The sequence below is a fragment of the Nesoenas mayeri genome (genome assembly GCF_963082525.1).
Source record: "Nesoenas mayeri genome assembly, chromosome: 18".
Classification (NCBI taxonomy): domain Eukaryota; kingdom Metazoa; phylum Chordata; class Aves; order Columbiformes; family Columbidae; genus Nesoenas; species Nesoenas mayeri.
In genome coordinates, this window is record NC_137566.1 from 3051285 (window position 1) to 3339642 (window position 288358).

The 288358-nt window shown below is 48.0% G+C and overlaps 1 protein-coding gene across 1 annotated transcript; it reads right to left on the minus strand.

Moving 5' to 3' along the window:
* Positions 1 to 7469: 7469 nt before the first annotated feature.
* ZNF618 (zinc finger protein 618) lies at positions 7470 to 166456 on the minus strand (the record flags this gene model as incomplete). Its single annotated transcript, XM_080355995.1, has 17 exons — positions 7470 to 8983; positions 10073 to 10174; positions 15793 to 15870; positions 28857 to 28913; positions 30023 to 30106; positions 33960 to 34148; positions 41320 to 41409; positions 42412 to 42489; positions 43226 to 43261; positions 44623 to 44712; positions 51188 to 51271; positions 63788 to 63826; positions 71151 to 71228; positions 74096 to 74191; positions 76470 to 76726; positions 94651 to 94694; positions 166397 to 166456. The coding sequence occupies 17 exons, from the start codon at positions 166454 to 166456 to the stop codon at positions 7470 to 7472; spliced, it is 2976 nt and encodes a 991-aa protein (XP_080212121.1).
* Between the last annotated feature and the right edge of the window lie 121902 nt (positions 166457 to 288358).

A 288358-nucleotide genomic window follows, 5' to 3' on the forward strand; every position in this document is an offset into this window, starting at 1 on the left:
CAAGCAACGGATGCTCTCTTACAGTTACAGTTTGTCTTCTGCCTTGGCATCAACTCTGAAAAGAATGTTGCAGAAACATGTCTCTAAGTTATCTCCAAATAACTGAGCCCGGAGCGCTCAGCTCGTTTGGAAACTAAGTGGAACTATTCCTCCTCTCTTGTGGAATATTTCCATTCAGACAGCAACAGACTTGTAAAAACAGCAACATTTAAACACCTTGATTTATTTTTTCTTTAATAATCCTTTTCATTTGACGTCAGTCTAAGTTTCAAACAGCACTGAATTCATTTCGCTGTAAAAAAAAAAACCGAAACAAAACAAAATCCTAAAAAGAAAACCAGAAGAACTTGAGTTGGCCTCAAGCGTTCATATATCACAATGAAAATCAGCAACTCAACCCCGTGCAATATTGCTCTCTATTGAGTCATTCGATCCACACCAACAATACATGAGACTTCAAACAGGTTTTGTTTTGTTTATTAACACAGCAAGTGTGACATTAGATAACCTTTTAAATACAGTACATGGTTCAGCGCGGGGCCAGCTGCCCGCACTTTTCCCCGTTATGAAGACAAAGCCAGCGGTGGCGGTTTATAAAAATATTGTGTTGCTACAAAAGTATAAATTAATGCTACCGGTATTAAGAAATATTAAACACATAAAACTTATAAGGATTAAGAAAAATATTCATTAATACCTGTAGAAAACTCTGGCCTAAAAAAGATATTTTTTGTATATTTTTTGTATATTTTTTTTTTTGTATTTTTTAAGATGACATGAGATTCTTGCACTCGCAGGTAGAGACACACGCAGGTGCATCTGTGGTATTGCCTAGAACATCTGCATCTACAGAAAGGAAGGAAACGCACACGAGTCACCGAGGGGAGGGCTGGGGGGAGGGAGAGGAGAACGTTAATCGTTTGCTTGATGAAACAACAAGAATTCAGCTCCCAACGGGAGGTTTGGAAAAACGAGCACAGGAACGAGGAACAGCTTCTCTTTTCGGACTGGCTGCAAACAAGGATCTCTGACGGTTCGGTTTGTCGGCACCACACGCTGTGGCTACGGCGCGGACCAGAGTCCTGCCGTCTGGACGCTGTGTGTTCCTCCTGCACCGACAGCCTTGGCTAGTCACCTGTCACCAATGCTTCAGTTCATTCGGTATCAGTTTTCCTTTTAAATAATTATAAAACCAACAAAATTAAAGCCCCAATGAGTTCAAAGGGACTGTGCAAAACAGCTTCTAAGGCTGTTGCACCTTCCAGAATACACAGCCATTGCAGAGACCGCCACAAGAACCCCCCGAAGACTGAAAACAAGCGCTGATGAGGCTGGGAGTGTCTTTTTAAGGAACTTTGGTTGTAAAAAGCAAGGGTTTGACATGCCTGTTCTCACCAACTCACTGCCGGATACTCGTCCCGTTAAGGCTGCGCCGCTCCCCCGGTACCGGACACGCTGACCCCAGCCAGGGCCGCGCCAGCGATGGCGACGGAGAGAATCCTTCAGTGGTCGCTGTTGTGCATCCATGAGCCATTTCTGTGACCCATTTCAGGAGCTATTCTAAAAAATTCAAACTCAGCTGCCTACAGGTCATTAACCCTAAAGGGTCTACACTGTTGTCTAATGTGAGCAAAACTCTTCCGTCAAGTTATAAAACAAAGGAGTAGTAAAAAACCCAACTAACCAGCCAAACAGAAACCAAAATTAAACAGAAATCCCTCAAACATTCAATATATAAAATTAAATTTCAGGGCAATACACTCTCATTGGTTCACCATTTCTGGCCTAGCATAAGCACACTATCCCACAGGACTAACGAGGCATTCGACTCGGAGCTGTGCTTGGCTTTACCTCTCCGGATCTTCATTACTGCTCGTTTTGCTCAGTAATGTTTCCAGAGGCCCCCGGGAGGTGACAGCCCGTGGCGTGGGGACAGCCCGTGGCGTGAGGACAAGCCCCATGCTGGGAAAAGGGAGCTCTTATTGCTACGGGGCGACATCGTCAAAGTACCTGACACAGGACCTGGAGTCTCAGCCAGTGTTTCGGGGTATTCCCAACTGATCCAAGATCACGGTGTAGCGCAGAAAATGCACAGCAGAAGCAGCAAAACATTGAATACTCTCCCCCACCCCGATTCGTCCACCTTGGCAGTGTAAGGGCTGACAAGACGTTTGCTCCTCAACTGGTGTTTGCTCCTCTGCCCCTTCTGCCCGTCAGCCACCTCCCTCCTTTCTGAAACCTGGTTGATGAACATACTGGAGTGCAGGGAGGGGTTTGGCGCCAGTGGCGAGGAGGATGCAGAGGAAGACGCTCTGTGAACCCTCCTGGACCCATGGGGCAGGACGGCACTCGACACGGAATCATTGCTCAGCCGCGTTTCTCTCGGCAAGGCCCGAAGCAGCCTGTGCCCTAAGGAGTGTGCTCCGTGCAGCTGTGCGGCCTGGGCTCAAAAAACGCTCCCGTAACAGACTCCTCCCAGATGGACGGATTTCTCCTCGCTGTAAAGGTTTTCCAGAACCTGCCTTTAGTGTCTTTTTGTTCATTTTCATCCCATTACTTCTAATTATTCCATAGGCAACAACTCGTCCCCTCCTGCGTGTGCTCCCTCTGAACGCCCACAGGAGCCCCTCTCCTCCTTCAGCCACAGATGCAATTAGAGATCAGCCCTTCCCAGCACAACGCAGCGCTCCCAGCCTTTGAATAACTTTTTGGCTGCCTTTTTATTGTCTTTTGATTTACCATAACTTGGTGCTGCCTGGAAATGCACACGGCGTTCTCCAAGCGGCACCGAGTCTCAGTCGCCCTGCTCCTGTGCAACACGACGCCGGCTACCGCGGGATCCGAAAGGTGGAAAAGGTCCCTCAGAGCAGGCGAGGTGGAGGGGACTCACCCACCAAGGTGAACATACGTAATTTCTTCTCACGCTAAACCTTCCATGTTATTGCGAGCAGTCGGTGAAAACCCAACCAGCCAACCTGAGACATCTCAATGGTGTATTAACTCAGATACCGCAATTTAGAGCTTAAGCAACTTCCAGAAGTGTCTCCCCTCTACTTTCAGTGATTCCCGAGCTTTGAGAGTATCTGCCACAACTTCATTTGCAAAATCCACGGAAGGGTCACAACTCCCTGAGCTGCTTGGGGACGTTCTCTGATCAGTGGGAGAACACCCAGCAAGCGCAGTTACACCAGTGCAGGTGGTTCATGCTTAAACCGATCTAAGTTAAACTGGTTTAACCAGCAATTAACAGACAAATTAGACAAAACCTGAGCCCATGGTTGGCTTTAACAGAAAGTTCTCCAGATTGCACTAGTTCAAACACAACCAAATCAGTTTTCTTAGAACGGACACAGAGCTTTAACAAGTTTACTTCCATCTGAAACCAACCCAGGTGCAAGATACCGAGCCCCTCTTGCAAGCCAGAGCACAACTGTTATCAACTGCTAGAGACACGGCCAGAAGAGACAGACAGGGGACAAATCTGGGCCCCGTGTTCCCCACTGACCCTCTGGCTGCCATACTCACTCAGAAACAACCTTCTGCTTCAAAGAGCTCTGCCTTTGTATCCCACTTTCTTGGTTTTCTAGTAACAAGGATCTTCAGACAGGACTGGAAGACAGTTTGTCTTCTGTTGGTGCTTGCTCCCCACCTGAAGATCACAACCCCCTAAAGCAAACTGTGAAGTCAGCAAGAGAAGTCTGCAAGGTCGGCAGATACAAAAGGAATGCCTGGTGGACACACGCATCAGTTTTTATCCCAAGACATTTCTCCAGCGCAAGTAAAGGCAACAAGCAGAAGGCAAATTCCCAACGTGACCTACCAGAGGATGATCCCAGCTCTGAGGAGCTCTCCTCCCAGCTCAAGTGGAGCAGGACCTCATGGCAGCTCTGGGCAAGCTAGCAGACCCTCTTCCCCTCTGGTTGTCCACCACCAGTGCTGCTCCACACCACCAAGGCAATCACAGAGCACAATCACAGAAGAGCTTGGGTTGGACTAACCTGGCAAATTAAAAGCTTCCAAAATTCAGACCTTGGTAAAGTATCCATGATCCCTAGAATGCAAATCCAAGTCCTGAAGAGGGAAGGAGAAACAGGAGCAAAAGCATTTAGGGTAAATACATGTGCTCCAGACGTGCTTCTCTCCTTTTAAAGCAGCATTAAGTTAATCACACAGAAGTCGGGCAGTGAGCAGATACAGCAGGAACAGCTCTGAGCAGAAACCCTGTGACCACGTCTAAGACCCGGGAAGAGCTGCGGCTCCTTCCACAGACTTGCAAAGGGGGCTGGCCAACCAGCTCCTCTTCTCACCGACTTTCCAGATCGTGCCATTTTAGGGCTTGGGGATTCACTTTGCTTTTTCAGCTGCTAAGCTGAGTTTTTAAGTCTTTGGGAGAATCGCATCTACCATAAAACGCTGCATGTTTGCTTAACATCCATCACTAGTGCAACTATAACCACAGTTGCGGTGCAGGGGCAGGTACTCGGATGGGAAACAGGACCAGTCAGTCTATTTGGCTGTCCCAGCAAGAAAACCACAACAAAAACCACACTGCAGACAGGGTTAGGGGAGACAGGCTGGGATTTGGGGTGGCTGTGTCCTCCCCATTCGCACAACCTGGCTGTGTAACCAGGTCCAGCTCACCGCTGTGCACAGCCTGGCATCAAACGGCTGCACAAATGACCGCAATTCTACCTCATTCTCAATTCCAGGGCTTTAAACCTCCGCTAACTCTGCTTTGTCCCACCCTTAGTGCCTTGCAGAGAGACAACACAACAAGCCCGAGTTAGCAAATCCCACAGAAGTTACCAGCCTGTCCCTTAGCAAAGGAGCGTTAGGGTTTGGAGCTTTCTTTTCAAAGGAGTGCGAGGGTTCCACACGTCTGCCTGAGCATCAGGGAACCCGTCAGTGTCTCCCGAGGTCTCAGGTAAACCAAGCAAAAAGGGGTAATGTGCCATCAGGAGAAAAAACTGCAAACCCTGTCCCCGTCCTGCCCATCAGCTGAACCGCACGGTGCACGCTCTGCAGCCTCAGAAGTTAATCTTGCTTTGGATTCACGGATGCCAACTTTTCTCTCCGCAGGATACATTGTGCTTTTCAGTGGGAACAGCAGCACAGCACAAACGCTCTGTTACCGGCACACATCTCACTCGGGTTTTTTGTTTGTAGTTGGAGACTTAGTTATTGGTTGTTACTGGTTTCTACTGCACTAGAAGTGCAAATAGATGGGCCCAACTAGTAGCCGGGCAAGCAGGGTTTGTATGGGAGAAAATAAAACCAGAAAGAAGAGAAGCTGGCCCTACAACCAACACCTCCAGTTGCCAAAGCCACTGCCAGAGAAATCAGATGCCCAAGTGCCTCTGCCCTGGCTCCTCAAATTCCAGTGCCCCTGCAGCTCCCCGTGGGCTTGCAGACCGTGTCTACATGCAAAACTGATGTTTAGGAGACAACTGGTTTTGCCCTGATGTCAGTAACAGTGCCGAGAGGTCAACACAAGTGCTAGACCAAAGCTAGTAGGTCATCTCCAGGCTGAAAAGGGTGCAAAGAGCCACCCTCAGTAACCTTGACCTAGAGAAGGTTTCCAGCACACAAACTGTGCCCCTGGCTGAGCCCATGGCAGTGAAGCTGTCAGGTAGAGCCTGTCAGGTTCAAGGCATCTGAACACAAAGCCTGAGAGATTAGATTTGCCATTTCTCATGTCTTGGGACCTGCAACTTTCACTACAACCAGAGATGAGCAGGTGGGATCTTGGTTTAACACCTGTTTAAGAGCAGCACTTATAAGAGAGTCCCGGTCTCACCACCGCATCATCAGCAACCAGCAACACCCAGCGCTGCCGAAGGGCTCCAGCCTGCTCGGAGCCCAGCGAGTCCGTCCCCCCGAAGCCCCGACGCTGCTGCGGGCCCTGGGACGGCAGCTCTGGAGCACACGACTGCAAGCAGGAGAGACTACTGCAAAAATAAGAATTTGTTTCAATTTGCCTCCAGTGATGAAAAATTATTTGGCACCAGCAGTTGGGAACTGTCCGAACCTGCCAGCCTGCAGATCCCGTCCGGCAGCCCCTGAGCTGTGCTGATGGGCACCGGACACAGCGGAGCCCTGGCCGGGGGGACAGCAGAGTGACTGAGGTGTTTCTGGGTTACGATGATCTCTAATTGCATTTGGGGTGAGCCAGTTAGTGTGAACGCTCAAGGGCCCGTGGCCTTCCTAGCCAGAACGACTCGGCAACGTAACAAGTAGTGTAATGCACTGTAGGTATTAAAAAGACATTCGTGCTACTAGAGGAACCATTCGAAATAAAACGGGAAGATATTCTTTGCACTCAATCAGGAGCACTTACATTCAGAAGGATTTTTGAGCCCATGCACTTCTTTAAGCTTCCTTCAAACCCCAGTTTGACAAAACTGATCTTTGTTCCCCTGAAAAATCATACACCTTGGTTTGGCCTTGGCCTTGGGAGGGTTGTTCTGAGTGCGTGCACTGAGAAACCTTTTTGCAGCAGGTTTAGGTACGAGGGTTCTCAATGGCAGCTGGCAGAGCCTGGCGAGCTTGCTGGCGGCCTAGAGGCACCTGTGCTGTCACCACTCGCTTCATTTGCCTGGTTTTTAGCTTTTCCATAAAAGCAACTGCTGTGGTTCCCATAAGGATATTATTAAATTGTAAATGGGCTACTCCAGAACAAGTTTGAGAAGCCCCGACGGGCAAAATTCACAGAGAAGCTGATCAACACTGGGAATTGAGAAAAGTTATGCTGGAAAAAATAAATCCAAGAAACGTAACAGACGTTTTCTGCCACGAACCGTTTCTCTTAGTTTTAAATAAAACTTTACATCACTAGTTACCATGATGAACTCAGAACTGGGAGTGGAGACAGCAGTGTAACTTTTGGAAAAAAATGTATAAGAAAAAGTTACAAACAAAATTAAAAAACCCCTTTAAAGTCTCCCTTCCTGATTTGTAAAGAGAACGGTGTGTTCATGAAACACAGCTGCCCTGATAACATGCAGACAAACGCCCTCAAGGTGTACAGCTCTTCAGAGGAGCAAAGGCCAGTGCAGAACTGGTCTGTTCACTGTAGTCTGATTATCCATGGGAAGATGGCCCAGGGGACGGGAGGAAAGGTGGGGTGGAGGAGGAACAAAAGAAACTTCAAGTCACTTTAGATCTCAGCTGCCTGAAGACTTTAGAACATCAGCCTCCCATTGGTCTGCCCACTTGAAAACATTAGAAAGTCTGTCAAGTCCACACACTATCTATGGAAAGGAGCACGTTCTGGCAGAGGGCCGCGTCTCTCACGTGCTCAGCTTTCCTTTCAAACTTAATTTTATATATATTTATATTTTTATATATATATAAAAAAGCACTTGGTTTCCAGGGGCATTCATAATGAGGTCCACAGTGTTTAGAACTTAAAATTCATTTTCTTTGTTTGGAACAGTGTTTTAAAGTTTTGTTTTAATTAAAAGACAGTCTTAAAGCATGTTGGACTTCAAAAACATGAGTTTGTTCATGTCTTCTGGACTGAGTAGTCGTCTCCTTTTGATTAAGAGAGCCTGCTCACACATATTTACACATTCGCTTCTGGCACCAACAGCAGGCACTGCTAAGAGCCAAAAGGCTAGCTTGGCTAGTTTTGTATGCTTTTGGGTAACACACGACCAGTACTGAAACAGGTCAGGGGTGGCCTGGAAGAGAGGTTCTTGCAAATAATCATAGACTTCATTTTTCCCGAACCAATCTTCTTCCTGAGCTGCTGTGGCTTCCCCTGCTGCCCGAGGCTTCTTGGTTGAAGGTTCAAATTCTGTTTCTTCTGCCCAGGACTCTTTCACCTCGTTGATCAGCTCACAGACCTTGCCGATGATCTCTTCGTGCTGGTACGGTGGGACGGGCCGCAGCTTCTGCTGAGGGTCTAAGATCATGGCTACCTTGTGTGCCGAATGAACTTTGAAGTTCTCCTTCAGCGCCTCCAAGAAGAGGTGGCAGAGTTTGCTGACCACGCCAGCATCGTTAGCTTTGGAAGTGAACAGCTTCTCCAGTTTGACGTAGGTGGGCAAGACCAGCTGCAAGGTGGGCCGGCTCTCGTTGCTCAACTCGATCACCGCCTGCTTGACCGGTGCCAAGATGGCCACCAGGTTGCTGAGCAGGTGCTTGTTCAGGTTTTGGATGAGGTTCATCTTCTTGGCCCTGCTGTAGAACTCGCAGATCTGCTCGTAGCGCTCGTGGACGAGCAGGAGGGAGTCGGTGACCGAGTTCCAGCAGGGCGGAGGAGAGGTCTCTTCCAGGGAGCCAAAGGTCTCCTTCGAGAGGCCCGTGGATCCCGCCAGATCTTCACAGACATTCAGGAGCTCGATCACTTCGTGCATGTTGCGAGCTTGTAGTGTTCGCTTGTTCAGCACACTCTGCACTACCGAGTTCAAGGCACAGGCCGAACAACGCAAGCACATGCCTGCCTTGGAGAACGCAGAGGAGTTGACTTTGCAGTCTGTCACGTACACCGTCCTGATCTCTGACATCACAAACTCCGACAGCACGTTCTGTACCCAGTGGTGGATAAAATCACCATTATCGCGAATGTCTACGCCCTTAATTCCCAGGACGTAACTCTTGATGTGGTTACCTTCCACCTGGTAAGCTGTCAAGATGTAGCAAGAATCGGGGCCGATGCTCTGCGAGTGGCAAGTGACACCGATGCCAAGGCAAGCGTTGCTGCCCAGGGCGCAGGTGACTTTCACCTTCACTTGGTTGTACATCCGAGGCAAATGCTTCAGAGCCAGCGTGTTGAAATTGCCAAGGATTTCGGTGACAGAGAAGGCACCATAGCGAGCTCCGCTATCGACCAGGGTCTGCGCTAGCTTGATGAATTCCTTCCCGCTCACCACGCTCAGAGCCCCGAGGTCAGTGCACATCACCCTCAGGAGCCTCTCGGCAATGTTCTGCCGCTCCTTCTCCGGGATCGCGCTGTTCCCTACCGAACCGCTCGTGGATGCTGCAGTGAAATACAAGGAGGGAGAGAAAGCACCATGTGAGCATCGCTCCGCTGCGACAGGAGAGAGGAGTAAGTCACAAAACAGTTCCCAGAGAGACCCAAAGAGGTGGAACAGGCCCAGATGATGGAAGAGACATCTCCAACCCTGGGTTTCTTCTCCCAGGGGTTTCTGGACAAAGGAACCTCTGGGAACAGGCCTTGCTCTTGCTTAGAGCAGCAAGGAGTTTATCTGCACGCCGTCTCTGGTGTGGGGACTGAGACCGAGCACACACTGGCTATTCTCAATCTGGTGCCTTAACCGATGGCACCTGTGTGGTGTTCACTGTCCAGACAAGTTATAACCACGAGTGTTGTTGGCTATCCATGTCGACAGGCTGGTGGTCACAGCTTAGCCCAGCTGGAAAGCTGGACTTCTGTTTTTGTGATCTGAGCCTTTTCTTTGGGAGAGTTATTTTGAGAGGAGTTACTTCCTCCACCATCTCAAATAATGCTGAAGCTCAAGTTTCCATTTCTTCCCCAAACTCCACCATTTGTACTTCTTGTGGCTGACTTTGGGCAGGGTGAATGTCATTTCTGGTGATACCAGAATGCAACAGCACCACATTTTTGTATCACCTTTCTCCCAAGGCTGCTCAGCTCACATGTTCTGCAACTGGTTTCCCACCAGGCTGTATTTTACCTTTTCCCCTGGTGAATTACAAGCCCGCAGGACGAGCTGGGGCTGAAGCCAGCACAGCGAGCGACAGGCTGCGCCTGCCTCACAGCACCACGACTGGATTAATGTTTTGACCCCAGGCCAGGAGCTCTGACCCTGGATCAGAAGTTGACTTTCCCCAGGAGCTCCCAAATGCATCTTCCTTACAAACCTTTCCTCCCCGCTCCCCAGGGCTCCCAGTACTTCTTGCCTATGAGCACTCCTGTAATTGGAATGTGTGCTCTGCTCTGCAGGATGGTACATGAATTACAGATGAAATCAGGTGCAGTGGGGCAAGGACCATGTCCCTGTGCGAAGCTCAGCACCGCTGTGACAGTCACTTGTTCAAAGTGGGGAGGTAAGCCCGGGACGGAAGAGCAAACACCGCTACGTACTGTTGTTGGCGTTATTCCTGTGGAACTGTGGTTTCCACTTTTCTTCAACGACGGCTAGAGGTGATCGGGGCTGGCTGGAGGCAATGCTGTTCTCGTTGTCAGCTGTGGGGCAAGAGACAGGCAGGTGTTAGAAGCACAAGATAATAATGCTTAAAGCACAAAGAGGGGGAAATAGCACCCACCATTTCCTTAGGGTTCCCTTAAATAAGGTGACACCAACCTGCTTCACTCTCTGTGGCTTTTAAGCAGTTTTCAGTGAGAAGTGAGATGGCACAGTACTGCCAGAAACCTGCAAAACTGTGTGTGGCCTTGCAGCCTATCACCTCCCCAAATAGGGCTGAAATGACAGTGGCTTTTTCTGTGCTTCGGTGACACTGATGCCATTAACACACCTTGAGAAGTGTCTCCCAGTGCACTGAAGCTGCACACCCAGGGGAACAGATGTTCCTTGTGCAGCCCGACTTGTGCGATTTGCTTCTTTTCAAAATGGAAGCAGGTGTAACAAGCGTTGATCCTTCTTTTGCCTCACTGCCTCTTTCTGCACCACACGTGGCTTCCCTTTGCTTTACTGCTAAGTACTTTGTTTTTCAAGCTATGTTCAACTCCTCTGTATTTGAGGACTTTATTACAATCTTCACATGGTTTCCTCCCACTGTAGAAATTGCCAATGTCCTCTCGGGCTGCTCACTGCTGCCTCGTATTGGAAACAAAATGGAAATAAACCAAGTTTCTGGAATGTGATCAAAGATTGTTCCTCCCTACGGCTGCAAAGATACCAACTGCTCTGCAGGTCTGTGTTCATGCTCCCATTTCTGTATATGGAACTGAACTAAACACTTTGGCTGCCAATTGGATGGGGCCTTTCACGGAAATGTAATAAAGATTGGGAAATTCTGTATTGTATCCACGTTCTTTCCCCTCCTGTGCCCCAAGAACTTCCCCCCAACCTCTAGAGGAAATTTTCTAGTTCTTAGTATGCTTCACAATGAAACTGTGCTCTGCAACAGGCTGTGAAGCAACAGTAAAGTGCACAATGCAGAGAGCTGGAAGAGAAAGATGGAGAGACAGATGACCAAGCTGAACAGAAGGATGGAATTAAGATCAAAGAAGACAAAACAAGTCCTTTACTCATCACAGCTGGACTCATCTCGCCTAACTTTGGATACCCCCATTAGACATGCCTCTCCTCAAAGTGGCCCCGTGGGGCTCCTCTTACAGTGGTGCAAAACGGGCTCAAGTGTGCGATTCCTTCACCCAGGCAGAACTAAATGCCTCTTGCAGTGTAAGATCCATCATGCTCTGAACTCACCTGGAGTTCACTCACTGGGTGAACCCACCACACCTGGGAATGTCACCCACTGACATTCAATACGGGGACTTCTTCCCCACTGATTCTAAAGGGATTCCAAGCTGACCAGCTCAGGTGGCATTATCTACACCAGCATGCAGTGAAAGGAATGCTGCCCCAGTGCTCCAGAGAGTGAGCACGAAGTAGAGAAATGTCTTATTACAGCACACACAGGTTGATGTGGTGCTGGGCAGAACAAACAGAAGGTAAAGCGGCTCTTCTCTGTGTGCAGCAATGACCAGGGAGAGAAGGGAGACCCCCAAGGATCTAGAGACAAACAATGATGTGATCAAATTTCAGTGCCCTCTTGCACATGAGCAAGTCCCCTCAAATCTAAGCAGCTCAACTGCTGGAGCATTCACAAACCTGGCCGATGATGCACAGATCGTACAGTTATTATTAGGTCAGGGTACTGCACAGGCTGGATCAACACCTGAGAGCAATTCGGGCTATGACAGAACTAGGGCAGATGCTGGGAGCATCTCAAGGATGTAGGTTGGGGAATGAGCTGTTGGAGAGCAGTGTAGGGGAAAGGGACCTGGGGGTCCTGGGGACAGCAGGGTGACCATGAGCCAGCACTGGGCCCTTGTGGCCAGGAAGCCAATGGGACCTGGGGTGGGTTAGAAGGGGGTGGTCAGTAGGTCAGAGAGGTTCTCCTGCCCCTCTGCTCTGCCCTGGGGAGACCACATCTGGAATCTTGTGTCCAGTTGTGGCCCCTCAGTTCCAGCAGGACAGGGAACTGCTGGAGAGAGTCCAGCGCAGCCACCAAGATGCTGCAGGGAGTGGAGCATCTCCCGTGTGAGGAAAGGCTGAGGGAGCTGGGGCTCTGGAGCTGGACAAGAGGACACTGAGGGGGGACTCATTCCTGGGGATCAATATGGAAAGGGGCAGTGTCAGGAGGATGGAGCCAGGCTCTTCTGGTGACAACCAGTGACAGGACAAGGGGCAATGGGTACAAACTGGAACGCAAGAGGTTTCGCTTAAATATGAGAAGAAACTTGTTTAGGGTGAGGGTGGCAGAGCCTGGCCCAGGCTGCCCAGGGGGTTGTGGAGTCTCCTTCTGTGCAGACATTCCAACCCGCCTGGACACCTTCCTGTGTAACCTCATCTGGGTGTTCCTGCTCCATGGGGGGATTGCACTGGATGAGCTTTCCAGGGCCCTTCAACCCCTGACATTCTGGGATTCTGTATGTGCTCAGAGAGTTGAGTCCCTGCTTCTGGCTGGTACCCGGGCACCGCAGCCACAGGTCGGTGTGTGCAGGTGTGGAAGAGCCGTGAGGAGCAGGGGGTGCTCCAGTGGATGCCAGTGATCGGATACAACAGATCACTTTTCCCCCAGCGTTTGGTTAGACCAATTGTTCCTGAGCCAATATCATCGTCCTCAACTCCAAATGTCTGTGGGTAGGCAAAGGAAAATGATCAACGTTGCTTACTAACTCTGTTCATGGTTCAGGCCTTCCCTGTTTTGGCAAGGGGCAGGTGAGGGAAGAAACCCTATATATTTCATCAACCCAACTCTTTTATCTAGTTCACAGTAACAGGGGATTTATAATGTACAAATACCCACTGACATTCAATATGGCATTAACGAGATTTGTGCGTTTCAGCCTCATCTTACTTATCGAGCAGTCTGTGAACTACACAGATCACGGTTCTTTAATTTCTCTTCATGCCTCCAATCCTTTAATCCAGGTTCAGCCTCGTTGTCCTTTTATTTTTTAGCTCTAGATTGTAGGAAGGGCATTCTATGGTAGCACTCGACCTGAACAAAGTACTCTAAAGGGAGTCAGAGCTGTATATTGTACACTGTAATTACAGAACAAATTCCTTTGCCTGGTGTTCTGCTGTTCTATTTCTGCCTTTCAGCCTCCAATTTACATTCTAATTGCTTCTTCTCATTGTGTAGCTGCTTTATGGAGCTATAATCTCTCCTTGTTACCTTCTAGCCTCCAGGCTCAGCCCTCTGCATGACTTAAGAGCCAGTATGTCCCCACTTTTGTTCCTGCTTTTGCTCCTCCAGGCCAGCAGCAGTTCCCTGCATTCAGTCACCACCAAAGGAGCCCGGTGGATATGTCACATTTAGTTGGAAGAGACCAGACCTTTGCGTCAGACACGATAAGCCAAACTGGACTCCTGAACACATTAACTGAGGGAATATTTGACCCATCTGGCTTCTTGTATCTCTGCATCCCCACAGTGAGACATTCCTTGAGTCAGGCATACGGACCGGTCTAAATGGCTCCTATACCAGTGCCCCCAGTATGTGGATTCTCTGCTGTCTCCGCACCCCCAGACCTCAGAGATGTTGGGCCCATCTTGGATATGGAAATCCCCACGCTCTGACAGGCTAAAAGGCAACAAACTGCGACCAGAGTCACTGCAAATCCTGTGTAAGCTCTGCTGGTGCTCTGCTTAAGCCCCATATCCAGAACTGGACACCCCCCAAAGCCACCTGCAGCTCTCACACCTCTTCATGTTGTTCTGCCCTCAGCCCACAGCATAAACACGGTGCTGCCTGCCCCCAGCAGCATCCATCTGGAGGACAGGCTGCTGTTCCCTCCCGAGGAACAGGCAGGAGCACAGGGCTGGCAAAGGCACCAGGCAGAGATGGCACAGCAGGGGATGGCTGCTTTCCCAGGGCAGCCTCGCTGACACCACTTCACGTAGACATGGACAAGCTTGCTGCCACTGGACCAGTGGGGGAAGCAGCCAAGCAAAGACGGTGACTTACAAACGGGCAGAGATGAGAAAATCCGGAGTTTAACAGGGATAATCCTGAGTTGGATGCCGACATTCCACGAGTTGGATCACCAACACCTGCTCCCTCCAGCCATCTCTGTGTCCAGAGTAACCCAGGTGATCGAGCCCAGAGCCCATGGGTCATTTGTGGAGAACACAGAAGGAAGAAGCTGCAGACAGTACTAGCTTAACATTTCCAACAGCTCACACCTTGCCAGTGAATTGCTGATCTTCCCTTTGACACCTTGGCCTTGGTCCCTCCTCCACAGTCCCTCTACTCAGTGTCACCAGGAGCTGTAACTCAAAATGCCGTTTTTCAGTACCAGAGACCAGAAGAAGGAAGAGGATGGTCAGGACGCAGCGTGGAAACGAGCAGAAATCGCCACCAACAGACACAGGAACCACCGCAGAGCGACGGCGGCCGCCGTCCCGAGCAGAGTCACGCCGAGCCACAGCACCGCACAGCAACCAGCTTATGCTCTAACAGAACGTAACATCCACAAACCTCACACCACGGGATAACAAACCACCCGAAGTGTCTATTCATAACGTTACAAAGATGATAAATAAAGCAGCTGCTGAACACCACACCAAGCCTGCGCTACGATTCACCAGTGGGAACTCAGCTGGGATCTGGGCACCGCGCGGGTGAGGAACTCAAGGGACGCTCATTAAAATTAGCGCTAAAACTAACGCACAGAAGAAGGTAAGAGCTTTGATTAGAGCTACTGCTGCAGAATGGACAATGTGCTTTTCCTCAAGCCTCTTGCCTTTCAGGCCTCGCCTGTAAATTGAGGGCAAATGCAAGCACCGAACATAAACCTCAACAGAGCAGAGAACACAGGTCTGTCAAACGTGAATTAATCTGTATACCTGCGTTAATTCACTTGAATTTACATTCAAGAGGAAAAAAAAAAAAGAAAAAAAATCGGCCAAAATTAAAAAAAAAATCCTATTTCTACATTTTTGAATATGTCTTTGAACCAGCCTTGGCTTTGAAACTTTAAAATCATCTCATGTATTGAAATAAAAACCAAAAATGTGGCTTAGAAACAAAGTGGTGCAACCGCTCCTCAGAATTTTCTTTTGTAGATTGCTGGGAAAGAAATGAACGCAACTGATGAAACGGCAAATTCTCCTCCTGAGAACACATTTCGGTCCTTTGCAGAACTCCGGGAGACACAAGCACGGAACAGGACTCGTGCGGGCAACGGCTCTGCTGCCCCGCGAGCGTTTTTGCTCTGTTTGCTGCCATGAGAACCACCCTTTGTGCAGGAGGAGGGATTACATCTGCTGTAGGAGTCACCCATTAATGCTTACACAACGAGCATTCCCTTGGAATCGCTCCCATTTGGACTGAGGGAATGAGCAGTTTGCTGTGCTGTGTGCTAGCACGGCACCTTTCCTCTCTTCCTATGGAAAGGAGTAATAGATCTGATACACCGTGAGCCTTGCGTTGGTGCAGCCACTATGTGCTCCAGCCTCTGAGTATCTTTTTTTTCAGCAGGTAAAATTACTGGGGCTTTGGAAACCGTGAGCAAAGCAAGCTCCATTGACACACAACGGGGTCAAGATCAGGTATCAGCGTAGAATTTAATTCTCCGCTTTAAGCGAGTCAAAGTGCCCAGCTTACCTGCGTGGGACTGCATGTGCTCCAGGAGATTGTTATAAAACTGGAACTGGATTCCACAAGCTCCACAGGTGTAAGGCTCTGTTTGGGAGAAATCAGTTCAGAAGAATTACACAGGGTATGGAGGGAAGCAGCACACGTGCAGTTTGTACAGTAGCGGGGCAGCGCCTCTGAGCCTGGTCCTTGTCACCTCGGCCCCCGTGTGCACGTCACAGCGGCTCTGGAGAAGCTCGGGCTGTGAACTGGGAGGTGCGGGCTGGGCTGGGGTGCACGTGCTTTGCTTTGCTGCCACCAGAAGGCCGGGAGGGCAGAGGGACAGCTCGAGGCACCTGCCGGTGCGTTTTGGGGGGAACTCAGTGAAGCTGCACAAAGATCTGAGCTACACACTGACTGCGGTTTCCCAGCTCGTGCCTGCCGCAGGCTGCTTTACGCACACCCTTCTCGTCAAGCCTGAAAGCAAAGCATAGCGAACTAATCTGACTGTCAAATTGCAGTCTCTGCTGCCTTTCCTGAGGAAGACAAGGAGCATCGGGTTGTGAAAAATCTTGTTGCTCCGAAGTTGAATTGCCAGGAGCGAACTCAGCTCGGTTTTTGTGCAGCGAGAGCAGGGAATGCTGATGGCACCGGGCTGGGCGGCCGCAGGTCGCCGGGATAAGCAGAGGTGGGGAAGGAGCAGGGGGCTGTGCCGGGGCCGAGAGCGGAGCCGTGGGGCCAGAGCCGTGTGGAGGAGCTGGAGCCAGGACAGAGCTGGGAGCAGAGCTCCTTCGGGAGCCAAAAGCAGCCATTAGTTCTGTTCTAACAAGTGTGTTCAAAGTGTGTGTTTTTCCACCAAACTAACCTAACAGCAAATGTTTGCACCTGCCCATCTAAACCGCATTAGTTGACAGTTGTAACGTCAAACTACAGTGGCTGAAATACGTTAAGATCGCAGTTTGCCTCTGTGCCTCCAGATACACCAGCACCCTGCCGCCGTTTATTCTGTGGCGTTTTGTTCCGTAACAGCAGAATGCACAACGCAGGCATTTGGTATACAAACGACTTTGCATATAAATGCCTGGCACACACACAGAAAAAGGTCCATTGCTACAACATACCAGAAATCTGTATCTGTATTTAAAGGAAAAAAAATATCCTGCATCAATGAAACTTAAGAAACCTATTGCACATATGCAAAAGCACCAGCATCCAGGATGGAAGAACCAAAATACAGGAAGGCACAAGCCTGACTTGGGTATCATCTGTAAGATGTTTATGTCAGGTAGCAAGACTCAGAATTCATCAGATGGCTACAGGAAGCTGGGAGGAAAAACATAAAAGATTCATATAAGATTCATAACATAAAATGATTCATATAAGCTATATGTATATGCTGTAAGGTTAAAGACCCTGCTGTGCCTTTCCCTCAGCACCTACAGCCTCTGACACGATGGAGCCAGCTCAGTGCATTACTTAAATTGCTGTGTTTTCTGGTGATGCTGCTCCTGTTTTGCTGTAGTGAGGAAGTTTGGAAATACCGCACTTAAGTAACTGTGCTTGTGACGAAAAGGGAAGACTTTGGTAGCTGAGTGGCACACTCAGGAATTTTGAGACTGGGGGAATGAACATAAACTGGCTGGTTGTGTTGAAACCATCAGTAGCGAAATAGCTGGCTGTGGTAAAATGCCACAAAAGGCACAAAGTTGTTTACACTCCTTTTGTAATTATCAGTGAGAAGACAAGCCCATGTGAGTGCAAACCATCACTCTTAGATACATATTTCAACGTCAGATGACTTGTGTTACAGATGCACCTATTTGCCTCTGCTGCTTAGGCAACCTGGACAGTAGGCTGACCCCCTCTTCAAGCATCAAAATTAGCATTTGCTTAACCTAATGCAAGAAGTCACCCTTCAAAGAGCCTGCTGAACATTGCCAACAGGTTCCTGGCGGAGGCAGGGAGCTCTGGTGCTGCAGCTCACAAAGCCGCCAGCCCTGCTCTTCATCCCCTTGCTTTGCTGGAGCCCCTTCCCCTACCATGAGTTGGGAGAACAGAACATGCTGCACATCTCAAGGGTTTCAGAGTCTGACATTTAGAGGTGTCACACCGCAGCTCCCCACGACACTTTCAGGTCTCCATGTGCCATTTAAACATAAGCAGGCACACGCATTCCCCTCTGCCATCTCTGCCTGTAGTGCCCTTGGCCAAAGCAGTGGTGGAGCAACCCATCCTTCACTGTGCAGCCCAGGGACCCCCCTCTGCTGCCAGACAAGCACACAAACTCCACAATTAACCCCAGAAGCAGGTTTCCAAGCAGCCGCCGGAACAAGTCCCGCTGAGCTCAGTTACAGGCTCCTCGCTGGGAAGCGAATCCTCACGTACATCCAGCAGTCCCCACGCAGCACGTCGCTCATTCGTGTTTCTCTTGTGTTTCACCACATCCTCACGTTTCCTTCTCAGCTTATTTTGTTTCAATGAGCTGCTTTACCTTCCTCCTATTATATTCTCAGCATAAAGCCGTGATGTCTTTTTTTCTGGTTATCCCCTTCGCTCCCAACTAGTCCCTTCTGGGTCCTCCCCACCTCCATCCATCACGTAGAGACCATCAAGGTCTCCATGGTTCTTCAGCTCGAGCTCCTCTCTTTGCCACCACAACGTGCTGTGCACTCTGACTCTGAAACGTCTCTCATTTGTGACACTTCTCAGAAAAATCATGTTGATTTTCATCCCATTTCCAAAAGCCTCCCACCCTGTTCTGCTACAGAAACGTCCACTTCTGGAAACAAATCCACTGTCTAGTTTCAAAGCTTATTTCACATTCTGAAAATACTAACACATTTTCTAAATACTTTTGAGACAGTCATAGAAATCTACAGTTTGCCACCAAAAAAAAAGACAATTAAAACTAGGGATAAAATTTAATTTCAGCCAACAATTCACAAGTGTTTCCCGGGGAGGAGGGAAGGGATGCCTGGGAGGATGTGCAGAATCCCTGTGGGATTGAATGAACGTGCTTTCCTTCCCAGGGCTTTCTCAACCCTCATACGTCTGACATTTCAGCTTCTAAGCCGCCTATAATCCACAGCGTAAGAGACTCAGGCCGGCTGGAAGGAGGGTGGGCGACCCACGCTAGGAGAGGGATCTGGAAGGTGGAGAGAAGAGAGAGGGGAAAAGAAAGCCACTGCTGGAAAACAATTGTTCATCTGGGCTGGTACACACAGCGAGTAAATCCCGCTCCCTTTGACTTCTGCTTGCAACTTAAAGGACAAAGTTGTCAAAACTGCTCTGGATACCCCCGTGAGCCACCACTTGTGGGGATGGGAAGAGAGGGCGTGAAAACTGCCCAAAATTCACCATACACCGTCAGGGAAGGTGGAATGAGACGGGCCGGGAGCTCACCAGGGCTGGCCCCAGAGCGCTCCCCCTGCACAGGCTGAAATCCCAAGTTCTGGTTGCTCTGGCTTTGCTGGCCAGGCTGTGCCCCAGGCACAAGGTCCTGCAGTTTGCATATAGGAGTGTGTGGCTTCGCTACTGCTGACTGTCCCCAATGCATCCTACCAAAATGTCATGTTAGCAAATAACCCATCAAAATCCTGCACTGGTCAACTCTATAAACTTGTAGTACAGTATTCTCACGCATCACTAAATAACTCAGAAGACGAAATGCCAGACCATTACTTCTCTACCCAACTAGATTCATAGAATCATTGATTGGAAGAGACCCTCAGGATCCTTGAGTCCAACCATAACCCAACTCTAGCACTAAACCATGTCCCTAAGAGCCTCATCTAAACACCTTTTAAACCCCTCTGGGGCTGGTGACTCCAGCACTGCCCTGGGCAGCCTGTTCCAATGCCCCACAGCCCTTTGGGGAAGAAATTGTTCCCAGATCCAACCTCAACCTCCCCTGGCGCAACTTGAGGCCATTTCCTCTGGTCCTATCACTTAGTACTTGGGAGAAGAGACCAACCCCCTCCATGCTCCAGCCTCCTTCCTGGAAAGCACGATCTTCACACAGGCGAGACCAGAGCTGTGAAGCTGGGGCAGCAGTCAGAGTCTTGGGATACAGCTTGAGCTCTCCCATGGGCTCACGTTCAGCCACGGTTACAATGCACAGAAGCTGGAGAGCCAGTGCAGCAGCAGGGAAACGGTTCTGCCCAACCCTGACACCTGCTGCTGGGCCAGGAGCCTTGCAGAGGAAGGCTCTGGGCACCTCCTGCCCTCCATGTCCTGCCTCTTCTCACACACGGCTGACCTGCATACATAAGGCTTTGCTGCAGAAGAGCTGGAAACAGGCTCTGAGACTTCACAAAAGAGTAAGAAAAGATCAACTGGACCCCCAGTGGGTTCCGGCTGCCATGTGAGCCCCACTGTCTCTTCGGGCCTGTGTTGTTGCTGCACGTTCAGAAGGCTTCTGCATGCTTGCAGCCTAAATTTGCCAGCGGAAAGTCTGTGCATGAACTGGCAAATGTTGCCTGGGCCAGACTTGTCCACACAGCACTGGGGAAGGAGAGAGGGTACGACACCGAGTACACGACTCGCTGTGCAGCACCTGCGCTGCTCCCCCACCATCTGTCCACCCACCGTCTCCTCCGTCTCCTGCGGTCCCTCCTCCTCCTCCCTGCCCCTTCCACTCAGCGCTCACGGCACAGACCCGGCAGGTTTTTCTCCCTGTCGCTCCTGCCACCAGCGGCCATGCAGAGCAGCACAGCACGGTGTCTGGAGACCCCACTGTGCTGAGCCAGGATCCTGACTCTGCACGGCTCTTCTGAGGCAAAATATTTGAAAATCTGGAAGGAGAAAGTCACTCTGAACATGTTGTGTCTGCGGCAGAAAAGGGCCGCTCTACAGCGGCTGAGCCCACTGGAGTCCGGCTCTTGCTCTCATGTTTTCCCACAACGTGGAAGGGTTTCGTAGTGGAAAGCACAATGAACCTGTGACAGGCGAGCAGCAAACACCCACCCAGGGCGCTTCAGCAGCCTCCGGTGAGCTGTCTGAGTCAGGCGTTGCAGCATCCCCAAGCAATGGCATTTCATTCTCCCATCAGACACCAAAGAGCTTTTCTCCCCAACAAGAAGAGACATTTGTGGTGCGCTGGGTGTTGGCTGCTGAGCACAAAGCACTCCTTTTCCCCAGAAAAACCCACCTCTTTGTGAGACAGGTCTGTCTCTGCTCTGAACACAATGTGTCACCCCTACTGGTTGCCCAGGGACTCTCTGAAAACACCTTTACAGAAACCTAAAGCACCAGCAGCCGCTGAAGCCTCTTCAGTCTCTTGACCCGCACAGAACTAACGCTCACAGTTGGCTGCACAATTTAAGACATCTTTCCCCAGGGCTATTATTAGACACTTTTATTAGTGCTTTATATATACGCAGTGAACAAGGCTCCAGAGTAAGGCTGTATAAGCCAAGAAAGAGAAAAACCAGCATTTGTGCTTAGGTTAAATAAATCACTCTAATTCCCATGTTAACTCTCATTGCCACATCTAAGCCAGAGAAAATAGCAGAGCCTGGTTTGAGGCCAGGAGTGAACACGAGTTGAGAGCTTTTAACAGGCAGTTTGAACAGAAAATGCCCTGGGCTGCCTGTGCACGAGCGAAAGCCATCAGGCAGCCAGGAACGGGCAGCCCCAGGCAGCTCTCGCCTCACCAGAACAGACCCACATTTCAACACCCCTCTCCGCATTTTGATGAAAAACAAACGCAGAAGAACTGCAAGGGAAACTTGTCAGTGTTTTCACCCGCTGTTTCCATTGGCTTTAGTTTTAATAAGAGCGTGACTGCATCTTCCCATTCCTTCGACAGAAACCGATGAAACAATACATGTGGCTCAGCAGCAGCCTCCTAGAAAAACACCATCATGCATCAAATAAGTGGAAGATTCATGAAAACCATCCTCTGTCGCTGCGGCCACCAAGGGACAGCAGCCTTGGGGTAGGAGGCCGGTGCAGAAATGATCACCCCTAAAATGCAAACGCAACCCAAGCATTAAGAGGGTAGAGAAGCTCCACAGGGCAGAACCTCGAGCGGAGGCCACGTGCGTCTGCCCATCCCAAACCTGTCACCCTGCCCTGGGCTCCTATTTCTCACCTGTCTCTGCAAAGGGGTTTAGTGAGCTGAGCTGTGAAGACGAATCTTCCCGTGCACAAACGTAACTTCAGCATACATTCATTTGCAGTCTCTCGGAACACATATTATTGGCATATTTCACAAAACTTAACTCTCCAAAGGCTGAGATTGAGTCAGAATGGTCTAGCTGCCACGAACTGCACCAAAACAACCTAAAGTATTTCTGATGCTTTTAAATCTAAAACCAGAGCCACAAAACCAAGGTATTTTGGTCTTTGACACATGGGCTAATAATAAAACCCCATTTATTCATGAAAAACGCTATGCGGGCAGGCCAGCACGGCTGCAGGGTGCAAGTCCCCTCCTTCGCGCACCACAGACACCCATCGCACTTGCGTTGTAAAAGTGGGAAAGGATTTGAAATCAGGGGACTTGTGGTTTCTGCAACAAAGAAAGAGATTTAAATGCTGAGATTGGCAGAGACATCGCTGCCCGCGACACAGCTCTGCCGCCCACTCACCGTCCTCATCCTCGCTCTGCCCTTCCACACTGAACTGCGGCAGGACTGGGGCTCCATTTACCGCAAATTCTGACGTGTCCAGCTGTGGATTTTCTCCCCGTGCCTTGTCAAGTTTCTCATGGCTGGGAATCTGCATCTTCCCTTTCCATTTGGAAATGTCCAGAGATTTTAACGTACACTCTATGCTACAGTTATGGACACAGGCAGGTGGTGAGGGCCAGCAGAAGAAACGCTATTGGGGTAAGAAACCTTTTACAAATGCCTTTTTGGGGAGCCCAGATGCACATTTCCAGATTCACCGTGAAGCTTCTTCAAACTGAAGCTGGGGAGGAAGACAGGGTGCTTTATCCTCACTGGATGATACGCCAAAGAGAGAGTTCCTGAGCAGCACATGTCACGTCAGGCTGAGAATGCACATTTTCTGTGGAGCACGGCTTGCGGATTGTGTCTCTTTAACGTGTGACTGAAAGGAATGGAAACACTGGATGCTCCACAAGCCCTTGGTCAACCAGGGGCCCTCTGCACCCCCTGCGGTGCCCGGGAGCAGCAGCAGCGACTCTCAGCACCTCACACCTTGTGCAGTTTCTTACCGTTTCCAGGTGAGCCCTGGAGTGACAAACCCCTGCGGAGGGGAAGAAACCATCAGTGTGAAATATTCAGCCATCAGTTCAGTGAGTTCATGGAATGGCTCCAAGTCCAAAGTTCTGAATTGACGCATCGGTGACTGAGGCTCTCGGGGCTGATGGACTTGGACTGGTTTGCTTGGAAGGAAAACTTCATTAACCTCCTAAGTGAATGAAGCACAGCGAGGCTTCATGATAAATATTTCAACACGATGAGGACTCGTGCTCTTGAAGACGCATTCAGCTGGCAGGGCCAGCACGCAAGCAATGAGGATGAAGGCACGGGTGCTGCTTGGCAAAGGCACGAGCAGACAGCGCCGTGGTGAGGGTCCGGCCGGAGGCGCCGGCTGCAAACAGAGCCCTGCTGACCACTGCACACACCTCTGTGACCCGGCGTTGCGCTGAGAGTGCTGTTTGCAGCTCATGAGGTCTGCATCTGGAGGAAGATCTTCACTGAAACAGGTTCCTCACGTGGTCCTAGCGAGCAGCTGAACAGGGCAGGCTCCTCCAGGTCCCATTCTGCGTGCTCACTGCCTCTGCTTTGGGAAGCTGTGTACGGATTCAGTGAACGCAAGGATGCTCACCAGACCATCCCATGGCTGCAGGCTCTAAAGGGCTCTTCCAGCACCCCAGAGGCAATAAGCTTGTGAGGGCCAAAACCTGGCATTTTACCGTCCCCCTAGAAGTCACCTTGACCTGGAAGAGGCAGAGGCAGACACCCCATAACGCACCGTGATGGATTCTCAACATACTCTGTGCTGCTTTCCAGCCAGCAGTGCTAAAGCAGTCTCTTCCTTACACCTGACTTCTATACGCATGAAAACCATTGTCAGTTTGCAACTGGAGTCCAGGCCACTTGCTAAACGCTGCTACTACAGTATTTTAAACAAAGAAAGACTGTTGGGATTTTTCTGGTCTTATTATTATTGGTCATTTTGTTATCCATGCACTGTAATGTCCCCGTCTCAGCATAGCCAGCTCCACTAAAGCAAACTCCTCAGAGAACAGTCATGAAGTGTCACACTTTGAATGATCAACAATAAGTTGGCTCGCTTTAGGGATTTGCTGATCAGGCAAAACTGAAGAAGGAGTTCAACTTTTTCTGCCCATATTGTGGTCTATCTGTGATCCTTTTTGCCATGTCCTGTCCTGCTCCAGCCCAGCACAGCAGCTGTGTTTGAAGACTCCGACCCACAGCTCGTATCACTGGCTGCTTGTTCCCAAGTTTGCTGACTGCTCATACTCCTGCCACAATCAACCTCGATTCCAAGCAAATGCCCAGTGGACACAGCAACTCTTATGTATGCAATGGAGCAAAATGACACTTTCTTAACTGAAGAATCGTATTTTGTGCTTTGGTCCAGTTGACATAACCCGTGAGCTGGCTGGGTGTGTCACAGAAGGCACGGCGTAGGGGCTGGCTGTGCTAACATCACACTGCAACCAACAATCAAGAATTAACATGCCTCAAGCGTTAAAGCTGTATTTACCACCGAAAATACTAGCCTAAAAGTCATGGCTTCCCAGAAGAAATCCTGCCAGGTTTGGATGTGCTATATCATCACTGGATGAGGATGATGGCAGGGGAGGATGTACGGCGAACAAGAGAGAAGAAGGAAGATGCCAGTGTTTCTAACACACCTGGCTGACTCCTCCCGTACACGCACCACGACCTGCATTTCCAGTGCAAAACAGCTTTTATGGACTAGCTGGCAGTTCGAGGATCTGAACATACTCACTCTATAGCGAGATCATCCATGTAAAGGGTGAGTGTCAGGAGGATGGAGCCAGGCTCTTCTGGTGACAACCAGTGATAGGACAAGGGGCAATGGGTGCAAACTGGAACACAGGAGGTTCCATTTAAATATGAGAAGCAACTTGTTGGGGGTGAGGGTGTCAGAGCCTGGCCCAGGCTGCCCAGGGGGTTGTGGAGTCTCCTTCTGTGCAGACATTCCAACCCGCCTGGACACCTTCCTGTGTAACCTCATCTGGGTGTTCCTGCTCCATGGGGGGATTGCACTGGATGAGCTTTCCAGGGCCCTTCAACCCCTGACATTCTGGGATTCTGTCATCAACACAAGCCTCATGAACACACCGTGATGCTGACGAAGGTCTCACCGCAACAATGCAATTTGCTTCACAGTAGAAGTTTGGGAGGAGCGGCGGGTGGGTGTCCCGGTGTGGGCTCCATCGGGGAGCACACGGGACCCGTCGCTGGAGGGACAAGAGGAGGGACTGAACCGTTCTGTGACAGAAGGTGCGCGGGGGACCCAGCAGACATCACGTCTGCTCCCATCAGACCCACACAAAGCTTGAGAAGAGATTTACATCGTCAGTTTAGCGCTGATCTGCACTCTGTCTTTTTGCTGCTTTCCACAAAGCTAAAGGTTAGCTCTGTGCAGCTGCTAAGCGAAAAAGACATAGAACCTATTTCTGTTTGAGAGACAACCCTGTTTAACACACGCTAAAAATACTGGGTTTACGTGGCAAGAGGCGAATGAGACATTTCTAATTATCCTTCTGCTTGAAACAGTTCCATGCTACAACTGGATGGGAATTAGGACCCACAATATATTGCAGGATGCTGCTTATGTACGTTTTCATCTTGCCCCTCTACCCACTCGGAAAAGCTTCCCCATGGAAATAGGAATGAAAAGCACTGACATTTTCAAAACTGCAAACACTATTTGTTCCAGTAGAACTTATGCCAGTAAGAGTTACCTAATGCAGCAGATGAAATTGAGACATATTTATACAGCTTAAATTAACCTTGAACGTTAAAAATATTTCCCAGTTCCCTACGTAGTTTTAAATGTTGTCTCTTTCACGTTCAGAACATTTAGCAAGTTTAGACATCAAGAAATACCGCCCATTCCAACCACTTTTTTCTTTTGATGGCTGTATTTTAAGATATTAAACTAAAGACCGTTTTAATTGCCTTTTTGCTTTGATTTTTTTTTCCGTAAGGTCTCACAATTTCCTGCACCCCCTTGGCCTACAGGTGGTGTAACGGCAGATGTGTCATTTTACTGAATTCATCCAGAGCATCCAAACCAAGAGATGGAGGCTGGTTCAGGCTGGAAACACTCACTTAGAGATGGCTGTTGCTCCTTTCTGGGACTGTTTCCTTCCCATTCTCAGGCTGACAATCTCCAGCTTTTGCAAGGAGAATATTTCACAAGTCGGCCTTCAAATAGTTTGTTGGAATTTACTACAAAAAAACCCTGCACATGTCAAAACTCAGAAAAACGATGCCCACCAAGGAGTGTTTTCTTGAAAGCGGCTTTACAGAACTGCAGGTGATCAGCAGCTCATGCATCGCAACCAGTCAGTTCCATCTTTTGGCATCAAGTCATGTTAATTGTTCTCCGGACCCTGCTTAGCTCAGCACTGAATGATCCCCAGCCTGGTGAGAGCTGGGAGCTCTGCGGCCGCTGCCCGCGCTCCAGAAGCGGCACCAAGAAGCAACGTGCACATTTTAGCAGATACTATTTTTAAAGCACTGAGAAATTCCCAGATTTCATGAAAAAAAAACAAATGTAAGCGGCTGTGGAGACTTTTTCCTATTAACACAGAGGACTCCCTCCCAATCATGAAGCTAAACCGTCCTTCTCCATCCACTCTGTGGCTCCACCGTGCCCCGCTGGGAAAAGGAGCTTCTGCTGTTATAGTAGATGGACTCAAATGCAGCCACAGAGAACAGTTTTGTGGGCACTAAGACACCACGTTACTCAGATAAAGATACCAGGTACCTGCATTCACAAGAGTTTGGGCTGGATGCAGGGAAGAGACATCACAAATCCAACATTTTCCCTTCTAGTTGTCTCATTCCCACTCAGGACTCCTCACAGAGTCGCATTCAAGTCTATTTTAGGTGGCTTTCCTTGCTGACATTGCCACTCTGCTCGTCCTCCCCGTCACTCCGGTCACGAAGTGGGTTGTGCCACTGTGACACAGGGAAAGAGCAGAATGTACCCGGCCATGTGGCCTTCAAAAAATACCACTGCTCTGTTTGTTATCACTATAAATGAGCGTGTGACACAAAACCCACAACCACAAAGAGCAAGTGGTGCACGGACTCAAGCATTTAACACGGGCAGGTCGCACAGCTCTGAGGCTGCTCAACTGGGACATGAATTTACCTCCCAAACCTGGGGACTGTTCTTTACAGCAGCAGGAGTTTGGCGATAAGCAGCAGATGGGAGCGGGGAGGATGTAAGTGTCCGTCCTTCTGTCATTCCCAACCACATAATCTCCATCTGCTTCCCTGCCTGTGTGAGATCTGCTGGCTGGAGCACAAGAGAGGACAAGCCAGCAATGCCAGAACTACTCCCCAGAGTTCACACCACACATGTGAATACTGAGCCACGCAGAGTTTGTCCCACCTGCTGAAACACGGTCACGGCGAGAAGGAAAACGGGGAGGTAAGGACATGTCAGCTCTTCAAAAAGGGAGTTACTGAGAGCTCTGCTTGGACTCCCAAGCACGCAGATGCCTGCAGAGCTTGCCATGGCCTCTAATCACCAGCGCCATCCACACTGTGACACGGTGACGCTCACTGCAGTTCCTACCAATGAGAACATTTAGAGCGACTCCTGAGGACCCGAAGAAATAAAAGAGAAGAAACGGCTTGGTGCAAGAGCTGGAAAAGAGCACTGAATGGGACACGGAGGAAGCAGCACAAAGATGGAGTCAAGGCGGGGGAAACGGGCTGGGGAAGAAAAGAAAGTGCAGGATGGATAAGGGAAGGGGGAAAAGGGAAGTTTATACATCCCCATGCACCGGTCCGGCTTTGAGGAGTGTGTCAGCTGCCTAATGCACAACAGAACTGCTCCAGCCGGAGCCCAGCTCCCCTCCAACCAGCCCCGAGCCCCTCCACCTCCTCAGGTTTCCTGGCGCACACAGAAGTAGAGGGGAGCACACTGCAGCCCCCCAGGTCCTGAGCCACTAAGATCAACTGCCCATACATGTGGTGCAGACAGAAGCACTTCTCACAATAAAATAAGACCAGCAAATAATACAAAAATCACTAGTAATTTTCTAAGAATTTCTGGCTTTGTTTTGATTTTTACTTTGAGCTTTTACTCACATGCTTTTAAATGTTGTAGTTCAGCTAGAAACAGATTGAGGAGGATGAGTGTGATGTGAGCTGGTAGGAGATGGCAGGGAGATCTGTGAGATGTGTCACAGCAGTAATGGGTATTCAGCAGCAGTTCAGGCAGAACTGAAGTCTCGGACTGTTCAGTACAGCCACTCTGTGTGTGTGTGTGTGTGACTCTCGTCAGTGGTTCCCACCCCACAGCCCACGATACAGGTTCATTTCCCCTCTTGCAAAACTTAACAAGAGGAATTTTGCAGCCAGAAGGTTTTATAATGCAGATTTCTTGGGTTTAGGGATGAACTGTTTGATGTGAAGGGAGATAATTCTGTCATTCCTGTGTAGGCTATAAAGAGTTTGACAGGAATAAAAAAGGAACAATCTACAGTTGCTGCTTTCAAAGGTCCCCAGAGCAGTCAGGAACCCAAACGGTATATTGGCATTTAAAGACGTGCACTGAAAGGCTTTGAAGTTCTCTGGACAAACCACTCCTACTGCCCACAGAAGCCAAGACACGAGGAGCAGAGCGGCCGAGAGCCGAGTGGCCACTTTCAGCGCAGCAAATCGGGTCAGTAACACTCAGCAGGTAATTTGTTTTGGCGTCATGTCGACATGACTACATACACAGACACTGTCACGTCTACGTGACACTCCTACACCATTCAGTGTCATGTCGAACAGGCTGGGCGGGCTGACAGAAGGTGGCCTTGGGCACCCGCTGCCACCCAAGAGGAACAGGACTAAAGAGCACAAGGGCCTGAAACACAGAGACGAGCTCACCTGATGGATTCTGCTTACATCGCTTTTCTTTAGGTTTTTCTGTCCCCGAATGAACAGCTGTAATTGTGGTGAATGCTTGGATTAGTACAAGATTGTTCCCCAAAACATAATATGCAGTATTTTAGTAACAACTTTTTTCCCATTCGCTATCACCCGCTTTGCTACTGCACATGGGTTTTCCAACACCATTCCTTTCCAACATGGTTCTAGAAAGCCTCATATTTGCTTCAGAACAGACACAACCCCCCACAACAGACACTGTGGAACCTGCTCCAGGGAGAAATCTCTTCCCTTACCTGTCCATTCCAGCTACCGGCGCTGCGAACACCACGTGTTTTGGGACTCTTGCATGGGGAATGGAGGGAGGCCAGCCTTTTCCGCTGGCATGTTATTTATCTCTGCATTAGGATGCCAAAACTACATTTAATCTGGTCTGCCTTTTATGCTCCAATTAGCGAGCAAAACAGAATGGCACTGTCCCACGTGAAGGCAGCAGGATACATAGGCAGGATAAGAATATTGTGAAGAAAACTGTATAAATGGTGTAACTAACCAAAATTTTCTAGGCCAGTGGTTACGTTTAGTTACCACCACTTGGACTTAAAACTCAAAGCAAACTCCAGAAGTGGGGTAAATTTGAATTCCTTCTAGCACATGCATTCGGGCCCCCATCTCCACATCTGGTGTGCTGTGACCTCCATATAGCAAAGTCACAAGCAGCTGGACTCTGGGTACAGTGACATGTCAATGCCACATTTACCACTGCTGTAATATCCAAACTGCTGTTCTACTCATAGTGCTCAAACTTCTCTTGCTTGTTACAAATGGCTTCACTTCCCAAGGACTTCACTGATGCACAAAGAACGAGTACTGCTTTATCTCCACCCATATTCCCCTTTCTCTACACCTTTGCTCCTCATTGAAAAATCTGTGTTAAAGTACATGGATCTGGGGAGCAGGATCCTCATATCACTATATTCTATGGGCTCTGGAGATCCAGGAACCTGGGGAGCAATGAGAAGAAGGTGCTACCTCAGGAAGGCTACCTGTCCGCAAGCCTAAAGCAGATACCCCAAATACACCTACAATCACCAATCACAGCAGAATCTTGTGCTGGAGGGGGATGTACGTGCTAAGCAACAGCAGGAGGGGGTGAACACACTTACCACTGGAGTTCTGGGAGTTGCTGTTTGTTTCTTCGAAGTTGTTCTGCGCTTTGCCTTCCACTCTCCTGCTGAAAGCACTTTCTGCTGGGTGGAGAACAAAGCAGAGATGGTGACTGGTCAAGAGTGGACGTGGAAACACACAGACAGCAGGCAAGACAACATGCTCCTGCGCCACAAACCCTGAATAAAGCAGAAAGGTCAAATACCTCATTTTCGAGGCAAATGGGCCAGATTCATTGGAGGGATAACAGGTAGATATTTTTCTTGAATGCCTTCTGGCTGAGGTGGCCTGGATTGGCTCTTAGGGAGCCCATGAACACCAGTCCTGACTGAACCAGAAGGGTCATGGCTTCCTTCCCTGCAAAAAAACCCAACCCTTATCTTCCTCTTTTTTAAGGCAAAGAGCAGCCATTAAAGCCTCTGGCACAGGTGAGCAGGTCTGCAGATTGAATTCGGGGCCTCGCAACATGTAGAGCGTCACCTACAGAACCCTGTGCCCGCTCCCCCTGTGCCTTCAGGTCCAGGTGAAGGACTCATGACCTCAGCACTGCCCACAACGTCTGGAGAAGCTACAGCAGATCCCCGACCCTCTGTGCTTCCCAACGGCGGCCTCGCTGCCTCAGCCCCCCGGCCCAGCTCCTGCTCCTGTGCTCGCGCTGCCGGCCGCTGCCCTCGGCGGATCTCCCGCTCCGCACGCCGCAGCGACAGCGCAGGGCGATGTATCCCCCAGTAACTGGACTGGGAGGAGTCCTCCAGCATGCAGAGGTGGTTCCTGACCTGGCAGTAGCTGCAGTGTCCTGAAATGTCACTGTACAGCACAGCTGAGGTGCCTCCCACCCTTCTCGAGCTGGTGACCCTTAGCACAGGTTCAACAGCACAAACAGAATCATTTTGGTTGGAAGTGACCCTTAAGATCATTGAGTCCACCCCTGGCACTGCCCCATGTCCTGAGACCCTCATGTCCGTCTGTCCAGCCCTTCAGGGATGGTGACTCCAGCACTGCCCTGGGCAGCCTGTTCCAATGCCCCACAGCCCTTTGGGGAAGAAATTGTTCCCACATCCAACCTCAACCTCCCCTGGCGCAACTTGAGGCCGTTTCCTCTGCTCCTGGCACTTGTTCCTGGGGAGCAGAGCCCGACCCCCCTGGCTCCAAGCTCCTTTCAGGCAGTTCAGAGATCAGAAGGTCTCCCCTCAGCTCCTGTTCTCCAGCTGAACCCCCCAGGTCCCTCAGCCGCTCCATCACACTTGTGCTCCAGCCCCTCACCAGCTCTGTTCCCTTCTCTCAACCTGCTCCAGCACCTCAAGGGCTTTCTTGGCGTGAGGGGCCCAAAACTGCCCCCAAGATTCGAGGTTTGGTCTCCCCAGTGCCCAGTACAGTGGGATGATCGCTGCCCTGGGCCTGCTGGCCACGCTATGTGAGGTCTGACCTCACTTCAACTAGGTTTGCAATATCTAGGCAAATATATTTACTGCAGCAACTCAAAAGGAAACAAAACAAATGAAAGGTGAACTGGCCAAACTAACGTGTATGGTCTGTGCTGCACAGACTCATTCATGGAGTCCACTGGCACCCAGCGGCTTCATAACGCGGCTTAGCAAAACTCTGCTGGGCTCAGCAAACTGTACACAGAGAGAGAGGGGACAAAGGAGCCTCTCGTTCAGGAGGGACAGGGGCTGTTGCAAATTGGTATCAGATCATTATTTCCTTAGGTAGTTCCGCAGACCAGCGGAGCGGTCAGAACTGCTGCCACGACTTCCAAAGCGGCCCCAGGTCCCGCAGCCTCCCGGCCTCTCTGTGCTCATGTCTGATGTCCCTGGAAAAGACCATGAAGGTCCCAGCCCATTAATTTTGGTCCAGCCAATCCTCAGGGGATCCTTCCAACTCTTGAGCGGGCTTCTCAAATTCTCTACCTACTACATTCCTGACTCATTCTAAAATGGAGAACAGGAAAACCTGGTAATCAATTCAGTTAAAACAGAACAACACAGAACAGACTTGAAAAGGAACCGGAGACGTTGTCTAGTCCACCCCCCCAACAGATAAATAATAGGAATGAGAGAACTTAAGTAACTAGAACATCAGAGAACACAGTGGGAAAAAGAGACCCAGGTTCAAATCCTGGTGTATGTCACAACTGAGATGGAGGTCTCCAAAAACATTGGATAAAATCTGCAGTAGTTTTGTCCTCATCCCCTATATTATTTTTTCTTTGTATTTTTCCAAGTCTGGCATTAAAAATAAAACCTGGTTTAATGCAGCTCCTTGGACTTACTGTGTCCTCTTTCTTTTTCTTTCTTCCTTTCTTTGTCTCTCTCTCTCTTTCCCTTTCTCTCCTCATACCTGAACCTTTTGCAAAGCAAAATTATCTGTATAGAGAATGTAGTGCCATGCTACTGAGTGTCTGTGCAAAGCCTGTGAGCGGAGCGGAACCGCGTCGTCTGCGGGATCATTCAGGCCCACGCAAAACACCTCTAAGTGCAACACTGGGACGGCATCCACGGCATCCATCCCTTCTGGAGACTGTCTTCCTGATGGGTGGCACTGTCAATGCTTTTGTATCAGAAATTCAAGCAGCCGCTCAGATTTCTTTTGTACGGGACAGCATGGAAATGACGCCACCACACAGACAGGGTAGGACCACCAGACTAATATCAGTTTCTTGAAGATCAATCTACCAGGCTCAAGCATCATGCGATTCCTTCCTCCGTACAGGAAGAGAACAGCTCAATGTACTGATGTATTTTTGATTAGAGAAGTGCGGGGGAAAAAAGTGCCTTGGCAAAAACCATCTCCCAGTTACTGCTCAGATGAATCCGGCCTCTGACCCAGGAAGGCTCCCAGTTTCTCCACCTTTGTAGGAGATATGAAACTGCAAGAAGTTGTTGCAAGCTTAAGTAACTAACGAAAAAGGTTTCTCAGCTTTAACTCCTAACTTGGTTGGACTGGATGGTCCTCAAACTAGTAATAAAATCATATAAATGCTTAAGAGGTGCAATAACAATATGGAATGTCAGGACTCACATGTCCTGTAAGAAGACAGGTCACTCATGGAAACATCTGGTAGCTGTGGATGTGTGTCATTAACAAAAAGCATCCTTGCTCAGCATCCCATGGCCTGGAGAGCCCCACAGCCACCTCTGCCCATGCCCAACATTTCAGGGGCGTTTAAACACCAGCTGATTAACCAGCCCTTCTTCTGCACTGAGATGGAACATGCTCCTAGCAAGCCCATAGATTTCAGGGACTGCTTCCTTGCTGCCTGGACATGTAACATTATGTCTCACATCCTATTTATTAATAGTTATTTTTCAGTGCTCTTTGTCTTCTTTTTTTTAAAAATTTTTATATATATATATATATTTAAGGTTTTACATTGTTTGGAAGGAGGAAATAGGTGCTACGGGAGCTTCAGCCTTAACCTGAGTCTTCTAACACCTCTGTAATGGTTCTGAACCATTAATTTTGCTGCTGGAGCCCAGCTTAGCTCTCGGTGGTTCCGGTAAGGAGGGGAGCACTGTGAAAACACCCGTACTCCATTTCACTTCCTCAGGCACAGGAAAATATCACCTTGAGGGGAACAAACACTAAATGCCAAACAAAGCTGAAAATTAAGCAATCCTCCATACCTGAAAAGCCGCTATGCCAATCCTTGGAAAGAAGCTCTTCTCAGTTGTGACACCAGGATGTGAAACAGGGTCTTTTGTACCTCGCGGTTAGCACGATGCTTAAAAAACCACAACTTATCACTGGGAAGAAGTTATAAAGACCTACTGCTTATCTAAATAGTTATTTATAAAGTGCCAAAGGATCTAGCCCTCAACTGCTTCCGGGAGTAGCTTTTCTGGGAGTCATGGATGGAGCAGGCTGAGTCCAAGGAGCCTCAAAAGCCAACCCAGGGCAGGTTCAGAAAGTTGACGGTAGAAAGGCAATTGGTACCTGTAATAGCCTTGCTTCCTGGGGATCCGGAATTTGGAGCGCGGAACATCTGGGACTGGGACGCGGGTGGGACACCGGAGGGGGTGCGGTGCAGGAGGGTGGAACATCGGTTTATTGAAGCCGGCGATTTTTTGCTGGACTGGCTCGCCTGTGTCTTCACTGCCACGAAGAGTGGAGATCGAGAGAACTCTGGATATGAACACTCAGAACTAGTGCCTGGACAGTCAGTCAGCTCCCAGACCGTGTGCCTTCTGGGAGGGTTGCTGTCTAACAGCCACGCTCACCAATCCCTGGCGTAGGGACCTGCAGCAGCTGTGGATCCACCGATCCCATGTAACAACATCGTTTTCCCCATTCACTCAAAGGGACAGATTCTCGAAGCTGGTTAGCTCCTTCCACACCTTTAACCAACCCATTCCTCCTCCAGCAGGAATCACCCCATCCATCCATCCATCCACCCATCCATCCATCCATCCATCATCCATCTATCTTTGGTTGCCCCTGCATCTCTGTCCTCCATTTCTATGTATCTAAGAGTTTGGATTTTGAAAGCAGGTTTCTAATGTGATACTCAGAGCTCTGAACAGGGAGAAGTTTACATCTTTGTTACTTGAGTCTTGCATAAACCCTGGAGATCTCCAGCTATCCTAGTCTCATTAACCAAATAAAAAAGGTGCTATTGGTAATGGAAGGGAATTAGGAGGCAGAGTTCTCATCCCGCAAGTCAGGAAAGGTCTTTTGGCCACCATCTCCTACTGATGACACGTGGAGAAATTCTGAGTACTACTGGGACACGCTCTTGGAATGTATCTACATTTTGGTCTCTGCAATGCACAGGGAGGTTCACCAGGAATTTTCAATGCCAAAAGTCATATGAAAAACCTTTGGGAGGACAGCCCTCTGTCTAGGCCACATGGATTAAAAAACCATTACAGAAGTGGAGAAACAACCTAACAACCCCCTTCATTCCTCAGTGGCTTCTTTCACGGAAATTTGGATATGACTCCTGAAGCCCAAGTCCTGCCCCAACCATTTGCCATGAAGAATTGGTAAGAAATAAGGTTCATATAAATCACAGCCCAAGCTCACTGACAGTAATTTCCACAGGGTGATACATTAGTGTGCTGGATGCTGGATGGTACCACCAGCACCTGTTCATCCTACCCAGCGTAACTCAGGAATCCTCACTCCACTGAGCAGCTCTCCATCACGGGCACCACAACCTGACTCTGAAACAGGCAAGGAGAAATGTCACCCAAAGCTGAGACCAGACGCTCATTTCCAAAATTCCACAGGACACGATACACCTCGAATCTTTCCCCGTCAGCAGCATTGGAGAGTGAGGACGTGTGCATTCCAAACGGCCAGAACTCAAAGGAAACATGTTTTTTGCTTCTTTTGATCTGTGACACAGATCCAAGATGATGTTTCCTGCAAATATTACTGTATTTCTGCAGGAGACTCTGCACTAGGTTTTCTCACAGTTTAGGTCAAGATACTTTTCCTCTGCTTGGTCTCTGGCCAGCTGAATAGGCAGGAGCCGTGCTTTTGCTCCCTGTGCTTCCCTTCAGTGCCCATGGATCATCCTCCTCCAGTCGCTGCCAAACTGCCAGCAAAAATGTAGTCAGATAGGACAATTCTCCGCTTATGTCTTACACAGTTTCCCACAAGGCCCATTCCCACCAGTTGCTGCTTTATTCCCCATCTACACCAAGAGAAGCAGCAACCAGCCAACTATTCAGTGTCAGAAACTATGATGCAACTATCATCATCACAAATCCTCTGCAGTCCAGATACTGCTCTCTGTCAAGAAAAAAGTCTCAATGCTATGAAGACCTCCAAAATTGCTTCTTTTCTCCCGCAACTTAAACAAATCCTAAGTCTCCAAATTCAGGTGCAGAGAGAAGGTTGCTCCATCTGAGTTTAGGCAGAGACTTTGAGCCAGTGAGACAAGACTGACATTAGTTCTGGCAGTCTGGAGGATGCTAATAATTCATTGTAAAAAAGGTTTTAGTCTTTAGTTCACCAGATGACAAAGTCTCCCTGAAGACATGTGAAACAGGCAGAGAGGATCACGTAGCTCCTCTGTTCTGCTCCTGAAGAGTCACCTTCACCATGGAACTCACTGCCTCAGGCTGAGGAAAAGGCCAAGTTCAAGATATTTCAAGATGAAAATACCGAGTTGCTGAGCAGTTACAAAAACCTCCTGCCGCAAAATCTGCAGCTGAACAGCAAGCCTGGAGACAGCACTGCGGATGGATGATTTATAGCTGCTGCTATGAAGTTTCTAAAAGTTTCTCGGAAAGCATCTGAGATACACCCCAGTTGAGGCTGACGTACCGGAGAAGGCAGGAGAGGAGTAATGTGGAGGGTAAGTCCCACTGAACGATCTCCAGTCACCTGGTGAACTGAGCACAGCGTGATACGCTGAGCATGGATGATACAGGTGATACTTAACACATGGGGGACTCCAAGAGCTTGTTCCTGGCCGTGCTCACTCACGATGGCTGTACAGGAGCTCCAGGGGCAATGATGGAGTTAAAATGATTGGAGGTGCTGTGTGGTTTGCAATCAGGGCACCCCTAAAGGGGACTGGGAGGACAATGTTAACTCGAAGTTCCTTCACTGGACCCAGTGCTGGTGTGTGCCCTTCACAAAGGCTGTTAGCAGACTTGAGAATCTTCAGATGAGAAGGCAAAAGGATAAATGAAGAGCAGCAAACCTTGCAACAGAAACGTCAAGTCACTCCTTCGGATTAACTAGGAGGTTGGTCACTAGGAAGTGACTCGACAGTAGACTAGAGAAAGGTCTAGCAAGGACAGAAATTTGTTAACTTAGTCCTCCTTCATCTTGCAGGCAAAGTTATAAATAGGATCCACTGTCTCAAAGCTACAGCTAGATATTGTTAGTCTTAACTTAGTAAGGGTAATAATTCATCAAAATAATTACCTTAAGAGGCTGATGTATTTTATATCACTCTTAACAGCAAGATTAGATGTCTCTCTACAACACGTACATGAGTATTTAATCAAGGCAATGTTACAGCATGCATTACTCCGGTCAGTCCAGAGGTCACCGTGGTCCCTCCTGGTGTTCCTGCCTCTGGTAAGACCTGCACGCTCCATCAATGGCAAGACAGCGGAGGAGAAAATCTGGCAGAGGTTTCAACGTGACTCCTCAAAAGCTACAGAAATCCACACAGCACCGTGATGCAGCACCAGCACAGAGATCGCATTGTCAGTAACTTCACTTTTTCCAAGTAAAAATTCTGGCTAATAATTTGTGTATCACATTTCTTTCAGGAGGATCTTGTCAGGATGGGTAAGGAACATTGGGATGGTTCAGATGGAACTGTATCATCACCACTGGAGAAAAACCTATTTTTAATGAATATGATAAGAGTGATTCCTTAACAATGGCCTGAAATTCAATATGCTGAGAGGAAACCTCTGCTATTGGACACAGGTCTCTCCACGGGAAAAACTCTGTGCTCAGATCTATCAAATTCTCAATGTGCTTCTTTATACACATAATTATTGCCAGAGGAGCCTGTTGCTAATGCACTATGGGACTGGAGAGCGGGAGAAAGATCTGAACTCACAGATGTCACTTGCTGAGATGGAGGAAGCAAAGACGTGCCATCTGACTGGAATCTGGGTCTGCTTTTTCCTCAGGTAGGCAGGACCTGTGTGGAAACCAGACGAGGATCCCTTTCCCTAAGAGAAAAAGCCACGATGGCATCTGCCTTTAAGAAACACTGCATCTAACCACTTTAGAGAAACAAATTGTACCCAGTGTCCTTCATGATTAGGAAGCAGAGGGGCTTGATGAACCTCCTTGAGCACCTCGGCTGTCAGGGTGGATGTAGGTCTGTCTGTCCTGCCAAACAGGATGATGGGGCTGGCAGGGCAGGGCCCATCCCGCAGCCCCCGAGAGAGCTGAGCAAGGCAGGACCAGAGATCACAGCCAGGTTCAGCCTAGAGTCCAGATCAGCAGGAAGTTCATGGCGATGAGAAGTCCATGGTCAAGTTAGAGAGTCAATCCAGAGCGCAGCGACAGGATCAGGTCTGGTGAGGATAACCAGGGTCAGACACAAACCAGCAACTCTCAGGGAGGTCCAGAGTGATGAGACAGGGTCGACAGCAAGCTGGGAAGTCAGGCTGTGTGTTGGGTACAGACCAGTGGGATCCACGGCCAGGCATGGGCATGTCTACAAGTGACCAACATCCTGCAGTGTAGCTCAGGTCGGGACTGAAGATCCAGAGCTGAGCTGAAACAGGGAGCTGGAAGGTGCGTGTAGGCTGCACGTGAGGTTGGTCAGGGCCATTAGGACCTATAAGTGCACTCAGGGCCCTGACACCACTTTAGATTTTCATCTCGGAAGCAATGGACATGGATAGCTGTGCAGACTTTAGTGCTCTCACCACCTCCTTCCATGACCAGGGACTCTGTGGCCTCGTGCAGTTGCAGAAGGGGATGCAGTGAGTGCACACTCTGGAGCTGGGACCTACCCAGCTAGAACCCACTCTCGGTGGCTTTATGAGCCAGCCCACATTCCAAACTCACCAGGTCTTCTCTGCACTGTAAACACATCACCTAAGAGCAATCACAACAGCCCAGTCACCTGCAAATGGGTTAAATCAGTTCCACCTTACAGAGCAGACCAAGGAAGACAGAAAGAAACCTCGGAGCCCTTCCCGTCTCCACCTCCATTCAGAGATGTTTCTAAAACTGGGACAATGAATGTGCCTACAAGCCACTTTTTTTGGAAACAGCCTCTGACACCCTTCTTAGAAAGAGTGAATAGGCCGACAGGAGCAGCATAAGAATATGTATTTTAAAAGAGTAATGGCCCAATTCTAAGCATATTAAAAAGTTCCTACTCCTCACTAAAGAAAGGAACTTTCGAAGGAGACATTTGGCATTAACAGTTCCAGGGAACCCCGCAGCAGAGCTCTTTTCCACACAGCAGCTACCCAGCAGCACTGACCACAAATTATCCTGCAAGGTCCTATTGTCCCTGCAGGATAACAAGTCCTTGTTTTAGCCCATTTTCAATCATTTTTTATCCATTACCACCGAAAACCAGAAAGACAGGCTCCAGAAGGGAAGCTTGCGCTCAAACAGAGAGACCCAGAAAGCTGAATGGAAATGTTCAAGTGTTTTCCTTACCCACCGCCTCAATGGCTAATTTTTCAGCATTTGCCTTATAACCACAAGAACAAGAGCAGCAGAAAAACACAGTCAGGGCTTTACTTGACTGTTAGGGCTGAGAAAAGCCAGTTGTGCTTTTCCAAAGTCATGTGTGTACAGCTGCCTCACAGGACCTTGGTTTGTAGGAAGAGTTAGAGCTGTGGAAAGCTGGGAGGATGTATTGGCCAGGCTGTCCTGGGAGCTCATCATGCCCTCTCCTGTATGTTCATCAGGTTTAGTGGTTTGTCACTCTAAATCATAAATCTTATTGATTGTTGGAGCTAGGGGAGGGAAAAAAAAAGGTTAAATAAATAAAAGGAAAAATAAAAGTTTGTGGGGAGAGGGTTAAACCTTATGGAAATATTATCCTGACCTGAAGTGTCCGCATAGCTAAAGATATTTGCTGAAATGACTGTATCTGCACATTGCAGTGACTGCTGGTCTAGTCCGCAGCAGGGGCAGCTGCTTCTGCTTTCACAAAGGTTACTGCAGAAACCATGGCACAAGAATGGCTTCGAGCCCAGGGTTCAAAGGAGTGCGTTTCCTCCTCCAAAACTGGCTTCTAGTAGGCAAAATGGGGCATCAGGAGCCGCAGCTGCCCCCTGCACGGGGAGAAGGGCAGCACCTGCGTGGACCTTCCGTACCTGCAGCCAGACCTGCAGGACCCACTGCAGGCAACACCTCTCAGGCAAGAACAGTCGTCGTTTGCTTTTATGCTGGAGAGTCTGGGCTGGAACCAGCAGCTGCAGCTGGTTGGGAGGATGGGGAGATATCACAGTGATACAGCCCCTTGGGATGGGATGTCCTGGAGATTCGACGTGCAGTGTTTATAGCATGCTGCTCCTCCGCTGTCCATACAGGGATGGAGCAGACACCAAAGCCTTGGTGTCTGCGGCCCCATCTGTTATTATTAATCTATCATGTATTAGGAGATTGACCTACCGCTGATCACCACCAACACCTGAATTAAGAGGTTTGGGGGTGCAGGGGTGTTTAGGAATAACTGTTATATGTGCGATCATAAGCACTGGGTTATTCCCCTTGGGCAGGTGGGAGGTAAGACTAACTTTGTGGTGATGGTGGTAGATGTATTTTATGCCTTACACCATGATCCTGGTCCATCCCACGCTTCAGAGAACCTGCATGGGAGCTGTCAAGAGCCACCAAGCCTTCACCCACCTTAAAAGTGATAGTCTGGTGGACTATGTTTCCAGTTTATTTCTATACATGCCTGAAATCAAAGCTGCTTTATGATAGTAACTTAAAAACCTAAGTGCAGCTGAACCTGGTGCGGAAGGAGCATTCGCTCCCTCTGCTGGCTGCGGATGAGCTGATAAACAAACCCACTAAGCTAATGATAACGAGCTCAGCTGGTCCATCCTCATCAGCCAAAACGCTGGAGCCGGACAGACATGGGCAAAGAGCAGCCATGCTGGCGCACAGCACTGAAACTGCAATAAAGCACAGGGCAATGCTGCAAAAGAAGCATTAAGTTCAGGTGTAAGGAACTTTTCTGCATACTTTTAAAGCATTCAAAACCAGCATGTAGTAAGAATTTCTCTGAATTAAGATTTTGCACTGAATTACATTTAATTGCTCATTAAAACCTGCCCTTTGTCTGGGGAGTGCAGATCGTAGTGTCCCTCCAGAGTGTGGATCCTAGTGTCACGTAGTATGCTCAGAACTGCCTTTTCCCAAGCTCCCTGCAATAGTTTATTGCCTGTGATTTAGTAGCAAGCTGCCACGGTAATTTACATGATTTTGAAAAGTAGTTTTAACTCACTGTCTTGAATAATACCTCAGAAGCTCCTAAGAAAGATGCTTCTTCCCTAGCATGGATGTTCCCTTCTTATTTAGGGGAGTCCAAACATTTTGTGCATCACTTCAGTTAAACAACAAAAAAAAGTATCAAACCCCAAAGGGAAATATGTAGAATTTTGTGGACCTTGGTAAAAGTTGAGTGGCATTATAGACCTGACAATAAGTGTCCCTCAGAGAGGAGATCCCAGCTCGGCTTTGCAGTGCTCAGCACAAGATCTACGTCCTGCCAGCTGCCGTCCCACAGGTCCTGTGGAAGGATCCACAAGGACGATTCTCCCGTGACCCTCATGTTTAACCAGCGTAAATCACAGTCTGCAAGGGACCGGATCTCCAGCAGGATACTCACTGATGGGTGCGTGCAGCGCCACGTGTTCTTGGTAGGGAGTGTAGTACTTGTACTGCTTGCCGCAGAATTCACAGGTGTAATTGCCAGTTTCTGTGAAGATGAAACAAAGGCAAAGATGAGAAGGGAGCAGCACCCTCACACCATCACTGGCTTCCTGACTTTTTACACAGAAACTGGCCAGGTGACAGAAACTAGAGCCTGTTCCTCATGCACTTGAACTTCCCTGCACTGTAATTCACACACCCTTTTTCCCAACAGATCAAACAGTATCCAGAGGGACAGACCACCCATAAAAAGTCCAGTAGAACTGAACAAGCTACAGGAGATGATCCCAAGACTACAACACTTAAGCGTACAAAACAAAGGACAGAATCCATTTCTCAAGTCTATGTGACAGATGACACAGTTTTCTCTGCCGATTACAGACAGTCTGTGATGTTGTGGACAACAGGAAACAAGCTGTCAAGTTAAAGTCTTAATTACAGAACTTTCATATTGGGATTGTAGATTTCTCTTGCAGGAGGAGGGACTTTTCTGCAACAACTGTGGTAATTCCTGCTTTGGGGGTACCTGAAATAATGAAGTAGTGTAACCACATACAGACACCTCCTATTCCTGCCAGTGCTGGGAAGTACAGAACCGACAGCAAGGTGCAAGCCAAAGGAAAATCCAGGGTTAATCAATTGTTTCCAAAATGCAGAATTCAGAGAAACGTTTTGGCAAAGTCTGGTCTTTGTTTCACTGTTTGATGAACCCACCACAGAGGCAGTGTGAATGCAACCGCCTGCCATCTGTCAATACACCTGAAGACCCTCCCTAATCGCTACCAACTTGCTTTTCTCCTGACCATCCTTCCCCATTTCTTTGCGGAGCTCCTGAGCAGAAATCACCACAAAGCTGCATGTCTTCTGGCCAGGGCTGTTGGTGTTTGGTGTTCAATGGAACCTACAGACATCTTCCAGCACCCATAAGGTCCCAACACCTCTGTGCAACACAGTCCTTTCTGGTTTTCCTAGAGGTACCCTAGCTAATGCCAGATTTTACACCCTCATGCTTTCTCTGTCACATTTTAAGCTGTATAATGTCTCATACTTGGACCAATCTTCTGGAAGGGTTCCGGCTCCTCCTCCTTCACTTCATCTGCTGCTATGACAGCCTGGTCATAGGGGTCTGCAAGAGAACAGAACCAGCAAGAGGGATGACAACAGCCTCAGGTTTTCCTTCTACAGCTGCACGGGCACTGAATGCTCCTGCATCTGTAATGACATTTCCATCTGTAACAAGATTTCAAGACAGGAATTACAAACCGAATCACCCCTCTGTCTGACTTGTCCCTCCTCTTCCCCAGCTGCCCCAGGATCACCCCCACTTCCAGCCCAGTAACATGCCTCGTAGGTATATAATGGTTAAAAAAATACAGAGGAAGACTGAACAAACACATTGCGAAGCCTGATTATTTTCCAGTGCATCTCCTGTCTAATGATGTCACGCTGTCTGAAAGCGGGCACGGTAACGCAGTCTGCAAGCAAGTCAGCTCACAAACACAGAGCAGTGACCTTCTCCCATCTAAGAGCACAGCTAGCAACAAATCAGAACCCAACCCTTTTGAGAAAATCATTTAATTGATGCCTTGAGCAATTCACTACATCACCAAGGACATGAAACACCTGCTTCTTTGATTTTCAGAAGCCTGATCAATTGTGTGGACAACAAAAGCCTGGTATCTACTAGGGCTGGGCATCAATCTACTTGCTGTAGACACTGAGGGAGGGAGGATGCTCCCTGTCCCGCTGCCATCAGGGACAAAACGTGACTCTTACAAGGGCAGAATCGGACCTGCTGTGTCTGAACTACTGAACGCTTGAAAAGATTGGTGAAATAAAGCACACGAAGGATCTCGGCTTACCTGCCCGGTTTTCTGGGGCCCCTTCCACACTAAAAACTAACACAGAATAGAAGAAGGAGGGGAAGAAACAAAACAGAAATTAAATCCTCTTCAACGGCCTTGTTTTCCTCCTGCATTTCACACACGGCTTCAGCTTATTTCAGCCCCACAGAACAGACCAGGCTTTGTGCCCCAGTCCCTCCTCTTCCCAGCAGCATCCACACACAACTACTCCAGCGTGCCCAGCCCTAATGTACGCAGATTCCCAAGGCCTTTGTTCTGACACTGACACAGCCCCAGGTGAAGCTCAGACACAGCTGCCTTACATCTGTTCCTGCTAAAACTTGACCAGCCTCTCAGAGGAACAGAGACTGAGTGTTCGTGCGAGACCCAAGTGGCAGCCATTTCCAAAGCCCTCTCGTAACCCTAGACAGAGCTCCCTGCACCACGGCTATGGGGACACCTTTCTGACAGAAGCAGACAGGTCCATCTCACGGCGACTTTCAGCCCCCGTAATTGAATTCTGGCTCCCACGGGACTTGCCGCGCTGCTCTGCAGGAGCCGTTCTTAGAGCACGTTCAGATGTCCACACGTTTCAGTTGAAACCAGCAATTTTTCTAGACACCACAGATTGTGAAAAACCACTTGCTATTTTGAGACAGTTCAGCTATTCAAAACCTTCTGCTTTCCAAGCAGCCTCTTTGTAAAACTCTGCCAGGGCTCCGTCCTTGGCCAAGCGAGGAGCAGTCCCAGCAGATTTGGAGCACACAGAGTGAGGGCATGGAGTATCTGGGAGGATTAGATGTATCTGTGAGCTCTAGATGCCCAGTAAGCAAGGGGCAAGCCAAAGACAGTAGCTTGTTGCTTCTATCTCCCCCAGTATAGAATAAAGAAGGAGGTGTCTGCTTCTGCCCGAGTGTCACCAGCCTCGGCCACATCTACATTCACAGAGGAACAATTGGCCTGTGAGGTCCACTGACAACCGCATCGGTTCACTACCACAGTGATTAACAAGAACAAAACATCTCTCAACTCTGAAATGTGGTTTCTCACCAAGGAGCACGTTGGGAACAAACCTGTAAAGTCGGGAACCAAAAGGCAAACAACTCTCACTCAGTGAGCAGCCAGACTGACAATTTACCTTCAGACGCTCGGTTCTAGCACATCCATCCTAACCATGAACCTTAATACAGAAGGAGTGCAAGGACCACAGGTCCCTGCAGACGGTGTTATTTTGATGCACACACCGACAATCAAGCGCAGCGAATCTCTTCCTGCAGAGCCTGTGGGCCGTGGCTCCGCTGCCGGAGCCCAGCGAGCCGTGCTGTGCCATGTCTTGGCTGCAAGAACCACAGTTTGCCTTCCCAAACAACTTCTCATTCTAGGTTGGGTGTCTGAGTGTCAAAAACAGTACTCACCATCCACGGCATGTAGGTCTCTGTGTTCTTGGAAGCAGCTATAATATTTATATTTTTTCCCACAAATGTCACACGTGTACCTAAAATTGTCTGTAGGAAGAAGAAAACAGGCCACTTTAGAAACTTGGAGGTAAACGGCAAGCACTGCAGACAACACTGCTCCACCAGACACCCCACGCGCTTACACCCACCCCACGTGCTCTGTCAGATCTCTGCGGCATGCAGACAAATCTCTACGGCACAGCCCCCACAGACCCCACAGCAATGAAGACACAGAGCAGCAGGCCCTGCTGAAATCTCCTTTGGAAGTACTGGGTGGGATGGGACAAACCAGTAGAACCAACCCCAGAGTCAAGGATGAGCTGTTAGAACTTAACACGCTGACTACAGCCTGGGCTGGATGTGCCTACACGCGGATACACACCCGGTTCTTCCTGCGGCTGCTCAGTGATCGCCAACCGCACCCCAGATCTCATATGGGCATGTTCTAACAAAACCAAAGAGAATCAGCAATCCAAAGCACACAGGACAGTAAGGTGGGCAGTGAACGGAGCACTGATGGGGCCTGGTTTCATACAGAATCATAGAGTCATCTCAGTTGGAAGAGACCCCCAGGATCATCGAGTCCAACCATAACCCAACTCCAGCACTACCCCATGTCCCTAAACTTCATCTAAACACCTTTTAAACCCCTCCAGGGCTGGTGACTCCAGCACTGCCCTGGGCAGCCTGTTCCAGTGCCCCACAGCCCTTTGGGGAAGAAATTGTTCCCAGATCCAACCTCAACCTCCCCTGGCGCAACTTGAGGCCGTTTCCTCTGCTCCTGGCGCTTGTTCCTGGGGAGCAGAGCCCGACCCCCCTGGCTCCAAGCTCCTTTCAGGCAGTTCAGAGATCAGAAGGTCTCCCCTCAGCTCCTGTTCTCCAGCTGAACCCCCAGGTCCCTCAGCCGCTCCCATCACCCTTGTGCTCCAGCCCCTCACCAGCTCCGTTCCCTTCTCTGCACTCGCTCCAGCACCTCAAGGGCTTTCTTGATGTGAGGGGCTCAAAACCGACCCCAGGATTCAGTTTGGCCTCCCCAGCGCCCAGCACACGGGAAAAATCGCTTCCCTAGTCCTGCTGGCCACACTATTCCTGATACAAGCCAGGACGCGTTGGCCTTTTTGGCCACCTGGGCACACACTGGATCATGTTCAGCCACTGCCAATCAACACCCCCAGATCCCTTTCTGCCAGGCAGCTTTCCAGTTGTTCTTCCCTGAGCCTGTGGAGCTGCCTGGGGCTGTTGTGACCCAGGTGCAGGACCCGGCACTTGGCCTTGTTGACCCTCAGACAATTGGCCTCTGCCCAGCGATCCAGCCGGTCCAGACCCCTCTGTATGGCCTTCCCACCCTCCAGCACATCAACACGCCCACCCAACTTGTGTCATCTGCAAACTTACTGAGGGTGCACTCGATCCCCTCATCCAGACCACTAATAAAGAGATTAAACAGAAGTGGCCCCAATACTGAGCCCTGGGGACACCACTCATGACTGGCCACCAACTGGATTTGGCTCCGATCACCACAACTCTGGGCCCGGCCCTCCAGCCAGTTCTTTATCCATTGTAGATACACCATCCAGGCCATGAGCTGCAGCTTCCCTGGGAGATGCTGTGGGATATGGTGTCAAAGGCCTTACTGTAGTCTAAGTACAAAATATCCATATGGTTGTACCCTCAACCCCCTCTCTTCATCCCAGCACCAGCTGACCCCATCACCACAGCTGCATGGGGAAGACAGAAGCAACAAAGCTCAAGATGCTTATGAATTCATTTTGGTCTGACCAGGGACAGTGAATATCTGTGGTTCAGCTGTCACATCAGGGTAGGAGGAAAATTTCACTTGTCAACATGGTGGGGTCTTTCCAGCCTCTGATGTCTGCCGTCCACCTCGGGGTGCAGACCGACACCAGAAGCAGTCACCCCGCTGCAACCCACAGCGTTGTACTTGTCAGCCGAGCACACAGAATCACAGAATGTCCTGAGCTGGAAGGACCCACAATGATCATCGAGTCCAACCCCTGTCCCTGCACAGGACACCCCACAGCTCACACCATGTCGCTGATGGGTTGTGTGCTACCAGCCCACTGCAAAGTGAAACACATCAGTTTGTGTAGCCACAAAGGATCTAGAAACTGATGTGTTTTACCCACCACAGGAGCACACAGCGTACGCAGCAGCTATCGTGGCTCCACGGCCAGACAGCTGCTCAGAACCTCACCGGGGGTAGCTCAGTGTTTGTATTCATGTATCCATTTGATTAGTAAACTTAAAGCCTTATTTATATGTAAAGATCTACATATTTATATATAAATATATACATATATCTTTAATAGATATATTTCTATATAAAGACTTTCTCGCTCTCTACAACTACCTGAAAGGAGGTTGGAGCATGGAGGGTGTTGGTCTCTTCTGAGTAACAAGTGACAGGAGCAGAGGAAACGGCCTCAAGTTGCGCCAGGGGAGGTTGAGGTTGGATCTGGGAACAATTTCTTCCCCAAAGGGCTGTGGGGCATTGGAATAGGCTGCCCAGGGCAGTGCTGGAGTCACCAGTCCTGGAGGGTTGCACAGACGGACATGAGGTTCTCAGGACATGGGTTAATGCCAGGGGTGGGTTATGGTTGGACTCGATGATCCTGAGGGTCTCTTGCAACCAAAACGATTCTACAATTCTATGTTTTTTACTTCTTTCACACCATGTTCAAACACACCAGAGTATGCACATTAAGTAAGCTTTTACTCCTCAACTATTTTGTTTTTAAAATAAATAAACCTTTTAAGCTAGTATACATTGGTACAACCTAATTCCTCACTTGGGCTCGCTGCTGCTGCGGTCCACCAGCACGTGGGGTTTCAACACTAAATGAAGAATCACTTTCCGGCCTTTATTCTGAATGAAAGTAGAAGCTACGCTGATCCAGAAGAGAAATATGCCAAATATCAAAGGTGTTAAATTGCTGGGCGCTGGAACTTGACCCCTGCTACCAAAATATATTTGTATCTTAATCAGAGCCCAGCAATGCTAAGCTAGAGCTAAAGGATTTTAGAAAGTCTAGGCTGAACAAGCAAGACAGACCCATGGCATCTATACTGAGATAAAAAGGGTTGGCTGCTTCAGACTGCTTAAGGGAGAGCAGGAGGAGAAGGAAAACACGTCTGTGAGAAAATTCAAGTGCTAAAAGCACTGGTGGGTCACATTTAACTACATCCATTATATAATGTTTAGAAGTCTCCTTCTGCAGTCGTACAACAGCGCTGAGGGTCTCAATCTGCCCTGGACCTTTCGTGACAACAAAGACAATGTAATGATGGTCAGGGAATACTTGTATGTTTCTTGCAAGTAAAATCCAGTCAGTTATTAGCAGAGAAAATTCATAAGGTGTCATCAGTTATCAGTCCCACATTGCTGGGCCTACAAGACAAGAAGCCAACCTCCTTTTTGAAGTGTAATGAGCCATGTGGTAGATGAACCAAAGACTAATTCTTCAAAGGAATACCAAGCACTTTCAAGACCTCCATTTGGAGGAAGAAAACTATTATGGCCTTAGTTTGGAAGAAAAGTGTTCAAGAAATAAAGTTGTTAAAGCAGAATAAAACTAAATGCTAGAGGCAGATGATTGCACAGACTCAAACACGGCTCTTCGTCTGTAACTTAGGAAAGATTGGGGGGATTTTGCTGTCACCAGCAGAGACTTGAGTAGCACATGTTGGGTACGGCCACTGCCTTCCCCAGGCGGCGTGGGGAATGAAAACACGATAAAAAGTGTAACAGCACACCCCGAGAGAAGAGGGGTTTGCTTGTTTTGTTAGGGGATTGCTTTCCTTAAGGAAGAATGACCTCTGCAGATGATAGCGAAACAAGTTGTTATGAGAAGCAAGAATGTGTAGAATGTGTCCCAGCTGGTGTTGGCGTTAATCTCTTCCTCGACTCTTTAAAGGAGATAACGCCCAGCAAACGGTGCCAGGCCTGAGACGAGGCGCTTTACAGCCAATTCAGAAAGTATCAGGAGGTTGCCGATGCGTAGCGAAGCTTTGCCCTTTCCGAACAACCGCCGCTCTTCCAGGGCTGTACCCAAGTGCCAGACGTCTTCCTTCTCACCCTTTAAAGCTTCGTTGCCGACAGCCGCCCAATATTTCCAGTGCTGTTCCCAGCAGGCACAGCTTTCTTAGCAAGAACCCTGCTCTCCAGCTGGGGCACTATACCCAGTGTATGTAATAACAACACAGCTTTCATCGGGAAGGGCTACCAGGACCTCCCAGTGCCCAGGGGTACCCGGCACCCCCTGCTCCCCATCCCCAAACCTCTGCAGAGATGGTACCAGACGCAGCCAAACTAGTGCTGCTTCAGCAAACCTGCTCTCTCCATCAGCAGGCTGGCATTAGTGCAGCGCAGCTCCACAAACAGCATAAATACACCAACGCTGCACTATTAGGACTTCAGGAAAAACACAGGGAAAGATGCTAATTAGCCCACTAACTAGCACAGGGGTTCAGTGCTGTCTCTTACCAGTATTTAGGCAATGGTCCTGCAACACATCCTTGCTGCGAGCTGAGCAATCGCCATGACACACTGCTGTGAATTCAGAGTTTCAAAATGCTTAAGAGACAGCTGGTTCAAACCCAAACTCCAGCAAATAGCGTTTTATCTTCATGCTCATGAGTCTTTCCAAGGGGAGCTGAGACTCCAGCAAGAGGTCTAAGGAGCCTTACAGTCAGCCCACGTTTCATCTTGTGAATCAAGATACAGCATCACATTTTACTATAAAAAAAAGGCAAGAACAGCCTGGACACAAGGCAGTTCCTCAGATAGAAAGGATGGACATACCTAGGTGGCAAACAGGCAGGTTTTTCAAGCACCCCAAGAAATAACTCCATGGGACCCGAAAGCATTTTTGACCACTCTGCTTGCAAGTGCACATCCAGTGACCGATGGGGAATGAGTCCGGGGCTGCTGCAGCTCCTGTCCTGCGGTCCCTGCTCAGCTGCTGGAACACCCTGCCCGAGGGATGACCAGCCAGCACACCTTCCTGCCCAGAAATTCAATATTTCCATCTTTTTGTTGTTGTTTTGCTTCAAATATTCAGCAGAGAAGAGAGCACATATTTCATTTTAGCAGGAAAGAGGGAGGGCAGAGAACACGTGCCCAACAGCAGCAGGCAGAAGCAGCAGCTTCTTTCCTCAGGGCACTTGTTCCAGTTCCTCAGTGGATTTTGCTTTAGAAACTCAGGAAGGGAACTATAGCAGCTGAAAATGTGTTGAAATGTCAGGATTTCTGTATCACAAGCTAAAAATACAGATCACTTAAGCCACCCTTGGAAGTGCAGGAATTCGAGACCACAAAAACTACGTACAAACCAGTTCCCACCGGGCTCAAAGAGCTCTGCGCAGCATCACAGAAACCCAAACCGGCAACGGTTACGTCCATCATCCAGATGACGTCCCTGCAATGCTGACAGAAGGGTACAAAGTGATGGGGTCTCTACACCGTGGGCTGTGGGAGCTCCTTAAGGACCTCTGCAAGGTGAAGAACACTCTTCCCCCGACCCAGAACTCATACTGACCTTTCAAATGGAAGAAGCCACAAAAGCCGCTTGATAAAGGAGCTTTCGCAGCAACTTGGCACTTTGCACATACTCTTGAATACTAAGTGATCCTATTCTTAGAGAGCACGGCAGAAATAGCTGTCCAGTAGGGACAGCCTCCAAATGCGGAAGGGCAAAACTGCTCAATGTACATAGATTCCAACAGCCTGATGAATTATTCCTGAAATCCAGCAGCGTTCCAGCAAAATTAGAAAGATAAGAGGGCAGTCTGCACAGCACTACTGGTCCTGCTCCATGGTCAGCGTGGCACCTTTATACCAGAAGGTTTGAGAATGGTAAAGGAAGAACCAAACTCCAGGAATTCCGCATTCCTGGCTCACCCTGGGAAACATCACTTCCCCAATCAGTTCATAAAGCCCAGCAGCATCTCTGAAAGCAGAAGACAGCTGGATTTCTTAAAGGTAAGTCTGCTGCAATACATTTATCTGTCATCTATTTCAGGCTGTGATGTTTCTCCCCCCAACCAGGCTTTCAGAGTGAGGCTTATGTGACAATGAGGTATCAGCATCGTCCCTCCAGCCATGGCCAGTGGATCGCAGGACAGTCCATGAGATGCTCTGATGCTTTCACATTCCTTAACTGTTTCCTGGAAATCTGCTGGGGGATGCTGGAGTTCTTCCCAGTCCTGCTGGTGATAGACGCAGCACGCTGGGGCTGGTGAATGGCACCACCTTCCCTGGGATGTCGGCCTCGCTGAGAGAACCATGAGCAACACCAACACCCCAGGAAAAGCCAAAGCCAACACGACTAAACCACCCGATACAAACAAAGAGGAAAGGCCGGCATGTTCTGAGATATGTGTCCCTGGGAAACACCCTCCTGAGCCGTATTCAGTGCACAGAGCAGCCTCCCCAGGAAAAGCAAAGTGCAGCTCTTGCTTCCTTACAACAGAACAGAGAAAAAACAAAACCTGGGACCCTCACTTGCTTCTGTGGCTTCCACCCGGGGCAGCACAAAGACAGCTCTGGAGAGAGGCTTCTTCTCCCTTTCAGCAGCCAGAGGGGCACCTGGAGGGAAAGGAACACATGGATGGTTTCCTAAGCTAGCGGGATATTCCCCACGCAGGTTCACGGACAATTCCTTTGCCCTGACCCTTTGGCATCTTTAGGGGTTTCCTTCTCCCTGCTGGGCTGGCAGAGGTAGGATGGAGTTTGCAGACAGAGTTCACTGCCTGTACAACTCCAGCCCCTCCGCCTTCAAACTGTGTTCTCGCAGAAGTTACGAGCTTTACAACCACGTTTTACAGCCAAGTAGAGAGTTGCCAGTAAAATCAGTTTCAATCTACATCAGGTGTCTAATGGCAAAATTCCTTGAAAAGGGAGCAGGACTGAGCCCAAAGTCAGCAGCAACTCCTTAAGAGGATTAAAGTATCCAGAGTTACATTAGTAAGGATTAAATAATAATAAAATCCAGAAATTTGGAAAGGACAGAAACCCTCACACACAAAGGCACAAGCCAGCTCCTAAGCAGGGGTTAGGAAGAAACTGTCCCTGTGGGCAAAACTATTCCAGGATCATTCATTTCACCATCATTTGCTTCCTTCCCACAAACCTTTGGCCTTTATCAGGAACACAGGAGACATTTAGGCACACGCTGGCTTCACCTAGGACAGTGCTTCCCGTGCGGGGCAACGGAGGCTCCGAGCCAAGAAAAGGCAATCCCAAAGCCTCACACAGAGGGGCCAAATCCCTTGAAATGACCAAAAAGTAGTGCAAGACCTTAGTTCACCTTCAAGCCGGTAAGATGCTAAATGACAAGTGAGAAGCCTGGAGCCACAGGCTTGTGTCCTGTCACCCCCTGAAGCATCTCAGAGCTCAGCCCCAGCTCCTAAGAAGAGCTGGATGCATCCAGTTACCACAGCCCTGACTCCTTACTGTATTTTTTTAAGCTGTATTCAAGCAGGCAACCAGTGAATTCTAGGAATTCTGTGACACTTGATCCAAACCACGTCTCAGCTGAACGGATCAGCACGATGGGCATGTTTAGGGCAAGTGTACAGTCCTGCATATGGGCAGGAACAACCCCAGGTTCCAGTCTAAGCTGGGGAATGACCTGTTAGAGAGCAGCGTAGGGGAAAGGGACCTGGGGGTCCTGGGGACAGCAGGGTGACCATGAGCCAGCACTGGGCCCTTGTGGCCAGGAAGCCAATGGGACCTGGGGTGGGTTAGAAGGGGGTGGTCAGTAGGTCAGAGAGGTTCTCCTGCCCCTCTGCTCTGCCCTGGGGAGACCACACCTGGAATCTTGTGTCCAGTTGTGGCCCCTCAGTTCCAGCAGGACAGGGAACTGCTGGAGAGAGTCCAGCGCAGCCACCAAGATGCTGCAGGGAGTGGAGCATCTCCCGTGTGAGGAAAGGCTGAGGGAGCTGGGGCTCTGGAGCTGGACAAGAGGACACTGAGGGGGGACTCATTCCTGGGGATCAATATGGAAAGGGGCAGTGTCAGGAGGATGGAGCCAGGCTCTTCTGGTGACAACCAGTGACAGGACAAGGGGCAATGGGTGCAAACTGGAACACAAGAGGTTCCACTTAAATTTGAGAAGAAACTTGCTCCCGATGAGGGTGTCAGAGCCTGGCCCAGGCTGCCCAGGGGGTTGTGGAGTCTCCTTCTGTGCAGACATTCCAACCCGCCTGGACACCTTCCTGTGTAACCTCATCTGGGTGTTCCTGCTCCATGGGGGGATTGCACTGGATGAGCTTTCCAGGGCCCTTCAACCCCTGACATTCTGGGATCCTGTGATGGAGACTGAAGCACAGACCATCCAGGGTTGGACGGAATCCCTGCAGGTCTGGAAACTTGAAGCCAGATTGGCAGGAACTTCCATACCAGGGGAATATCCTTAATTCATTTCTGAAGACAGCTCGCTGCTTCCTAATACTCTGATGGTCACATACTGAAATTTTTTTAAAAACGTTTTGGGGGAAAGGTGTTTTGGGTACCACTCACTAGATGCTGGCACAGAAAATACTTCCCAGGTGTTCTCAGAATGTTATAAATCCATTAATTTCCTTCTCCCATAGTTAAAACTATGCTAAAGCTAAATCCAAGCAGACAGCAAATATCAGCAATTCAAAGTGAAAATTTTTTGGTGTTTTACAAGAATCCCAAAAATCAGCATAATGAAGCAGGACATTCACACTCCGTGACAAAATCAGACAGATCAGGCAAAATAATTAAAGCCAGCAGGTCTAGTTTCCTATTTCTTCATTCTGGTGTCATCTCAAGTGTTGGATTCTTTTTTTTTCACATTGTAACCAAGTGTAAGATAAAAAAAGGTGAAAAGAGTGGGTTAAGGTGTTGCTACCAGCAATTTGACAACAAAAATCCTCAACCTTGCATAATTTAAAGAAAAATGGTATATACTTCACTTGTTGATGCAGGAGATGCATGTTTTATATCAATAAGGATGCTGAATCTCCGTCATGAGTAAAAAACTCATGTGGAGTCACACTCAACACACAATTAAGGTTATTTCATTTTAACTTCCTTTTGGAATGAAAATGGTTTGGCTGGGAATACACACAACTTAAGACAACCGTTCAGATTAAATGATGTAGCGCTGAGAGTTTCATAAAGGAAAAGCAAATCTCACCTTGACTTTTTTCCTATTCATTTGTCCCTGACTAGAAATTCTGTCCCATTTCCAAATGGGAATTCACAGGACTATCACTCCCAAAATGGAAATAAAAGAGCGATAGCTACACGACTGAGTGGCACTGAAGAAGAGATCCCAGAGCCATAAACCTTCGTCAAGAACAAACTAAACTTAAAATAAATGAGGAAGGATGCAGAATCTTCCCCTCTACAATCAGCCAAGACAATCAAGACCTCTAACCCTTTTGCTTCAGTTGGAAGGAAGAAATCTTACGAAGGAAACCCCTGTATTGCTCTGCCTTTCCTGGTTATAAAGATCCTTAGAAGTGAAAAAGCCAAGAAGAGCGGTGAGGCCAGCTGGATTATTCAATGGACGCATCTTTTTGATCGTTTTCTTGGGTTACAAATGATTGGAATATAGTTTTCAATGGTTTTTTGTGTGCTATTCAGGCTTATTGGTGAAATGCCACCACACAGCTTGGCAGACAGAAGTGCAGGTTGGAAGAGGAATTCTTCCAAATTAATGCAGTCTGAACACCTTTTCTCTTGCTAAATTCCAACCATGCTGGAAGACGGAAAGTGCATCACATCCCGATGAACAGCGGAGGGATGTACTTCTATCTTAAATAAAGCTCTCCTGGTATCTTCAGGACAAACTGATGGATGATTGGAACAATTTGGGATTACTACAATTCTTACCCTTTTTTAATTAGAGTAAATGTATTTCTCCATCACTTTGGCTGTCTTGGAACTCTGCAAGAGATCTCTTGCAAAGTATTAACATCCAGCTTTTTATGAACACGGTTTACCTGGTCAGTGTCTGGGAAAGGGGCAGAAATTTAACTTTTATGGGTATACTAGAAATTTTCCATATAAGACCATAGAATCATGGAATGGTTGTGGCCTTGAACCCTTCCAGGGATGAGGCATCCACAACTTCTGTGGGCAACCTGTCCCAGTGTCTCATCACCCCCAGGGGCAACAATTTCTTCCCTATATCTAATCTAAATCCCCTCTCTTCCAGTTTAAACCATCACCCCTTGTCCTATCACAACAGGCCCTGCTCAAACGTCTGTCCCCATCTTTATTCTCGGCCCCTTTGAAGTCCAGAAAGGCCGCACTAAGGTCTCCCTGGAGCTTCTCCTCTCCAGCTGAACCCCCCAGCTCTCTCAGCCCGTCCCCCAGCAGAGCTGTTCCAGCCTCGGGTCATTCCTGTGGCTCCTCCGGCCCCTCTCCAGCAGGTCCATGTGTGTCCTGTGCTGAGCACCCAGAGCTGGACCAGCACTGCAGGGGGGTCTCACAGAGCGGGGCAGAGGGGACAGTCCCCTCCAAACCTGCTGCCCATGGGGCTGGTGACACAGCCAGGACATGGGTGGTCTCTGGGCTGCAGGCGCACATTACTGGCTCATGTTGAACTTCTCAGCAACCAACACCCTCAAGCCCTTCTCAGGGCTGCCCTCAATCCACTCTCTGCCCAGCCTGTATTTGCGCCTGGGTTTGCCCCTATCCATGTGCAGGACCTCACACTTGGCCTCGTTGAACTCCATGGAGTTCGCACGGGCCCACACCTCAACCCTGTCATGGTCCCTCTGGATGGATCCCTTCCCTCCAGCGTGTCGACTGCAGCACACGCCTTGGTGACAACGCAAACTTGCTACGGGTGCATTCAGTTCCGCTGTACACGTTGCCAACAAAGATGTTAAACAGCACTGGTCCCAATCCCAACCCCTGAGGATCGCCACTCATCACTGGTCTCCACTTGGACATCAAGACATCGACCGCAACTCTCTGAGTGCGACCATCCAGCCAATTCCTCATCCATCTGTCCAACCTGTGTCTCTCCAATTTAGAGACACCGTGAAGATCACAGATTTCTAGAAAGATTCCTTTTCTAAAACCTTACATTAAAACTGCAGACCCAGCCACCTCTCCAGAGCTGTGGGACCGCAGGACTTGCACGAACGTCAAATCCTCCAGCGTGAGGGCCCGTGCGCCATGGGCTGAGCACACCCTGTGCCGTCACAGGGCAGGACACCCAACAGGACACCTGAACTCAGAACAGCCCAAAAGAACCCTCAGTGCAACCAGTATGTCAGAAGAGCAACTTCAAATTTACTCTGTTAAAACCAGGTCCGGGAATGGTTACCTGTTTCACCCAGCCTCCAGAAAGACATTGGTGCTGTGATGTGAAGGCGCTGGGTCAAAACTGGAACAAAGGATAAAAGAAAGGTAAAGGGAAATGGATCTCCTGTGTTACAGAAAACCTGAGGAATTGCAGTGAGGAACCGTCTCCCGTCCCAGTCTTGCACTGTGCTCAGAGAAGGAGAATGTACGAGCAAGACGGGAGTAACCTGTGTTACCTGTGCCAAAAACGTCTTGTTCCAGGGGAGAACAAATAACCCTGGCCCAGAGCTGCACAGAAATACATTTTGTGAAAGGCAACAACTAAAGCACTGAAGGAAAACATCTCAGGCCTTAAGGTCAACATTTTGTAGCTCCCAGAACTAAGTTCCATATTATTTTCTTCATGTCCTCCTCCTGCACCGAAATTCATCATTCTTGGTCTCAGCCCAGCGGTCATTTAAATTTGAAGATGAACATACTCATCTACTCGTTAGGCAAATGGGAATCTAAAGGGATTTTACCTGCTTAAAACGCAAATACATTAGAAAAATAAAATCCCTTTTTAGAGCTCTCCCCAAGAAGTGGGAGAATTATTAACCAAGAACATTGCAGAAATTAATCACAGAGTTGTAAATGACTAACTGTTCATTCGGCGTGTGTACGTGGGTGTGTACACACACACATCGCTTGCGTTACACTTTTAATTGGGCAAGACCAAGCACAACAGTAGAACTCCCCATTTTTTGCTCTGTTACTCTCCCCAAAATGAAAGGAAATCAAAAGCTAAAATTGACTTTAAGGAAACATAAGGTTGCAAATTCAAATATTGAAAATTAATCAAGAAATGGAGACACTAAAGGTTCTTCCTTAACCTTAAATTAACACCAGCAAAGCAACTCACATCTCTTTCCATTAGAACACTAAAATCACCACAGAATTTGGAATATATTCATTTCATGGGTTCAATTCACAGCATTCCAGCGCACAGCCTCGCTTCTAACCTTGCAAAGCTTTTTCAGCTAAACTCCCTCTTAGGCTGAGCTTTCTCATGCTTAGTCAGAACCCAAAGGGAAATACATTTTTAAGATTTGAAGCCAATCATTTTTTTAATGTACGGAGTTGTGAAATATTTACTGTGTATTCCATTTGGAAAAAAAGCCGCAATTTTCCTTTTTTAATCCTTGTAACTAAATGGTGTCCCGCAGCGGGGACACGCACTCCTCGTGGATGCCGTCCTGTGCACTGGTGCTGGGTTTGAATGCTTTTGGCCAAGAAACTGCAAAGAAAAACATTCAGTTTACAGCCTACAACATCCTCAGGCCCAGATGACAGTCAGTGTGCGTCCCCGCACCGGGCAGCGTATCTTAGTTCAGCATCCAGGCACAAACTAGCACGTGATGAGATACGACTGTGAATGGGGAAGGAGGAAATACAGCTCACAGATGACAGCACAGTCAATATTTTATTTTCAAAGATGGGACCCATCATGAATCTGGTAAGAATTCCAGCTAGCTATGAGGAGCTGGGATAAGATCAGAATTCAAACAGGTCTTGCGTTGAGGCATAAACACTTCACTACATTGAGGTACTTGATATGAGAGACTGAAGATCTGGCAAAGAGAAATGACCCTCAGGATCATCGAGTCCAACCATAACCCAACTCCAGCACTGACCCATGTCCCTGAGAACCTCATCTAAACACCTTCTAAACCACTCCAGGGATGGAGACTCCAGCACTGCCCTGGGCAGCCTGTTCCAGTGCCTGCTATGGCAAAGCCCAAGCTTGGAGTCAGGCTTTGAGCCAGGGATGGCGATGGCATTGAGCCCATCACACAAAAACTGAGAGATACGGGGTTGTCCCGCTGGTTTCATCACGTACAGAGCTGGGACTGAAGCTTCTCTGAGGGTCATGTCAGTACTACTTTTATCATAAGGATGGGATGCTAACAATCTAACAGAGCAACCTTCACACTCATGGGCACTACCTGCTCTTAAACTACAACTTGCTTGTCACGATCCTCAAAAAAGTTGTAACAAGGGCAAAAAAAAAGAGCAAACCACACTGTCAGCAGCTCACCTGAACTCAGCCAACCTGGCTGACACACTATATATTATTTAAAGATTCCAGGAATGGTAAGACTCTTCCCCACAATACTAATCAGCACCGTTCGTCAGGCTCAGGACTTCTCCCGAGGAGCTCACCAGACATACATGAAGTTAATACACCAGCTATACTTTAAGAAACCTTCAGCTTTCAGTAACTCTTCCCCCCCATTTCTCTGCACCTTTGCTGTTGTGCTTTCTCTCCCAGGGCACAGAGATGCAAGCGAGCAGCAGGAGGCCGTGCCCGGCGCACACGGACTGGGCTGCAGGCCCAGCAACTCGTGTCCCTTCCATCGCCGCTCGCCCGCTGGTGGCCACTGCCAAGTGACCTTCTCTCCATCCTGCAGAACAGCAAACTCCTCGGTAAAGTCACCCGAGGGCCAGCCAGGAAAAGGTTCAGAAGTACTAGGGACTGGGAGCGCGATTTGGTGTATTTGCTAACATCTGGTATTTCAAAAACAGGTATTAGAAGACCACTGGGAAGTCGTAATTAGGCTCGTGCCACACTGAGAGTTGCCAGAGCAACGTTAATTCTGTCCTAGGCTGGTTCAAAAACATAGAGAACACAATCAGAAAAAGCAACAGTGACATGCGAGTGCTTATGCACGCCCAGATGAATTAAAGCTTCATGGGCTACCATAAAACTCACAGTGTAACCCTGAGCTCTGCAAGCCATTACGGTTATTTTGGAGATGTTCTTATACACAAGTTCCTTTTTCCTACAGAAAATAATAATACCAAAATCCAACAGCCTGAATATTACAATCCATAACCTGTAGCAGAGAGACAGATCTGGAACCAGCAGAAGCGGCCACGCTCTGGAGCCCACGGCTGTGCTGGTGGCACGTCATCCTCCCCCTCCACCTCCTGGGGACGAGCCCAGAAACAACCTGTCAGCCGCGAGACCACCCGGGGACTCCTTCCTAACCCAAGGGCAGCTCCCAGGTCCAGGCACCACCATGGGCAGGTGCTGACCCAGTGCTGGTGCCAGCCGAGCTCTGAAAACTATTGTCCCCAAACTGTGACATGTGCACTGAACCCAACCTGCATCATGAGGCTGGAGCATGGAGGGGCTTGGTCTCTTCTCCCAAGTAGCAAGTGATAGGACAAGAGGAAACGGCCTCAAGTTGCGCCAGGGGAGGCTGAGGTTGGATCTGGGGAACAATTTCTTCCCAAAGGGCTGTGGGGCATTGGAACAGGCTGCCCAGGGCAGTGCTGGAGTCACCATCCCTGGAGGGCTGGACAGACGGACATGAGGTTCTCAGGACATGGGGCAGTGCCAGGGGTGGGTTATGGTTGGACTCGATGATCTTGAGGGGCTCTTCCAACCAAAATGATCCTGTGATTCTATGACCCAGCAGAGTGCAGAGATCTGTTCAGATGTGAGGTGATGCTTCCCAAAGCCGTGTCCCTGGCACGCTGTCCCCGCCAGGCCTGGCGCTGTGGACCCCTGCTTGCCCGTGGTTGTATTTCGCTGTCAGGTTGCCAAGAATTTCCTATGGTATGCGAGCCGCAGGAGGGAGATTGTTTTTACAAAGGTTGTAACTCTCCTAAACATGACTGGAATTTCCATGGAGAATGACAGCCCAGATCTAGCCCAAACACTTTCTTCCCGAGGACTTCCAGAAGTCTGGAGCAAAGCACAGAGGTGTACGAGCATCTCAGAAAAGCCTGACAGACTCAGCGACCCACGTGTCGAACTGGCCACCCTGGCCTAGGAAAAAATATCAAATAGAAAGTTTCTTTCAAATGTCTCTCCTCCCTTTCTCCTCCCTGCCAGGCAAAGCTGGGAGCAGTTAGACAAGTCTCTTTATTAACACATTAGCACTGTGGGTTCCATTGTTTTCTTCTCTCTACATGTGGGAATTCTGGTCTTGGACCCTAAGCCAAGGCTAGAAAAGTAACTCCCAGAGCCATGCAAATATGTCCCCATGAGCACATCCTCTGCTCAATACCACACATCTGTGTCCCTTCAAGAATGGGTCCAAATAAAAGGCAGTCCCAAAGACACGATCTATAGACCAAAAACCCCAAAGGATGGAAATAACCAACAAAGTGCAACAGTTTTTCCTCAAGGGAGTCTTCAAAGTGCCTTCCCAGCTGGAAAGTCTAAACACCACTGTCTCCTCTTTAAAGCAAGCAGCAAACAAACCACTGGGCTCAGCTGCGTCCCAGTTTGCCCCATGGCTCCATTCTTCCCAGGAAAAAAGGCCGGGCCAGCCCTTCCTGCAGTCGACCCTTTGGACCTGAAGGCAACGCAGCTTCACCCACCACGTCAGCAACTCACCCTCCCGACAGGCCCAGCACAACTCGCTCTCAGCCTCAGAATGGTGAGATGAAAACTTTGCCTCCCAGGAACAAGCACGACTCGTGTCTCTCAGGATCAGTCTCAGAGCACAACCCAGGTAACTGTCACCAACACCCCATTACTTCTGCGACCAAGCCAAGGAGCCCTTGCTGTGTTCTGCAGAGCTGGCACCCGAGATGTCTCCCCGCTTGACACACAGCGTTGCCTTTACCAAAACTCTGCTGGTGCCCACTGTGTCTGCAAGCTACACATACCCCTTAAAATTCACCATGGAGAAACCTGAACAGCTCCTAAAAACCTGCAGTTCTAGTTATGTGAACTAATGCCAAAGACCCGCAGATGGTCAAGGGAGCTCCTCATCCACTCCAGTTTGGGATGGACACAACCTGTGCCCTAGAGAGAGGCACATGAGGGAAAACAAGGTCCTGCTGTATCCCTTAAATACTGAAAAATTTTAGAAGGCAGCAAACCATGCCTGCAGAGCCCGTGAATCTAGAGGTTCCCAATGAGACCAAAATAGCAGAGGAAGATTTGAACAATACAGACATCTGTAATAGAAAGGGTGTAAACAGCCAAATCGGGTCACAGAGGAATAGCAGCGGAGCAGCAGGCAAAACAAAAATAGCAGGAAAGGAAAGATAAATAAAAAATTCCTAAAATATATGAGGAACAAACAGACTGACAAGGAAACAAGAGAGCCATTGAGTGGAAAAAGGAGAAGAGTACTGCAGAGGCAACCAGGGTAGGCCAGGGATTCCATCCAGCCCCAGAGGGGAAGGCACGGGGAGGAAAGACGACAGCTGAACTATCTTACTGCAGCGGCACAGAGGGGAAGAGGAAGGTGATTTTGTCAGGAAATTACAACCATCTGCACTTAGGAACAGCAGCACCGTCTGCACAGCTCCACGGTGGCTCTGTGGGACAGGCGACAGGCACAGCCTGTTGTTCCATCGGTGCAGGTGGCTGCGGATCTGCATCCCCATCCCCAGCCCATCACTGTTTCCCTTCTCTGGTGCTGTGGTCTTGCCTCCAGCTCTTTCAGGTAGATGAGACTATATCGGGATAGCAATGAGTGTGGCAGGTAAAAAGGGGGTTCAGCAATTCCTGCTCTGGGGAGGGGGCCAGACTCATACAGCCCTGCGTGAAGATGCCCCAGCCCCTCTCACTGCTGTTGGCTCCATCTCCACCGCGGCAGCTCCTCTGAGCCCCGTGCATGGAGCAGCTGCTTGTCACCGTCCTCTCCCAGCGTCATCTTCTGCCTGTGACCTTCCATTCTCCCCTCTCCAAGATCCAGCCACCACAGAAGTGCCACTTACACTGACAGAAATCCTCCTATGGCTTGAACAACACAGGGTTTGCCCACGCGGCTGAGGCATGAACCCTCATGGGCTTTTCCCTTCTTACTCTCTATACCTCACTCTGCTCTGTCTTTCTCAGCCAGAAAAATTCCAATGACAGGTAAGAAGAGGAAAAGCTGACTTACAGAAAAACTTATCTCTTTGCACAAGGTGGTTCCCAAGCTCTGGCAAAAAGGATACTATGTCAAATACCATATAATGAGTGCAGGATGCACAGAGCATAGCCCAGAATATAGAAGGGCCCAGGGCTATAATTCAGAGCAAGGAGACCAGGAGATGAGCCTGGAAAGATTCAGGATGAGTAAAACACCGAAGAGCAGCAGAGCACCTACTGAAAATGAGACACCAAAGGAGGTGACAGGAGCCTGGAAAATAGTCTCCCTGCCAGAGCTGGACACCACATGTCACTGGGTCAATGGAGAGAGGAAGGGCCAGGCTGCAGAGCCCGTCTTCCCTCCACTGAGCACCAGGAGTGCGTATAGAGCGAGTGATGGCTGGTTGCTACCGAGATGTTTTGGATCAGGATTTTCATTCCCCACCTGCAGCAAAGTCAGTTCTGCTTCCCTCTGCAGACAGAATGCCCAGACTCCCCTATGCTGACCCCAACTCTCCACCTGTCACAGTGTGGGCTGCAAAAAACAGCAGTTCAAAAAAGGTGGCATGATTGCACTTTATAATTATTATTTTTCTTTTATCTAACATTTTTATATCCACCCAGGGTAAGTTTGGTGATCCTGCCTTCTGTAACCACCAAGGCTGGTAACTTACCTTTGCAAGGGAACCTTTGGCTCTCACCTAATATGATCACAGGAAAGTCTGGATTTGCAGAGACCTCAGGAGGTCTCTGGTCCAACCTCCTGCCCAAAGCAGGGTCTGCTCTGAGCTCAGACTCGGGTACCTGAAACTTTACCCAGGCTGGTCTTGTAAAACCTCCCAGGAAAGGCTGAGGGAGCTGGGGCTCTTTAGCCTGGAGGAGACTGAGAGGCGACCTCATTAATGTTTACAAATATATAAAGGGGGAGTGTCAGGAGGATGGAGCCAGGCTCTGCTGGTGACAACCAGTGACAGGACAAGGGGCAATGGGTGCAAACTGGAACACAGGAGGTTCCATTTAAATATGAGAAGAAACTTGTTTGGGGTGAGGGTGTCAGAGCCTGGCCCAGGCTGCCCAGGGGGTTGTGGAGTCTCCTTCTGTGCAGACATTCCAACCCCCTGGACACCTTCCTGTGTAACCTCATCTGGGTGTTCCTGCTCCATGGGGGGATTGCACTGGATGAGCTTTCCAGGGCCCTTCAACCCCTCACATTCTGGGACTCTGTGATGCAGAAGACACAACCTCTCTGGCCACCCTGCACCACAGCACGGGGAAAAGCTCTTCCTTCAACAACCTCTCTTCTTTTCACTTCTTGCTCATGATCTCTCATTCTCTCTCCACTCCGAACCTCCTGCCTCCATGTCCCCCATCCCGCCCTCACAGGGGCCAACAGGTTCCCCCTGATGCCAGCACCCCGGCGCACAGACCCACTGCCCCAGCCCCTCCACACCTGGGCTCCGTTTTATCAACATCCTTCCTTGGCACAGGGAAACACCCCCACACCCCACACCCCCAATTTCAGGTGTCAAGTTCAAAAATCCTACAAGACTTGATGACCGCAGCACCCAGCGCCCCTGCCCGGGCTGCGGCAGCGGATCGCCAGCTCTGCCCGCGGCCGCCGCCCCCTCACGCCGCCCAGCTGCCCCACAGCACAGCCGAGCCCCGCGCTGCCCCGCTCCCCGCGGTTCCCCCGGCCCCGCCGCAGCTCCGCGGCCGGGCCGCCCTCTGCCGGCCGCACCCCGCGCCGCAGCCCGGCCCCTCGGCCTCTGTCCCCGCCCGCCACCCCCGCTCCCCGCCCGCGGCGCTACGGCCGCAGCAGCGCAGGGGGCGCCGCGGGCAGCAGGTCCGGCCGTGACCGCGGGGAGCGGGCCCTGCGCACCGCGCCACCCGCAGCGCTCACGCACGCCGAGCCGCGGTCCCCCCTGCGCACCCACAGGAGTACTTACTGCCTTGAGAGGCTCCTTCACCTGAGGCAGCTTCAGTGTCTGCAAAGAGAAAGAGCTGCACTTAGATCTGACGGCCGACTCTGCGCCCCGGCCGCCCCGGCTCACTCTGCTCCGGCCGAGCTCTTCGGCGCAGCACCCGCCACCGCGGGCTGCGATGCCCGGACGAGAGCAGCTCCAGGAGCAGCTGCCTCGGCAAACACACGGGCTCTCCGGCTGCCGATGGGGCGGGCTGTGGAAGGCCAGCAGCCCCGTGGGCTGTGGGGCTAAGCCAGGCCGCCCCCAGTCCTTTGGAAGAGGTAAAACATGAGGGTAAAAAAATAGGAGGGTAAAAAATGGGGTGGGTGAGAGCCTGGCCCAGGTTGGCCAGAGAGGTGGTGGATGAACCATCCCTGGAGACATCCCAGGCCAGGCTGGACGGGGCTCTGAGCACCCTGAGCTGGTGCAGATGTCCCTGCTCATGGCAGGGGGGGCACTGGGGAGCTGGGAAGGTCCCTCCAACACAAACTATTCTATGATTCTGTGGTAAGAGCCTCCAAACCTGGGGCTCTTGTTGCCCACACTGTCACAGAGGCCTGGGTTTGAAATGGGACGGCTAGAAGGGACCCATACCCCAGCCCAGCACACAGGGAGCCGGCTCTGAGTTGCTTCACGGAGCCCCAGGAAGGTTTTGGAGCCACCATCCCTGGTACCACCTCCTCTTATTACCTTGGGACCAGACTGACACATCTCAACAGTCCCACTGTCATCCATGGAGCTCGTGACAATGAGTTTCGTCACTTCTACTGAAGGTTTGTTGAAATCGCCCATGTGCTTAATCCCTGCGCAAGTGCTGTCAACCCAGGAAAGCGAACAGTGCACGGTGCACCCAGCTCAGCCCCTGTGGGAGACGGCACAGCCGGGCACCCCTCATGGACAGCGACGGCAACGCCGCGAGACGGGCACAAGAATCCCCAGGGCTGCTCCGCCCTCCTCTTACTGAAGGCACGTCTGAAAAGATGGAGAGAAAGCTCTCTCCGCTGTACCACGCAAGAAGCACCCAGCAAATCTCACATTCGAGCCCTAAATGAACGCAGCGGGCAAAGCTACGAGCTGGAAAACCCAACGTTACAAGTCAAGGATCATAAACAAATAGGATTTCCAAGCCAGTTTGAAGCGTTTAATATTCATCTAAATTGCATATACTCGGTGTCACATTATCTAATAACATAGCTACGTTTCAAAATATTCCGTATGTCTCTTGGACTCGTGCTCGCGTTGCTCCGAAAGCCACAGCTGCAGAACGTCACGGCGTTTCTGAATTTAAAATTTGCAACCTCGAGTAATGAGCAGTGTTTGCATTTCATTTCCTTATTTCTTAAAAACAATAAAACCAAAAGATTGTGGGTTTGTGAATCTGTATATTTCTCCTTGCTTAACCTGCCTGATTCAAACACTTTTTTTTTCCAGGCGATGATATTAATTTGGCACAACTTCACAAACCGAGGGGCCAGAGCAGAAACCCTCAGTGCCATACGCAAAACCTCGCCAGTCAAACCCTGCATTTTCCACAGCTGCTATTTGTTTGAATTACCACCTATCACTCAAGGAAAAAGCAAGCTGTGGCACAATGGAGCGCTGCAAAATGCTGGCCTGGCGTTCCCAGCCAACAGCATAAATAAACCATAAAAGATATGTACTGTGCATGCACCAGGCCATTCCTGTCATTTAAAGAGCTTTAAGAAGTACTTTAGTCAAATTTAACGATTACCGAGCAACACACAAAGGTTTAAGGAGTAGCCATTTCTGAACTGGCTTAAGAAATGTTACTCTTAGTCATAAGACAGACTGAAGTCTTCATGAATTAAAACAAAACCCAACTAAAAATCCCCTAACAGCCCACTCTAAATCACATTTGGGCTGAGACCAAGTAATTACAGCCTTAAAACAAAAGACCAATTTCTGAGAAAGTTGCAAAAGTAAGTCAGGGTAGGGAGGTTGGCAGGAAGGCTGGAGAACAAGCAAGTTAACTCCTGTGTCTCAAGTCATTTGCTGCATCTGTAAAAGTCTGCGGACTGAGAAATGTACCCAGTAAAAGATGGATGCTTGGGATGCAGCACAGAGGGCAAAGGACCCCCCCAAATCCTATGGATTTTCAGTAGCAGATAATCTACAAATGAAACCCAACCATCTTCAGCTCGGAAACACCATCTCTGCTCAGCAATGTTTTTTTCGCTATTAATATTCAACTTCTCACCTCCCAATCATTTCAGTGACAGAACTGCTCCAACTCAGCCTCAAAAAATGTGCACTTTGGAAAAGCGCCATTTTCCAGTTCCAACGAGTCATCTTCCTTTTTGTATTTGCGGAATCCAGCAAAACTCATTCTTGGAAAAGATCAACTCGAAACTTCAAAAGCCTTGAGAAGTTTTTGAACAATTGGTTAAAGCAGAAACTTTGTGTGAATAAACAATCCTATTCCAGCTCGTTCAGCACCTGTGGTGGCAGACGAGCCCCCGGCTGCACGGCCCAGCGGGACGGTAACCAGAGCTCATCGCTCTGCAGCACCTCGATACTCTAAATAAATAATAACGCAAAACAACTCCAGCAAAATCATCATTCAGCCCTGAAAAGCTTATCTGGAAACAGAGAACTTCCACCAATTATGAGAACAGAGGCGATATATCCTGCGAGGGTTAAACTGCAGCTTTACTTTCTTTCATTTGCTTTCGGAAGAATTCTCCTTTGGGGAAAAATCTCCCTAAGCCCAAAGGTTTTTAAATTCATTTTTTAAAAGTGTAATAAAGTGATTCCAACCATTTTTTTTCTTTGAGTTGCCTAAAAGTGAAACAATTTTACAGCCTTTTTTTGAGTTATCTAAAAGCAAAATAATTTTCCCCACTCCAAACATGCAGATGTTTTGCTCCTTTTGTTGCTTAAATACAACCCAACAGTACAAAACAAAACTTTGGAGCTGACGAACTCCTGAAGGGAATCCAAACCTTTTAACGACTTGAAAAACCTCACACAGCTCGACAAAAAGCGCTGTAAGCAACACAATTTCCAGGCCTGGGTCGCACGTAGGCGAAGCGGGAAGGTTTGTCAGCGCCGCGGCCGGGACGGAGCCTCCCATCGCCAGCAGCTCCGCGGGAGGACGGAGCCGCGATCCCGCGGGGCCGCACAACAGCTCACAAAGGAGCCTTTCAGCTCCACAATTCCACAATTCCTCAGCTACGTTTGTGTTCCTCTGCAGAAGGTTTCACGTGGGGTTTTCTGTGCCCGCATCTCAGCTTTCCCCGCCTTTTCTCTCATCCCGACCCAGAGCTGCCCCAACACTTTGCGCTCCTGAATCGCCAGAGCAGTCGCTCCCTCAAAGTCTCCAGCCAACACTGAGCACCACGGGGAGGACTCAAGGAACTAAGAAAATGCCCCGTTTTCCAATAAGAAACCACCCATTCCTGAAGGCAGACGAGAAGAAAAATCAGCCTAAAGAACACAGGTCACGTCCGACACGGCTTCTTTACCATGGAGATCTAGAGAAGAGGCACGTGCGGTTATAAAAGACCCCAAACATGTAGGAAATTTCTCCCCAAAATGATCATTACAAAGAAAACCGTGGTGGCACCAGGTGAGAGTCTTAACATGGAACTGAACAACTCAAAGGATGAGAATGTACCAGACAGAACTGACAAGTAAGGACCGAGTGCAAGAGCTGCGAGGGCAGCAGAGCTCCCAGCTCCACGCTGCACAGCGACATGTACAGAACCCAGCTTAGAAACAACCCCAAGCAGGGAAAATGTGGGACCTCCAAACATCCCGTCCTGGGGACAGAAGTTGTGTCCCTGAATGATGACAGCGGGCTGGCCACACAGATGGTTGTTTCAGTCGTTCTGCTCCAAAGGTCTAAACCAAACGAACATGGTTACTATCTGCTCTCCCATGGGCTGAATGTTTTGCATCTCCAACTCTGTCCATCTTCAGGACCAACCTGCAGTGTGGCCAAGGACCATGAGTGACCCAGGAGCCAACAAGAAAGCAAAAAGCAGAGGGCTGCTCAAGTAGAAGGGCTGCGTCCTTCAGCAAAGCACAGAAAGCAGATATTCCTGCTTGAATACCCAAAAAGCCCTGGAAGAAAACACCTAAAGAGAAGAAAAAAGGGCCTGAGTTTGCTTAAGCTACTGTGATGCTGAGTTTACCCAGGATCAGTCAAACCTGCAGGGTAAGGCAGACGTTACGTGACTGATGGGTGGCCCAGAGCTCAGGGAACCACGGCTGATGCTTGGAAAATGCAGCAGGCAAAGAGGGAATGCCAGGTCCTGCCACCGCGCTCCGGCTCCCGCCTCGGCCAGTCCCAGAGAAGTGACCACAGCATTCAGGATCGGAGTTTCGGGCAGCTGGTAACTGCACCTAATCGGCCAAGGGAGCTCCATTTCCAGCGCTCCGAGGAGGAGCAGCCCAAGGGGAGCTGGGTTGGCCGCAACGTCCGGATTTATCCAAGACACGGACTGAAGATACACAGGGTGAACATGCCAAGTGCAGGATCACATCCCCGGCGTGCGCGTCTCCACTGAGTTCTCTCACGTTTGGTATGATGCTGCAATACCAGCCACTTCTTTACACGAAACCTTACGCGTGCCAATAAAAGCATCTTCCACATTTCTTCCAGTCTTGCACTCTCCTGCTGTTTCCAGCAGTGATATTGGTACAGTTCTGTGCACCACTCTCACTGCACAGTATCACATGGGCCTCTCCTCCAAATAATCCTTGTTTTTCCTAACCATACATGACATGCACGTCCAAAGGCAGACAGGTATCCTTCCCGACTGCTTCAACTGCCAGCTCCGGTTCTGTTTCTGGGAGAATCACATTTACAGACTTGCACTGAGCTTCAGTTTGATTTCTTGCTGAGGAGTGTACATGAATAAATATCTCATTTTGATTCTTATTGTCTTAAGGCAATTCCAATGCTCTTTAAACGTTACTACTACACGCATCACTTTACAGCAATATAAACCAACATTTTCTAAGTTTCACATAAATTGTGCTTCTCTATCACTGATATGAAAGTTACTAACAATAGCTACACACTAGAAAGGCTTTGGAAGCAAAAGGTAAAGTCATGTTTCCCCTGAGTTTATGACAAAACTATGGATTATTGATCGTAGGCGTGTGTGTCGATGCATCCAGACCTTTTAATATATAGCAGAGCATGATTTCATGATCAAAATATAAATAAATATATAAATACAAATCAACTGTATCACATGGGCGTGACCTTACACTAATACAGCTCTAAAACTCCACCTGAATTAAGGATCCTACAGTGCTTGCGGTACAGAAGTAAAAGAAAAGCAATCCTTGTCCCAAATCTATATACTGCAATTATTATTCCGAAATTATTGCAATGCTGTGATGCAACAGCAAAGCATTCCGCATGTCAGCAATTCACTGCTGCTCACTATTGCAGGGATATTTTTCTTAAACAGCAGAGTGAAGCTACTTTGTAGTTACATTAAAAGGACTTTTAAGAATTGTGTTGGTATTTAGAAGGAACACCAGCCTTGACAAACAATTCTGCAGGTATCTAAGGGTACAGAGGCGGCTCTGTGATGTTAAGCAGCACATGACAAATATGCAGCCGTGCAATTAAAGATTGTGGAAAACTCCGGGAAGTTATGGATGCACGTTCACTTTTCGGCTGTGCACTGAGAGTTCACACATTTAAAAGTTTATATTGGATTAGTCTCCATTATTCCCGGATTTCCAAACTTTTCACGAGGAGTTTTCTTTATGCTCCTCCAGCCATCCCAGTCCAGCGTTTCATTGACGACCACAAGCGCTGATGCCGCTGGTTACACCTGAGGAGCTAAAGCTCCTGTAAATCTGACACACGGACTCCAGCGCTCAGCTGGGGTGAAATAAAGCCACTGAGAGGCTCGCGAGCTTGTTTCACGTCCCCGTTGTTATTTCAGATACGCATCTCCGAACTAGACAAGCTACACTAATTACACAAAACACCAAGGAAAACTTTCCAATTTCTGCAATTAAGCGACATCAAATTGGCCAGACTTGCAGAAAATTCAAATAAAAGCTGCTCCTGACTAAGTGCGGAATACGCCGGACAAACGGGACATTTGGAAAGCGACCCCAGCTGACGGCAGGAACACGGGGTAAGTGTCCTGGTTTTGTTACAAACAAGACCGGTTCTCTTTCAGTGATGTTTCTCCCAGCTCACTTCTTTAGGTGGCTGCACTTTCCTGAGTTTTAGCTGTATATTTTTCCTCAGATGCTGCACGCGGTGCTGATAGAGACCAACGGGATGCTGAAGAAGCTCGTGTTTAGATCTATTACTACGGTAGCCAAGAAAGACTGATGAGTTTTCCCCGTTCCGTTGTGAGGGGGCGTGTTTGAGGAGGGGTGGATGGAACAGGTGACTAGAACTGACCAACTAAGTATTCCATCCCATAATCGTCATACCCCTATATAAGAGGGTGATCACAGGGTCACTCTCTCTTCGCCCATGGCCGGCATCCAGAGAGGCCCCTGTCTGTCTGTCTGTCTGTCTGTCACCCACAGCCGCCAGGCCCTGCATCCTGCACCAGGTTCCATTTGCTGTGCAGTCCCGCCCGTGACTCCCGGGGCCGGAGCTGCAGCCGCTGGAGCCGCCAGCCCCGCAGCCCCAGCTCTGCTGCGGAGTGACGCAGCGCCACAGCCAGCGCTTGGATCGGGTTTGTGCATTTTGTATGTGTTCTCTATTTATTAGTAGCATTAGTAAAGCCCTTAAAACTCTTCAACTTGAAGTCTAAGTCTCTCTTCCTTTCCTCTTATCTTTCCAGTCATCTTTCCGATCTAAAGGAGGGGTGGTGGGAAGCGAGGGGATAACAGGGAGCGTCTGCCACGGTTTATTGTTGCCTTGCCTTAAACCTTGACAGTGAGTTTGAGCATCATTTTGATTTTAACATAAAAACTCAGCGGTGTAGCGATGCCGATATCTGACCTGACATCCTCCTGTCCCCACCTACCGGGCATGGACGAGGAGACCCAGCGGACACCTCGGGACGTGCCCGGCCCTGCGCTGGGGCACCTGCCAGGAGAAACTTGTGGGTTTGCAGCTCTCCCAATGTACAGTGACGCCCCCAGAGAGCCCAGGCAGTCAATACTGCACCCAACACAACAACGGCTGCTCCCGACCGCAGAAAATACCACTGGAGTAGAGAACCACCAAACCGCATCAGCCCCAAAGTCTGTCCTGCGAATGGGCCACCCGAAAAAACAATGAGTGACCAACAGAGAAGCAGCAGAGCAACCATCAAGGTCTTCCCGAAAACACCCCCTGAGCCTGAATGTTACCCCAGGGTCCCCAAAGATTGGAGGAGGAGTGAAATACCTCGATGCGCTCGCACGTGGGTCTGGAAACAGTTGTAATACTTGTATTTCTTCCCACATATTCCGCACTCGTAAGACCCTGGAAAACAAGACAGAGAAGCATACATCACCGTGTTAAATCGGGAAAAACAACCTCACCGCATACTTATCCATAAACTGGGAACAGAAGAATGCAGTTTGCAGCAAAGTAATATTTGGAAGGTTCATGGAGATAAATGCAGGAAATCACTATCCCAGACTCAATTCTTTTTTCAGCCTTATTTAAGATTCCTTGGCGTATTACCCTGAACTTTCATTTTCGGTACATCTTTCTAACTTTGCTGACATGAAGGGCCACTCTCAAAATAACCCGACTTATAATTTTATAATCATGACTAATATTTCCTATGGACAGAAATAACCTTGAATTACTTTTCAGTAAGTTCCTCGTATATGGGAAAAAAAGCTTTTCAAGTGCAAAAAGCAGGCAGCATGTTCTGTGAGGCAAGGAGTCCTCCACATTTCTCAAGAAATGTACAAATTCCTCAAGAGATTTGGTAAATATCCACCCAGAGGAAACCAAATAGATACAAGTAGAACTTCTGACCTTTTTAAGGAAAAGCACATGACCACAGTTGTCTCCCTTCTCAATTTGCGTCTCTAATTCCAGAAAACACACATCTCCAAACAGTCATTTGCAATGAAACCAGAGAAACAGAGCTGGGAGAATCATTTGTAATGATGAAATTATGCAATGAATTTTGCCTCTTCTGTTTATCGGACAGGCAGACAGAAATTTCCTTTGAATTGTTATTTGATTCGACCTTTCTTTGCCTCACTCCCTCGTGGTGAACAGGCTATAAATTCACCTTCCAAGCTCCCACTTGCAATATGTGCTGCATTTCTTAGCTGTCCGTCAGCAGGTAAGTAACTGCGATCCCGTGTGCTCCTCATGGGGATGTGAGCAGCACTCACTGAAAGAGGAGGCGGAAGAAAGGCTGAATATTTTGCATGAACACAGCATTTCATTTCCAGGGACGCTTCCTCATGCAACCTTGAAACAATCTCCTCCCGACCGCGCAAACCAGGAAAACTCCGGGACAAGCCACAAACGAGAATAAAACATTCACACACACGTCCAAATGAATATTCCCAAATGCTGTTTTATGGCAATACTTACCCAGCGCTACTCAAGAATAAAACCGATTGTGTATCTGAATACGTGATACCCATGTTCTTTTTTTCCCTTCCCGTTCCCTATTGCTTACAAAACAACCCTTCTTCCAACCCCAACAGCACTGAATTCCCCGTCCATCGCTGTTCCCGTCACTTGGGACGGGCTTTTGAGCTGGGGAGGCTGCTTGGCCATTGACGCTGAAAGAAGCAATTCGCTACAGTCTGATACACTAGAATACGCACCTGAAAAAATACTCTAGAATAATGATATATTCACTTGACTATGTCTCATCTGCTCCATAGCCTTTAAAGTATCGTAGCTAGTTGTATTTTATACACAGATACGCATATATGGGATAGTCATCACCCATGGTCACTCCACACAGGCTTTTTTAAGTGAAACCCTGGATACCTGCAGGTTGGCAGCGTCATTTTCTGTGCCTGAGGACTGATTATATCCACCACCAACCTCCAAAACCCCGTCCTGAAAACTATTCGAGCTGGAGCCCCCAGGCAGCAGCACCAACAGACGAGTGCACTGACCATCCCGGGGTCCCACAACCACCGACCCCCTGCGACTGCCCAGGTTGGGCTGTACCAACAGCAAACCGCCCCTGACACCCACCCGCACCCCGAACCAGCGCTGCGCCCACACGGGGCACTGGGAGAACTGGTAAAGACCCCCCTGCAGTGCTGGCCCAGCTCTGGGTGCTCAGTACAGGACACACATGGACCTGCTGGAGAGGGGCCAGAGGAGCCACAGGAATGACCCGAGGCTGGAACAGCTCTGCTGGGGACAGGCTGAGAGAGCTGGGGTGTTCAGCTGGAGAAGAGAAGCTCCAGAGAGACCTTAGTGCGGCCTTTCCAGACTTAAAAGGGGCCGAGAAGAAAGAGATGGGGACAGACTTTTGAGCAGGGCCTGTTGTGATAGGACAAGGGGTGATGGTTTAAACTAAAGGAGGAAGATTCAGGCTGGACATGAGGAAGAAATTGTTGTCCCTGAGGGTGGTGAGAGCCTGGCCCAGGTTGGCCAGAGATGTGGTGGATGAACCATCCCTGGAGACATCCCAGGCCAGGCTGGACGGGGCTCTGAGCACCCTGAGCTGGTGAAGATGTCCCTGCTCATGGCAGGGGGGCACTGGGGAGCTGGGAAGGTTCCAACGCAAACTGCTGATTCTATGAAAAGCTGGAGTCATCTTTTTCAAGAGGGGAACCTCTGTCCCCACCCTGCACACCCAGCAGGTCACTGCACACCCAGCAGGTCACTGCACACCCAGCAGGTCACTGCTCCGGGCGGGCAGCGCGTTTGCGGGGCTGAGTTACTGATGTACAGCCCTGCAGGCAGTGAGACAACTCAACAGCCACCACTCTGTACCCAGCACACCAAGATCTGTGGGGCAGAGGCACAGATCCTCATATTAGAGAAGGGAGGGATGACTTGTCACAATAAACGTGTTATTAGAGAGAAGGAAAGATGAAGTGGGGAAAAAAAAAAGACATCACTCACTATGTGTTAAGGCCTTACAAAGGACATGCCCGTGTTGCCTCGGACAATGCCACTGTGGTCATGGTTTATCTTGGACTTCGTCCACATCAGGATGTATCATGCAGGTTAAAGCTCTTTGTAGTGGGAGAGGAGATGGGGAAGATTTTTGGTTAGTCGGTGCATTCGGCTTTGCCAGGCGTTTCCTAAGCCTCCCGGTTGGAATTTGGGCAACACACGTGTCGCATCCAGAGCTTTCCCTTGCTCCCTGATCCCTGGTTAGACTTTCACACCCTTCCATCACATACCGGACGTGTATCTCAATGCATGGTCAAAAATCCAGGTCCCTGAATATCGATTTCGCGTGTATCCAACGGGAGAGCCACGTTCCAATGCTTTTCCATCTAAATCGTGCAAAAAAAAGATTAGAACAGAGCCCTTGAGGTGGATACATTTCCAGAGAATAATGACGGCTGAAGCCTATAAAAATTTCCAAGACTCGTCCCTCCCTGTGTTTTGGCAACAAGATGTCAGAGGTCACACTGAGTTTCTTAAGACTTCTGCAGCACTATTTTATTTGGTGTAACTAGGGAGAACCCAAAGTTCTCATGAATTACGTGCGGAGCAGCTGAGACATCAGCATCACAACACCGATCAAATGTGCGCGTAAGACTGAGAGGCTCAAAACAGAAGGATTCACACTTCACTTTGTCTAGAAACATCTCTGACTTAATGCATTACTTCAAAAATCCTCTCCAGAATGTTTCTCGTAAAGCACAGCCCAGATCGAGAGCTTCAATAGTGTTGTATAGAACTTCTCCTGATCAACTCACAGGTACCTCAGTCCTCCAAAACATAAATACGGACCTAATGCTATTCCTACCATCAGAAAATTATCCACATCAGCCAAAGAGTCTCTGCCCCCTTCTCTTTGATTTACAACACAAGTGCTGTTTGCTTTTCCTGTTTTTAGGCAGTTTCATGGTGAATTTCTCTGCCTTTTTCCCTGACACCACTGCCCTGAGGAATGTTAATGCGTTGGACCTCTCCAAATGACCCTGGCCCAAGGCCAGCACACCAAGCTAGCAAGAAAAAGAGAAGAAGAGGAAATACTGCGGTGCAGGGCGAGCAGTGCAGCACCTCGGTGGGTGGGGATGGAGCAGCAGCACCAGTTGGCTGCTGACGGGACCCAGAGCCAACCGCTCCGCTGCCTTTTTACACTCGAGATGCCCAAAGGGGAACCCCACGGGGCTTGCAAGACTTCTGTGGAAATGCAAATGAAAGGAAAACGGTCCAAAAGGACAAACAGCTGTTGGGCTGGGGCCTGCAGGCACTGCCAGCGCCCGTCCCACTGCACTGTACGTGCTGTCACCCATCGCGGGGTCCGGGCTGCTCTGAACGGATGGGAACAGAGTCGGGGAGAAACATGTGGCTGAGCGGGACGCAGCACACACAGGCCGAATTGGATGAAAACGCTACAAGCGAACAGCAGCAGCTGAGCTGGGAATCCCTGTTATAAACCGCTCCAAGTAACAGCTACACATATAAATACAGCAAACTCCTGCAGGAGACGTGACTCAGAAACAAAACATAAATCCTGCAACGCGTGGTTCAGCCAAGCCCCGAGGCTGAGCGCCGCAGGATCGCTGTCACTTGGAGCCGCGTGTGCCCCGAAGCCACCACCTCTGTGTCCCCTTTAACCAACCGTCCCCAGCGCACCATGAACCGAGACAGCCCGCGGGTCGGCATTTCCACGTGAAGGAGAGGGATTCATTTACCCCTGATTCACCACTTCATCCCGCGCCATGAATCACTATAAAAAACAACCACTTTCGACACCTCCAATCTCAGTTTTTCTGATGAAGGCAAATAACACCCTACCAAAGCCCGGCCTTTCTGCACGGCTGAAGTGATTTAGATCTGGGCTACCAGATCACATCACGAGAAAGGCTTCGGGGGGAAAAAGGGAGGAAAACTCCTGGCAGCAGCAGTAGCGAGCACAAAGCCTTTGCACCTTCAGCTCTTCACACTCTTGTGCTGTTCCAGAGCTGCTGCTGAAGTCGCCAGCGAAGCTACAGGCATGGGATGTTTCTTGTGTCTGCGGCGACAGCAACAGAACCCATCGGTAGTTTCTGGGGGGGATGGAGGGGACCAGAAGAATTGACTGAGAGCCGGTTCAAGAAACCACAAGGAACTGATATCTGGGCACCACGGCTGGTCCACACAGAGCACAGTATTTGGTGGGCAAACAGAAAAGTTATTCAGAGCCACCTCCCCAACAAGCAGGAGTTTTGTGGATGGTGGGATGAATGGGAGCACTTACAGGCACCTCTTCACAAAGGCATTGGCCGCCAGCTGCCCATCGCCAAGTTGCCTTTAAAGAAACCCAGCACGAGGCTATAAAATAACAAATATGATGCACATTTCATTTGAAAAGGCGCTCCCAGATACTTCTCCAGCTTACTTTCTATGGCTTTCAACCACCACTTGTTAACTCGTAAACAACTCGCTGTCCCTCTCCCAGTGGTGCCTATATGTTGAACCATGTCCCCCACAGCCCAGCCTGTCCCCAGCGCTCTCCATAGGTACAACACATTGCTGTACACCCAAGCCAGCCAACAGCAACAGCCCGCTGCCCTCTCCCCACTCTCACCCACCCATGGTGCGTCACTCTCAGCTTACCGAGCGTCTGCTGGTTGCGGACCCCACCTATGACCACACAGATCTCCGCGGGAACATCTCCTGGCCCGTCTTTTATGTTCTTCTTGGAATCTTTGGTGTCATCTTGCCAGATCACCTCTTCGATGTAGTCATCTGGTACCTCTGTTTTCACCTTCACCTCAGTCATCATTCCAGCCTCGTCACTGGGTGAGGACTGAGATGTCGCCGAATCGGAGCCCTCTGCTTTCGGGCTCCGTGGGCTCCTCTTCAAACACTCCCTGGATGGGGGGAAAAGAGGAGAAAACATGAATTCTCATTGCCAAGTGTTTTTTCATCACTAGGACATCATTAAAGGTACTATGGTTTAATGCAGTTTATTTAAAACAAGTATGGGTAGGTATGTGTGTCTGTCATATATGGTAATTAAATTTTAACCAGAAAAAAAGTAATAAAACCATTTGCTGGTAATGAAAATATCCTTAATCACCACAAACAATAGCAGCAATCATAAACAGAGCGAACCCCCCAGTAACAGCACGGAATTTCACCACAACTCCAGCAGTCCTGACATCAAATATTAAGCCAAGCCTAGTCCATACATGCAGAGGAAACACCGTATGCTCCTGACATTTCAAATTTAGAGCTATCTCCACCCCTGTGCGCTTCTCCATGTGTTCATCTCCCATCACAGCCTCTCGTTTAACCCTTCGAACAACTGAACTCTCATCCTATGGTATTTGTGTGGCCTTATTTAATAATATGGTGATGGCCAGAGGGGATCATATGTAGTATATCAATCATATGTAGTATAATGATATGTAGGGTGACTATTATGTTAGGGACAGATACAATTATCACAGACAACAGAGAAAACATGACGATGAGGAAAGGCAGAGAGAAGAAAGGAGGGGTCCAGCGTATTTAGAAACAGATCAAGGAAACAGTATCTGTTTTCATCTTGGAAAGAGAAAGCTAGAAATTCATGGGAGAAAAGAATAATAAATCAATATTCAAAACCCCTTAAGAAAAGGAAGGAAACGGGACACCCCAAAGCTGCAAAACAGTGTCAACAAGTGCGATAGTGGCACAAGGATGACGGATTTTGGGCACGACAGATAAGGACCAGGCAATAAGTCCAAACGCACCATCCCACCGACTCACTGTGGGCTCCCTGTTTTTAAGACTGTTGTTAATAAATTCCAACATGCAATGCAGAGATAAAATAATCGCTCGTTCAGTCTGTGCAGAAATCAGAACTAAATATATAACAATAGCTTAGACTACCTAGAAACAGAGACTTTAAAGACTGTGACATATTTAGAGACGTGCAAACACTGCGAACAGCCAAAGGTGCTTGAAAACGCTTTAAGCAGAAGTAACAGACAAAACTAATTGCAAAAAGGGCTGAACCCACAGATGAGAGTTATTAGACCATGCAATAGCAAAAGAGAACGAAATCTCATTGGTTGGAACATCATAGAAAGAACAAATATGAGTTAAATGTTAGAAAACTAACACTTGCAATGGTTCCTGACACTGGTTACGGAGCCGATAGACACATCAAAACGCAGATCCCGGGTGATGGAGACAAGAGAAGCAGATGAACGAGGGGAACAATCTTCTGCAACAACTTCTGCACAACATCCTCCTCAGACACGGCGTTGCTGCTTCAAAACGGGTCAATCACACCACACCGTCAGGTATTTAATATTCATCCCTTTATTCTCATTATGGAATGAAATGTATAATTAACAGCGCCCAAAAAGAGAGAATTTGCCTTGACCTGTCTCATTCCCATCCTCCTCACATGTACTCCCCATGTGCTCCCAAAGTCATACGGGGCTTTTAAAAGTGAGGAAGATGAATTAAGGCAGAGAAAAATGTGGTTGAAAGCTGGGCGGTCTGTATGGTAATATTATTGGATGGCCAAAAGTCCATCAATCTCAAGGAAGCAGCCAGGAGCCCCAGCACAAAACACTCAGCAATCAGAAACGGGCGGGATTAAGCGCAAATCAATCAAAGTGAGAAGGTGTGAAGTGCAAAACACGGAGAAAAGCAGCAAAAGCCACGGGGTGGAGGGAAAACCATCCCCCCTTCGGCAAGGACGGTGGAGGAAGATCAACGTCAATGCGGCGTGATTCCCATCGGTGGGCAGCAAGGTGGAAGCAGCCACGGAAAGTCAGCGTCGCACCTCGAATGAAGGCAAAATGCCTCAGCTACAGACACTACAGCAACCTGTACTTGCCAATCCTGGACAAAACAACAGGAAAATCAACGCAGGAGCCAAGTGATATGGAATTAAAAGCTAATACTACTAGTGCTGAGGCTAAGGATACAGCTTTCTGAGGAGATTATAAATCGGGTAAGAATACAAGAGACCTTCTGGTGGCACCTGAGTTTACATCATGTCACATTCGGGTGTTAAACAAATCAGCAGTTCATGGCATGAAGTGAGCAATGGGCCATGTGCTGCAAGACAAAACGCTGTCCTCAATGGGCACCGCTCCGAGCACAGGCAAGAGGCCAATGGTCCCTGGGATGCATCAGGTAGAGTGTGACCAGCAGATCAAGAGAGATTTATCCTCCCCCTCTGCTCTGCCCTGGTGAGGCCCCATCTGCAGTTCTGTGTCCAGCTCTGGGCTCCCCAGTTGAAGAAGGACAAGGAATCACTGGAGAGAGTCCATTGGAGGGACACAAAGATGCTGAGGGGTCTGGAGCATCTTCCTGATGAGGAGACACTGAGACAGCTGGGGCTGTTCAGCTGGAGAAGCTGAGAGGGATCTCATCAATGAGATGAATATCTCAGGGTGGGTGTCAGAGGATGGACCAGACCCTGCTCAGTGGTGCCCAGCGCCAGGGTGAGGGGCAACGGGCACAGACTGAAACACAGGAGGCTCCATGTGAACATGAGCAGAAACTTGTTTGCTGGGAGGTGCCAGAGCCTGGCCCAGGCTGCCCAGAGCGGGTGTGGAGTCTCCTGCTCTGAGACATTCAAACCCCCTGGACCCACCTGTGTGATCTGCTCTGTGACCCTGCGTGAGCAGGGCTGGGCTGGGGATCTACAGAGGTCCCAGCCAGGCTGGGATTCTGTGATTTCCACAGGGCTCCTGAAATGGTTGATGTGGGACAGAATTTTTTAATGCTCTGGAATTAAATTTAACATCAGTGTTGCTAAAATTTCCAGGTAACTCACAGAGGGCTGGAGAGCAATGGCCTTTGAAAGAGCCACGAGCATCAGTGGATCCATCACAGCACGAGCCACCTGTGCCCGAGCAGAGCAGCTGCAGCCAAGTCAGACGTCCAGAAACATGGGTGCACCCCCAAACAGCACCCTGACACCCACTCCCTGCCCTCAAGGACTTACACAATCTTCAGATACATGCGCCTGAGAAACAAGCAGGTAATTTCCTGCCCATACAAAGCCGCAGTGAAGCCAGTCTCGGCGTGCTGCACACACATCGAGCGCCCTCGTTTTTAAAAGGTGATGAGAAAAGCCAGAGAAGGTTCAAAAAAGAGGCACTGAAATAGTTCGAGACTGGAAAAAGAGACTTTATGACTTTACAAGACCAAATAACTTCAATCTGTTTCTCATGCCAAAAGGAAGACTGAGAGATGATTTGATTGCAGCATATTATCATCTTCATGGGGAGGAAATACTGTCTGGCCTTAATTTGGCAGAGAGGAGTAGAGTACGAGCTCATTGCTGGGAGCTGGAACCAGCTGAAATGAGGCAGAAAATGCGAGCACGGATGGTGGTCCAATGGAGCAGCCACCTCCAAAGGACACGTTCAGGGACAACAGACCTCTCCAACTCTCCAGAGCCAGAGCATCCGCGTCTGGCTGGCCCTGGGTTCCTGGGCTCGGCGCACATGTGAACGGGCCAGACTTGCTGTCCTGAAGCTGCAGGAATACATAAATTACTATAATAGACCAGACCAATGGACTCTGAAAACCTTTGCTCTTCACGCACTCTGACTTTCTGGACCCAGCTCTGCCAAGAAAGTAACTTCCCGGCTGGGCTGTCTGCTCTTAGGTTGGACCTAAACCTGCAATTATTAACTGAAAGTAATACTATTCTTTTGATATTGCCCCATATGTTCTAAGCCTGAGTAGATACTCAGTGCACAGAAGCCCTGAAAGGAGCCTGCCGATCATCTCAAAGACAAAATACGCAAAACCATAAAAACCATAGCACTGCTGGATTTTTACAACAATTTTCCTACAACTTTACAACAGAGACCTTCTCTGTCTTCAGATGCTTTCTAAGAGAGATGAAGGCAGCAGGCAGATGTTCCCAGGTTCCAGAATGGATACAGATGTGTGTGTGTTGGGTGGTGGGCCCACAGCATCCCCGTCCAGCACCGGCACAGAGCCCTGTGCAGACCCATGTACCACACAGACCCCAGGGAACGGAGCTCAGCGTGGGGAAAAGGCAATCAATTATAAGCATTAAGTTATTTTTCAGATCATATGTATTTATAAGAATACCTATATATGTACATGTGTGTGTTTGTATATGCACACACATACTCGTGCATGTATACAAACAAGAAGGGCTGATGCATCTCGGCAGCATCCCCTTGTCGCACCCCGCTCCGACCCCCTTCTGCCACCGCAGCCCCAGGACACATTCTCTGCTGACACCCTGAGGTGTCGGCGTTTTATTGCACAAGCTAGATCCCATTTCACAGCACCAGGGGCCCCAGTGTCAGGATTGCATGAGCCAAAATGCGGGAAGCACCACCCCTGAACGCAGGCTTTGCTGCTGACCTGCAGCGGCCTGAAACTGGTCCCACAGCACCTGAGAGCGGTTTTAGTGACCTTCACAGCTTAGTCTTAGCCACCTTCTTCTGTTTCACTTAAGAAGGAAAAGCTGTGTTTCTCATGTCACTCTTATTATTTCATATCTTGCAGATGTCAAGTTCAGCCCAATTTCAACTACTGATTCTCTCCAGCTCTGTGTCCAGAAGAACATTATGGCTTTGCAAAATACCTTAAAATAAGTGGAATCAAACAGCAATGCAGCCCCAGCCCTGCTTTCCTCATCTCGGATGTGCTGCACAGGGGACAGAGGAGCCAGGATTACTGCATATGATGCATGAGAGGAGCATCCCCAGCTGCTGAAAACAGCAGGAGAAGGTGATGGACCCCTCCTACCTTCTGTGCATCTGGCGAGTATCTTCTGTGTGCATCTTTACAGCCTCCAAAGGACTGATGGACAGACTGCACAGGAGAAGGTGTCTGAAGACCACACAACAAGATCCTGGCAGGTGATGGGACTGAATCTTAACCATCCTCTGGCCAGCAGTGACAGAGAAAATGGTCCCCAGTGGCACAGTGTAGCAGTGACACTGCCCAGTGACAGCTCCTGGAAAATGCACCTGGTGCCTTCACTGAAGGTTACACAGCTTTGGAGAGAGAAGGAGGCAGCGGTGTGGGGAGAGACAGCCCTCCTGGCCAGAGCATCATCCACGGAGACACTTCCTTCAGGAAACCCAGTTAGTGCTCCTGTGACTAGAGCAAAAGCAGGATCAGCCCAGGCTTCTTGTGTCTGAAGCTCATTTACCCAATTTGCTGAGGTGACGCTGTGCCCACCTGGGTATCCTTGTTCCCAGGGTGCAGGAGGGAGCTGGGCTGAAGGAACAAACCTCATGGGACAGCAGAGTTTGAAGCCTCCTGGTTTGACTGGGGGAACAGGACCAACATCACAATGCAAATCCCAACCCTGGCAAACTTCAGGTGGGACGCAGAGGGGTACATGCACCGCTGCGGCACAACCGGGTTTCACTCAGGAGACACCATGCACCAGAGACTCCAGCAAGCCGGGAGGGAACACACGTGTGACCCAAAAGATCTGACCCAACGAAGCATCATTTCTTTACCACCCCTCTGGTCCTCAGATGCTGCATCGCTTGCAAGCCCAGAACACCACACTTGCTTGGTGCCATGCTGGATTTTGCCTTCCCAGCTTCTGAGCAGTACAAAGAGCTTCCAATTAGAGATGAGAGTAAAGCAGTAGCAGATCCAGAACATATTTGTCCAGAAAATCTCCTTCACAGCCACAGTGGCAGAGAACACACTGCCTGGTGCAGGGAAGAAATTTGGCCCCGTGTCCAGACCTGGTTCTGCTGTTTCTCCCCTGCTTGAAGCACTGCTGGAAAGGGTCAAAACCAGGATGAGTAAACAGAGTCTTACATCTGGGGGTCCTGGGGACAGCAGGGTGACCATGAGCCACCACTGGGCCCTTGTGGCCAGGAAGCCAATGGGACCTGGGGTGGGTTAGAAGGGGGTGGTCAGTAGGTCAGAGAGGTTCTCCTGCCCCTCTGCTCTGCCCTGGGGAGACCACACCTGGAATCTTGTGTCCAGTTGTGGCCCCTCAGTTCCAGCAGGACAGGGAACTGCTGCAGAGAGTCCAGCGCAGCCACCGAGATGCTGCAGGGAGTGGAGCATCTCCCGTGTGAGGAAAGGCTGAGGGAGCTGGGGCTCTGGAGCTGGACAAGAGGACACTGAGGGGGGACTCATTCCTGGGGATCAATATGGAAAGGGGCAGTGTCAGGAGGATGGAGCCAGGCTCTGCTGGTGACAACCAGTGACAGGACAAGGGGCAATGGGTGCAAACTGGAACACAGGAGGTTCCACTGAAATATGAGAAGCAACTTCTTCCCGGTGAGGGTGGCAGAGCCTGGCCCAGGCTGCCCAGGGGGTTGTGGAGTCTCCTTCTGTGCAGACATTCCAACCCGCCTGGACACCTTCCTGTGTAACCTCATCTGGGTGTTCCTGCTCCATGGGGGGATTGCACTGGATGAGCTTTCCAGGGCCCTTCAACCCCTGACATTCCATGATTCTGTGAGTAAGAACAGGAGTGAATCTTCAGTTCTGCAGATTCCAAGGCTGTAAGCAAGTCTTACTGGTTTTGGGTGGGAACGCGCAGAGAGAAGAGGATTAAGCAGCTTTTGGGTCATCAGCTAAGTCAAATCTTGGTACTTGGCCCTGGAAGCAGAATCACTCCCCAGCACAAACCATGAGGTGAGCACAAGGCACAGAGCTCCCACTGCGCCAACACACAGACCAGCCCCGTCCTGACTCCTGTGGGGCACGCTGGGTGACACACGGGTACCAGTGACATGGGCAGAGCCTCTGCGGGGTGGAGGCAGCAGCGCACAAGGGAGAACCGACCACGGGTCAGACCCCACCCCTGGGCACCTGCAGCCACCCCTGTCACGGTGGCTCTGGACACACGGCCCAGCCTCACGTGAAAAAATGCAATTTTATGGTGTTCAAGTGTGGCCTTCCAGGGATAGCTGCAGTTCCCTCTGCAGGTCCAACCTGCATTTAACATCCACGACATGACACCTCCTGGGAAGAAGACATTCTTCAAACAAAGCACTGTTTGCATAGGACAAAAGCTTCTCAGAGAAATCTGACCAGAGATTAGGAGAGTGCACAGGTACAACTGGCTTGAACCTGACCTCCTTCCCAGGGTGCATCGAACTCCTCCGGGTCTTTGAGCTTTCCTGGGGAATATCAACCTCCTGCATTGTTTAATGTCTTGTTTTCACTGAGTTGTGGATTCCTTGCTGAGGAGACAGAAGCCTTGGGATCACACACGGCTCACACCACCGCTCAGTGGCATCTGCGGTTGCTCCTACAGGTGAGGTTCTGTTTCACTTTCCAGAACAGACTGGAACAGAACATTAAAGAGGCAAACAAACATCGCACTTGCATGTATCACTCCTGTGACTAAGTAGGCCACGTAGCCAATTACTGTATTACCAGCTCTGCCATCTCACAATGCTCATTTCAACGTTGCCGCCGGCTTTGATCATCAGACTTTCATCTTCCGATGATGTTACGGCCACTTTCATGTCAAATACAAGCATGTGAAGGCAGAAGAGATTTAAGGAGGCCTTGATGAAGACTCTTTGTGAGGAACTGGAACGGTAGTGGTAAAAATGGGTTCCTGGACCCATTTAGATACAGCTTTCCTTGGTCCTACAGCCAGGACAGCTCAGGACAGTACAGGGAAGACATGGACCTGCTGGAGAGCGGCCAGAGGAGCCACAGGAATGACCCGAGGCTGGAACAGCTCTGCTGGGGACAGGCTGAGAGAGCTGGGGTGTTCAGCTGGAGAAGAGAAGCTCCGGGGAGACCTTAGTGTGGCCTTTCCGGACTTAAAAGGGGCCAATAAGAAAGATGGGGACAGACTTTTGAGCAGGGCCTGTTGTGACAGGACAAGGGGTGATGGTTTTAAACTAAAGGAGGGAGATTCAGGCTGGACATGAGGAAGGAATTGTTGCCCTGAGGGTGGTGAGAGCCTGGCCCAGGTTGGCCAGAGAGGTGGTGGATGAACCATCCCTGGAGACATCCCAGGCCAGGCTGGACGGGGCTCTGAGCACCCTGAGCTGGTGAAGATGTTCCTGTCATGGCAGGGGGGGCACTGGGGAGCTGGGAACGTCCTTTCAACACAAACCATGTGTGATTCTATGACTCCATGAAGGCTCAAGGCTTTAGCACGGACAGATGATGAGGCACAATATGGACAAATGACTATACTAGAAGTACAATTTTGGCTTTAAAGCTCAATAGACTGATGACACCTCACCAGCACCAATGCGAGGAGCAACGCAAGAGCAATGCAAGGAGCTCCTCCAGATGGAAGGACAGAAAGGAGACAACTGACTGTTCACACCAGTCCCTGCACGGCAACACTTGACCCACGGAGCTCACGGCTCCCCCTTCCCACCGCCTGCTGTGGAAGAAGGAAAGGAGGGGATGGCGGTGCGAACCAAAGAGCTGCAATCTGGTGCTGTTTTCATCTTTGGCGAGAGTTTCTCTCTGGCTGTGATCAGCGGAACCGGCAATGACTGAAAGCAAACGGGGCCCGTCAGCTGCTGCAGCCAGAAGAAACTCGCGTTTGCAGTTTGCTTTTTCTGATCTGGAGTAGCATTCTCATAAATAATGAAAGTGACTAAAAGCTACTTAAAAAACACACACTCCTCCCTTATGAAAGAATGAGAAAAAAACCCAATTATAAAAGGACATTTCTTCCAGCTAGGAATAATTTGTCATGTAATTCTCTGAAGACAGCAACAGAAACATGCGTGCTCTGTGCTCCCTTTTGAGTGATCTGTGATTGCATGTGTACTCAGATGGCTTCTAATGAGGCTATTTTTATAGCACACATCCTGCTGAGCTTCTGGGGAGGGGCGAAGTGAGATCAGTGGAGAATCAGTCTTCAACGTCAGCTCCTGTGGATTTTCTCCTCACAAGGAGAGGAAAAGGAAGCAAATGTGGTGGAGGACACATCGCTCTGAACCAACACCCACAAACAAAGCTCTTCTACCCCACCAGCGAACGCGAAGCATCTTCAGATGTTTCCTGGACACCACTCAGGCTGGAGGAACCAGCGACACATCACCAATGCCTCGATGGTATCAGTGATGGTGATACCCAAATCCACATGCTAGGTGCCCATTTACACTCCTGAAACACACTCCTGTACAGCCCCTGGGGCGCTCTTCTGGTCTGCGAGGTTCAGAAGAGCACAGTGATGAGGGCACCTGGTGGAACACGCTTTGCAGAGCCCACCGGGACATCATCATCAGTACGATGTTACAACTCATCTTCTTGAAACCCACGTGCAGTTGGCGCCCTCCATGCCAAAGCAAAAGGCAGCGGTTGTCAGGAAGAAAAGGAAACAAATGATTGAGGAGGCTGAAACTGGGCTCAATTGACAGATGTCTGCCAGGGTTTCAAAAGAACCAGAAGGTTCGTGCCATGACGGGAGCCAGGGGAAGCAGGATGCGCAGAACAGACGTAAATGAACTCGTGTTTTACATGGAGATGATGCAAGTGAAAAAAAAAAAAGATGTAAATTTAAAATCTGCTTGTCCAATAAATGATTTGTGGTGGCCTTCCTCTCCCTTCCCCAGAGGAGCAGGTCAGGAAGCAGAGGACCAGCTTGGTGTCCTGCATCAGAGACGTCTCCTTTGCAGACCTTACCCAGCCAAAAGATTTTGAAGTTCAGGGCTAGAAGACAGAAAAGTCGGGAGCTGTTATTTCCAGTGTAACAGCTGAGTGCTCCGAGTCTCCATTCCTCCTGCTTCAGCCTTCAGATTAAAGCCAAAGAGACCAACCAGCTCATCCACCCCAACCTCCAGGTCCCAGCGCAGAGCTGTTCCTTCTCAAAACCACACCTGCAGCTTCGGCCAGTGCCTCTTTTGGAGAGCCTGTCTTGATTTTGATGTGTGAAGAGCTGGAGTAATTATCACAATTCAAGGTTTCTCCTTTAAATAATTGTTTTCCCGAAGAGGTGCCACACTTGCTGCGTGGATCCCTGCCCCCAGCCACTCAGCCACAACCACAATCACAGAGTGACAGGGGTTGAAGGGCCCTGGGAAGCTCATCCAGTGCAATCCCCCCATGGAGCAGGAACACCCAGATGAGGTTACACAGGAAGGTGTCCAGGCGGGTTGGAATGTCTGCACAGAAGGAGACTCCACAACCCCCTGGGCAGCCTGGGCCAGGCTCTGCCACCCTCACCAGGAACAAGTTGCTTCTCAAATTTCTGGGGAAAACAAACAATGCAGCATAATTTTTCCAATTATCTTGGTCTACTAAAGTCCACAACCTTTCCTGACACCAAACAGTGCTTCGGTACGTGTAAGAGGAACTTAATCGTTCGTGCGTTCCTCAAGGGATGCTCGGCAGCTCCAAATCCCTCAAAAAAGGTGAACTACAGGACCAAATCAGGCTGCCTCTCTTCTAGAAATTAAACATTAAAATACAAACCAGAACAATAGTCAAGAGCCGCAAAGAATTCCTAAGGTATTAGCAAAACAAATTCCCTTCGGTCCTTATTAGGAATATGTTGAGGATGGTTTGAAGAGGAAAGTCTAACCAAATATATAAAAAAAATTGGCTTATCCAACAAAAAAAAAAATGTGCGCTGTTTGCCAAAAGCAAAAGAATTCAGCCAGATAAAAAACGCGACATATAAGTGATGCAGGTTAAAAACGAAATTTAAGATGATAATAGAATAGCTGCCAGCGTCTTTAAATTTTCAAGCGTGGAAATGTCAACAAAGAAATTCAGCGAAAACCAAAGAGAATAGATTAAGGGTTTATTTATATTGGTGAAAGAAGCCTATGCTGCTTGATTAAGAAGTGACTGAGGGGGTGACAACTGTCTGCAAAAGTCCACAGGTCCCCCAAGACGGTCACTGACCCGCCAGCAGAACCACGGCCCGGCACGAGATGAAGGGGATCAAACGAGCAATGGGAAAAGATGGATGGAGAAGGAGACGGGACCTCAGGACTGGGAAACATCCCCAGATGAGGGGGAGCAATGCAAACGAGGTGGACAACGTCCTGCTGCTGGAGATACACGTGCGTTTGATGGACACACACTACAGGGCTCTGCAGCGTCACCAGAACAACCCCAAGCCGGCCAGGAGAGGACCTGACCCAAGGAAAATGATATCCTGGTTACTCAGTTTTGCTGAAGACATTACAGCTACTGCATCTTGGTACTTTACGGCTCCAGAAAGGGATGTTTCTCCACATCGCACCATCAAAGATCTCCAAGGCTTTGGCGTTTGGCAAATTTGCGTGGATTACATGGAAAACACACCGGTCCCATGGGAGCCGGGATGTATCTGGGCGCTGTCATCTCTTCATCCGTGTACATTCGACCTTTTTTTGGGTTTCAAGGAAACCTGCTTGGGTTTCCCATGTCTTCTGTGCTGGTTGCAGTACAGAACTGAACCATCCGCTTTGTTAAATTGGCCAGTGGGGACTTTTTGTGGGGGTTTTGGTTGGTTGGTTGGTTTTTGAAGATGGCTGGTGAGAGTCCTTCCGAGAGCATTAAATACCTCGCCTCGTTATTAATAGTTTTCTCTGCTTCTGACGCAGGATGAGTCCAAAGCTCTTCAAGCTCCGGGAACGAAATTCCCACAGGTGGCCCTTTAAAGAAGGGGGAAACAATTTAAATGGTTTTGCTTCTGAGAAACGCTGAGCGCTTGGTGTGTCGCTCCATGGGGTGTGGAGCCCCCTCCTAAGGTTAGGAGGACCACAATGTCCAGCTTGGGCATGCACAGATGTTGTCCTCCCCAAATGCTGGGGAGCTGGTGAGGACTGGTCAGCTGGGAGACGAGTTGACAGAAGAACTGGGGCCATCCCAGGGCAGAGCTGCTTGGGAGGACATATCCACAACGCACAGAGCAAGAACCGTGCGGAGGAAAGGGAAAGATGCCACCAGTGAGGCTGGAGAAGGGTGAACTGAGAAGGAGGTAAGTGCAACCACTTCTTCGTACCTTCTCCTTGTGGGGGACTATGGTGGGTCTGTGGATTCCCTGACGGAGGGCATGGGAACAAATTAGCCTTGAAGATATGACGGCCTACCTGTGAGAAAGATGGGAGTAAAGGAGTATCCAGAGATGTTAAGGATGTACCTGTGAGAGAGAAGGGAGTAGAAGAGTAACACTGATGATAGGAAAAATAGCCAATGAGATGTTACTGGTGTAACTTGTAACCAATAGTGAAGAGACACATGAATTGGTAAAATTGTATAAAAATGCACTTGTGGCAATAAATGGCATCTACTACTTTCATCCTGGAAGAACTTGGTCTATGTCGTTTGTCCGTCTCAACCACGACATCTCCTCCAGCTGGATAATCTCACCTTTGAAGCTAGAGATTGAAATGATCAGATTACCTAAGCACCACGGCTTGGTCTGGCATGTTGACACCTCCATGTCCCAGCCTGAAGGGACAGCTGTGCAGGGCTGTGCCTCCATACAGGCCAGCACCGCAGAGCCCTCAGACAAGAGAGACACAAGAAGAAAGGCCTTGAGGTGCTGGAGTGAGTGGAGAGAAGAGAACAGAGCTGGTGAGGGGCTGGAGCACAAGTGTGATGGAGCGGCTGAGGGACCTGGGGGTTCAGCTGGAGAACAGGAGCTGAGGGGAGACCTTCTGATCTCTGAACTGCCTGAAAGGAGCTTGGAGCCAGGGGGGTCGGGCTCTGCTCCCCAGGAACAAGCGCCAGGAGCAGAGGAAATGGCCTCAAGTTGCACCAGGGGAGGTTGAGGTTGGATGTGGGAAACAATTTCTTCCCCAAAGGGCTGTGGGGCATTGGAACAGGCTGCCCAGGGCAGTGCTGGAGTCACCAGCCCTGGAGGGTTGGACAGACAGACATGAGGTTCTCAGGACATGGGGCAGTGCCAGATTTAGGTTATGGCTGGACTCGATGATGTTGAGGGTCTCTTCCAGTCAAAATGATTCTGTGATTCTACTCTGCTGGACCTTCACCTCCAGAGACCTCCCACCCCTTCCACGACCTCTACCGCAGTGCTCTTAACACTGCAATAAAGTCGCGACCCATCCGTGTCCTCAGAGCCAGCTCACAAATACCCAAAGTCTGGGATTTTCCCTCCGTTTCGGGAGCAGAACACACTTTTCTGCTCAGCTACATCTGTGCTGCGAGCGGGTTCCCGGCTGGTGACAGCCCGGCTGCAGACGGGGCCTGAGCTTCCAGCTGGCGCCGTTCCCTCCGCAAACAGATGCAGCTCCTATAGCAGGGTCTGATTTATTCAGCAGGAGTCTCGCACATTAAGCGCAGTTAAGTCTGAAAACAAATCTAATGACTTTAAAATAAATAGCCAACGGAGGACTTGAAGCTAAAATTCTTCCTTCCTCTGACACCCACCGTATAAACAATAATAATTATATAAAGCCGTGTCTAACACATGACTACACAAGGCTCTGGTGACCAAGAAAAGCACACGCTGCTTGTCAGACATAATTGCACATTTGGTTTTTCAATTATTTCTCGTCAAGTTCCAGAGCTCACCATCTGAATGCTGACATTAATTACTGGTAAGTAGTTAGTTTTACAACAGCGTTACGGAGACTCCCAACGATCACCCCGGGGTCTGCAGCTGCCAGCGCTGTCCCCGTGTCCCCCACGTCCCTCCCGGACTGTCACACAGACTCACAGCAGCGCCTGACATGGGATCTGCTCCACCTCGTGCACAAGGGGCTCCAGAAGAAGCTTCGAGAAGCTTCCCAGCAGACGGCAGCAGCGTGAGGGAACGTCCCTCATCCACCAGTGCCCGCGTCACCTCCCGATGTCACCTTCCAGTTGCATCCCCTCCGAGCCGCCTCCAGCGCCCGACTCGGGGCGATGCGCTAACAGCCGAGTGCCCATGGCGCAGAACGCCCTGCCTTTTATCGGCTTTTAATTCGCTGCCTTTTAATTTTCTCGACTGTCTCTTTTTGTCTCGCGGAAGGAAGAGAGAAGCCTCTGATCTCCCTTTTCTGGAGCGTTCAAAAACACGCGCAGCTTTGTCACGTCGTCTCTTAGTTGTCACCTTCTCCAAGGCAAACAGCCATCCCTCTTCCAGCTTCCTTAAAGGGGGTTTTTCTATGCTCCTAATAATTGTCTTCACTTTTAAAATTTCCCATTAATAAGCATACAGTGAGGTCCAGGAACCACATAGGCGTTAACAAGGTAGGAGAAGCGAGCGCGTTGTGCCACCGCTCATTCTGAGCCGCAAACAGCTGAGCCGTGTTATTTCAAAGGCAGCAGCCAGGCCCCATCAGAGCCGTGCGGTGAGAAGATCATAAAGAACTTGTGCCTGCAGAGCTCTAAACATTTACTTGAAACAGAATAAAATCAATTCAATACAATAAATAAATAAAAATAGGATCGACCCGATACTACCGTCACCACATCAAGATCAAGCACGCTACAGTAAGGAAAAAAACAGTTGTGGAAAGGTAAAGTTGTCCTGGCAACCTGATTTCGCTTGTATTTTTGACTGATATAAATTAATCGTTAAAAGCTTCCTTGATAGTTTGTAATTACTGAGAGTTTCAAGCAGCAACAACTTTGAAAAACATCTACCTTGTATCTCCAGCCATTAATGGTCTCCCAGATTTCATCAAAGCCAGTTTTCAACCTTCATCACTAACAGAGCTTTCCTCAAATATTACATTTTTTATTGCATTTTATTTTTTTGTAAACAGACTTGGTCATTTTCCTTTTTCTCGCCGTCTTTTGTTCCATCAGGTCGATGCTGAAGTGGATTTTGTTTCCACTCTTCCACAAGAAAAACTGATGGCCAGGCTCACACTTCTCTATGTATATGCAAAATAACAGTGATAATGGAAGTTCTGTCACCCCAACGGGTGCTCGAGTGTCCACCCTGGGGACACCATCGCTCAGGCCCAGGTGACACTCATGCGCTGGGCCCAACGGCACCTCAGGAGGCCCAGAGGGGACACACCGAGGGTCACCCCACATGGAGAACACACTCATCCACCTCCTCTGCAAAACGCTCTGTTGAGAGCTACAAAATCGAATTAAAAGCCAGAATAAAGAGTTTGGGAAAAGAAATTATGCCCGGCTCCCTTCCCCTCGCTCCTCGGCCTGCGCCCTTTCAAGGTTTCATCCAGGCCAGCTCCCAGTGTCCCAGAACAAGCGCTGCTTGACCACGCTCATGAGCCATCCCAAAAATGAGAAAAGATCAATTTTACTCTGTGTAAGACACAAAACGCTGGTGCTGCTGCCAACTGACAAAATCTGCCCACCCACCCCTGCTGAGTCCAACCCAGCGGGCGCCCCAGAAGCGTTCGGTGCCAGGCAGCACCGCTGTACCGAAAAGCTGCTGGTAACGAGGGTAACAACCAGTGGTAGGACAAGGGGTAATGGGTGCAAACTGGAACACGGGAGGTTCCATTTAAATAAGAGAAGAAACTTGTTCCTGGTGAGGGTGTCAGAGCCTGGCCCAGGCTGCCCAGGGGGTTGTGGAGTCTCCTTCTCTGCAGACATTCCAACCCGCCTGGACACCTTCCTGTGTAACCTCATCTGGGTGTTCCTGCTCCATGGGGGGATTGCACTGGATGAGCTTCCCAGGTCCCTTCAACCCCTGACACTCTGGGATCTGTGTGATCCGTGATCCGTGAGCGGTGCAGCCGGGGCGCCGGGCAGGGTCCCGGGCTGTTGCGGGGGGAGCACTCTGTGCACGTTCAGCAGCAGGAGCCGGGGGAGGACCCCGCAGTGCAGCAGTGTGGAGATCAGAAAGGAGCAGAGCTTTAACATGGAAGGATGCACTTCAACCGACAGATAAAACTTCGGCAGCGCCTTCAGGTCTCCAGTGGGAACAGGCACATGGAGAGCAGAGAGACGGTATTGCTGGCGAAGGGGAGGATGTGAAGTGCTGCTGGAGCTGTGAAGGAGGCAGCGCAGGATGGGAGCACTGGGGATCGCTGCTTCGCTGCAAGGGCGGTGGGTGCCTGGAGAAAAGCCTCGTGTCTCACCAGGGTCTGCTCCACACAGTGCTGGTGGCCCTGTGGCTTCTCCCCCACCATCACAGCTTCACCACCTGTGCCACTGTGGCATTTGCGGGCTGTGCCCCCTCACTGAGGGAGATGACGGAGATGATGCCAGGACAGGGTGCAGCCCCCCATACCACGCTGGCTTTTTTCCTCAGCTCCCAACTGCTGTCTGTCATCCCCTGTCCATGCTGATGCAACCCACAAACATGCCTTGGGTGCTCCAGTGGTCCCCTCAGTGAGCTATGCATCACTCCACCACATGAAAGTACCTCCATGACTTTCTCACCATCTTCTCCAGCTCTCGTGGATGTTTCCATGCTCTGCTGCACCCACTCCCTGTCCTGAGCCACAAGGTCCCCTCCATGGTGCATCTGACCCCCACTGCCAGCCCACTATCTCTCATCTCCTACATCTCCACCTATTTTTACCGCAAAACCTTTTTACACCTGGGAGATGAGCTTTTCACTTTGCTCAGGGATGGCTGGGAACCAGGAACCAGCTTTGAGCACACATGGGACCAGGTAAATCCAGGTGTCACCAAAGCCACGCTTTGCTCCTGGATCCCAAGGAACAAGTGGCAGGATGAGAGGAGATAGCCTCAAGTTGTGCCAGAGAAAGCTCATATTGGGTATTGGGAAAAACTTCATAGCAGAAGGGGTCGTCAGGCATCGGAACAGGCTGCCCAGGGCAGTGCTGGAGTCACCATCCCTGGAGGGGTTTAAAAGGTGTTTAGATGAGGCTCTTAGGGACATGGGGTAGTGCTGGAGCTGCGCTGTGGTTGGACTCAATGATCTTGAGGGTCTTTTCCAAGCAAAGCGATTCTACGATTGTACGAGCAGAGAAAGCCCAGCTAAAAGGAATTTGTGCCTGGCCAAGGAAAGAAAGCTGCCCCTTCTTCCACACTTTCCCAGCTCACTGACTTCACTGACTTCACATCACTGACAGTGGATGCCGCAGGATACTTTTCAGCAGGTGCCCATGATCACTGGAGGCACCCATGTGAGTATCACCCACCTGCCACAGACACGCAGCCACCCTGGGCAGGGGGGAGGCCACCACACACCCAATGCTTTTGGGTTTTCAGAGCTGCGTTGGTAACCCCAGCACTGGTGCAGCTCAACCACAGCAATGCCAGGGCTGGGCACCCCCATCGCCCACTCGGGCCAGGCTGCTGGCTGCTCCTTCGGGCACGGACAGTGACCAAGAAGCAGCATTTTTAGATCTTCCAGCACATCCAGCAAGGGAAGATGCCCCACAGCATCAGCAGGAGATGAGAGGCCACAGGGCCTGCAGACCAAGCCCACCACCTCTGCTTTGTGACAGGCGTTCCTATCGCTGCTCGTGCCCAGGCTGTGTCCCTCCCACCAGGACACACCGGCCAGGGGCTGCCACTCGCCCCGGGCACCGTGCCCACCACCACACACATGGGGGTGGCAGTGGCCTTGACACCACCTGGAGCAGAGTCCCCTGGGTGGGACCTGGGACATCCCACACCCCATGGGAGCTGCAGAGACACCCCTTAGCAAGACCAGAGAGCGCTGGGGTGGTGGGACACCCCCTCGCACCCAACCATGGCCCAAGGTCTCATCCAAGAACCTCATCCCGTGATGGGTCTTCCCACCACAGTGCGGGCCCAGGCTGGGGGGACTCAGCCGTACCACCCCGCACAGCATCCAGACCAAAGCCCAAAATAATCCTTCTTGCCTCCATTTTCCTAGCAAAATCCAAACATGGGTGTCTAGATGCTGCACCCAACAGCTTCCAACCCATCCCTCTTCACCACCCATCTCCAAGATGAAGAGCACCCAAGCGGAGCCACATCTGCCCCCCGCATCCCACCCCAGCAGAGAAAACCATCCACCTACCTGCTGGACGAGCTCCTCTGCCCACTGCTGTTGCTCTCGTCAGCCTATGGGGGCAAAAGACACCAAAAAAAGGGCGGTTTAGGTTAAGAAAGGCAAGTCTGCCGAACAAGCTCTTCCTGAACCCCAAAACCGTGGTTTGCCACTCTGAGTTCCACACGTGCCCCGCGCTCAGTGCCGGTGGGACACGTTGTGCACCCAACGCCAAGCAGAGGTTTGCGGGACACGGCCCCATGGCAGAGGTGACTTTATGAGCCAATTCCCTCCGGTTGCTCCCGCGCCATTTATTTTATTTACCAAATTTTAAAGTGACGATCCCCCCTCGGTGCAAAAATAGGCAATTTTGCAGGAGGGAAATAAGGCAGAAATAGGCAAATTCAACACTGCGCCCAAGGTGAGATGGATTGGAGGGGTGGGTCCATCGCACCTCCCTTCGTTAGCGATGAATTGCCTAACTGAGCCCCTCCAGGCCGGTAGAAGGGGCTGAGCAGAGAGTAACCAGCATGTGGTCCTTTCCGCCTCCCTCCCCCGGCTCTCTGCTCAGACGCTTCCTTGGAAAGCCAATATTATTCCAAACTCCGAAATTTTATTTCTGAATTTGTACAAATACAAGTGCAAAGCCATTAGCCGCATTTCCCATTTTGCGCAAACGGCAGAAACAGGCGCTTCGTGTGCAGCGGGATGGGGGCTGGCCAATGATTTCGAGAAAATAAACCCTTTTTTAATTTAAATGCTAATGCACTGAATTAAAATTTAATAACTGAGGAAATTGAAAAGCCGAGCAGGAATATTGGAAATAAATCCAAGCAGAAACAGCTGAAATTAAAAATTCTAGAGAGTGGGAGGATAGCAGCTAAGCTGTCTGATATGATTGCATTTTATTTTTCAGAACGAAGGGGGGAAGGAAAGGAAAACTCCTCTCTTTGGCTGGCTGGAGGGCAGTAAATGGAGAGCGCTGTGATTTATTGCTCAATTTTCCTGAGGGAAAAAGGCTTGCTTTCATGCTGAAATATTTCATAAATTTCAAGCCGGCATAAATTCTTAATTTAAAAGTTATGGAGGTCACGTTTAGTGCAATTCGGAAATCTTAAAGGAATAGCAACCAAAAATTGCAATTTGAGGTTGGTTTGTTTTAATTCTCGCTGTAAAATTTCGTTGGAAGGGATCGGGCAGGTTCCGCGCGGCAGAAACGCGGCCTGGCCTGTGACGGTTGGAGAAATCCACTGGAAATGAAGAGATCGAAATCTAATTTGGTTACAAAAAGGTGGTTTTTAGTTATTATTGTTATTATCGTTGGCCACTTGAGGAATTTCTGTTCAAAAATGTCCTCCCTCCACTGCCCGGGAAGAGCCAGGAGGGAGGAGCTGACGATGTAATTGCTGCTGTTAGATCTCCGATCTTTTGTGAGCACTGATATGTTCATTTGTTATACAGCTGTTGGGTGCAGAAAGGATGGCGGAGCACCCGTAATTCAAACAATCAATCAAACATTAATGATTTGTCATGCTTGCACAATGGGGAAAAAAAAAAAAAGGGCGAGCTGTATGGGTTCCTGCAATGGGTAGAAACTGGTAGATGGTTCAAAGCTTCGGGGCATTTTCTAGAGGATCAGAGATGTGTGCAGGGAAAAGGAGAAAAGAGAAAAAAGGGAAGAAAAAAGAAATTTAAAAAATTTTAAAAAAAAGGGAAGGGAAGGGAAGGGAAGGGAGGGAAGGGGAAGGGAAGGGAAGGGAAGGGAAGGGAAGTGAAGGGAAGGGAAGGGAAGGGAAGGGAGGGGAAGGGAAGGGAAGGGAAGGGAAGGGAAGGGAAGGGAAGGGAAGGGAAGGGAAGGGAAGGGAAGGGAAGGGAAGGGAAGGGAAGGGGAAGGGAAGGAAGGGAGGGAAGGGAAGGGAAGGGAAGGGAAGGGAAGGGAAGGGAAGGGAAGGGAAGGGAAGGGAAGGGAAGGGAAGGAGGGAAGGGAAGGGAAGGGAAGGGAAGGGAAGGGAAGGGAAGGGGAGGGGAGGGGAGGGGAGGGGAGGGGAGGGGAGGGGAGGGAAGGGAAGGGAAGGAAGGGAAGGGAAGGAAGGGAAGGGAAGGGAAGGAAGGGAAGGGAAGGGAAGGGAAGGGAAGGAAGGGAAGGGAAGGAAGGGAAGGGAAGGGAAGGGAAGGGAAGGGAAGGGAAGGGAAGGGAAGGGAAGGGAAGGGAAGGGAAGGGAAGGGAAGGAAGGGAAGGGAAGGGAAGGGAAGGGAAGGGAAGGGAGGAAGGGAAGGGAAGGGAAGGGAAGGGAAGGAAAGGAAGTAGGCTACTCAAAGACCTTTCTGCACAACCCAACCTCTCAGGTCCCCCTGTGAGCCACATTCCCAACCGCAGGGACATCACCCGGGCTCCTGAAATCGTAATTCCACATGAAAAACACCCACTGAAGAGAAAAGAACAGGTCACCTGGACAAGTGCTCATGAAAGCCGCAAAACAGAGAAGCCAGAATTAAAGCACAACCTTTGTACCATCTGCGGACCCACTCCAGCCACAGCACAAAGTTCTACCTAAATATTACCAAAAATTAAAATATTTCCATTTGGGAAGCACATAGCCAATCTCAACTCTGGAAAACTGTCTGAGATTGCAGAGTTATTCATCATCCAAGAATTTATTTAGATAAAAGAAGCAAGAATTTCTTTAGGTGTAACTTCATTTGGGGAACACATCGTGCAGGAATCGTGACGTCGTGTGTTATTCCTGGTAACGCACGGGCGTTAGCTGGAGCCTCCGCTGTGATTTACCACGGGGCTGAGGCAGCTATTCCTCTGCGGAGGATCATGCATGTCAATCATTTTATGTTCCTTTTCGCATTTGTATTTGGAGTTGAGCGGATGAATTGCTGGCAATAAATGACATGGTGAGACCACACCTGGAATATTGTGTCCAGTTGTGGCCCCTCAGTTCCAGCAGGACAGGGAACTGCTGCAGAGAATCCAGCGCAGCCACCAAGATGCTGCAGGGAGTGGAGCATCTCCCGTGTGAGGAAAGGCTGAGGGAGCTGGGGCTCTGGAGCTGGACAAGAGGACACTGAGGGGGGACTCATTGCTGGGGATCAATATGGAAAGGGGCAGTGTCAGGAGGATGGAGCCAGGCTCTGCTGGTGACAACCAGGGACAGGACAAGGGGCAATGGGTGCAAACTGGAACACAGGAGGTTCCACTTGAATTTGAAAAGAAACTGGGCAGAGCTGGTCCAGTTGGTTTTGGTTGATCCAAGCCAATGGCTGACTTCTTTGTTTGGATCCATAGGCCTAAACATCAAGCCAAGTCTAAATAAACTCAGATCGAGCTGTCTTAAAGGTTCCTGGCTGCTTCAACAAGCCCATCCGCACCAAACTGCCACCGGTAGACACCTTCAGACACCTTCACACATGCTCCGCTTCCAAAACACACAATGAAACGGCCAATTTTCTGTGCCAGCAATTTGTCAGAGTTGCAAACTCTCTAGGAAGAGCTCAGCTCAGCAATTCTGCAGCACCAAGCACAGCAAATCCCAGCCCATCCTAAGATGGCAAGATGGTTTAATCATAAATCACCACCACTTGCACTACTTTGGACCACGGAGTGTCCAGCCGAGAAGTGGGAAGATCATTTCCTCTGATGATACGTGGGAAGTGAAGGTGAAAAAGTGTAATAAAGAAGCACTGTGGTGTTCTCCTCAAACTTTGCAAAATAAACACAACTACATACTTAAAAAAACCCCAAATTATTGCAGGAAAGCGTGTATAAGTTGACCGATGTCACAGAATCACAGAATCCCAGAATGTCAGGGGTTGAAGGGCCCTGAAAAGCTCATCCAGTGCAATCCCCCCATGGAGCAGGAACACCCAGATGAGGTTACACAGGAAGGTGTCCAGGCGGGTTGGAATGTCTGCACAGAAGGAGACTCCACAACCCCCTGGGCAGCCTGGGCCAGGCTCTGCCACCCTCACCCCAAACAAGTTTCTTCTCAAATTCAAGTGGAACCTCCTGTGTTCCAGTTTGCACCCATTGCCCCTTGTCCTGTCACTGGTTGTCACCAGCAGAGCCTGGCTCCATCCTCCTGACACTCCCCCTTTCCATATTGATCCCCAGGAATGAGTCCCCCCTCAGTGTCCTCTTGTCCAGCTCCAGAGCCCCAGCTCCCTCAGCCTTTCCTCACATGGGAGATGCTCCACTCCCTTTAGCATCTTCGTTGCCCTGTGCTGGACTCTCAGCGATGTGAGCTGTTTGATGTTCCTCAGCTCTCCAGGTCCACCATGGCGTGACGTTCAGAGCCTCGTTAGGTGGTTCTGACCCTCAGTAATTGTAAAGCAAATCTCAAAATAACCTCAACACCAAAGACCCGCGGACTCAAATGGATGGATGTGCATATGGTGTCCACCAGCCCCCCCAACCCAAAGGTGACCTCCTCTCTCCTCCTCCTCCTCCCCACCTTCAGCACAAGGAAAACCAGGAGACGCATGCACATAATTTCTAAAAATCTGGCTGAAAGCAGCTTCTTCTCCTTTTATTTTGCAGTAAGCCCATTTGGAACCAAACGTGAAGGGATGATGCCTTTTGCAGACCATGCTATTAATCCATTTAAAATAAAACATTGCTTTTGAATCCTAAAAAGTGGTATTTAAAGCCTACAAATACCCTAAGGAAGCCCAAGTGGTGAATCCTGGAAATAACCATTTAACCACCAGCAACCAGAATGTGCCAAAAATGGGTCAGAGCAGCTTTTGACAAAGTAGCATCTTTGGGAAGGGCAGAGAAACCTCCTGCACACCAGTTTACCCAGGTAATTTAATTCAGCGACTTAATTGATAATTGAGAAAGCAGAGGAGCAGAGTTTGTGTCCTCCCACCAGTCAGCGACCAGGGCCCCAAAACACGGGCATGATAATTACTCACACAATCTCTCACGTAAAACTATTTACAATTCAAAATATGATTCCCTAGAGCTGCTTTTGTACGTATCAAGTATGTTTAAAGTACTTTTGTTTAACTAGAGCTAATAAATATCTATTAAATTAAAATGCACTAAAGCAGAATGTGGTTTCTGGCCATATGCTCAAGTTGTAAGTGAAAAGTAAATCATGTGGTAAATAAGAAATGTATCAGTCAACATCTTCTAACAGGATAAAGTGTCAAAAATTAGGAGTCCAAGCAGATGTATAACTGACCCCAGAAACGCATGTTTATAGAAAGGGCTACACCATATTAGGAGAAAACCCGCAATATTTTAACAGTTACTGCAAAACAACAAAATAACTCAAACTCATGAAAATGTTAAATGAGATTTTGAAGGATTTAAGCACGGGCTTTCCGCCTGATCACTTAAACGGTGATTAAAATCCATCATTTAAATCACTCGGATTTGCATCCGCGTAGGCAGCGCTCAGACCCACTGGCACAGGCGGGACACCCAGCGTGGGACGGGGGGCCAGGACCCCCCATCTGCCCCGCCAAATCCCTCCCCGAGGGGAAAACGCCTTTAAATCCATGTATTTATTTGTAGACAACCATGATTTCCCTCCGAACGTCACCCTGGCTCTGCCGAGGGGAGCTGCCCCTAAACCTGCCCGGGGTTCGCAGGGGGAGCAGCAGCCGCTCACTCCAGCTCCTCTCCCAGAGCAGGGAAAGTCACATTTAACTCTCCAGATGCTTTGTAAAGGGTTAAATTACTTCTTTTACCTGAGAAAAACAAACCCCAAAGCCCCACAACCTACTTTTCCCAAAGACAGCTGAATAATTGTGGGCGAAACACAAAAACACACATGTGGTTTAGAAAGGAGCCACGGGCACCCAGCGCGGAAAATTTCACCCCAAATGATTAATATTTGGCAATGGGAGAAGCAACTGAAAACAGGTCTCACAAAGGAATGCGCCGTAAAAATAACTGCAGGCCTGCCTACCTGCGCTGTCTGTTATTATTCACTTCAGAGCAAGAGAAAACGCAGGAAGTGCCTTTTTTTTCCTCTCCTTTTTTTTTTAAACAAAGGCCAAGACATTGGCCGTTTCCTATTTAATCTTCATTAAATAGGAAAAAAAACAATCCCACATCGCACCAAAACATCTGCAGAGCAACAGGACCCATAAATACACCCGTGTCGCTTCTTCTTCTGGATCTTTGTTTCCTCCTGCCCACACAGCAGTGCCGAGGAACCCAAACTCCCGACTTGTGCAGCACCGCGGTCCCTTGTATCACCCGCCATTGTCCTTCTGAGCCCCCAAAGCTCAGCGATGTCCCCCAAAGTTTATAAAGAGCCAAAGGGTGAACTGATCAGGACGCGTGTTGGGCGCATCCTGGAATCTGGGCATCCCCTGCACGAAGGCAAATGATCCTTGGTGCGCCGGGCTGGGCCCATCCTCACCCTTTGCACATCCCTCCAAAAGGGATGAATTTTCCACCAGGGAACAAGTTCATTCCTTGGGCCGGAGGAATGCGCTGCCTATTTCCTCAGCTGCAGCTTCCCCTCAAGAAACAACCAAAATAAGAATAATAAAAGAGAAATCTGCAGGGAGGAAATGTGAGCTCTACCCAAGGAGTCTTCTGCGGTCCCAGGGCAGAGCTGAGCCCCGGGAGTGAGGGTCCTTCACCCATCTATGTCTGTAAAACCCCCCGTCCCGAGGGGCAACATGGCCAAGACGCACGTTGGAGATGCTGGTAGCAACTGGAAAAAATAGTAGTGTCAAAATTATTTGTGAGCATCCAGGGGAATATCACCCTTCTGCTCAGCCATGGGGAAAAGACAGCACGCAGATGGGCTGAGGTCCATGCTTCTTCAGGAAAACCCAATATTAGAAACTAAACCACTGAGATTTTGAACCCTTTGAGATGAGAACAGCGGGAGCGTTTTCTACTTGAGGTCATCAGAATAAAAAGGCAGTGACTCCAACCCCGGCCGCAGACACTCAGCTCCTGCCATGCCAAGGATGAGCTTTCCAGCAGCGAGAAGGATGATGGATGCGCTGATGATGGGAATAAACCAAACCTGCCGGGGACGCACACAGGTGATGCCCAACACTTCCAGTGCTGGAGCGCGGGGACATCGGAGACACAGTGGTACCAAAAACCCATGGACCACCCATTGGTGTGAGGAGCAATGATCTCGTTTGGGTTCTAACACCACATACAGGAAAGTGTCCAGTGTAAGAGGAAGGTGCTCATTGCTCTCAGGCATATGTATTATTTAAACTCAGCTTTAGAAAGACTTGTTTTAATGTTGAGATTCTCCAGGTTCACTCATGGGAAGGTGCCAAGGTGACTGTGACCAACAGGGACGTGGCCCGAGCTGCACAGACGGAGCATCCCGATGCTCAGCACCTGGGGACACAGGGAGCCCGTCACCCCCAGGGCGGCTCTAAATCCTGAGTTTGGAGCATGCTTGAGCAGACCCAAATTCACGAGGTTCACTGAGCAGCCACCTCACCCACCACATTTCCTCATGCAAATAAACGCCTGTTGGAGACAGCTGCCCAGCATGAAAAGAAATCAGAGTGGTTTGGGAATACAGCACCGTCTAAGCTTGGCCAGGCCCCTGGCCACGTCCCCATCTTGCTGGTGGCCAAGGAGCACACACATCAAGGAAGACCTTAAGCCAGCAAAAACCACCATTGAGGGCAATGGTACTGCAGGATGGCCACGCTCAGCAAGGACACCCATGGCAGCAGCAGAACAGATGCTCTCGCCCCCCGTCCAGCCGTCCCCATTGCAGCGGGGTCTCCTCTGGTCCCACCACTGAAGTGTGTGCTGACCCACCCCTCCCGGTGTCTGTCCCACGGTACCGGGGATAACTAATGACTGACAAGATTTCTCACTGCTCATCTTCCTGCAGCTTCCCAGTCGCCTCGAAGCCGCTAAGTGCCTCCCAAATACTAATTAGTAACAAACACTAATGACGAGACCAGCCTGGAGGTCAATCAGCCCAATGCAAAGGTTGGGGCTGTGCTGCAAAAGCCGAGATGGGAGGGATCCTCTCCGCTCCCGGAGTTTCACTTCACCCAGGGGCCCTCTCCACACTGATCTCAATTCTCTGTGTATTGGCAGGAGAATTATTTTTCTTTTAATTTCTTTCTTTTATTTTTTTCTCCCATCTTTTTTTCCACCCCATTGTTTCATCTTGCAAATGGCTGCACTGGGTTTGCTCAAATTCCTCCCCAAATCCTCATCTTGGGCAGAGAAAGTTGCAGCACAGAGGTGAACATTGTAAGTAGGCAAATAATAATAATGATAAGAAAAAATCACAATTAAAATCTAGAAGTTTTTCTCATTCAGTTCCATTGTATTTAGTTCTTGCCTATTGTTTATTATCTTCCCATTTTATAATCTTAGTTTAATAACCTGGGTGTGTTGCATGCATCTGCCCAATTTTCGAGCTGGCTCAGTAACTCACAAATACAAGTTCTTCTACAAAGTTTGAAACTAAAAAGGTCGAATCCATGCTGGAAAAAGCATCTGTGGGGTTTTGCTAAGAGGTGCAAACACCACACGTGGTGAGGTAGTGAAAAATCCCAGCACAAAAGCAGCCTCGGCCTGGCCGGGTGCTGCACGTTTTGAAATGGGAAAGATCTACATGTCAAGGACCCAAGGTTCCCGTGTCACCAACCTCCCACCGCAGCTCCCGATGCTTCAGAAAGTCGCAGACGTGTTTAAGGTGACAACCAGTGACAGGACAAGGGGAAATGGGTGCAAATTAGAGCACAGGAGGTTCCACTTCAATATGAGAAGCAACTTGTTGGGGGTGAGGGTGGCAGAGCCTGGCCCAGGCTGCCCAGGGGGGTTGTGGAGTCTCCTTCTGTGCAGACATTCCAACCCGCCTGGACACCTTCCTGTGTAACCTCATCTGGGTGTTCCTGCTCCATGGGGGGATTGCACTGGATGAGCTTTCCAGGGCCCTTCAACCCCTGACATTCTGGGATTCTGTAAGGGCCGCAAGAAGCTGCCTTTGAATCAAGGCAATATTCATATGAGTAATTTTATGAAGTTGCTAAAAGCACTGGCAGAATCTGTGCTTTGAATTGCAATTTTTCTCTCGTGGCAGCCCAAGGAAATCCAAGTAGCACTTGCCAGCACTTTCCCAAAGAAAGAGAACATAAAATTTAACTTAAAACTACAAATGTTCAAACAAATATTTAAAATCTTCAACCTGACATACCTTTTCTTTTTCTCCAAAACAGTCATGAAATTAAAATTCTGAATTAAATCAATGTAGTAAATTGGGCTGCATTTAAAGAGTTACTCCTTGATTACAAACAACTGAAAAGTAATCAAAATGTTTTCTCCAGCTCCTGTTGCTCAGTGCTCTTCCCACTCCATTCTTTATGAGGAAAATAATCAAATTGAGGGTGAAGAGGACAAAAGGCATTACTGATTACTTCTGAACTCTCCTAAGAGCTGGAAAATAAGAGTGACCAGGCAAAACAACACAATTATCTGCATCAAGCGGTTGTTTACACATGGTATGAGTTTCCCAGCAGAAGAAACAGCTGGAAATATTTTTAAAGAATAAATGTATATGAAATGAAACCTTAGAGGGGGAGGAGGGGATGATTATTTTCTACTTGGGGGGAAGCAGAGGGGAGAAGGAGCCACGCGACAGCACTGCAGAAATCCACCCGTTTCTCCAGGTTTCCAGTTTCACAGGAAACTCTCAGGAAATCAATTTTTTAAGATCCCGTTATAGGCACTTTTCCAACTTGATAAAACAAATATATCTCGCCAGCTAAGAGTGCGCACAGTGTGGAAAATAAAAGGGACTTATTTATACATGGAATCCCACACGTTTTACTACAGAAGTGCCACCAGACACCTTTTGTCCAGGCGTTTGCGAGCAGACACATCTCCTGGCTGTGACCGTGTCCCACTGCAGGTGTCGCGTCATGGCAGGACCCACCTGAGCCACCACCCACCCGCAGAGGTCCAGCCCGGCCCCACCAGTGGCCAACGCGATATGGTGGGAAAGTCCTGAACGCTGAGTTTAAGATGAACCACCTCGCTGGAGCACGTGCAGGGGCTCAGCTGATGGGAGGCAACCTGAGAAACCATCCCAGCTCCAGTGCACGTGGAAGAACTCGGTAGAAGTTGACCGGGAACAGTTTAATCTATCCCAAAATGAGCCTCTGTGCATCCTCCCCCTCTGTTCCGCCCTGGTGAGGCCCCATCTGCAGTTCTGTGTCCAGTTCTGGGCTCCCCAGTTGAAGAAGGACAAGGAATCACTGGAGAGAGTCCAGTGGAGGGACACAAAGATGCTGGGGGGTCTGGAGCATCTTCCTGATGAGGAGACACTGAGAGAGCTGGGGCTGTTCAGCTGGAGAAGCTGAGAGGGATCTGATCAATGGGATCAATATCTCAGGGTGGGTGTCAGAGGGTGGACCAGACTCTGTTCAGTGGTGCCCAGCGCCAGGGTGAGGGGCAACGGGCACAGACTGAAACACAGGAGGCTCCATGTGAACATGAGCAGAAACTTGTTTGCTGGGAGGTGCCAGAGCCTGGCCCAGGCTGCCCAGAGCGGGTGTGGAGTCTCCTGCTCTGAGACATTCAAACCCCCTGGACACCTTCCTGTGCAATCTACTCTAGGGGTAACTGCTTTAGAAGGTGGGTTGGGCTGGATGATCTCCAGAGGTCCCTTCAACCCCAACCAGGCTGGGACTCTGATCCTGTGACAGCGAGCGCAGGGGTTTGCAGTGGTTGGGAAGGTGTTGGGGAGCACAACCTCCCCAGCAGGTCTGACCTGGAGGTGGTGGTTGGAGCTCGGCATGCTTGGGCCGAAGTGCAGACCAGCCAGGAGACCCCCCAGGCTCTCAGACAGCAGGACGTCCAAATCTGAACCCACCCGCAGGAGCAACACTGCGACACAGACACTCGGAGCATTTCTGTCATCGCCACAGTAAAGCAGGACAAGTAGCTGAGAGCAAGATGCCCCAGCAGCCCCTGCCCACCTGTATCACCAGCTGTTGTAGATGCTCAAATCCTGCTCCCCGAGCGTTAAAAAGGATGCTGGGAAAGAGGGAGCCCAGCCTGGATCTAGAGCAAAAACCAGCTCCAAAGTGGGGACCTCTCATCTGGCCATGAACCCTCCAAGTCCCATCGCTGTCACCAGCGTGAGGACAGTGTCTGACACGGATCATCCTGCTGGTCCCTCCACGAAGCCCCAACCCAAGATGTGCAGGAAAACTATGAACAAAAGGAAAACCGACGCATGTCAAGAACATCCTCGGAGGATCGTGCACACTGGTGGGACAACCCTCGGCACAGAGTCCGGGGTGTGGGGGCCAGGAAGGAGCCCGGTGATGAGGCACTTCTTGGAAGAAGCTTTCATAAGATGAAAACTTCGCCCTTTAAACGTGCAGAGGCTGTGAAACACGTCCCAGAGGAGCTGCTCCAGCTCATGGGTAAGTCATCTGTGTTTCAGTGGGAGCAACGTGATCTCTGGGCAGAATTGTACATTTTGGAGTTGGTTTTACCTCTTTTTTCTTGGTAAATTTTGGAGAATGCTTTGGGTGTCTCCATAATGAACAATGTGGTGTGGACGCAAAGTACTGACGATGTTCAGCTTAAATCCGAGGTACATGATGAAAAATTTAACGTTTGACAAACACACAATAATCCAAGGCAGAAAATTAGTGTGTAGAATTTAGAAAAATGCATAGTTTGAGAAATATCAGTGAGATGGTGTCAGGACCATCAGGACCATAAGGACCATAAAGGACCATAAGGACCAGCATCAGCCAAGTGTCCCTTACATTGCTGGTACCCAAGACTACACGACATCCTTTCCCCATAGGGAAAGTTTTCACTTTGAAAAATAAAACCAATTATTTTTATATACAAACCCCCTGTAGCATTTAGAGACGGGCTAAGAGGCCGAAACCAAACAAACATTTACCGCTGGGTAACTATGGGATGTCGCCTCCTCGCCCAGCTCTGTATGACTTTTAATAGACGCAAATAGTGGTAATTTTACTTTGGAAAGAGAAAAAAAGTAAAGAAGACAAACCACATTGATCTAAAAGTAAGAAGGGGGGAAGGCACGTAAGGCTGGATAATTTTTTTTGAACTTAAAAAAGAGCAGTAATTACAGGGGGAAAATTCATTCAGAAAGAGTTTAGTCTGCCTGGCTCCCTCAAATATGAAAAAAAAGAGAAAAAAAGCAGAAAAAAAGAGTAAAAAAAAGAGGAAAAGTAAAAAAAGAGAAGGGTGAAAATGAAGGAGGTTGGGAAAAAGCAGGCTTAAAGTAGAAATCTTAGAAATTCTGCTTGCAAAATAACTCCCATCAGCCAACCGCAAATCCTATAAATATCACCAGATTGACTCCCCGAGCAGATATAAATCAATAAATAAACAAACAATCCTCCAAGATTCAAAAAAGCCCCAAAAGGCCTGGCTGCTCTCGCAAGGGCGGCTGGGTTTGAATCCCAGAGTCACAGAATGCGAGGGGTTGAAGGGCCCTGGAAAGCTCACCCAGTGCAATCCCCCCATGGAGCAGGAACACCCAGATGAGGTTACACAGGAAGGTGTCCAGGCGGGTTGGAATGTCTGCACAGAAGGAGACTCCACAACCTCCCCGGGCAGCCTGGGCCAGGCTCTGCCACCCTCATCGGGAGCAAGTTTCTTCTCCTCTTTCAGTGGAACCTCCTGTGTTCCAGTTTGCACCCATTTCCCCTTGTCCTGTCACTGGTTGTCACCAGCAGAGCCTGGCTCCATCCTCCTGACACTGCCCCTTTCCATATTGATCCCCAGGAATGAGTCCCCCCTCAGTGTCCTCTTGTCCAGCTCCAGAGCCCCAGCTCCCTCAGCCTTTCCTCACACGGGAGATGCTCCACTCCCTGCAGCATCTTGGTGGCTGCGCTGGACTCTCTCCAGCAGTTCCCTGTCCTGCTGGAACTGAGGGGCCACAGCTGGACACAAGATTCCAGGTGTGGTCTCCCCAGGGTAGAGCAGAGGGGCAGGAGAACCTCTCTGACCTACTGACCAGTTTGCCGTCTTCCCAAGACTGATGGCCATTGGGACATGAGGGAAAGAGGAAAAACAGCTTTTTTCCTGGGTACGTGTAAACTCGCCAAGGCTGCCGGAAGGATCCTGCCGACACGTCGCAAGGACCGTCCCCAGGCAGAGGGGACAGTGACCCCACAAACCTCACCAGGAGTCCCCAAAGCGGAGCTGGCGCTGGGAAGAGCAGGACACCACCCCATGCCATCGACCTTTGCTGCTGGCACTCCCAAATCACCATCTCTGCAATCGCTTGGGTTAAAGAAACCATTTTTTGAGCAATTTGCATGGCACAAGCATCACCCCAACCCGACCTGCGTGACCTGCAATTCCCTATAGTCCACGGAGCTGAAAAAATGAGGCTATGTTGCTGCAGGGAAATTATTTTCAGGCAGAAGCGTAGCTCTAGCAAGACCGACCATCGCACGGATTAGTGTAATTTTTGCTGAACCACTCACACAGCAGAACAGGGCTCTCATTTTCAAAAAGTGACACAGTCTGACATTTAAAATTTCCTGATTCATACAGGCAAAATATCTGCCCTATTTATTTCTTAAAGCAAGAACTATGTGTTCAAAATCTAAACGAAGGACTTGGAAGCCCGAGATTTTATTCAACTGTGCAATCCAAAATTATATCCTTTGTTTTCCAGTCAACAAAAGAACTTAAAATCAATATATGTTCAACTGAATGATCCAGAAGAGATGATCGAGCTGCTGCTCCTTAGTTGGTCTAGACCATCGTTGCTGCTCACATAGAGATGGGATCACACAGCTCTGAGATCACAGTATCACAGTGCCTGGGGTTGAAGGGACCTCTGGAGATCATCCAGCCCAACACACCTTCTCAAGCAGTTACACCTAGAGTAGATTGCACAGGAAGGTGTCCAGGGGGTTTGAATGTCTCAGAGCAGGAGACTCCACACCCGCTCTGGGCAGCCTGGGCCAGGCTCTGGCACCTCCCAGCAAACAAGTTTCTGCTCATGTTCACATGGAGCCTCCTGTGTTTCAGTCTGTGCCCGTTGCCCCTCACCCTGGCGCTGGGCACCACTGAGCAGAGTCTGGTCCATCCTCTGACACCCACCCGGAGATATTGATCCATTGATCAGATCCCTCTCAGCTTCTCTTCTCCAGCTGAACAGCCCCAGCTCTCTCAGTCTCTCTACGATCCACAGTCATGGGTCAATCTCTTTGAACAGCATCTCTATGCCCTTCCTGGAATTAGCATGGGCAAAGCAGAGTGAAAACAAACCCAGGTTTGTGCAAAGCCCAGCAGGGCCCACAGTGCACTGCACCACGGCTCAGAGGCTCCAGCCAAGCACTTGGGCTCCCTGGCAAGACCCCAGATGCCAAAGCAGCGTCCCAGCTCCAAGCTCGAGGGGTCTTCATAAAACTTTGTGCGCTGCCAACAGATTTTTGCGGAATTGTGTGCTCTGCAGAAAACCACTGGAGTTATTCTGCTGGTAACCGCGCTGGCACGGCTCCCCGGCGGGTCTGCTGGGCAGCAAAGGAGCTTCACATTGACACAGATTCACCACCATCGTTCTCCATCCATGTTATTTTGCAGCGCTCTATTTTCTGCTAACACATAGGGTAAGGTGGCAGCTTGCGGACTCAGTGTATAGGTCTCCGGTGACTAATTGCTTAGGTAATAAAAGAAATCCTACTAGGCCACAGCTATGCAGCCAATATATCGCAATATGAAGTGGACGTACTCTTGAGCCTCCTGGGATTCCCCAAAATCCGCAGTGGGGAGTGAGTTCAGAGAAAGGACATTCAGGAGGTAAAACCCCACGTTGCCTGTAAGGCTCTTAAATGTGACCTCCGGGCTCCCCCGCAGTCACTAATGGGCAAACTCCGCACTTTGCACAAATTATCGCGAGTATCAAAAATATCTTTACAACGGAGCTTTTATTTCCACATATTTGAAGCTGCTTTCCCCTTTTGTTTCTTCTCTAAACCAGTTAAAATGAGCATTAAGGGATATAATTATGTTGTTAGCTTAATTGCCTACTTAAAGCAGAATCTACAGGGGTTTAATGCAAGATTTAAAAAGGGGTGAGGGGGGGAAGGGAAATTGGGATATTAATGGATACAATTTTAAAAATGAATCTCTTCTGGGGAGAAGAAAGTTTGGGGCACAGGACGGAGTGTGCAGGGGAGGAGGTGGAATCGGCCCCCATCGCTTTCTGTCAAAATGCACATTGTTGGCCCATTCTTTCTCCAGCAGTCTAATTTTGGAGAATTTGACCTAATTAATCAGTAACCACCAAAAAAAAAGAAGAAAAAAAAAGTATCCCTCCTTCAGTTTGAAACCGTAATGCTATTATTGGCGTGACACACTTCAACTAAGGACAGGGGCTGTTATCTGGTACGGGCCCGATGCTGCCAAGACCAGGCCAGCCGGGAAAACTCTCACTCCCAAATCACCCAGAGGACAACCAACCATTTTCCACAGACAGAGGGTCACAAACAGCACAAGGGGAGGAAAATAATGCTACCTGGCCCTTGTTCTAATAGCTGCCATCTAAAAAGATGTCACCGGTGTCAATACGCAAAGGTAGAAGGATGCGTGTCGCCCCACAAGCCAACCCATCCTCTCCCACACAAGCTCATGCATGTGCTTTCCTATTTATTTAGAAACACCGAACTAAATCTTCAAAGCTTTCTGTGTTTACGCTGCCTTGTTTAACTAATTTTATGCCAGAACCAAGAAAAGTGTGGGGTGAAGCTTGTTGATGAGCAGAGCAGAGCTGGAGAGTCGGGTGGGCGCTGCCGACGGCATCACCATCTGCGCCATCGCACGCTCTGGCTGGGGACAGACTGCTCAGGCACCACCAAAAACCTGAAGCCTTTTTTCATTCACAGAGTCACAGAATCACAGAATGTGAGGGGCTGGAAGGGCCCTGGAAAGCTCATCCAGTGCAATCCCCCCATGGAGCAGGAACACCCAGATGAGGTTACACAGGAAGGTGTCCAGGCGGGTTGGAATGTTTGCACACAAGGAGACTCCACAACCCCCTGGGCAGCCTGGGCCAGGCTCTGCCACCCTCACCAGGAACAAGTTGCTTCTCAAATTTAAGTGGAACCTCTTATGTTCCAGTTTGTACCCATTAGGGTCCTGAAAGCCTCTAATTTCTGCATTTCTCCTCTCATGGAGAGTTGCCGTGGCTGGTGTTATCTCTGCTGTCTCAGCAAACAAGGTGCTGCTTCTCGAGCGCTTTTAGGCTCCTCTAACTCATCTCTATAGAATCAGTTTCTCCAGCACCGGGTTTTGTCAGACCTGGAATGAAGCTTAGCGCTTCTGTTCCCCAGTTTGACTGCTTTATTGGAATTACAGCTCTAACCAGAGCTAAATCCCCCACTCTCAACCTCCGGTTTGACTCAGAAACTCTGTTTCTGCACGTTTTTGATGACCAGCCCCTTGTCCAGCGTTCACCACGAACCTGAGCCACGCGGGGGACACAAAATTCGGGGGAAAACCCCACTGCTACCTTCATGAGGTTTCACTGCTGGTATGAACCAGCAAGGGAAAACACTCATGAAATTCAACCAATACACGTGGGAAACACCGTTCTGCTCCTGCAGAGACGGAGCAAATCGTCATCCACAGCGTCTGCTCACAAACACATGTCAAGCAAAACCGAGTGCCACCATCTTCTTCATTTCCCAGAAACAAAATGGTGATTGCAAAAGAGATGCTTTCCACCCAAAATGAGGACCCCCCCTCACCCGGGCTGTCCTTCCTCAAAGCGGACTGAAACCAAATAGTGAAATATTTAAGAAAACTTGTTATTGTGTTTATTTATTATTCAAATATTATTCTATCTGAACTATAGAAACTATGTTATGTTTTAAAAACCAGCAGCTGTTCCCCCCAGCCCTCTGCAGAGCCTGCGGTGAGACCACGGCTGTGATTTTGGAGATTGATGCGCAGGGGAACATCGCAATCCTGGATGAATTATTGGTGTACTCAGAAAAATCAAGAGAATTAATGCATTTCAGTGTCTCCTTGGGAACATGGAGGAAACGTGCATTGTTACAAAGTTCGATATTATGAGGAGGAATATGTATAGCGCAAATTACGGACTTCAGAGAAGAAGCCACCTCGGATCGTTTGATTAATATAGTAAGTACTTCCTATACCGACATAAGTGGATTTCAAACAACTTGAACTCAACATAATTAGATGGATTCATAAAGCAGCAGAATTAAGACATTAGGTTGAAAGGGAAAATGGGGAAGGATTTGGAAATTAGAAGATAACGTGAGAGAAAATAAAGAAGGGGATGTATATACCGCAGGCTCATAAATCCTGGGGAGTCCAACAGCGGGTCCGACCGATCACGGCCACCAAGTGGTATCAAACAGCATCATCAAAACAATTGGCGTTTATAAGCTTATACTGGAAACTTAACACCATGCACAGATTACATTAAAAGCACATCAAAAAATAGCACCATTGCCAAATAAAAAGTGGGAAGATGCCAACATTTGGGTGGAATGCAGCCCGTGCCACATGCCGCCAGCCTGTCCCGCGCTGTGACACAGCCCTGACCTGCTGAAACCCACGCTGCTTCTTCCACACAAACCTCAGCTCCTCCAGCACTTTGATTTAGAAAGAAAATCAAAATGAAGGCCAATACATCAAATTTCTAGTGGCCAGACTGACCTGGCGGGGCCACAGCTGGATGATCAGGTCATTGATTCTGCAATGCTTGCTGATAATAAGTTTTAATTTAGAATTAAAATTTTTAGAATATTTTTCAGCAGCAATTATAGACTTATTTTCACTGTTTTTCCTGTGTGCCAGGGCTGGGTAACGCGGGGACGAGGAGCAGGAGGGACGCCCTGCGCCGCCGGCCACCCCGGCTGCCCCTTCCAGGCCCAGCTGAGCGTCTGCAGCTCCAGGACTCCCCGAGCTTAATAATTCAGCCAGATCACAGTGTTTTTTCCCCCAGCGTCACCACCCTGAAATACAAGAAGTTCTCCCGATTTTCCACTCCATGTCCAACAGCGGTTTTTGCTGCTTGCCCTGGAGCAAAGCACTTGGTCACTGCACGAGCCGCCCGAGGCCAGCGGGACGTTCAACCGTGTTTAGGAGGGGACTGGACTGGATGAGCTTCCCAGGTCCCTTCTGATCCGTGACATTCTGGGATTCTGTGTGATTCTGTGATGTGCGGCCCAGTTTTGGCTTTCCTTCATTTCCCCAGCTAAAATCAAGCTTATGAGGAGGTGCTGGCTGGGCTGGGCCTAGGCCGGGTTTGCGGGAGGGCCTGTCCCGGCTCTGGGGGATGCAGGGCTCCGGCCCAGATCTCAAAACCCATAAAAATTCCTAAAGATTCCTAAATATTCCTTAAACCTTGACAGATCAACAGAAGATCCCAGAGGGGCAGGGACCCAGAACCACCTGGGTCCAGGACAACGCGCTTTCCCCAACACCCACGGCAAATTTTGGGCTCAGCGTGGGCAAAGCCGTCCTCCCCCGAGCCTCATTCATCAGCCAGGCCAGCGGCAGCTCTGGCTGCAGCTTTTCCAAACAAATTCTCCCCTTAGGCAGACACCTGCCTTGGAAGATGGAGTCGCGAACGCTGAAGAAGTTTTGGCAGAGTTATAAAGGGCTGAACGCAGAGGCTGGTCGAAGTTGGGCAATCCGCAGCGGCGGCGGCACTGCCAGCTCCCCCGGCAACGCGGCCGCCCGAGGGAGGCAAAGGCCAAAATGAGAACATTAAATAAAAAACATTGAAAAGAAAAGAAAAAAAATAAGCTGAATGAGTCATTGTTCATCAGAGGAGGGCAGGAATTGCAATTTTTTTCTTGTTTGTTTGGGAGGGAGGTGGCGCGTTGGAGATACTGAAGGAAGAAAGGTTGATTTGTTTTGCTTTGGTTTACAGATATCTCATGGGAAAAGTCTTGTTGCAAGATTAAGTAGAGCTATTAGTGATGAGTAAAATGGCTGCCAGTCACGGCAGGTAATGAAGAAAGTAGTTCTTTTATTATACACCAAACAAGATGGGCCCTCACATCAGCAGCCGTTGGGCTGAGGCTCTGCAGCCTCCAGAGCCGGGACAGGCCCTCCCGCAAACCCGGCCTAGGCCCAGCCCAGCCAGCACTAAGCTTGACTTTAGCTGGGGAAATGAAGGAAAGCCAAAATTGGGCCGCATATCACAGAATCACACAGAATGCCAGAATGTCAGGGGTTGGAAGGGACCTGGGAAGCTCATCCAGTGCAATCCCCCCATGGAGCAGGAACACCCAGATGAGGTTACACAGGAAGGTGTCCAGGCGGGTTGGAATGTCTGCACAGAAGGAGACTCCACAACCCCCTGGGCAGCCTGGGCCAGGCTCTGACACCCTCACCAGCAACAAGTTGCTTCTCATATTTAAGTGGAACCTCCCGTGTTCCAGTTTGCACCCATTGCCCCTTGTCCTGTCACTGGTTGTCACCAGAAGAGCCTGGCTCCATCCTCCTGACACTGCCCCTTTCCATATTGATCCCCAGCAATGAGTCCCCCCTCAGTGTCCTCTTGTCCAGCTCCAGAGCCCCAGCTCCCTCAGCCTTTCCTCACACGGGAGATGCTCCACTCCCTGCAGCATCTTGGTGGCTGCGCTGGACTCTCTGCAGCAGTTCCCTGTCCTGCTGGAGCTGAGGGGCCACAGCTGGACACAAGATTCCAGGTGTGGTCTCCCCAGGGCAGAGCAGAGGGGCAGGAGAACCTCTCTGACCTACTGACCACCCCCTTCTAACCCACCCCAGGTCCCATTGGCTTCCTGGCCACAAGGGCCCAGTGCTGGCTCATGGTCACCCTGCTGTCCCAAGGACCCCCAGCTCCCTTTCCCCTACGCTGCTCTCTAATAGGTCATTCCCCAACTTACACTGGAACCTGGGCTTGTTCCTGCCCAGATTCAAGACTCTACACTTACCCTTGTTATATTTCATTACATTTTTCCCCGCCCAGCTCTCCAGCCTGTCCAGGTCTGTGATGGCAGCACAGCTTCCAGTGTCACCACTCCTCCCAGCTTAGTGTCACCAGCAAACCTGTGAGCAGTTAATTCAAATCACTTTTACTCTTTGCAGAACAAAGGGCAACGTGAGGATGGAACAACCAACACAAGACAGTGTTGATAAGGCAAATCAAGTCCAAATGGGCCTTTTCAGGGCTTTTTGTATAATTTATTTTCCTTTGTTGATGAAGTGAAGAAGAAATTGCATGAATGAATCATGAATACATCACACACCCGCTGACCTTGTGGAGCCACTACCAACTCCCGCTCATTTATTTTTCAAACACAACTAGGAAATAAATATAGAAGCATTGCTAGCCCGTGCCCTTCTCAACGCAGCCATCAGGAGAACAACAAGAAAAGATGTTTGGGCAATAAGGAAATGGGGAAGAAATTAAATAACGGTGCAAACCCACGTCCCAGCAGCGCCCGTCCCCGCGGCCCCGCGCCCGGGCTGCCACCGCACAGGTGCTCCAGTGCATTGGAATTTTGGGAAAGCCTTTAATACCTCGAGCTCATTAAGTCTTGCACTCTAAAAAATAAATATTTAAAACACTTAGGGCTTTATATGAGTTGGGGTTTTTTTTGTAGTTTCTATTAAAGTTTTAGCAAATACACTAAAATAAGTGACCGGGAGCTTCATCCCCATGGAACACCCATCTACTGAGCCACCCGTATTTTGGTTTATTGGCTGGCACCAGAAACAAAAGTGCAAGGCTATTTAGGGGAGAAAGGATGCTCTGCCCAATGGGGAGCGGAGAGATCTCAGTCCCTGACCCCATCCCTGTCCCCATCCCTGTCCCTGTCCAGGCCACCTGTGGAGCCCCCACACATGCTGACAGCTTTTAACAGCATTTTACTACAGCTCTTACTGGCAACAAGCGAACGTCTGCGCCATGAATCACGTCCTCCCCACAACAAGAGAAGAGTTAGACATAAAATATTAATGGTGAATCTCTTGACCAACACAAGGAGAACTTCCCACGGCCAGCGATGCTGTAAGGAAAGGCAGTGGAGATGGCACACACAGATAGGTCATATTTTACATTTCCTGTTGCATTGGCACCAATTACCTACATTTTAAGGTCAGCTTACAACAGTTTGCAAAATATTTTTAATCAATTTTTTTCTTTTTTAAACAAAGAAATGTTTCTGTGGCGCAGCATCACGCATTTGGTTTTGGGTTTGTTTTTTGGTTTTAAAGGAGAACTAATCTATCTTGCGAAGGCAGTAATAGTTAAGTACACGCTAATAAAAGTGCAAATCAAGACCTGGCCAAGCGACATAATTACTTTCCAGACGGGTGAACGTGCCGGCAATGGAGTCGCCCATCTGCTGAGAAAACGAGTGCAACAACGGCTCCAAATTTCTTCTTTAAGCAAAGGTGCAGCAGCAAACCCACAAAATAGGTTTCGCTTCCAGCAGTCAGCACCTCAGAGTCATTTTTATAATCCTTGTTTTTCTTAGATTATCCCAGTGTGGTTTTTCTCCCGTCTCCTTGTTGAGCGCTATTTAACCGGCACAAAGTATGCAATCATTCGACCACGCGACGCGGAGCCAACCGGTCAGCCAGAAATGGCCAACAGCAACAGCCAGTCGCTTCTGAAATAACCGGTTTGTTGGGAAATCGATTAAAATAAAATCGCCTTTGGTGACTGTAATTTGAAAGCAGCGCCGGGCGCTCCGCGGGTTTGGGTTCAGCCCTGCACTGTGCTGGGTCCCAGCACGGGGATGCTGAGTGGCTGCGCGTCCCCACCACACACGTCTGCAGGCAATTATAAGCATCTCTATAACAGTAAACTTCTTTTTTTTTAATAAATAAAAAAGTCTATTAGGAGACCCGGCCCCTCTCTCTTGCAAGAAGCAGAACTGCAATGAGTAAACTCTGTATTTAAAGTAGACATTGCAAGTGAAGCCTCACAGCATTCCCCTCCGTCCACTTGGTGATGCACTAGGGACCAGGCAGCATCACGGGAGCTGCCACCCGATGCTCCGCTCTGGAACATGGGCAACATTCCTCCAGTTCCTTTCATCTGCAGACTCTGAATCACCGGGGCCCGCTATACCGACTTTAGATCATAGAATAAAATCATAGAATCATTTTGGTTGGAAGCGACCCCCAGGATCATCGAGTCCAACCATAATCTAACTCTGGCACTACCCCATGTCCCTAAACCTCATCTAAATGCCTTTTAAACCCCTCCAGGGCTGGTGACTCCAGCACTGCCCTGGGCAGCCTGTTCCAATGCCCCACAGCCCTTTGGGGAAGAAACTGTTTCCCACATCCAACCTCAACCTCCCCTGGCGCAACTTGAGGCCGTTTCCTCTGCTCCTGGCGCTTGTTCCTGGGGAGCAGAGCCCGACCCCCCTGGCTCCAAGCTCCTTTCAGGCAGTTCAGAGATCAGAAGGTCTCCCCTCAGCTCCTGTTCTCCAGCTGAACCCCCCAGGTCCCTCAGCCGCTCCCATCACACTTGTGTCTTGATTTTGTTCCTCGATTTTGGAAGGAAGCCGGATAAAACCCAAGCGGGTCCTGCCCACGCGATGCTCACTGTGCTGGGATGCGGGACAGGCGCCAGAACATGGTCCTCAGCTCAGGTTTGGCTCCGTGCTCGCTCCAGACATTAACTTGACTCAGTCAAGAGCAGTCCCAGGCAATCATTAACCAGGGAGGCCAACAAGGACCGAATCCACACACCCACTTCACTGGGGAAAGTCATGTGAAATTACAGCCTAAGGAAGCAGCGCTGCCTGCCATCCTGGAGAGGCTCAGATTTAGTGATAAAGTGACTGTTCCCATGGAAAAACCCCAAAACACGCAAAACACAGATCTATCGCCTTCTCCTGACTTTAAAAGATGTTCTGGAAGCAAGTAGTGAGCGCTGATGTGGCCGAGGTGTCCCGGTCTCAGCGATGCTGACACATCTTGCCCATGGGAAACAGCGCGTTTCCCCACCACAGTTCCCCTTCCCCATCCAGACACTAAGGACAAGCTACTTTATTTGGATTCATTTAATCAACCTGCCCTTTCCCCACGCTGCTGTGCGCACCCCGTGGCTCCCGGCTCCTCCGAGGCTGCAAGTCCCGCAAGTCAGAAAACCCACATCCTTTAATGAAAAAAAAAAGTCTTTTAAAAGCCTGAGCAAAGCACCAGGTTTTGGGAGCAGCTGGAGCCCCTCGTTCAACAGCATTTACCCTTTTAGCTGATCTCGATTTTACCAAGGGGTGAAGCGCAGAGCCTGTGCAAATCCTGCCCAAATTACTCTCCATGTGAACACGGGGGAGCAGGGAAGGTCCAGGCTCCCCATCTCATCATTTCTAGAGGCACAGGTACGTTCATCCTCTCATTTTCAAGTTCCCTACGTGCACTGAGCAACTTTTTCCTGTTTTCCTTCAAATTAATGGTCAGCACCGAGCGCGGGGGGAAAACAGCGCTGGGCGCTTGCAAAAAGCACTGGATGCGGTGGAGCATCGCCTGGGCGCTCCTGCAGGAAACGCAGCTGAAACCGCCCTTTGCGGGCACTGGATGCCAAATGACACCAAATGACACCACCTGCACCAGCGCCTTCTTCTCCTCTGCATGTGGACACACCAAAGCAAGCGGGGGCACCCACCGCTGCCGTGTCTCGAGTGCCCGTGCTAGCGTGGGCAGCTGTGGGAGCCCAGTGTCCCGTCACCCCCAGGGAAGTTGTCTGGGCTCCCCACAGAGTGCTGTGTCCTGGTAGGGCTGCCGCAGGGAGGAGGAGGAGGAAGGAGGAGGAAGGAGGAGGAAGGAGGAGGAAGGAGGAGGAAAGAGGAGGAAGGAGGAGGAAGGAGGAGGAAGGAGGAGGAAGGAGGAGGAAGGAGGAGGAAGGAGGAGGAAGGAGGAGGAAGGAGGAGGAGAAAGGAGAAAGAGAGGAGGAAGAGGAGAAAGAGAGAGAAGGAAGAGGAGAAAGACAGAGGAGGAAGGGGAGAAAGACAGAGGAGGAAGGGGAGAAAGTGGGGGAAGAGGGGGAAGAGGGGGAAGAGGGGGAAGAGGGGGAAGAGGGGGAAGAGGGGGAAGAGGGGGAAGAGGGGGAAGAGGGGGAAGAAGGGGAAGAGGGGGAAGAGGGGGAAGAGGAGGAAGAGGAGGAAGAGGAGGAAGAAGAGAAAGAGAGAGGAGGAAGAGGAGAAAGAGAGAGGAGGAAGGGGAGAAAGTGGGGGAAGAGGGGGAAGAGGAGGAAGAGGAGGAAGAGAGAGGAGGAAGAGGGGAAAGAGGGAGGAGGAAGAGGGAAAAGAGGGAGGAGGAAGAGGGGAAAGAGGGAGGAGGAAGAGGGGAAAGAGGGAGGAGGAAGAGGGAGGAGGAAGAGGGAGGAGGAAGAGGGAGGAGGAAGAGGGAGGAGGAAGAGGGAGGAGGAAGAGGGAGGAGGAAGAGGGAGGAGGAGGCAGTCTGGTCCAGCCCAGCGAGCTGTGCTCAGCCACGTGCACAAGCCTCCTCCTGTTCAAGCAGCACCACATTAAAGTGAGAATTACAGCGGCACAAACCCTCCTGCCTCAGGAGTCGCCATCCAGCACATTCAAGGTCTTCACTAGGAAAGAAACTTCTCCCGGTACCGCTCATTGCCACGCAAAAACAAAGGGAGAATTCCTGCCCAGCCAGTGGCACCACCATCCTCATCCTCCTCCAGACACAGCCCAACCGCCCGGACCTGCGCAGGGAGCGCGTCGGGGACGTCAGAGCCGGACGGAGACCAACCCTGTGCCCCAGCTCCTTTAGACCTGATATGGGGCAAAACACGACAGGATCTGGTTTTTAGCACTTTTTTGTACCTCTCTGTACGCCTACGTGGAAACTAGTTTCGAAATGCATTAGAAAATACAACTACTACGAAATCACCGATTTTGTTGCTTTGCTTTCAGTGGAAGGAAGCCCAAAATGGAGGCTTTGCAGCTTCTCAAATGCAGAATTTCAGTTCTCAAGAGACAGTTAATTAAAATAAAATAAAAAAATTTTTAAAAACCACAACAGCGGAGTTATTTTGTAACAAAACTATTGAATGTCTAAACTAAGTCAAAAGTTAAACATGCCACTGCCAAACTTCCGCAAGGCCCAATCGCTATATTAAGAAAAGAGATCATAAACCAAACAGAACTCCGAACAACCTAGAGGCCCCGATAGCCAACATCCAACGGCAATGCTTCTTCAGCTATGTGTAAATTTCTAATTATAACCACAACAACGACAAAAAATCCCTCCAAATCCAATCAGAATCTTTCCCTCCTTGTCCCCAGAGATCAAATTTACCCAATCACAGTTTTAATAATTATTTCCATATGTTAATTATTTCCTGTAAAAGACGAACTCGCTCCTCTTTTGTGTTACAGTAAAATCCATGCAAAGGGCTCGAATCCGGGCTGAGCACCGAATTACGGGACTTTTCCATGTTTCAGGCCCAAAACAGATGTGAACCGGAGCAAAATTCCCCCCAGCCAGGTCTGTCCTCATGGGCCATCGCACGTATGGGTGTCTGAACATTCAGCTGGGCCGAGGAGGAACACGGCATTTTTCACTGATGCCCACCAAGGAGAGCACACGACAACCATCCCAGGGAAAGAGCCTTTAATTAAGGTCCAGTCGCTGATGAAGATGAAGACCCAGGTGACTGAGACAGTTTCTGGGGATCCATCTCATCCTCCAGCTCTTCCTTCTTGTCCATCAGCCCACACAACCTGCTCTCCACGATTACAAACCCAACGCTCCTTTGAGTTGGTGCCAATCCCGACACGTGTCCTACAGCAGCACGACCAAGCCAGGACCCAGGAGGACGAGCATCCACACAGCAGGGATTTTATTCCTTTTGTTTTGCCATTTATCTCAGTCCTGAGGGGCCAAAATGGTTCCAAACCCTCCTGCCGACCCCGAGATGACTGGAATGGAGGATTTCTGCTCAGTTGGCTCCGGTCCCATAAACTTAAACCGATCCATAGACTGTTTGCTTTGTCAATACAAAAGTACAGCATAAAGCCTTCAGGCACCAGTTAAATCTTGACATCACCGTATTTATAGTTATGAATAATAAGAGCTTTTCCACAGCACTAGAGCAGCAAGGCATAATTCAACAGAAATTCAATTTTTAAAGTATGATGAATTGTGATACATTGAGATTTTTATGCTCCTATGACTATTAAGAAGCCCATGATATTCATTTTAGTAAAGTAAAAATTGAATATGGCGAAGTATTGTGCACGGCTCGGGGAAGAGCACCACTGCGGGCATCCGCGCACATCTCCATCACGACGGGGCAGGAGATGGGCAAGTTCCGATGATTCCTGGGCTGCGTCACCACTGATGGCAGCTGCGAGTTTGGAAATCGCGGAGCATCGGCATCTTCCCGAGCTCCTCCCGCAAGAGGCCGCCAGCCCTCTCCTGCCTCACACCGCACCACGCTCGTCTGGCAACTCTCCTTTGCTTGAATTCTTTCACACTTCTTTCTCTGATTCATCAAAAAAATACCCAAAGACTGGTTATAAAGCCTTCTCCAGCCTTTCTCCCCTCATCTAGCCTAGTCCTCTGGCAATGTCACAGCCACAGAATCCCAGAATGTCAGGGGTTGAAGGGCCCTGGAAAACTCATCCAGGTCAGTCCCCCCATGGAGCAGGAACACCCAGATGAGGTTACACAGGAAGGTGTCCAGGCGGGTTGGAATGTCTGCACAGAAGGAGACTCCACAACCCCCCTGGGCAGCCTGGGCCAGGCTCTGACACCCTCACCAGGAACAAGTTTCTTCTCAAATTCAAGTGGAACCTCCTGTGTTCCAGTTTGCACCCACTGCCCCTTGTCCTGTCACTGGTTGTCACCAGCAGAGCCTGGCTCCATCCTCCTGACACTGCCCCTTTCCATATTGATCCCCAGGAATGAGTCCCCCCTCAGTGTCCTCTTGTCCAGCTCCAGAGCCCCAGCTCCCTCAGCCTTTCCTCACACGGGAGATGCTCCACTCCCTGCAGCATCTTGGTGGCTGCGCTGGACTCTCTCCAGCAGTTCCCTGTCCTGCTGGAACTGAGGGGCCACAGCTGGACACAAGATTCCAGGTGTGGTCTCCCCAGGGCAGAGCAGAGGGGCAGGAGAACCTCTCTGACCTACTGACCACCCCCTTCTAACGCACCCCAGGTCCCATTGGCTTCCTGGCCACAAGGGCCCAGTGCTGGCTCATGGTCACCCTGCTGTCCCCAGGACCCCCAGGTCCCTTTCTCCTACACTGCTCTCCAACAGGCACAAAATGTCCCACATAGCACAACAAGAACTCCTACACAGACTCGCACTGCACTCCATGGACCTAGTGTCCAATTTGCTGGTCCTCTCAAGAATCACACAGAAGTTTTGCACCATTGGGATTCTGCGTTAGCTCATTCAGGGTGCCTACGGTACCTGTTCTTAAACCAGCCATTGCTTTTGCCTCCACAGACTTGGGTCTCCCCTCTTTTGTACTGTCACTCTGGCCCACAAGTCAATTATCTCCTCTAAAGCATCACCAGAATTCACCTCCCGAGACGCTGTCCCCTCGGCACAAACCAGCCGTGGGATGGACGGCGGCAGCGGTGCCCTGCCCAGCAGTGCCGTCCTCGGCTGGACGGAGAAAGAGGCGAAGAAATTCTGCAGTGAGCAATTACAGACCAGCTCGTGCATGAGGATGCTTCTGCTTAATTTGATCAGCCGGTGGCTGACTTTTACCCCAAACTACATGTGGGTTTCTCTCGCTAATAAAAACCTTTTACTCGAGCTGTATTAACCACAGAAGCTTTCAGCATCCAAATAAACATGTCTCAAAATTCTGACACTCTTACCATCAGTTTTTTTAGCAGCAGGCTCTGTACCTACAGCACTACGTGTCATTTTAAAGGGACTGATTCACCACTAGGCTTCATTTTACCCATAAAGGCAACAAAGCATTTCAGCCCAATGCATGAAAAACAAATGTTTATTGACAGACCTCCACACAAACTGGGTTGTGCTTTGGCTTGGCACCTACTGCCAAGCTCTCTGTTGCCTTAGGGTCCCACTTAAATCTAGAAATCAGGCCCCGGGGCTGATTCCTGGCACTGTATTGTGTATTTGCAACAGGGAGTAGGGTCAGCTGCTCACCAGGGACCTATGAGGACACGCACACCACAGGATCTGGACCCTGCTCCTGCACATAAACTGTCATGTCTCAGTTTGCAAAGACCCAGCAGACCCAAGCTCTCCATCCCTTCCCAGCTCTGGCACCTCCCAGTAAACAAGTTTCTGCTCATGTTCACATGGAGCCTCCTGTGTTTCAGTCTGTGCCCGTTGCCCCTCACCCTGGCGTTGGGCACCACTGAACAGAGTCTGGTCCATCCTCTGACACCCACCCTGACATATTGATCCATTGATGAGATCCCTCTCAGCTTCTCCAGCTGAACAGCCCCAGCTCTCTCAGTGTCTCCTCATCAGGAAGATGCTCCAGACCCCTCAGCATCTTTGTGTCCCTTCCTGGACTCTCTCCAGTGATTCCTGGTCCTTCTTCAACTGGGGAGCCCAGAACTGGACACAGAACTGCAGATGGGGCCTCACCAGGGCAGAGCAGAGGGGGAGGATGAACCTCCCTTGACGTGCTGGTCACACATTTCTTAATGCACCCCAGGTACCATTTGCCTTCTTGGCCACAAAGGCACATTGTTGACTCATGGTCAACATGTTGTTGACCACAACTCCCAAGTCCTTCTATGCAGAGCTGCTCTCCAGCAGGTCCACCCCTCACCTCTGCTGGTGAAATGAGGAGCTGCAGGTGACCGCTCTGACTGTCCCTGCTGCCAAGATCCCTGGGGACACCATGCCACCCCCATGCCCATGCATTTGATGGACACAAAACTGCTGTGGCCGATCCATTTGTGAAAACGTGGCCATGCCCGTGAGGAGGTGGCCTGTCCCCTTGGACTACTCCCAGGTCCACGTCCTCCTCCTCCAACTCCTTTCAGATTCCTCAACAAGGACTGGGTTGTTGATGAACATCCCTACCACGTCCTACCACACCAAACGTCAACAGGTCAGATCACAAGGAAGCAGTAACACGGACTTTTAACATAAATAGAGCTTCCAGACAGCTCACAGTTCAGTCTGTTTCTATAAGGACCACGTAACATAGTCCCCTTTAACAAAAAAGAGGGAAAAAAATAGAGTTATGAAGAAATGGTAGTTACTGCGTGATGCTGCCACAGAGAGAGACTCCCAAAGCCACGGCAGATACAATGAACACACCGCAGACACCAAAATGCAGGGAAAGGATTCAAAATAACTCTTCTGCAGGTGTGAACACCTTGTGCCAATCTGGCTAAAATCGTCTTAGCAAGACAATCAGCCTGTATGTCTTCATACAGGAAAGAAGGAAGAAAACCAGCCTTGTCAAGCAGATTTGGCATTACTTCCCAGTAAGATTTATGGCCTTGGTTGAGAAAGATAACTATTTTAGCATAAGGGACTTAGATTTTTGCAAGGCTTATTATTGCACAAGATGTTGATTCGAAAAAAAATATCAGCCCCAGAACAGAAATCAATGTAAACACACAGTAAGTGGATTAAAAAATAACTATTTGATAAATTTTGAAAACTAACTGTAATGCGAAAATCCTCCTTTCTTCCAAGAGAAAGCAAGCCCTGGAAGGATTCAATATCTATCAATGATTTACAAGCAGCTAGAAAATCATTCCCAGTCCTGTTTGCAGAGAATATAAAATCAAAAATTAGTGGCACATAATTAAAGAGGACAGGGCCCCAATACAATGCCATCTGGATCAATGGGCCTGCTGGACTCATTTAAACAAGATGCATTTTTATGCAGCCAAACACAAGATTGTACAACTAGAAAAAAAGAACTGGAGCAGATGGATGGTGTCCTGAAAGAGTGGATGGAAACTGCTTAGTTGTTGTGGTGGAGACCAAAGGGGGTCCTGCTGCCCATGTAAGGCCATGGAGGAGGTGGTTGGGGTGGCGAGAAGAGGACGATGGGGTGTGCAATGTACTGACGCCATCAGCGACATCATTAATTTGTGCCGTTTCCATTTCTCATGCAACAATCACAAACGAGATGGGAAAGAGGTCAATCACAGACTCCCAGTCTGGTTGGGTTGCAGGGACCTCTGCAGATCCCCAGCCCAGCCCTGCTCACGCAGGTCACAGAGCAGATCACACAGGTGGGTCCAGGGGGTTTGAATGTCTCAGAGCAGGAGACTCCACACCCGCTCTGGGCAGCCTGGGCCAGGCTCTGGCACCTCCCAGCAAACAAGTTTCTGCTCATGTTCACATGGAGCCTCCTGTGTTCCAGTCTGTGCCCGTTGCCCCTCACCCTGGCGCTGGGCACCACTGAGCAGAGTCTGGTCCATCCTCTGACACCCACCTGGAGATATTGATCCATTGATCAGATCCCTCTCAGCTTCTCCAGCTGAAGAGCCCCAGCTCTCTCAGCCTCTCCTCATGAGAAAGGTGCTCTAGGCCCCTCAGCATCTTCGTAGCCCAAATCCACCACCCAACTTCTCATATCCTACAGCAGGTAGCTGAAATCTGGCCATCCCTCCTCACTGACTATGGACATGGAGATCTAAAACCGGGGCAGACTAATACCATTTCCAGAGCCTTGAAATCAGGGTTACAGACCTTTTCCTGAAGATAAACTTCAGGCCAAACAAAACCCATGAGTTTGCCTCAGGAGTTGCTGCTCGGGAGAGATGACCATGAGCCTTTCCAGCCTTGAAAACTACACGTCCATAGAAGGTGGACAGAGCATCGTCTGCAATCACCGCAGTGCCATTCAGATGCTAAAGCCAACCCCATTTCCATAAACCTTTCCTGGACTGGATGACCACAGTCCAAGAGCCTGTTTATTTTTGCTGAATTAGTCACATGGGTTTCTGTCAAAAACAAAGCTAATTCTCCCACAGATTTGATCACATCTAACAAAAAACCTGCATAGCTTAGACTTCGGGATCCTGACTTGTAGTTGCAGAACCCAAGGAAGGAAAGAAGGAATGAGGTAGCAATTATTTTCTTCCCACTTTATGTCTTATAAACCCCTTTTCCTCCTTGCTTACCCAATTTATTTTTTTATTACTGCCCTAGATGGCAGCTCCAGAAATGAAACACTTAACCTCGGCAAGTTGCTTCACTTAATGAACACGCAGCAGTTTGCTATTCATTACATCCAAAAGGAAAAGCCCAATCTGTTTCTGCTGCATTAGGCAGCACGGCTGTTGGGCGCCGCACGGAGTAGCCATGGCGACCTCCTCGGAAAGGAACCCAGACTCCTCCAAAGGCTGTTGGCAGCGCTCACAGAAACAAAACAGAAGCAACTTTTTAAAAATTATTATTATTTATTGCTGCTTTGGAAGAAAATTCAACACTAGTGAAAGATGGCGGACTGACTGCAATAAAAAAGGAGCTTATCTACAGACTGAGTGCAATATACCCAAGGTTTTGAGAGTTGGGGACCTCAACTCTGACCTGGAAATCGTCACCTTTATAATGACACAGTGATTGATCTTCTTGTCAACCAAAATCCTCAGCATCTCTGCTACATCTACTGGCTGATGCTCAGCTGGTTGCTTATCTACAGCCCATAGAAAACTGGTCAAGTTTACCAGGACAAAGCCACCTCGAAGCTATGAAACGGCAATTTGTTCTCCCTCTAAAGAGCAGGCAAATTTTCTAGCACTGAAGGTAGGCAAACGAAAATAGATTCTATGGAAAGACGGCTCCAGAGGCTCAAGCAAACTTCACTCTATCACTCTATCACTCCACCCAGTCAAAGCTACAAGAAGCACCGACCAAAATGGCTAAAACATCCTGATGTCTCCCAAACACTACTTCATATTGACAATTCTGATGTGAGCTGATAAAGTAATTTCTCTTCAGTTCTTGTGCTGGGAAATCTAAGACAGATTATACAACTTGCCCAGAGCTACAGAAAAAAAGATTTTGTGAGAACCACACGCTTATCTCTTGAATTTCAGTCCTGCATTTTATTCACCAAATCATTCCTTCGTTCTGAAGAGGTTATCTAAGTGCCTGGGGTCATCCCAGCCTCTGCTGGGGAGTCAAAACATCAAAAAGCCAACAGACACAACCTGGCCAGCAAAAGGAAAAGAATTAAGAGCACTCCGAACAGTTTATTGCTACTGCAATTGTTATTAAATGAAAACAGGGCCATTTGATTGCTTTCCAAAGCTAAGAAGGGCGATGCAGGATGGAGGGATCCAGGTGGTGAATGCTGTGATGGAGAACATTATCCCAAGTGTGTTCCTCCAGACTACGATATATAACCAGGACCTGCTCTTTGGGGTCTGCTGACAGTTGGGTTTTTTTTCCAAAAGAACCCCAAACGTTTCCTAAAGTGTTCCCATGTGGCCGTTAACACTGTGATCAGCTGCTGAGCAGAAACACCGAATCATCAAGCAGAAACATCTGAAAGTTGTCACAGCTTCCAGCTTCCTCCAAATGTGACATTTGGGTTTGGCAAAAATACATGAATGCCCAGCCTGTTCTGGGCTCTCCTTGTTAACCACCAAATAGCCCAGACCTCACTCCATCCCCCAACCTACCCACCGAGCACCCTCCAGCTCTCCACCAAGCTCCAGTCTTCAGACGGCCAGAGCCAAGGCTCCAACTCATGCCCTGACACAATAACTTCCCAGCCCATCAAGTAGATTTGCTGTTCAGGCCACTGGAGGTATCTTCAATTCCTGTCCAGCCATACAAGGCAACTGTCAAGCTTTTATTGCCAGTGGTGACAGTACCGCTACAGGAATGGCATCCAGGCACGTTGGCCACACATCAAATAGCGTTGGCCAACACGCGTGGTTTGTCCTGCAAACTGCCAGATCAGCTACGTCTGGTCTTAAGGCTCTAGTCTACGTCCTTGTGAAGCCAACGCAACTACTGTCTTCCTCCGGCAATGTGTAGGAAAATGTAAAATCTGAACACAACGTAAACCTCAGTCCAATTGTGTCTGGTGGGTACAAGATTTCTTTTTCTCTGACCACCTTCCATAGCTTTGAGCTAACTGGCAAACACTGTTGAGGACTAGAAACAGTTTCCACCGGCTGTTATTACCCACAACTTTGAGGGCCTCCAACTCTGGATGTCACTTGTTAACGTCAGTCGGAATAAGCACTAACTAATTTCTTAGTGAACTGTAGAACAAATCAACCAAAATAAGCTGATGGAAAGGGCAACTACACATGCCACACAGACCTTCAACGTCTTACTCACATTCTTCTTCTCAGAGCCAAATACTCACTCCAGGTTTTACTTTCCTGTATTTAACTTCCACCACTTCACAGCTCCTATTTTTAAAGTTTCTGAATACCAGATGAGAAAATCCTACTTCAAATGGCACATTAGCCATGTGGCTGAGAAAACATCCATTCCAGCTCGTTTTAAGCCCAACAGCTGAAGACTGGCAGGAACTCTACGATGAGGTTGCCTACAAAAACCAACCTAGACTCTATTTTCAAAATGACACATTTTGGTACGAAGGTCTTTTGCCTTTATTGGCTTTCTGACATTCAAACCTATGACCCTCCAGCCATCATCAGGAGTCTGCTGGCCAACGGTGGTGCTTGATCTTCTGCCATTAACCCCGCTACAGCTCAGACACCCTCGGGAGGGTGCACAATGAGCTGCAGAGCCGACGGAAAGAGCCTTCATCCAACTAAGTTCTCGAACGTGGAGGTTGACTATGTTAGAGCACTTATGGACGAGTGCTGGGTAGCAAAAGCTTTTTATCATCTGCAGAAATACATCTGGAAGCACTAAATAAGGGAATTTTATCCTTTTCTCTTTCATTTATGGAACAGACAATACAAGTGTGATGTGGGAGCACCTTCACCTTTCCCAATGGTTGAAGTGCCCTCCCACATGGACATGCACTTTCCATGACACCCTCTCTCCTGTACAGAGAAGGAAAGCCCCCAGCAAAGCTCAGTGCTGCCTCAAGGAGGCACCAATGTGTTTGCAGAGCCCCACTCTGCAGTGCCGAGCACCCTCGGAAAATGCATCATGAGTTAACAATGTGCCCTTGTGGCCAAGAGTCCAATGGTACCTGGGGTGCATTAAGGAAAGTGTAACCAGCAGGTTGAGGGAGGTTCATCCTCCCCCTCTGCTCTGCCCTGGTGAGGCCCCATCTGCAGTTCTGTGTCCAGTTCTGGGCTCCCCAGTTGTAGAAGGACAAGGAATCACTGGAGAGAGTCCAGCGGAGGGACACAAAGATGCTGGGGGGTCTGGAGCATCTTCCTGATGAGAAGACACTGAGAGAGCTGGGGCTGTTCAGCTGGAGAAGCTGAGAGGGATCTGATCAATGGATCAATATCTCTGGGTGGGTGTCAGAGGATGGACCAGGCTCCTGTATCCTTCATGCAGAATCAAGCCCTCAAAAAAGGCATCTGAAAATCAGCTGTCCCAACCTTGAGTAAGAGTGCGTACATGAGGAAGATTGAGCAGGCTCAGATCATGGGTCCATACAAGCCACTATTCCATCCCCAGCAGTGGCTGCGTTAGGAAAACATCTAAAATCAGGAGAAGTCTAAGTGGGACTTCTCCAGAATAATCTCCCACGCCATGCAGCTCAGGGGCTTCATGGGCAGAGCTGGTGCCTCTGTGCTTGGTCGGTGTTGGCAGAAATTCCTTTCATGAATTTATCCAGCTGCTGCTTTTTTGCTATTTTGTAAATAAAAAACCTAACGCCAGACTCTCCAAAAGAGACAGGGAGGAAGAATCTTGAAGCATTCCCATAAAAACCATTTGAAACGTCTTGCTTGGTGAAGCGTCAACACATCACCATGCATAAAACAAACAGAGAATGAGCGACTGAAAGGCGGCTTGGAGAGAGCAGAGCCATCGAAACCCATTTCTTGGTGCACAACTTGACAAATCCCACCCAACACATCAGGACATCACCACTGGGGGGAGTGTAATTAGTAGCACACCTGCAACTAAGGCTCAAAAAATAATTAAAATCAGGATTTCTTCATTTTTTTTTAATATTTAAAATGGACTACACAAACTTAAGGACATTAAACCTTCTGCTCTTGTTTTTTTGCTCTTTTTAGTTCAGATCCGATGAGATAGCGCCTCACCAAGCAAAATGTTTTGCCAAACCGCTCACAGTCCCAATTCCCTGCGGGAACAGCTGAAAAGGCTGATGGGAGACCAAGTTCCAACCCACTCTCCAGCATTTGGACACTTCCGAAATAGTGCCAAATAATTAAACATTTACTATTTTAAAGTTGCTGGCAGTACAGTTTTCAAAATCTATTTCAAAATCTATTTCTACTAGAAATACTTTGACAATTTAATCAAATTAAAATGAAAATGAGGCATAAGTTTAAATACTGCTTTCATAGTGTGGCCTTCAAAATGTGACTGTGCTGTGTGTTGTAGTTGTGGAGGAGAACCAGAAAATGAAAAGCAAAAGTGATGTCAGTCTGCTTCCATCTCTAGAAGAGACGCAAAAGGGAGTTTTATAGGATAGAAGTGTTAGATCCATAGAATCATTTTGGTTGGAAGAGCCCCTCAGGATCATTGAGTCCAACCATAACGCACCCCTGGCACTGCCCCATGTCCTGAGAACCTCATGTCCGTCTGTCCAACCCTCCAGGGCTGGTGACTCCAGCACTGCCCTGGGCAGCCTGTTCCAATGTCCCACAGCCCTTTGAGGAAGAAATTGTTCCCCAGATCCAACCTCAACCTCCCCTGGTGCAACTTGAGGCTGTTTCCTCTCATCCTAAACGATGTCCGACCATGTCAGCCCGATGCTCAGCACCACCTGCTGCTTCCCGCAGCTATTGGGAGGGACCCCAAGCATCGGGGAAGGGACCAAAATAAGGGAGCACAGAGGGACCCCGGGTTCTGTGGAGAGGGTCAGCCCAGGGGGGCCATGGTTGGGGCTGCTGGACCCCAGCAGTAGGACCGTCACTGCAGGGACAACACCAGCGACACCAGCCAGCTCCTCCAGCCCCGTGTGGTTGGGCATTTCACAATACCGGTGAGTTTTATCACAGGATCCCAGAATGTCAGGGGTGAAGGGACCTGGAAAGCTCATCCAGTGCAATCCCCCCATGGAGCAGGAACACCCAGATGAGGTTACACAGGAAGGTGTCCAGGCGGGTTGGAATGTCTGCACAGAAGGAGACTCCACAACCCCCCTGGGCAGCCTGGGCCAGGCTCTGACACCCTCACCAGGAACAAGTTTCTTCTCAAATTTAAGTGGAACCTCCTGTGTTCCAGTTTGCACCCATTGCCCCTTGTCCTGTCACTGGTTGTCACCAGAAGAGCCTGGCTCCATCCTCCTGACACTCCCCCTTTCCATATTGATCCCCATAAATGAGTCACCCCTCAGTCTCCTCTTCTCCAGCCTCAGAACCTCTCTGACCTACTGACCACCCCCTTCTAACCCACCCCAGGTACCATTGGCTTCCTGGCCACAAGGGCCCAGTGCTGGCTCATGGTCACCCTGCTGTCCCCAGGACCCCCAGGTCCCTTTCCCCTATGCTGCTCTCCAACAGCTCATTCCCCAACTTACACTGGAACCTGGGGTTGTTCCTGCCCAGATTCAAGACTCTACACTTGCTCTTGTTCTATTTCATTACATTTCTCCCTGCCCAGCTCTCCAGCCTGTCCAGGTCTCTTATGGCAGCACAGCTTCCAGTGTCACCCACTCCTCCCAGCTTGGGGTCACCAGCAAACTTGCTGACAATCACTCTATTCCCTCCTCCAAATGACTGATGAATATATTGAATAATACCAGCCCCAGTACTGAAATTTATGAAACTTTTTCTCTCCATAAACTAAACTCAGTTGTTTTCTATTACAAAATGTGTTTCTGTACCTAAAGGGAAGCCTGTGCTACACAGACCGTGGAAAAAGATTTGAAGGCAGAGCACATGTGATTCCTCATCTCTCCATCACCCACAAACCTGGCTGGGACTCAGAAGCCAAGTTATTGCATCCGAGAGCACACTTGGGTACCACAGAGGACATACTATATATAAATACAACTTATTACCCAGCTTCCCACCTAATGCCCAAAAGAAAACTCCTTCTGGCAAGATGCATCCCAACGCACGCTCACCGGCCCACGATCCTGCTCGTACACGATGTTGCCATCAGATAAATGCATTTTCCAAACCCAGAACTCTTTCCAGCAGCTTCCTAGCAAAAACTGATCTACAGTCGCCGGCAATGTGCAAGGAATACAGATTTATTGCTCCTTGTAGACCTCAAAGTCCTCTTATCTCAAGCAAGAGAGAGGTGAATGACCCAGCACCACCACACAGGGAAATCGCAGCCACTGTGCCCAATGCAGGGGCTGACAAATAAACAAGTTATTCATGGAGCAGGAGGGGAACCATTTATTTCACAGTTGCTTTGTACCTAAAGAGAAGCCTTGGCACCGAATCTTAATGATGCCTTGAATGCTCCTACGAGATTGTGAAGGTGCTTTGGGGGATCATATGGTGTTACTATAAATCTATTAAGAAAAGAAGCGGGGAGCTGCTCCTGCCAAGCTGCAGCAGCATCCCAGGCAGTGCAACACAGGCTGCTGCATTCAAGGCAAATCTTGAATTTTCATCAGAGACAACCAAAAGGTCAGCCTTTCTTAGGGGATTTCAGCCATTCGAGTGCCCTTTTGAGCTACAATCTTGAAATTAGGAATAATTCATTCATTACAGACTGCTGATTACAGGGGGGAAAAAAACCCAGAAATGTGACATTTCTTCACAGTTCACCAAAAGGTCAGTCTACTGATTTACAAAATTTGTATTAATTTTAACTCTGAGGTTGTCACATTGGGCACGAGGCGCCCAATTTGGGGAAATTAAGGTCGCTTAAGGTCTCCAGTTGCGTTTGTCATTGGGAATGCAAAAAGTTCTCAAAGGCAATGCTGAGGGAACCAACAGCCAAAGTCGCCCAAATTGGGAACAGCTAGTTTAATAACTAAAATGTATTTTTATCTAAGAGAACCTAAGCTTCAAGTCTCTTCTTGGCACACGTTGCCAGACATCAACTGCCACTGCTCCATGAAACAAACTAAAGTTCGGTGTTGAACCATCTCCCACGGCAGATCCAATGGTCCTCAAGTCACGCTGCCACTTGTCTGAGCCCGCGATGGCGCTGGGCATTAATGTGACCAACTCTGCTTGTCGCCACCAGCCAGCTCAACTTAAAACTGCCAAGAGATGACAATGACAAGGAGGATGAGGAGGCAGCCTGGAACTCATCTTCCTAAGAAACTGGAGCTGAGGAAGACTCAAAAGCCACCGGGAGGAGGGTGGGAGGTGTCTCCAACCAACACGTGGAATATCGCGAAGCCGCAGAGCACGACGCAGCCCCCAAGGGCACTGCTGGAGCTCAGACTGCCACGGTGACCGCCCCAACGCAAAGCGCCATCGCCTCGTGATGCCACACGGGAGCAAGAAGAAAAGTTTGAAGGATCCGTCCCAAAAAATACCAAACCCAGTGATAAATTTGCTGAGGTTTATGAGTCTTGTTATGTGCGAATAAGTCATTTGTGGAGATTTACAGGATTATAAAGCCCATCTTCTTCTCAGTAAGGGTGACAGAGCACTGGAACAGGCTGCCCAGGGGTGTTGTGGAGTCTCCTTCTCTGGAGACATCCAAGACCCACCTGGACATGTTCCTGTGTGACCTCACCTAGGCATTCCTGCTCCAGCAGGGAGACTGGACTAGATGATCTTTTGAGGTCCCTTCCAATCCCAAACATACTGTGTGATACTGTGATCTTGTGCACAGAATCATAGAATCATTTCAGTTGGAAGAGACCCTCAGGATCATTGAGTCCAACCATAACCCAACTCCAGCACTAACCCATGTCCCTGAGACCCTTGTCTAAATGCCTTTTAAACCCCTCCAGGGATGGTGACTCCAGCACTGCCCTAGGCAGCCTGTTCCAGTGCCTGACAACCCTTTCCACAAAGAATTTTTTCCTAATATCCAACCTAAACCTCCCCTGGCACAATTTGAGGCCGTTTCCTCTTGTCCTGTCACTTGTTACTTGGGATAACAGACCAACACCCTCCTTGGGACCCCTACAAAAAGCCTGAAGCTCCTCCAGGCCCTCCCAAGGAACCTGTGCTCGGGCTGCTCTTCACCCAACGCTCCGGAAAAGCTTCCTCACGTTTACAAAGAGCAGCAACAAAGACGGAGCAACCCTGACACCCTTTTCTGCCACGGTCACCAGTCCAGACCATTTCCCACAGCAGTTTCCCACTCCTGGTTTAGCAACAAAACCAGAGCCAAGGCCAAACCCTCAGCTGGGCTAAACCAGACCCGTTCGCACCAGCCAGAGCTTCTCCCTCAATTCTTTTTATTAAAATTGATACATTGCTGTATTTTTTACTATGATTTTTTATAAAGACACACTCACACAAGCTGGAAGGGAGGCCTGTTGGGGCTGTCCCTGCACAGGATCTGCTGCACCCCCTGCTCCGCTGCTTTACCCGCACTTCTTAGACATTAAAACTGAAAGTATTTTCTTCTTCAAGCAGGAAAAATTAAGGAAACCACCTTGACATCGTGGTAATTTTATGCTCCAGCTATACCCTCAGCCCAGCAAACTTTTGTCCGGTCTACCCGTGTTTATGCTGTAAGGAGATTTAAATTTTCCAACTTTGTAAATACAGAAAGTTGGATTTTAGCATCTTCTCCTTAGAAAACCAGTTCAATGTTTAGCTCTGCATTGAAAACCGGCCTTGGTACAACTAGATTTTAAAATGAATTGCTACTTTTTAAACCATCTGAAAATATTGGTTCCTCTTTGTATTTCATTTCTTCGGGGGAAAAAATAGAAATCCAATCCACAATCAGACATCTGCCTTTTTTCTCCTTTTTAATTTAGTAACTTGTGAATTCGTGCATTGACCCAGCTGAACAAAGGGCAAAGCCTCTTAAATCCCAGAGCCCAGGAGATACTCGGTTACTCATTCAAGGCCTTCTGCAGAGTTTAAAAACAATATAAAAACCAGACTTAGTGATGAGGAGCAGCAGATTTGGCAATTATACTTTCAAATTAACAACCGAAAAGGGGAAAGAGGTAAACTGGGAAGAGATTAGCTGCTCGCTGTGCCGTGATGGGGAGATGGAGAGTGGAACTCATTAGCCCAATTACATAATAGATTGTTTTGGCCAAATTCAAAGGCTGCAGAAGCAGCGAGAGAAATGGACGTTGGGTGACGGCAAAGATGGAAGAGGTGAGGGACAGGAGGGAAAGAAAAGGCTTTTTCTGGATTTATTCATGAAGCATTTTGAAAGGTTTCCCTGTGGCTGAGAAGGACCAAGCAGAGGCAGGAATTTGGCAGGAAAGTGAAACACGGCCGGCGGTGCCTGTTGCTGGGGACAGAGGTGATGACGGCAGGGCCGGGAGGGACGGCTGCACACAGAGCCAGGGAGAAACACATCAACCCTTCCCTTCCCTTCCTCTCGTCCCTCAACATCACATTTCATTGAATTTGAAAGCATTCTGAAATTTTACTAGTTTAGGAAAGATTGAATAAGCATGTAATTAAATTAATTACAGAATCACTGCTCTGCATCCTACTGCAGGAATAGCAGTGAATCAACCTAATGGATTCGAAATCACTTCCTAAATGCTTTCCAGTCAAATAAAACTTCAAGAAGAGTTTCAAATCACTCGCGGTACAGTCCAGAAAAATCCAACCTCTCAACCAGTTTCTTTTACCTGTACAGGGACACGCTCCTAAAGGGCATGATCCAACGTGGAGTGCTTCCCTTCCTAAATGAACAGCAGTTGCTCAGAGCCAGATGCCTCCTCTCCCTGCCTGCATCCCCTGCCTGCACCCCTGCTTGCATCCCCTGCCTGCATCCCTGCCTGCATCCCCCATCTGCATCCCCTGCCTGCATCCCCTGCCTGCATCCCCCGTTTGCATCCCTGCCTGCATCCCCATCCCATTCACCGCCATTCAGCCACTATCCAGGTTGGTTCCTAGGGACAGTCATGACACGTTTCTAATTAACTGTCCATCTGTGGAAGGAGGAGATAGGAAAAATCCCTCTGTGAGCTCATGGCTAAAGGGTGCGTTGCAAAGCACATGTACAAACTGAGCACGGGCGCCTGGTTGCTACCAGGAAAGGTGCCACCAGCCTTGGGGACGCTGCCAGCATCCCCTCACCTGTACCGGCATCAACAGGACCAGAGCTGAGACTCAGATGTCTCAAATGAGGGTTGTGCATTGTGTGACACCGTGAGCTGCACCAGCACAGTTGGAGTGAGGTGTCGTGCCTTGGCCAATGGGACAGAGCATCAGTTCCCTCAGCTGGGGGATGTCATAGAATCATTTTGGTTGGAAAAGACCGCCAGGATCATAAAGTCCAACCATAATCTACCCCTGGCACTGCCCCATGTCCCTGAGAACCTCATGTCCGTCTGTCCAACTCTGCAGGGATGGTGACTCCAGCACTGCCCTGGGCAGCCTGTTCCAATGCCCCACAGCCCTTTGGGGAAGAAATTGTTCCCACATCCAACCTCAACCTCCCCTGGCGCAACTTGAGGCCGTTTCCTCTGCTCCTGGCGCTTGTTCCTGGGGAGCAGAGCCCGACCTCCCTGGCTCCAAGCTCCTTTCAGGCAGTTCAGAGATCAGAAGGTCTCCCCTCAGCTCCTGTTCTCCAGCTGAACTCCCCAGGTCCCTCAGCTGCTCCATCACACTTGTGCTCCAGCCCCTCACCAGCTCCGTTCCCTCCTCTGCACTCTCTCTAGTGCCTCAATGTCCTTCTTATGATGAGGGGCCCAGAACTGGAGACAAGATTCAAGGTGAGGCCTCACCAGTACCAAGTACAGCAGCACAATCACTATTCCTGATATAAGCCAGGATGCTGGTGGTCTTTTTGGCCACCTGGGCACACTCTGGCTCATATTCAGCCAGCTGTCAATGTCTAAAATCAGACGAGCCTCTTGCTCCACTGCAGGAGAGCAGAAGAGTAGAAGCAGAAGTGGATTAGCTACTAACAGCACAAGCTGCATCCCAGCCCTGGCAAACACGAGACCACAAGCAGCAACATGACCGCGGGAACAGGCACAGGCATCCGCTCTTCCAAGAAAAAAGGAATAGCCTTGCGCTGCCTCACCGGCACAGCTGGCGGCGAGGCCGCCTTTCTGTTAATGCTTAATGCAAAGGTAGTTTCACATACCACCACGTCCGCCGAGCACGTCTGGACGGCTGCCGCCAGCTCCGGATGTGGAGGGACCGTCACGGTGCAAACAAGCCCCTTCTGCAGCAGGGATGCAGCAGGGACGCAGCGGGGATCACCTGCTGCCTCCTCCCGCAGCCCCGTGCCCAGCAGAAGGGCCCAGGGAAGAGGATCAGGGGGCTTCTGGGGGAAGCAGTTTGATGAGCTGGTGTCACCCTCTCTGGACACCCACTCCCATGTCACACAGGAGGATCCAGCAGCTCCGGCTCCCACTGTGCTGCGGTAACGCCGATCCTGCCAGCTTCGTCCCGCGAGGCTGCAAGGCGACACAGGCGATGTGTCCCCCGCAGCAGTGCTGTCCAAAGGTCATTGAGGCACACAGCGGCACAGGGTGACTGTCACACACCTGGGGCTGAAGCCCACGCACGGCCACAACAGCACCCATGACTGCTCTGGGGAAACACAGTGTGACCGTTCCGATCAGATCAAACATACCTGCTAACCTGGGTGACTTTGCTCAAATTAAGAGAAGGAGGCTCTTCCACCAGCATTGCTGCTTCCAGGAGAATGTCCATCCATGGCCTCGGTGGCTTCAGCTAGCAACGAAGGCCACAGCCAAAGCTGGTTTTCACCCCCTGTCCTATGTGAGATGTTGCCTCAAAACCTACACGAGAGGTGCCAAAGGTGGGGAAAGTCAAACAGGCACTGCCTACAGGGCTGCATCCCCATCAAATCCTCAGGCAGCAGGACACCAACACCAGCTCTTGCCTGCTCATAAAAAATCCAAATAAGAACTCCAGGACTTGCACTGTTTTCAATAAACTGATGGTCTGTTTGCCCACAGTAAATCTCTTTGCCCACCTGATGTGATCGACCATGATCTACATCTTCAAACAGAGCAAAAGCAGCAAATTACTGGAGAGTAACCTGCTTGGAGCTGCAACTAGAGCTTACTGACCCGAGCAGGGATGAGCGGAAACAAATGTACACCAGTATATATATACCAGTGGGGAGTTTCTCTAGTCTCCTGAGACTGCAGGAAACTTGTCCCCCAAAAAAACTAATCAGCCAATGAGAGAGTTGCCAGCAGATGCAGCCACATGTGCCACCTGATCAACAAGATCCCGTCATGACCGGCCCAGAAGCCACCAAGAGCTCAACAACAGGACAGGCTTCAACACACAGTGCGGATCTTCCTCTGGCCCAACCACAGGATCCCAGAGTGTCAGGGGTTGAAGGGCCCTGGAAAGCTCATCCAGTGCAATCCCCCCATGGAGCAGGAACACCCAGATGAGGTTACACAGGAAGGTGTCCAGGCGGGTTGGAATGTCTGCACAGAAGGAGACTCCACAACCCCCCTGGGCAGCCTGGGCCAGGCTCTGACACCCTCACCAGGAACAAGTTTCTTCTCAAATTTAAGTGGAACCTCCTGTGTTCCAGTTTGCACCCATTGCCCCTTGTCCTGTCACTGGTTGTCACCAGAAGAGCCTGGCTCCATCCTCCTGACACTGCCCCTTTCCATATTGATCCCCAGGAATGAGTCCCCCCTCAGTGTCCTCTTGTCCAGCTCCAGAGCCCCAGCTCCCTCAGCCTTTCCTCACACGGGAGATGCTCCACTCCCTGCAGCATCTTGGTGGCTGCGCTGGACTCTCTGCAGCAGTTCCCTGTCCTGCTGGAAATTCATCACTCCAGAACTGCGGCCACCCTGCCAAATTTCTACCGGGCCCAGTGCAGAGGCAGGGGACATGGCGATGGCATTTCACACAGGAGTTTTAAGTATTTGTTACTTGGGAAATGGGGTAGAAAAGTACAAAATATGTTTTCTTAAATATTCAAGCAGCTTATTTGATTCTTTTAAAAGACAAAGTTTACACAGTGGAGCTTTAAACCAGTAATACCTATTTTCACATTTTACAGTTTGGCTCAGAAGAATCCCAGAAACAGTGAAATCTGAAGGTAAATTTAAGCAGAGCAATGTGTCTCTATAAACCATCAGATGCAATACTTCAGGTACTATATATGTAGCCACATGTAGCTCTGGCCACCAGCATATTATGGGGAAAAAAACACCCTAAAATCTAAAAGTATAGTGGGCCTTATTTCAAAATTCAGGAGGCAAAAGGCCCTTTACCTGCATCTCCAGTCGGAATTACCGGGGAAGGGTAAGGCAGGTACCGGCACTGCAAGTCAGGCTGAATAAAACACCATAATAAATTCTCACCACAACAGAAAAACCCAGCTACTTCATTCACATCCACCCCTGTGGTATCACCAGCAAACACAGCAAAGTTTGCTCAGAGATGAGTTTGGTCCCTGGTGAAATTAGGTGTTGCAATCCATTGACACTCTCCTGATAAAGAGCTTTTGCATAAAGAACAACGGCTCAGGAAAAGTGCAGGATTTACCCAATTTGGGGATTCTATCCTTTTTCCTGAGGAATGGTGTTGACCGAAGGCCGCTCTGGTGCACCAGCCTCCTTCAAAGTGAGGAACAGAAGGCTGGCTTCATCTCGTTTCTTGTTACCAACTTTTTATACACTCTGGTGAGCTACAGCATGTGAAATCATTGAAAATTTGGGAAGAAATAGAAAGAGATACTCAGAGCACAGGACACGAAGGTTGTCCTCGGCCCACAGGCTCCGGATTAGCAGGTGACAGGGCTGCAGTATTTCTGGGGAGGGCTGGAAAGGCGATGGGAGTGAGCCTGAGGGTCTCCACGTGTCTTCTCAGAGTTTCTAAAGACGGCCCTGGGGCTGCAAAGGAGCTCAGGGCCAGAGCTGGCACGTCCGTGACTGCACGGACCAGGAAGATACTGAGCCACTAATATTTTTATATAGAACACACTAAAACTTCTCCATTTAACTTCATCTTAAAAGTAAGATCCACCAGCTTCTTGGAAAGCAAGGACCCCAATGGGCACTGCATGGTCACAGCTGACTGTCCAAATACAGTTAATGTGGTAAAACTCCAGTGGAGACCACGCAGCAGCTGGAAGGGTGACAATGTGGCTTGACATGTTTTTGTCCCAGGACTCTGTGGTGTGACGGGAACTCGCACGTGGTCTGGTCCAAGCCGGGTGGAGGTGGGTATGGCAAGATGACACCATGACCGAGGGGACGTGGCGCTGCTCCAGGGCTCAGAAACCCAGGTGCTGCTCCTGCTTGCAGCTCTGGGACACCCTGGGAACCTTTTATTTTTCAATCATTTGTAACCAAACTAGACACTCCGTGACTCTACAGTGCTCAGCTCCATGAGACCTGAGCTGAGCCAGCACACTGAGGAGCTGATCCAACACAAGTCAAAGAGCCATCATCATCCAGTCAGGCCAGAAAATGGTGGTGGACACTTGACGTTGTGACCACAGAGGGATGACGACTCCAGATTTGGTGCTGAGCCTGAACCACACCATGCTTTAAAGTGCGTGGCAGGAATGCAGGTCAAGAGAGGTTTTCCTGCCCCTCTGCTCTGCCCTGGGGAGACCACACCTGGAATCTTGTGTCCAGTTGTGGCCCCTCAGTTCCAGCAGGACAGGGAACTGCTGCAGAGAGTCCAGCGCAGCCACCAAGATGCTGCAGGGAGTGGAGCATCTCCCGTGTGAGGAAAGGCTGAGGGAGCTGGGGCTCTGGAGCTGGACAAGAGGGCACTGAGGGGGGACTCATTGCTGGGGATCAATATGGAAAGGGGGAGTGTCAGGAGGATGGAGCCAGGCTCTTCTGGTGACAACCAGTGACAGGACAAGGGACAATGGGTGCAAACTGGAACACAGGTGGTTCCACTTCAATATGAGAAGCCACTTGTTCCTGGTGAGGGTGGCAGAGCCTGGCCCAGGCTGCCCAGGGGGGTTGTGGAGTCTCCTTCTGTGCAGACATTCCAACCCGCCTGGACACCTTCCTGTGTAACCTCATCTGGGTGTTCCTGCTCCATGGGGGGATTGCACTGGATGAGCTTTCCAGGGCCCTTCAACCCCTGACACTCTGGGAGTGTGTGTCAATGGAGCTGAGCCCTCTGCTCTGCACCGTGGCCATGGCCAAGGTGAGCAGGACGGTTTGTGGGCAGGGCAGTGTCCCCAGAGGCTGGCAGGCACTGGCAGAAGCAAACCTGAGGACACGTGGCCAAGAACAGCAGAGCCTGCCTGACAAGTGGGGAAATTAAGACACAAGTTGTTGGCTTTAGCTGAATGACACTGTGGTGACATCCCTGCCGAGGCCACAGCAACACCACAAGCTGCGCTGCAGCAGGTTCAACCACATGTGCGTGAGCTGCTGACCACACTGCAGGGAAAGCTGCTGAAAGCTGCTTCTCCCTTCGCATTCACACCACTGCTGAACTTCAATCCTCTGCTTTTAATGCCACAATCCTCAGCCCCTTACAGCACAGCGGAGGTGAGTCCTTGAGTGTCTGAAGTGGTTTAATGGTACAGTGTGGTGCCTTCCTCCACCCACCCATCCTCCTCCTCTTCCTGCGCCTCACTGCACCCTCCATACTCCAATGTAGTCACCAACCTGGCAGAAAGCTCTGCCTTTCCCTCCCCTCCATAGCTTTGTGGTTTTCATGGGTCAAGGAGATAAATCAGCTCACACAAGGCTCCTGCAAACACTAGCCCAAGAAATAAGCGGCAGAAGAGCATGGACAGAAGGCACAGGACCAGCACCTCCGTCTTTTGGCAACGGTGTGCTCTTGGCCAGGCTCCATGCCCCATCTTGCAGGCTTCGCTCGCCACCCACTCCTCCCTCCCATGGGATGACTAGCGGTGTCATTAACATCCAACAAACGCGGGCTGAGGGAGCTCACACCTCCCCGAGTTACCCACTAACGCTGCTGCCAAACTTAAGGAGACCATAACGTGCTGCTCCGTCTTCAGATTGCGCTTGGAAAATACTCCTCATAAAAAGTGCGAAGCTATTTTTAAAGGAAATCCTGGACACTTGTGAAGGCAAAGGCAGCAGGCAGCCACGAAGGTATGTCCAGCCAACGAGTCGATGGGTTGGATCTGGTTGTCTGACACCACGTTACGCCCCTCGAGCAGCAGCAGCCAAGCAGGGAACGAGGCTGGAGCGTCGGCCAAAGCCGCGGTCCTGCCGCCGGGTGCCAAAAGACACAAGAGTGTAGCCAGGAGCATGGCAGGAGGATCTCCAGGGGACACACCAGCCGCTCGCTGGGGGTCAGAAATGGCTCACACAACCCCGCGCAGGGCTCACGGCTGTTACGACGCTCTGCACGTCACGCTGAGCAATGCACAAGATTGTGGGTGTTGTTATTAGTGTTCTGCTTGCTTTTGTAAGAGTTAACGCAAACAGCTCAATTAATGAAAGCTCACCGCAATGGCAATTTTACTGAAAATCACATTATCCAGCCTTTAAAGGCTCCCAACAATCCTCTCATGGAAGAACTGGTGAAGTAAAAGGATTAATCTCCAGAAATGGAAAGAACAGATTTCTTATTTTTAGGAATAACATTTCGCTACAAATCCAGTAACTGGGATGGATCAAAACCAGCAAGACCTCGAAGCAAATGTCTTTGAAAGACAGGACTGCTGGAAAATCTCTCACCAACAGCGCAGAGGAGAAGAGACAGAACAGTTCATAGAGGGAACCTGAGGTGACGGCTCCGTCTCATCCACTGTGACTAGTCCTACGGGCAGAAGATCTACACAACAACCTCTCCTCTGCCAGGACCTGAGATCCGTGGATGGGTTTGGGTTTCCCAGAGCAAGGTCTGAGAGCAAGGAGTCCCAACAGGGCCTCCTGCATCCCAAAGGGATGTTGCTGGAACCACTCACACCTGTGCCATGATCACAAAGGCAACACCATGAAGAGATTCATTTGAGTCATCTCCTTCCTTTCCCCTTCCTTTGCATGTGGACTGATGGGAAGGACATTTCCCACTGAAGCACATGGGGAGAAAACAGAGGTATCGGCACTGATGAGATTTCATTTTTACATTCTTTTTGAACACCAAGCAAATTGCTGAGTTCCATCAATAAGGCTGATCCTCAAATGTATTGACTTTACCACCATGTTTTAGAAACACTGTGCATCCATCCTCGGTTTTCTGCCACCTCCTCCATGAAAGTTCTCCCTTCTCCCACCCATGCCCACCCTGACATCCCAGCATGGTGAGATTCTCCTAACAGAGCATCCCTGTTCTTCAGCCCTTGGGAAAACACACAGACTGTAATCTTCCACTTCTTTTCCGCTTCATATCACTGGTACAACTTCCAATGCCGAAACACCACTCAGACTCCATAGCAAACCTCAGCCCACCTTGAACTGTCACATGCAACAACTGCAGATATTTAAAACAAAGATCCTGCAAGTTCATGGGAATCCACTCTACATCTGAACATGCTGGTGGGATCTTACCTCAAACAGGAAGGAGCTGTAGCTTGGAAGCTGACCTGGGCCTTAATAAAAACAACCTCAGAGCTGAGTCTCTGCAGTTTGAGAAAGGTGCTTATGGCAAATATACACCATGGAAACAGATATTTCTCCTGCACTGACCATGCAAACGCGCCCTGCCCAAGCTGAACCCCGAGCCAGCAGCCCAGCCGGTGCACGACATAACACACGCTGTGCTCCACACGGACACGCTTGGGCTGCCCTGGGACAGGCTCTTCACGTCGCGATGAACCACACAGACTTCCCTGGGCACCTCTTCCTGTCCATCTGTGGACAGGAATAAAACCTCCCAGCCTCGCTGCACCACGACAAAAACAGCCTCAAAGTTCTCTGCTGCTCCTACACCAGGAGAAGCATCTTGGCTACCAGATGAGATCCTTCCCTGTCCAACTGACAGTGGGCAGAGGGTGCCCCGTCACAGCCCATTTGTGCTCCATAATCCCACAGTGAATACCAAGGATGAACTTTCCAGGAGGCTAGAGACACAGGGCAAGAAGCTCTCAGCCAGCTTAGACAAACAGATTTAATCTCATTTTCAAGCTTTCTCCCTCCCCTCTCACGAAGAGGAGCAAAGGCAGGTCATAACATCTCAAACTTTCTCTAGGGTTTGTTCACATTTTTCCTTTTCCTAATGAACCAGAAGAGTCAACATGAAAGAGTCCTGCCCTGCTGCACACCTAAGCCAAGCTACACAACAAGCCCTGCCAGCTCCCCCAACTTCTGCATCTTTATAACCAAGTCACATCTTCTGGTTTGCTCTTATTCCAACCCAAGTCCCTACGTCCGGTGAAAACCGTCATCTCCTGGTCACTCCTGCTCTCCGAGGAAGTGAGGAAGTCATCTGATGATGGGCACCATCAGTTTGATAGCGGCAGCACGCAGCCTTGGGGTGGGGACAGCGAGCTAACCCTGGGATCACAGAATCCCAGAATGTCAGGGGTTGAAGGGCCCTGGAAAGCTCATCCAGTGCAATCCCCCCATGGAACAGGAACACCCAGATGAGGTTACACAGGAAGGTGTCCAGGCGGGTTGGAATGTCTGCACAGAAGGAGACTCCACAACCCCCTGGGCAGCCTGGGCCAGGCTCTGCCACCCTCACCCCCAACAAGTTTCTTCTCATATTCAAGTGGAACCTCCTGTGTTCCAGTTTGAACCCATTGCCCCTTGTCCTACTGTTGGATCACTTCAAGGCAAATAAGGATTGAGACCAGCTCTGCCAAAATTTCAAGTTTTCACTCCTCACAGGACGTATTTCTGAGTATTCCTACAAGACAACCTAGGTCCAACAAGCTACATCGGACGCAGGGACTTGAGGTCAGGTACTGGCACACCCTCTCACATGTGAACACAAACCACAAGGCCACAAGGTTTATTCATTCTCCGTAAGTTTGCACCACACAAACACACTCAGAGAAGCTGGAACGCGAGCAGGGCCGCTGTGCGGGCACGCTCACATGCAGTTTGTTCACCTTCCTCCCCAAAGCAGGCTGTGATTTGAAAACAGCAGCCATGCCAGCTCCAGCACAAGCGAGCCTTGGTGCGGTACCACGTCTCACAGTATCACAGTATGTTTGGGATTGGAAGGGACCTCAAAAGATCATCCAGTCCAATCCCCCTGCTGGAGCAGGAACGCCCAGGTGAGGTCACACAGGAACATGTTCAGGCGGGTTGGAATGTCTGCAGAGAAGGAGACTCCACAACCCCCCTGGGCAGCCTGTTCCAGGCTCTGCCACCCTTACTGAGAAGAAGTTTTTCTCAAATTTAAGTGGAACCTCTTGTGTTCCAGCTTGATCCCATTACCCCTTGTCCTATCATTGTTTGACACTGAGAGGAGCCTGGCTCCATCCTCATGGCACTCACCCTTTACATATTTATAAACATTAATAAGGTCCCCCCTTAGTCTCCTCTTCTCCCAACTAAAGAGACCCAGCTTCCTCAGCCTTTCTTCATAAGGGAGATGCTCCACTCCCTTAATGATCTTCGTTGCCCTACACTGGACCCTCTCCAGCAGTTGAACCCTCTCTCATCAGCAAACCGCTCCCTCCACCAGGATCTCTGGTTTTCAGCTCTTCTTTGCCTGGGCTGGTGGCTCCAGGACTCTGTAGCCTTCCTGTCCTTTTCCAGTACAACACAAAGCTTCCTTTGCCACCAACTACATCTGCTGATTTACAAAAGCTTTTCCTCAAGAGTTACATTACTTTTGCACTAATATCTCCGACATACTGGTTTTTTACTTAATTTAACTTTTCTCCCCTTGAATCAAATTACCATTTCCCTCTGATTATAATTTGGTCAAATAAAACACAAAGTTGAAGGATATCAGATTTGAGGAAAAGAGGAAAGCAGAGCACGACGACAGATGTGGCACGCTCCAGCCTTGCTTTATTTCCCATTCAGCCCAGGAGACACCCTGCTCTCATTAGCAGGTGAAAATAAAGAGGTTTAATATGAAAACAGTGTGGGCACACAGAAAACATTCACTCTGGGCCTGTTGGAACATGCCAAGATCAATGTTAAGCTCGCTCTCTACATGAGGAGCTCTTTCACTCCAAAGACTATAACTTCTTATCTGGGCTAATAACGTTCAATACGACACCTCTCAAATCCCATTTGAAAACTTAAATATTCAATATTCAATATTCATAGATGCAACACTGATCAAAGCTTCCAGCCCCTTCTATAGACCATAATAAAGAAAATCTAGCGAGCTTCCCGTGTAACTGCATACATTGTCCCCAGGTTTTCATGCACGAGACTTAAGAACTTGTAGCCAAAACGCATTTCGCTTGTGGCATTACCTATTTTCTGAATTATGTGCCTGTTGAACTTAGGGAAGATTTGGGAGGTGAAGCACAGAACATGCACTCATGTGGAAATGGCCATTTTTACAAGGAATGTCCACTCCACATGACAAGCTTTGTGTTCAATATTCAATATTTAGGACATTGATCCACTCCATTAGATACATAACAGTTTAAAGAATACCATCCTGCTGCCATCACAAAATGGACTAACTACTCATCTGCTGGTTACACCCGAGCCCCAAGGTGTGAATCTGCTGCCCCGTTCCCACCCCACCGGCTCATTTATGCTGAAGAAGGATCTTCCCATTTCACAACCTACAAAGAGAGGACGGGTTGTGCAAGGGGAGAGCGACCGGGAGGCCCAAGGGCCCGTTTGGGAGGAGGACACGCAGCACGGGCTGCGCGGCGAGCGGCACCAGTGCCGTGCACAGCTGGACACCTCGCTCGAGCAGATGGAGCTGGCAACCCCCAGCTAAACACACGCCGGCAAGGCCGCAAGCCTGCGACACTCTGTGTAAATGTTGTAATGTTTTAAGGGACAAGCCATAATCCACGAACAATAGATCTGGTCACATTCCCGACAAGGCGAATTCCGCCCTGCAGTCACGATGTGACACCAGGCAGCCGGCGCTCGCTGACATGGAAACGCGGCCCGTTGGCGACGCGCGGCCCGCGCGACCACAGCTCCCCGGGAACACAGCCCCAGACCACGCGCGGCAGCCGCCCGAAACGTTGCTAATTTCCTCCCGAAGCTGTTGAAATTCGGGTTATGGTGGTGGCCGGGTGAAAAGCAAGAATTCAAAGCCTGGACTCCAGAAATGTCTGTGAGCAGCCAGCGGTGGGGCCTGGGTCCAACGGGAGGTGTCCACTGCTGGGACAGCTTCCCTGCCACACGCTGGGACAACTTATCTGGCGTAGGAACACATGGAATACAGCCTCAAAAACAGAACGAAACAAGACTTTCTGGCGTTGCTAATCCTACTCTCCAAAGCAGGGTAAGCAGGCGAAGAGGAGCCCAGAAACCGATCTGCCCCTGCATCAGCCACCAGAAGAATCGCCAACTTTCCCAGCATGTTAAAGTCAATCTATTTTTCTAAATGAAACATTAACCACAGTGTGATACCAAGATAGAAGGCGGCTCTTAATTACACATACAAAGGAGTCTGTAACACTCCAGCTCTACCACAAGGGCAGCTTGCTGACAAAAGCAACTCTGATCAAAGCTTCCAGCCCCTTCTGTAGACCATAATGAAGAAAATCTAGCAAGCTTCCCGTGTAACTGCATACATTGTCCCCAGGTTTTTGTGCACGAGACTTAAGAACTTGTAGCCAAAATGCATTTCACTTGTGGCATTACCTATTTTCTGATTTACGTGCCTGTTGAACTTAGGGAAGATTTGGGAGGTGAAGCATAGAACATACACTCATGTGGAAATGGCCATTTTTACAAGGAATGTCCACTCCACATGACAAGCTTTGTGTTTCTGCACAAAATATTTATATATACACAACATACACAAACAGATGCATATATATATATATATAGCTGTGCAACCGTAAGTCTTCAAGCTTCTTGGCAAGCTGCACAAACCACTTCCTTTAGAAACGATATCTGCACAGAATGAATGTGCCCAAGTGTTTCACAACTCCCTGTGCTGATCGTGGAGTTCCCGGGATGACACAAACTGGGTCCTGGACACACCTCCCAGAGGCAAAAACCCCCTACCAGAGGCATTAAATAGCTCATTCACAAATACACTCTTCCCGTATTTCCTGCCTCCAGTTGCTACCATTGTCTCCAGTGGACAAGCTTCCTCTGCTAGCTTCTGCCTGCTCTGAATATATCTAAAGAACCCTTTGAAGTAAAAATATTCTTAGCAATTAGATCTTCTCTATTTCTTTTTGCCTTCCTAATTATCCTTTTAACTGCCTTCTGCTTATTTTAATAGATCTTCCTATCCTCCTCCTTACCAGACTGTTTATACTTTTTAAAAGCCTACTGCTTACTGCTTCTAATACTGTTTACATCTTCACTCAGCCACCTCAGCTCTGTTGCTGCTTTTTGCCTGATTTCAGAGTTAACCAGGGGAAATTTCCTCTCTGATCTCTACAGCAGTTTGTAAATACCTCCCATTTTCCTACAATATGTTTCCCTTGTATGTGGGAGAGGGAAGGAAGCCTCGTCTAGACCATCAAGTGCTTCGAGAGAAACTGATATCCTTATATATTGCTTTAGGCGCACTTCTCTCCACTGCTTTGCCTATCGCTTTTGCATTAGGAATATTAAGCAGATTATTAATGACTGTGTCCCATGTGTTCCCTAACTACCTTATTCATTATCATTTCTTGCCTGAAAAAGTAAACAAATAGCCTTTTGTGCTCAATGTTACAGGAGATTACCTATGAATTTCATTAGTTATATCTCTACGAGGAGGAAAAAAACAGTTGCAAGTGCTTTGGTTTCACGCAAGAGCTTATACCGGGGGGGCTGTGTGGTCCAACGTTGTTGGAGGAGGTTTTGGAGCATCCCTTAGAGTTGGGAAGTCAAGAGAAATGTAAGGTCGATATGGCAGGAGCGAGAGACTATATTAAAGGCAGGCTCGCTCAATATTTTCCCTCTTCCTTATAATCCTTCCCCAACCATCTGCTACTGGACACTGCGAAACAGGAGACCAACAGAGAGAGATGGAAAGCAAGATCTCTTGTTTAAGCCACAGAATAGTCATTCTTTATAACATAACAGCAATTCTCCCCTGCCGACTGTTGAGTTCCGCCAGAAGACTCTGCAACACATATTCCACAGACGCAGAGCACGAGCAACGGCATCAAGATATGCAGCGTCCACCGTCTCCCCTGGTAGTTTGTTCTAATAGCTGATCTCCCATGCTGTTCAAAATTTCCACCTCCTACTCTTACATTTTTGTGTCTTCATTCTGTCATCTGAATGTTTGGATCCCGCTTCCAGATATTGTTCTTGCTATGTAGTTCACTAAAACGAAAGGCTCTGGTACCTGGTTTTCTTTTTCCTTTCTTTTTGTTAAACCCACACAAAAGTAGCTCCATGCAGATAAAAATCAACAAGTGAGATTTTTTTTCCAGACTCTTATTGCCAGGGGGAGTTTCCCAAAATATGGAGCACATCCCCAGATGTTTAGGAACAAATACCAAGGAGTATTTCCTTTGACTCCTCAAATCGCTTCACTCTACTCACATAGTCTGTATCTTCTCCACCTTTTTAACATCTCTTACAAAAATGAGAGAAATGAAAACAAGGATATTGTATTAAAGCATAAGGAAAAGAGAAGACAGAATAGCTGTTTCTACACACCTCTCTTCCTTTGTACACTCGTGGTTCGTATTACCCATTCCCACCGATTCAGTCCTTGTTGATGCCGCAGTTGTCCCTTTCCCACCCCAAAGGCATCACTGCTTCTTCTCTGGTCCCTCCATCCCTAAAACACTCCAGCTCTCACCTCTGATGCACAAATCCTATGATTCACAGAATCACAGAATCCCAGAATGTCAGGGGTTGAAGGGCCCTGGAAAGCTCATCCAGTGCAATCCTCCCATGGAGCAGGAACACCCAGATGAGGTTACACAGGAAGGTGTCCAGGCGGGTTGGAATGTCTGCACAGAAGGAGACTCCACAACCCCCCTGGGCAGCCTGGGCCAGGCTCTGACACCCTCACCGGGAACAAGTTGCTTCTCAAATTCAAGTGGAACCTCTTGTGTTCCAGTTTGCACCCATTGCCCCTTGTCCTATCATTGGTTGTCACCTAGAAGAGCCTGGCTCCATCCTCCTGACACTCCCCCTTTCCATATTGATCCCCAGGAATGAGTCCCCCCTCAGTGTCCTCTTGTCCAGCTCCAGAGCCCCAGCTCCCTCAGCCTTTCCTCACACGGGAGATGCTCCACTCCCTGCAGCATCTTGGTGGCTGCGCTGGACTCTCTCCAGCAGTTCCCTGTCCTGCTGGAACTGAGGGGCCACAGCTGGACACAATATTCCAGGTGTGGTCTCCCCAGGGCAGAGCAGAGGGGAAGGATTCACCACATCAAAGTTTATCTGATGGAGACGGGACCCATGGAGCCATCAGCACTGACACTTCTGACCACCCAAGACCCCATTCACCACCTGTTTCACACCAGTTTGATGCTACCAGCGGGTGTTACGGTGCTTGACATCAAAACATTTTGCTGGCTTGGTGAGCGACACATCCTCCATCACTTCTTCTAAAGAACAAATTAAATGTTATATACCTCCCACCTCCTTGCTTCGCTGTGTCAGTCCTCATCCCCAGGCTGATGTCAGGCTAAGCTGGTACAACAATAGCATTCGCCAATGTTTCTGGAATATTCTCAGTATATCCAAGCCGCACAGGAGAGGAAAAGAGATTAAAACCCCCCCGGGGGTCCCCAGTGAGCAGCACCCACCAGAGCAGCTGCAATGCGCTCCCACCCTCCGCTCCGCTCAGCACCCGCGGTGACCCGGGAGCAGCTCTGCACCGGGGCTGAATATCACACCTCCTCCTTACAAACAGGGAACAGCAATATTTATTAAACATGTCTAGTTTTTCTGCTTTATTATGCATTTTACCTCTCCTCAGTCGTGATAAGTCTACACAAACCATTATTAGAATTTCTTTTGTTCCTAATACAAATACTTTCTTACTGTTCCTTGCACTGACAGCCACAGATTTTTTTCCCTTGTGTTTTTAACTTCCTTTATCAATTTTCTGCACTTGATAACTTCTAACTCAAGGATAACTGTCATCTCTTCCTTTTATTATTCTCCCTTTCTTTCCCCTTTTCAATTCTCACCAGCGCAGCGCTGCCAAGCTCACGCGTGAGCCCAGCCTGTCAGTGCAGGATGGCGGCCAGCGGGAGAGCGCAGGCTCCTGCTTTAGAGCAATTTTACACTCAGACCAGGCTTCTCATTTCATGGCAGTGCCCATCCCTTGCTAAAAAGCACCCGTGAATGACACAGAGCCCAACAAATCCCCAAAAAAAGTAAAATTTAGGACCCATATGGTGCCTTTTTGTGAAATACCATGAGGACCCACCTGCAGGCCCAGGCAGGTTAAGAGGGTTGCAAGGTGTGAGCTGAGGGAGGGTTCATGTCAAAGGCAATGGAGACCCTACGAGAAAGGCAGATGCCACCAAAACTAAAACGAAAACAGACGCCAGCCTATAAAGGCCTATTTAAACTAAAACCTAAGGGAATCGAACAAGGGAAGGAACACCCAGTTTACATAAAGTATTTTCTATTGATGAGGTGTCCTGGTTTAGTTAAAAAACACGTTTCTCTGTTAGTGAATGTGCCTGTCAGCTAAAGCTTCGTATGAGCTGCATTTTCCTGGAGAACCAGATGCATGTTTTGGTGAACACAGCAATGGAATGTGAGGTTATTGATAAGGACAGATTCACATCTCGCCAGAGGGGCAAAGAGAAACAGGGGACCAGAAACTGACCAACGGAGTATAACATCCCATTCACCTGATACTTCATATAAAAGTGGGAGATCATGAGGATCTCGTCTCTTTTTTCCCTTTTCCTTATGGTGACATCAGGAGAGGACCCTGCGAGTCGTCCCCACGAACTGAGGCCAGTGACAGACTGAATCCAGTTCCACTGGCTGCAGAATCCAGTCCAGGACTTCGGCTGCCGGCTCTGCGGTTGTCGGGACTTTCCAGATTGGTTTTGTATATTTTGTATTATTTTCTCTATTCTTACTAGTAGCATCAGTAAAACATTTTTAATGTTTCCAACTCTCTTCTCTCTGTCCTTCTTTCCCTCCCGATCCCTGTGCTGAGTGGGAAGGGGGAGAGGGGGGGACAAAAGGGGGAGGCAGGGAGGGAGAGGGAGTTAACAACACATCTGCCAGGGTTTTATTGTCACCCCGCAATCAAACCCTCGATATGAGGTCACACATGTACTGCATCCCTGAAAAACTTCATACAAATCCAGGTAGGAAACAAAAGACTCAATGCATTACAGTCCATACATATATTGCATAGGAATGACAAGAGTTGTGCTGACAGCAGCAAAGTGCAGCCCAATAAATTAAACATGATTATGATGCCAACAGGTAGGTGGCCGGGAACCTTTCTGGACTGGAAGCTCATCTGAGAAAGGCAGCGTAGAGCTACAGCACTGGGGAGGGGAGAAGGATACTCAAAATGTCAAGGAACACCAGAGAGGCTGCAGGTTTCTGCCATGGCAGAAAATACAATTTCAATAACAGGAGAATTCAGTTAATCCTACAGAGATTTGCAAATGTGAAAGCAGGTCTCATGTAGAAATTACGCTCTAGATCCCACATCGCCAGTGCACGTCAGGGAATGCAGCTGCCATAGAACCACAGAATGGTTTGTGTTGAAGGGTCCTTCCCAGCTCCCCAGTGCCCCCCCTGCCATGGGCAGGGACATCTTCACCAGCTCAGGGTGCTCAGAGCCCCGTCCAGCCTGGCCTGGGATGTCTCCAGGGATGGTTCATCCACCACCTCTCTGGCCAACCTGGGCCAGGCTCTCACCACCCTCAGGGCAACAATTTCTTCCTCATGTCCAGCCTGAATCCTTTAGTTTAAACCATCACCCCTTGTCCTATCACAACAGGCCCTGCTAAAAGTCTGTCCACATCAAAGTCTGCCTGTGAGTCCTGATCTGCTCTTCATGGACCATGAGCCTTGGTACAACCAGGAGGAAACCGAGCACTGCAGAGGGTGGAGGAAAAACATTTATTCCCAGAAAGGGCTGTGGGGCACTGGAACAGGCTGCCCAGGGCAGTGCTGGAGTCACCAGCCCTGGAGGGTTGGACAGACAGACATGAGGTTCTCAAGGACATGGGTCAATGCCGGGGTGGGTTTATGGTTGGACTCAATGATCTTAAGGGTCTCAACCAAAATGATCCTGTGATTCTATGAGGAACGGGCTCTCTGGAGCCCCCAGCCCAGCTCAGCCCTGCTGCCCCGCACCCTCTGTCGCCAGACTCAGAGATGGGACTCGAGATTATCACCAAAACCAGCCCTGCTGCAGAGCCCACCAGGCAGCAAAGCCAAAAGCCTTCAGAACACAAAAACCATACCAAAAAAAGCCCATTACGCTAACACCTAACTAAAGAAAACTATATTTAAATAGGCAAACGAGCTAAAGGTCTTGTAGGTGTGGTGTGCAACTTGGAGAAGGTGGTCACCATCTACCAAAGGGGGCTTGTTAAACAAATAGTTTAACAGCTGAGTGAAAAATGCCATTTGATACTCTGAGAAAGAAATAAAAATGACAAGAAAGTAAACCAAAGGAAACTACACTTAAAGCCCTAAAAAGACAATCTACAAAAAGATTTTGAGAAACACGTCGCTGAAGGAGTAAAACTTAATTTATTGAAAAAAAAGAAGAGAACAAATCAAGCACACAAGTACAAGAAGTCGGCCAGGTTCTGGTATAAATCAAGCAGTAAAGAAAGATACAACCACAGGATAATGATTCAACTTCTTTGCACCAGCGCTCACTCGGGATGGGGCTCAGCCATTCCCCTCCTGGGCTCATCCTTGGTCAGGAATGAGCTGAGCATCTGCTTCTGCTGCAGGGAAAGACGCAGACCTGCCCAGCACATTAACAGCCAAAGAAACATCTACAGGGACAAACAGTACGCGCCCAAAAGTCTGAAAGGCATGAAGCTATTAAAGTCACCTGGCTGCCACAGAATCACCCGTATCAACTTCTGCACCTATAAACCAGAAAGTAATGAATGGGATCCCACCGTTTCAGAAGAGCCACAGAAGGGATCAAACGAACTGCGAACAGCAGAGCTTCGATTTTATAGCAGAAAAATTAGTATTAACCATAATTTAAAAAAAATCACAAAAACTAAAAATCAGTGTTCCTATATATAAAAAGGAACCACTAGGAATCAATACGGCTTCTGTAGAGTCAGAACTCACCCAGCGATGGCGACAGTTGGCAAGAGTCAATGTGCCAGCAGCAAAGCCTCAGTGAGCGGTGACGCGCACCTGCATTTCCAAAAAGCCTTAGACAAGTTTCCTCCGCAAAGTTTCTAACGGCAAATACACTCACGATACTTTCATATACACAGGATAAAGTAAGAAATCGTCTCATTGATTAACAACTGATTAAATGGAAAATAAAGGGCAGAAAGAGTTGGTGATCACAGTGGGGTCCTGCAGCCATCTGCTCTGTGCACCAAGACTTGGGTGAAGGAAAACACGGGGGGAAAAACACCAACACACACAAAACAAAGGTATTTAAATTAGCCATTAGCATTCAGAAAAGCAATCGAGGAGACACTGAGGGCACTTCTCCAGCAGCGCAAACACGGCGTTCGGTGGTCGCCAGCGAGGCAACAACTCATTATGAGTAAAGGAACAGAAAATGTGCCGATGCAGAAAGCTGCGCCCGTAGTGCTGTGCGTGGTTCTGGTGTGCTCAGCCTGAAAGCCATGGCAGAAATAAAACAGAAGCAAGGGAGGGTGACAAGGGTGTCTGCACAGGGTGTCCCCGAGGACACCTGGCCGCTGCTTCCCAAAGCACAAAGATAAACCCCCAAAATAAACCCCACAAGCAAGGGAAAGCAAATATTTTCTGCACTCCTGCTTGCCTAAATAAATTGCTGCAATTATCCAAATCATTGCCTCGGTGGTTGGTAACCCCAGAAAACTGAAAATCCACATAACGAGGGGCTGCAGCACATCCTGGTACAAGATACGAGGATGCTCAAAGGGTGGGCAGAAACCTGACAAAGAACTCGATGCTACACCTATCAGAGTGGAAAATAAAGCTATTAGTAGTAAATCACCTGTCCTGCACCTGGAGTTACACAGGGAATAGGTACAGCCTTGCTGGCAATGCTGCAGGCTCACAAAAAGAACCCAGAAAAGAGTTTGCAATCCTGTTTTCTTCTTCAAATTTCAGTAGCCAGTCGCCACTCAATATCTGGGGATGGAGGAACGGGACCAAAGCTGCCGACGGCTTCAGCATCTCGTATAAACAGGGGAGAGGACACAAAACCATCGAGGGAATGTCAGAGAAACAAAGAACCTCAACCCGGGACAGGGCAGGAGCTGGTGCGGAGGGACAGATTCCCTCTGACTTGAAACAGAGGCAGGGTAACACAGCACCGCAAAGTCGAAGGAAAATACCAGAGGATGGATTCAGAGAGGTGTCCAAGAGGGGAAAAATGGTTGCGATCCAACATCTCACCTTCCCCACGCAGAATGATTAATAGTTCTCACGCAGAAATGCGTAACGGAGCCAGTGGCCTCGCTGGGGGACGCTCTTCAAGTCAGCTCAGGGTCACATTTGAGACCCCTAAACTATCTCCAGAAAGAAAGTACAGCCTCAAATTCTTCAAGTTTCCAGCTCGCTATCAGAAAAATATAACAAAAATAACTGGGAAAAAGTTTAGAAGTTATGATGTCCCGAAAAAAAAACCCACCAGTTTCTGCAGTTTGCTTTTAAAACATCTCCTACTGCTTTTTTGGGTTTGTGGGATCATTAAAATAGCTGAGCTGGGAATGTCTTTTACTTGGTTGGTTTTGCTAAGAAAGAGAACGTTCTGGGGTGGAACAGGGGCCATGTTTGTGTGCGTAAAATGGGGGTTTGTGAATAAAATGCTTTTTGTGAAGAAAACGGATTCAACTATTGATATGCAAAATAGACCAAATGATTATTTATATAACAAACTATTATAACACGATCAAACTTTAAATATTAAAAAAAAAAACAACCTTTGGCAGCAAAGAAACTAAAATGTTCTATTCCTGGGGCCAGAGGATTTCTAAATGAAAGCGTGTATTAATGGAATATATTCTTTGTATTTGTTGTGTAAGGGCTCTCTTGCCATAGAGAGTGTTAAGGTACGGGGACTGTTTTGGAAACAACATTGGCCTAACACTTGAAAATTACACAAATCCAGAGAAGACCGAGAATTTTTTCTGCTATTTTTGGGTGGCAGGAAGGAAGAGGCTTGAAAAATGTAAATATTCTCAAGCTATTTTTCCTCCAGAATGATATTTTGCTCATTATAATAGTCTCAGCAGAATGAAATCCTGCTGCCCTGCAGAGCCAAAGGGACAGGCTGAAGTCCACAGCATCCTCACAGCTGAACTGAGGGAGTGCGGTCTGGGCGATCAGGTAGTGAGGTGGACTGAGAACTGGCTGAAGGGACAAGGGAGCAGTGGTGACACTGGAAGCTGTGCTGCCATCAGAGACCTGGACGCGCTGGAGAGCTGGACGGGGAAAAGTTTAATGAAATAGAACAAGGGCAAGTGTAGAGTCTTGAATCTGGGCAGGAACAACCCCAAGTTCAGTGTAAGTTGGGGAATGAGCTGTTGGAGAGCAGCGTAGGGGAAAGGGACCTGGGGGTCCTGGGGACAGCAGGGTGACCATGAGCCAGCACTGGGCCCTTGTGGCCAGGAAGCCAATGGGACCTGGGGTGCGTTAGAAGGGGGTGGTCAGTAGGTCAGAGAGGTTCTCCTGCCCCTCTGCTCTGCCCTGGGGAGACCACACCTGGAATCTTGTGTCCAGTTGTGGCCCCTCAGTTCCAGCAGGACAGGGAACTGCTGCAGAGAGTCCAGCGCAGCCACCAAGATGCTGCAGGGAGTGGAGCATCTCCCGTGTGAGGAAAGGCTGAGGGAGCTGGGGCTCTGGAGCTGGACAAGAGGACACTGAGGGGGGACTCATTCCTGGGGATCAATATGGAAAGGGGGAGTGTCAGGAGGATGGAGCCAGGCTCTGCTGGTGACAACCAGTGACAGGACAAGGGGCAATGGGTGCAAACTGGAACACAGGAGGTTCCACTTGAATTTGAGAAGAAACTTGTTCCCGGTGAGGGTGGCAGAGCCTGGCCCAGGCTGCCCAGGGGGGTTGTCGAGTCTCCTTCTGTGCAGACATTCCAACCCGCCTGGACACCTTCCTGTGTAACCTCATCTGGGTGTTCCTGCTCCATGGGGGGATTGCACTGGATGAGCTTTCCAGGGCCCTTCAACCCCTGACATTCCGGGATTCTGTGATTAGGTACCATTTTACTGACTTCACCGCTTATGAGGAAAGTGAAGCACAAGCCTAAATGCCCTCAGGACTGGTCATTGAGTGACTTCCTAAGCAGAACAAAAATTAAAGCATTGAAGAATAAAAAAACAAAACAAAACAAAACAAAACCAAAACACACATCCTATGAAGAAAAGTCAAGACAAATGGAAAATTCCTTCCTGGCTCCACGGATGCTAATTGTGTACCTTACGCTGGGAGCTGAACAGCATAAATGTCTACATATATATTTAATTAGGTTAATTTGTAAAACGTAGACATATGTCTGCTTAAAGTAGACAGGAACATTTCATTTGATATATTTTAAATATCACGTAATGAACTGCAATCACAAACACTGTTTTACGCTGGGGTAGGGAGGCCAAAGCTCAAGTATGTACAATCAGACAAACAAACATCCACAGCGTGTGACTCTATCTCCTCCACACCATCGGAAACCAAAAGCAAATGGACAATTCTCAGCGAATCTCTTTTTTAACAACTAAATTAAATAAGACTGAGGCGTAAATTTAAATTAAAATTTAAATACATGCAAGATTTCAGGGAAAGGGCCTCTTATTTTTCTTGATTTTGGGGGTGGTTTTGCTCATTTATGAACGATGCCACTGTTTGCAGCGAGGATGCTCCGAGAGACTCCTGCATCCCTCCACCATCAGTTCCCAGGAGCGGGAATTGCATTGCCACCTTCACACCGTGCGCGATACATCTCAGACCCTGTGAACACACTCTGGATTATTTTGCCTCCACCTAAAGTAATTTATTTGCCTAGATTTGCGTGTTTTCTTCCTTGCGCAGTGTCCTCCCCGGCTGGCGGCTGTGGCCGCCTCTCTGGCACTGTCCTAACAAACCCCATTAAGGAGAAACGCTAATTCCAACTGCTGTTATCACCAACCAGCCTAATTTATAGGCCTCTAAAATAAAGACAGATAAGAAGGTAAAAATATCCCTCCCTCAGAGTTAATATGTAGTATGTCTCAATGGTATTAACCATAACCTGATAACGGAAGCCACATGCCCCAAAGCAGCCTAAAGATGACAGAGTCAAAATACACCCAACGATGCTCCTCCTGGTGTTCAATTATTAATTTATTCGCTGGCAAAGTTCATTGCCAGCCCACACCAGTCCCAGCCAGTGCCAAGCACTCATCCCAGCAGCCCCAGGGCCACCAGTGCCATGTCCCAACCCGTCCCCTGGTGTCACTGCCACCGCAGTCAGAGCAAGATGCACCCGAGCATCGTGGGCCCTCGTCAACGGCACCACCCGACTGCAAAGACAAATCCCACTGATTCCCAAGGGGATTTTCAATTCCCCTCTGCTGCCAGCCCGATCCAAATCCTGCTGTGCCTCCCTACACAGGTCTCAAAAACACACACAGAAATTCAAAAAGGTGTTTCGTTTCCAGGAAATAATTTTCCTGTGTCCTTCCAGCCCTCCCTCCCCACCCTTAAAATTACAAATATCACAAATTCCGGTAAAAACTCAGGATTTGCAGCCCACAGACTAAAGCGGATCAGACCTCAAGTGACAGATTTACACCCAGAAAGCGGTAGCTGTTGTTGGGTTTCAACCTCGGGACCCACCGGGGCTGTCTGCACCCTGTTCACCGGGATCCTCTCAGTTCAGCTTCCAAACTACACCCAACAGTCTGCAGCCTTAATATAAAAATGAATAAATCACACAAATCTGCTGAAATAGGGTTTCATTCTTTCTCCCCTTGTGGAGCCAAGTAATTAAAATAGTAATTAAAAAACCCTCACCAAAATACGGACAAGAGTGCACCCCAAAGCCTCCGCAGCACCCTGAGTCTTGGCCAAGGACCACGACGGTTCAACCCACGTCGCTTGGGGTTTTCCTGCAGATCCCGCACCGGCAGAGCTGTTGGCTGCGGTTGCAGAGTTTTGAAAACTGAGGTTTAATACTTCTAAAAATAGGTCTAAGGCAATTAAATACTTGTACTAAAATTGTTCTCGACATACTGGAAGCAGCACCTAAATGACGGGCCTTCAACGCAAGCACGCCCAACTTCTGAAAACTCACTTGTGCTGCTATTTTCGGCAGGAAAGGATACCTGTGCCCACGCGGAGGGAAAAATTAACTTTCAAAAAATTCCTCGCTGCCTGAGTGTATCTAGTAAAATGAAATCACAACAAGTATTAAAACCTGAAGACCTTGGAGGTATAGCAGTGCCACTGGGGCATGAGCACCGGGACGTGATCACGTTGGCCCATCGCAAGAGCCTTGCTCAGTTCACCGCTAATGCAGGGGTCTGACAAACAGGGCTGTTCTCACTTCTATCAGTTGAACCTCGTGTGGTAACAGCCCTAATTTCTGAAGCAGTGCAGAGAACACACCAACAGCTCCTTGAGCTCCTGCATTACTGACCCCTCGCCAGTTCGGACCCACCAGCCCACGCGGCATTCCAGACCCACCAGAGATCTACACACCTCCATCGCTGAGCCGCTCAGACGTGTCCAGATGCAGAAACACATACACACACGTACTGATTCCTTCCTCAACAGTTTCGGCAGCCTCTGCTCCACGTGCCAATGTTCACGTTTCCCTGTGACAGCCCATTACCAGCACAGGTAAAATCTCCTGTCACCACTTTCCACTTACAGCCTTATTTTTCACTTTACACCAGCCAAATATAGATGGGAAACAAACTGAAGTAAGGGTAATGGGTGCAAACTGGAACACAGGAGGTTCCACTGAAAGAGGAGAAGAAACTTGTTGGGGTGAGGGTGGCAGAGCCTGGCCCAGGCTGCCCAGGGGGTTGTGGAGTCTCCTTCTGTGCAGACATTCCAACCCGCCTGGACACCTTCCTGTGTAACCTCATCTGGGTGTTCCTGCTCCATGGGGAGATTGCACTGGATGAGCTTTCCAGGGCCCTTCAACCCCTGACATTCTGGGATTCTGTGAAATATTGTAAATTACAAGCAAGGCCTTGCCTATGGAATTAAGGCCTTACAGGTATAGTACATCAGGTAAACCGCTCCAAGCGCACCCTGAAGTTGCCTTGGCAATACAGGTGAGAGAAATGCAGACAGAGGAGACCCAAGGAGAGTCACCCCAGCAGAGAAGCTGGTACGGTGAGCCCAGTCCCACCACCAAACACCATCACACAAACACCATCCCAGGCCCTTCGCACAGCGACAGCCATGGGGGTGTGCGCAGCCCCCCACCCACCAGCCCTGACCCAGAGCTCTGCAATTTCACCCCAAATGGGCCCCATGGCCTCCAACTTCTCCAGAGGTGGCACAACTCCATCAAGCCCAAGTCTCATCCCCCGGCAGGAGCCTGACACTCTGCCCTGACCTTGTCCAAGAGTCACTGGGGACTGGATCCGCACACGTTTGGGCACAAGCCCGGGAGTTCAGCTGGTTCAGCCTCCTCAGGGGCGGCGCAATGTGCCCTGTGCCCCCACACGCAGCCGCCTCACACAGCATCCCGGCCGGAGCTGGCACGAGCGCTCACAGCGCGGTCAGTGAACCTGAGCTAACTGCCACCCAACTGCCAGAAAACTACAAATGTAGAGCACAAGAACCCTCCTACGTGGGGACAGAGGTGGTTTAAGTCGGGGTACAGAGTCTGACCTGCTAATATCACTTCTACATAACTCACACCCTCAGCGTATCCTTCCCCAAATATGGCTCTCCAAACAAGAAACTTCTCCGCAGTTGCACTTTCAAACAGTATGGAGGAGGATTTTCTCTGCTTAACCTCTTTTTTCTGCCAGGTCTCACACCGCTCACTTGGGGAGCAACAGAGACTCAAATAAATAAAACCCAGGTAACTCAGGAAAGCCATCACGCAGCTTGCCCGGAACCTCCACGTGCATTCACACACTTAGTAGTGTCAGTGGAGACCACCCATCATTTCAGTACCTGACCAGCACATGCAGACTTCGGAGACCAGCAACGCAATTTCTCCACGGGAAGAGCCCAGACTGCTGAGCCCAGACCGAAGGGACGACCAGCGCTCAAGCTCAACTCCACACACCACTGTAGTCCTACCAACAGCAATGAGAATGCTCAACGGAGGACAACAAACAGGGCCCAGGACTGCAGGAAGACAGATTCAAGATCTAAATATCCAACATCAACCAAGGGAAAGCAACCCTGCCTTTATAAACGCCCTATCCAAGGAGGGGGACATGGCAGCTTTGATGTCTCCAGCACATACCTTGGAAAGCGACCTGCTCCACAGAAAGGGCATCTCCTCCATCCCTTCCCTTCTTCTTAAGACACAAGCATGTAGCAATGATCCACCCCAGGACTCGCCAGAACGTGCAGCAGCTACAGGTGCATCTCAGCTTCCCCTGGAGCCGGCGGGGACGGGAGGAACCAGATGCTGCTCCAGCCAGAGCTGAACACGCCACCGCGGCCACCGGCTTTGTGGAGAACCAGCTGCCACCAAAGCCACCCAGCAACTCACTATTTATGATCATTAAATGTATTATGTCCCCAAATGAAAAGCCCTCTCTATTTACATGCTGCATATTATATATATAAATCTATTTCCATTCCCTTTGCGCTACAACTTCACCCCACTCCCACCAGTGCCAACCGGGGTAACCACGTCCTGTGTCTCTCCCACGCAGGGCACGTGCTCAACGCCTTCACCGCACCCCACGTGCCGCCTCCCTCCCTGCTCCCTCTTCCCACTCCCGGTGCCGGGGCTTAACAATTCAGCTCTCGCACAACAGCCGCTGTGACAAGTTACACCACAGCCATGCGCCGCTGATGAAAGACACATCGCAAATGGTTATTTTTCACATACTATCCATGGTAAACAGCGTCATTCATTTCTATTCCCTTGCTCCAGACAAATCAATGATTGTTAATGCAAAGTCAACACGTCCAGATGTAGTTTGCATACTAGTTAACCACTAAATTGGCGTCACATAGTACCAAATAATCAAGAGACATTCAAGGAACCAAACAAAAGCAAAAAGGAGGCAGATGACTAGCAATTAATCCATAAAAGACTGCTAAAAATTAGAAACTTCTTCCCCAGAAAACACAGTATGGCCAAACTGAATCCGTAAACGTGAAATTCTAAATATACGTAATGCTAGATGCTCATAAATTTAGAAATTAGAGGAAATAAATATCTCCCGACCAAAACCCAACCACAGCCTCCAGTCGCACTTGCCATCCTCTTCTGCTCCCCGCTTGGCCCGTTATGTACAAACCAATCCTGTGAATGGCACCTCTGACCAGAGCGCTCGCCATGGGCAGCTCCAGCCCCCCTGCCCGTCTCGCAGCCCCCAGCATGGTAATAATTGCTCCTGTGGATCTGAGCATGAACTGGGCAACACCAGCAGGTCACGGTGGGATCCACGAAACCCTTCGGTGGGTGCGACACGCTTCACATACACACGGAGTCCCACCAAACGCCCAGCTCGGGCGGCCACACGCTCCCCTCCACGGACAAACCCGCACCATGGAGTCCTCAAAATGAGAGGGATGCCCACGGGTGGCATCCAAAGAATCGGGCGCAAATCCTGAATCCGCATCAGCACAGGTTTCAACCCGAAAGAAAACACAAATTAATCTCATTTTTAGAATGCTAATTTTACGACTGCACTCGCACCATTGCAAACTCGACTTGTGCATCGCGGGGGCCACGCAACTGCACCCACGGACTGAACTACTCACAGTGTTGCATCACAGCACTGATATATATTTAAATTATTCTGGAGTTACACAAATAGCACCATCAGGTTTTATATGGCGCTCGCGTAAACGTTATCTACTACTTTAATAATATTATGTCTATTTTCATCCTCTTCATCTCAGTTCTATCACAAGGAATCTATCGGTATCGCTCCGTCAGGCTCCCTTTCTCCCTACCCCCCTCCCAGGCTGCCAAAGAGCAATTTGTAAAATGATAAATATTGATCAACTTTCCCAGAAATAAATAACTAATAAATAAATAAATGGATACTCCTGAAAACAGACTGCGATACAAAATATTACCAAACTAAATAAATTTTCAAGCAGGAGGAGGTTTCCCCTCGAAGGACACAGGCGCAAAGGAAGGTTAGATTCAGAAACACATTATAACCTCGAGCGTGGCTTCTCCTTGCCGGCGGAATGGATAATGGAAGCCGTTGTTTAAAAGAAACTGATCTACACAGAGTTAAAGATTGTAAAGGTTGCGGTACGCACACCTACGGCATGACAGCATCCCCACGACGCGCAGCCGAGCGCCACGGCACCGCGTCCTCATCTCTGCAGAGCCGTGCAACGTGCAAACCCATTGCTGCTACCGACAGAAAATTCACTTATTCCCACAACGGCTGAAAACAGGTTAAACCAGATAGAAACGAGGGCCTTTCGAGTTTCAATTCCTGGGTTTTTTTAGGAAAGCATCATAAACTTTAAAGATAACACTGTGAGCCAAAATGGAATAGATGGTGTGATTTGTAATTAAAATGTGGCACCCATCGGTGTCCCCACCACCCCATGGCCACGGTGTCGCTCCCCAGGTCTCAGGGTGAGGGTGTCGGGTGGGGAGAGAAAAAGCAGCATCACAAAATCTCTGTTTGGAGAAAAATGTATGAAACCATTAAAAAATATATAAAAATGACAGCTGAACAGTTTCTTTAGGTATAATCAGAGTAAGTGAAAGTTACGGGGTGCAGCTCAAAGATGGGGATTCTTGGAGTAGAATAATATGGAAAAGCCACCACGTTAAAGCTTCCTGGATAAAACCATGAATAAAATATTCTCCAGGACTGGTTAATCCAATTTAGAGCATTGTGTGTCATTTTTTACCCAGATGTGCCACCCTGCTCTAACTGCACCACTGCTGCTCTGTCACCGTGCTACTCGCTTCATTATTCGCTAGAAAAGAGGTTCAGGAAGAGGGTGGGTCCTTTGGGGGGGTCGGGGGGGGGGGGGTAATAAATGCAAAAATAAGAATATGAAGTTGACATTTCAGACTATTTTCTCCTCCACCCAGGAGTTATCCTGCTTGGCAAATTTTTTCCATCACCCCCCCACTTCGATCAACTCAAAATGTGAAACAAATCAAGGGGTGAGGAGGGGGGAGGAAGTGAAAAACACCCCCCGAATCCTGAAGTCACCAGTCACTCCTGCTTAATTTCCAGCAAATCTGAAGTTGTGTTGAAATAAAATCAAAACAGAAAAGAAAACCAAAAAAAAAAAACCCACAACTTTGCAGGGTTTGAGATTCAGATTGAAAAATTCATTCCGGATTGAAATTTAATTTCAGCGCCTGAATTTTGGCGTTTGCCCGCGGGCGGCTGGAAACGCACTTCTGAGGTCAAAATCCAAAAATGCCTTTTTTATCAAGCAAAAATAAAAGGCAATAAAAAGAAACCCAAGTGCTGCAGCTGTGGAGCCAGCCATCTTGCTATTTTGTCCCCATTTTAGAGAGGAGACTGTGTCAAGGTTGGTAAAACTCAATGTTGACCTAATCTTCCCCTTCCTCTCCCTCCCCCAGTTTTGGGTGGAAAGGCCGTGTCTCTCTCCTCCTATTGCTTTTCTTCTTTCTTGAAACAATGCGTCTTTCGGTGCTCTTTTGTTATTTAGTTTGAAAAAGATCAATACCAAGACCCCAGGATTCAAGGGCAACCCTAAAATAATACACTGGTGTGTGCACAGTCCCGCACTCACGGCCCCGTAACAGCAAAACAACAGCAACGCGGCAGCATTTAAGGAAAGCAACAAAACCTGAACAAAATTAGGAAAAACAAGATTTTTCAATTCAATTCCAGCTTTATAGTGAGAATCGAGGAGGAAAAAAGGATTTTGAAATTGTGAAAATATCATGGCTGAGCCCTTGAAATGCACTGAAGTTTTATCGGTTTAAAAAAATCAAATCAAAATCAAAATCTGCAATTATTTTTTCACAATATTGTTAATTATGCATATTTCTAATATCATGGCGGACCTTATCATAAAGCTGTGTAAATACTGGGTTTCTGTGATCCACAGTATCCGGAGTTGTTACAGTGTGTTTAAAAAAGAGAAGGAAAAACACTAAAAACCCTTCTATGGAAATTTTCTTCTTTACAAAAGAAGTGGGAAATCAGATGTGGAAACTCTATTTTAATTATGCCAGAAGAAACCATCAGAAAAGCCAAGAAATTCAAAATTAAAACTGCCATCCCACTCTTCATTTTGCTTGTCCTGGTGTTTTCCTGGCCTGTGTTTAGAACCTCATTGTTTCAGGGCAGTTTTGCATGAAATCCAAAAATCACCCAAAAAAATAAAAAAATAAAAAAAAAAAAATTTGGGTGTGTCCACAGCAAATTTTCGATGCTCTGATTTTCCTGCAAAAAATCCTCATTTGGAACAAATAACTTTAAGCACCGCAGCAAAAAAAAAATAGACGAAAAATTCCATTTGGCACAGCGTGCTGCACAAGTTCAAAATTACAATGAAGTACAATTCATAATTGCTCCGAAACAGCAATTCTCCCACTTTCCCAAACTCATCATTTCACTGCGGCTCATCCTGGGCTGTCCACCTCAAACTTGAATTACTTTCATTTCCAAGTACTCTGCTGCTCCCAGGCTCCGTTTTCCTCCAGAAAAAGGGATGGTGGGGGGAAAAACCTGAATTCATTCAAATTCCAGCTTAATTTTCATTTACATATGAGCTGGGCTTTGCCTCCTAAGGCACAGAACTGAGATTTGCGAGGCGAGCCGGGGGCACTCGGGGACCGCGGCGGGGGGACCCGGCCCCGAGTGGCCCCCCGGTCCCAACTTTCTTGAAAAATAAGAAATAGCAAAATATTTCCTCTTTTTTTTTTTTTTTTTCAATTTTAATTTCTTTTTTTTTTTTTTACGAAATAGTCTCCTCTAGGTGGCGTCGTTTTAATGGAAAATAAAAAAAAAAAGCTACCGTTCAGGAGGAAAATTAGAGAAGAAGGAAAAAAAAAGGGGGGGGGGGGGAGAAAAAGCCCCGAGAAGGGGAGCGGGGGAGCGGCGGGAGGGAACCGGCGGGCCCGGAGCGCGGGGCCGGGCGGGCCGGGCCGGGGGCGGGCGGGCCGGGGTGCGGGCTCCGGGCCGGGCCGCGGCCGGCGGCTCGTCCCCGCCGACATGGCTGCTGGGCGCCGCTTTGTTTTCCGCCCCGGTGCGAAGGGGGCGGCGGGGCCGGTGCGGGCCGCGGCTGGTCCGGGGAGCCGCGTCCCGGCGGCGCCCCCCGCGCACTGCGCCAAAGCGCCGCCGGCCGGGGCTCCGCGACGGGGCGGCTGCGGCTGCCGCCCTCCCTCCTTCCCTTCCCTTCCCTTCCTCCCCGCTCCCTCCGCCTCCCCCCGGGGGACACGCCGCCCCGGCCGCCGCGTTTACCTGCGCTCCCGTCGCCGCCGCCGCCGCCGCCGCCGGAGCGGAGCCGTCCGGCTGGTTCATGAGGCTGGGGAGGGAGGCAGGCGAGCCCCGCGCCGCCGGGGCCTGCGATCCGCCGCGCACAATGCCGGCGCCGCCGCCGTTGCCTCCTTTCCGCCCTCCCAGGAGCGGCGAGTGGGGGCGATGCCCCCGCTGCGCGGGTGGGCGGCTCGCCGGGCTGCTGCAGCCCCCCTTCCCCCCGGGGGCATGGGCCGGGGCGGCCGCCGCGGGCACGGGCGCTGCCGCTAGCGGCGCGGCGCGCAGGGCTGGGCGGGCGCCTCCCGCTGCCGAGCCCGCGCCGCCATCACGAGCCGCTCTGGGGGCAGCTCCAGCCGCAGCGCGCTCGCAGCCAGCGGCGCCGGGAGAAAGGGGCTGAGTCTGGCCCAGTGCGGGAGCCGCGCCGCGCCGCCGGCCGGCCCCGCGCTGCCCTCCGCCCCCGCGCGGCCCCGGCCCGGCCCGGCCCCGCGCCGGCCGCCGCCGCCGCCCGGCGGGCGCGGGGCCGCTCCGCGCCGTGGGGCCGCCGCCGCGGCGCCCCCCGAGGGGTGGCCCCGCGCGGGAGACGTCGGAGGGGGGTGCGGACCCCGGCCCGCGCCCCGGGGCGGCCTCGGCCCGCAGCCGGTGCCCCAGCAGCCCGGGCAGGGCGGTGGGGTCGGGGCCACCGCTCGCCAGTGCGGCCCCGGCCTGGCGTCGAGGGGGCGGCGGGAGAAACTGACGGGCTGGGGCCGCGGCGAGAGCACGGGGTCCGGCACGGGGTCTCCCCGGCTGCGCGGGAAGGGCCGGTCGTGCCTCGTGACCGTCGAGCGGCACCAGCGGGCACGGGGCCTGCGGGAGGCCCGGGGGCGAAGCGGGACCCGAGGGGAAACGGGGTGAGGGGACGGACGGGGCCGGCCGCAGGCTCTGGGCACAGCGGCCCTGCCCGCGCTCCCCTCGCCGCACACGCACCGTTCGAAGCACCGTCTGCGCTCTCAGTTGGTGCCCCCAGATGTTGGTCCCCCCAGGTGTTCGAAAGCTGTTTCACCATGATGCAAAACAGGGGAAAAGTCTGTCCCCATACTTATGTGAAACTCATCCCGACACCCTCTCCCTCCGCAAAGAGCTTTTCCTCAGCATGTGCTCAGGATGCTCTGTGAGCAAACTTTGCTGTTTTCTACCAAAAAGAAAAAAAACTATGCAGTGCATTTCTTCTTGAAAACATAAAGCACTAGCTATAAACATAATTACATCTCATGCATACCTGGTGTTTTCTTCCTTTGTGAAGTACTGCCAGAAATAGTTATTAATAGTGTTAATAAAATAATCCAAACTCATGGATTCCCCTGGCCCGGCCCATGAAACCCTCTTTCCCAAGAGCTCCACAAAGCTGGAAATTTGTGGGGAGTCAAACGCTGATTTTGGTCTTGTTGCCCAGACTAAAGATAGCGTCAGAGATATTGCAAAACACGGATTTTATTTTTCTTAATATCTTTCCTGCAGATTTCATTCCAAAACGCTGTACAGCCAGATAATGTAATTACAGAGCTAAATAAAAACAAAGGGGCAGGGGAACTGGTGGAGACGTTGGGCAGGGGAAGATGTTTTCCGAATGAGCTTAGAAGGGATGTGGGAAGTCAAGAGGCAAAAGCCACTCGTGAGGCTCTTTCACCCCCAGTGTCAGTGTGAAGAGGAGCCAGAAGGAATCCCCCGTGGGCCACAATAAAGCAAAACGGGGCGTTTAGCAGATTGTTTGAGGGAAGTTGGGGAAAAAATGCTGTTCTCCTGTGGAGCTTGGGGGATGGGAAGGCACAAAGAGATCCACCCATAGCCTTTGGGAAACCTGCTCACTGCCCTCCTCAACAAAGTCGGAGCCTGCAGAGAAAAGGTCTCCAACTCTCCGTGTACCAGGATGTCTAAGAGCCCATTTGGAGCAGTTACCGTGTGCTTCAGCTGTGGAGAATCCATCACGACTCAGTGACTTGGCCAACCATTCCTTGGCCAACCATTTCAGCAACCTCCACTGCTGAAAGACAAAACCATGACTCGGGTCTAGCCTAACCCTGCTTGGCTCCCATTTTGTGTGTCTGTAACCTGGAAGAGCCTCCTTCCACCCCGTGTCCCTGAGCCGTGTAGGTAAATCATCCCTTTGCCTTCTTTTGGGGTCTTTCTTGCCTGTGGAAGGGCAGCGTTTGAGCTTTCCAATCTTCCTCAGCCCAAACCTTCTCCCGTTTCTTCTGACGATGGACACAGAAGAGACGCAGGAATCAAGCAGCAGCCAGGGAACTGCCAGAGGCACCACCCAGCTCTTCTTTTTCATGTGAATTTTTGAGATGGCCTCACAGTCTGCTTTGGCTATCCAACTAACATTACCCTTGTGCCGGGTGGTGGGGTTGGGGCTCCACAGGAGAGAGTTGCCAGTTCATGGTCAGATCTCAGAGTCTGAAGCCTTTCTTACAAGATTTGGCTGCTCTTTGGTCTTGGCTTTGTGAAACCAGCCCTCCAAAACCAGCAGGTGTTTCGGCTGCTGAGCATGGATTTCATGCAGTTTGCACACAACAAATAGCTTCAAGTGGTGATCCCTGAAGAATCGCCTGTTCCTCTCTGTCAGGGGGAGGTCTAATGCAGAATTTCTACAAGTTGGGACATTTTGAATTAGGAAATTTCTATTGATTAGGTTTAAGGAGTTCCAAGGGGGTTTTAATCCTGGCAGGAGGAGACAGCCATTGTGTCACTCAGGCTGAAGACCCTCATGATGGGCTGGTCTTTTCTCCTGTGTGTTGGGGACAGAAGTTTCAGCCATGCCAGCCTGCCACTCCAGGAGCATTCGGCGGGCTCTTCTGCCCTCACTGGTTTTTGCTTTATCTCTCAAAACTTCCTCATGACCAGTGACCAGAGCCTGAAAACCCATATCCTTACTTTTTCAATGCCCTCAGACCTTCATTTGGTGACAACTACTGACGGGCCCATTCCAGCCGGGAGGTCTCCTCTCTACATTTCAAAACTGACTCTCTGATAAAGATCAATCTCTTTTCTCTCTTTATTCCAGTTCCCAGTGTGTGCAGGTGGAGAGCACAGCAGGACTCACCCCCTGGAAGCCTTGAATTCCTCCCAGGACCTCAGCGTCCATGTGGCACCAGTGACTCAGTTCTCTCTGCTTTCCTGTCTGTAAAATGGGGCACCATTAATGATCCCCCATTCCCAAGGAAGCTCTGTGGTCATTGCAGACTGGGAATGCCATCCTGGTGGGAACCACATGCTGGAGGAGCTGGGGTCCCAGCTGCGATAAACCGATTTGATAATATGATTAAAGACTGTCATAACGCACATACATACAAGGGCCGGTTCTGCAAGCTTGATAATTTTTTGTGTGCCATATTTGCCTGTATTGTCCCTAATGTGTTTTTAAGCCAGGTGGCACAAGAAGTTTCTATTCTGTACGAGCGTTGCAGCCTGCACAGCATCTGTCATGAGTGATGGAGCACCCGGGGAGTCTGGGTGCTGCGGCGTAGACTTGTGCTTGAGCTATTGTGTTCAGGACTTTGGTAACAGGAGAAGGCTGTTGAATGAACAAGAGTCAGGGCGAGATGCCACTCAGCTCGCGGAAAGGGTGTTGCAGCGCACAACTAAATCCATTTTGCAGAAGTACAGCTGCGGATAAAGCTGTGACACACCGGAGGTGAAGCCTGGCGAGGCGATGAGGATTCTGCGTGAGGCACTTGTGCTCTGTTTCCAGCAAGGAGTCTCTTTGACGGGTATTTGCTCAGTAGTTTGGAGGAGAAAATTATTGGAAGTGGTCTGCTCGAGGTGTAAATCTAGAGCTCATGACCCTCTTCATCCCACCACAGCACTGGCTTATCTGACACGGGGGATCCCTCTGTTTTGGTGCCCACTCCAAAGTTTGAACTCTGCGTCTGCACCACTGAAGTCGAGCCCCACGCCAAGGCAAAATGCTGAACACTGCTTATATGCTGCCATAAATAAGGCAGAGTCGGCAAACCACAATCAGGAAATGGCAAAAGCACTATTTATAATCACTGCTATCTGCAAAGATACGTGTGAGACCAGCAAAAAAAAAATCCCCATTTCACTCTTCCTGACCCCAGCGCTGTCTATTTGCTCCACTTCGAGGCATTAAAGCTCATCAGAAATGTTTGCCAATGGTTACATAAAAGGAAATGTTGGGCTGTATTTGTCCTTGTCAGCACTGAACTGCTCCTTCCCTCTCTAGCCGTGATCCTTTTCGTCCCCTCCTTTGCCGGGACTGTCTGTGCTCTGAGCACGGGCCGTCAGTGCCCACAGGTCCCTCTGGAGGGTCTGCAATGATATGATCTCCAACCCCCACCGGTGCTCTCTGTAGTGGGCTGATACCAATAACATATCAAATAACCAGCTCTGCGAACAGGAGCCCCAAAAACGTAAGATTTTAGATCCTATACTTTTCCCTGCAGGATGATTAACATTTGCATCAAAGCCTCTTCAGAAATCACAGCAGCTGAGTCGTTAGGATCGGCTCTGTTTGGGTGATAACAATAAACCCCCATCCTGGGGAAATTCTGGTGAAAGCCGGAGCCTCAGAGCGCGGAGCCGATGGCGTGATTTGGGACACACGTGGTGCTTTGCTCCCCTGTTCTGAGAGGTTTTGTGAAGAGGCCAGAGCTGTGTACATCTCAGACTTTCAGGAGCAAACACAAGGGTGTGAGAGCATTTATAGGCGTGCGAGTGCATATTTTACCTATGCATAAAAAAGAAACCTTTGGTTTTAAAAGCATTAAAATTGTATAAACACGACACTCTCCGGAGCAAACTGCAAAGCAATAAAACCCCAAGCTGTGGGGCACCTCTTTAATGATGGTACAACACATTTCTGCTGATGGGGAGAGGTTTATTGCTATGACAAAGAGCAACAGCCACCTCCCAACATGGGAATCCTCCCTGCTTTTACCTGGAGGTGCACGCAGTGGGTCCCCACTTGTGGGTTCACCAGATGGGTGCTTGGCCACCACCCTTTATGGGAGGAGGATGCTCGGAGCCCATCTGCTCTCCTGGGGGCTGCACCGGAGCCAAGGTCTGTATGTGGAGGCTGTGAGCAGAGCTTGAGCAGCTCCACCTCGTCTGGGAGGTACGGGCTGGGCTGGAGGAGAAGGTCTCGTTGTGTGGATGAAACCCCCCGAGTGGAGCCAACCTGGACGAGAACCCAGGAGATGTTCAGCGTGGGCACATGGACGTGACGGGGCTGCGTGTTGGGGTGCGCGGTGTGCCGGGGATTGTGTTTGGCAGGAAAAAGGTGCCCGAGAAAATTCAGACACCGAAGCGAAGAATCTTCATAAATGGGATTTAAATATTAGATTTAGCTGAAAATCCCCAGAGGACCGATTTTTTAGCCACACATCAGGTGCTGTAAGCTTAGAAAAAGATAAGAAAATGTTCTTCAGACAGAAAAGGTTGAGTTTCTGCTTTAATTGAAAAATGCTATGCAGCGTCAATATTCCTAAAGACATGTTATGTTAAGAAAGAGTTTATACTGAGAGATGTATCACCACTATTTTGGGGTAAATTAGATTAAAGTGATTTGCAGTTATCCCCATGTTAAGCAGTATAAACGGAAGAAATTGAAAGTTAAAGTTGTACTTAAAAGAAGCGCCGGCAGTTCAGTGAGGAATTCCTGACTCCGCTCTGCCATAACACACAACCGTCGTCTGAGTATTAGAGCGGAATTGTAGCTTTCTGGGCCCATAATCAGATTCATCTGTCTCTTCTTTACAGTGTCACGGCAGAGCAGAATTAGGAATATTTGCATGCCTTAAACTGAGTCTTTCTGCTTTAATTGTGTAATTATGGAAATCGCTATTTAGGGATCCGTAGTTACGGCTATGTTGAATTTTGCACTTCAGGCAGGCACAGAATCTCTTTGTTAAAGAGTGTTCCCTGCAAAACCACAGCATCTGCGTTTTGAATATCGAATACATGTCCTGGCTGCGTATTTGCAAACTCATTAATTAACTTATCAGTTAAAACTAATTAAAAATCGGTCCTTTAACAAATCTAATGCATTGTGTCAGACCTGTCTTTTTTTTTTCCTGAAGATCCTATTAACAGAATAATGCAGACCCTGCAACCTTCCTGTGTAATTAATACTCATAGAGTCCTTATACATAAATTTCACTTGGAGAATTTATTTTACAACGAATGGTCTCTTATGAGATTATACTTCACTGCTGAAAGTTTATTAAGCTGGTTTGTGAGGTTTTCCTTCAGATTCCCGTACGGATTTGCCTTCCAGCCCTGGTCCCCAGCGCAGGGTCACCAGTGGAATCCCAGCCCTGTTTGCTCTTGTTGCTCGGCCGGAGTGAAGCTCCACGGAGCAGCAAGTTCTGGAGCTTTGTGGCTGCTCTGGAGCGACATGGAGCAGCCAGACACATGGGAGAGTTGGCCCATAAGCGTTAGTTTGAACAATGAGGACAAGCTGTCTTTTAAAGTCATTATAACACCTTTGGTACATTGTGTGTGGGCCACGGGGTGGGAGGTTGAAAAAGTGAAGTATTTCCTAACTATTATAGGGCAATTATAAGTATTATAGGGCAAGGAAGATGCTGAAGGGAATGGAGCATCTCCCGTGTGAGGAAAGGCTGAAGGAGCTGGGGCTCTGGAGCTGGACAAGAGGACGCTGAGGGGGGACTCATTCCTGGGGATCAATATGGAAAGGGGCAGTGTCAGGAGGATGGAGCCAGGCTCTGCTGGTGACAACCAGTGACAGGACAAGGAGTAATGGGTGCAAACTGGAACACAGGAGGTTCCACTGAAAGATGAGAATAAACTTGTTGGGGGTGAGGGTGTCAGAGCCTGGCCCAGGCTGCCCAGGGGGTTGTGGAGTCTCCTTCTGTGCAGACATTCCAACCCGCCTGGACACCTTCCTGTGTAACCTCATCTGGGTGTTCCTGCTCCATGGGGGGATTGCACTGGATGAGCTTTCCAGGGCCCTTCTAACCCCTGACATTCTGGGATTCTGTGATATTTTTTACCATCGCAGGTAGAATATACTAAATAGGTGTCTGAGCTGGTGTAATTATTTTCATTAGCACTCATCTGAGGTGCTTCACACCATCCACTCACGGCTTGGCCTTGCTGAGTAACGTGTCCATCGCAGGTACACGCCAGTAAAACCCTTTGTGCCGCCACCACAGGCAGCGTCGCCCTAAAAACAGCCTGTAAACTTCCATAGGCTGATTCGAGACAAAGAGCCCGACCAAAACGTAACATATTGTCATTTACAATCCCGCCACAGCTGCTGAGCCGCTGCGGGTGAGCCCGGGCTGCGCCCAGCCCAGTTCTGCAAGTGGCAGAAAATTGCGGGTGCTCAATGAAAGACACCGAGTAAAACTTGGGATTTCTTTGATGGTAATAATGACTAGTATTACTCAGCTCTTACCGAAGTTTGCTACTCTAAATTAATCTCTAAGGATGAACAGAACAAAGAAAAGGTAAAATCAGGTATGTCAGAAAAGGGCACATTGAACAACGCATTTTAAAAACGAAGCGGCGGCGTGTTGAGCGAACTGTGCTGGGTTTCCCAATGACAACGGCTTCGATAAAGAGAATCCCATTCGCTCCCTGAGAACCTGTGTGTTAGCAGTTTGCAGCAATTATGATCTTCGCCCCATCTTGGCGGCTCCTCGGCCGGTCGGGACCCTCCGGTTCAACCGCGGAGCTGCAGCCCCTCGGCTCTCACCCTCCCATTAACAAACTGCAAACACAACATTAAATAATAGCGAATGCATCCCAACAAATAAACAAATAAATATTTCCAGTGCTTTATTAATAGAATTTTGACAGCTTCATTAGGTTGGTGAAATTTCGAGATACTTAATGAAATAATGCTTCATCCCTTGGCTTGTGATATAAATTGTAATGAAATGCGCAATTCCAATTCATCACCGACAAACTGAGATGCTCTGCTCAGAAGGCACTATCACACTGCCAAGGTTTTTATTTCCCTGACATTATGATCTTAACAATTTTATTTTAACAGTTGGAACGGTAGCACCTAATAAGTTAAACAGCAGAATAAAAGATCCCTCTAGAAGGAAAAAAGTATATGTTTAGGTGGAAGAGACTTCAGCTCAGATTATGGGTTGTTTTATATTCTAAATATGACATATTAATATCTACTCATTTAATACTATAATTTTTTTAAAGTTCCTTTCACTGAAAGATGATCTTTATTTCTCTGCAAATTGCCTAGTGGAATCCCCACTTGTGCAAATGATAAGTGACTGCCGCATAGCAAGAGCTAAATGCTCCGGAGCTCAATGGAGCTGCCCTTAAATGAACAAAGTAAATGGAAAAAAATTAAGTAGAATTAATATTATTAAAGATAATAATATAAATTATTAGTAGTATTCTATTAAGGTCAGATTAATCCCACTGCAATTCAATTGGAATAATACATGCAATTTATGCAATCACAAATGTTTTAACATTTAAATTACCTTTTTGGCATTCTGGAAACCTGTGTTTTACGTTCTGGAGGAATGTAAAATACACTTCCCGGGGCCAAGGCCAGACCCCCCGATCCGCTCCCCGCCCGGGGGTCCCGGGCGCCCCACGGCCGGGCCGGGGGGGCAGCGCCGGCAGCACCGAGCGGCGCTCGGCCCCCTCTAGGGGCTAAAGCACGAATCGAGGGCTGGAATCCGGCTGCAGCCTCTGGTCCTAAGCTGGTCCCTTGATCCTAAGCTGGTCCCTTGATCCTCAGGTGGTCTCTTAATCTTAAACTGGCCCCTTGCTTTTGGATGCTGAGATTTGCAGCCCTTGGCTCCAGCCCTGGGGTACCCAAGGGATGGGGGATCTCCTGCCCCTACAGCGCTGCCAGTGATTAGTTCAGAAATCGTAATGAGGGTTTATAAACCTGTATGCCCGGCTTAGTCCGCAGAGGATGACATGTGAATGTGGTGTGTTTGCCGGGATCACGCTGTCCCGTGGTTGGGAAGCTTCGGGCTCAGCATCTCTGACCCTGTGTTGGTACTGGGGACCCCAGAGGGAGCTGGTCTCTGCTCCCCAGGAACAAGCGCCAGGAGCAGAGGAAATGGCCTCAAGTTGCGCCAGGGGAGGTTGAGGTTGGATGTGGGGAACAATTTCTTCCCCAAAGGGCTGTGGGGCATTGGAACAGGCTGCCCAGGGCAGTGCTGGAGTCACCAGCCCTGGAGGGTTGGACAGACGGACATGAGGTTCTCAGGGACATGGTTTACTGGTGGACTTGACAGTGTTAGGTTTATGGTTGGACTCAATGATCTTAAGAGTCTTGTCCAAGCTAAATGATTCTGTGATTCTATGAAAAAGGCACGACTCCAAAACACAAGTATCAGATTGGTTTTCTCCAGTGAGGATCAGTGTGTCCTGGTATTTGCTAAATAGTTGATCACAGAATCTCAGCCTGGTTGGGTTGCAGGGACCTCTGCAGATCCCCAGCCCAGCTCTGCTCACGCAGGGTCACAGAGCAGATCACACAGGTGGGTCCAGGGGGTTTGAATGTCTCAGAGCAGGAGACTCCACACCCGCTCTGGGCAGCCTGGGCCAGGCTCTGGCACCTCCCAGCAAACAAGTTTCTGCTCATGTTCACATGGAGCCTCCTGCGTTCCAGTCTGTGCCCGTTGCCCCTCACCCTGGCGCTGGGCACCATGAACAGAGTCTGGTCCATCCTCTGACACCCACCCTGGTGATATTTATAAACATTGATCAGTCATTCAATAAATATGTCTTTGAGAAGGCACCAAAACCTCAAGGTCTCCAAAGTTGCTAGTTTGAAAACCTCCCTGCCATCAGAGAGCTCCACAGGAGATGGTCCCCGCAGCTCCAAGGTGTGCAGTGTTGCTACATGCCCCACCTGCAGCAGCTGGAACTGAAACCTGCTCTGAAATGCTTTGGATTCATTTGGGTTATCCAGAGAGCTGAAAAACTTGGCAAAAATCAGCAACTTTACATTTTACTCAATATATCAGGTTTCTGAAGCAATTGTCTTCCTTCCTTCTCCGCTTGCTGGAGAGACTGGAGGCTCTTTGAGACAGGGACCATCTTCTTTGATTTTTGTGCAAGGGCTGGCAAGGAAGCCCTGCTCCCAAGGAGGATCTCCTGATATTGTAGAAATGCAAATAATAAAACAATAGTAAAATTTTAACTCAAAAGGAGTTTTGTGGCTGTCTGTGGGTGCAGGATCCATCTTCACTCATTCTGCAGCTGGACAGTTGCACAGTTACCGTAGTTGGATGGTGACACAGTTGTGGGTTTACAGATTGAATCCAGTTCCATCCATTTTGCAAGTTTCTTGTGTGCCGAGGGACTGTTGTCTCATGCTGGGTCTGTGGAGGAACAACACCGAAACCACCAAAACCCTCTGCAAGGGCCATATGCCCCATCACCATGCCACCCTCTGCCCACAGCACTGGGCTGTTGGAGCTGCTGCAGCTCAGGGACAAGGCCAGTGCCCAAGTGCCCGTGACATGGGGATCAGGACAGCATGGAGAACCTGGTTACAAGCTCAGGTAGACACCTGGGCATGGGCACAGTGGTGGTGGTGGCACAGCTGTGGCTTCACCAGGAGCGGGACCCATCCTGCATGTGGACAACCCATCCATGTGAGCTGCGGTGGAGACTCACACCAACCCTGTTCTCTACATCATTGCTTCTTGCAAGGGTAAATATATCAGAGACTGCAAGGGGTTCAGCTACTTTAATAATGGTGCTTATACAAATAATCTTGGGTTTAGATTAAAAATAATCATAATTTTGTTTGCTTTTTACAAACTGTTCTGCAACAGCAGGCTGGAAGCCAGCAGCTGCCCCTGGGTAAAATCTACACGAAGTCCGAGAGGGCAATTTGCCATGATTTTTAAAGACATGGTTTTTAAACACTGTAAGTACAATGACAGCGCACAAGGTAAGGAAACATGGGAATCTGTGGCACGGTTCAGAGCCGCGACCGAAGGGTGGGAAATGCCCCGTTTCCAAGGGTCCGGGCAACGTGTGACGCACCAGAAAGCTCTCAGAGGAAAAAACCTCTCTTAGAGTCTCTACATTTAGGTTTCTCCAGTGCCCCGAGGAGCTCATGAGCTGCTTGACCAAGATAATGACACACTGACATTTTTTGATCTTTTCTGTGTCACTGTTATTAATTTTGAGATCTAATTTTATCATTTTTATCGCATTTTTTTTTTCAAGTAGTCGGTATGTACCACAATTAAGGTTCTTTTTCTTGTTGATAATAACAGCTCCTATTATCTATAACTCATCAGCTACATTTTTCTTTAATGCATTTGGCTCCTCGTATCAATTTTCTACGTACTCAGAAATGTTAAATTATCTTGATTACTATTTTTCCCTCTTTTCCCATTCTTTATATGCTGTTTCCTTTTCTAATTGCTGCTTTCATTTTCACCTAGAGAGATCTCAAAATCAAACACCATTCTTTTAAAATTATAGCAGAAATACAACTTTTTAGCCAGGTTGTGAACTCTTTGTGGGAACTTTTCATTTCTCACTCATTTACTTATGTGCTGGGTTTTCTTCCCAGGGAGTTTCACTCATCTCTTTTTTCATCTTCACAGAGCCAGGGAGAAGCACCAGGTATATATTACTGCTTGGGACTGTCTTTTATTATCCCATAATTAATGTAATCAGGTCATGATCACCGGTCTCTAGGCAACCACCGATTTCTAGTTCGGTGATCAATTCATCTTTATCCATCATAATAAGATCTAAAATAGAATTACCTCACGTTAGGTGCCATCCCGTTTCTGTTAGGAAATTATCATATATAATTTTTAGAGATGCCACTGATGTTTTATTACTGCCTGCAGGAGGTCTCCAACATTTACCTCCCACAATAATGTCCTGTGGAAAAGGGTAATTTTTCTTTTGATGCCCCACGGAGAGGTGACACACCATGGTGAATGGTGGCACGAACCACCGCGCACCCAGGCTCTTCCCACAACATGAGTTAACACGTTGCGCCACGCGCATGTTACCGCTTATCAAAATAGCAACAACTGCCACTTCACAGAATCACAGAATCACAGAATCACAGAATCACAGAATCACAGAATGGACTGGGTTGGAAAAGACCTCAGAGATCATCCAGTCCAACCCTTGGTCCAACTCCAGCCCATTGACTAGATCATGGCACTAAGTGCCATGTCCAATCTCAGTTTCAAAACCTCCAGGGCCGGTGAGTCCAGCACCTCCCTGGGCAGCCATTCCAATGCCTGACCACTCTCTGCACAGAATTGCTTTCTCATCTCCAGCCTCAATTTCCCCTGGCAGAGTTGAAGCCCATGGCCCCTTGTCCTATTGCTGATGCCTGGGAGAAGAGCCCAATCCCCCCCTGGCTAGAACTGCCCTTCAGGTAGTTCTAGAGAGTGCTGAGCTCAGCTCTGAGCCTCCTCTTCTCCAGACTGAACAAGCCCAGCTCCCTCAGCCTCTCCCCATAGGGCTTGTGTTCCAGTCCCTTCCCCAGTCTTGTTGCTCTTCTCTGGACCCGCTCCAGCACTTCAGTCTCTTTCCTGACCTGAGGGGCCCAGAACTGAACACAGCATTCCAGGTGTGGCCTCCCCAATGCAGAGCACAGGGGAAGGATCACTGCCCTTGGCCTGCTGACCACGCTAGTTTTGATTTTTTTCTTTCATTTATGGCCAGATAAGATAGCACAACTATTTGTTCTCTTTGTATTCCTTCCTGTCTTGCTTCAATATGCTCGTGACAGCTGAGTTTCTTCTTGTGAAGATCCTCCCAACCTCCACAAGACCCTCCAACTTACCTCATCCCCTTCACTGTGCAACACGAGGCAAGCACAAACCATCAGAGAATCATAGAATCACAGAATCATTTTGTTTAGAAGAAACTCTCAAGATCATCGAGTCCAACCACAACCTAACTCTTGCACTAAACTATGGGCATGACTGGAAGAGCTTCACAATTCTGTCTCTACCAGAATAATGGAGGGAATCCCAGCCAGCCCACCTGTAATGGGTTGATTCATAAAGATGTTTTGAAATATTTTGATCAGTTAGGTTAATTCAAAATTTTGAGAAGTGTAATGAAAGTTATTTTAAGAAATCAATCTTATTGAATATAACTGACTTTTAAATTAACATTGTCATTGTATTTTCATCCATTGTTATTTCTCTTGGTTGGTTTTAGACTGAAAAGAGACTGTGGTTGGTCTTTGGAGCTGAAATTGCACCTTCTCTCCATGCAGATACTGGGAAGAAAGTCCTGTTCCTGTTTGGCATATTTAAAGGGTAAAATAAAAAACGTAATAGTAATACTCAGTTTCACAGGGTTATCAGCAGACCCAGAGTTGGAATAGAGCTGCTGTCTCCTGCAGTCGGGAAGGCCAGGGTAAACCTGCTGAAGCTTCTGTCCTGATGTGGACAGGACACCTGTGATCCCAGGGGGTGAGAAGCAGCCGAGCCCGTCTGCGCTCTCCAGCTTCCAGTGGGGGGTTCCCCCAAGGCTGGTGGAAACCAACATGCAGAGCATCTCTCCTGAGTGTCCAAAGAGCTGACACGAGCACGTCACCCACTTCCACTCATGACAAATACTGCACCATGCCTTGGCAGCCCCGTGGCAGGGGCTCTGTGTTGTCACCTGCTCCATAGCTGGTAACCATCACGGTGTGTCACCTCCAAGGGCAGGGTAAGAGGTGGGTCTCTGCCCTTACTCATCGCTCTGTCTCAGTGTCCCACTGGCAAATGAAAATGCTAAAAATCAGCCTCTTGTGTGGGATTCTGCAAGGAAATATTTTCAAGACTGTGTCAGGCTGCCTGGACAGAGGGCTAGAGAGATAGCTAGATGAAAAATAATTGGAATAATTATTTGAAAATCAATAACTGCCTGAAACAGCGATCAATTGACCTGGAGACATTTCAAAATGAGATCTGTACTGACTGGGCAACTGAGGTCCAAATGATGACTTAAAATCTGCCCTGGATAACCTTAAATTGCCTTTCACCCTGAGTCCACCACAGTGAGCATCCAACCCTCAATCATCAACTGCCCTGGTTTCAGAGGTGGCCAACTCTGGGAAGAAAAGCTCTTCTCTTGGTCAGGGCTGTCCCAGGTCTCTCATTGCAATGGAGGGACTGGAGACACCCCTACAAAGATATCAGGAGACCTGTGGAGAGAAGCACATCTTGCAGGGTGAGGACTTGCCTCCTTGTTCAATCTTGGAAGGAAATTTTAGGGCATTTGGATTTATAGACTCTGAACAGGGTCAAGCTGGATCATGTCTACTGCAAACTAGGCTCCTGGAGGTAGATCACTTCTCACAGAGCCCTGCAAAGCTGGCTGGTTTATTTTTGGACTCTAGCATGTTTCTGGGAAGGGCTGAATAAACCTGAGGGCTGTCTTCTCTGATTAAAAAGAAAGAAAAAGATTTCACAAGTATGATCTTCTGTGCACTGACTACGTGAAAACTGTAAAAACAGGCTTTAAAATGTTCAGCAAACTCTTTCCTAGAGAGCTTTCTAGAACCTTACTGGGCTTCAAAAGGCAGTAAAAAATGGAAGAAGCCCAACGGTTGACCTGCACCAGAGGCCATGCTGGCCAATTCTTAGCCTGCTTTCCGCAGTCACTCAGGCTTTTTCACCTGGATGAAGGGGAAGGTCATCGCCAGGTTCACACACAACTCTCAACACATCCACGTTGTGTGTGACCATCCCTGGCCGCAGGTCCCAGCTCGGGTAACGCGCTCCCATCTGCGCCCTCCGTACCCGCCGTGTTTCCCGGGCAGGTGAAGCGATCCCTGTTCTTTGTGCCAAGTTTGTAAAGTGCTTTAGGATCGAGTGACAGGTGTTGAATATTTAAAGCAGGGAAGGGGGAAAACCGAGCAGGTAGCTGCCAGCTGCTCTGCCTGCAGCTGGTTGCTCTCCGCTCCAGCAGCCAGGCCAGTCCTCTCTCCCATTTCACATTAAGCTGGGCTTTTGACTTCTCTGCAAAGAAAACATGGGAATGAACAGAAAGAAATGTTACAAAGACCATATTTTTTCCTCTTAATCCAGCAACCTGAATAAAATTAATAGATTTAACCCTTTTTTTTTTTGTATTGATAGTCTCTCACTAGACCCTTATTGTTTCCTCAGGGCTTAAATTATGGTGCAATAATTCACACTGAGTTGCATGGACGGCACTCAGCTTTGAGCCTTGTGCCTGACAATGCTCCAGGCATGAATTATTGTACTATAATTCACACCTTGTCATATCTTATTGCCGGAACATCCCCTAAATGACAAAGCTGGATTAATTAAGTAGAAATTCAGTCAAAACTTGGGGAAAGCAGTTGATGGCAGGAAGGACCATGTACTTAAGATCTTCATCTGTGTCATTTCAGTCTAGAAAGGAAGAGCCCCAAACAATTAACATAGGGGAAGAGGTTTATACATCCATATTGCAGTGCTTATGGATGTAACTGCTTTGTGTGGAATCTCTCCAAGTGAAAAGAGATTACTTTTCCAAACTAGATGCCTATTTGTGCTCCAGATATATTGACCAGCTGGTTCACAAAGGGCTTTTCAGCTGTCTAGGTTCTCATGCAGACCAGTCTGCTTCATGTGGACATCAGCAGCCATTTGCATGTAAAAGATGCTCACAAGAGGGTCAAAAGTCAATAAAACCCTTCACAGACATAAGCACACACAGTTCCTTGTGCGCACTCTTCTGTGCACACTCCTCCTCCTCCATCACACCAGCCGTAAGTTACTTCTGCCAGGAGATCTTTGGTGTGTCTCCTTGGGCTCCCACACAAGCCAAGCCCTACACGGTGGTGGATGAACCATCCCTGGAGACATCCCAGGCCAGGCTGGACGGGGCTCTGAGCACCCTGAGCTGGTGAAGATGTCCCTGCTCATGGCAGGGGGGGCACTGGGGGAGCTGGGAAGGTCCCTTCAACCCAAACTACGCTGTGATTCTGTGGTTCTATGATAAGCCACCAGCACCAGGTACCATGGCAGGAGGGCGGCCTTAGGACCAGACCTTGCCGAAAGTTAAGGTGCAGCTTTGCCATCAAAGGGTGCACTGAGTGTATCACCACTGGGGCTGGTTTGGCTGGTGTCACACACAACCCCCTCAGGGGGCACAAGTGCAGCTCCTGCCTTCTTGGTGAGGCGTGCGCTTTCAGACTGTCCTTGGGAAGGCACAAGCCTGGGTCGGGAGCAGATGGCTTTTTTTGCAGCCTGAGCGAAGAAAGGCACCCCTTAATTTACAAGCTCACATCTGGGGAGAAATGGTTGTTTTGACAAGTAGTGGCAGGTGGTTGGAAAATCAGCAGGGATGGGAGACGTCTTGAGGAGGTGAATCTCAGCGAGTCTCAGCCTGGACTGTGCGCGGTGAGCCAGCCCGTGGCAGACGGCGCAGGCGTCTTTCTGCGCAGAGTGTGCTAAACACAGTCACTCACAGAAGCAACATCTTGCTGGTGTTTGGGGTAGTCGAGAGGAATCACTGCCAAACATCTAGGTGCTTAAAACAACACCAGGCGTCTGCCGCGAGTCAGATAATTCACACCCTTCATGCCCACTGCAATTTAAAACGTTTCAGCCGAAATATTGCTTTCTGCTGAGCCAACTCATGCAGGAAACAGCTTGTGCTCAGATGGTTTGTGTGGTCCCCTCCACTGCTGCTCCTCTGGCTCTACCAGTCCTCCTTGAAAGGTGTGAGCTCGCTTTCAGATAGTTGAAGTGGCAAAAACTGTGGCCATTTGCCAGCTACTTGTTCCTGCCCATGGACCATCCCTGCTAGATGCAGGGGCAGTGGGTGCACTCCCAAATCCACTGCAGCCAAAACGAGCTAACACAGTTCTTTCAACCTCAGAGTGGCAGTGGGACAAACGGAGTAACAAGTGGCTGGAGGTGACAAGACCTTCACATGGAGTAGCTCAGTTTCTTCCGCAGAAGCAGAGCACGTACTGCTCAAGAGGGCTCGTGACAACAACCAGTGCTTGAAATCCAGCACCTGGACTTGGGTATGGACTTTGCAGTGCTGTGGTAGATGCCCACACTGCAGAGCTCAGGCTCTGGGGCTGTGACTGGTAGGACCATAATCACTGAGCACTGGAACACCTCATGCAATGAGAATGTCAAAGAGCAGGAGAGACTATGGACTTCATACCTTCCTCAGGGCTGCAGACAGGCGCTTTGGTGGGACAGGTTCCAGACTGTGCTGAGACCCAAATCTCACATAGTTTCATCTTAAAACCCAAGGATTAGTGGCAGTGCCAGCCTGTTGGCCTCAAGCTTGAGAGGTAAAGTTCTGTATATTGCACAGGTCAAAATCCACTGGCTTCCCCCAGTTCTCATCTGCCAGGACATTTATGCTGCCTTGAGTTAAAAGAGCAGCCGGAGAAAGTGCAGGACCACCCATCCCATCTGCCATCCTGGCACACTGCAGTAGCAGGGGCTACTGGAAAAAGCGTGTCACAAATAGATGATACTACAAAATCAACAGCCGTTTGGCCAGCTCCACCCATGGAGGCCACTTTTGACTTGCAAGTGGTCATCAGTGCAGATGTAATGAAACGCCTTGCACTGTGGGGCATGGCTCACGTCAGGAGGCCTCAGGTCAGCCTGGTGGTGACACCCTGGACCACAGTGAACCTCCGAGCCGGCTCTCCATCAGCTGTTAACGCAGCAGAAGGCAACAAGCTCAGATAGAGGAACATCCCAGAGAAGTCAGATATCCCCCAGCTGGCACACAGGCTGTATCCAGCTGGCAGAACCAAGAGCACAGAGCCCTGAAGAGGTGAAGAGGGAAACCCAGACACCAGCTCACCCTGGCAGGTCTGGCAGCATTTGTGTAGCACATGGATTCAGCTCAATGCTTCCCTGGTGGATGGGAGCACCTCTAAAGTGTCACCTGCAGAAGTGTCAGAAGTGTTTACTGACAACTGGGAATAAATGTGTCTTACCATTAGTTATCCATTAATTAGTAAAATAAAAACCAGTTAAACCAGCTTTTTATTTAGTGTTTGAGTCTTCCCTGTCATCCTGGATTATTATAATAACGATTACTTCGGGTGCTCCCGTGTAGCACCACCGGTCACAGTGTCATGCAGAAGGGAGGACAATATGGCCTGCAACTATTCTGCTGCTTCTTTCACCCCAGCCCCACCAAGGAGGCTGGGAAAACCCCATAAGTGCCATGAAACCACATGGCAATGTATATGTCAAGTCCAGAAATCTTCTAGGACAGCAACTGCCATGGACGTTGACAGCACCTCGCAGCGAGGGTGAACCCAGCTCTGGGAGATGCGGCAGAGACAGGCAGCAATGAGCTTCGAGCAGGTGAAACAACCCCAAACAACCCCAGCCAAACAACCCAGACTATGGCAGGCAGCCGGCTAATTTTTCTGACCACGAGGAGCCTGTTAAAATCCCCTTCGGGATATTCTATGGGCCTGTCACTGCAAGAAAACAGGCTCTTTCCTCCAAGATTGTTGATGTAGCTTATTACTGAATACTCATCTGTTTGCAGATGTTCTATATTTTCCTGACATGAAGTTTCTTAACATCCCTTTTAAATTGTCTTTATGCTCACAATGTTGATGCATAATCTCTTTTTTCCTTGAGAAGTTACTGTAAGTGCCTCGTGCGATGATGAGATGAAAGCTTTCTTTGTGTTCCTGCCAATCCAGTTTGTATGCCTCTGTTTGTCACCTGCAGATAAAAGCTCAGGGATGTTGTTTAGAGCTAGTCTATGAAGTAAAGACTCAACTGGAGGCAAGGACAGGAGGAAAATATTAGCAAATCAACCACCTAATTCCTGACAATCCCAGCAGCAGCCATTGTCCAAGAAAGAATCCCTACCTAAAGCCTCTTAGGGTTGCTTACATGAGTACATTACGCTTTAAAGAGGGTACACACAAGCTCAGTTCCTGTAGCTCAGCTGATGAGTGGTAACTCATTAAGCCACAGTAATTGGGCAGGACTGTGTTTACTTGTATGACAGCTGGAGCATCACATATTGTGAACCATATTTTTTTCCAAACAAAGCACATACCAAAAAAGTTTTGGACTGTGTCAAGCTGATGAAACCCAGTCATACAGACCATTATATGGCTTCAGAATGATGTCTTTCAACCATGAAAGTCTGCCTATAGATCCTTTAATTAAATATGGGACCAGGTTTTCTTTGTTTATTTTTAGACAAACTGGTTTAAACTAAGGCAAAATAATACCTTTTGGTGACAGACACAAGTGTAGACACACCGATGTTGGTTTCTATCCCAAGTCACACATGTCATGATTTGGGACAGCTGAAGCTTTGCCCTTGGTGGTTCCTCTGAATCCATTTCCACCTCCACTCACCACTGCACACTCTCCATCGTCATCTGCCTGTGCCTCCTTGCCAGGAAACCCCATCACTGCTCACCTGTAAACCAGGACAGTCCCCCAGCACCTTCTGGAACAGCCTCTCCTGTGGCCACTGATAGGGTGGCCAATAAACCTCCAGTGAAGAAGATGATGTCCATAGGAACAAACCACTTGGAGAGAGAAGAGACCAGAAGAAGATTGTCTTTCCAGAAGTCTTGCGATCTTACCATGGCCATACAGACAGGGCCTTCACCCTCTCCAGAGGGTGAACCTTTGAACACCACCAGACTCTCTGGACTAGTGGAAGACACTGCTGTGTTCAGCTACTTGGCCACCAGCCAGAAAGTCATACCTAGAGGCTTTCAGTCTTCTCTTTCCCTGTGGCACAGTGTATGTTTGCTACCCTTTTAAACTCTTCCATAAGACACCCTGCCCAAACAAACTGGAGCTATTTTCTACCTACCTGGAGAATGGTGAACTGTTACACCAACAAGTTGTACAGCTCAATATCATAGAATCATAGAAGCATTTTGGTTGGAAGAGATGCTTAAGATCATCACGTCCAGCTGTAACCTAAGCCTGGCATTAAACCATGTCCATAAGATCCTCATCTCCGCATCTGTTAAACCCCTCCAGGGATGGTGACTCCATATGAGCAAATGTGCAGAGTCAAACATCTGGCACAGCACAGTCAGCATCCGTACAGTGTGTGTTCTGGTGGGGTTATTCTGGACTATCTCTAGTGTGGTTTTGTGGCACATTAGTGGATGGAGAGCAGCAAATGTTGCTCGGGCACATTTTCTGGTTTAATTTCATTGGACAGGGCACTTTGTATGCTCTAAGTCCACTCTATGAGGTAAGTCAAATACTTGAATTTTCTTACAGTAATTTGGGATTTATCAAAAAGAAAATTGTGTTGACTCACAGTGTGTCCAGACTTGCTGTATTGGCATGTGCATGAGGGCAATATCAGGTACTAGAGAGATTTTTAGGTTAGTAGAGAAGTGCATGAAAAGAACCACCACCAACAGCTGAAGTCAGTTAAATTTGCATTGGAAACCAGGCACAAGTTTTAGCAATGAGGGCACTTAATCATTGGGATGAATTGTTTGAGGAAGAGATTGAGCTCTTTCTTTACTGGTCCTTTTTGCTCAGGACTGGCTCATTTCTGGAGATGTTAGTCCAACAACTCACTGGTCTCAGCCCAATGGTCACAGGGCGAAGCTGGGATGTGTGGGATCTAAGACAGAAACTCTTGCAGCATGAGAGGTGAGGGGTTTTGCAGAGCTTTATACAAAGCACTGTACAATTTTGGGTTGTCCTTGTTAGAGTAGGAAACATTTTGAAGTCTTCTTTCATTTCCCACTAAGATTTGATTGCATGAGGAAAATACCAACAGAGTTCTGGAGGCAGCGAGAGGAGAATTACATTATTTAATAACCACCAAAGAGAAAACGTCGAGGGAGCGAGCCTTTATCTTAAACCACCAAGGGAAGTGGACTTTAGCAGAGATTTTTAATGCAGAATATAACTGTTCTTCAGAGAATCACAATTTTGAAGAAAGCTTGACGTTTCCTTGACGGTTTCTACTCTGGTAAGACACAAGAAGAAGACCTGTGTTTTGTGGGATACCTGGAATATGAGGCTGCTGCTGCAGTGGAAACGCATGGGAAAAGCACACAAAGGGCAAGGAAATGAGAAAGACCCCCCTGAAGATCTCCTAGCTCCTCCCTGTCCTGGTCTCGTGGCCAAGCCAGGTGATGTACCGGATTTTTACTGGTGTGTCTTCAAATGATTGTACACTGCTGAAGGCTTTTCTGAATCTGTCCCTCCTTTCTTCTCTCTGGCATTTGGAAAGAAACTGGGGATATTGCAGTTTTATCTGTTTTGCTGGGAGAATGCTTACATGTATCCAGGTAGAACAGCCAATCCTTTAAAATATATGGAATATACAAAGATAAGTAGGTATGTACACTGACGATGTGACTGTAGAAACCAAGGAACTGGTTGCAGTCAGCAATAGGACAAGGGGCCATGGGCTTCAACTCTGCCAGGGGAAATTGAGGCTGGAGATGAGAAAGCAATTCTGCGCAGAGAGAGTGGTCAGGCATTGGAATGGCTGCCCAGGGAGGTGCTGGACTCACCGGCCCTGGAGGTTTTTAAACGGAGATTGGACATGGCACTTAGTGCCATGATCTAGTCAATGGGCTGGAGTTGGACCAAGGGCTGCACTTGATGATCTCTGAGGGGTTTTCCAACCCGGTCAGTTCTGTGATTCTGTAAGTGCTACATCTGGGCCTTTAAAGGTTTGTTTATCTGTTCATGAGTTCATTCTTCTTTTCTTCTCCTGATTTATCACATTGGTGTCCAACAAACAACATCAGAACGCTCAGCTCAGTGTTTCTCTTTCTTCCTCCTCTACACCTCTGCCCTTTGCTGTCCTCCTTTTGCTGGTCCCCTCAGCGCTGGCAGGGTAGGCAGAATGCAGACTTGCATGATTTTCAAGCTGTTTGCATTGCATGAAAAATGTGGTTTTATTTTCTTTTTTCCAAGGTAGGAAAATTGTATGGTTTTCCCCTTCTCTCCTGATGCAAATGTGGCCAAATTGGTTTCCCTCCAACTTTCCATAAAACAGATTCACTCCAACAGGAGAATTTTGGGAAAAAGTACAAGTTTTGTGAAGACAGAGTGTTCTCATGGAGGTTGAAACAGTTACTTCAGCTGGAGCATTTGTGGCACATGGGCTGTGAAAGGCAGGGATAAAAATTAGTGTAGGGAATATCTCCGAATGGGATCACAGAAGAAAAAGGATGGTAGTTGAGTTAGAGAGTTAGTGAAATATAAGTGAAATCATAAGTTAGATGCAAACACAGGCTGAAGGTTTCTCCAGGTGGTAGGATGGGTAATTCTGTTTGGCTGATGCTTTTTCCGGGTCCTCTAGTGAGTGTCTAACACTTTAATTTTCTTTGAGCTGCTTTATACAGTGAGGTCAATAAAGCACCGTTGCAAATCAGTTTAAACAAAGGTGCAGGAGCAGCTAACTCTGAACTCCCAAATACTTAAAACAGATGCCAGATCTGTGGCGAAGAGCAGAGACTGAGTTATTTAGCTCATCTTTGTCAACTAATGAAACAGCCTCCATATGGAAATGTGCTTTTTGCATATATTTTTGCTGAGAACTCGTTGAGATTAATATAGGCCAACTCTCACTCCAGTTTTCATTTGAATTACCCTGAAGATTTGTTTGTATACAACTCTCTGAGCATTTGATTATAGTCACTCAATTGATATCACTGCAAACTGCATGGAGTCAGACTCTGCCTTGACCGACCTGTGAAAAGGAGCGAGTCTTGCAGTGGGCTGGGGCACCAAGAGGGGACCGCAGGGGTGAGACACCCAAGCTGTGAGGAAGCCCTACCTGGGCAAGCAGGAGATATCAGTGTTCCCAAAGGTCTAAGTGCGGCAGAGCATCTCTAGGGGTGGCAGGAAGGTGCCCGATTGCTGTTCATTTGGCCTCAAAGTTGATGTGGCAGGAGAAGGTGCGGGATCGGTCATGGGGTGGTAGCGGCTGGTCACCATCTTCCCATCTTCATCCTGCTGGGGACACAGAGTTACCCAGGACACGAGTCGCTCTACCAGGAGCAGGCAGCAGCTCAGGATGATGCTGGAGGCCTCCCTGCAGCTCGGCTGGGCATTGCCAGAGACAATTGTGAGGTGCCGTGGACACATGCGGGCAGGAGGCTGCACCGGGGCTGGAGAGGGTGCAGAGCGGACTCTCCGTGCTGCCATTGCATGGGCAGGTCCAGGAGTTTTTTTGCAGATTTCTCCTGTTGCATGGGACTTCCCAATGTGTCTTGGGATTTTCCAGTGGGGTGGGGTTCACTTCTGCTGCTAAATTGTTGCCCCAAGGCAGATGGTACGTGTGAAACCCTGGAGATCTAAAGCTGTCAAGTGTTTGGCTCCTTTCTTGGAGGGAACGGCGTGGTCAAGACCACCCTGTCTGAAAGCAGGAGGGCTGTAGCAGTGCACAGAGTGCTGTCTGGAGAGCTGGTGTCCCCTCCAGACCAGCCACAAAGCCTTTGTGCCTTGAACCTGGGCAAGCTGAGGTTGTTGCCACACTGGATTTGGGAGCCCTCCTTGAGTCCGAGGTCAAGTCCCTGGTGCAATTTAGCCACTGCTGAAAACCAGACCCACTGTCACTGGTGGAGCCTGGTGACAGCCAGGGCTGCTCTTGGCCTCCTTGGAGCAGCCAGCACATTCGTGGGTGGGCAAACAGACACATTTCACCATGGATTCCCATGAGGCTGGGCAGAAGAGCACTCCAGACACACCCCGTGCTGGCCAGGATGTTCTACTTGGCTTAGTGTGACATGTGGCCATGACACCAAGCAAAGGTTGCAACGCGCAGCTTGCCCAGCTCCAAGTGCCCAGGTTTGGTCAGCTGGGATTCTTTACAGACCCCCTCTGGTGCCCTGAGCCCCATCCACAGCCTGGCATGCCCTAGCCTGTCTGTGCACTGAAATCACAGCAGAACGACCAGTTTCTGCTCTTTCTCTTGCCAGTCTTGTCTCATCTGTGTGAGGTACGGTTCATTGAGTTCATGGAGATGTGCCTTGTCCCCTTCCTCTCTTTGCCACATAAATAGGCTGCTGAGTACAGCACGTGATGGAGAAGAGCGGAGACATTCACCAGGCGAGAAGGGATGTTGCCTGAAGTGGCCCCATCTCTGCGAAGGCTTTGGGATGTGAAGAGGAGGCTGTAAAGCTCCAGTCCATGGCACAGTACCGAGGTGGCTCTGGCTCAGCGGTGCTGCTGCTGGAGTGACACACTGGAGCACAGGAATTATCTTTTCATCTTGGTGGGGACAAAAACAGGTTTCCCTGAAGACCTCGAGGGTATCCTAATGGTCACAAAACCATAAGGCATGAACCTTGATAATGGGGCTTCTGCACACTAAAGGGATGAACTTGGAATTTTCTCTGCATTTTACTGTGCTGGGCACTTCCCACCCTGTGTGAAGGGGCAAAGCATTTTTCTGTGTTGCAAGCAGGGAAATAAAGACAGAAGCACGAGATGTGAAAGATTTTGATTGGATCGTTTTGCCAGTCTAAATAAAACTGTTTTTCAAGCTTCGTGCCCTATCATCTGGATTTGGGGCTGGCAATAACAGAAGCTACCGCCAACCAGCCTGTGCTCTGCAGATCTACCCAGGTGGGCCTTCTGCATCTCCTGTTTGTGTTTCATCAAGGGAGGCTCAGTGCACTGTATCAGTCCTCTGCCCATCAGATAAGAGTGTAAAGTACTCAGCTAATGCAAATGTATAGTAAATCAATAACATGCCACTACTAATACACTTTAATTAAAGCACAACAGACTGCAGCTCCTCTGCAACTACAAGGAAGGAGAATTAGGTGATGTGGCATCAGGAAAAGGCGGCTCATAGATTTGAGGATAAAAGAAAACCTGTCCTAGAAGTAGATTCGGGAGTGGGAGGGATGTGAGCAAGAAACAGTGGAGTTCAAAGGGAGAAGGCAGGGGCTGGAAAACAGCAGCATGATCTGCGCTGCCATTGCACGTGTGCAGAATAGAAATATCCCATGGGCCGGTGGGTGGGAGACGGACGTTGGGGAAAGCAGTGCCCGTGGAAGAAAGATTAAATGAACGGTGACTCACAGCTGCAGGAGCTGAGACCCTGAATGACTTACTAAAATCTCTCTTCATGTAGGGAATTTCAGTAAAACAAATACAAATGATGAGTGAGGCACTCGCAAGACAAACCTGAAGGGAAGTCAGGAGCTAAAGGGATGTATTGGACAGCGTGTACCAGAGCTCGCCACCCACGCAGGGCTCTGCATCCTCCTGGGGTGGGGACAGGACTGTGCCCCGGTCCAGCAGGCTATGGGCAGCATCACCCGATGTGCTGGCCCAGGACTTCTGTGTCCCCTGGTGGGATGGTGACTCCTTCCAGTTCCCAGCGACCTTGCCCTCGCACGCCAGCCCCCGAGCCGGCTGCCGCTGGGAGGTTTTCATATGGCCACACAGCCCCAGAAGCGAGTGCCTCAGGGGTGAGCTGCTCGCATTTGTGCTTTAATGCAGCCCTCCTGGTGACTCCCTAGCATATAACATTTCACTCAGATATGTTAATTGAAATTTAATTTAAACTTGTTGGCTGGGAGCTCCCAGAGGGCTTAAGGGCTGGAGAAACGACCGTCAGCCAAGTAGAGTGTTGCACTGCAAGGCAACAATCTGGGCTCATTAGGGCTTGAGATTGGTCTTAAAATAGTTATCAAGTCTCTGAAAGCAAGCACGGCAAGAATATTTGTGTATTGTGCTTCATTTGGAAGAGAAACAAGCATGAATGGACAGCAGTGTGATTTGAAAGACCCTAGAGATGTAGAGAGAGGGTTTGTCTTGGCTTTTTTTCAGTGCTTTGGAGGGAATGATGTGAGAGCAACGTGCTGGCTGGGTGAGAAACCAGAAATCAGAGCTGTGGAAAGGTCTAAAAGAATGCAGAGAGCTGATGGAAGGGTAAAGATGAGTCTGCGGGAAAGGCTGAAACGACCTGGGAATGCACCCCAAAGAACCATAGACAGCAGTGACCATCCATCTAGGGAATCGGCCCTGTCAGAAATATCGCACCAGTTGGGAATTTTTGGGAACTTGCACTAGTCTAGGCTGGCAATGTTGGAACCATCAGACCTGGAGCCTCTAAGAAGCTCTCTCTGGTTCTCTATGGGCTGTCGATCCAGACTCGGAGGTGATGTCTCTCACCATCCAGCCCTACCAGCACCTTCCCTTGTGTGAGATTCACTTCTCAGCATATGTCAGACATTTGGAAACCCCCAGGAGGCAACTGCTGGCTAAATGCACAGGGAATGCTACTGGTTATTGATACGCTATTTGTTCGAATGAAGTACCCTTGCCCCTGGCTGCCTGCATAAATGAGACATGGTATTACACTCACTGCATGAAATTTGTAGTAAATAACTAAAGTGGTTATGGAACAGGATTACCCTGAAATTTGTTTCCATCCTATCATTGTGATGTGGTTGTCTATGGGCATTAGCTCCACAATATAATAAGTAAAGCCTCTGAAATACCTTCGTGAGAATTAGGGTTCTATAAATTAACTGATTACTGATAAAGCTTAATTATAAATTAGGTCTTATTATCAGAAGCTTCTGAACTACACTGAATGAATTAAAGCTGGAGGAGCAGAAATATTTCAGTTAACCATGTGAACTCTGATAAACGTCTGAATAGAGATGGTGCTCTGCACCGCACTCGGTCTGAACCCAGGGAATTAGTGTGAATTTTTACAAAAATGGGCAGGACTGTGCCCTGAGACACCCCTTCCTGCACCCATGAGTACAAACTCTTCTTTGCTTCTTTCTCTACTGTTTGCCCAGAGAACCAAGTGATCCCTTTCCAGGGGTGAGAAATGGTTGAAGGAAAGAAGCCAGAGAGTTGTGGTCAATGGGGCAGAGTCCAGTTGGAGGCCTGTATCTAGTGGAGTCCTTAAAGTGTTGGTACTGGGACCAGTACTGTTCAATATATTCATCAACAATTTGGATGAGGGAATAGAGTGACTGTCAGCAAGTTTGCTGATGACCCCAAGCTGGGAGGAGTGGTGACACTGGAAGCTGTGCTGCCATCAGAGACCTGGACAGGCTGGAGAGCTGGGCGGGGAAAATGTAATGAAATAGAACAAGGGCAAGTGTAGAGTCTTGAATCTGGGCAGGAACAACCCCAGGTTCCAGTGTAAGTTGGGGAATGACCTATTAGAGAGCAGCGTAGGGGAAAGGGACCTGGGGGTCCTGGGGACAGCAGGGTGACCATGAGCCAGCACTGGGCCCTTGTGGCCAGGAAGCCAATGGTACCTGGGGTGAGTTAGAAGGGGGTGGTCAGTAGGTCAGAGAGGTTCTCCTGCCCCTCTGCTCTGCCCTGGGGAGACCACACCTGGAATCTTGTGTCCAGCTGTGGCCCCTCAGTTCCAGCAGGACAGGGAACTGCTGGAGAGAGTCCAGCGCAGCCACCAAGATGCTGCAGGGAGTGGAGCATCTCCCGTGTGAGGAAAGGCTGAGGGAGCTGGGGCTCTGGAGCTGGACAAGAGGACACTGAGGGGGGACTCATTCCTGGGGATCAATATGGAAAGGGGCAGTGTCAGGAGGATGGAGCCAGGCTCTTCTGGTGACAACCAGGGACAGGACAAGGGGCAATGGGTGCAAACTGCAACACAGGAGGTTCCACTTAAATTTGAGAAGAAACTTCTCAGTAAGGATATCAGAACACTGGACCAGACTGCCCAGGGAGGTTGTGGAATCGCCATCCCTGGAGGGGTTTGAAAGTTGTTTAGATGAAGTTCTTAGGGACAAGGCTTAATGCTAGAGTTGGGTTAAGCTATGGTTGGACTTGATGATCCTGAGGATTTCATACAAATGAAATTATTCTATGATTCTGTGGTTCCCCTGTGCAGCTGTAAAGAGCAGGGGCATTGCTTGATCCCCATGATCACCACTCTACTTCTCACTCACCATCTCCTCACAGCTCTATTTTAACTTCAGGACTGGCTTTTCCCCGGGGGTGCTTGTCCACTCTTAGTGCTGCAGCAGAACTCCATCCAGCAGTGCAGGAAAACATGCAATTACCTTGGGAAGTGCAGGATTCCCAAGCAGGTGATTGCTGGACACCAGCTGGGGAGCAGCATCCAAGGCCTCTGAGTACACTAAGGAAATAACCACCTGTACCTCCAGTATGGAAAAATAATTGTTTGGCTTTTTAAGGAGAAGTTCTATGTAAAGCTATTTTCATTCCTCCTCAGCAAAGCACGCAGATGGCATAGGGTTGTTTTCATGATGACAAGGATTTGCTGCCTTTATTTGCCAGTGCAACCAAACATTTAATTATAAAAGCTCCTGAAATTAAGTAGATGCAAAAATTAAGATGAATATGCTCATTTTTGCCAATACTATGAAATGCTTTTACTCTGAAAGACTCATTTCATTACAATATACTGTAGCGGAACGTTAACACTCACATAATGACCTTAAAACCTGCTTAGAATGCAGAAACAGGTCATAGCTGTTCACTCTCTTAAGAAAAGTTATAAACCCCTAAAAATTGAGTTTACAATGGAAACACTTTAATTATAGGAGCACATCATGTGACACCGTAATTCTATGGCTCAGTATACAGTCTCTTCTAGATTACAGGGTACTTACAGGATATACATCTCCCTGAAGGTCACTGAGACATGTTGCTTTCCTTATTTTTCTCTGCTCTGGAACATTTGAAGAAACAAAAATTCTCACTTAGGAGGATTTAGGTTGCTGCTACCATGTAGAGTTAAATCAGTCCGGTTAAATCAATCGAACCAGTGCAAAGGCATTTTCAGTGTGGTTACAGTGACCTATTTCAAATGAGCTTAAGGTGCTTCCTCATTACCTTAGGTAAGCTGAAAGAGGCCTGGCTGATACGGAAAAGAGAGTACACCCTGCACCTTTCCTCAGGTTGAAATGAATCGTGTTGACATGACCATCTTACACTAAATGGGCACAAGTCCAAGCACGACCAAGCCCCAAAGGGGACATTCACCTGATGTCCCATGGACAGGAGGACAGAGCAGCCAAGGGCATCTTCTGTGCTGAACCCCAGGTCTGTGGTGGGAGGAAATGTGCTCCCTCGATTTGAGTGTTCTGGCTCCCCAAATCTCACAGGGAGACCTGGGAGTAAGGGCCTGACCTCCAAGGTCTGTGCATCTCCATTGACTGCCCCCTCCACAAAGACACCAAGCACTTAGGCATAATATGGGCCGATTACTTCTCAGATCAGCTGTTTAGGGCTAAGGAAAACTGCCTGGAACAGTTCAGCTGCAATTGCCTCATCTTTCTGGAGGGAAAAGTTACAAGGAAACACAATGGGAAGCATCAAACAGCTGTCATTTGATCCAGATGTTAATTTGAGATGGGGTCTCCTTGGCGTCTAGAACGGTGATGCTATGGCTTGGCAGGGAGAAATGAGAGACCATGCTGACGATGATTGCATCGTATAGGAGAAAAGGTGTGGAAGGCATGAAACAAGTTGGGGTGAGCAAGTTTGCAAGACCTGCTGGGACACATCTGGCTTGTTGGTCAGGATGCACCAGGGTGCTTGGCCACCTCCATATCTCGTATACTCAATGGCCTGGTGATGTGCTGCTTTCACCTTCATTGCATAGTGACGTGTGACACACTTGCAGACCTGATCTTCCCCCAGCCTGGCCAATAAGTCAGTGAGTGCACCCTGAAATAGAAACCTGGGTTTGCAACAGCAAGGTGTGACACTGGTGGGCAAGATCTCTGCCACATCCCTCAAATGTAACAGCATGTGTTGCACACCCATTGTCTAATGGCAATAGCAATAGAAATAGTGTTCATTGTGTCATGTCCTCCCTTCCTGCCCTGGTACCTGTGGCCATGTTGAGCAGCTCTAGACCACTGAGTAAGTACATTTGAGCTTTCTTTGCTTATCATTTATGTTTAACATATGCAGAGGCCACGAGGCTCCAGCTGAGAGAAGTGGTGATAAACTGCAGTACTTGTCTGTGTCGATGTGAAGGATGGGTGCAAGGCCAGCGTGGAGCATCTCCGTTTCTTCAGTCCTCCCTGAATCTGGAAAGCTGAAGCAGGTTGTGGCAGCTCAGACAGCCCACGCCAGGAAAGCTGCCTGGTGTTTTTCCCTTCGCAGCTCTCCAGAGCCGAGCTGCAGGAGCTGCAGGAGGAAAATGTCACCAGCCAACTGGAAAACCCATCAGAGGCCGTGGCACAGCGATCCCCGGACCTTGCTTTGAAACTCCCTTGTTAAATAATGAATTCCCCGGCAGCAGAGTCGCAAGATGAAGGCTGAGCATGAGGGTGCCGAAGAAGTGACCCTGTGTGACAGAGCAGCTGGAAAATGCCAGAAGAATTGGATCAATCAATCTTAACTCGCCACTGAAAAATTTAACCTTTCCAATGGGATGGTGAGGAGGCCAAACCTCCTTATTTTACCTACATCTTAAAAAAATTCTCACATACTCCTTGAGGAAGGAAAACTCATGTGAAGAAGCAGCAACTCAGAAGAGCTTATGGTGCAAGTGAGGTGCAAAGAGATGGCCCTGGTTCAGAGGGCACAAGAAGGGAGAGCTCACCTAATATCAGAGCGCTAAATAATTTAAAGATGTCATATGCTCCCTTCCTTCACCACAGCCCATGGAGTTGCGAGGCAGCTGGAGGGTGCCAGGAAAGGCTGAAGAGCGCAGTCAAGAGAATGAAGACACAAGAGCCATCCATGGTGCTTGTGTGAGGATTTTCTTAGAGGTATCAAAGAGTGAGAATGAAGCTGGACAGAAGAGTTGTCTGACATTTCCTCACCTCTTTCTGCTCTTTTTACACACGTTCTGGCTTTTGTGTCACCCTAAATCAGCAAAACGCTGGTATTAGAGTCCATAGAGCACAGAGAAAGCAGGAATCCGTTGAGTGCGATCAGGCTACTGATACTCTGCCATTCCAGGCTCTTGTTTCACAGAATCACAGAATCGATTGGATTGGAAAAGACCTTAGAGACCATCCAGTCCAACCCTTGGTCCAACTCCAGTCCATTCACTAGATCATGGCACTAAGTGCCATGTCCAGTCTCAGCTCAAAACCTCCAGGGCCGGTGAGTCCAGCACCTCCCTGGGCAGCCATTCCAATGCCTGACCACTTCAGGTGGTTCTAGAGAGTGCTGAGCTCAGCTCTGAGCCTCCTCTTCTCCAGACTAACCAAGCCCAGCTCCCTCAGCCTCTCCCCATAGGGCTTGTGTTCAAAGCTTTCCAAGATTTATGGCTGGACACAGCTGAAAACCTTTTGGATTTATATTTTCTAGGCTCTGGCTCTTTTCCCAAGTGGGTTTCCTCTAAGAATATTACAAAAATAGTGCAGCTGGCATCAAGTGTCAGGAGAAAATAGTGATTCTGCCCATCAAACAAGTCCTGATGACCTTGCCTGCAGCTGAAAGTGTAGAAATAGGCTGAAAGAGGCGGAAAGTCAAATGCTTGGTGAAGATCCGGGGTCTGCACGCTGTAAAAAGTTGTGTCAGATACAGTCAAACTCTCTACAAACTGTTATAAAATCATACTGTTGATGTTTCTCAGTTATTTGGCAGAACGGGTGGATGGGGTATAGCAGCCACAGCCTTGCTAATGTCTGGATGGAGGGAGGTGTGAGGAGTTTCCTCAGGATTGTCAGGATTGTACGTTGTTGCTAACAGAAGCAAGGAAAGTCTGGGAAAATGCAAACAGATATTGCCTTGCAGGTTGTTCACACTGGGTTTCTGCCTCCTGAGCTGCTCCAGGAGCTTACTCGTCCTGCAGGTTCTGGCCCAGCCGAGGACTGGGGACCAGTAAATGGTGCTGGACCACACTGGGGCTTCCTCTTCCCAGCAGCTCCGGTCCCACTTTGCAAAGGGTCAGCCTTCATTTTCTCCTTCAGCCTGTAACTGTTGTCAGTCCTGAGGATGCCTGGTGCTAAGGTGGTGAAATAAATACCAGCACTGGTTGCAGGATAAATAAATCACAGTCTGTGGGCCCTCCTGTTGTCTGGTGGGCACAATAGGAATCTAGTTAGAGTTGTGTCATTGCAACTTTATACACAGTGCACACGTAGAGCTGCTTTTCCTTCAGTATAGTCCATTTCAGTAAAAGTGGGAGCTAAGGTGCTGTCGTCATCCTATAAGGATCTCATAGCCTCTTTAAAAGTAAGATTTCAAGCACTGGAATGGGATCTTGAAAGCCCAGACTGGCTGCCGCGGAAGATCCCTAAGTCTTGTTCTGAGCCGGGCTCAAGGGAAGCTCCCGGGTTGGGATCCTCTCTCCTTTCTGACTGAGGACCCAACAGCAACCACGGGATGCTCAAAGACCCACAAGAAGTGGAAAGAGGTTCCAGTGAAGGGCAGAGCAGAAAGAAAAGGCAAAGTGAGGTGTTGCTACAGCCTCCCGACCCAAGAAGAGTGTGGAGCTAGCAGGGTCTGCTTGGCACCTGGGGCCACCACTCTGGGTTCATTCTCCTCCCCTGTAGTGACAGCCCCTTCTCCTGTTCAGCCATCCCCGTGGGTCTTTCATGTCAGCCTTGCTGCATAACGCACATTTATTTTGTAATTCAAGTGCTTGGTCAATACACACATTTCCCTGCTGTGTTGTTGTGCAGCAATTGGGATGGAATATTCACCATTTCTTCCCACAGCCTTACTCACGGCAGAAGGAGGAAGGACTGTGTTGTTGTTGAATCCAACAGTGTACATTGTACACACCATAAATCTATTGTGTTTACCCCCATCTTTGTAGTAAAATAATGCCGTATCCTCACATCTGGGCTGCCAGGCATTAGCGTTCCTTTAGTGCTGTCATTGTAGGAGAAACACAACACCAGAAATATACTATTATCACTACAAAGTGACAGGACTGTAGCTATATCTGTACTAATGTGCTGCACTCTATGATAATTACAAATGCTTTTCATACATACACTTTTTTTCTTTCTTACTCTTTTTCGAGAGAGAGGGAGAATTCTGAAGAGACACCGAGCCAGCAGCATTGCGTGAAAACCATGTTCTGCAGGAGCTGCTCGGCTGAAAACCAGCAAGTGATTTTGTAGCTTCATCCCCACCACCATCACCTTCACGTGAGCCCGTCTGACATCCTCTCTGTCATGCACTCAGTCATGTCAGCCTTGTTCTATAAGGGAAGAATTACAAATGGCATACAGGAAGACTCCAGCTGGCTGTTTTCCTTTCCAGATGCCCACACTGAATATGCATTTGAACAGCAAAACAGCGTGAGTGGACGCCGAACCCCTCAGTGCAGATGTATGTCTAGGCAAGCAAATGTATTTTTTCTGTCCCTTCATATATCAGGGTAATATTAGACAAAATCTATTAGATCTGAACATTTTAACATAGGCATATCTCTCACTTTATGCTTCAACATCCTAAAATAGCAAGTTGAGGGGATTTTTTTCACACTGATGCTGATTTTGAATACCTGTTGCAAGTGATGTGTTCAAGCAGGGCTACCAGGCTAATGTGAGTCATTTATAAGCAAGTGAACCTGGCACAGGTCCTAACGGTACCACCACTGATTGAACACCTAGAAAATTAATAAATATTGGTCCATGTGGTTTTGTAGCAATTAGATCCTGTAAACAAGCCTGATTTCCTTGCTTGCTGGCACGGGGAGTTGATTTGAGCAGCATTTTGCCTGGATGCAGCAGAGGTCTGCATTGCACCTGACAGGGCATCTAATTGAGTGATTGGGATCACCTGGACCCATTCACACGGATTAATGTGAAGCCATGTGCAAGCTCATCCATTGCAAGGCAAAAAGGACCTCCTGGAAAACAGCGGCTCCAAAAATGGATTGGTGATCACTGCGGGCAAGTGAGGAAACATAAGCTGTTAGTGCATGAAGAGTTAACATTGCCTGGTGCATGTTAACACGGGGATGAGTAAGAGTAAGGAAAGATTTCTTCCGTCCACATGCAAGCACTCACATCAAGCCCAGATTTTGGGGCACCAAATCTGATGTTCTCACGTGTAAAAGGGTACAGGAACCATAGAAGGTTCAGAAAAGAGTCACAGAAAATAATTTGAGGACTGGAGAAAATGCCCAACAGTGAATGATTTGAAAAAGCACAATCTGTTTAGATTGTAGAAAGGAAGAGTGAGAGGTGACATGATTAGTGTGTAAGTACCTTCATGGGGAGAATATACCAGGTACCAAAGGGCTCTTTAATTTAATGGAGAAAAACATAATAAGAACTAATGGCTGGGAGCTGAAGCTGGAGAAATTCAGATTAAATAAGCCACAAGGTTTTAACAATGGAGGTGATTAAAGACCGGCATGAAGTCCTGAGGGAAGGTGAGTGTTCTTTGACTCTGATAGCTTCAGCTCAGGCCCAGGCTTGTCTTTCGGAAGGCATGCTCTACCGAAACATCAAGGATTTGCCTTTTTGCAGGGGAAAAGTCCTTTCTGATAGTGGGGGATGGATCTCAACAAGGCAGCGGGACCTCCTGGCTGAAAACTGCTGTGGAAAATTGCTTTCCCACCTGGATGTTCCAAGGGTACAGGGTCCTCTTTAATGAAAGATTATTTTGATGTCGTGTTTGGGTGGGCAGGGTTTGCAGAGGTGGCTGAAGAGCTGGCAGCCTGGGGTCACGGTTGGAGTGATGCAGCTGAACCTCCCTGGACCCTGCAAGCAGGTGGACACGTCCCTTCCCAAGGCCCAGTCCCAGGTATGTAAACCAGCACCAGTCCAGTGACACAGATGTGCACTGAATCGTGCTTATTCATACAGCTTCAATCCTATTTATGCTTTTCTTTAGTGACCCCTTTTAATTTCACGCTGGTTAATGTTAAAATCGTCTTCCATTAAAAAAAATAAGACAACTTTTATTGCCCAAGTTGTATAGTATTTTTGTTGTTGTGCTGTGAGATTTTCAGCATATTTCCAATTTCTTTAGCAACAAGCAGCCACGTTATGATGACTCCCTTTGCAGTACACATGCGCTGGCATTCATTCTGCATGTGGTTACCTGGCCAGCTTGAAAACCCTCTGCTCTCCCTCCACCGATGTATAAACATTTCAGTCACCTAGTCATGGAGCCAAAGCGATACCGGGTGACTTATGTGATGGCTTATTCACCATAAATAATAAGAAGTGGAAGAAAAATACCACTGTGAATAGTTCAAAAGCCATCATGGACAGAAATATGTTCCTGTGATAAGTACATTTGTAATAACAAAGCACATTTATACAAACCAAACTGTCCAGAGTTTAATGCTGGATTTCTTTTTCTCTCAGACATCATGGAATAAATGGCTGACGTGTCACTCCAGCTGCTTTACGGAACCAGCACAAGCCTTGCCTGTTTCCACAGAAAGCCAGTGAAGCGTCACAGTGTTTAACCACTAGACCGAGCTCTTGTGATGGGCTGCGGGTGGCAGCAGAAAGGTCAGGGCAGCACTGCGTATTGAGAGATGGTTTTAACCAAGATGTTTCGAGAGGCAACTGCCCACCTGCTCAGTCTTTGAGCATTTCTGTTTCTGACACGGTGCTTGCGCATGCGTTGTCATAGAATCATAGAGTCGTTTAGGTTGAAAAAGACCTTCAAGATCATCAAATCCAACCATAACCCACCCCTGGCACAGCCCCATGTCCTGAGAACCTCATGTCCGTCTGTCCAGCCCTCCAGGGATGGTGACTCCAGCACTGCCCTGGGCAGCCTATTCCAATGCCCCACAGCCCTTTGGGGAAGAAATTGTTCCCACATCCAACCTCAACCTCCCCTGGCGCAACTTGAGGCCGTTTCCTCTGCTCCTGGCGCTTGTTCCTGGGGAGCAGAGCCCGACCCCCCTGGCTCCAAGCTCCTTTCAGGCAGTTCAGAGATCAGAAGGTCTCCCCTCAGCTCCTGTTCTCCAGCTGAACCCCCCCAGGTCCCTCAGCCACCTTAGTTTGTGTATATATATCTTCACTTGTAAAAATTTTCCCTTAAAATCTCAGTGGTTTATCACTTAAGGGCATCATTTCCTACTTCTCCACCTCCTTGGGAATCCAATTCATCCACCACCTCCACTGCATCTGATTCTCCTGTGGTCCTAATATAGGAGTAAGTCACCTGTATAGAGACTAGTTTCTGGTACTTGATCTCCAGACTTAATTTCTTCTACTCCTTGGTGATTTGGTACCAGTAAGCCAATAGTTCATTTCCTAATATTAAAAATATAAAAATAGAGGTACAAGAAAGGAGTGTTTTCCCTAGTGAAACTAGTTAGGGGTCTGTTCTTCACAAAACTGTTAGAAATAGCACAGAGTTTTCTATAGTGGTTTGGCTCAATTTCTAAATGATCTTTTGCTGGAAAAAAATATTGGCAGGACATCAAAATTCTCAATCTTATCAAGTGCTTTTGAGAAAGCTGCAGCTAGTCATTTTGGGGGATTAACTCTGATTTTTCATATTCATTCTTAATGACTTCGAACAAACCTAGCCCAAGAACACACATATAATTTTTGTTTTTTCCAGTAAGATTAGGATCTCTGTTCCCTTATCACTATCTGAGAGATATATGTGGAAATCCAGCAGATGAGGGACACCTGCCCAATGGACACCACCAAATACCGACCGTGAGATGTAATGTCCTGAATGAGAGATGCAGCGGTGAGGATCCCATTGTTGGACATTTGGACAGGGGCTCTGGGAGGACTATAGGGTGAGACACAAAGGTGCAGACCTCATAATGTGTCTAGCTGGGATTCTGCTGCTGAGTAGAGTCAATGAAGGTCATGAAGTCAATGAAGTCACACAAGTCTGTGTGAGCGCCATTGGCCGAGGACGAATGCGAGAGAAGTTTAATTTGCTGATAAAGGTAGCAAAATCTCAACTGTAAAACTTCCCAAATGTTCTCAGAACCAAGTACGCAGCAGATGAAGTTGAAGTCTCAAGGCACATGTGAAAAAAATGTGTATGGGATCAGGATCTGGGCCTGCTGGAAACTGAATATGTTTTTTGACTTGGTGGAAGGTGCCCATGAGAGGCGGCTCACATGGGATCAAAACAGACCTTGGTTGGAAATGACATTTAAGAATGTAGTTAAAAAAACCCAACCCAACCAGCCAACCAAACAAAAATCCGATATTGAACTGATACCGTATATTTGCAAGTATCTATTTGAATGCTGGAATGTTGAAAATGAAGGTAGGTGAACTGAAGACTCAATTCTAAAGGAAGGAATTGACTAAACAGACTTTCTAGAGACCTGACAGAGAGCTAGTGATCAATGGGACATTCGTACCAGGGTGTAATTCATATAGTAACAACAGAGTAACTGGCATCCATGGAGAAAAGATGTTAGAGAGGTCAGTAAGGAAAATAATTTCACTGCATCAATAAGTCGTGTGCAATTCCTGTGGACTGAAATTTCATGTATACGTGGGAAGAAAGGGCGCAGTGGCCACACGCTGTCCTCTATGGGTAGGTGACAACTCCGTGGTGGTGCACAGGGTCATCAAGCATTGAGTAATGTTAATTGGTCTCTCAGGGTAGAAAACATGAAAATAAAAGTAGACTTCAATTACCCCCATGGTGATTAGTGGCTGTTTCAAAGGGGTGAGGTGCTGAGACTACATTTTCAGGCAGTGGAAGTGACTGTTTCTTTGGAGAAGAGGAAAGAGGAGAAGCAGCCTTTGGTTTAGTGTGGAGGAGTCCAGGAGACCTGGTTCAAGGTCTAACCATCAAAAAGTGGCTGCACGAGAGTGGCCATAATAGACTGAAGTTCAATACTCTGTAGGAGAGGGGTGGAAAAGCAGAAATCACTCTGATAAAGTTTAAAGGGAAATGGAAAAAAGAAATGAGGAGACTATTTAAAAGGGAATTGAAAGGAATGGAGAAAAGGGTAAAATGATTGAAATTGGTGGGGATACTTTTGAAAGACATTGTATTAGAAGCTCTGAAACATTATTAGAAAACTTTAAATGGACAAAAGTAATTCTGGCCATGGATATACAGCAGCATAAAAGAAGTAACTAGAACTAAACGGATTTTTTTCAAATGAGGAAAATAAACTCTGTTAAGTTAATGTAAAACCATATTAACAAGAGCCAAAAATGTGTTTGAGAAAGAACTTGCCAAAGGCATAAAAACTAACAATAACATTTTTTTCAAGCATTACAAGGTGACCATATGCTGTAGGGCTGGTACAGCTCATGGAAGATCAGAGTTCAGTGGGAGAATAGTGGAAGAAAGGGCACAGCAGGAAAGTTAAACAAACAGAGGAATTCAGTAACCTTCCCACATGGGGAATTTTCATTACAAGGGATGAGTATAATGAACTGTTTTCTATTTTAGGCTTGAAATTAAAAATTGAATAATAAAAATTCATCAAGACCAGATGGTATTTTCCAAAGACCTGCAAAGGAATAAAAAAATGAAATTCCAGTCTATTAACTGTACTGGGTAATCTCTCACTTCAATCTACCTAGACACCAGAAAATAGAAGGTGGAGAATTTCTTGCCAATTTATTAAAAATAGAAAGAGTTGAATGGGAAATATAGAATAGTGTGAGATGGGAAGCCTATTTTTAACAAGGAAAGCTGGAAGGCACTATAATGAAGAGCAAAATAAGTGGGCACATAAGGCAGAACAGGACAGTGTCTCCTCCAAAAGTGACAAACAGAGCAGTCCTGGATCCTGGAGGTGGGAACAGATGCAGCCCTGAGTACTTGAGTTTCCAAAAAGCTTCCAATAAGGTTTGCCCCCAAAGCAGTTATGAGATAAAATGAAAGGTCCTTATATGGTATAATGGCCACTTAAAGGACGTGGAAAAAAAATGCAGGAGTAAAAACCTTCATGTCTCAAGAGACCAGTGCTGGAGTCAGGGGTATCTACCTGCAACAGTAAACAGAGGAATTCACTGATTACAGCTTTATACTGTTAATTTTTTAGGCTGGACTCTGGCTTGTTTTTTCCAGCCACCTCACAGGCACTACAGGGCACTCGGTGCAGCCCAGGGGAGTTTCCAATGATCAGTGTGGGTATGAGCAGCCTTTCCTGGAGGGCAGGGAAGCATTAGTACAAGGTGTGAACATGTCATGCCAAGTGCAATGTAAAGATGCATAAAGATCACAGAATCACAGAATGGACTGGGTTGGAAAAGACCTCGGAGATCATCCAGTCCAACCCTTGGTCCAGCTCCAGTCCATTGACTAGATCATGGCACTAAGTGCCATGTCCAATCTCAGTTTAACAACCTCCAGGGCCGGTGAGTCCAGCACCTCCCTGGGCAGCCATTCCAATGCCTGACCACTCTCTCTGCACAGAATTGCTTTCTAATGTCCAGCCTAAATTTCCCCTGGCAGAGTTGAAGCCCATGGCCCCTTGTCCTATTGTTGATGCCTGGGAGAAGAGCCCAATCCCCACCTGGCTAGAACTGCCCTTCAGGTAGTTCTAGAGAGTGCTGAGCTCAGCTCTGAGCCTCCTCTTCTCCAGACTGAACAAGCCCAGCTCCCTCAGCCTCTCCCCATAGGTGTAATATGAAGATGTAATATGAAGATGTAGAAAAATTAAATCTGTATACGGAATTCTTGGGAACATCAACACAATCTTTGTAGTGCTCATAAAGGATATTTTGGGAAACAAAGAAGATATTTGGAACAAGAAGAAAATAGCTTGTATAAATCCATGGAGTTACCCCATTTTGGATATGATATACATTCCTATTAAAACTACCCCCAAAAACTTTTGACAAACTAGAAGAGCTTCAGAGATGGACAAGAAGGATTACCAGATACTTAGAATAACTTTCGTAGCAGGAAATTTTAGAGGGGTACCACACCTCAGCTTGGAAGAAGGATGGTTGCACAGGTAAGAGAAAGACTCTGGTGGACAAAGTATTACAGAATCGTGAGTGACATAGAAACAGTGAGTAGAGAACAGTTATTCCGTTTTAACAACACAAACCTCTGCAATCAACATTTCAAATTATCAGGCAAGAAGTTTTAAACCAGTAAAGGAAACATCCTCTGAGAATGCATAATTGCACAAAATATGAAGTCTGAGCATATCAGGGAGTCCAAAGGTACAAATAGGTTCAGAAAGTAGGGAAACCGATCTGTGGATGAGAAGGATGTTGTCTGAAACATAGTGACACAGAACAATGTTCAGCAAAAAATCCTTGAGCCGCACTCTGCCAGCAGCAGAGAGAGTCCCCAGGGAAATGCCACTTCATCTTTGTCCCGGTTCTTCTGGGCATCCTGTGGTGACCATTGGCATGGAATGGGAAGGATGGATCTGACCCAGGATGTACCTTCTTCCATTCTTAATACATTAAGGCGTGATGGTTTTAAACTAAAGGAGGGAGATTCAGGCCGGACATGAGGAAGAAATTTTTGGCCCTGAGGGTGGTGGGAGCCTGGCCCAGGTTGGCCAGAGAGGTGGTGGATGAACCATCCCTGGAGACATCCCAGGCCAGGCTGGACGGGGCTCTGAGCACCCTGAGCTGGTACAGATGTCCCTGCTCATGGCAGAGGGGACACTGGGGAGCTGAAGGTCCCTTCAACACAAACTGTTCTAGGATTCTGTGATTCTATCTTGATGTGAGTTTAGTCACTTCCACAGGATGAGGATTCTCAGTCAGACGTTTTAACAGAAGCACTAACTACAGTAGTGGAGTGCAGTGAATTAGAATTTTGACAACAATGGGGAAAAGCTGATCTTTATTCTGTTTGGGGAATTAAAAATACAGTCAGTCTTTTAAAAAAACTGGGACATGTATTTGTCAACAGTTTTTTAGAATTAAAAAATGTGCTTTTTAAAATGTATGCCGGTGTCGCATCTGATTCAACAGTGACATGAGCGTATTTCTTGCTGTGGAGGCTTTCCTTTTGCGGTAGCTCCATATTCTAATGAACTTATAATGAATCCCTGAACAAGCATCATTGACATATCCTTTGAGGATAGGACCAGCCCTTGGCCGTGTCCGCAGTCCCTTGGTTGTCCTCTTCGTTCCTCACACTGTTGCACTGAAAGCTCCTTCTCCCAGGCGGTTTGAGCCTGGTCAGGTCTTGTCAGGAAAAGAGTATGTCTTGCATAACCATATCGTATCTTAAGAGCTTATCACAATTAATTAAAAAAAAAAAGAATATCACGATGTAATAGGACACCAGAGCCTCACCAAACTAACTCAAACCCACTTGAAATAATAAAGGGTAAGATTTTTGCATGGCAAGTTAGTCGTCTGTGGCTCTTGGAGGCATCTAAGTCTCATTCGGTGAGATCTGAGCTTGGTTATGACCAGGCTTGGACCAGGAGGCTGGAGAGGCCATAGCCTGATGAGTTGGGGTGAGGGAAGAACTAGAGATGGGAGATGACCAGCACTGCCAGTATGGGGAGATGAGCAGAGAGATGCTGCTGCGTCCAGGGTCATGAATTCTGGCAGAAAAGGGGGAAAAGAAGAAGGCTGGGAATCTCCCTTCCTTCCCAGGGCCAGTAGCCTTACTCTTAGAAGGTGACTCCATCCTTCTCTCTCCCTCCAGTCTCTGATGGAGACAGGTCAGCTGCCTCTGGACCAGGAAAAACTCATTGAATCGATGGGAGCGGCGCTGGTGCCGAGAGCTCTGCCCGTCTGCTCGGGAGCACCGGTGCTAAATTAAACCCGATTGCACTTTTCCTACTTTAGTAATTTAGATTAAAGCAACATTTTGTTTGAGAGAAGTGGCAATTATACCCTGAGGTTTGGGTATTAATGTGATTAATACTTTCTCGATCTCCAAATGTCCCCCCTGCCCCCACTTCTGCTGCAATCAGAGTCTTGTCTTTCAGTGATGCTGCAGTAGATAGTGCTTCCCGAAAAAGGGGCTTTGTACTTAAGTCCTTATTAGGGAGCGTTGCATGTGTTTAGGAAGGAGCATCTCAATAAAAAAGAGAACTGTATCGCAATGCATTAGTGTCTGTATCACATGAAAAGCCTGTCACTTCACCACCCAGGGTACTAATGAAGATCCCAATTATATGGCAATAAAATATACATACGCAGTACAGAGGGGCTTATACATTTTTAATTTTTTTTTTTTTCCAAAGCCAAATGCAGAAAGAAAATCCTAATTAGTGGGTTTGTCGTTTTTAAATAAAAAGGTAAGCGGTTGCAGGAAACACCCAGAAGTTGCATTTGATCCCCCAGCAGCCCCATGTGCGGGCAGCCCGCACTCCCAGCCCCAGCACCGACCGCTCCAGCCCTGCCAGCAGCTCCCTGGAGCATCCTGAGAGGACAAAACCACTGGCAGTGACCCCAGCAATTCCCACGCCCTCCACAGCCAACCTGTCCGCTCTCCTCACTCTAAAGCTTTTCTTCAATCAGCTTTGTGCTGCTAATGAAGATTTTCCTTTTCGCAGGGAGATCAGAGCAGGGAAGATGCAGCAGGCTGTCTCTGGGGGTTTCCATGCATTGGAGCCACCGGCTGCACCGTCCAGCTTGTGTTTGCATGTCCCCTGTGGCTGTCAAAGCTGGGGGGGTGGCTGTGATTGCCCAGCCCTGCCCTGGCATCGACAGGGAAGACCCATCATCAGCTGCATGACAACAAGAAAAACATGACAAAGCTTTAGCAGCATAACCAGCAGCTTCCAGCAAAAGTCACCTTGTTTGTCATGGACCAGAGCCCTGGAGGCAGCAGGGATGGATGAATAGTGCCCCTATTAAAAAATGCCTAGCAAAGAGCATTTTGGGGCAAAAGAAGTGAAAACCTGCCTTTTCTCCCCACCCATTTGGAGAAGACCTCTGCTATGTGATCATTCACTGTTATTTCAGTGACAAACAATAGTAGGACAAGGGGTAATGAGTTTAAGCTGGAACATAAGAGGTTCCACTTAAATCTGAGAAGCAACTTGTTCCTGGTGAGGGTGTCAGAGCCTGGCCCAGGCTGCCCAGGGGGGTTGTGGAGTCTCCTTCTGTGCAGACATTCCAACCCGCCTGGACACCTTCCTGTGTAACCTCATCTGGGTGTTCCTGCTCCATGGGGGGATTGCACTGGATGAGCTTTCCAGGGCCCTTCAACCCCTGACGTTATATGATTCTGTGGTTCTGTGATTCTGTCTTCCATGCTGCTCCTGCCCTGGGAAGGCAGTGGGAAGGCAGTGAGCCTGCACGGGGAGCCCCACACATTTCCATTGTTCCCAGCCCCTGTGTGCCCTCCAGTCCCACCCCCTGATGGGGACACAGGGATGCAGGTGACAGATGCCCGTCCTCACCTCCACACCGTTCACTGCACCTGGAGACAAGATTTGCAGCCACCTCAGCTCTGCAGACAGCAAGGACTGTACGGGTGGATTTTCAGACAGTTTAACGGTACTTTCATGAACTTGTTAAAAATAAGAGTTTTCGTTCCTGTGGCCTGTAATACATATAAATCTGGCTGTTGTCCATGGGAAAAATAAAACACACACCCAGCCAGACTGCCATCCGTCCCAACATCAACTGTTGCTCCAAACCAGAAAGGTATTAGAGCTGTTCAACAAAACAACTTTAAGAGCTTAAACATTAGCCTAGTAATATATTTCCCTTAATTGCATCCAAATAAATGATTGACCTGTTTGAGAATCAGTTTCCAAAAATATATATATATTTAAAAGCATCGTTCTGAGACAGGAACTCAACTTGGAAAGTTTCAGACAAAATGCTCAAGATCTGGCAAGATTTTAAGTGATGGAGAACAATGTTTTGAAATGGACCTGTCAGGCAACCTGAAGCGTAAAGCGGTTCTGCCAACTCCTCTTGTCATAAAAATAAACGATAATTTGTTGCTTTATGAATTGTAATATGTAGATGAGTAAATATATTATACAATGTCCTCTGTCCTAAACTCCATCTTCATTTTAATTTTAAAGTCACTGTGATATGTTGCATAAATATAAGGGTAAAAAAATAATTACTGGTGATAGCATAATTCTGAAAAGTTTTCAAGCATGCAAAAAGCACAGGAATTGTTAGTTTGACATTAATCAGTGAGTGGGCTCTGAGCATATCAGAGTGTGACAGACATAGGATCATTATCACCAGACACGGCAGGAAGATGACATGGCCCCTCAGTGCAAGGAAAACATCTGAGATGCTGAAACTTGTCCAAAGGGAAACGGAGCTGGTGAGGGGCTGGAGCACAAGTGTGATGGAGCAGCTGAGGGACCTGGGGGGTTCAGCTGGAGAACAGGAGCTGAGGGGAGACCTTCTGATCTCTGAACTGCCTGAAAGGAGCTTGGAGCCAGGGGGGTCGGGCTCTGCTCCCCAGGAACAAGCGCCAGGAGCAGAGGAAACGGCCTCAAGTTGCGCCAGGGGAGGTTGAGGTTGGATGTGGGAACAATTTCTTCCCCAAAGGGCTGTGGGGCATTGGAACAGGCTGCCCAGGGCAGTGCTGGAGTCACCATCCCTGGAGGGCTGGACAGACGGACATGAGGTTCAGGTTTATGGTTGGACTCAATGATCTTGAAGGTCTTTTCCAATCAAAACAATGTTGTGATTCTATGGACTTTCACCTACCATGGTACTATTGGTGGGAGGAAATAATTTTTCCATCTACAGAGAAATTGCAAATGGTTAAAATGCATATGGTAACGACGGTGATTGAAATTTGTTTGTGAAACAAATTGCAAGATGTTGAAGAAAAATATTCAGGGTAAAATTAACCCTCTCATAGCCCAGCTAAGACTAACAGGCCACTTAGTTCTGGCTCAGAGGGTGCAGGTGATGCGCAGGTCTGCAGGGATGCACCCAGCGTTCATACCCAGCCTTTAGCTGGGGAAAACACCCCGTGTTTGTCAACTGTCACACTGAGTTTCCATGCTCCTACACGCTCCATTGAGTCTCTTTGCAGAAAGGTAGATATGGTCACCTCTCAATTTAGCCTCCTGTAGTGATACAGGTACTTGAATGCTGCCTGAGCCCTAAGAAGAATGACATGACTCAGATAAAGCAGACGAGGGCCTCTGTTTTAATTTTTTCTCTCTTTAAGTCGCAGAGTTCATATTGAAATCCCGGTATATACCTGGCTGCCTTCCTAATTACTGTTATCTTAGCTACTATGCCAGTTTTAAATTGCAAGTCAAACCGGAATAAAAAGCAAAGAAAGTTTAATTAATTGGTTAATTAATTATTTCTCTCTCTTTTAATAAGAAGATAATATTAACAGAGACAAAACAGGGGCAAAGATAGATGCTGCGGCCGGTTTACCACTGCAGTGCTGATCCTCATTGCTTGAGGCTTCTCTTCAGGTTTCGTCTCCTCGATCCTCCCACTACATGAAGGAGCTGTTAACTGAGCAATGAGAGCTGCTCCTGAACCGGGAAAAGCATTTCCAAGGGCCAGCGCTAACAAAAAGTTTGGGATAAAACAGTCCTAGTGTAAAAAATATATGTTTTTGTCTGATTGTTTCTCAAATCCCTGCAAGCAGCCAGGACTCCTGTTGAAAATGGTGAAGCAGAGAAACCAGTGATGCCCAAGGAGAGACCTACGCTGCAGGTGGTACCCTGGGTACAGCGTCCTCCAGCTGGTGTGACAACAGCCGCCAAAGGCAGCGCTGAAATCGGTCCAGTGTTGGGTACAATGGTGCCCAGAAACCTGATTACTCACTCCAGCAGCAATATTTTGAGGGAGCTTGAGAGGTGTTAGTAAGAAATTCCACCAGCAGGACGCTGACATAACCTCAGAGCCACGAAACCAAGCAGTGACCAATGAACTCTGGATAGAGTTCATAAGCCCAGCTTATAAAAACCAACCAGTTTATAAACCCAGCTTATAAAAACCAACGCCCTAGATGTATCAAGGGAGGAGGTTGTGTAACTGCATTGCAACCAACCGAGCTATCTAGGGAGATATTTAGAAGACAAAATATTTGCAACATTGATATCCAGATGCTAAACATCACAGATTTGAAAATAGAACTGGCTAATTTTTTTTCCATCCAGGTGACTTTTCAGTGCGGAGGCAACTTCTGCAGCAATGTGATTTTTCACATGGAGACATACAGTAAATAATGTGGTGCTATTAATAAATACTGCATTTGGCTTGCTAAACAAATGTATCAGGATCACAGAAGGAGATTCACAAAACTCAGCTGCTGTATCCAGGTAGTCTCAAACCAAATTTGTGGAAGATTGCTCAGGAAGAGGATGAGGAAGACCTTTGGAGATTTTTGGAGATGTCCTACCATGAAGATGACAAGGAGAGGGCAGGGGCTGGGATCAGGACATGCTGAGTAGGCTGGTGAGCATGTACAAAGCATTTCTTACAAGAAAGAACAGAAAAGCAGTGTTAGCACAAGCAGAAAAATTATTCTACATTGAGCAAATGAGATGAACAGGCTGAGAACATCTGAGGTGAGGATTTGGGACAAGCTTTGCGGATGAGCCTGCAGCCAGGTTGGGGTGGACCAGATATAGGAAACAGTTCAGGGAGACACATGGATCATGGCTTAGCGTGCAAAAGGGTAGAGAAACCATAGAGAATTTCTGTCAGAATCCCCGAAAGCATGGCTTTTGCTGAATTAACCAACACCAGCTCAAATTTAGACAGAGGGCTGAGCGGTTTCCAGTTAGAGCATGATGAGACTGTGGGGTGAAAGTTTTGGGATTGTGAGGGTTCTGGAGGCATGGGGCATGGACCACGAGGTCCCTTCAGACCCTGCTGTGTCCCCTGCTCTCCCAGGACCATGCTCAGAGCTCATTCTTTGTAGGACAAACCTTTTTCCAATACGCAGCTGACAAGTTTTCCCTGACTGACACCATCTGCTCCTATGCTGCTGCTCCTCTGTCCCCAAACTCACTCTTCTCCTACTTGATTATCTTTCCCCATTGTCTTTAGGGAAAATAACCCCATCTTTTATCAACTTTCTTCATGGTGACACAAGTTTGTGTCGTCTCTTTTTTCCAGGTGGCTGGTTGCCTCTGTGGCTCTGGGACAGCCTGAACCAAGTTCTGCGGGTGGCAACCAGTGTGTCTCATCACATCCCACCTCTAATTCCTGACTTCTCCTGAATCCATCCCAGCCTCACATTTGCCTTGTCCATGGTCACATCACATGCTGGTTCTTGTGCTATTCGTTAACAAAGATATTAGATTTGAATCCAGAACAGTTTCCCTAGTGTCTTCCCTCCAGCAGCCCTTGCAGCTTTGCCCTAACTTGTCTGCTCAGCATCTTCTCAGACCTGTCCTGGCTGCCCCTTACTGTACTTTAGTTAGTCTTTTCCTATATGATGCAGCATCAAAAGCTTTCCTCCGATGTGAGTGGTTAGAGGTACTCCATCTCTTTACTGAGAGAACCACTTCATTCAAAGTTGTCAGGTTAGTCTTGCACCATAGAGCTCAATAAACCCACATTGAGCTCTAATCTCTTTTCATTTTTCCCACATCTCTAGTTCTTTTCTGTCCAAATTAGCTCTAACAGCTCAGATACTGAAGGGATCAAACCAACTGGCTGGTAGATGCCAGTTCACTGTTTGCCTTGGGAACTCTCCCGCCTGCTCGTTGTCCCTCCAGTGCCATCCTCAACTTAGTAGATTTGTTTGAAATGATCATTACTGGACTTGCAATTTGGTGTTCTGGTTATTTTTAGATGTCTGAGGCTGAGATTACTGGACCCTCTGGCTCCGGTGCATTGAGTTGTTCAGAAGTTGCTCCTCCGTGGACATGACCAGCTCCATTTTCACAGCCCCATACACAGCAGGATCCTGCTGTTGCATCTGCATTCGATGTTTTCTTCGTTAGTGAAGACTGACACAAAATATACATGCAGTTTTGGGGCTACATCCAGAAGATCTTTAATCTTCCCTGTTACTGATCAGGAAACCCCTGTCTTTCTTCTCTTTTTATTCATAACATGAATGAGTCCTGTACAATTTGCTTCAATTCATTTTTAGCTCAGCTTGACTTTTATTAATTCTCACTTTTTTTCCTACATTTTCTGAGATTCAAGACATAGGTTCATTTGCTGCTCAGTTCTTTCTTCCTGTCCTTGCAGCCTCTCTGTTCGGTTCTAACAGAATCCCAGAATGTCGGGGGTTGGAAGGGCCCTGGAAAGCTCATCCAGTGCAATCCCCCCATGGAGCAGGAACACCCAGATGAGGTTACACAGGAAGGTGTCCAGGCGGGTTGGAATGTCTGCACAGAAGGAGACTCCACAACCCCCCTGGGCAGCCTGGGCCAGGCTCTGCCACCCTCACCGGGAACAAGTTTCTTCTCAATTTTAAGTGGAACCTCTTGTGTTTTGGTTTGAACCCATTACCCCTTGTCCTATCACTGGTTGTGACCAGAAGAGCCTGGCTCCATCCTCCTGACACTGCCCCTTTCCGTATTGATCCCCAGGAATGAGTCCCCCCTCAGTGTCCTCTTGTCCAGCCCCAGAGCCCCAGCTCCCTCAGCCTTTCCTCACACGGGAGATGCTCCACTCCCTGCAGCATCTTGGTGGCTGCGCTGGACTCTCTGCAGCAGTTCCCTGTCCTGCTGGAACTGAGGGGCCACAACTGGACACAAGATTCCAGGTGTGGTCTCCCCAGGGCAGAGCAGAGGGGAAGGATGAAGTTATTCATTATGATAAACCTGGAACCCAGTCCTCCAGGCTTTTTCCACTTGCTTTGGAAGCCCATGCCAGATACTTCCGCAAACTTGATTTCAGCACATTCCCACTGCTTCCTCACTTATGTCCCTGAGATGCTCAGGACAGTCGTCTTAGTTCATTCGGCTTATTATGTCATTTCCCTTCGGTGCTTTCAAAGAAGAACCTGATTTAAGAGGCAGAGAAAGGACCATCACTTGGAAGGACCACAGAAGTGTGCCTATCTTTTCTCAGAAGCACATTTAGTGCCATTTCAAGACCTTCACTGTTTTTCTACAAATAGCCAAGACTGAGAATAGGACCTAAATTTCAAGATGCTCATGATGAGGGGTGTTACTAACTTTGGTTTGCTGGGAGTATGGTCTAGGACAGAGGTAGACAGACACCAGTGAAGTATTTTAGCAATGACAACAAAGTAGAAAAGCTCCTCTATTTCTCATTTGCTTAAAAATCACAGCAAAATGTCACAGCCAAACCCCATCTCGGAAGAGTTTGCTTTTCCTGTGTGCCACCCTTGCATCTCCATGGCCAGTACCCATCGGTGCCACCGCATTATTTGCCCCAGAGTCAGCCTGAACTATTCCACCTCGATGAATTCATCTCAGCTATGTACAGCAGCAACTCAGGAATATGAAACGCCATTAGCCTTTTATCTGAAAATACATTTGTCTCAGGAATCTACCTGTGCTTTTTCTCGGTTTCTCTAGTGAGAAATTAATGTGTCTGTCAACAAGTGCCCTTCCATTAAACCTGCATTTGTTTATTTTAAAATAAAAGTAAGCTGCCACACTGAGCACAAAAACATGCTGCGTTTTATGTGGGAATCTGAAAGAATATTATATTAAAATGCATATTTCTTTGCTTCTCTTCTGAATCTCATGAGACTCTCTTCCAGGGAATTTTGGCTGGCAACTGCTTTCCTCCGCATTAATGTGAATCAAGCCTTTTCAACTATAAAAGTGTCTTTATGTAATACACAACCCTTTAGTGAAGTTTGCCTTAAAATAAACAATAGAACAGTTCTTTGGCCCAGCATCTCCTGTGTTCCTGCGGTAAAAGCTGCAATCGCACACCCTGGTGCACCAAGGCAGGGCTAGAGAAACGTGGCCGAGGGTGGTGGAGATGCTGAGCTGGTGGAGATCCCGGCCCTGCGAGCATCTCCGTGCACGGGGGACGTTCCTGTGAAGGGCACAGAGGAGGATCCACCCACCCCGGTGCCTCTGTGCATTTCCACTTTGGGATAAACTGGCCACAGGACACATCCCGGACCCTCAGCAACATCCTTCTGGCTGGGGAAGTGTCATTAAATGTGAAAGGTGTCACCCACCGCACCCCACTCAGGTGGCCCCCCGTGGGGGTCTCCAGAGCTCCAGTTTCAGCCCCACTGTAGATGGGGCCAGACTGGGGACATCCTGCTCTGGAGAGGTGAATCTTGCCCACAAGATGACCCTATACATGATTCTGCTGGGGGGCTGCAGGTGAAAGACTTGGGGCTCCTCAAGGGCTCTTGCACACAGCAGAATAGCTGAAAAGAGTGTCTGGGCCTCGGTTTTCTGCATTTTTAGTTTATTTTCCTCTGCAGAGCAAAACAGCAACTTTATACCGACACATACTGTGCCCTGTCTTCCTATCCAGGTCACCATCTCCAAATCCTTCTCCTGTACAAATCAAGTTGCAGAAGGGGATGGTGGGAGCTTGGATGCGCAGCAGGTCTCCTCGGAGCATGAAACGTGGGCGCTGGCTTGTCAGAAAATAGCTTTTATACGGCTATGTGTGTTCAGCCCGTGAGGCTGCTGTAATTAAAAGTCCTCGTTGGGATGCTGGCTGACCCGTAGCTTTATACACACACGGATGTCAAATGTCAAACTGTCTCCCCAGCTTCAGCAGAACTGGCCTGATGAGACAGCGCGAGTGAAAGTCGGGCAGTCTATTGGGACATCTGGCATTCAGCGTAATTGTTTATGAGACAAAACTTGCCAGAAGCAGCAGCAGGCCAAATTGGAAAGAACTAATGGCTAAATATTGGGGAATTATCTGGCTGAAGCACTATGGCCCAACCTAGTTAATTAGGATCTTGCAGTGAATATAGAATCGCTGTTAATTTTAACCCACCGTACTTTTCCTGGGACGAAATAGTGAGAATATCAGTATTATGTGATTTGGTAAATGGTGGAAGGGAATGTTTAATAATGGTGGATTTTCTTCTTTATCTTAAGTGCTTCACCCTTCATCTAGTAGATACACACCCGCTCCAGCGAGGCCGCTATAAGCTGATGACAGCAAACACATGGGGATTTGGCCCTGAGTGCCTTTTCAGTGCTTTCTGCAGAAACTTTTCCGTGGTGTCGGTACTCGGATGCTGCCCATCGCAGACGGAGCCGCCCCGTCGGGTGCTGCAGGCTCCCAGCCCCAGCACCACGGCCACCACGGGGTTCCCCTCCACCAAACAGGAGCAGAGGGTTGTTGCTGTGGGGTGTGAGGCAGGAGGAGGGTGATCACACCCCAGGTGCTGCTGCGAGAGTTGTCTGCTCAGGCAGGACAGGCAGGGGACATCTCCATGGTGGCCTGGGGCAAGGGACATGCAATGGAAACAAGGGGAGCGGGAAAGTCCAAGAGCACTGGAGGGGCTGGGACCCAGAGGGGGAGGGGGCTTGGGACAGATGAGTGGGATAATGAAGTGGGGTGAGGCTCTGCAGTGGGGCTGGAGGCATCACTTGTGGGGCTGAGGCTACAAAGTGCTGTGTTGGAGGGGGCTAATGGTACTGGGGGACACTCCTTGCTGCTGGAGCAGTCCAGCTCAGGTGCTGGTACATGGACACCAGGATGTTGACTCCACCTTGCACAAGGAGAATGGTGGTTTTGTGTGGTGTCACACCTGAGCTAAGCCCCTGCATTGGTCCCAAGGGAGTTCAGGCCATATGCTGTTCCTCCGCTTACAAAGCAGGCACTAAAATGATGTTGGAAGGATTTGTGTTGGGTACTGAGAGTGTGTCCTCAGACAGCATGGCTGGGTGCTCCTCCAGAGCAGTGCTGCCCAAGGATGCTCTTCCCTGACCAGTGTAACAGCTTTGGATTTTGCCTTTCTCAGTGTACACCTTAACGAAACAGCTGTGAAGGCCATGCTAGATGGTGAAGGACTCTACTGTATTCCAAATCCATCATTTCCTTCAAATAAAATTGCTGCAATGCAGAGGGACTCAAGGGGCACAGCAACAAACACTAAAAAGCATCTTATTCATGTCAGGGTTTAGACAGATGAGAGTTGTGACTCTGTAGATACCAGCCTATAAGCAGATGAACATGGTTCACTCCACCAGTCAAAAACTGGTCTGATGAGCGATGGAGATCCCACCAAGGCCTGGCAATTCTTTCTGAAGCATCTTTGACTTTTGTATGATCTGTTCAGCCTCACCAACACATGGCAGGGCTGTGTGACACCTTCATGACAATTCAAGTCAGATTGCTTTGGGTGAAACCTTCCAACTCATTAAGGGTGATGACATTCGCACCATCAGTTATTGTGTTATACACTAACACACAAATGGTACCAACTCCCAAAGAGCAGGGGTGATTATGGTAGATGACTATAGTAAGACTAAAACCATCTCTGGCTATTTTAAGTAAGAAACCATCACAGCCTGGAAGTCCATTCTCTCAACAAGCCAGATGAAATCAGTCTGGATTTTGGACCATTGCCTCTGGATGCTTTCCATGGAAACATTCAAGCTTTCAGCAGAGTCTGGGGCATAGCTTGGCAAACGAAACCCGGACTTATAATTCTCTCTATAGATTAGCACTGATTTGGGCAATCAGGCTTACAACTTGACTAATGCTCCCATTTCATATCTTGAATTTCAATGTTCTCAAACTGCACCCAGTGTTTCTGAATTGCAGCTTTGATCTCCTCTGGAAATGCCTGAATGACAGTGACTTCACTATTAGAAAGTGATGTGCATCAGTGCAGGATCACAGGAGGGTGACGCTGATTGCTCGCTTTCTTAACTCAGGCATATGGCTTTCCAAATGTTCATGAAAACTCCCTCGGTCACTCAGCAAATTCATCCTCCGTTGAACTAGTGATCGAGACCCCTGCTCTTCTTTCCTCACATGCTCCACTTCTCTGGGGACCTTCTTCCCATAATCCAGGGGAGCTGACCTGAAACTATAGGAAGGAAGACTTTTTCTGCACAGGTTCCAAGGAACCTTTCTTACTTAATTTAAACTAAAATTTATCTTATGTTTCAAAATCTGAATGCACTTGGCTGTAGGACATTTATATGGACAGCAGAAAATAAAGTGTTGTAACGAACTGTACTTTCCATATTATTTGTGGCAAAGTATTTTTACTGGAAATTTCAAAACATGTCTGGTAGAACATCACTTGACTCCTGTGTCTGCTGAAGTGAAACAAAATACTGTGTTTTTACTAATAGCTGTGAAAATTCTTAGCAGGCGTTAATAAGTAGGAGAAAAATATTTTCTCTCTTTTTTTTTCTCCCCAAGGAAATAAATTATTATGACAGAATTAAAAATAATTTAGGAACTAAAAATGCAGAAAGATACTGGGTAAGATTTATGAAAACACCTAGACAAGAAACAAACCTTTGCTCTCCTTGAAGTGCATTCCTTGCTGATGTGGAGGTACAGCTGCATACATTTTATACCACTTGTACCATGTTATCTTCTCAAATATTTAAAAACCTGTTAAACTGTTTGGAAAGCTCACTCAGGGGGATACCGTTTTAGCTTTTCATCAAGCTCCAATGCGTGTCTTTGTTAGTACACATTTTAAAACAAGGAAGCATTCCTCATTCACCCAGCATCAGTGATAGATGCACGATTAGCAGCTCTCCCTCCCCAGCAGGGCACTCGCAGGGCTGTCACCACTGGGTTATTGGGTGACTTGTGTCAATGTGGGATGTTCTGGCAGCATTTTCCACTCCAGACTGTCCTGCCTTGCAAACAGCAAGGAGAGGAGCTGCGAAGAGGAGCAACACCTGTGTGCAAGGCTGGATGAAGGGTTTCGAGCTGAAACACAAACACTTTCACAAAAAACTTACCTGTTTGCACCCTTAAAAGCCAGAGGTACCATCATGTTGCAGGATGACTGACCAGCCAGGTCAAGACTGACCAGCCTGCTTTAGCCATGGGAGATGCAAGTTCCTTTAGGAATTCTGGCTGAAGAAGAGTCAATACACCCAATCAATGTGCCTCAGTGGTAGCTCAATGCTCCATGCGTGCGTGTTTACTCCTACTGATGCGCCCTCACCCTGGTGTTACGTGGACCAGGAGCACTGACACCAGTAAATGGCCATCCATCACCAACTTAGAGAGAAAAGCTGGTGAAGGAAACTGCCCATGATCTGCAGGAGACACGGGGCCAGAGACCCCAAGAAACCACTCCCCCCTATCCATCCCGGTCCACAGGACCCTCATGCTGTTTTCTCACAGTGACAGACAAGGTGAATCTTGCTAAGATAGGGTTTGGATGCCCCTGGTGAAGGCAGGCCAAGGGGACAGCTTGTCTAGATACTGGAAAACCCCTCAAAAATTAATTAAATGCCTAACATACACAGAAAATAAGATGATTCCATAAAATGAAAGCCAAGGGGACTGAGGTAGGTGGAGCTGTAGGATTTGAACATGCCTGGTGTGTTGTATGAAGATCACCAGGGTCTTTGAAGTCCTACTGTAAAAACCATGGGGTTCCTCATCATAAGAAGGATATTGAGGCACTAGGGAGAGTGCAGAAGAGGCGGTGAAGCTGCTGAGGGGCTGGAGCACAAGTGTGATGAGGGGCAGTTGAGGGAACTGGGGTTTCAACCTGGAGAACAGGAGGCTGAGGGGCGACATCGCTGTCTACAGCTACCTGAAAGGAGGTTGAGGCATGGAGGGTGTTGGTCTCTTCTCCCAAGTAGCAAGTGATAGGACAAGAGGAAATGGCCTCAAGTTATGCCAAGGGAGGTTTAGATTGGATATTAGGAATAAGTCCTTCCCAGAAAGGGCTGTGGGGCATTGGGACAGGCTGTCCAGGGCAGTGAGGGAGTCACCATCCCTGCAGGGGTTTAAAAGGAGTTTAGACAATGTTCTCAGGGACATGGTTTAGTGCTAGAGTTAGGTTGTGGTTGGACTTAATGATCCTGAGGGTCTGTTCCAGCTAATATGATGCTATAATACCCAGGTATTTCTGTCTATAAGCATCTGTCCAGGTTGAACAGAAGCTGGGGTGGCAGGAGCCCTGACTGTGAATCCCACACTGGGTTTTGCAGTCCAGGTGGCCATCCAGAGCCCTTGTCACCTGCTGAATCTACTCACTCAAAAAAATGTTACCTTTTCCAACAAGCCCCCAACTATAACCCCTGCTCTGCAGAGCAGATATGGGCCTTGCTGGAGATCCTGGTGACCCTTGGTGCTTGGGGATGTTCATGGGGTCTTGCTCTGTGTTCAAAGCACAGGATAATGGTGGAGGTAAAGCAGGAGGCAGAGGTTCAGAAGGGACCATCGGCCTGTGTGTCCTCCAAACACAGCCCAGGCACTGAGTGCTGCACATGCAGAATTCATAATTATTAATTTTTCAGAGGATTTTCAAATGGCCTTGGGCTCTGCGAAGATGAGCTGCAGTTAATATCCCACAGCAGGTACCCGTGTCACTGGTGTGCGCCGGTGCAGGTGGGGACGGGTGTCCCTGCATCGCTGCCGTGAACGTGATCCCTGCGCATTTCCCACAGCATCGGTGTCGGCAGCCTGGCGTGGTTCAAATAACTGTGATTACAGCCTTACATTTTCAGTGATTCAATTAACAGCCTGATTAGTAAGATACTATTCCATTTTATAATTAGATTAATGAGAACATTCATTCAGAAGTTGTTATCTCACTTAATAATGACCCCACTGATTATTCTATCTCCTTTAACTGACTGACTGATTTTGATTAAAATAAATATAGCTCACAGCACCTGGAAATTCATTCTTCTATTTAGAAGGAATCTGATAGAAAGAGATTCCCTTTAAAGAATTTCTTGAGAGTGATTAAATATTTTGGTCCTCCTGAGGCTGAATTTTCATGTTTTTAAAGATGACATTTTTGAAATATTTGATGATAAAATATTTATTAAGCTATGTATTTATATTTTCAATACATCTGTTTCTACTTTGGCTGTTTGAACATAATTTCAGCAGAAATATGTATTTGCATGCTGAGCTGATTTAAAAAAACACCCACAAGTGCTTATACATACACACACGTTTGCACATACACAACATACCATTGAACCTCACTATTCATTTAATCCTGTACCTTACATAATGATTTCCGATTAGGAACAAACACTGCCATCACTCATTTAGCCAATTGAGTTTATCAGATCCCTGCTGCTTATGATGTTATTTTGTACATTAATCTATTTTCTAAAAGCGGTAAGAATTAGGAAGCGCAACCGCTAAACACTTTAATATGAAAAAGGCAAACAGGCAGGCAAATTGAGTTAGCAGGTTTGTGGGAAAGGCAAAACATGCCTGATTACCATGGCACAACAATTAGTGGCAATCACAAAATCTGTGCTAGTTTGGGCAACCTCAGTCGTGTCGGCAGCAGAGCGGAGGTGAACATGAGCACTGACGGCACCTGGTTTGGGAGGCACTGCTGGTCCTTCACAAGACAGAAACTGCATTTTATCCAAAAATGTCTCATTTTTTCAGAGTGTCTGGTCTGGGGACAAGCAGCCCTGAGCGAATATCACTGGGGTGGTCTGCTCCTCTTGCTCCCATGGGAAGGGAGCGGCAATAACCGGGTTTTGCTGTGACCCGAGGGGACTCAGTGTCCCCTGTTCACAGCCACGGTGATGGGATGCTCAGGGCCATGGGGGGCAGCGCTCTGCTTGTCCCATGCTTCACCCCTAAATGCCAAGGCCTCGCTGTGCCTCAGCATCTGCCCTTTTGTGTTTCAATTCACATGCACAATATTGCAGTGTGAGCCACTGGGCTTCTGTGCTCTCCCTTTGAAATAAATAATTTTCTGAGAATTGCGTGGTTTTGCTCTGGTTAAGATGAAATCACATCGGAGCGTAGCAGTGCGGAGGGGATGGGGGAAACAGACCTTTGCTGGAGCAGGGCACGTGCTTGCAAAGATACAGGAATAACTAACGGCCACATTCGATTTGGGTTAGTATTTAATGAGTTGGTGCAGACAGTTTTCTCCAAAAGCAGACGCCAAGTCACTGTCAGCCTGATGCTGACATGAGAGTGGCATCAAAAGTCACCAGCGATAGCGGAAGGAGAAGCCATCACTGGTGCGGTGCAACAACAGGTCTGGGCTGGCACAGCCAGTGAAACGGGGAACGGCTGGAACTGCCCATTGTCTCAGGTACTGAATAACCTGACAAACAGAACCAACACCCTGTCCTGCTAGGGACGGGTCACCTCCCATCACGGGGTTTCCAGCCAGTACAGTCGATGTTTGCACATCCAGGCTGGAAACAGTGATGCTGCCACCTCTCCCAACACCCTTTGATGTCCGTTGTCCTCCCTCCAGCCTTCTCCTCTTTACAGAGTAAACACTGAATCAAACCCTTTTGCCTCAAACTGCATCATCAAATGTCCAGAGCACTAAATACCATTCTACCTGACATCACACATACTTCACATTCCTGACTTCTCATGTCTTGAATTTCCCTTTGTATCTGAAGTCTCCAAAAGCTTTGGTACCCATATAAAACAGACACATGCTTTCACTGCAATGGATTGTGTGTCTAATTCACTTTTAAATATTTCTGACCCATCCGATCCATCTGTGTCCCTGAATCCCAACTACACCGTTTTCCCTGGGCTGCCGAAATGCCCCCTGTAGGTCGGAGGCAGAAGGGACAAGGTGCTGTCAGTGCTGCAGAGGGGCGTTGGGATTAGGAGCTGCCGGGGTCACCTCCCTGCTAGTGCCACCAAGCCTCAAAAAGAGAGCAGCCACCAAAGACAAAAGCCTTACACACTCCTTATCCCACTCTGTGCCCTTCAATTCTGCTTCAAAAGTCATTTCACTCCCTAGCTTTTTTCCTTATAGATACAAAAATGTTTACTTAAAGTTTAACATTACCTGTGAGTAAGGAGAGGAAGCTGATGTGCATGGCTCTAGAGTGCTATCTGGACAAAGGTACTAATAATGAGGACCTAATTAAGTGAAAGCCGCTTAAGGAAATCAGGGTGTACAGGAATTTTCTGCCAGTTGCCCATCTCCAGCACCTGTTGGAGTGAATAGGGCAGACGGGTAGGAAGGAAAGGGCTCAAGGAAAATGTGGCACTCTGGAAACATGGAAACTTGTGATCACCCATAAAACAGAAATTCTGAGAAACCTGCAGAGCAGAGGGACATTGGAGAGGACTCTTCTCCTGATAGGAGGCAAACACCTTGCAACAACCAACCAGTCCTCAATCTGAAGCCACACAACCCACACCAAACCTCGTCTGGGCTTGTACTACTGTTCCCAGACTTTGTTCTTTGTATGCTACTATGTGGTTGGACTCTACATCTGCTCCTTCCCTGGGGAACATCACCTCTCTGATCTGGGGAGAGCAGGAGATTCATCTAACAAAACGAGGTCACATCCTCCAGTACCAGAGAAGACCTGCCTGGTCCAGCCCAGGTTTCTGTGATACTGAACCGTATGCGAAGATGGCTCCACCAAAGCTCACGTGCAGCTTAGGGACATTATCATATCAATTTCCTCACCCTTAGAATAATAGAATAATTTTGGTTGGAAGACAGCCTTAAGATGATCAAGTCCAACCATTAACCCACCCCCGGCACTGCCCCATGTCCCTGAGATCCTCATCTCCATCTGTCCAACCCTCCAGGGATGGTGACTCCAGCACTGCCCTGGGCAGCCTGTTCCAATGCCCCACAGCCCTTTGGGGAAGAAATTGTTCCCCGGATCCAACCTCAACCTCCCTTGGTGCAACTTGAGGCCATTTCCTCACCCTTAATTTTCAGAAGCTGATCAGGGGACCAGTCGTTGCCACTGGGGAAGCCGTGGGCTGGTGCTTGGTGGGCAAAGGGGCATTGGGCACTCTCAGGTCCCATGGCACATGATCCAAGGGCACAAGGAGATGTGTCGGTGAAGCTACAGCCTGACAGCATCCTACAGCCGTTTGGTACTCACCACCTGCACACACACAGCCCCGTGGGACGTATGTGCCCCCACCGAGGTGCACAAACAGCATGTGTGACTGAGACAGACCTGAGCACAACATTTTCCTTATTATTTAAAAATATTTTAACATTCAGCTCCTTACACTGCATGTGAAGCCTGTCCACTATTTTTCATTTTATTTTTGGTATATTTCTTCAGTAGAAATCATTATAGATTTTTTTTCCCCCTAGAATTTCAGGCTTGAGGTCCTGAAATGGATCTGACTGAAACAGCTTCAGCCACGTTTGACTCAGACTAGAAATACAGCCCCCAAGTCCTTCACCCCGGGTGTGTAGTTGCGGGTTATCAGGTCTGTCGGTTTGTTGGGAAAATAAAGCAAAACTAACAAGTGGCAGCAGCAGGCTGTGTCTCATTGTGAACTACGCTTCTGAAGGCTTCGGTCTTATGTAAAGACAGAGGTTTCTCAGAAAATCTATTATTAGGGAGGTACTGTGGTCCTTGATCTTATCATTTGGGGAACCCATAGGGGAGCAACCTGTTCACATTGTCAATGCCATTGTACTTATGTACTTACTGACTCTGGAATTCACACGTGTGTCTCCTGCTCCCTCTTCACAATGACTCTGCAGAATATTGTCCAATCTGATATCCACAGAGATATGAAATTTTATACATTTTCAAAGCCAGAAGTTGTATTGGCCACTTTGACCCACACAAAGAACTCTTTGGTTACAGAGACACAAGGAGGGACTTTTCTTTTTTGCTTTTACCAAAATGTAATGTCTCCTCTTGCTTGATCTCACAGTTTAGTGCACATTTCTGTTTATTTCTACACATTTACAGCATTGATTTCTCTTCATGACAACTCAGCTTCCATTCTCTAGGCTGTTACACCTATTAAGCTATTTCCAAATGCCCCAGAGGCTTTTGTGGACTAAACAGGACTTGACTTTTTAATATAAAATCAAAACAGAGGCATCAGGAGCAGCAAAACCAAAGCACTGCCAACAAAATTCCACAAACAGATTTATTTGCCTTTGTCGGTCTCCTTTGAACAGCCAAGAAGTTGTTGTGTGAATGCGATCCTACAATATATATCCCCAGTCTCCTTTGTGGTTTTTAGGACTATGGCCATAAAATACCCCAGAGCTCAAAAACAGGAACATTCTGAACATGTTGAATGGAAGTGATGCAGTGAGCCTGTCAGCTCCCCAAAAAGAACATGAGTATTCGTAAAGGAGCACAAGAGCTTCTAAAGGAGGTGGCAGAATGTTAATTGCTTATGGATACTGTAAAATGAGAACTAAAATACCAAAGGTTGCTAGGTCCCCATCAGTTATTTTTTTTCCAGAATTCAGGCTGCAGCTCAGACTTGTTATAAAGGTAAAAGGCTTTTTCTTACGTACCTGCAGATGCAGGATGAGACTTGTCCCTGTCTTTCCCTCCCAGACGCAGGTCAGAAAACACTCTCTCCATCTACAGAATCTGCACAAGATTGACATTCTCCTACGCGTACTTCTGACGTGCAACCTTTAGAGGCTTTGCCAGAGCAAGAAATCAGAATGAACACATTAAAACCTGTAAAATGAGAAACTTGGGCTGAAACAACTGGCTATACAAAGAAACCTCAGTGTCCCCCTCTATCTGCCCCACACTTCCCTCCAGACAGCATGTAAGAGATCAAATTCTTTCCCATTTAAACCATTATAACCCCTGAAACCCAGAGGTGCAGCCAACTGCAGGATTCGTCCCTGCCTGTTGAGCTTTTGCTGCAGAAAATTTGGAGGCTGATGGGTGAATATTTGCTTTCAGTGTATGTGGTGATTACAGTAACCATGACACAACAATGTCTGCAGCTGAGCTCGCTGCCTCCCGAGCAGGCACTATTTAATATATGTCACTGCAGCAGGAACCGTCTCAAAGTCTCTGGTGTCGTTGGACCCTCCATTTGATGACACCGTGCTGTGCAGACACAGAACCACAGAACGGTTTGGGTTGAAGGGACCTTCCCAGCTCCCCCAGTGCCCCCCCTGCCATGAGCAGGGACATCTGCACCAGCTCAGGGTGCTCAGAGCCCCGTCCAGCCTGGCCTGGGATGTCTCCAGAACACAGGGCTGTGTGTTGTTCCTGGGGTGGTCACTGAGGGACAACATGTCAGTATTTACAGCTCATCTTGCTTTATGAAAAACAGCTGAGTGTTAGATGAGGTCTGAGGGTGCCACAGAGCAGGGTGGACTTTGAGGAGCTATAAGGCACTCATGACACAAAGAGATGAGGCTGAGACAGATGCCCAGTGAGATAAAGATATAAATCATATTACAGCGATTTATCACTGATAGGAAAGGCTTTAGCCTCTGTACCCTTCAGAACAGAATGAGGACTCTGGACTTTTCTTCCTGTATTTCAATGTTTATGCCAGGAGGAGAGACAGAGGTCAACTCGATGTAAATACAAGATGAAAAACTTGCAGCTCAGCATCAGCATCTGTCTTTAAGAATAAGGAGAAATAGTCAGGTTTCTGAAACAGTGAGACCTGAATAATGAATGTGAGTAAAGAGTGGGTCATTAAAAATGCTTTAAATTCTGCATTTGAAATACTTCAGTGTCCTTGTTCTGTGAAGGACGTTCAGTTTGGCCTGTTTACACACTGCAAGAAATGCAATTCTTTCTGGAAATGTGTAGCGTTCTTCAAAAAGTCTTTGTGCTTCTGCTGAATCGTGGCTCAATTTCTCCTGGAACAACAAGGATGCATTTTCACAGTGGGGCAACAGCTCTGCTCTTGATCCAGGCACCATCCTCAGCCCTCAGCCTCAGTCCCGTTGCTGCTGAACGGATCTTCGATAGCTGATCTCCCAGGCTTTCCTGCTGGTGGGGACCCTGCAGAGCCAACTAAGCCATATAGGCATGTGTGTCTGTCTATGTTTATGACCATGTGCAGAGACAGGATCACAAAACTCACATTAGAGTGTTGTGGCAAACAACTGAGTGCTTAACATTTACACTGGTGTCCTCATGGACCTGCCTGGGCCATCCCCTGCCCTAGGACCAGATGAGCTCCGTCTATGTGAAACTCAAGAGAAGTTTGTCTTTCTGTAAGACTAAAAAAGATAAACACTGAACAGTCCTCAACACAAGCAGCTTCTGTGGTTAGTTATCCTTGGGAAGGCTTTCGCAGCAGCTAATTTGAATCACCGCTGGAGCAAATCCAGCCCCCATTTCTCATCCTGCCTGCTCCACAGACTGGACAAGACCTCTCTGAAGATGCTCTCAGCACTACTGCTTCTGTCCCTGTCCCTTCTTCTCTACTATAGTTTAAATAACCCATAGCTTTCTAGACTTCTAGTTGCCTTCATCCCTCTCCTCTGTGCCAACTGTCCCATGTTTTTGTTGAAGGGCAGAGCCCAAGTCTGGATCCCAGCTCTGCTTGAGACCTCCCCAGCGCTGAGAACAATGTCAGGGTTGTGGTTCATACGTAGCAGGTGAACAGACCCTTTGGACTTGGTGTCTTCTGTGGCTTTGAAATGCACATTCATACTTCACCGTCCCGTTCTCGGGCACACATCTGGGGAGCCCCTCTCAGCACATCCCTCTGTGGTCGTCGGTCACTATTTCTTCGGCGCTCAACTGTGCGCCCATTTGTCGTGGATCACTCAGACCTTGCTTTTTCTCACTTGCTCACTAGAATGGGTTCACTTGAAAGTCATGTCCCTAAAGTACAGGTCTGCAATACCTTTTTGTCCACACAACTCCTTTCGCAGATTTAGAATGAAATTAAATAAACAGCAGACAATGTGCTCTTGTTGAATACAAATATCTATCTTCTTCTCTTAAAAGTCCTTGAAATACCCAAGACTAAGGACTTTCCTTTTGACACCGATTTAAATTGTGATCTCTGCCTGACTGCATTTGACTCTTCTAGTGAATGCCAAAGAGGCATTAAATGTTTTGGTCACCTTCGTGCCACCTATTGATATCTCTCACTCTACTCAAATAGCGGATCAAACCTTTTCTTGATCTTTCTTGTGACTAATGTAGAAGGAAAATGTCTTGCTGTTGCGTATCACTCTCTCATCTGTCCTCCACCAGCCTACCCTTCTTCTCTAATGGAGTTATTCCTAATAGCCCAGCCTTCAGAGCAGTTATCTAACAGCTGCTATCAAAAGCAAACTGAAATTTTGCCACTGAATGTTTCTGAGCTTTTTTTGTATGCTCTGATTTCTCTCTGTGGCATGGCCGGTATCTCAGGAAAACAGTAAAGACTCCTGACTTAGTAGAAGATTTAGAATCCAAGCCCGCACTTTCTGTCAACGCTGTTAATAAATGGTGTCTCCAATCAGAAATAAACCTCAACATCAACAGTGTAACTCTCCGTGAAGCAACATTTCAGACTTTGGTCCACCAGGTCTGATACCAGTTGGAATGAGGCACATTTGTAAGGGGAGATGAGCCAGGTGAAGAGGATGTCTGCACCCATAATGACTTTAGCGAAGTTCTACCAGCCTCTAAATGTGATTTAATGTGCCCAGAAACATAAATGTTTATCGCAATCAGATTTACTCCCTTAAGAGCCACTAATGATCTGTATAATATTTGGAGTAGTTTCTAATTCTTTTTCATTCTTCTATTCCCATGGCCTCAGTGATACTCTGGGGCAGTGAGCTGCACAGCAGAATTTGTCTTTCGTTGTCACCATGTGAGCCTTAATTTTCAGATTATTTTGAGAGCTGGCAAACAGAAGTGCTCTGCAAACTTATGTTGTGATATTCATCCCTAAGCACGGTTTGAATGTCCCCTAGCCACCTCACTATACTACATGGCAAACAGGCTTCCTAAAAAGTAGTCGATGCCCCAGTCCTGTCTGTGTTTGAGAGGCATTTGGAAAAAGCCCTTAATAACACACTTTAACTTGTTCAGCCCTGAACTGGTCAGGCAGTAGGACGAGAAGATCATCGTAGGTTCCTTCCAACTGAAATATTCTATTCTATTCTATTCTATTCTATTCTATTCTATTCTATTCTATTCTATTCTATTCTATTCTATTCTATTCTATGACAGTAGCTCAGCTGCAGAGCTGCAGTCACCTTTCTGATATGGCACAAGACAGACATGCCAGCAGTGACCTATAGTCAGGTTCATGGGAAAGCCAGAATTCATCATCCATTCACAATCACACATCTCCTTTAGGATTTCCAAAACTCTTGCCTCAGAAGTTAGGGAGTTGCCTCGGGACACGAAATCCCTGCTTTGCATGATATTTGATTAGCGTGGCGTAGCCTGGAGCCTTGTCAATAAGAATAAGCGTGCGAGAAAGCAGCAGAGAAGGCAGCCCGATAATCAATCTTGTCCTAATGGTACCTCCTAAACACAGGTCCGAGGAATGTCAGCATCCCTGGGCAGGGATGCAGCCAGTGCCTACAGACCAAATTCAGATCCCAGGCTCCTCCACTGTCTCCAGCAGCATCTTTCCCTACAAATAACTGCTGGTCAAGAGCATGAGTGTGGGTGTAAGAGCAGAGGTGATGAAGCTGTGGGTCACAGCGCTGCTGAGGCAGGACTCGCCACCTCTCCGACACCGCTCCTTGCACTCTTTCTCCTCTCGACACTTTTCTGGAACAAAATGCTGGTAACAGAATTGAAATCAGATCCTTTGTAGGAGTAGGGCCGGCCCTTTAATGCTAAAACTGCTAAATACAGGGAGGTTTTTGAGTAAATCACTTTCACTCAAATCAGCCATAAATACTTCAGGTTTTAGAAAGTCTCACCCCCTGAGGGCAGCATTAGCCAACACAGTTGTGAGCAAAGGACTTGACATCCATTCACTTTCTGCTGCTGAACAATCAAGTACCAGAATATTTTATACATTTAAATGGTATTCACCTAGCAAATGGCAAATGTACCACAGCTACTATTATACCCTACTGCTAATGAGGAGGCAGTGCTGGTTCCTGATTTCTGGAGGGCTAAATCCTGCAAATTTTATGCAGTTTTCTGGGAAGAAATTTGCTTGGATGGAAACTAGGGGCTGTAAGCCTGACCATTATGGTTGGGCATTGAATGGCACCTCACTAAGCTGAACTCACCCCATAGGAAACTGCCATTTTCTTTCTTAGCGTAAGTGCTTGTGGTTGTGCCGAGGCTGCTATTTAATTCAATCACTGGTTACATTGTCCAAATTAACTTCTAGGATCAAATTGTAAATATTGAAAATAACCATAATTCTGCTTCCCAGAGCAGTACATGACTTACAAAGAACCCAACCTTTAGCCGGTAAGTGTAAGAGGAGCTCACTGAAGTCAGTGGAGATGTACTGATTTATACCAAGGGACCTTAGCAGCTCATTAATTTTGCAAATCAAGCATTTGGACATTTGGAAATGCCTTTAGGAAATGTAACCAGGTTTCTGGTGCACCTTAATTGCCTATGTTCACTATGTTGATTGGTGAACAGAGATGCCACGAGAGTAAAGGCTGAGGCTTACACAGTTTAAGAAATGAGCTCTTCTGAAGTCTGTTTTATATGGAAAATTGATCAGGATAATTATACCACTGTTATAATTTTACCAGTACAACTCCCACTCAGATCCTTTCCTACAGACGCTTTTTACAGTTTAGTGTCTTTGTTTTGCTTTGCTTTGAACGCAATGCAAGATAAAACAGAAAACTGTGCTGCGCACAAGTGCTTATGTGAGGAGTTGTACTTGTTGGAGTATAATTACCCTAGTAGAGTTAAGTTACTGAATTTTCCTATGCAAGTAGACTAAAACCATGTGCCTACATCCATATGCATCTTTGGGTTCCTTCGAAACCGGCAGCAGCAGTGCTGAGATTTCTTCTGACTTCACGGTGATCCGAACAGGCGTTCCTAGGACTGAGCACCCTCTGGCAACTCTTTTAGCCACTATTGTTTGTTACTAGAGGGCTGGTTTGGAGCACACCTCAAACTTAAGTACCAGTTTGTGCTTTTCTAATGGACATGACTTGCCGAGGAAGCGCCTCAGCTACATGTGGAGGTCAGCAGCCTTTTGAAGAACAGATTAGAACATGTTTGCCTGAGGAAAAGTGGGATCTGCACTGAAACTTCATCTAAGAACACATGCCAGGTAGAAGTAATACCCATATAAGCAGCAGGTCTGCAGCTCTTCTGCAGATGAGAGCAGTGGCAGGCAGATTAACATGATTGTAAAGGGCCACATCCTGCCACTATTGACCCCAAAACTGCCTCAATACAGAACAAACTGATGGAAATAAAAGTGTGTCACGTGTTGTCCACCCACATCTGCACCATGGGACTGTGCGTGAGAAGAACCAAGAAGCTGAGAATCTCAGGAGGTCAGCCTCTGAGCATCATAAAGTTCTGTTCCAAGGACTAAAATCAAATTTGGCTCATATTATACCAGAATCCCATCATCTAACACTAGCGTGTGCTTTTTCATAAAACCTCAAATTTTAAGAATTCATCGAGTCTGTGTAAAATAGAGGATGTCATGGTTTCACTCCTCAGTGCTATGTAGGTCTTCAGAGGACAAGAGTCCGAGATAACTGTGAAGTATCACAAACACTGAGGCTTAGAGCTTTGGAGATGACCTGGTCCTGCTGGAGTAGGTCACCCAGGACGGAGTCCTGCCGGGTTTTGAGTGTCTCCAAGAACGGAGAGTCCACCTCCTACCTGGGCAACCTGCTCCAGTGTTGGACAACCCTCCCCATAAGAAAGGAGGAGGTGCCCACCTGGCTATCTTCAATCCCTGGCAAAACCCAAAGCCATTGAGCTATACCAGAAGCATCCCAGGCTTTTTTCTTTGTGACCAGTGAATATCTTGTCCAGTGCAGGGGACCAAAAGAACCTGTCCACATTGGTCTGTTCACATGAGGGCAGAATACAGGAAACACTTGCTTAGCTCTCTCTGCTGGTTCTTGGGTCTCCCTCTGGTCATCTCTTAGCAGAGTTGGGAAAGCTCTGAACATGTGTCTGGTTCAGATACCATGAGTTAAAGCTGAGTTTCACCCCGAAGCAGACCCCAACCAGGGTCATAAGCACAGAGGTAGTGCCAGGACTTGGGATGGGTCAGCCCGTGAAGCACAGAACGTCTGAGTCTCTCCAAGAGAAGATGAGTGCTAAATAGAGCATTAGTGTGCGTCAGCAGAGACTGTGTGTTGCATTTAAACAGCCGAAGGGATATTTAGGCACCATTTGTGGATGTAACTGATGACCCTCACTGAAATAGTCATAACAAACCTGAAATGGGAGATTGTCTCCACAGCTGAAGCTATGCACAAACAGCAATAAATACTTCAAATGAAATTGTAATAGGAAAGTCCTATTTTTACAGATCTTTTCTCTCCCAGGCTAAAATGGAAAATCTGGTATTATATGGTATTATGATCTCTTGACTTCTTGCAATGATATTACAAAATTGTCCTACCTGGCAGGCAAGCTGATGCTCTTCAGCCATGTGGCCAACAGATCTGGGCAACCTCCTCACTGCCATTTGCAAATTCTTTGGTGCTTCCCCTTAAAGCCTCACTTTTCTTTTAATGTAATGTTTGGATGAGCCTCCCGATTTTTAAACCTTTCAGAGGAAAAGAACATGGAGTCATTCTCATATGTGCTGCTGTCAGAGTCAGGGCTAATAAATTCATGAAGCCCTTACCTCTAGCCCTGATCCATAGCAGCAATTTTTCAAACCCAGTCTGAAGCAGAGCCTGTTTGGGAGAGCTGCAGCTCGAGCGAATTGAAGTAGCAAAGTTATCAAAAAGTGAAAACCAAGTCTCATAATGGGAAGTGTCAGCACGTTTAGGCATTGCTGCCTCCAGTTATTGTTGGTTTCTACTTTAAACCTGTTCACTTGGATTACATTTATTGCTGGGCCACTCTCTGTTCTTTGTTTAGTGAATTTTCTTTAGCTGTCTGCCAAGAGGGAAACACTTATCTGCACCGTATGATTTTTTTTTTTTTCCAATGAAATATATTTCTAAAACAGTTCACTGCAACTTACTGTCTGAAACACCAAGCATTTAAAGAGTAGATCAAATTATTTTTAAGGCAATTTCCTTGTTGCATGGAATCCAATTTTCCACCACACCTTTAATATTTCTTTCTTTCTAGTTTGTTCTGAAGTCTGAAGTCTTCTGAGCTAGGACTAACAACCTCCAGCTGCCTCCACCGCTTCCCCCACCTTGTACATGGATTTAGCATTCACTTGTCTACATGCGCTGTCCCTCACTTCACAGACTCGTTAAATCTCCTCAGTGAGCTCCTAATTAATTTCTCTTTTTTTCTTTTTCTTTCTTTTCCTGGAGTCATGAGGTAGACAACGCCGTAACTTTTTATTGAATGGATGGTTGGGCCAAGTCCATCAGGTCTATCTCGGTTCCCCAAATATTTTGGTGGGACTTGACAAGCTTGAACAGGTGTCTGGAGCCCCAGTGTGTTTGCAGCCCTGGACTTCAACTCTTCAGGTTGAAAACACACCATCCACACATCCCAAATGGGACAAGGGTAAATGGGGCAGTATTGGGCTCAGCCAAGAAAACTGCTCCTTTTGCTTTGAGCAACTGTGATTTACATACATTAAGCAAGCGAAATCCCAGCACGCGTTGCCCTGGCATACTCAGGGTAACCTCTAAAGGATCTTAATTCAGCCCGTGAGGGCACCAGGAAACTGTACGGGAATAGAAACTGCAACACAGCTCACAATAAGGCAGAAGTCTGATTTTCCTCACAGAATGATCACGGGCTGGAAAAGAAGCCCTGCCATCATTTCACTGAAGAAATCTGATCAGGCAATATATGTGAAGACATCCTGAACTACTCACAGATGTTGCAAGAGGAAAAAAGAGACCAAAACTGTGGAATAAATCATTTGCCCAATTCTGCTGGCAACATGACACCAGGCTACTTGGAAGTCCTGGGATGTTTCCAGACAGGAGAAACTAGTTCACTTTAGTTGAGATTCCAGCCTCAGTGGGAACTGACAGCACTTCAGAGGAGAAGCAAAGCATTCAGCCATCCTTCCAGCCCCAGCTGCTGCGGGTGGCTTTGCAACTTGCTCCTTCACTTTGTACACTTCAGTTCTCTACAGGATGCTGGCAAATTCTCCCGGGGCTCTCTGAGAAGATGAGATTTCATCTTGTTTGCAGAGATCAGGGTGGTGGATCTGCCCACATGACTTGGTGACAGGAAGGTTTTTGTAACAGCTGATAGGGATGAACCGCGGGTGTCCCCTGGGCTGGTCGGACTTTCTGCCAGCAGCGTTTGGACAGGACCTGGTCCTAAGATGGTGAACATTTGAAGTAATAGGGTGCAGCTGAAGGATGTTTGTTGGTAATTATCTGTTTGGTGGCTTTCCTAATGTCCATATTTTAGTTAAAAAAAGGTTTATCCTAATTGAATTTCAAGGTGAGTAATGTTTCCCAGGCTGTGTCTAGTAGTGCGATCTGTAAGGTCTCAGCTCACTGTTCGTTATAGGTTTGGTCCAGATCAAGTGTGAGCACTGATCACATTCTTGTTGGATTAACCAGCCCTTGTGATGCTGTGTTAGTGCTGTCTCTCTGCTGGCTGCGGGACGGGCAGTAACAGGTCAGGCAGAGAGCCTGCTAAGGCAAAATCCCCCTGTAAGCAGTCTCCAACAAAATGGAACTAGCAAAGTGTTTAGTGCCAACTCAGTGCTTTGCATGAGCTGTTACTACACGTTTGGATGTAGAGGCAGGTGATTTACCGTGTGTTGGACACTGTTGTAATGAACTAACCTTCTCCTGCCATGCAGAAGACACTTATTATGCTCATTTTATAAATAGAGGATGGGTCTTAGAACAACCTGATAGCTCGATCTCAGCGTATTAGCTCAGTTGTGCCAGGAGACAGTGGAAGAAGGAATGGGATGAAGAGAGCTAAAGAAAGCAAGTATGCAGGATAACAGGATCACAGAACTGCTGAGGTTGGAAGGATCTCTGCAGACCAGCTAGTCCAACTCCCTTGCCTAAAGGAAAGTCAAGCAGGGCTAATCCTGATATCTGTTGGGATCGAAGCACAGGAAGAGTTCATATGGAGCAGAGATGCTCCAAAAGGCCCTTCTGGTGCTTCTGCTCTATTCCAAAGCCTCTCTGACCTCTTCTTGCTCCCCAGAGCTCATGGAGGTCAGAGGCACCACAGGAACTTGCAATTCCCATTTATTTCAGTGTTTCACAAGGCATTAAGTACTCCTGCAATTAAAATTAAGGTGATCATCTCGACAAGGGATTTTTTAGATAGAAATAGCAAAACGTGGGCTGACTGTTCCCCGTAGCAGCAGGGCCAGGAGGAATCATATGAACATCAGTCACAAGCAGACCAACAAGATGACAGCAAGGAAAAGGTAAAGTTTGATAACTCACAACAGAAATGCATTAGATTAAGGTCCATCCAAAATAAGTACCTTGAAGATTACAGCTCATCAAGTGTAATGCATATGTACACTTCTTTAAGCTATTGGCACATATCAGAGGTAGAAACACTGTATTTGAGCAAGTTCCTAAACTTCATTTGGTGCTGATCATTGACATTAATCACTGTACAATTTCTATGTATATTAAAGGAACACCAGGTGAATATGCTGCCAAGAACAATAATTGCCTTGATGCTCCTTCCCATTGCACTCAGTCAGAGGGCAGTTGGGTGAGGGGACGGGAAAGTTGAAACCAGGTTGGACCCAGCTCTTTGGATGTGATAAGTTTGGGAGTGGCAGCTTCAATCTCTCTTCACAGCACGACAGGGACTGCGGTACAAAACTGGCTTGAGTTAAAAGATGAGGTACAGAGCTGTTCATGGGTCAAGGCAGGAATTTCCCTTTTCTGACTTGCTAAACCTTGGAGACAGACACTGTCATTCCAGCTGTGTTACTCTATGGCAGATGCCCTCACCATCCTGCAGGCAGCAGAAGGATGTCCTCAGTCTCACCAAAAGACAAAATACCTCTCACTAATTGTGTCTTTTTCTTGGCACCATGTCTATGGTTCTGCTTGCAGGCTGGGCTGAACCAGCAGGAGCTCCCTCTCACAGCTGGCCAAAATTTCCAGTTCGTTTGATGTTTCAACATTTTGTTCATATTCTGAATTGGAAGGAAACCAACTGCTCGGATTTCTTGTGTGAATGGATAATGTCCCATATTTTCATTTATGACACCGGCAGGACAGCTCTGACACAACCAAACAGGTCTTGTCCTCACCTCTGCCACATCGGGATGGCTGTACCAGAGGACACTTGTTACTTGTTCAAGGCGAGTGAAGCTCCCAAATACCATCTCTGAGGTATCCTTGCCCCAACATGGTTCAGCCCATTATCAGTGGGTTTACTTGCATACTGAATTGACTCTGCCAATGAAAGACACAATTTTTTTAAGCTTTTGGTTAAATTGGTGCAACTTTTACAGACTTTTGAATGCATTTCACCCTTCGTCATGATAATTTGAGCACCTGTTATTCATGCCAAAGTGACAGAGCAAGGTTAAAACTGATTATGATGTCCACACAAGCATATGAACCTCTTTATTTTCACCTGGTGGAGCCTCTGACTGCACATACCGTATGATCTTAGACACTGGGAACTATGCATGGAACTCCAGAGGGTGCCTGATTGTGCCTAAAGAAGGACAGTTTTAATCCCTTTTTAGTCAGAAGAGACAGTTCAATAGACCAGGGCTGGAGAATCTGCAGGTTAGGTGAAAGTTTGTGGATCTGTTCATCTGCAGAGTAGACACCTTCAGTCAGCACAGCTCAACGTGGCACCTGAACGCGCTTCCTCTAGAGCTGTTGTGGCAAAACTGCCGTTAGCAGAGGGTGCCGTGTCCTGACCGTGCAATGGGGAGAAAGGAGTCAGAAATCAAACATCTGGTATATCTTACATCAGTGTTGTCTGATAGCTTTTGTGCACCCTCGTTCTCACACCAATTAGGCAAAAGTCTGTCTCATCCAATTGGCTTTTCAAGCTGGGAAAAGCCATTGTGTTATGCTGTCGTTGATGTCAAATCCAAGCTCTGGTCTGCTGCCAAAATCCGAGCAGAGAATTGTGCAGGAGATCATTTAAACAATACTTCAGGAGAGCGGCACTCAATCGCATTGTCTCTTATCTGTGGGAGGCTGATGATGTAAATCTACAGAACTATAATTCTGTAGCTGATTTCACTACTCATGTTTGGAATGACACATTGAGAATCTAGACTGTAATACTACTATATTCATGTAAGTATTTTACTGAAGTTAGTGCTTTCACTCTTTCTCCAAAAGCAAATCCCTCCAAACATTTCCCCCCGCAATTTCTTGATTCTCTTCCCTGAGTTGATCAGAACACTCCAGTATGGAGAAGCCTTGTCTTGAACATTTTGTGTTATGACCTTCACTTTAAAAGCTTGAAAAAGATGCATTTACCTAGAAAAAAAATCCCACAGAACTAGAACAATTCCACCACACAACAAAGTAAAAGCCATCAGGTTTGCCTGGCACGATTTTTTCTTTGGCAGCCTTGCTGTTTATTCCTTATTGATATTAGATGCTGCATCCTGGTATCCTCCTCTGTCTCCAGCAATCAATGCTGCAGACAATAACCCCAGGCAGGGCAGTATGGCGGTGACACCACACCGGAGTATTTCTACCATTGCGTGAGGCGGTGGGATAGACATAGGACACAGCTTTGTATTCTCTGCAAGAAATGCCTCAGCAATCTGGACATCTCAAAAAGAAGAGGTGCTAATTGCATCCACACTGCCTGGAGACAACCACACAGGTGCCTGTTTTCCAGCAGACTGCCCAGCAGTGGTACTTTAAAAAAAAACCTTATTACTTCAGTAGTTATTTATTGTCAAGAGGATATTTAAAAATGGGAATGGCGATATGCAATAAATATTTGTTATGTGCTTGGAAAGAAGGAGGGTGATGTATTTTTCCCACATAAAGTCAATGGAGTATTTACAAGATCATCAGTAACCAGAGATAAAACATTATGCTGTATCTGCTGTGCAGGAAGATTTTAAGATAAACAGTCTTGGGTGGCTTGTACCAAAAGCCTTGAGGAAGCTGACCGAGATCTGTGGCTCACAGATGTGCATTTTTGACTCATCTGGGAGTTCAAGGAACAAATCTAGAAACCAGTCGTGGTAATTGTATACCAAGAGGGCAGGGAGGGTACCTGAGGAAACTGCAAACCAACACCAGGCCTGGCAAAATAATGGAAAAGGCAGAATCAGCTCCAGCTGCTAGTGAAAGTAGAGCTAGCAAATGGTAAATGTCAATCAACAGGATTTTATGGAAAAATAAACCATTTCAAACAAACCTGATTTCCTCCTTTTCTTGCATTGCAGATGTGATTGCAGCTGGTGTAATGGATGGAGCACTTTATGCCAGTGTCTACATTGCAACCCAGGGGTGCAATGAAGGTGATGTAGTCAAGGCTAAGCTAATTTGAATTAAGCAGATGAAGAACAGGTAGTGAAGCTCAGCTTGGAAGACTTATGAGTATTTTACTAAGATTCCAAGCAGATTTTGCAGCTTAGTTTCTGTTTTGGTTATGCTGCTCTCCCATCGGGTGAGATCACAGCTCAAATCATATGCACTGCTGGCAGTGCTGGGTGGCATTTGGAAAAAGCACTGCACCCAGGGATATCAGTGTGTGTTAAAAGGATCACTAACACCAAGCAGTCTTGGAAGATAACAGTGATGTAGTGGCCATGATACCCTGGAGATGGCAGAAGGAGAAGGTTCATGGTAAGCAGCTGCAGGTAGTGACAACCGAAGGTCCAAACAACAGGTTTCTGTTCTAAACATTTACAGTCTAACAGCTTTGATGGCTCAAATTTTTGTTTCAGCTTTGGGTTTTTGTGCTTAATGTTATCAGTTCCTTTAATAAAATATGAGATGCAGTGAGGAACAACATCAAAGACAAATGTGTCCAGTAGGATTTGTGGTCTTGGTTTATAAAAGGTGGTGAAGTGACTTCCCTGTGCTGTTCATGGGGAGGTGCCCTGTGTAGCAAGAGCAAGGGGTTCCTAGCCTGGAAGACAAAGATGTAGCTTGAAGCAGTGGCTGGAAGATGAAACCAGGCTTAACTGGAGTGAGAAATAAAGCTCAAGTTTCTAACTGTGAGGCACATAAACTACCGGAGCTAGCCACATGGGAAAGTGTTGTTTCCATCATCTCCTAATGTTCACAAGCCACAGCTGTCTCCTTGGAAAATCACCTTTGGCCAATGACAAGCTACTGGTGTTGATGTGCATGTCCTTGGTCCCAATTTCCTGAAGTACAGTGCAAGTCAGGGCACGTCCTCCCGCTCCTGAGAGCTGGGACCTGCAGATGCCACCTCAGTTGGCATGTTCTGACCAAGTGTGCACTGCCCTGCTCCCCCACATCTCTATATCACAAAAAGAGGTTCTACAACTCTTCTAGATATTCTAGTCCGACTCAAAACCATCCCAATATTATATTGTAAAGATAGCATAACATTTTTTCCTACAAATTACTCCAAAGCAGCCATAAGAAATGATTGACTGTCCAGCTTCTCTATACTACAGAAACCAAATTATCTTAACCTGTCCTCAGAGGTCACAATTTCCAATCATTTATAATTTTTACTGGTTTTTTTTCTGGATTCCCTCCAAGATGCTGATGCTCCTCCTCCAACATCTCACGATTCCTAATCATGACTCCTGAAGTGCTCACTCCTCTCCCAGCCTCATGCACAGAGGTGGATTTCACAAGTATACTTTGAATGCCACCACATGTTGATGAGAGTAAAACCCGACTCTTATCCTGCTGAAACCTGTTGGAAATGCCATGCATATAAGAGGAATTGAATAGGGTCTTTCTCTTCATTTTTTTGATGATAGTTTTTTATATGGTTGAAGGAAAAGAGTAGCTTCCTCTGGCTTGAAGATTAATGGTGATTGCAAGCAGAAAATGAGGATCTGTCCAGGGAAGTCTGGATGCCTTTTAGGCTTGAGTTTACTCCTTGTCAGGACAACTGAGGGATTTTGGCTGGGAATGGGTCAGTAGGTGGAAATATGGTGGGTGGGTGTGCACTCACACGTGTGCTTGTGCAAATAGGTGTGTTGGGAATATATTTTACTATTCTATATCTGACAGACCCAGTGGTGGTGTCTGGAAGGGTGCGTGTTGGGCATGTACATGCACCCACACACATCCCTCACCTCCTACACACAGCAGAGGGGTTGCTGGGTGTGTGCATGGAATCATAGAATGTCCGGAGTTGGAAGGGACGCACAAGGCTCATCGAGTCCAGCTCCTGTCCCTGCATGTGACAACTCCACAGTTCACACTGTGTGTCTGAGGGCATTGACCAGTCTCTTGTTGAGCACTGGCAGACGTGGAGAAGACCCGTGGGAGAGCTGGGCAGGGTCTGTGCTGGAGGAACCACTTTGGGTGATGCAGTGAGGGAGATGTGGTGTTGGAATAGCCCTGCCAAACCCTCCTGTCAGTAATAAAAAGCAAATCCTTCTGCCCCTCTGCTGGACCAGAGCTGTGGAACCAGCACAAGACACACTGGCAGCGGAAGAAGCCTTGAGCTCCCTTGAAATACCAAACTCTTGTGTGATCACAGCATCAGAAGCACAGGCCCTTACCCAAGTAATCCAATGGGGACACCAGTAGAGATTTGTCTGGGGACCTTTCGGCTTCACATTAACACTATCAGCATTTTTACTGGCTGAAAATATCCTCCCCGACAGGGCAATGCTGAGTGTGCGTTGTTTGTCAGCCCTGCAGCTGAGGATCCTCTGAGCTTTCTGGTACATTTCGTGTAAGGGATGGGAGAGATCGTCACCGCTCACAGTGCGTGACAAGAGCCGCGGGTTTCTAATGCTCAGTGTTTTCATTAGCAGTGCCAGGAATTACCCTCCGGCTGCACGTGGTGGGGAGTCAGAGTGCTCGACACAACCCACCCATCCTCTGCTCCTGGTGAAACTGGTGAGCACCCACAGCTCCTGGTACCTGCGCCGTTGTTTTACAAACAGGGTTTACAGGGTTTCGACAAACCTCCTGTGCTGAACGCCAATTCCTGCCACCTCCCACTGAAGACGGCATCTCACAGCTCTCTCTTTGCTCTGTGACTTGATGTGCTGCCATCCGAAAAGTGTCACCTGGACATGGGACAAGCGGAGACCCTGCAGTCACACAGAGCAGCATCGGCATCAGTGCCTGGCCCTTCATGGTTCCACCAAACAAGAAAATGCTTCTGGTCATTGTGGCTTTTCAGTGTGATTTTATGGCCTTCGAGAAACTCTTCAATGAATTTGTATCAGACGGGATGAAGACAAAATTTCTGAAGGGCTTAAGTCAAAATCTTTATCAAAATAAATTAAATGGATAGATTAAATCTTAAGGAATATGCTGATTTGGTGGGTCTGGAACTCTGTATTCCTTCTTGCTTGCAGTATTGCAAATAAGAACAATTCAGCTTCTCGAAAACGGGGAAACATGCCAACAAATGGCATAAGAATATCAGAGTACATTAAAATCAAAATCAGTAAACATCAGAATGAGTTAAAATCCAAGTGAGTTATTGCTAATGGCTTTCAACCTTCAGTTTAGTTTTTCTTTAAAAATAACTATAAATCCAGAAGCTTTACAGGAAACTAAGTGAAATGAAACTAATCCCCTGAGATTGGCTTCACATTTCAGCTCTATCAATCTTTTTTCTCTTTTTGTGTGAAATAAAGGAAAAGGAGTAAGAAACAGTGGATACACTATGTGTGATTTTTATCCCTATGAACACAGAAATATTAAGAGTAGATGCAACTTGATAGAGTTTTGTTTAATATCAAAACATCCAGTAAACAGACTGAGATATTTCAAAATTTGGGGGTTTCCAATTTTTGATTCATTTTAGCAGTAAAATACTTTGAGCTTTAATATGATTTTTCCTTTGAATGACTCATGACTTGTTATGTATAATCCTTATGGCCTTATCGCCCGGACTTTCAACCATGTTGTGTGAAAGCTACTGTGAATTTTTGACCCAAAACAGCACTTAATAACAGAATTGGGTCATCCCATGACTTTTTCACAGCTCAAAATCATGACAATGTTGTGATAGCTGGTGATCCTTGTTGATCCGCTGGTCAGAAAGACCAGAATGTATTGCTGATGAGATTTAGACTCTTAGATAGTGGCCTTAATGGGTAATAATGAGCAAATATCTACATCTCGAATGCATAAGCTTCTCTCAAATGCAGGTGGAAAGGTGTTCACAACAGTAGATACTTTTGAAATGCTACTCTTGATACCTACTAGGTATGGGATTATTCCTGGTTATACCATGGTACTGCTACAGAGTACACGTTTTTCAGCCATGACAAGATATGGAACTAAACCAGACCAAAAGTAACTAAGAGCAAATTGGGCTAAACCATGCCAAGACATGTAGGTTTTGGAAATAACTGTACTGAACTAGACACAGATCTGACCCTGTCATTTGTCCTCCTATTAGTACCTCCTGTGTGCATCCTTAAAATACAGTGGGTGTAGGAAAACAAGATTATTGTATGTCCTAAAACAACAAAGTTCTTCAAATGCAAAATCACTAGAACACTTCACCCCAAACAAGTTGTTTTGGCTTGATTGATGAGATTTTCTTCCCTTTAGTAACAATTCCCGTACAACTAAATTTCTAACTGAACTGCATGAGAATGAAAAGCCAGAAGTGCTCTGATTTTTCCATACATTTTCACCCATTCTTCTTGCGACAGGCATCTACCACTAGCCTGGAGCATCCTGAAACTGGATATTTGGATTAAGAAAGACGAGATACAATTGCCACCCTAAATTTCAAGAGAGAATTCTAGGTCCTGGTTGCCTTGTTGTTCCAGTTCCCGCTGGAGCACAAGGAAGTGCTGTTTCTGTAGAAACAGTAGCTGAGGTTTATTTTAAAAGTAATTATAGGACACATATCCTCAAAAATGCCTAGAAAAATATGCCTGCTCACAGCCAGTCCAATTTCTCCAAGGGTTTTAGACTTCAGAATAAATCTAAGAATCACCATCAAAAGCAGCTCAGATATTTTTAAGATCTTGGCTTATCAAAACTGCACTTTTCTTTGAATTCTCCAGCTCTGGGTTTATATTTGGCTTGTCATGTTGGGTAACATCAGTTGCAGCAGTTTATTATTGGATGTAACACAATCTGACTGATGCAATGTGATGTGATAGGTTGCAGTCTGATGTTTCATCTCAGTTATTAAAAATGGTTTGTAAGGCTGCGGCAAAGAAAAGCCCCATTTGAAAACAAGGAATGATGTCTGGAATTAGTCTGTTCTGTTTTTATTTCTAAAAGCTGTAGCATAATACAGATTCAAGGCAGGTTTTGCCTTCCTTTAGACACTGCAAGCCCAACAGCTCCAATATGACGTTTCAGCCCACTCACTGTGGACACTAAATCGGGGTAATAACATGTCCAAAATTCAGAATGTTTCTAGCTCCTTTCTGAACACGGCTGCTTAGTTTTATCTTTTGGTCCCAGCAGTGGATATTTCACAAAATAATCTTTCACTGCATAATTCCATTCCTCCACCTCCCCTGATCCAGGACCGTGGGTGGGGACTGTGTAACACGCGGAAGGTCCACAAGACCTTCTCCTCCATTTGTCAGCCCTGCTGTGGGCTCGGGGAGAAACAGATGCAGTCAGAGAGCAAGAGGGAGTTCTCTGTCAGGATATTCCAACCAAAGAGAGACATGTTTGTTATCCACTGTAAATTAAAAGAAAATAAAGAGCAAAAATTTTCTTTCCTGTCTGTGAACAGATACACAGTTCCCCCTATGTGAGGATGTGAGAGATGACTTAAATATGAGAAGAAACTTGTTGGGGGTGAGGGTGTCAGAGCCTGGCCCAGGCTGCCCAGGGGGGTTGTGGAGTCTCCTTCTGTGCAGACATTCCAACCCGCCTGGACACCTTCCTGTGTAACCTCATCTGGGTGTTCCTGCTCCATGGGGGGATTGCACTGGATGAGCTTTCCAGGGCCCTTCAACCCCTGACATTCTGGGATTCTGGGATTCTGTGACCTGTTGGTCATCATCTCTTTGGGAAGGAGCAGAAACAAAGAGCACAAGTTGGCACATTCAGCAGCTTTCCAAAGAGAGTTGTTTTATCTTGAATCAGTGTAGCTGCCATTTTAGTTTTGCCCTACTCAGGTGCCCAACTCAACACACCACACCACTTGACCCAGAATTTCATTTTTACCCCATGGCCACCCACACACCTTAGGGACAGCCTTGCAAACTGATCTGTCCCCGTTTGCTCTTCAGACGTTCAGGTGGCAGCACCTCGTCTCCCCACAGCCGTCGTCCTTCAGTGATGAGGTGACGAGCCTTCGGTGTCACCTCATCGATCCAACATGCTCAGCTCTGCCACCAGCTTAGGTGTCCAAGAGCTGTCCCCAGGCCCTGCATCCCAACCTAGCCTGATGTTACAGGTATAAGTGAATTTTCCAGCCACACCTGAGCCTCAACAGTGGGTGGATGTTCAGGAACTACTTCTGGAAATGGACTTGAGCTTCTTCATGCTATAACTAGAGCATGCAGCTACAACAGGGTGTTTGTAAAGAGTGAACACCAAGGGCATCCAGCAGCTGCTGGAAGTATCCCTGCTGATGTTGGTAGACTCCAGATTCATCTTGCCTAACAGGTAGTATCTAAGATGCCAAGACCATAGCGACATAAAAGCTGACTGGGGAAGGTTCAGCCGCCACCTCCAGACAAGGTGGATTCCCCTTGGAGAGTGCCCAAGTCTCTCTGCTGACTATGTTGGCAGCCAGCGTAGATGTTTGAAGCAAGAGGAGATGTTTTCTACTATGACACTACGGATGCCTTGCCAGGGGTCTGAGTACTGTGTACTGTGAATGGCTGAACACATTTCTGTAAATAACAGCAAAAGAAACAATCCTGTAGCTCAGGGCCAAGCTTCAGAAGGTGCGTCCAGCTCCTTTGAGAACCCCAGGACAGCAAAGTGAGAGGTATTTTCAGAGGTACTTCTGTGATAGCAAAATGGGGTTTCATATGGCATATCCCAATAAGTTGGACATTATAAATAATAGGGCTTTACATTGCAATCAGGAAATTGTGTCATTTAGACATATCCTAAAAACGTGTAAAAGAAATGCTAGAGTCCCAAATTCAGCTACTACTGTATGTTAGTACGTTTGCTACACACATTTTTCACAAGTAATAATGAGTGACAAAAATAACTGACCTACTTATGACTCCGCAAATACCTGTACCTCACATTTGGAGGCAGTGAAATCAGCATGGAGACACTTAGAACAAGTCTATTCTTGAATACCCTTTTTTAACTCTCTTTAAATTATTCCAATTTGGACAGTTTTTAATGTAATTTTTTTTTGTACACCTTGCAACTCCCTGGAGCTGTTTCTGTAGTTCCAGGCACGTCTGTACCGAGTACAAAACCCTGATGATCATTAATATTAAAAGGTTTGGGCTCCCCCAGTAGAGGAGAGTCCATTCTCACCATCATACCTTGCTTAATGGAGCCTGTGGACCAGTGCCATGACTCAAACTGAACCTACCAATTTTGTTATAGGTAGATTTACCCCCCCTTCAGCTTCTTCCAAAGATGGGAAAGTGGCCTCTGAATCCCCTGCTGCTCCATTTTGAGGACTTTCAGGGTCTGAGCTGTTGCTGACCTTCTCCGTCATGTTGCTTTTCACTCTGCAGATGGTGGGACGTAGTGCAAGACCTGCATGAAACTACAGATCAGGTGATGTCCTCTTACATGGGTACAAGCCCAACAGGTCAGGAACCTCTTCCAGTTTGCTCAGTGCAGGACCTGTCAGGTAGAGCAAGGACCAAAGCTGTGATGCCCACCAGGTTGTACAACATACAGAGAAGTCCTCGTCAGTTGTCCCACCTCCTCTGCTCTCCACCACGGGATCCTTCAAAGTTTCATTGAAAATTAGTTTGGGTTGGAAGGGACCCTCAAGGGTCATCTAGTTCAACCCCCCTGCCATGAGCAGGGACATCTTCAACACAGTTCTCTTGGTCTCTTTACTATTTCCCATCAGAAAAGCAAATGTAGATTTTTATTGGTTTTTGTTATTTTTAGGACATCTTCTCTTCCTCCTTTGTTTTTGCATGGATACAATTACAAAGAGCATCTATTGCTGAAGGTTTTTTTAGGCCTTTTAATAAAATTATCCTAAGCCTGCAGATTGCTACAGACAGAGCTGAAATGCCTTAACTTTGTTATTGTTTTCTCACGCAGATGAGTCCCTGCTCCCACATTAATTATCATTGCCAGGTCCTTCCAGTCTCCATCCTACTTAAAATTCCTACATGGCTGCAAAGCAACTGTAATAAAATGCATCTGGACAAGTGGTAGATATAAAACTGATCTCCCTCAAAAAACCCTGAAGTTCACTGCTCTCAAACCTGCCGGGTAGCACCAGCCAGTCAGTCTGCCCATTGCTATAGAAATGGTTCCCTACAGGTCTGAATTTCTGTGGATTGGCAAAAAAATCCCCGTCTCGCGTCTCAGTCCATTCCCTATGGCACAATTTGATCCACTTTGAAATAATTATTCCTTCAGGACAGATCTGACCAAAGCAGAGTCCTCGTGGGTGTTTCTATAATCCATGTATAGAGACTGACTCATTGCATTTGTCCATCGCTGTCTCTGGGGATTGGTTCTTCCCAGGGGAGGTTTCAGGGACATAACAACAGAGTTCACCAGACCCAAATACATTAACCACAATCTTAGTAGAATGGACAAACCCACCCCTCTGATATGATAAAACACTGATATGACTAAAATAATAATAGGTGTATCAGTGCTTCCAATACTATCCTGGAAGAGCAAAAGGTACCAGCAATACTATTACTGAAAGAAAATGCTTGAGTAGGAGTGTTCTCCTATTTTGATCAAATTAGACATTGTACAGATGGGTCGTTTGCAGCAATTTGGTTTGGTTTTTCCAAAAAATCAGACATCTCTGACTTCCTATCCATTGTCCAAAACCCACTGAAATTTGGCTTTTCATTCTTATGACAAAAGCAAGAATTCCCCCTAAGAGCTGCCTTCAAAATTCTTTGAAAAAATCTCCTGTTGTCTGACAACCTCTGTTTGAAACAAGAGGGTGTTGATGCTTGGGCCATAATCAGTTTTAAAGGAATATTGAATATGTCTAGCACTGAAGGCAGACCCTTCAAAACTCATGTAGCATGTTTCAAAAATTTAAGAGCAAGATTTTTTAATACACTTGTGGACAGCTCTGCTCTTGAGTCCTTATTTCCACAAGAGCTCAGCACTTGCAACTCCAGGTGAAATAAATGTCAGGTCCTGTGTTCAAAGGACGTTATTGATGTGTGAACTGAATTTAAAATCATTGTTTAAATGCTGAAATGCAGACATCTTTTTAGATGCTGCGTTTTGAAATCACTGCCTGGCAGTTTCCAAATTAAAGTTATATTGGAGTCTGTGCTGTTAATATTCCTTCTGATATTATCTTAGCTTTGGTGTTTAAGACTGGAAATGTGCTTCTCAGGCATTCTGGCTGGATGTGCTGCCTATCCAGTCAACCTCCTCCAGAAAATACTTCACCCCAGCACCTCACAGAGGCTCATTTTGGGTGATGGAAATGCACATTCACATGGAGATTCTGGGAAATGCTAAGGAGTGAGTAAACATGAGCTAACTAGTTAAAATAATTAAAAAAAAAATAGTATTTATCCATTTTTTTAATAGATCCTTCAGGAATACATAAAAGGATTTTGCAGAAATGAGAGCCGCCTACTTCAAATCAATTAACAAATTCATTCAGTGCCACAGGACACAGAGCTCAGTCTTTTGTACTTTGGGTGAACAAAGCTTGAGTATTTCACATTACTTGAGTATTTCTCATTACAAGGAGCCTTTTAGGATGGTAACCTTGCAGAAAGTATATTTTAAAAAATCTTCATTATCTAAAAACATTCAAGCCTCATTCTTCTTCATCATCCTGCATCTCCGAGGTTGACCTGGCCTGGGGTGGGAAGGAACCGGTGCACAGGGTGGGTTGGGAGCAAGTCCTGGGCTGTTCTTCGGTGGGAGCCAGAAGCGCTCACAGCAGTGATGGATCTTGGTTTGCAGATCCCACCCCTCTCTTTCTGGCTCATCAATTCCACTTTCATACACAAAATTGCTCAAGCAAACACTAACATAAAAAATCCAAGATGTCACCACCATCAAGCATTTCAAGCCCAATGTTCTCTTCACAGCTCAAAGACGGAAGACTTGCGAACATCTAATACAAGTAAGAAAAATGAATAATATATGAAAGAAAATGCAAAAACCAGGAAACAGTCAGAAGTCTGAGATGCTAATTGCCGCACATTCCACATAACAAGGTGACAGACAAGGGAAGGCCGGGCTGCTCGGGTGGATGTGGCGAGGGAACACGTGTCAGCAGCACCTGTTTCCACCCCTGCACCGGCACACACGGGGCACACGTGGTGACAGTGACACTGTCCCGTGCTGGAGGGGGTGAAGTGCATGAAGAGGTGCATACATACAAGTATGTATCGTTTGATAAAATTGAGTGTCAGGTGCCACAACAGGAAAATGAACCCTGCATGAAGAAAATTAACTTGCTTTTAGTCAAACCAGCACAATTCCCCACAGCAGTTTTGAAACATGAGACTGGTTGGGGTTGAAGGGACCTCTGTAGACCATCCAGTCCAACCCACCTGCTAAAGTAGGGTCACCAGAGCAGACACGAACAAATCCTCCTTGGCCCATCTCACTGCAGCCCTCTTTTCCTCTTTTTTCTCAAGTTCTGGGAGAAATGCAATTGCCCAAATCATTTTCTCGCACACACTGCAGTGATGTTCCCCCTTCATCCCAAACTGAGGACAAACCAGATCTGAGTCAACAACCCATTTGCTCCCCACGTGGCCATTTCAAGCTGTCACCCCACCAGCCACCCCGCAGCCTTGGGGACAGCTTTGCTGTGACATCTTGGGGGACGAAGGCAGGAATAACCTGGTGTTTGGAGGACTCTCAGTGCTCCAGACCAGACGCCTGACAGCGAGTGGAATTTGCAGAGCAATTTCTGGGGATTTGGCACCTTTTCTGCTTAAGATTTGCCTCCCTTCCCATCTGTTCCTGAGGCAGAGACACCTCCAGCTCCTTTCCCACTGTCACCCAGCAGCAGAGCTGCACCCGCAGCCTTCCCCTCCCGTGCAACTCCTTCCATAGCTCTCCATACCCTCAGCACCACGTTTTTTAGCTGACAGCTTTTATTTTATATTTCATTTGCCGTTTGTCAGCCCCGTAACACTGATTCACGTTCCTTTTTGATGTTTTCATGTTATCTACAAATGCTTCAAAGTCACAGCACTTGCTGGGCTGAGCTCACATCAGCACAGGCGCCTCCCTCTAGTGGTCCCAAGGCAATCCGAGATTTTCAAAAAGTGAAGGTTTTTGCAGGTGTTTCGGGTCCCTTTCTCTTCCATAGGTGCTGGTGTGCAGGAATAATGGGTGGGCAGCACCACCTGTGAGAATGCCCACAGCTCCATCCTTTGGGTACAAATCCAACCCATCCATCTGCTGAGCCCTTTGCAGAGGGACTGTCACACTGTCTGCCTCAAATATTGTTTCTTTCCCCAGAAAACATGGAAATAGGCAGGTGATGTCCCATGACAAAGCTGTCAGTCCCTGTTTCATGGTTCTGAGACCACAAGGCTCAGTAAACATGGAATAACAACCTAATTCGGTTTTGTACTCTGTGGTTTTAGAAATCACTAGGCCATAAAGTCAAAGTGTCATTTAAAATGCTGTTAAGCTGGGGAAACTGAAATTAAGAGTCTATTAAAATTACACAGTCATGGTCGTTGTACCTGAACTTTATCTTCCCCTGGTACTGCTGCTAATAAATGTCATATTTAGAGACACAAGAACAGCAGAGGTTGATTCCTGCCCTTCTGCACTGACAAACCGTGTGTTCTCCTGGACACTGTGTCCAGCACAAGACAATATGGGCGAGTGATTTAAGCACAGGCATGTTTAGTTAAGCACTCTGCTGGAAAAGCCCTGTACATTTCAGAGTCTAAAATGACAATTTATAATTTTTCAAGGCTATCAGTGAATGAATTTTCTTTGCAGATAAGCTTATCTGTCACCATCTATCTCATTGCAAAGCTGTGACAGGGAGATAGATTATTCAAATGAATTCGAACATACTTTTCAGTAGTTTTCTAGTATGAAAACACGATAGCAATTGTAGATATTCTTGTAGATCTCCTTAAATGTATCTTCCTACATAGCTAGCATCAACATAAAATCCATTCGAGATTCTCTGTAAAGAGAATTATGGAGCTCAGTCTGAGAGCTGAAAATTCTGGTAGCAAGAGCACAGCAGGAAGCATAATCTTATGGGCTATAGATTGAAGGATAAATGGTCCTATTAACAGAAGGAGCCAGGTATTCCTGGGTGGAACAGTGACCACTTTCTTCATCAATTAGTCATGGAAACAATAAGAGGTGGATGCTATTTTAGATGTGGTTTCGACGAGGTATGGAGACTCTGTACAGGAGCTGGTTATAGAAAATAACCTTGGATTGCAAGATTGGGGTTGATTCAGTTTGAATTAAAGGGAAGGAAAAGGAAAAAAACAAAGCCTGTAAGTGGGGCTTTGGTTTCAAAAAGGGCAAGTTGGGAGAAACTAGGAAAACTATTTCGGGAAGTCAACCGTACACAGACGCTCAAGGAGTCACGTGTGGAGGAGGTGTGGGATTTCTTTAAGTCAAAGGTCCAAAAACATGGAATTTGCAACTCAATGGAGCAGGCAGGAAAGGGTAGGGAAGAGTCCCAGGTGACTCCACAAATAACAACCATAGGAAGGATGTGAACAGTGAGTGGTGAGGTCTGAGGATGGGAGCAAAGGAGGCTCCCTGGGAGGGGTGATGAGAGCCGACAGCAGAGGAGGATCACGTCATGCTGTGCTGTTATGGGGTACGAATAAAAAAGGTGGTGCTGAGTTTATGGATGACAGACGGATGAGGAAAGGTGTGAGGCTACAAGACAGTAAGGCTATATCAAGGCTTAAAATAATCGGGTATAACAGCTCCACGCTAATAGATCAACTTCTGATTAGAAAAGGCTGATGGATGAGAGTTTTAAACTGGACATTCCTGTGTCCGAGGCAAAAGCTTGAATCAGAGCAGTAATGACACTGAATTTCTATGCTGAACTGAACAAGCATTGTGGAAACTGCAGGAACGATGATGTTTGGCCCCCACAGTACATGGGAGTTTAAAACATATTTCAAAAAAAATATGATAGATATGAAGGTAGAAAACAGGAGGAAAAGAGACACATATTTACCCAAGGCAGCTCAAGACAGACTAACCCAGTACCCTCTTTCAATTAGAGACCAGATACTCTAGACAAAGGAAATGCAGCTCTCATCTGCATGGACCTCAGTAAAGTATTTGATACAGAGCCTCCTGGGAAATTATTATTTAAGCTGGAAAAGATGAGGATTAGTGCAAGAATTGTAAGGAACTACAGACTTAGCTGGAAAAAACACACAGACGTTGTGCTGAAAAGGGAGCTATGGGCTCCGGGAGGGGAGCGGTGAGGTGTCAGGACTCAACCCGGGACCAGATCAAACTGATCTACTCGGTGACCTTGGCAGAGGAAGCAGGAGTGAGGTTATGAAATGACTGCTGACACAGAACGGGAAGGTGAGGGTGGTTCCATGGAGGATCTGAAGAATCTGATGACTTTGAGGACGAGAGTTGTAGAAATGTAATGAAATTCTCAAGTAAGGCCTTAGGTCACACATTTGTGGACTTAGTACCAGAATTTTGCTATATTATAGGGCTTCCAGTTGAAAGCACGAGAAGTAGAGAAATACTCAAATACACTTATTGTGTTCCCAGTATTGTGATGTAAGTGAAAGCTCTGAAAGGTATGAGGCAATAACAGATAAAGGGTTTCCACAGGAGGTTTCGCATGTTGATATTGCTGCACGAGCTGTTGATCAAACCTCATCTGAAACACGGCGTAAAGCTGCGGTTCAAAAAGGTGAGCAGAAATTGGAGCAAGTGCAACAAAGGGGCATGAAGTGTCCATTCTCCAGCACATGAAAAGCTTGGCTTGTGAAGCCAGGCTGGAAGAAAAGTGATTGATCTTTATAAATTAAAGAGCAGAATAAACTTTAGGGAAGGGAAGGAAGGGATTTCTAAAGAGCAATGATAGTACAAGAACAGAACTGTATAGACAACTGAGAACAGATTTGGCTGGGAGTTCGAAGTTGTTCCTGAACAGCAGGAGTCAAGTCATGTAAGTCTGTCAGCAGGAGCCATGGCGATAGGACACACCATTGTTTGTAAAAATGTCTATTAAAGGGATAAAGGTGATGGATAAAGAGAGCGCAGGTGGGACAAAGCGCGTTGTACCTTCTTATTCTGAAAAGCAGTAGGAAAAGTGTACACATGTACTCCAAAAAAGCAAATCAAAGCCTTGTCATAACTCAGAGGTCTGACTTTTACACAAGAGATAACCCATTTTAAATAGATGGGTTTTGATGAATGTCAAGAAATATTTTTTCCTCTCCTTGAGAGGAAATCCAAATGGTCTCTGTACATTGGGACTTAGAGAACAGCTGTAGCTGACTCCAAATGAAAGATTGTTTTATTCGCTCTCGCAGTCTTTTATCCGATCTTCTGCTTCTATTGTCACATTAACATTATTACCATGTCATAAAAGATGCAAAATGGCCTGTACAGGGTGTAGTGTGGTGCCTGGCCCCTGGAGCCCCATATTTCATCTTGGGTCTGCTGGGCAGCTTTGGGCCATGTACCACCAGCCACAGCACCTTCTGTGCCCATCCCATGTCCAGCTCACCCAGCACCACCTGCCGTCATCTGCCCAGGCCTGGTGGACACCAGAATACCCATAATGACAGTCCAGAAAGGATTTTCACTTGCACCGTTGATGAGAGCTGAGCAGGAATGAGTCTGAACCCAAGACTGCTGCTCTTGCTGGGTTCATCCCATGGCAACCCCTCACCATGCAGCAAATCACCACACAGACTGGTGCTGGCCCCAGCACGGGGACCTTCACCCCCAAATCAAGATGACCACACAGAAGTCCAGGTTCTTGGTGGCAGCTTCCCTAAAGGATATCTTAAATGAGAAGGGATGTTTCTCCATGCTCCACAGGGATGTATGTTCAGTGCCAGCACCAGACCTTCTCCTGCAGGTCACCTCCCTTTCCCCTTGATTTCTCTGAACCAGGGGTGTCAAACTCATTTTCACTGGTGGCCACGGATAATGGATGTAGGAGTAGTTACATTTATAAGGTCCTCAAATGCCATTCAGCCCTTGGAAGGGAAGCGCAAGGCTGACATGACCCCCCGTGAAAATGAATTTGACACCCCTGCTCTAAACCATTCACTAGGATTGGTGTGGTTCTGCCACATGAACATATACCCCATGGATGAACACACACTAGATCAGCCACTGCTCTTCCTTTCCCAAGAAAATCAGCTGGCCTTTGTATAAGGAATTTGCTGTTTCTGTACCCAGATCTATGTCTCTCAGGAGAATCAGCCATTAGCTGCTATCACATATCCTGCAAATGCTCCTTGCTCTAATTAAGCAATAATTAATGGCTCCAAAGTACTAGGTGGATTCCCAAGTTCTCTGCACCATCCAATAAGTATCAAGTCTGTTTTCTGCTTTTTTATTTCATTTTTTAAAAGCCAGTATTTCCTTTTAGTGTCCTTGTGTCTACAGTCATAGTACTCATCAGACATTACTATTATAGCACTGTCTCACTTTTTCCACACTTTATATAATACTTAAAAAGAAAAAAAAAGCTTTATTTATTTTCTTGGCTTTTTGCCCTGCTATGAGCGCCATGCCGAGGCTTGGGTATGAAAACTATTTATAGGGGCATTGCAACCACAGGTGACGTCCCCACCTGAAGCCCACTGTGAACACCCCGCTCCATCATACTGTGTTCTTTGCTCACTCCACTGGGTCCTCTGCTCAGGTCTTGTGCAAGGTCAGAATTAAGGTGGCTTCTGTGTTACATGGAAAATATTATTTTTAATCTACACTTTGTGTTTTCTTAATGATTCCTAAAAATACAAGGCTTCCTACTGAGGGAATTTAGGTCATTGTTTCTGAGTGCCTATGGTGTATGGGCTGCATTTGGTTGCAATCCTAACACACTGTTTTTGGCAGGGACAATGTGTGAAGCTTTTAAATGAGCTTTCTTTCCTTGGCCAATTTTTTTCCATCTGTTTTGGACAAGACAGGAGGAAGGGCAGTCCAACCACTAGACAACACCTTTAAGGCTACCCTGACAAGTCTTCCACAGGAGTGAAAGAACAAGATATCCTGTCTTGGGGCACGAGAAACATTTCCCGTTGGTCTCCTGGCCCCTCTTCTCCATCCAGCGCAGGATCTCCAGTGCCATAAGCACTGATGGAGCAACACTCACTGTAACTACTATTCCATTACCGCAAACAAACCTTCATGAATGAGGTTCCCAAGCTTGCCCTTGCACAGCTAAGGGCAGTCCCATATCTGCTGAGAGAAACACCCATTGGGACTAACCCAGTGGCACCAGCCGTGGCTCAGCCAGACACCCCCGGGCACAAACTAGAGTTCCCTGCACAGATACAGGCTCCAGGCTGCTTTTTGTTGGCCATTCCAAATGGCCATTACAAACCTCAAACCACCAAGGGATAACACAGCTGCAGTTCAGTGAATCTCTGGGTGACGTTCCCCTCCATGGAGAGCAAGGTCTGAAGCTGATGTTGCCTTCACGCTCTGCAGGGCTTGGTATGGATATTTCCAACCAGTGACTGGGTTCCTCAGGTTGCTGAATCACTTGGGTTTCACTGTAGCCCCATTATTCTTTGTGTCTCAAGTGCACCTACCTCCGGGCAATTCAAGGTAAGTCTATTTCTGGAGACTTTTGCCCAAATGGATCGGAAAATCTCTGTTCATGTGGGTTGGTGGGATCCTGCAGTGGGTCGATACACTCCCTATATTTCTGCTGAGCTGGTATGCACTAAAATGTTATTTTAGAAAATAGTAGTTATTAGCTTTTACCAAGGAAAACTTGCATTTATGGGACTCTATTTTTACCACTGTTTCTACCACTAATTTATTGACTGGGCTAGAAAAAAAGTTGTTCTATGAATTGTAACTGTTATGATGCCAAAGCTGAGCTCATCATGGCTCTGGCTGTCTCTTAATATGGAGTTAGTGTGTCACATTTTTACTCGATATTGCCTATAAAACAGCACAGGCAGTTGAGCTCAGTAAACAGTGAACGTGACTGGCTGGTCAATGGTTTTCAGTGAAAACAAAAGGGCTCAGTTTGCTCATGGTTTTCATTTGGGAAATTGAGAGAGTTCAACATATTTGCTAAAAACATCCCAGCAATGGCTGAGGCTTTCAAGGAAATGATGACGAATTCCAAAAGTTCCCCAAAAATTTGGCTCAAAAGATTATTCTGACTTAAAAATCCCTTATTTACTACTTTCTACTCTGTCATTTGAAAACATTTCATTCACCGATTTCAGGAAGCAGCCTGTGTGCTGCAGGTGTCTCACCGTCCCCAGCTCATCCCTGCACCTGAGCTCTCCCCAGACTGGGATTCCTCCAGGCAAACTGGTCGCTGCTCAGATATCCAGCAGAGAGAGGATCTTTTTGAAAGGTGCACAACAGAAACTGGGAAACAAATCCTAACTGAAGCTAAAACTGCTTGTTTGCAAAGAAGACATCAATGTTATTTATTATGGGGTAGGTTTTCAGTCACCTAAATTCTGCTTTATCAAAGGTTGGTCTCTGGTCGTCTACACAGGCTCCTTCTATGGGAAAGACAGATGTACCTGGAGAGCGCTGTTAGTCCATCCTGATGCAGAGTTCAATGGTCTTGAGTGACTAGCAGAAAGATCTGCTCTCTCAGGGCTGATGGTAAAGGTCTCTGGGCAACCCAGTCAGGTGGTGCTAATCCTGCCCTTAACATCAGCACTACCTTGTGCTTGTACTGTCTGCTTCCCACAGGAAAGGACTTACGTACCATGTGGACACAGTCCACGCTCACTGGACCCAGGTCTGCATATGCAGGAGGTGAATCATAGCCCATCACACACTCTGACCTGGTCTTCCACATCTGTATCAGGTTCAAGGTTCAGATTGGATATCAGGAAAAATTCCTTCATGAGAAGGGTTGTAAAGCATAGGAACAGGCTGCCCAGGGAAGTGGTGGAGTCACCATCCCTGAAGGTGATTGAAAAATGTATAGCTGAGGCTCTTAGGGACATGGTTTAGTGCTAGATTCAGGTTATGGTTGCACTCGATGACCTTAAGGGTCTCTTCCAACTAAAATGATTCTATGATTACCCTTTGTAGGATACCCATGGCTTGGGCTGCGTATGCCCAAGCTGCGAACTCCAGCAGTCCACAACCACACAACTGCACTGCTGATGCAGGGGGACAGATGGACACATTTGGGCTGGGCACAGTATCTTCAACCCACACACACTGCACAGGGGGAACTCCAGCATGGCCAAAACCCAAAACGGGAGCTCAATGTTTTGAGGTGAGCTTGAGCTGGGGGCTGCATGCAGAGCATGTCCCCAGGGAAGCCTGCAGAGTCAACCTGCCCTTTTTCCTGAGGTTTCCTGGGGAGATCAGCACAGAGCTGATGCATAGGGTGGGAAAGAAGTTCTTATGAGAAAGGCTGAGAGAGCTGTGGCTGTCCAGCCTGGAAAAGAGAAGGTGAAAGGGATCTCATCAATGTTCATAAATATCTCCAGGGTGGATGTCAGAGGGTGGACCAGACTCTGTTCAGTGGTGCCCAATGCCAGGGTGAGGGGCAACGAGCACACACTGAAACACAGGAGGCTCCATGTGAACATGAGCAGAAACTTGTTTGCTGGGAGGTGCCAGAGCCTGGCCCAGGCTGCCCAGAGCGGGTGTGGAGTCTCCTTCTCTGAGACATTCAGACCCCCTGGACCCACCTGTGTGATCTGCTCTGTGACCCTGCGTGAGCAAGGGTTGGGCTGGGGATCTACAGAGGTCCTGTAACCCAGCCAGGCTGGGATTCTGTGACTCTGTTTCATTCTGATATCACCCCAGGACTTGTGAGCTCTTTGCACAGAGTCAGAGAGGACCTTATTGGGAGCAAGGAGTCATGCACATCACCACTTTCCTACCCTACTGTTCTCAAGGCTTTGTACCGTATTCCCAAATGGAGTGACACTGCTTCACATGTAGCACGAGCTACTGCTGGCTGCTGTGCCGGGGCAGCCTGGTGCCTCCTTCTGCTGGTTCACAGCACCCGTGTGGTACATTTGGAGCCTAAAGGGGGAACAACAACCAAGGACGGTGCTCAGCACAGCACTGTGTTGGGCCTTTTGTCTTCGGGTTGCTCTGCTGTAGAGCATTAGATCAAATTCTCATGGACAATTAGAACCAGGAGAATATTAACAAAGGAGAAAATTATGCATTGAACATTTTGCTTGCAAAATTCACTGAATAAATTATTCAGATTTAATGTGGAAGAATAATGGAGGAAATAATTGAATAATGAAATATCATAAAATTAATGGACTATTCTATTAATTTTACATCTTGGTCTAATACAATAGAATTGGGAACAAGGAAAAAAAATAAGAAAAAATAATTTGGGCATGTTTTGATGAATACAGAGAAATGAGTCTGTTTATGAACCCATGTGCAGCATTGTCAGTGCTCAGGGATTTATCACGAGCCCTGTCGTGCACTTTGCCTGCGCTGAGCACTGAGACTCCACATGTAAATCTCAAACTTCCACCTCTGTGGTGATGCTAGAAAAATAGAAACGATCACCTGAATTTGGCCTGAACTGCCACCATCCCTACACATTACCTAGTGATTTTTAGGGCAATCTTATGACCTTTCAATGTCAACTTGCCGTGAGATTTGGGATCACACCGGCAAACCCTCAGAAATGTGTGGAACCACCAGAGCAGCTGCTGCCTGCCCGTGGGTGGCAGGGGACGGAAGGTGCCCACAGGCTTCGCTGGGTGTTGGTGAAGCCAGTGGATAATTTGGATTATTTCCAGCGTTCTAACGTTGGGTGAGACAAACCCCACCTCAGGAAGACTCAACGTCTTAGCAAGACCCTTTGGGGTAGATGCAGCAAAGCAAGGGTGGATGTCTGATCACTGAACTGCTCACCCCTTCAATGGGTCCTGAGCATCTACATCCTTTAATTTTGCCCGGTGAGGTGGTGCAGATTCTTTGTTTCACATAATTTACCCCAGAGCACACAGGGTGGACCTATCTCCGCATGCAGTGGGAGGGCAGTCTTGCTGCAGACCCACGTAGCAAGGCTTACGTTCCTTGTCATTACTTACCATAACTGATGAACCCACAGAGGGTCAGTATGTTCTTTAGCAATTAACTGAGCTCCAGAGACTGTAATTTGTCTTGTTCATGTTACAGCACCAAATGAATTTTGCTGTGTTTAATAATCAGTCTAAAAGCAGATCACAGAGCCGGGAGGGAGAGAGAGATCGTATCAATCATTTGTTTTCCAAGTCGTTCAAGGAATTTCCTACTGTGTTTAATTTCTTGCTGGTAAGTCCTACATGAGCCTCGGGAAGGCGGGCACTGCTATTATTATTCGTTTTTTAATCATCAGAGGAAACTATTTAGCTGCTCCAGAAAATTAACAAGCTCCTAAATTCAGGAGGAACCAACAATTGGGAAAATGCAATTTTCACGGACGCTGTCATATTAGTCTAAATGGTATAATTTAGGGCAGCTTCATTTAGGGACTTTTGAAGGAAATTTAGCTAAAGCCCTTGGATCCCTGCTGTAGAGAATCACTTTTGGGTTACAGGACTGGGCTATTATCCTACTTTGCAAATGAGGCAGAGAGTGAAACTGGTTTGCCCTGACTATCCAAGGGGTACCCCAGCCTCCCTAATCCCAGGCTGAACCCACGGCAATGAGAAGCAAGGTGAGAACACAACCTTTGCTGTTAGGGTCCTGCGTCTCTGTCCTGTCTCTGCTGGATAAGGAGGGATATTTGAAATAGCCACAGAGAAACAGCTCACAAAAAACAAAGCAGATTAGAATTTGCTTTGATTAAGAAGAAGAAAAAAAAAAAGAAAGAAAGAAAAAAGGAAAAATATCATTTGCCCTGAAAGGCAACTCTGCTTGAAGGAATTGTCAAAAATCAGTGTAGACAAATCATCCATATTGCATAGGAAGAGTCTGCTCTTACCTCATTCCGCCTGAACTCATCCGCTGGAATCGCTCCGAGGTCAGGGCCCCGGGCAAAGAGGAAAATAGCTTCAGACAGGTCCTCTGGAGAAGAAGCAGCTCCCCTGGCCTGCTGCCTTGGCCATGCTTTCTAGAGTCTTCTCTTTCCGGTAACCAGGCAATGCTCACTGGCAGCACCACATCTTGGAACTGGTGTGGCAAAGAAAACAAAAATAACCCAAAACATCTTCATGAAGCTCAGTGGTACTTGTCCCCCAAACACCCCGGAGGACACTGCATGATGCTCACAGCCCATGTGGAGAGTTATACCGTTCTGCAAGCACCAGTATCAGCAGAGAGCAAAAAGGGCCATGAGTGACTCAGAGGTTTGCACCTGAGGACATGTCCCCAGAGCCAGGTGGCTTCAGAGCTGAGAGTATGCCAGTCTCAATAAAATTCTGAGCCGGTCCTGGTGCATTGTGCACTGGTTGGGTGACTGGGGCTTCAGGAGGTGACACCTGGTCTCGGCCATGCACCCCCTGTGCCCCAACGTTTTATCTGAGGGAGCATCCAGGATCTCAGCCCTGTGCACTCAGTCACTCTATCACTGTCACCACAGGGGCGGTAATGGGATGGAGGTGGCCTGGCACCCAGCTCTGCCCTGCAGTCATGGCCATGGGTGCCTCAGCCACCCTTTGGAGAAGCCTTCCCATGTGAGCTGGGCTCTTCTCGGCGGGAGTTTCTCCCACAGAAAATGATCTTGGTTTCTGCTGCGACATCCTGCTGATGTGACATGTTTTGATATTTACATGTAAATATTCAGTGACACCTGATGCGAGACCTCTCTCACCTGGTTTTCTTCCCAGACATTGTGTGCAAAACTTGAAACAAATAATCAGAAAAGAAGTTTCCATAACAATGCTGAAATCTCAGACCTATTCAAAAATTATTAAAATAGGCTGAGTATTTTTTAAGCATTGGACAACTTTAAAAACAACTATTCCCTGGCTCTCTTCTTGCCATTCCCATGGCAAAGATGTCACCAGCTCGGTCGGTGCAGATGGCCCATGGGGAGAGGTCTTGGGGGTCGGGTTTGGGTCCCTTTTTCAGAGGCGCCCCGGGCTGGGGTGACGGAGCGGGCCCTGGGTCTGCACTAGAGGGCACTCTTGCCATGCGAACGTTCTGCGATGCTTTCCAGAAAAATTGAGGCTGTTTGCAAGGGTGCAGTGGGACCAGAACACACAGAGCACGGCTGCTCCATGAGGAGAGAGGGGCTGCCATGGAGAAACCCCACACTCCTTCCTTCCTTCCTCCCTCCCTTCCTTCCTTCCTTCCTTCCTTCCTTCCTTCCTTCCTTCCTCCATCCTTTCCTTCCTTCCTTCCTTCCTTCCTTCCTTCCTTCCTTCCTTCCTTCCTTCCTTCCTTCCTTCCCTCCTTCCTTCCTTCCCTCCTTCCCTCCTTCCTTCCTTCCTTCCTTCCTTCCTTCCTTCCTTCCTTCCTTCCTTCCTTCCTTCCTTCCTTCCCTGACAAATTCTCCTGGAGTTTGCATGGAGATGCATGAAGTGCAGGTCTCATCATACTTGAAGTGTCTTTTCAGTCTGGAGAAGCTGAGAGGGATCTCATCAATGTTCATAAATATCTCTGGGTGGGTGTCAGAGGATGGACCAGACTCTGTTCAGTGATGCCCAACGCCAGGGTGAGGGGCAACAGGCACAGACTGAAACACAGGAGGCTCCATGTGAACATGAGCAGAAACTTGTTTGCTGGGAGGTGCCAGAGCCTGGCCCAGGCTGCCCAGAGCGGGTGTGGAGTCTCCTGCTCTGAGACATTCAAACCCCCTGGACCCACCTGTGTGATCTGCTCTGTGACCATGCGTGAGCAGGTGGGGCTGGGGATCTGCAGAGGTCCCTGTAATCCAACCAGGGTGGGAGTCTGTGACAGCTCTGTCTTCATGAGGGGTTTCAAACAAGGGTAGGAGCTTACTATTCCTTGGGCTGAATCAGGCTTCCAGATTGGTCAGAGGAGTGTGAAGGGGCCAAGCAGGGGTTTTGACCTGCCATGTTAGACCCGTACAGAAATGAGCAGACACCTAGGTAAACATGATCTGCTCAAGAAGAGTTAATGTGGCTGCCCTAACTGGAAATGCTGTTTCATCAACCTTCTGGAGACCTTGGAAAGGGCCAGCAAGCACATGAACCAAAGGTGATGAAATTGATAAACTCTACTTGAATGCCTAAAGGCTTCTTACAATATCCTTATCAAAAGTTTTAAGGAAATTGGGAGAACAGAGGACATGGCATGGGCAGGTAGTTGATAGCAGGTGAAGAGGAGGCAGAGGTGAGTGGTCACCTCTCATGGTCCCCAGCAGATCCTGAGGCCTCTGGGCTGTTCAGCACATTCATGGCCTGGAGAAAGCAGTGAGCAGCAAAGTGCCAGCATTTGATAGTGATAAAAAGTTACTCAAGGTAGTAAGGAAAAGAGCAAAATGTGAGTAGCTTTAGGAGGACATTACCAAACTGTGTGAACAGGCAATGAAATAGGAGAAGAAATCTGTTGTAGATAAAAGTGGTCCAACTGGTGACAAACCCAAGGGGACATCACCACCAGTTGGGAATAAGGCAACCTCATGAGAGTATGAAAGTCTCTCTTCCACTGGAGTAGATGTTCACGTACCATCTTCAGTAGGACCCAACACCACAGCAACCTTCTGTGTCAGAACCCATCATGTCACCCCCACAACACGCAATTCTTGCCACACACATGGTGCCTGATCTTGCATCTGCTGCCCAAATCCCGTCCCACAGGGATCAAGTGTCAGGGTTTAGTTCAGATGATGTGAACTATGCATGGCACATACACTCCCCGTATCACATCTCCTGCACAGCTCTGCTGAGCATTAGACAACAACCTTCCTGTCTGCAGCCAGTTTATTTATTGAGGCGACCGATCCGTCTGAGCTGCCTCTCGGAGTCTGGTGCTGCTGCCTGAAAATTCTGTTTTAATCACCTCTGCCCTGCCCTTTCTTTAGGGATAGAATAATAAATCCTTGTGCTGCCTTAATAAAGAAGAATAAAGGATCACATTTTAGTTTCCCAAGAAGCTGGAATCTGTTGACTGAATGGCTTCATTATTAACACTTCTTGCATTAACTGAGAAAACTCGAGCTTCCCCAGATGAGCGGTGCTTGCACTGGGGAGAGGGTTGGTTCCTGCTGGAATAAGCAAAGGGGATTTGTGTGTATAATAAAACAGGCAGACAAGTTAGCTTGGTAGATCAATACATGCAAATTTCTATACCTACAGTCAAAACAAGCCCTGGCTGGTGTGTGAAGTAAAAGGTAAATATCGAGTCCATGGGCCCAAGTGTTTCTCGCCGCAGGGTTTTTTAGGGCTATGCTTGATCCATTATTTCCCCACCTCTAAGCCTGCGTCTGACAGAGTCCAGGTCTCAGCAAACCTGCTCTCTGGGCTTCTGCAAAAGTTCCTTTCATTGAACCCATCTGCAGACCTCATTTCCCATGGCTGATTTCTACCCTTGGCTATTTGCAAACACTTGTCTCCTGAGCAGCTCGTGCTGCAGACACACATTGTGCTGTGCTGGCACAAACCGACTGATAAGAGATTTAATAGGAAAGCCTGCTTGGAGCAAAGAGAAAAAAGATTTTCTCTGCTGATAGTCCCAAGAACAGAAGCCCATAGCTGTGCACAGGCGCTGCTTCTCTCTGATATGACAATTATTCGCCTCTGATCATTATTTTTCCTTGCTGAAAGCTTAACCTCCTTACTGAGAGGACGGCATCTTCTGTCCATCCCTCAAGTCCTGTTTCCTACTTGCTAGTAGCTGCTTTCACAAACTGGTGATTTCTGGGTTTCTTGTCCTTTCAGGCCATTGCAGAAGAGATTCAAGGACCTTCTTGCGGCCAGCCAGACGCCTGGTTCTCGTCTCTCTGTGGTGGGATTCAGATACATGGGCTGGAGTTGAACACCTGGAGTACAAGCAGGTCTCCTGCCCAAATCGTTGGTCATTTCCTGGGACATTTCGGAATCTATTTTAAGGAGGTAGAAGTTGGGATTGGAAAGACTGGAGATGAGTTGGGGCTTGGAGACAAGGAGACATAGAAACAACATCAGTGCCACCTTGTCTCTCCAGCCATCTTGCAGGCTGCTCACCTACGTTGGCTGCAGCCGGTGCTTGTGACCTCCATATACAAAGGAGATGTGTGAAGGAGACGGGTTAGTCTTGTCATAGCCAAAAGGATGCAGGCCCCTTTCAGCAGACTGATGGTACAATACAGCCAACACAAAACTTAATACCGAGCCTTTGTTGTTAAGAAGTGCCAGGGGCTGGTGTGCCTACCATCCAACCTTGCCTGGCACCAACAGAGCCTTGGGCAGCTTTGACCTGATGGGAAGGGAGAAATATTCAGGATTTTAGCACTTTAGCAGAGTAGACAAGAGTTGGTCCAGCTCCATCAAGCCACTTCTCAGGCCCGGAGCAATGTATGGCAGTGAAGGACTGGACATTATAGAGGGCATGTAAGACAACCCCAAGGGAAGCAGCAAGACCTCTCAGCTCAGATGGTGACAGGTCGGGACATGACCTAGGGATCCAGATTCCCTCGGTCTGGCCAGCCCCTCACTGCTCGTAGCTGGGTGTCTCTGTCCCTTGCAGCCAAGGTTTCTTTCACAAGGAGCAGCAAGACATAGCTCCTTCACAAGAAAGACCAGATTTCCATTCAGCCAGCTGGGTAGGAGGGCAGCAGTTCTTGGAGAGAAGAAAGGCGGGTGACAGGTCTTGCTGATGGTTCATCTGCTGCCTCAGTCAGCGTGGGGAGCTCTGATGTCTCTGAATGGGACTGGACAAGTGCAAAATGCTATTTCCTTCACAAAGAGGATCAGCATAGAGGGACAGGTCTGAGATCCAGCTGTATTTTGATGAACTTGCAAAGCTGAGGCCCACTGTGTCTGGGGGGGCTTCACTCTGCCTCAGCAGCACCAGGCGCTGGCAGGATCCAGCTCAACTGACCAGAAAAGGCTGAGCTCTAATCCATTTGATGTCATGAGCAAAGGACACACATAGTTGGTGCCATCCAGGTGCCAGATGCCGCAGCTCAGAGGACTGGAAGAGCAAAGCATGTTCTGTCGGCTCTTCTAGACCCATCAGAGGGCAAACTGGATTCAGAGTGTCTTCCTTCCTTTAAAGTCTCATTTCACAAAACGAAGGCAAAATAGGAAAAAGATCTGGAATAAAAGAAAGGATGGGGCCACATGAAACTCACATGGGAGTGTTTTAACTACAAGTGAGTGAGTCTAACAGAACAACATTGTGCAGATGCAGTTAGAAAGTAACTGTCCTGCTCTGCCTCATGGACAAAGATGCACCGAGCCTGCCGATCTGTCCCAGACCATACTCCTCTGAGTACTTAAACCACTGTGCTGGGATGAGGCCGTGGCACTGGACATACATAGACTCTCGCACTGTAACATTTGAGAGTTCAATATTAACACCCCCCTCCTGGATTCTGCAGTCATGCCACTGTTTTTTCTTATTCACACCATGATACAATGCTGCAGAAGGAAGCAAATATGTCCCAAAATATAGCTAACATATAAAGCCACCCTAGCAGGCAATCCGACAGAAAAGCATCTCTGAGGAAGCGGATATGGTAACCTGGTGATATGTTCCCTAAAGCTCCAGCACTTGTGGCTGCACAGTTAAGTGCACCCTACCAGCCCTTCCAAAGCACAGGAGCAAAGTGAAAAGCCTGACATGCCAAGTCCATGTGCTGTCCGTAAGGCCTGGGATACTCTCCCCGCCCTCCTCCGGTGCTTCAGAGAGGTCTTTTTTGATTCCGTCATCTGGAAGATCTTCTGGGAGGGCTCATCCCCACGTGTAGGTCACAGCTGACCTAAGCTCAGCTTGCAGAAGCCAACATACTGAATCTCAGCTGTCAGCATGGCCAACATTGCAGAGGTCTATCTAAATAGAGATATTGGGATCCCTGCAATCCTATCACCTTGCCTTTCAAATAACAGGCAAACACCTCTAAGTACATTCTAATTGATTTAGACACCATCTGTTTCTTTGCTTATATGAAGAGTTATTGATTTTGGGTTAGTCCCTGAGTGTTTATTTTGTAGATAACTTGTTGTGAGCTTGGTCATTCATTACCCGGTCCGTTTGCTGAGAGCTGCACCCACAAAAAGAGAGGTCACACCTCCCCAGGCTGTACCTGCTGTAAAGGGAAACCCTCGCTCAGCTAGCGCTGGGTAACCCTGCTCGAATCAGAACTGCAAGGGCACCTCCCAGAGAACAGTGTCTGCTCTTTCCCTTTTCACATGAAAATCGCACTGTCTCTTTCCCATAATTTAAACCTGATGACTGTGAGCAAGACATTTAATTTGCTGTCATGCTTTGCTCATTAAATCCCCTGAATTACTTTATTTACTAACATACTTCTTCTAAATTGCTTTATTACTTAACTAAATTTATTTATTTGTTTACAATGGATGGCAAAAGAGAAAGATAGCTGCGGCGGTTCCTTGCTGACAGTCACCCGAGCCACAATGTGATAGTGGCAATGAAAAAGGCCTGGATTTTGGGTGCTGCCAGCATGTTGCATAAGCTCTGGACAAAGCAGCTATCGTGCCTCTCAGAAGGACATTTGCCCAAATGCAGGGGCAGATTTTCAGATTCCTTAATTGTCCCCAGATGTTGCTTGTCCAAATGAATACGAGCCAAACCCCCTCAAGCACAGATTTAATGGTGTGAACAGCACAGCTATGGAACGTCTGTGGTGATTTTTGCAGTATGTTATCTACTAATTGACAAGATTAACAATGGATTGTGTTGGAAACTACTGAACTCTGCACAACCAACTAAACAAATGGAGACAGAAACCAAAACAAGACAAAAAACTCCACTCCTTTAGCTTCTTCATCCCTACCAGTCATTCAGGTGTGCTGATTTTCTTTGTTTAGTTTTTTTTTTTCAATAGTTTCAATAGAAATAAGACTGTATGCTATTAGAGCATCTGATGAGAAACAGATTTCAGAGACAGCTTCCTGAGGGCACCCCAAACCAGTCCTCCATCTAACCCTGGTCATTCTGGATGAACAACAGCTTGCTTAGTCCTACAAAGGTGCTTGCTGCTGGCTTGAGAGTAGTTAAGAAAGATGTTATCTCCAGCAACTGCAATAAGCCAGAGTGGAAATATTTGTTCAGGAATCAATGGTTCTGCATCTGCTTGGTGTCCAATAAGTAGCCAAGGGTCCATAATAGGGCCCAGTGAAATATACACTCAGCCACAGTAGTCATGGACCTTGTCTTTTCTACTCAGCCTCTCAGATCCAACATTAAGTCAAGTTCAGACTGCTCAGCTCGTATGTCTTTTCTGCTGCAGATAAGAAGTTGTCTCCTACCATCCCGATCAGCATCGGCATTTCTCAGGCAGGAATCAACATTCAGTAAATGAATCCTCACCAGGGCACCACAAAGAGTGGTGTTTTGTCATGATGAAGTTTTGGTCAAACTAACTCCTGTTGTCACATCCCACCTCTTTTGTCCCTAAAGTGTGTGCTCCTGATGCCCACTGTGAACTAAATCTGAGCCTGTGAAATTAAGACAACAACATTGACATTCCAATGACATTTTTATAGCCCACAGTCTTAAATCTCCTCTTGAAATGCCATTAATTCTGCAAACTTACCATGTGGTTCTGTCACAGCTACAGCAGTTACAATCTGGAGTGAGTCTCCTGGAAATTAAATGGTATGAGAGATCCTTATCGTCGGGCAGCTGGACATTTATGGCATCGCTCCTAACATATATCTAGTGTAAATCTCATGGCACGTTAAATATGTAGCTCTGTATTAGACCATCTGTGCTGGTTTCCTCCCTTACACTGGATATTGTAGACCGGCAATGTGAAGGTCGTCAGTGCAAGTGGGAGACTTTGCCGCAGCCTTCAGCTTCACCACTGTGGGTTTTACAGGGGGAGATTTCCAGTCACCGGGCCAAGAATTCTCTCCTGTATCCAAGGACTACTGAGCTCTTCACACGCCTCTTGCTTTCATTTCTTATCAGCTTCTATTTGCAGGAAAGCAGGCCGTTGGTCAGATCCACCCAGAGGAGGTTCTAGCATACAGCATACCTTCCTACTGTTTAGTTATTTGCATTTATTGCATTTTTAGTATTTGCATTTTTCTTTCTACACAGCTATGATGAGTGTTTGAACTGCCAGCGGTGCTGTGCTTCCCCAAACCTGAGTCTTGACAACCTGGGTTTTTGGAGAAGAGTTAAATGAGGAGCAAGAACTGATGCTGCTAGGGACCAGCACGGAAGTTTTGCCACACTCTAGTCTGTATGATTTACACTGTCAGGTCTGATTTGTGACTCAGCAAAATGACAGCAGCAATATTTGCTTATTTACTTACTGAAATACTGTGGTTTACAGTACAGCTTATACCTCTGCTTCTGCTGAAGTAGTTACTTATATCAGAACAGAAGTGTAAATCCCTGGTTTTATGCACTTCCATCATTAACGTATCCTGTCAATTATGGCATGAGAACCTGTGATGTACTGCGTCCCTTATCCCAAGGACAGGAAATTACTTTTATTTCTTCTGTTATGATTAACATATAGAGCAGCACTGAGACTTAATAAACTGAAGTCATTTTTCTTCTGCAGTTAACAGGGTCCCGGGGCCATTGACACGGCTTAGAAATGGTTAAGCTCCTGTAGCTTAGCAACTCATCTGTAATTAAGGGCATCGGTCTATAAAACATCCTCCCCTGTCAGGGCTGTTGAGGGTGCTAATGGGTGCCATTAGCTGTGGTTTTGTTCCCAGATGATGATAAAGCTCTTTGGAGACAGTGACACCTCCTGGGACCAGGGGACCAGCAGGTCCCTGGGCTCCCGGCAGCGCCTGCGGTGCCCATGGCAGATGAGATGCCCATTTCCAGCTGGAGCACAGAACCCCACGCTTTGGGGGACTAGAAACGCCTGATACGATACTAAGAATTATCAATTTATTTATGTTTCACAATTGTTCTTGAAAATTCTTGGAAAGGCATTTTGACTTCCTTGGGCCTGCACAGCACTAGCAACTACACTTGGCTCTCCAAACAAGTTGAATTTTGCCCTTTGCTAATTCAAAGGGGGTCAAGGGTAAAGTTTTGACCAACTTTATATTCCAAGGGGGACTCCAGGGAGAAATTACAGCAGCCTAAAGAGGGACAGCCGCAATCCAGAAATAACTCCTGTTCTCTCAGCACAGGGAATAAAACGGGCACCCTTCCTTCCAAACAACAGATTGGTTTTCTTTTTCAGAGCTTGAAGCAATTCCTCCTGGCTTCCAAGAAGACTTTACAAGGGTACTTTAAAGGAAGCCAGAAACTTTAAGATAATGGGCTTCTCACAGCAGCAGCAGGCGAGTAAAGCCTGGGAGAGTCAATCCAAATGTCAAGGTTCATTTTAAGACCAGAAGGAACCCCATGCCATGAAATGCTGTATTCGCCTTTTCAGCTTTCACTTACCTAGCTCCAGCTTCCCACTGTTAAAACGATAAAAAAAACATCTTTCACATATGGATACAAGAGCAATAGCAAAATATGTTTTTCTTTCTCCATGCATTAGATCTGCTGAAATTTGCCAGTTTTCTTATAACTGGTATTATGAAGCTTATTAGCTTTCGGTAGAATCATTAACAGGGTCTATTCGTGCCACATACAGAGTCCATCACATTGTCAGGCCTATTTTTGTATGCTGAGGTGGTTTCTCATCCACAGTATCACACAACTGGAGTTGAAACCTGTGCTCTGGTGGGCTGTTATTGTTGGCTTGCTAGAAATCCAACATGACGTAACAATTGATTTTGCTGTAGATAAATGGACCTGGAAATAATGTCACCAAAGCTCACGGCTGCTTCAGGATGGATGTTTCCAGCCATGGAAAACAAACATCTCAGCTTTGCTTTGTTGCTTTATTGCAAGAGACGCTGCCCATTGCTGCGCTTTGGCCTTTACATAGCGGTGGGAGGTCACTGTCCTGTGACTCCCTTTATATGTCTTTTGTTCAGAGAGTATTTCTGAAGATTGCTAAGATTATCCATGATTCATGCCAATAAGCCCTAATTTGTTGTGCACAAACATTTCCACTTTGTAGCAATTTCCCTGATCTCTGGGTAAAAGAAAAGAACACAGTGGAAGCTTTTATTTTCCTTGAAGAGCAGAAGCATTTTAACTGTCAAGTTTTGCTTTTCATACTCCAGATCTCATAGGTAAAACTGGGACAACTCAGCTGCATTGTCAAGCAGTCTGGATCAGAAAAAACAGGCATGCAAACAGCAATCCACCGATGGGAGAAATAATCTAAAAGATAATGTTTTTGGTGCTTGGAACCTGCAATAAGCTTTGGGGATCTACCCTGGACTGGTATTGCCAAAATGGTCAGGCAATATTTAAGTTTGTTGCAGCTAGACAGGTAAAGTTTATCTGACAGTAGCCAATATGGGTAAGTGCAACGCATGCTGGTCCACAAGCAAATAGCAGCCAGCATGATGGGAATGACCAGGGCAAAATTCAATCATGAGAGCTGGAAAAGCCAGCTCTATTAGATAAACATCTCAGCAAGACATGGATCACTGGGATAGAGACAGTAGCGAATTTACATTTATCCCAAAATTGTTCAGTTGTATTAAGTTCCCATACCCCACCCTGCTGAATTCCTCAGCCCTCCCAGTTGTCACCATCTCCCACCAAATTCTCTTCATCTTAATTTAATTGTGCTACGGCTCTCAGTGCCCCGCACTGGGCTCACATGTAGTGCATTGGTGCTGGTTTTGAACTGAAGAAGTGCCTCATGTAGAAAGACTGGGGGGGAGCTCTGTATCTTCTTGACAATCAAGTGTTTCTTAGCGTGGAAGCCAAATCATAGCATCTGGCTATGAATACAGCTTAGATCCAGACAACAGACTGTGAAAAACAAATCAAGAGATGTTTTTTCATTGGTTTCTCAGCTTAATTCCCAATGAACAGGAAAATCCAGTCCTAATGCCTTCATCAACAGTCGTTTCATAATGACTCGGGACAAACCTTTCATCAGGTGTTGGCCACCACACTGTATGGAAAGACTTAAGGGCAAGATGTTTCAGGTCCTTCAGACTCCACCAGCAGGAAGTTTCTCTATTATCAAGCCTGCTGGTAGCAGTGGTGTGAACCTAGCGAACAGATCACCATTGAACAATTATTCCCCCTTCTATTTTTCCTCACTTTCCACAGCAGCACTCCCACCAGGGCCGCTCAGAAGTCCCTGCAGGAGGCAGTTTTGCTTTGGTTCCCCTGGTCTGTGTGGCATGGCAGGTGTTCACGTGTCATTCACTGCGGATCCCAACTGCACTGCCTCAATACAGCTGGCCAGCTTGGACCTTTTATCGCAGCTTTCCAACATGGGCAAAGCCTGGGATGGACTAACATCATCTACCTAACCGGGCCAGAGCCCACTGCATCCATGCAGGAGGCAGATCCACCTCAAGGCTGCGGGAGGTGGCTGTTTGCACGAGTGTTAGTGGTAAAAATGGAACAACTGCCAGTCTTGAATTCCTAAGGCACTTCATTTTTGGATGTAGGTATAGTTCTGGAGGAGTTCTCCAGCCATCCCTGGAGGTTTTTAAAGTGAGGTTGGACATGGCACTTAGTGCCATGATCTAGTAAACAGACTAGAGTTGGACCAAGGGTTGGACTCGATGATCTCTGAGGTCTTTTCCAACCCAGTTGATTCTGTGATTCTGTGATTCTACCTGGACCATTGGTCACAAGGCAAGATGGAATTCTCCTGCCTGTCCTGGGCCAGGCCCCAGCAGCCACTGGTTGCTCATAAGGAGCATCAGAGGCTTCAGGACTTGACTCTCCCAGTCCTGTTTCACTCCACAAAGCGGGGACTGTGATGATAAATCTGAATCTTGATACACAGACAACAAAGAGAAAGACTTTTCCCTCTGCTTTGACATCCCCCAGCAGCTCTGCAGGTAGAGCAGGCCACCAGCATTTTCATGTGGAGAGAAAAACTCCTCTTAGGATTACAGATATTGTAGAAAATTGGGAAAACCTGGCAATCCTCTTCTGGAGTACAAAAGATGCAGTTGTGCGCTGCAGTCCACAGTGGTGATAGAAACGTAGTGGTGGGTACGATGGTACAGAGATCTGCGGGATGCAGGGGCTGGAGAGTGTCACACAAAGAGTGGCAGAGGTCACACAAAGCTGAACTCGGGGCACAGCACCAGCTCTTCTAGTCCCCAGAAGCGTCAGAGGCGAAGCACAGGGGTGGCACTGGCAGCTCCAGGGACGTGAGCTGACCTGCCCGTAAAGTCAGCAGCGACAACTCCTTTCCAGGACAGCTCTCGGCATTGCAATTCCCAAGGGGAAAATATGTATCTCAGGAAACACTGACTGAGAAAAGCAGTTGTAGCACGGTTTAACTTGGGAAAGCAATGAGATAGCTTTTCCAGCACCAGCAACATTCACACCACTCCATTGCTTTCCATTACTAGAAGCATTTATTTCTCATCAAAGTGCTTCCAGCATCAGCATGCATTTAAACCATGTTATTTTTCAAACCAGCGTCTGAAAACAGCTCGTACCGAATTGTTTCCCCTATTCCATTCTGCCAACCAGTGTCTCTCATGGCTCAGCCACGTGTTCCCAGGCTACGAGCCCAGCTGCTCTCGTAAACCATGCTCCAAACACGTGTTCTTGCATGGGACGTTCATTATTATTTTCAGAATGATTTTGTTGGTAGATGTCCTCACCGCGTGCCCCCAAAGGGCTGTTTCCAGCAGGATTTGTACAAGGTTGCTTGATTGGCTTCAAGCTTCTTTGTGAGTTTCCCTAATGCCAAGCTCGGGCCCTGAACCCATGCCAGGTAATTCATTATTTCTCCTTAAATGCTATAGACAGACTCATGCTCTTAGCTTGTCAGATAAAGGCCTGAGAATTGCTTTTCAGCCCATCTAATGAGGGTTTGTGTTTTTCTGCGCTTGGGAGGATGGATGGTCTTAATTTCCGATTTCTTTCAAAGCGAGCAATTTTCTTCCACAAAAAAGACCAGGAATAATAGATACAATGTGGCTTATTCTGAGTCACCCTTTAACCATTTGTACTGGTGTTTTCTCTTTGTGTAGCTTCCAACTAAGACCCTGACATTCAAGAGTCCACTTTAACTGTTGCTTTATGTTTTCCCCTGCCATGAGACGTTTTTGTGCCTGAAGGTTTCACGCACAACCAGCATCCTCTCCCAGGCTTTCTGCAGCCTGGCAGGGGCTCCACGAATGTTGTCCTGAAATACTCTAGACTGGGCATTTCTACCCCAGCTCGGCAGGACTTGTCTACTTGACATGAAGAAGCAAAGGCATGGTGCACAAGGGACTCTCTTTTGTGCCTGGAAATCATCCGAGTGACAGCACTAAGGCTGAAGCTCCATATGAAGTCCCCCAATCAGCCCAGCACTGCCTGTATCTACCACTTCTACACCAACATTCATGGCAAGGACAGGGATTCTTCTTGTCCAACATCTGGTCAAATGAGCCACCGGTGCTCTTAATATGTAACAGATGTGTTAATGAGGGAGGAAACAGAATGAGTGCTGGGAGTGTGTCTTAGGACATCCCTTCGAACTACTTTCGGTGAAGAATGAAACTGCAGGAGAGATTACCCTGAAAATTCAGACACCGAAGAAGAGCTTGGCAACATGAAAGTGCACACATCAACCATAGTGCCCAACGCACATCATGGACCCCTAGGAAAGAATCAATATGTTTGGATACCCAAGAGCTAGAAGACCAACACACAGCTGATTTCCAAAGGAAAGCAGTGGGATATAAAGAGTTTTTTTCAGAAGCTTAAATTCCTTCATTGATAAATTAGTGCAACAGCTATGAAGAGGCAAAATATCATTGCTTCTTGTTTGTAAACTCCCCAAACTCGGCTGGGGAAAGGGGAGCCGTGTATCGCTCTTGATGTCTTTGCAAGGATGAACTGAAAGAGAGTAAAATCGAGATTTGGGCTGACCTGGTGTGTTGCTAGTTTTGTGATTCTGGTGTTTGTTTCAGTGCCATTTGGAAAGGGAATTGAAAACCCTTGGAGCAGCACGATGTAGCAGAGCAGGTTTCATTTCACTCTAGAATTAACAGAGAAAATTATTATATGAAATGTTTGCAAAGGAAAAATGATGCAAAATTCAGAGGCTCCATAGCTCAGGGGGTAGAGCACTGGTCTAGTAAACCAGGGGTCGTGAGTTCAAATCTCACTGGAGCCTGGGGGCTCTGTACCCCCTGCAAAGATCCTTGCATTTGTCTTTCTGGTTTTTCCAAAATGTTGCTGCTGTCATTTTTTGGAGCATCCACCTCATCTTAGGTGAAATACAAACATATAGCACGTATACCAAATAACAGGTCACAAGAAGCAGAGAAAAATAGCAAGATCATAGTTAAACTCTTGAAAAAAAAATGCCTCGAAACATTTTTAAAGTATAACAATCAGAGATAGGAAATAACTAATAATGGCATTTAAAGCCATCTGAACCCCGCAGACATTGTGAAGATCATTGATTAACAAATCTGAAATGGCTGCTAGATATTTACAGTGAGATCTGGTTCTTCTCTTCATGCTTCTGCAGGACAATCAAACCATGTCTCCAGAGCTCAGTGATTACAGAGCTGGCTGGAAAAAATAATCGTAAATATGGTTTGTGAAGGAACAGTAACTTTGGTCCATTGGTCTCCAGAGTTCTGCTGGGAGGTGCTAGAAAGTTATTCTTTTTAAGAAAAACATACGTACAGAGGAATTAACTTATTTTGCATCTTGAGTTCAATGAGTTGCAGTCCAGATTTGCGAGATTTCATACTCAGCCTTTGCACATTTCCCACTCTTTTTTTCACATTTTCAAATAGACGTCCTCTTCCATCAAACTACTCAAACCAGTGCTGCAAAAGGACATTTCTGAATTTGAAAAGGGCCTTTTCCATTTGAGGGAATGAAGGCTCAAAAGCCTGAAATTATTTTGGTTTTTGGAGGTGGATGCTGGGTACCAGTGGACATGGTGCTTTGGTCGCCTCTCTAGCCTGTGTCCTTATAGCTCTGTTTTCCCAAAATAGTGAGAATATTACAGTTTTGGTGGGTTGATGTGTTTTCTCCACATGATAAGTGGCCTGCAGGAATTTCCCAGCTTCCCTCTGTATATATCACAGTAAGGCTAAAGAAACAGAAGTCAGCAGGGTTCCCATTAATCTGCAACCTAATAAACTCGCACAAGTTATTGTTATTGTAACCCAAGATACTGGAAAATGGCAAGATGTGTTTTACTAAAAATGAATTTGTTTCTAGACTGTTGTGGCTATAAGTCTATTTACCCTGAGCCTCATTCCAGCTTCTCTCTTTATTTTGCTTTCATACGACACTGCTGAGCAATATCCAACAAAGACCTTTGTGGTTCAAGTTCGCTTTTGCGATCAGGCTCATGGTTTCAAGTTGACTGAGCCTGGTAGTGACGGAAATGGTCCTTTGAAAAATTAACATCTTTCACCTCTATGCAAAAATGACGAATGCTTAGGGTATGTTTTGCTGAATTCTTAATCTACATGGTACTTAATATTAATGTAAAAACTCCTCTCCCCAGTAACTGTGCTGCAATGCTTAACACCCAACCTACTGATGCTACTTGTTAAACTTGAGCCTGATGCAAAGACTGGGCCCTGTCCTAGTTAAATCCCTTTTTATCCATCATCCATCATCTTTTTCTCTGCTGGAAACGGGGATTTTCAAAGACAGAGCTTGACAGGAGCGGTCAAGAGGGCAAAATCGTTTATATCCATGTCCTGAAGGCCGTGTCAATGTGGGAGGGACAAAGGGCAGCTTTTCATCTTTGTCGACCTGTGAAATGGAAACACCACGTATGCGTTCAGAGACGCTCTAAGTCTGGTCCACGTATGGTTTTACTCAGGAAAACACTTGCTCTTTAAAGTCATGACCTTCTCTAATCCAGATCTAGACAGTCTTTTATTGCTTTGTTTAGGGAGATTTAAAGGTATCTTCCTGTATACCCTAGGAAGCTTGTTTTTCATATTTTCCTGAAAACTTCAGAATGCCATTTCTATTTCTAACAAACACCCCAGATGCTGCGCATTGCTCTGGCATGCTTTCCATTCCTCGGTCTCCCTCCAAGGGCCGCATCGAGCTGAGCAGAGAAACTATTTGTTCTGATATAAACAACATTGAACTTTGTGCCCCAGCAGCCTGGATCACCGAGGTGCCCATGGCCGTTCCCTGAATCCAAGGACTGTGCAGCAGAATTGCATTTCTGCCCCTAGTTCAGTTCTAGTGAAGGCCACATATGCTTCAATTAATCCATTTCTTAAGTCATATGGGAAACAACCAATAAATAATTTAATCCAGAGAAGGAAATATTGAGCAAGAGCCAGTGAAAATGTTCCCATGTTTAAAGAGGATTTAGATTTAGAAATACAATTTAGGCTAATGTTAAAAACTAACATACAAAAGGATCAGATGGCAGCCTTGTAGCGTCAACCCAGAGGAAAAATACCTATTATAATAAAATCAGTAGGACTGCAGAATTCAAAGTAGAGAGAAATCCCCCAGCTTTCCTACAGACCCTGAACTGTGTGTCTGCATACGGTCAGGTAAATCACACACCAAATTAATCAACTGTGCAAAGGGGGAGCTGGGCACCTTGCTCAGCTGGAGACAGTTTCGTTATGGATGTCTGGGTGGGAGGAAACCCACCTGCTGGTCTCCCCGTCCTTCTGCTGACACCTCTGTGACAGCCAAACCCGCATTTTGGGGGAAATCAAACACAAACCCTGGGAAAAAAGAAGAGAGACAGATAAGAAATGCTGATAGGTTCATCCACATTTGGCAGTGGCCGTGGACCAAGGCATCTCTTTCAAACACAGAGAATTCAAGTTTCCCTCATGACTAGAAGACAGAGACATTCTTCAATTATATTATAGCTCTATGTACCTGTCTGCCAGGCACAGGGAGCTCCACAGCATCCACGGGTAGTCTATGCACAGCGCACAGACCAGCCACCCACACCCGGCCACCGGAGATTTCCCCATCACCTCAGTGCACATTTTTTCCCAGGGAGATCGTCATCTCTTGGAGCCGATGCAATCGCTACCTGCTTCTCCTCAACTCCAAGGCCATAAAACTCAATTACCATAAAATTTAGTAATGCAACAGCTTCAGTGAGACCTTGCGGCTGCCCAGAAAGGCTGAATGCAAAGGCACCATGCACTAAACCCCATCTGAATGTGGCCTCGGTGCTCCCCAAGCTGCAGGTACCACATACTTAGATGGCATCTTCACAGAAGCCTTGAGAATCTTGATAACCTGTCACTAACTCCTCTTTTCTTTCAAATACATGAGCCTCTTACAAATATAGCAGCTCTGGCAGCTGGTGAAGGTCATCTCCATGCTGAAGACAGACACAATACCTCATAATCAAAAGCTGATATCACCGTATCACAAATAGCTCGGCATGAATGTGTGGAAAGGATTACACCCTGATTCAAGGAGAAAACCCCAAGACAGCAGTTCACGTGGGGATGAGAGCACCCATGACCAGGTGACAACTGACAATGTGTCTGAAAGGCACAGGCAGATGGGGCAGGTCTGCACGATTCTTTCTCAGCATCCAGTGTGATTTGCACAACACTTTTCTTCTGGAAATGCTGCAGCATCCCAGTCTCTTACTGATTGTGGTGCTCAACCTTATGATTTCCATATACATTAAACAGACTAAGAGACCTTGTCTTCCTCAGGATAGTCCCTGAGGGTTTAATACTGCCCTTCTAGTTCTTCTGGACTCAATCAGTGAGACACCATTGACCCGATCAGGGCAGTGTGAATATGAGGTTACCTTCCCAGCAAACATGCTCCTTCCTATGGGCCATACGTTCAATGAAAGACTCAGTTACTGAAAATTTAACCAAACTATAAAAAGCCCACCACATTTTCTTTCACCAAGGCACCTTGCCAGGCAAATACGAGCTTAAAGGCAGACCCAGGATGGGGGTAGGAGTCTGCTGTGAGAATCCAGCAGAGGAACAGGGTCTGTCTGAGATGAGGAGATGTAAGGGGTTTGCTGTGTTTAGTCTTGCTACAGGAAGGCTGAAAGCAGACATGACTAGCTCATATAAATACCACCGGGGCAAACAACTAAAAGGAGAAAGGAATACTTAAACTATGTCATTAGCACGAAAGAATATATCAGTCTGAAATGAAAAAAAAAAATCTCTAAAAATCACATAATCATTTTGGTTGGAAGAGACCCTTAAGATTGTTAAGTCCAACCATAACCCAGCTCTAGAACTAAACCATGTCCCTAAGAACCTCATCTACACACCTTTTAAACCCCTCCAGGGATGGTGACTCCAGCACTGCCCTGGGCAGCCTGTTCCAATGTTATCTGTGGAGTCATTTTTTTCAAGCAGCCTGAGCAACAGGAGGAGGAAACCCCACGAGAGGTCAGCAAGGAGACCAGTGGGTTATGGAGGAGCTGGACAGCAGAGGTAGATGCCATGAGCCAAGAACTCCCATCCCGTAACCTGCTCGTTGGTGATATGACCTTGACTAAGTTTAGCAGCATCTTGTGTTATCTAAATACTCATGTGTATGCATCTGTATTTTTTTCAGTCTTTTAAATCACTTGTTTCTCCAAATGCTGCTTCCATTTCCAGAAGCAGGAGGTAATGACTTCAGGTCTGCTTTCTCCTCCACCTGGAGAGCTGGTGATGGACCTGTTGATTGCCTCATCTCCCCCGGTCTGTGAGGGCAACAGTTCATTCCCTGTGCAGCGAGCCTAGTTAGTGAGCTCATTTGCTCTAATAATGGTCATCTATTTATAGCCATTTATAATGTGTTTCGTGACAAAGAGTTTCTGCAAGATGCTCCTTGATTCTTGCAAGTTTGTAATGATTTTTTTCCCTTCCTGTGTTATTGAAAGTAGCTTTTGTGCTCGGAAAAAATGACTATAATAAAGGCCATTTCATGTGTTCAGAGTAAATGATAGGGACTTTAACAGGTTTTTGATGAAAGCTTAGAATTTCTCTTTGTTTTCCCTCAGTTCTTTTCAATCTTCTGGGTCAGCTGAGCCTGGCTTACCTTAAAACTTGCAAAAAGCAGAACAGGGACAGCGTAAAATGATCTCGATGCTGTACAGCTTTGCCCACTGCCAGGACAGCAGCTCAGTCCTCTGCCCAGAGTCTGGTGATTACAAGCTGCAAGCAGCAGAAGGGCAAACTCAGAAGATGGTGCTGGCTACGCTTAATTTGCTCATTCCATAACTGCCTCTCACCAGATATGACAATCTAAGTATTTCTATTAGGCCAGCTATTAAATTTTGTGGGAAATGATACAACCGGTCTGATGAAATACTCTCCGACCCTTTCATCCCACAGATCTCTGTACCATCATAGCTACCACTATGTTTCTATCGCCACTGTGGTCTGCAGTGCACAACTGCATCTTTTGTACTGCAGAAGGTGATCTCCAGGTTTTCCCAATTTTCTACAATATTTGTAATCCTAAGCGGAGTTTTTCTCTCCATGTGAAAAAGCTGGTGGCCTGTTCTACCTGCAGAGCTGCTGGGGGATGTCCAAGCGGAGGGAAAGGTCTTCCTCTTTGTTGTCTGTGTGTCAAGACTCAGATTTATCATCACAGCTTCCCCTTTGTGGGGTGAAAGAGGACTGCGGCAATCGAGTCCTGAAGCCACAACTGTAGCTTTGCTCTCTGCCAGACTGAGCGGGGCCTCATTAAGCAGCAGGCTGTGGGATTTCATTAGTCAAGCTTCAGATTCACAGCTCTACGGTAGTCCTCCTCTTACCTGGTCACAACTGTGTCTGGAGTTTCTCCACAGCTGAAGCTCTTTATCAGTTCTCTGATGGGCTCCAGCTTTGTTGTGCCTCCATGGTTCATCCACAGACCCACACCACCCTCTGCCTTTCCCATGTCCTCATTTCCCAGCCTTTGCCTTCTTGCTTTGACTCCCCCTTGCCGAGCATTCCCAGTTCGGTGACCTGTGTGTCTTCATGTGCACTTGTAGGTGCCAGCTGGGGCTTCCCCAGGCGTCCCAGCAGACCTCACCAGCAGTGGAAGGTGCGCAGAGCCACTTCTGCAGTCAGCGGGATGTGTCTGGGACCACCAGGAGGCATTAGTCCTCCACCGAGGGCAAGCAGGCGGTGGGAGAGCCTTGCACAACCACTTAGCTCCAGAAATCTTGTCCCTGCTCAGCTATCGTGCCCAGCAACGCTTCTCAGATTACCCACAGTTACAGAAGAGACGGAGAATCAGCACCAGTATCTAATGTGATGTCTTGAAAGTCTAACACAGTTTGATCTGGCCTCTGTTGCACTAAGTCAGCTCTGGGGCTCTGTTCATTACCATGAGAGGGCAGCACTTGGGCTTTCTGGAAGAGTTCTGGGGACTGAGCTTCCAACAAAGATGCATCAAGCTCCCTGGAAAACATTCAGCAAGCCTACAGAGAATTCACAGGATCCCAGATTGTCAGGGGTTGAAGGGCCCTGGAAAGCTCATCCAGTGCAATCCCCCCATGGAGCAGGAACACCCAGATGAGGTTACACAGGAAGGTGTCCAGGCGGGTTGGAATGTCTGCAGAGAAGGAGACTCCACAACCCCCTGGGCAGCCTGAGCCAGGCTCTGACACCCTCACCACGAACAAGTTTCTTCTTTTTCTTCAAGTCTAAGACTCAGTTATACAGATGGTGAGTCCAAACTAAACCCTTCACACAGCTTTCCTTCACAGTTGAGCTGTTTGTTTCTTTGTATAACCAGTTTCACAAAAGGATCTCAAATTGCCAAGAAATACTCCTATTTTTGCTCAGAATGGAGGTGAATCACATTTTGTTTTGTTTTCTCAGCTGTTGTAACCAAAGCATTTCAAGAATTTGTGGGGACCGGAGAGGGATTACGAGTCCAAGTCTCCGGTCAGGCCTTTGGTTTCCTATCCACCCACAGCTGTAATTCCCCAGCTCGTCACCAGTAACAAACCTGAACCATGAAGCCCACAGCACGATTAGGGAGCCTGGTATTTGCTTCCTTTCTCGAGCAAGCCTTGAATTTCCTCTCTCAGGAAGGCGATGCTGCTTGAGGTGTACGTTTGCTTTATTGTACATTGTTTGTCTCCTCCTCCTGCAGCAGTGGGAGCATCAGGATGCAATTTGCAGAGAAACAGCACGATACTGAATCACTCAGGGTATGCCGTAGTGCAGAGAGTGTGTTCATAGTGCTCTCTATATTTCGGGGTTTCTGGCTGGAAAGCAAAAGGGCAATTTCTGTAGACACTATATATCCTATGGATGTCCACCTGGGTGCTTCCAGGGGGTGGCACATTCGCTTTTGAAGGAAACCACGTTCTAGCGGTGCCTCTGTTTTTGTTTGTAGAGGTAATTTTCCTGGGAACCATACAGGAACTTCCTGATACAAATACAACTGACTGTGACTGTGCAGCTGCATCTATGCTGGTGGAAAATGCATAAATATATTACCATCGATGCTCTGCTGGGCACGTCAGCTGAGGATCCATTTGATGTCCTTTTCAAGCCTGAGACCAGGAGGAGTTCATCTTACACCAACAACATGTGAATGTGAGGGGTTGAGAAGTTAAAGGATTAGTTTCAAGGAGTTCATTTTCTGCCATAAAATTCATAGACTGAGCAGAAACAAAAGAGGGTGAATATCCCCAAAGAGAACCGAATTAACTTTTTCAGATTATTTCATTGGCAATGAACTTTTTTCACAGTAACTGGTTGTCTCAGTTGGTTTTGGAATCAACACTCAGAACTGAAACGAAGCTGTTGGGGTTTTTCTGAGTGGGAACTGAAATGTTAGATTCTCTGCTGACTTGGGCTGGTCCTGTAGTCAAATGTGATATTCCCTCTGGCATTTCAAAGTGTTAATGAAGTCCAGAGACGACCTCAACTCTTGTTTTATATTTCATGGAACACTAATGGCAAATTCAGCCCCCTGGCCCCAGCCAAGCAGATGGCCAAAGTGCAGCCTTGGCTCCGGTTCAACCCCTTTATAGCCTCAGGGCAGAGCCTCAGCTGGTGTGTACCATCACAGCTTGAGACTCTACAGCCATTTCCCTCGGCTGGAGATCTGCTTTTCTAAGTGCAAACATTGTATACTCTGAGCCTTTACCCCAAGGTTAATTTTATCCTCATTGCAGTCCTGAGCCCAGTCCTGGATCTAGTCCAGACCCTGGATGTTGTCCAGAATCTCTTCGGCACTGGAACCACTCCTGATCCAAGTTACACTTTTTTTGGTGCTTGATACTGCTGTGCCCCATAGGTGCATATGTGCTGTACACCATTGGGTTTGATGCTGGTGTACCGCTCAGCTTGCAGTTGAGTGGGAAGTTTTTCCCATGCAAACATTGCTGGTGGGACTCAGGCAGAATTCCTCCTGTCCTGCTGGACAGCCTCTATTGCCTTTCCACAGGCACTGGGACAAGGTCATGCCCTTTCTGCAAGGTGAGAGGAGTGAGAGCCGAAATTATTCTGATTGCAACCAGTAGTTTATGTCCTTTCCTCTGGCCCCACTAATTTAAGCTACACTCTGTTCTGCAGCTTCTATTTTCTGCTGCACCATAGGTCCCTCCTGGGGCTTCCAACCATTTAATTTCATCAGAGTTTCAGAAGTAGAGAATTAATCAAACAACAAGGTAGTGACTCATACTAGAAATTGCTACTTTTACACACTCACCACCTAGAATACAAACAATGTCTCCTTCGGGTCTCATGGGGGAAGATGTTGGTGTCAAATGCAAAGATCATGAGCCATCTACTATATTAAGCTTCAAGCAGAAATATTCATCTGATTGTCTGGAAATGAAAGGCAGGGACATAGTTTTGGGTGCACAAGGCAAAGCAGGGACAAACGGCACTCAGCTGGCGTCCACCGCTGTTTCCGTATGCGGGAGGTTTAGGTCAAGAAAACCCTGGTTGTTTCTCACCTGGACAAGCTGGTCACCCCATACACAGACACGTGTTTTGGCAGCGAAGCAGCCTGAGACTCGGGGAATGCAAAGCCGCAAGTGACCCAGGGGAGGATCTAGGGACAGACAACAGCGGGGTGCGAGTTGTAAGCAGTTCAGCTGCAGAGCATCACCAGACAGGAGCACCGAGCAAGCAAGACGCTGATACTATAGCTGTGCTTGGAGTGAGAATGGAGGCAACACCAAGGTTTGGGTTCACACAAGCATCTAGGAACAGAGGTGTTGATTCAAAGGCTTGTATCAAGTGCCTAAGCCTGTAAAGTCATGTAGGGGTGACTGAGTTTTCTCCTCAAACTGCCAGAGCACACGGGATGTTTTGGGTGTGAACCTGCACTAACCAGCAAGCCCAACTTGGGGAATGATTCAGCTTGAGCATCAAATGGAGAAAGGAAAAAGATTTGTGAGCAATACTCAGGAAAACAGCTGTCCAGCAACTCCGCAGTGCCTGTGGGGTTTTCTCTTCATTTTCTTGGAATGTGACTCCTGAGAAGAGTATCCTCACAGAACCAGTTCAGCTGGAAACAGCTCAGGTTTCTCTGCAGACCACAGAGAGTTCTGGCATTTGGGATTTCATTCACTCACCTTTCCTTCACCTCCCACGCCGCGTTCCCAGCTCACAGCCAATGCTGAGATAAAATGTTCAGGGTGGAAGGAGTGGGTTGTGCACCTGCTGCTTCACCAGAACGTCCCCATGCAATGTTTGGATACTGGGGGTAAAGATCATCACAGAGGGAAACCAAATGCAGCAGGACTGCATGTTTCACAACACAGGACAAGCTGAGCATAACTCATGCATGGAGCAAGGAAATCAAAAGCAAAACTACTTCACTGAGCAAATCTGAAGTTGACCTGGTTGTGAGTAACTACGTGTGGCAGGAGGTCTGTGGGAGCTGCAGCAGGTGTCCTAAGCAGCCACCAAAACACAAAACATGCAGCACAAATGACCATAGTGAGGTCAACACTCAAAGAATAATCGATTCGGCCTTTCCCAGCCACGGCTCAGAAAAGTGTTTAACCTGCTTAAATCCTGTCACAGCGCACAAAGATGCCCCAAGAAGCTCAGATGTGTTCAGAGAAAGATGCAGCTCATCTGTAGGTGGTTATGAGAGAGCCCAAGGCTGTGCAGGGGGTGGTGGGAGCAGCAGAAAGCAGCCCCATATCTTTGCAAAACAAGTATGGGCATTGCAGGCACAGGAGAATGGAGGCAATGAGAAATCCTTAAGGTTTCTGACCACACATAGCAGCTTGTAGGATCTTCAGCAGAGGAGTCAGATGAAAAAGGGCTGCAGCACAGCAGGACGGGTACGCAAAAGCCCAGGGGCAGTGAGAGAGCCAGCGTGGGCTTTTGGAGATATGGCCAGTGGAAGTCATGACTCAGGAACATGGAAGCCCCGTTTCCTGGCATTACAGCCTAAAACCCCCCTGTGGGTGTTTCCTGCTGCTGGGCTATTCAGGCTGATGCAGCCACCTGCCTCCCTTCCCCATATTGTGCTGGGCAGCGGATGGAGGATGTCACCAGCCAAGAATTCCTTAGCCAGCGAGAAAATGCCATTAGGCCTTGGGTGCTTTTACAAGCTGCTGTGCAGTTACAAAGGCAGAAGAATGGGTGGAAAACAATTTTCCAGGTGCATCCTGCAGGCCAAGAGATGTGCCAGAGCCAGGCATGGGTGGCAAGACCTGGGCACATGGAGTTCTGAAGCACCTCTATGAGGACCAGGACGCGGTTGTCAGCAGAGAGGTGGCTGCTCTTGGGGTTTGTCTGTGGGAGATTGCCACGTTGTGATCCTTGAAGCTGGACTGGAGCCCTCCAGAGGTCTTTCCCGACCGTGGTTGTTCAGTGGTGCTGTGATTCACTGGAGCAAGTCCACTGGCAGCAAGGATCTGACCAGTGCTGTGTTTGCGAGGCAGGAACTGTGTTGTTATATTGCACCATCGTCCAAATCTCATGGATTTACTTTGCGGTTTCAGTGTATGTTCGAAGAGCACTGAGCTATTTACCTAATCAGCCTGCAAACCACCCATGTATTCCATTTCATTTTCTCTTTCATTTAGAAACCTGCTCCTAAATGCACGGTTCCTCTGATCCAGAGTGACCTCTGAGCAGGTCACATCTACAACCCATCCTCTCTACACTCAAAAGCCTCCACACAGCTTCTAGACATGCCCATGGAGTCCAGCAGCATGTTCAGCAGCTCCTGCCTATTCTCTTTGGAGTCTGGCTGTAACCGCTCCTCTTCCCTCCTTCTCTTCATTTTTGGTCCTTTTTCCTCCCTTCTCGCTCCCTGCAGCAGAGTGAGCAGCTGCCATGGAGAGCTACAGAAGGCCACCAGCTTTCCATCAGCAGCACACCAACCAATGCACCCAGCGGGCACCCTGCTCCGATTGCACCAGCAGATCCTTCCTCACCAGCACTGCCAACAGCATCGACACGTTGCACAGCAGGTGCCAGGGGCGGCTCGAGCTGTCCCCATCGAAGCACAATGAAATGTGCCCAACAGCTGCAGACGAGTCCGAGAGATGATACCCTGAGGCTCTAGGAGATCCCAACGACACATATCAGTGCGAAACAAGATTAGTGGCAGTTGACATTTCAGCTGTTTCTTGGTGTCCCCACAAAAGTTGTTCTGTTCCCTGCACTTGGGGCTCAGCCCTGCCTCTCCCTGCGGTGCTGGGTTCCCCATCCCGTCAATCCCAGCACATTGAACAGGCTCTGTTCAGGCAGGAGGAAGACAGAGGCTGCTCTCCTTCACAGAATCACAGAATGGACTGGGTTGGAAAAGACCTCAGAGATCATCCAGTCCAACCCTTGGTCCAGCTCCAGCCCATTGACTAGATCATGGCACTAAGTGCCATGTCCAATCTCAGTTTAAAAACCTCCGGGGCCGGTGAGTCCAGCACCTCCCTGGGCAGCCATTCCAATGCCTGACCACTCTCTGCACAGAATTGCTTTCTGATCTCCAGCCTCAATTTCCCCTGGCAGAGTTGAAGCCCATGGCCCCTTGTCCTATTGCTAACTTCCTTCCATCCCTTCCCAGCAATGCACCTTCTCTTACCCAAAACTCTAAGACGGGGGAGGATGGAGAAGGTTGTGCTGTCCATGGGGAGAAGGAAGGAAGCGGTGGGAGGAGGGAGCTGCTCAGGGTGCTCCTTCTTTTCTGAAACAGTCCACTAGTAAAAAGAAAACACTGAGACATTGGCCACGTGCACAAGTCCTTTTACAAGGCAGCAGTAAAGTGTCAGATGGGATTTTGACGCCTCTTAAGATAGCGGTATCAAGAAAGAGCTGAGTGGGTTTGTGCAGTGCTGCCCCAAGTGCAGCTTTAGGAGGGGAAAGGCTTTGAGAAATTCCACAAGAGGGAAGGAAGCACAAAAAGAGCAAACAGACTTGGATCAGCTTTTCCCATTAAGACTCGTGTGTTACAGAAGCACCAGAAATGCTGGAAGCTGGAAAGCTTCAAAAAGTGAAGGCTGTTGCCAAGGGTTGTGTTTTCCTACAATGTTTGAACTTCTTCTCCAGGAGTTACAGAATTACACAAGGTTCTTCATTTTTGCTAAATAAAAACTTTCTCGTAATGGAGAAAGAACTTTTCACAGAAAATATGACATAAGCAGCAACCCGAAAACACAAGAACTGGAAGGAAAAGGAAAAGCCAAGATCAATTCTCTGAAGAGATGATACCATATTAAAGCAAAATTGATGACCTGGGGGAATGTGTCCCTATTTTAAGTCAGTGGATACTGGTATCCCTTGCAGCCTCACTATAATCTCGAAGTTCAGTTTGCAGAACAAAAAGGTTTTTTTCTCAGTTTCTTTTATTTTTCTTCGTAGCAGATGTTTTGAACCTTTAAAAACACCAGTTTGAGAACTGTCTCCATCATAGTCACAGTTGTGTAGGTGTTGGGGGTGACTGGCTATGCTGATTGTCCCTCGTCTTGTAGGGCAGAACTCCCTTGTGCCCCAAGGAGACAATATTGTCCCTATGAACCCGCACACTGCGCAGAAAGAAGCCTGTGCATCGCACCTCCCTGTCCCCAGCCCCTTCAGGGCTCACTCCAGCTCTTCGGAGCTCTCCTTCAGCCACTGGAAACCCTGACTGATAATGACCCTGAGCTGGAGATGACCCAAGGTGGACCATGGCAGGTCAGTCAGGGACCCACTGTCACAAAGAGGGTCTGGCATTTGTAGTTCACCGCGTCCAGCTGGCTCTGCAAGGGACCCGTGACACCGCGGTGTGTGGCCCAGCCAGCGCTGCAGAGCTCATGGTACCCCATTCACAGCCCCACGTTGTAAACTGCTGGGCCACATGTTTCCTTTTAGCACTAAAACTGCGAGGCAGCAGCGCTGGGAGCCCTGCAAACCCCCACGGTGCTGCTGCATGGCTTCAAAAAAATTCCCTGCAGGCGCTTCACAACAAAACTCAAAAGCAAATAGAGGGCAGCTGCAGGCACGACAACGCTTCCTATGGTGGAAACGGGAGGCTCAGGGGGAATTGAGGGGGTATCAGGAGCGATATCTCTTCATCTGAGATTCCTAAGCTCAAATGAAGTGAACACGGAAATAAGTGAAATTCCACAGCAAGGAACCGCTTTTTCATCCTGCTTGTCACATCTGTTTTGTCCCGTGTCCAGCTGTCGACCAGCGGCGTGTGGCACTGGTGACTTCCCAGCTCTGCTTTGCAGGGACTTTTGGGAGGGGAGATGGGGCAGCATCTGTGCAGGGTGACAGGGACACCCCCGTCCCCCCTTGTTCCCTCCTGCCCAGGCTGCCATGACATCCAGCCTTTGGAGACCTGGCGAACATGGGCACAGAAACAGATCAACTTGCTCCCACACCCAAGCACAGAGAAATGGGAATGAGCAGCTGAAGAGCAGACTCCAGCAGAGGCAGGAAAACGAAGGCAGTCGGTTAATGCACAGAAACCACAACGCATTAGAAAGCAATCGCCCACCACGCCTGTGAACAGCGACATAACTGCATTAAATACAGCCCCA